The sequence below is a fragment of the Erinaceus europaeus genome, chromosome 23, assembly GCF_950295315.1.
Source record: "Erinaceus europaeus chromosome 23, mEriEur2.1, whole genome shotgun sequence".
Classification (NCBI taxonomy): domain Eukaryota; kingdom Metazoa; phylum Chordata; class Mammalia; order Eulipotyphla; family Erinaceidae; genus Erinaceus; species Erinaceus europaeus.
In genome coordinates this window covers 2,181,662-2,439,988 of record NC_080184.1, presented here as the reverse complement: position 1 = coordinate 2,439,988, position 258,327 = coordinate 2,181,662, and the positions used below count along the sequence as shown (strand labels likewise).

Here is a 258,327-nt window from a genome sequence, read left to right as displayed (position 1 = left end):
ACCATGCACAGCACCCAGGGAGCCCCATGGAGGGTGGGCAGGGCTGTGGGGTCTCTCCTCTCTCAGCACCAGGCACAGCACCCAAGGAGCCCATGGAGGGTGGGCAGGGCTGTGGGGTCTCTCCTCTCTCAGCACCATGCACAGCACCCAGGGAGCCCATGGAGGGTGGGCAGGGCTGTGGGGTCTCTCCTCTCTCAGCACCCAGGCACAGCACCCAGGGAGCCCCATGGAGGTGGGCAGTGCTGTGGGTCTCTCCTCTCTCAGCACCCAGGCACAGCACCCAGGGAGCCCCATGGAGGGTTTATCCCTTGTCAGTGTTCAGAATTCTAATAATAATTATAACAGCAATTAAACTGATGTCCCAGAGGCTGCAATTTGGAACTTCAAAGCAGGAGACCCCAAGTTCAGTCCCCAGCTTCAAGTGGGCCAGAGTGACCTGCAGGTGTCTTTTATCACTGAATATATAAATATTTTTTTTAAATATGGTGGTAGTGGTGGTGGTGGTGGCACAGTGGTTAGAACATTGGTCTCTTAGGCACAAGGTCCTGGGTCCCATCCCAGACATCACAGGTGTCAGAGGCAGGTTCTATTTCTCTCTCTTGTTGATGAATACATATACCTTTTTAAATGACAATTAATAATAATAATAATAGTAGCCCCAGGAGGGGCACAGTGGATAAAGTGTTGGACTCTCAAGCATGAGGTCCTGAGTTTGATTCCCTGCATTGCATACACTCTCTCTGGAATAAATAATAATAATAACAACAACAACAACAGGCCAGGCAGTGGCACACCCTGTTAAGTGCACATAGTATGAAGCACAAGGACCTGTGCAAGGATCTGAGTTTGAGTCCATGGCTCCCCCCCACCACCACCACCTGCAAGAAGGAACTTTTGCAAACCATGAAGCAGGGCTGCAGGTGTCTCTCTGTCTCTCTCCCTCTCTATCCCCCCCTCCCCTCTCAATTTCTCTCTGTCTCTGTACAACAAATTGGGAAAAAATGACCTCCAGGAGCAGTGGATTCATAGTGCTGGTACTGAGCCCCAGCGATAATCCTGGAGGCTAAATAAACAAACAAATAAATAAAGGTCCAGGAGATGGTGCAGTGGATAAAGCATTGGACTCTCAAGCGTGAGGTCCTGAGTTCAATCCCCAGCAACACATGTACTAGAGTGAAATATAGTTGGTTTTTTTACTTTTTTTTTATTGGATAGGACAGAGAATTGGAGAGAGGAGGGAAAGACAGAGAGGGGGAGAGAAAGACAGACACCTGCAGACCTGCTTCACCGCCTGGGAAGCGACTCCCCTGCAGGTGGGGAGCCTGGGGCTCGAAACAGGTGAAATCTAATTCTTTCTCTTTCCTCCTATTTTTCTCATTAATAAATAGATAAAATTCTTAACAGTAGTGTTTCCAGAACACATAAATCTTTTGAATAATAATAATAATAATTTTTCTGGCTATTATTATGGATAAACCCTAAAGTTATTTTTATTGTGTTACTGCAAAATACATTTATTTCTAACCCTCTTTTTTTTCTTTATTTTATTTTGTTTGCCTCCAGGGTTATCGCTGGAGCTCAGTGCCTGCACTATGAATCCACTGCTCCTGAAGGCCATCTTTTCCATTTTGTTGCCCTTGTTGTTGTTGGATAGGACAGAGAGAAATGGAGAGGGGAGGGGAAGACAGAGAGGGGGAGAGAAAGACAGACACCTGCAGACCTGCTTCACCCCTGGGAAGCGATTTCCCCGCAGGTGGGGATCCTTGAGTCAGTCCTTATGCCTCCTTTTTTCTTTTTTTTTCCACCATTCCCATCACCAGAGGTCTGCGTTTCCATCCCTACCCCCAGAGACAACCACTATGTTTCTCTGACAGTCTTGAAAATAAATTGACATTTTGGGTTTTTTTTTAATTCACATTCGTATTAAAGTCTTTTTTTCGCAACGCAGAAATTGACTGAGTTTGGAGTATGGCACCAAAGTAAGAAAGCAGAAGTATACTAGAGTTAGCAGTGAGTACCTCCCTAATACTTCCTCTCCACTTTTCCAAGCTTTGGGTCCATGATTGCTCAACAATTTGTTTGGCTTTGTATGTTAACTCTCTTTTTAGTCACCAGGTTCCAGGTGTCATCAGGATGCCGGCCAGACTTCCCTGGATTGAAGACACCACCAATGTGTCCTGGAGCTCAGCTTCCCCAGAGACCCACCCTACTAGGGAAAGAGAGAGGCAGACTGGGAGTATGGACCGACCAGTCAACGCCCATGTTCAGCGGGGAAGCAATTACAGAAGCCAGACCTTCTACCTTCTGCAACCCTCAATGACCCTGGGTCCATGCTCCCAGAGGGATAGAGAATGGGAAAGCTATCAGGGGAGGGGGTGGGATATGGAGATTGGGTGGTGGGAATTGTGTGGAGTTGTACCCCTCCTACCCTATGGTTTTGTTAATTAATCCTTTCTTAAATAAAAAAATTTTTAAAAAAAGGTAAAAAAAAAAGTCTTTTTTTATTGGATAGAGACAAAGGGAAATTAAGAGTGGGTGGGAGTTGGGCAGTAGCGCAGCGGGTTAAGCGCAGGTGGCGCAAAGCGCAAGGACCAGCATAAGGATCCCGGTTCTAGCCCCCGACTCCCCACCTGCAGGGGAGTCACTTCACAGGTGGTGAAGCAGGTCTGCAGGTGTCTATCTTTCTCTCCCCCTCTCTGCCTTCCTGTCCTCTCTCCATTTCTCTCTATCCTATCCTACAACGACGACATCAACAACGACAACAATAATAACTACAACAGTAAAAAAAAAAAAAAAGGGCAAAAAAAGGGAATAAATAAATAAATATTTTTAAATAAATAAACAAATGCAACAAAAAGGCAATAAATAAATATTTTTTAAAAAAGAAATTAATTGGCGTATCGCAACAAAGTAAAAGACTCTGGGGTGAGTGGGTGGGGAGAATACACGTCCAAGAAGGATGACAGAGGACCTAGTGGGGGTTGTATTGTTATATGGGAAACTGGGGAATGTTATGCATGTACAAACTATTGTATTTACTGTTGAATATAAAACATTAATTCCCCAATAAAGAAATTAAAAAAAAAATAAGAGTGGGAGATAGAGGAGAGAGACAGAGAGACACTTGCAGCCCTGCTTCACCACTTGTGAAGCTTTCCTCCTGCAGCTGGGGATGGGGGGGGCTCGAAACTGGGTCCTTGTGACACTGTAACACGTGCGCTCAACCAGGTGCGCCACCCTCCAGCCTCCTCAAACCCCAAACTTTCAATGGCTTTAATACAATAGGACTTGACTTCTCACCCACTGATGTTTCCCTCCACCTCCACCCCAGTCAGGAAACTGCTCTCTCAGCAGTTGGGACTTACGAGTCCCAATTCTCTTTCAGCTCTAGTTCCGCACCACGGCTCTGTGTCATCATTCAGGAAAGAGAAGCAGTGACGACACGGTGTGTGGTTTGGTTCCAGGGGACAGACATGTGACAGACACTCTGCTTCCTCTCACAGCCTGCTGCCCTGGGATGCACCAGGCACCTAGGAAGAGAAACTCAAGACACAACAGCCGGGCAGGCAACAAACCAATTTATTTATTTACTTTGTATTTTGTATTAGTGATGGAATAATGATGAACAAGATTGTAAGACAACAGGGGTACACTTCCATACAATTCCCCCACCACCAGAGTTCTGTGTCCCCTCCCCTCCATTGGAAGTTTCCCTTTTTTTTCTTTTAGTAGATAGATATTTTATTGACCAATTTCACAGGCACAGTTCATTCTTTTTTCATTATTATTGTTTATAAAAAGGAAATATTGAGAAGACCATAGAATCCACACAATTCCCACCACCAGAATGCCACATCCCTTCCCCTCCATTGGAAGCTTTCCTAATAATATATATGACACTGACAAAACTATAGGATAAGAGGGGTACAACTCCACACAATTCCCACCACCAGACCTCCGTAACCCATCCCCTTCCCTGATAGCTTTCCTATTCTTTATTCCTCTGGGAATATGGACCCAAGGTCATTGTGGTATGCAGAAGGTGGAAGGTCTGGCTTCTGTAATTGCTTCTCCACTGGACATGGATGTTGACAGGTGGATCCATACCCCCAGTCTGCCTCTCTCTTTCCCTAGTGGGGCAGGGCTCTGGGGAAGTGGGGCTCCAGGACACATTGGTGGGATCGTCTGCCCAGGGAAGTCCGATTGGCATCATGGTAGCATCTAGAACCTGGTAGCTGAAAAAGAGTTAACATGTAAAGCAGAACAAATTGTTGACTAATCATGAACCTGAAAGCAAGAATATGGGGGATGAGATTTGAGGTCTCCGTTTTGGAAATAACTAGTAGGTCTATTTTAGGTCTATTCCAAGGGGCCCATGACTTTACCAGTTTTTGCCTGAGCCTGACAGCTCACATGCAAGTGGACCCCAGGTATTGTCTGTGGAGATGGTGTCAGAGTCGGAGCTTCCCTATTCTTTATCCCTCTGGGAGTATGGACCAAAGATCTTTTCTTTAAAGTCTGGAGCCAGGAAGTGACTCACCCAGTGGAGTGCACATATGAACATGTGTGAGAATCTGGGTTCAAATCCCCAGTCCCCACATGCAGGGAGGAAGCTTCAAATGTGGCGCAATAAGGGAGTCGGGTGGTAGCCAGCAGGTTAACTGCAGGTTGCGCAAAGACCGGTGGAAGGATCCGAGTTCGAGCCCCCCCCCCCGCTCCCCACCTGCAGGGGAGTCGCTTCACAGGCGGTGAAGCAGGTCTGCAGGTGTCTGTCTTTCTCTCTTCTCCTCTGTCTTCCCCTCCTCTCTCCATTTCCCTCTATTATAGCCAACAACGACAACAGCAATAACAACAACAATAAAAAAAACAAGGGCAACAAAACAGAATACATAAATAAGTAAATATTTTTTTTAAAAAAGAGTGGTGAAACAGGGCAGGTGACAAAAGAAAAAAAAAATCAATCAATCAATTGCAGCCTTCCTTCTCTGCCAGATTTCTCAACCAGGAAGGTAGGTTGAATGACATTTTACTTTTCTCACATTCATACAAATGTGAAATACAGTCATTCTTTTATTGGATAGAGACAGAGAGAAATTGAGAGGGGAGAGAAAGAGAGAGAGATACCTGCAGCCCTGCTTCACCACTCATGAAGCTTTTGTCCCGCAGATGGGGAGCTCCGGCGACTTGAACTTGTGTCCTTGCATAGGACCTTGAACTTAGCGCTATGTGTGTCTAGTTGGGTACGCCACTGCTGGCCCCACACCTATAACTACCTTACCCAGTCATCTGTTGATGGGCATTTAGGCCGCTTTCATCCTTTGGAAGCAGCTATGAACACTGGGGTGCATATGTCCCTTTGAATTAGGATTTGAGTGTCCACTGGATAAATGCCTAAGACTGGCATTGCTGGGTCATAAGGTAATTCCATTTTTCCTTACTTAAGAACTGTCCATACAGTCTTCCAAAGGAGTTTTCCCAGTTTGCATTCACACCAGCAGTGGAACAGAGTTCCTCCCAAAAGAAATAATAATCATCATGATTAACAATAATCAATGAGCTGGGTGGTGGCACACCTGATTGAGCACACATGTTACAGTGTGCAAGGACCCAGGTTCAAGCCCCTAGTCCCCACCTGCAGAGGGAAAGCTTTGCGAGTAGTGAAGCAGGGCTGCAGGTGTCTCTCTGTCTCTCTCCCTCTCTGTCTCCGCCATCCCCTCTCGATTTGTGCCTGTCTCTATCCAATAAGTAAAGATAATTTTAAAAATTTAAAAAAAAAAAAAAGCCCAGGGAAGCAATTACAGAAGCCAGACCTTCCATCTTCTGCATCCCACAATGACCTTGGGTCCATACTCCCAGAGGGATAAAGAATAGGAAAGCTGGGAGTCGGGCTGTAGAGCAGAGGGTTAAGCGCAGGTGGCGCAAAGCGCAGGGACCGGCATAAGTATCCTTGTTCAAGCCCCCGGCTCCCCACCTACAGGGGAGTCGCTTCACAGGCGGTGAAGCAGGTCTGCAGGTGTCTGTCTTTCTCTCCTCCTCTCTGTCTTCCCCTCCTCTCTCCATTTCTCTCTGTCCTATCCAACAACGACAACAACAATAAAACAACAAGGGCAACAAAGGGAATAAATAAATAAAATAAATATTTTTTTTAAAAAAGTACGGGACTTTGATCAGGTCCCTCTTTAAAAAAAAAAAGAAGAAGAAGAATAGGAAAGCTATCAGGGGAGGGGATGGGATACAGAGTTCTGGTGGTGGGAACTGTGTGGAGTTGTCCCCTCTTATCCTATGGTTTTGTTTGTTTGTGTGTGTTTGTGCCTCCAGGGTTATTACTGGAGCTCGGTGCCTACGAATCCACTGCTCCTGGAGTTCATTTTTTTCCCTTTTGTTGCCTTTGTTGTTTGTCGTTGTTGTGGTTATTATTGTTGTTGTTGTTGTTATTGTTGTCGTTGTTGGATAGGACAGAGAGAAATGGAGAGAGGAGGGGAAGACAGAGAGGGGGAGAGAAAGACAGACACCTGCAGACCTGCTTCACCACCTGTGAAGCGACTCCCCTGCAGGTGGGGAGCCGGGGGCTCGAACCGGGATCCTTACGCCGGTCCTTGAGCTTTGTGCCACCTGCGCTTAACCCGCTGCCTACCACCCGGCCCCCATTCTATGGTTTTTGTCAGTGTTTCCTTTTTATAAATAAAATAAAATAATAAAATTTAAAAGTCTCTGTGGCAAGAAAAAATTTTTTCAAAAAAAAAAAAAAAAGGTAGTAATAATAACTTCCTCTCACTTCTTGAATGCATTCACACACATTTGGAATTTCCTAGAATCTTTCCCTCAAATGCTGAAACCAGGCTGTTTCCTCTGGTCATGTGTTTCCACCGTCCTAAGTGTGGAGGCGGGGTGGGAGGGGTAGTGGGGCAGCCCGGAGTGTATCTTCTGTGCTCTTTGCCTGGGTACAGTTTCCACTCCCATCAGAAAGTGAGCCCAGATAATGACTTCTTTTTCCTTTCTTTTTTTTTTTAAATATTTATTTACTTATTTATTCCCTTTTGTTGCCCTTGTTGTTTTATTGCTGTAGTTATTATTGTTGTTGTTACTGGACAAGACAAATGGGGAGAAATGGAGAGAGGAGGGGAAGACAGAGAGGGGGAGAGACAGACAGACACCTGCAGACCTGCTTCACCGCCTGGGAAGCGACTCCCCTGCAGGTGGGGAGCTGGGGGCTCCAACCAGGATCCTGACGCCGGTCCTTGTGCTTTGCACCACCTGCGCTTAACCCGCTGCGCTCCCGCCGGACTCTCTTGTTTTTTCCTTTCTTTCTCTCTTTCTTTCTTTCTTTCTTTTTCTTTCTTTCTTTCCTTTCTTCCTCCCTTCCTTCTTTCTTTCCTTCCTTCTTTCTTTTTCTTTCGTTCTTTCTTCATTTCTTTCTTCCCTCCTTTCCCTTTCCTTCTTTCCCTCTGCTTCTTTCTTTTCCTTTCTTTTCCCTTCATTTCTCTCTCTCTCTGTCTCTCTCTTTCCCCTTCTTTCCTTTCTTCTTGCTTTCTTTCTTCCTTTCTTTCTCTCTCCCTTTCTTTCTTTTTAACCTGTCTCTCACAGTTGCACGACCTGGATCATCCATGCCCTCCCTTCCTCCCCCGACCAAAAATAAAAGAATTAAAAAAAAAAAAACCCTGATAAAATCACCCTCGATTCTGATGATTCAAAAGTCTGGGAAGTCTTTGCAGTTCTGCTTCTAACTGACAACTGAACAGGGTTGGCTGCCTAGGTGACCACAAGTTCCTTCTCGAAACAGATTCCTTGGAAGTTTGATTTATTATTTTATTTCCCCTATCTTTTCCGTCGTCTGCTCCTCACTGCCCCCAAAGACACCTGACCTCCCTCTGAACTGTCTTCAACCATCATTCCTGAAACCCAGATCCTACCTTTTTGACCCCTATTGCCTCACCAAGAGGTCCTGTACTTGCCTCCCACAGCAAATACACCAACTCATTTTATTTTATTTTATTTTATTTTATTTTTATTGCCTCCAGGGTTATTGCTGGAGTGGCTGTGTGTCAGCATTACCAATCCACTGCTCCTGTGGCCATTTTTTTTCCCATTTTTATTGGACAGGACAGAGAGAAATTGAGAGAGGAGGGGTAGATAGAGAGGGAGAGACAGAGAGACACCTGCAGCCCTGCTTCACCACTTATGAAACTTCCCCCTGCAGGTGGGGACTGGGGGCTTGAACCTGGGTCCTTGTGCACTGTAACATGTGCGCTCAGCCAGGGGCACCACCGCCCAGCCCCCGCCCTTTTTCTTTTTCTTATTTTTTTTTTGTCTCCATTCTCTGGGGCTTGGTGCCAGTATTATGAATCCACCGCATCTGGTAGCCCTTTTTATTTTTCAACAGGACAAAGAGAAATGGAGAGAGGGGGAGAAAAAAAAAAAAGAAATGGAGAGAGGAGAGGAAGACAGAGAGGGGGAGAGAAAGACAGACACCTGCAGACCTGCTTCACCGCCTGTGTAGCAACTCCCCTGCAGGTGGGGAGCCGGGGGCTCGAACTGGGATCCTTACACCGGTCCTTGTGCTTAGTACTGTTTGTACTTAACTGGATAAGCCACCACCCAGCTGAGCTCCCTTAATTTATTTTTAATCTGATCCCTGCTGAGCTCTGGCTGATGGTGGTGCTGGGGATTGAACCAAGGACCTCAGAGCCTCAGGCAGGAGAGTCTGTCTGCAGAACCATCCTGCTGTCTCCCCAGCCCCCACACACACATATATATTCCAGTGCATGTGGACACTTCATGGATGGTGGAGTGATGCTATGTTCTCTCTCTTTCTCTCTGTCTGTCTCTTTGTCTGTCTGTCTGTCTGTCTGTCTCTCTCTCTCTCTCTCTCTCTCTCTCTCTCTATATATATATATATATATATATATATATGAAAAAGTCAACCCAGGAACCATGTAATTACACATGTGGGGACCAGGCGGTAATGCACCTAGTTAAGCACTCACATTACAGTGCACAAGGACCCAGGTTCAAGTCCCTGGTCCCCATCTGCATGGGGGAAAGCTTCACAAGGGGTGAAGCAAGGCTGCAGGTGTCTCTCTGTCTCTCTCCCTCTCTATCTTCCCCTCTCCTTCTCAATTTATTTCTGCCTTAATCCAACAATAAACAGATAAATAATCACACATTGCAAGGCACCAGTGTTGCTAATTAATGAATAAATTGTAATTAATAGGATTCACTCATTCATTAAAATAATTTTTGTCACCAAGGTTATTGCAGGGCCCTGGGCCCACACAATTCTCATGCTCCCAGTAGAATTTTTTTTTTCCTTCTTTTTGTTCTAGCCAGAGGGAAGAGACACATAGAGGGAAAGAGAGAGAGAAGGACAGCAATACAGCACAGCACCGCCACTCATGGAGCTTCCCCTCTGAATTGTGCTCCCATGTGGTGACTGGAGGCTCAATCCTGGGTCCTCACACACGGGAAAATGTGTGCTCTACACACATGGTGCAAAGCGCAGGGACCGGCATAAGGATCCTGGTTCAAGCCCCCGGCTCCCCACCTGCAGGGGAGTCGCTTCACAAGCAGTGAAGCAGGTCTGCAGGTGTCTGTCTTTCTCTCCACCTCTCTGTCCTCCCCTCCTCTCTCCATTTCTCTCTGTCCTATCCAACAATGATGACTACAACAACAACAAAAAAAAGTGTGCTCTACCAGGTGGACCATCTCCTTGCTTCCCCCAAAATAGCTCTTGTCCAAAATAGCTCTGGGGAGGGGGGGGTCTGGGCAAATATCACAATCATTATATAATAAAAACCCTTGTGCCTCAGACTCCGGAGGTCCCAGGCTCAATCCCCAGCACCACCACCAGTCAGAGCTGAGCAGAGCTCTGGGGAAAAAATAGTTAATAATTATTAGATGATATTATTATTATTATTATTATTATTATTATTACTGATGGGGTTGAGGAGACAGCATAGTGGTTCTGCAAAAAAGACTCTCCTGACTGAGGCTCTGAGGTCCCAGGTTCAATCCCCAGCATCACCATCAGCCAGAGCTGAGCAGGGCTCAGGTAAAAAAAAAAATTATATTGTCAGGGTTCTCCCCGACAGGTAGTTGCGAGGAGGGGAGATCTGGACCAGCCAGATCCCCCTTCTGGGGCTGAACGGGAGAGAGAGTGTCGACGACTTGAGAAAAGACACCACACCAAGTCGGGAGTTCTGTCAAGGCAGTGACTCGCTTTATTGAGAAAAAGACCATTTTTTATAGGCAGGGATGGGAAGATAGGGTGAGATGTCATCAGAGGTGGTGTGAGGTGGCATCACCGTCAGTGGGGCCTATGCTCTATACGCATCATCAGCTGGAGGGCAGAGGTGAATTTAGGTACGGCCTACAGGAAATGCTGTGTCACTCTGAGGAAGTTAGTGACCATCAGTGAAACTCGAGCCAGGCTTACGGAATGTCTGCTGGGCCTAGATCGGGGCCAAGCAGACCCCAACATTATATATATATATTGCAGGTGGACTAAATGTATTGTCTGACAGTTAGGCGGTAGCACAGTGGGTTAAGCGCAGGTGGCACAAAGCACAAGAACCAGAGGAAGGATCCGGTTCGAGCCCCCGGCTCCCCGCCTGCAGGGGAGTCGCTTCACAGGTGGTGAAGCAGGTCTGCAGGTGTCTGTCTTTCTCTCCCTGTCTCTGTCTTCCCCTCCTCTCTCCATTTCTCTCTGTCCTATCTAACAACTACAACAACAGTAGAGTAACTACAACAAGGTCCACAAAAGGGAAAAAAATAAATAAATAAATAAATAAATAAATAATTTTTTTTAAAAAAAAGTTTCCAATGGAGGGGATGGGGACACAGAACTCTGGTGGTAGGGAATGGTGTGTAAATATGCCTCTCTTATCCCATAATTTTGTAAATCAATATTAAATGATTAATAAAAATAGAAAAAAAAATATATATATATATATGGAGAGAGATGGGAGGAGATAGCCTCATGGTTCTGCAAAAGATACTCTCCTGCCTGAAGCACTGAGATCCCAGATTCAATCCCCAGCACCACCATCAGCCAGAACTGAGCAGGGCTCTGGGGAAAAGAAAAATAAAAGGAAAAAAATGTAAAGTAAAAAAATACACACATGAAGTCACTCAACTGTTAGAGGACAGGACCTGCCCATCTGTGGCTCCCAGTTCAACCCTTGGCCCCCCCATGAAGCTGTGGTGGCTTCTCTCTCTTGCTCACATGAAATAGATAAGCCATACATGACCAACTCTGGGTATCGCTGCCACTCAGGACTGAACCTGGGCCCTCTTGCTTACAAGTCTGGTGTACTATTTCTGCCTCACTGCCTCACTCACTATCCCTCACAGCTTCCCCCCAAAATAATTCATTTTGTTTTTTAATGAGCCAGGGATCACTTTAGCTCCCCCAGACAGATTATTATTATTATTATTATTATTATTATTATTATTATTATTATTATTATATCACTATCACTGTCACTGCAGACCTGCTTCACCGCCTGTGAAGCGACTCCCCTGCAGGTGGGGAGCCGGGGGCTCGAACCGGGACCCTTACGCCGGTCCTTGCACTTTGCGCCACCTGCGCTTAACCCACTGCCTGGCTCCCACTACCTGGTATTCTACTACCCCCATATGAAGTCAGGACTCAAATCCTGGTCATGTGCATGAAGAGGCAGGTGCATTACTTGGTGAGTTATTTCTCCAGCCCAAAAAACAAATCTGTAAAAAAAATAAGAGTGGGGCGGGGGAGACAGCATCATGGTTCTACAAACAGACTCTCATGCCTGAGGCTCCAAAGTCCCAGGTTCAGTCTCCCATACCACCATAAGCTAGAGCTGAGCAGTGCTCTGGTGTTTCTCTCTGTGTCTCTCTCTGTCTGCATCTCTTTCAAAAATTATATATATATATATATATATATATATATATATATATATATATAGTAAAAATGAGAGTGGCCAGGGAGATGACTCAACTGGTAGAGGACTGAACTTTCACATCTGTGGTTCCTAGTTCCCTCTGAGATGTGCAGCTGGGCAGTGGGGCTGGGCAGTGTAATTTGGAGGGTACACATTACAGTGCACAAGGACCCGGGTTCAAGCCTCTGGTTCCATCTGTAGGGAAGAAGCTTCAGAACTGGTTGATATATATATATCCCTTTCCCCCTCAATTCTCTCGAGCCTATCAAATAAAAACAATAAATCAATCAACTTTTTTAAATAATAATAAGGGGCCAAAGGGTGTTGCACCAGGCTGAGCTCAGCTCTTACCACATACAAGGGCCTGTATTTGTGAAATAGTGCTGCAGGGTGCTCCCCCCCCCTCTCTCTCCCTCTCTCTCTTTCTCTCTCTCTCTCTCTCTCCTCTACCTTCCCTTTCAATTTCTCTCTGTCTTTATCAAAAAGAGATAAAAATATAAAAAATTAAAAGTTTTAAAATTAAGAATAAAATAAGAATAGCATCATTGCTTCTGAGTTTTTCTTTTTTAAGATTTTTTTAAATTTATTTATGTTCCCTTTTGTTGCCCTTGTTGCTTTTTTATTGCTGTTGTAATCTTTTTTTTTTTTTTTTTTTTTTTTACCAGAGCACTGCTCAGCTCTGGCTTATGGTGGTGCAGGGGATTGAACCTGGGACTTGACAGAGCCTTAGGCATGAGAGTCTGTTTGCATAAGCATTATGCTATCTACCCCCACCCTGCTGCTGTAATTATTATTGTTGTTGAAATTTCTCAGTTTTTTTCTTTTTTTTAATATTTATTGTCCCTTGTTTTATTGTTGTAGTTATTGATAAAATCGTTGTTGGATAGGACAGAGAGAAATGGAGAGAGGAGGGGAAGACAGAGAGTGGGAGAGAAAGACAGACACCTGCAGACCTGCTTCACCGCCTGGGAAGCGACTCCCCCAGGTGGGGAGCCGGGGGCTCGAACCGGTATCTCAAACCAGGATCCTCACTCCAGTCCTTGTGCTTTGTGCCCCATGCACTTAACCCGCTGCGCTACCGCCCAGCTCCCTTCTGTTTTTCTTTGAGAGAGAGAGAGAGAGAGAGAAAGATCCTGCAGCTTCAAAGCTTTCTCCAAGACACATGGATCGACCTGCCAGCGTCCATGTCCACAAGAGAAGCAATTACAGAAGCCAGACCTCCCACCTCCTGGACCCCATAATGATCCTGAGTCCATTTTCCCAGAGGAATAAAGAACAGAATAGCTTCTAGGGGGTCGGGCGGTGGCGCAGTGGGTTAAGCGCACGTGGCGCAAAGCGCAGGGACTGGTGTAAGGATCTAGGTTCAAGCCCCCGGCTCCCCACCTGCAGGGGAGTCGCTTCACAGGCGGTGAAGCAGGTCTGCAGGTGTCTATCTTTCTCTCCCCGTCTCTGTTTTCCCCTCCTCTCTCCATTTCTCTCTGTCCTATCCAACAACGAACAACATCAACAATGGCAATAATAATAACCACAACGAGGCTACAACAACAAGGGCAACAAAAAGGGGGGAAAATGGCCTCCAGGAGGATTCATGGTGCAGGCACCAAGCCCAGCAATAACCCTGGAGGGGAAAAAAAAAAAAAAAAAGGAATAGGAAAGCTTCTAATGGAGGGGATGGGATACGGAACTCTGGTGGTGGGAAGTGTGTGGGATTATACTCCTCTTAGCCTACGGTCTTGTTGATCATTATTAAATAAACAGATAGATAGATTAACTTCTTCCAATGCGGTGGGGCCCAGGCTCGAACCTGGGTCTCACACATGGCAAAGCAGTAAAACAAGAGAAAATAAATATTTAAAAAAGAGAAAAAACTGAGAAATTTCAACAACAATAATAATTACAGCAGCAGGGTGGGGGTAGATAGCATAATGCTTTGGTAGATAGCCAATTGCCCAGGTGAGCTGTTTCGCTGACCCACTTCTGGGATTTTCGGTGTGTCTCTGCACCCACATAATTCCACTGGACCTAGCAGACTTTTTAGATGGGAAAAGACAGAGAGGGTGGGAGAGGAGGAGGAGGAGAAATGGAATGGACCCCTGTTTATAGTCTCAAGCAGTTAAGCGGTTCTGGTCCCCATCCTTGCTACATAGTAGAAGCCTCCCAACACCAAGAAGCAAACTACTGAGCAGATAGGCAGGACACCCTGCTCTCTCTGGGGCCTGGGCCCTTTCACCTGCGGCTCAGCATTGGGGCCGTGCCCGCCCACATCCTCCTGAGAAGAGATCTGATTGGTCCGGCTTGAGCCCTGACCCAATCAGCTGCGCACAGGGAGTGACCTCATCAGGCACTAGGGAAGTTATTCAAACTAGGAGTCAGAGATTGACCAATCGCAGGGGACTCTGGGTCTTGGGCCACGCCCACCTATGGACCACTTTTCCCAGGCCGACATGGATGCAGGTCATGGATGCTATTGTGGCTGCGGCGCGGATGGAGAGTCGTAACTAGCAGTTTGCACCAAGATGGTAGGATAAGGTTCTTTTCTTTTTTCTTTTTCTTTTTCTTTCTTTTTTTTTTTTCTGCTCCTGAAGGCCATCTTTCCCATTTTGTTGCCCTTGTTGTTGTTGGATAGGAGAGAGAAACGGAGAGAGGAGGGAAGACAGAGAGGGGGAGAGAAAGACAGACACCTGCAGACCTGCTTCACCGCCTATGAAGCGACTCCCCTGCAGGTGGGGAGCCGGGGGCTCGAACCAGGATCCTTCCGCCGGTCCTTGCGCTTTGTGCCACGTGCGCTTAACCCGCTGCGCCACCGCCCAACTCCAGGGTCCCAGGTTTAATCCCCAACACCACTACCAGCCAGAGCCGAGCAGAGCTCTGGAATAACAACAATGGCAGCAATAATAAGCGCCACAGAATTCACTCTAGGGCACCAAACCAACTCCCTTGAATTCCATGGAAGGTGCTTGAACTGAGTCTTTATTTATTTTTAGTTCACACAGTTACATAAATAAGGGTTTTCCAAGTGGGTGTACCCTCTCTCCCCACACATACACATAGAAATATATACACACACACACACACACCAACACTATACACAGCAGGTACTCAATAAATAAAAGTGATCTGCAATAATATAACATATGCCCGCCTGAAGCAAGGCTCAGAATAAATAGCACAAGTTCCATCCAGGGCAGAAGCAAGGGGCCAGCAGCTATGGGGAGGTCCCCCTCTCCTGCCCCATGAGGTAGAGTTAACCAGCCCTGGGATTGGGGTGGGCTCCAGACAGTTGCTAGACCCGGGAGGGGTGTCCCGTGGGCTGTAGCATGGTCAGTTCAGAAGGGAAACCACCAGAGGCCACTTGGAAGAGTCCCCAGATGGTAGCGCCCTGTGCCAGCTGCCAGTCACTGTGGTTCCTGGTCAGGGGGCCCAGGTGGACAGCCAGGCGGTGGCCAGCTTCCAGATGCAGTAAGGTGCCCTGGAATGCTGTGACGGAGTCCTTGGCGGGGAAGGAGGGGGGCGGCAGGTCCAAAGTCAAAGCCAGGCCGGCGTCGGTCCCGGAGACCGGTGGACGCAGGTGCAGGGCTGAGGAGACAGAGCTGGAACTGCCCTGTCCGTCCAGCACACGACGGAGATCCAGCTGCAGGTAGACGTAGTAGGTACCAGCCTCGGCCACCACCAGCTCCTGGGTTTGGGGGTCGTAGCTTAAGCCTGGGGACAGGTACACGTTGGCCAGGCCCGGGAGGCTGTACCAGCTCAGAGGGCCCTCGGTGAGCTGTGCTGAGGAGGGAGGAAGATGGGGAGACAGAGAGTCAGCCTGGTCTAGGAGAGGGGTGTGTCCTGGGGTGAGTTGGGGTGGGGGGGTCTGAGGAGGAGAGGACAGGGGAGGAGAGAAAGGGGGAGGGGAGGTAAAGAGGACAGAAAGGGGAAAGCAAGGGAAAATATAATAGCATGATAGTAATGCAAAGACACTCCCTGCCTGAGGCTCTGAGGTCCCAAGTTCCATCCCCAGCACCACCATCAGCCAGAGCTGAGCAGGACTCTGGTATCTATCTATCATCTGTCTGTTTATCTATCTGTCTGTCTGTCTGTCTGTCTATCATCTATCTCTCTCACTAAATAAATCAATTACATATTACAAAGTAAAAGACTCTCCAGCCTGAGGCTCCAAGGTCCTGAGTTCAATTCCCAGCACCACCATCAGCCAGAGCTGAGCAGTGTCTGGTAATAAAAAGAGGGAAGAGGAAGAGGATTTGGAGAAGGAAGAGGAGGAGAAGGAGAAGGAATGAAGGAAGGAACTAGAGGAGGCTGTGTAGTCACAGAGGCCATGAGGTGGGAGCTCTCTGAGAAACAGAGAGATAGGAAGTGGGAGAGTGTCTCAGAAAAAGGGAAAGAGTGGAGGAAGAGGAAGAGAGGAGTCCCTAGATTCAAAGCACCAGAGAAGAATATAGAACAAAGGACTAGCCCAGGAGGTGGAGCAATGGATAAAGCACTGGCCTCTCAAGCCTGAGGTCCTGAGTTTGATCCCCGGCATTGCATGTACCAGAGGGAAGTTCTACTTCTCTCTCTCTCTCTCTCTCTCCCCCTCTTCCTCTCCCCCTCTTCCTCTCCCCCTCTTCCTCTCCCCCTCTCTCTTTCTCATTAATAAATTAATAAAATCATTTTTTAGAGATTTTAGAGGGCCCCTGGTCCCCACCTGCTGGGGGAAAGCTTCATGAGTGGTGACGCAGGGCTGCAGGTGTCTCTCTGTCTCTCTCCCTCTCTCTCTCTCTCTCCCTTCTCTCTAGATTTCTGGCTGTCTCTGTCCAATAAATAAAGATTAAAAAAAAAACTTAAAAAAACTGAGAAGTTGGGAGGTTATAGGGAGGGTCTGAGGGAGTCCCCCAAGGTTTCTGGAAAGCGTTAAAGAGGCCAGAGCACCTTGAGGGGGAAGTGGAGGTTACCAGAAGAGGACATGGGTATCCCCCAGACAGGATCCCAAAAAGTCTGGAGGAAATGACATGGGGGTGTCTTCTAATAAGCAGAGGATAGCCTTGAGGGAGGAGGAGAAAAGGGTCATATGGGGGAGGGAGAGTGACACAGGGACACTCACCATTTTCAGCTACCAGCTGCCCATACTGAGCCTGAAAGAGAGAAAAAGGCAGAAAGTGGGTGAGGGGGTCCCCTGGATGGTGGGTGGGGGCTCTGCCCAGAACTTAGGGATCCTCCTCCCTTCCAAGTCAACACACCAGCTCACACACCCCCTAGATGGTCCCAACTGGTTCCCAGGGGAGGGAGGATTTTTCCAGGAAAGCCTTTGGAAAAGGGCAGGTCTCAGGAGGGGATGGGGTTTCACAGGGGGTGGAGGGAGGGACTGAATGGGAAAAAATCGGGGATTCCCCTAATGGTTCCAGATTTAAGAAGGAGCTCCAGTGGTACAATCGGTTAGTGCGAGGTACTTATACAGATTTAAGAAGAAATAGGGGAGTCAGGCGGTAGCGCAGCGGGTTAAGCACATGTGGCACAAAGCGCAGGGACTGGCGTAAGGATCCCGGTTCGAGCCCCCGGCTCCCCACCTGCAGGGGAGTCGCTTCCCAGGCGGTGAAGCAGGTCTGCAGGTGTCTGTCTTTCTCTCCCCCTCTCTGTCTGCCCCTCCTCTCTCCATTTCTCTCTGTCCTATCCAACAACAACGACATCAATAACAATAATGACTACAACAATAAAACAACAAGGGCAACAAAAGGGAATAAATAAATATTTATTTTAAAAAAAAGGAGGAGGAGGGAGAAGGAGAAGAAGAAGGAGGGGGAGAAGGAGGAGGAGGAGAAAGAGAAGAAGAAACTGTAGAAGAAGAAGAGGGAGAAGAAGGAAGAAAGGAAGAAAGAGAGAGAAAAGGAAAAAAAGCCAGGGCCGGGTGGTGGCACACCTGGTTGAGCACCCACATTATAGTGTGCAAGAACCCAGGTTCGAGCCCCTGGTCCCCACCTGCAGGGGGAAAGCTTCGCGAGCGGTGAAGCAGGGCTGCAGGGGTCTCTCTGTCTCTCTCCCTCTCTATCTCCTCCTCCCTCTTGATTTCTGCCTGTCACTATCCAATACATAAAGATCATAATAAATTTTTAAAATTTAAAAGAAAGAAAAAAGGGGGGAAAAAAGCCCCTTGGGGTGCGAGATGATGAAAGAGTTTCCAAGCTCCCTGCCTCCTGAGACCTGGGATGCAGGTGAGGTCTCACAAAGGTAGCAGGAAGGGGTCCCCAAAGCCCTAGAGAAAGAAGGGGTGTCTTGCTGGGCAGTGGCGCACCTGGTTGAGCCCACATGTTCCCCTGAGCAAGGAGCCGGGTTTGAGCCCCTCGCTCCCCACCTGCTGGGGGAAAACTTCACGAGGGCAGTGAAGCAGGGCTGCGGGTCTCTCTCTCTCTCTCTCTCCCCTCTCTGCCCTCTCTGCCCTCTCTGCCCTCTCTGTCTCAATTTCTCTCAGTATCTATCCAAGAGATAATAGAAGAAAAAGGAGGGAGAAGAAATTTTAAAAGGAAGGAAGGAAGGGGAAAAAGAGGAGTGCCAGGGCCAGGCAGTGGCGCATCCAGTTAGGCGCACATGATAGCACGCAAGGACCTGAGTTCAAGCCCCTGGTCCCCACCTGCTGAGGGGAACGTCACAAGCGGGGAAAGCAGGTCTGCCGGTGTTTCCCTGTCTCTGGCTCTGGCTCCCCCTCCCCTCTCAGTTTCTCTCTGTCCCTAGCCAATAAAATGGGGGGGAAATGGCCTCCAGGAGCAGTGGACTCGTAGTGCTGGCACTAAGAGCCCCAGTGATAGCCCTGGAGGGGAAAAAAAGAAAGAAAGGAAAAGAGAGGGAAGGAAGGAAAAAAGAAAAGGTACATTAGAGGGTCCCCAGAGGCAGGAATGCGAGGAGTCACCACTGGGCTCCCATGTGCAGGACGGGGAAGGGCCCCTCCCCCAGGCTGTGGGGCAGAGAAGAGAGAATCAGGATGTGCAGACAGAGAGGTGGAGGGAATGGAATGCGTCGGGGTGCAGGATGAAAAAGGGGACATGAGGGAGCCGGGCGGTGGCGCAGCGGGTTAAGCGCAGGTGGCGCAAAGCGCAGGGACCGGCCTAAGGATCCCGGTTCGAGCCCCCGGCTCCCCACCTGCAGGGGAGTCGCTTCCCAGGCGGTGAAGCAGGTCTGCAGGTGTCTGTCTTTCTCTCCCCCTCTCTGTCTGCCCCTCCTCTCTCCATTTCTCTCTGTCCTATCCAACAACAACGACATCAATAACAATAATGACTACAACAATAAAACAACAAGGGCAACAAAAGGGAATAAATAAATATTTATTTTAAAAAAAAGGAGGAGGAGGGAGAAGGAGAAGAAGAAGGAGGGGGAGAAGGAGGAGGAGGAGAAAGAGAAGAAGAAACTGTAGAAGAAGAAGAGGGAGAAGAAGGAAGAAAGGAAGAAAGAGAGAGAAAAGGAAAAAAAGCCAGGGCCGGGTGGTGGCACACCTGGTTGAGCACCCACATTATAGTGTGCAAGAACCCAGGTTCGAGCCCCTGGTCCCCACCTGCAGGGGGAAAGCTTCGCGAGCGGTGAAGCAGGGCTGCAGGGGTCTCTCTGTCTCTCTCCCTCTCTATCTCCTCCTCCCTCTTGATTTCTGCCTGTCACTATCCAATACATAAAGATCATAATAAATTTTTAAAATTTAAAAGAAAGAAAAAAGGGGGAAAAAAAGCCCCTTGGGGTGCGAGATGATGAAAGAGTTTCCAAGCTCCCTGCCTCCTGAGACCTGGGATGCAGGTGAGGTCTCACAAAGGTAGCAGGAAGGGGTCCCCAAAGCCCTAGAGAAAGAAGGGGTGTCTTGCTGGGCAGTGGCGCACCTGGTTGAGCCCACATGTTCCCCTGAGCAAGGAGCCGGGTTTGAGCCCCTCGCTCCCCACCTGCTGGGGGAAAACTTCACGAGGGCAGTGAAGCAGGGCTGCGGGTCTCTCTCTCTCTCTCTCTCCCCTCTCTGCCCTCTCTGCCCTCTCTGCCCTCTCTGTCTCAATTTCTCTCAGTATCTATCCAAGAGATAATAGAAGAAAAAGGAGGGAGAAGAAATTTTAAAAGGAAGGAAGGAAGGGGAAAAAGAGGAGTGCCAGGGCCAGGCAGTGGCGCATCCAGTTAGGCGCACATGATAGCACGCAAGGACCTGAGTTCAAGCCCCTGGTCCCCACCTGCTGAGGGGAACGTCACAAGCGGGGAAAGCAGGTCTGCCGGTGCTTCCCTGTCTCTGGCTCTGGCTCCCCCTCCCCTCTCAGTTTCTCTCTGTCCCTAGCCAATAAAATGGGGGGGAAATGGCCTCCAGGAGCAGTGGACTCGTAGTGCTGGCACTAAGAGCCCCAGTGATAGCCCTGGAGGGGAAAAAAAGAAAGAAAGGAAAAGAGAGGGAAGGAAGGAAAAAAGAAAAGGTACATTAGAGGGTCCCCAGAGGCAGGAATGGGAGGAGTCGCCACTGGGCTCCCATGTGCAGGACGGGGAAGGGCCCCTCCCCCAGGCTGTGGGGCAGAGAAGAGAGAATCAGGATGTGCAGACAGAGAGGTGGAGGGAATGGAATGCGTCGGGGTGCAGGATGAAAAAGGGGACATGAGGGAGCCGGGCGGTGGCGCAGCGGGTTAAGCGCAGGTGGCGCAAAGCGCAGGGACCGGCCTAAGGATCCCGGTTCGAGCCCCCGGCTCCCCACCTGCAGGGGAGTCGCTTCCCAGGCGGTGAAGCAGGTCTGCAGGTGTCTGTCTTTCTCTCCCCCCTCTCTGTCTTCCCCTCCTCTCTCCATTGCTCTCTGTCCTAGCCAACAACGATGACGTCAATAACAACAATAATAATAACCACAACAACGATAAAACAACAAGGGCAACAAAAGGGGAAAATATAGCCTCCAGAAGCAGTGGATTCATGGTGCAGGCACTGAGCCCCAGCGGTAACCCTGGACATAGAGATAGAGAGACAGAGAGAGAGAGAGAGAAAGAAAGAAAGAAAGAAAGGAGGAAAGAAAGAGAGGAAGAAAAGGAGGGTGGGAGACAGACAGAGGGAAAGAGAAAAATGCAGAGACAAGGAAAGAAAAAGAGAGAAATAAGCAAAAGAGAGAGAAAGAGAAATGGAGATAGAGAAAAACAGGGAAAAAAAGAAAAAGCAAGAGGAAGAAAGAGATAAAAGTAAAGAAAGAGAAAAGAAAGAAAGAAATAAGAAAAAGAAAGAAAGAAATTAAGAAAGAAAGAAAGAAAAATTAAGGAAGGAAGAAGGAAAGAACTTAAGGAAAGAAAGAAAGAGAGGGAGGGAGGAAGGAAGGAAGAAAAAGAGAGAGAGAGGGGGGGGGACGGGGAGGGAGCGAGAAGCGGAGGGGTGGGGTGGGGTCCCAGCCCGGGCGCCCTCACCTGCGCAGCCCGGCGGAGGTGGGCGCAGCGGTCCGGGGGTTCTGGGGGCGCCCCGGGGGTGGGGGTGTGGGCGGGGGGCGCCGTCCAGGCCACGGAGGCGAAGGCCCCGCCGCCCAGCAGCAGCAGCAGCAGCGCGGAGCCCAGCAGCCAGGGCAGCGCGGCGCGGCCCAGCCGGGGGGCAGCGGGGTCCCCGGGGCGCTCGGGGTCCTCGGGGTCGGGCATGGCCGGCGCTCGGGCTGCGTGTGGCCGGAGGCCGGGGCTCCGCTATTTATACCCCCCGGGCCCGCCCCCCCGAGGCCCCGCCCACCCCAAGAAAGCTCCGCCCCCAACTGTGTCGCTCGCTTCCGCTGGCCGCTGGCCCCTGGCCCTGCCTCCTGCGCCTGCGCTGGGCTCTGTCTCTCTAGGGCTGCGTCTCTGTGTCTGTCTCTCTCTCCCTCTGTCACTGAGTCTCTCTGTCTCTCCCTCTCTGTGTCTCTGAGTCTCCCTGTCTCTCTCTGAATCTCTCTGTCTCTCCCTGCCTCTCTCCCCCTCTGTTTCTGAATCTCTGTCTCTCCCTCTCTCTCTCTCTGAATGGCGCTTGTCTTTGAATCTCATCTCCCTGTCTCTCTCCCTCTGTGAATTTCTCTCCCTCTCTCTCTGAATCTCCCTCTCTCTCTGAATCTCCCTGTCTCTCCCTCTCTCTCTGAATCTCCCTGTCTCTCCCTCTCTCTCTGAATCTCCCTGTCTCTCCCTCTCTCTCTGAATCTCCCTGTCTCTCCCTCTCTCTCTGAATCTCCCTGTCTCTCCCTCTCTCTCTGAATCTCCCTGTCTCTCCCTCTCTCTCTGAATCTCCCTGTCTCTCCCTCTCTCTCTGAATCTCCCTCTCTCTCTGAATCTCCCTGTCTCTCCCTCTCTCTCTGAATCTCCCTCTCTCTCTGAATCTCCCTGTCTCTCCCTCTCTCTCTGAATCTCCCTCTCTCTCTGAATCTCCCTGTCTCTCCCTCTCTCTCTGAATCTCCCTGTCTCTCCCTCTCTCTCTGAATCTCCCTGTCTCTCCCTCTCTCTCTGAATCTCCCTGTCTCTCCCTCTCTCTCTGAATCTCCCTCTCTCTCTGAATCTCCCTGTCTCTCCCTCTCTCTCTGAATCTCCCTCTCTCTCTGAATCTCCCTGTCTCTCCCTCTCTCTCTGAATCTCCCTGTCTCTCCCTCTCTCTCTGAATCTCCCTGTCTCTCCCTCTCTCTCTGAATCTCCCTGTCTCTCCCTCTCTCTCTGAATCTCCCTGTCTCTCCCCCCTCTGAATCTCTCTCCCTCTCTCTGAATCTCTCTGTCTCTCTCTGACCCTCTCTCTCTCTAAATTTCCATCTCTCTCTGACTCTCCCTGTATCTATCTCTGAACCTCTGTCTCTGACTCTCCCTGTCTCTGCCTCTATCTCTCTACGTGTACGTCTCTCCTCATACCTACTTCTCTTCCCATCTCTCTTATCTCTCAAAATCTGTCTCTCTTCCTGTTCCTGGGGCCTCTCTCCACACCTCTGAGTCTCTTTCTGTCTGGATCTCTCTCTCTCTCTCTCTCTTTCACTTTCTTTTATTATTATTATTATTATTTATCTGTTTACTTATTTATTAATTTCCCCAGAGTCCTGCTCCACCCTGGCTGATGATGGTGCTGGGGCTTGAACCTGGGACCTCAGTTCTCAGGCCTGAGAATCTCTTCGCAGAACCATCCTGCTGTCTCCCCCCAGCCTCTCTGTGACTTTTGAGGTCTCTCTTTGTCTCTTTCCCCTCCTGTCAGGCTACTCCCCATCCCTCCATCCCAGAGGAGGCCCTCTCCCCAAAACACTACACCTCCATCGAAAACAGCCAGACCTCGGGGGCCAGGCGGTGGCGCACCTGGTTGAGCGCACATGTTACAGCGCACAAGGTCCCCGGGTTCGAGCCCCTGGTCCCCACCTGCAGGAGGAAAGCTTCCAGAGTGGTGAAGCAGGGCTGCAGGGGTCTCTCTGTCTCTCTCCCTCTCTGTCTCCCCCCTTCCCTCTTGATTTCTGGCTGTCTCTATCCAATAAATAAAGATAATAAAAACAATATTAAAAAATAGATAAATAACAAGGAGGGTGGGTGGTGGTACACCCAGTTAAGCACACATAGTACTAAGCACAAGGACCCAGGTTTGAGACCCCGGTCCCCACCTGCAGAGGGAAAGCTTCCAGAGTGGTGAAGCAGGGCTGCAGGTGTCTCTGTCTCTCTCCCTCTCTCTCTCCCCCTTCCCTCTCGATTCCTGGCTGTCTCTATCTAATAAATAAAGATAAAAAATATTTTTGGGAGGTTGAGTGGTAGTGCAGCAGGTTAAGTGCACGTGGCGCAAAGCGCAAGGACCGGTGTAAGGATCCCGGTTCGAGCTCCCGGCTCCCCACCTGCAGGGGAGTCGCTTCCCAGGCGGTGAAGCAGGTCTGCAGGTGTCTGTCTTTCTCTCCCCCTCTCTGTCTTCCCCTCCTCTCTCCATTTCTCTCTGTCCTATCCAACAATGACGACATCAATAACAATGATAATAATAACCACAACAATGGTAAAATAACCAGGGTAACAAAAGGGGAAAATGGTCTCCAGGAGCAGTGGATTCGTGGTGCAGGCACTGAGCCCCAGCCATAAAACTGGAGGCAAAAAAAGAAAAAAAAAAATTTAAAAAGGAAAGCTTATGTTTAAATATATATATATTCTTTAAAAATATAGCCAGACCTGGACCCCTGTTCCCCCTCCAACTTGCCACCTGTGGAGGCTGCTCAGGTCCTCAACCTCCCTGGACTTCCCCCCACCCCACCCACCCCACCCCTGCTGCCCCCAGCTTGGGACCCTTGGACTTTTCCCGGCCTGTCCCCACCTACCTTCCCAAGGCTTCCCCACCAGAAGCAAACCTCCACACGCGCGCGCGCGCACACACACACACACACACACACACACACACACACACACACACACACACACACACACACACACCGCCACCACCCGGTCTGGACCCCAGCAGCAGGAGATTGGACAATCCAGGTAGAGAAATCCCCATGGCAGGTCAAGGAGACTCAAAGTTCCCGTTACTTTGGCTTTCTGGAAGGGGGAAGGGAAAGGGAGTGGGAGGGGGGGGAGGCGGCTCCATGACAGAAAGGCCTCAAAGAGGAAGCTCCCCACCCCCAAAACAAAACAAAACAAAACAAAAAAACAGAGAGAGGCCCAGATCAGAGGGACAGGGATGGATCCCAGGGGTGATGGGACATGGGACCGGGACCGGAAGAGACTCGGCAGGGGTGGGGCAGGGCCGGGGGAGGGTGGTGACATGAGAGGAGGTGCCCTGGGAAATTACAAGGGGAGAATTCAGTTGACAAAAACCAAGACAGGTGTGAAAGACTTTTGCAAGCTTCCCCTGGCTCGCCAGCTATGCAAATTTGTACAGTCACCTAGCTCTCTCGAACCCCAGCCCCTCTCTGAACGTACCTGCCAGAGATCTCTCGGGCTCTGTGAAGTGTGTCTCTCCCCTTTAAGTCCCTCTTCCCCATGCCCCCCAGGGTTATCTCTGGAGTTCAGTGCCGAGTCTCCGAATCCACGGCTCTTGGAGGCCATTTTTCTCTTTTTCTTTTCTTTTCTTTTCTTTTTAACCAGAGTCCAGCTCAGCTCTGGCTGATGGAGGTGTTGGGGATTGAACCTGGGACCTTTAGTGCCTCAGGTAGAAGAGTCTCTTTGCAGAACCTTCTTGCTGTCTCTCCCTGCCCCATTTTTCTTAATGTTTATTTATATTGGACAGGACAGAGAGAAATCGAGAGAGGAAGGGGAGATAGATAGAAAGGGAGAGAGAAAGAGAGACACCTGCAGACCTGCTTGACTGCTTGTCAAGTGACTCCCCTGCAGGTGGGGAGCCGGGGCTCGAACCGGGATCCTTACGCCGGTCCTTGTGCTTTGCGCCACCTGCGCTTAACCCGCTGCGCTACCGCCCGGCCCCCACCCCCGAGGTAAACTCCTTAACTTGCTTTTCCTTTTTCTCCTCCTCCTCCTCTTTCTTCCCTTCTTCTTCCTCCTCCTCTTCCTTTTTTATTTTTTCTCCCAGGGCCCTGCTCAGCTCTGGCTGAGGGTGGTGCTGGGGATTGAACCTGGGACCTCGGAGCCTCAGGCAGGAGAGTCTTTTTCTGCAGAACCCTCCTGCTGTCTCCCCGGTCCCTTTAACTTTTGAATCCCCCCTCCCCCGCCCCCTCCTGAAACCCTCCCGCGATTGATTCGAACCCAAGCTTTTTGTTCTTTTCATTTCAAATAGAGGTTGTCTCAAGTTTAAGGGGTTTTATTTATTTTTTTTAATGATTATTACTTACTAATGGAAAAAAATAGAGAAGAGAAACTCGTGTGTGTGTGTGTGTGTGTGTGTGTGTGTGTGTGTGTGTGTGGTTTTGTCTTCCTTTGTTTTGCTTGTTTTCAGGCAGAGAGAGAGACCCCACAGCACTGCTCCGTCACCCATGGAGCTTCCCCCAGTGCTGTGGCATCCACATGTGATACCAGGGCCCTCATTCAGGTTGACCTGTGTATCCTGCCTCCCCCACCTCCCACCCCGGGAGCCCTCTCCCAGTCTCCCCGTCCCCCCACTCCTGTAACCCACATTGTAGAAGTAAGTGGGTGGGACCACCACTCAGTCTCCAGAGCAGAATCCCACCTCTTCCCACACACCCAGCTCTTGGTGACTGTGAACCCCAGACCTCTGGGGCCTCGGGCAGGAAAGATGTGAGGGGTTGTGTTACCTCCTGACCCACTCACCCCCCAAAAATAATAATAATAATAATAATAATAATAATAATAATAATAATAATAAATTCTCCTGCCAAGAAATTCAAAAAATCATCAAAATCTGTTAATGTTCCTGTCCCAACTTTCAAGGAGAAAGAGAGACTGAGAGAGAAAGAGAGAGAGAGAGAGAGAGATGGGGGCTGGGCGGTCACACACCCTGTTGAGCAAGTTACCTGTTACGATGCACAGGAACCTGGGTTCAAGTCCCCCCCCCCCAGCCCCACCTGCGGGGAGGGGGGGAAGCTTCATAAGTGTTGAAGCAAGGCTGCAGGTGTCTCTCTGTCTCTCTCTATCTCTCTATCTCCTCTTCCCTCTGGATTTCTGACTGTCTCTATCCAATCAATCAATAAAGATAATGAGAGAGAGAGAGAGATTGATGTTTGGGGGGAAAACTTGTCAGACTCAGTCCTTGTCCCCAGGGCTTCCCCCCACCCCACCTCAGTCACTGAGACTCCATCTCAGAGAACCCAAAGTCTGTCCTTCCAAACAACCTCCCCCCACCAAAAAAAAGACACCAAAAAAATCAAAAAAGCTTACATCACCCCCTCCGGATTTTGTTACTAAAAATTTCCACTGTCCGTAACCTTCTTCCGTTGATTACTCGAAGCTATTTTCCGTAAAATGTCCTTTTTTTTTTCCCTAGAGAGAAGAGGGACTTTATCTGCTCTGTGTCCATCCCACCTTTAATGTTTTAATATATATATATATTATTATCATCATCATCATTATCTATTATTATTAATAAGCAGGGGTAGACAGCAGCACGGTTCTACAAGGAGAGTTCCCATCCCTGAGGCTCTGAGGTCCCAGGTTCAATCCCCAGCACCACCAGCAGCCAGAGCTGAGCAGGGCTCTGGGGAAAATAATAATAATAATAATAATAATAATAATAATAATAATAAAGTGGTTTATACTTTGGTGACCTGGAAGGAGCTTCATGGGACAGCAGTTGCAGGATGAAGTTCTGATTTCAGGCCCCAGCATCCTAAGTGTCTAAATGAAGCTCTGATCCTCTCTTATTAAGAAGTCAATCTTTTTAGGGGCCGGGTGGTGGTGCACCTGGGTAAGCACACACAGTGCACAAGGACCCGGGTTCGAGCCCCCAGGCCCCACCTGCAGGGGGAAAGCTTTGCGAGTGGTGACACAGGGCTGCAGGGGTCTCTCTGTCTCTCTCCCTCTCTATCTCCCCCTCCCTTCTCCGTTTCTCTCTGTTCTATCAAATCCAATAAAGTTTAAAAAATAAAAATAAATGTCTAAAAAAAGAAAGAGAGAGAGAGAGTAAGGGTTTCTTTTTCTCCAAGAGCACTGCTCAGTTCTGACTTAAGGTGTAAAATAATCATAATAATACTTAAGGTGTAAAAATAATTTTAATTGATGTATGCATTTAGTTTTTACATATTTCTTTTGTCGTTCAGCTCTGGTTGATGGGGCCCTGGGGACTGAACCTGGGATCTTTGGTGCCTCAAGCAGGAAAGTCATTTGCAGAACCATGATGCTGTCTCCCAAGCCTTCAGTCTTTCACTTTTTTATTTTTTTATAAAAAAGTGGATGGAGGACCAGAGAGACAGCAATAATTAATAGTTATTGTTATTAATAATTAATAGTCATTGTTATATTTTATCAACAATATTATTATTAATGGGCCTCAAAAGACAGCAGGAGGGTTCTGCAAACAGGCCCTCCTGCCTGAGGCTCTGAGGTCCTGGGTTCAATCCCCAGCACCACCATCGGCCAGAGCTCAGCAGGGCTCTGATGTCTCTCTCTCTCTCTCTCTTCCCCCTGCCTATCTACCAATCCACCATCTATTTCTTTTACAAAGTAAATAATTAATATATTACAAATAAAAAGACTCTCCTGTCTGAGGCTCTGAGGTCCTGGGTTCAATCCCCAGCACCACCATCAGCCAGAGCTCAGCAGGGCTCTGGTAGTAGTAATAATAGCAACAATACAGACTGGGAAGTGGTGCAGTGGATAAAGCACTGGACTTTGAGGCCTGAGGTCAATCCCCAGCATCACATGTCAATCTCTCTCTCTCTCTCTTTCTCTCTCTCTGTCTCTGTCTCATTAATAAGTAAATATGTCTTAATGATGACAAAAAAATCAAAGATTTGGAGCCAGGTGGTGGCACACCCTACAGACATCAATAACAACTATAATAACCACAACAACAATGAAAAACAACAAGGGCAACAAAAGGGAAAATAAATATTTTTTTAAAAGGATCCCGGTTCGAGCCCCCGGCTCCCCACCTGCAGGGGAGTCGCTTCCCAGGTGGTGAAGCAGGTCTGTAAGTGTCTGTCTTTCTCTCCCCCTCTCTGTCTTCCCCTCCTCTCTCCATTTCTCTCTGTCCTATCCAACAACGACGACATCAATGACAACAACAATAATGACTACAACAATAAAACAACAAGGGCAACGAAAAGGGAAATAAATGAATAAATAATTTTTTTAAAAAAGAATTTTAAAAAATCAAAGACTTAACAACTCTTGGGTCTGTTCTGCCATGGTGCTGTACCATCCACCTCACCCTCTCCACCCCGTCCAGATGTGGATGGAGAAAATTTAAAAAAGACATTGAAGTCGTCAGGGAGCACCCAGCCCCCCATGACGTGTAGCTGTGGTCGGGACATCTGAGCCAGGTGGGGGGTAGGGGGGCCCCCACTGCCCTAGCACCCTGCGGCAATCACACGTCTCTGTCTCCCCTAAGCTAGCAGACGGGGCCTGGGTTTTTCCTCCCCTGGAAGGAAGAGGAGGGAGGAAGGAGAGGAGACAAAATCCCACCCTCACCATCCCAGGGCTGGACAGTGGAATGCGGCAGGAAGCAGTTGAGAGGAGACACCCTTGCTCCACTTCTGCCTCTGAGAGATTTAAGAATCTGTCACCTGCCTCCTCCAGGAAGTCTGCCTGGATTTTTCTCAGCCAGGCTCAGCTTCTTCCTTCCTGCCCTGCGGTCTTTCCCCCCGGGGGCGGGGGGGGGGGGGGGGGTGGGCAGTGCCTGTCTCTTCAGGGGTTATGTCAGCCAAGTCGGTGCCACAGTGAGAAATTAACTCAGGGACAGGATGGACAGAGGAAAGAAGTGTGTGTGTGTGTGTGTGTGTGTGTGTGTGTGTGTGTGTGTGTGTGTGTGTGTGTGGTGCGCGCGCACGCGTGCACATTAGGAAGGAAGTCATTGAAATACTCGGTGCAGAGGCGTGTGTGACCCGTGTTCCACAGTGCTGAAGGTGGAAAGACACAGAGAGGGGAGGTTTTGTGTCACCTCAGTCTGGACGGTGTGACAGAAAGACAACGGGCTTGGGGGGAGGTGGGGGGATGAATAAATAAATAAGATCAATAGTAATCGATAATAATGGGACAGGAAGGAGTTGAGAGGTGGGGGACCCGTCTTGCTCCACTTCGGCCTCTGAGAGACTTAAGAATCTTTCACCCGCGCCTCCTCCCAAGAAGTCCACCTGGATTTGTCTCAGCCCCGTTCAGCTTCCTACCCTTCCAGCCTGCGGCCTCTAATAAATAAAGTCTAGACACACAGCAGAGGGTCCAGTGTGGTCTGGGGTGTAGCTCTCTGTCTGTCTGTCTCTCTGTCTCTCTCTGCCTTAACTGAAACTGACAAAAAAAAATGTAACTGTGACTGTATATGTGTGTCAGTGTTCTCTCTCTTCTTTATACGTTGATTGATTGATTGATTGACTGACTGACTGATTTTTCCCCAGAGCCCTGCTCAGCTCTGGCTGATGGTGGTGCTGGGGAGTGAACTTGGGACCTGAGAGCCTCAGGCAGGAGAGGCCTTTAAGAATCACTGTGCCGTCACCTCCTTATTATTATTATTATTATTACCAAAGCTCTGCTCAGCTCTGGCTGATGGTGGTACTGGGGATTGAACCTGGGACCTCAGAGCCCAAGGCGGTAGATTCTGTTTGTAGACCTGTCCTGCTGTTTCTCCCACCCAAAGTAAATCGTTTTCATGAAAAATAAATAAAAAGCAATAAAACACAGGAGCAAGGAGATAGCTTACCTGGTGAAGAACACACATCATCTTGAGCAAGGACCCGGGTTCAAACCTCGGCTCCCCACCGACGGGGAGGGAGGGAGTGGGGAGGATCACAAGAGAAGGGCTGCAGGTGTCTCTCTGTCTTTCTCTGTCTCTTTCTCTTTATTTCTTTCTCTACTTAGCTCTGCAAAACAAAAACAAAAACAAAATGGTCACCAGGCACAGTGGAGTCATGTGGGCACTGAAGCCCAGCAATAACCCTGGTGGCAAAAATTAATAAATGAATAAATAAACAAAGCAGGGCCGGGGGAGACAGCAATATGATTCTGCAAAGAGAATTTCCTGACTGAGGCTCTGAGGTCCCAGGTTCAGTCCCTGGCACTACCATCAGCCACAGCTGAGCAGGGCTCTGGGGGGAGGGAAGAGCCTTCATATGTAAAGAGCTCTTACAAATCAACAAGAAAAGGCAGGGCCAGAGAGACAGCAGAATCGTAAGGCAGAATAACCAGAATCGTGAGTCAGAATAACTCTCCTGCCTGAGGCTCTGAGGTCCCAGGTTCAATCCCCAGCACCACCATCAGCCAGAGCTGAGCAGGGCTCTGGGGGAAAATAAATAAATAAATAAATAACCAAAATAAACTTTAATTAATTTTTTAATATTTACTTATTCCCTTTTGTTGCCTTTGCTGTTTTATTGTTGTTATGGTTATTGCTGTCATTGTTGTTGGATAGGACAGAGAGAAATGGAGAGAGGAGGGGAAGACAGAGAGGGGGAGAGAAAGACAGACACCCGCAGACCTGCTTCACCGCCTGGGAAGCGACTCCCCTGCAGGGGGAGCCGGGGGCTCGAACCGGGATCCTTACGCCGGTCCTTGAGCTTTGTGCCACCTGCGCTTAACCCGCTGCGCTACCACTCGACTCCCAACATTAATTAATTTAAAAGAAGCCTTTTAGGAGATGAGTCACGGGAAGCAAGAGGAAAGTCCAATGCAGGAAGTGCTTGTTTCACAAATTATTGGTTCTGCTTGCAGACCTCAACAAAAAAAAAATCAACATTGTTTTTTTTGTTACCAAGGTGAGAAAGATGATTTGCATGAAGCATTTCCTTTTATTTTTTTTTAAGCCAGAGTCCTGCTGAGCTCTGGCTGACAGTGGTGCTGGGGAATGAACCTGGGGCCTCAGAGCCTCAGGTAAGAGAGCTTCTTTGCAGAACCCCTGAGCTGTCTTCTTGGGAAACAAAACCTCTTTTATTATTTTTTTTTCTTTAGTTATTTCTTTCTTCTCCTCCCACTCACAAACACCCACCCCCACCACCACAAAGCCTCTTTCTAGAATGTTTTCGAATTAAAAAGGGGGTTGGGGGACACAGAGAGGCTGGTTAGAGGCAAGAGAACATAACGTAACTTGACAGAATGTGAATTTCAGTTTCTACTTCTTGGTAAAAAAAAAAAATGGGGAGAGGGGAAGTGAATTTTGGGGCTTCCCTACTCTGGACTAACTTTTTCAGATAGAAAAAATGAGACCCAGAGACCACAGGGGGACAGGTGACTGCACATCTGGTTGAGCGCACGTGTTACAATGCCTAAGGACCCGGGTTGGAATCCCCAGTCCCCACCTGCAGGGGGAAGCTTCACAAGTGGTGAAGCAGGGCTGCGGGTGTCTCTCTGTGTGTCTCTCTCCCTCTCTCCCCCTTCCCTTTCAATGTCTGGCTGTCACTATCCAATAAATAAATACAAATCATTCTTCAAGATTTTAGTAAATAAAAGAGAGAGAGACCACAGCACCATAGCTTTCCCCAGTGCAGTGGGGGCCAGGCTTGAACCCGGATCGCACACCTGGCAAAGCGGCTCACTTTCCAAGTGAGCTATCTTTCCAAACTCAAGTTCTTTTTTTTTTTTTTTCTTTCTTTCTTTCTTTTTTTACTCTCAGGGTCTAGCGTCAGAAAGAAACCAGTGGGCTGGGGAGATTATTTCTGGCAGAAGGGAAACTTTCATGCCAGTGACATCAAAGGCAGGAAATGGTGTTTCCCTGTGCCTGGGGCCCAAGGGACAGACGGACAGACGGTCTGACGACGGGGAAGACCCTCCGGAGGGTTGCACCCAGAACCCCCTCTCCCTGCTGGGAAGTGGGCTGGGCACACCCGGGCAGGAAGTTAAGGGACTCTCCAGCTAGCCCCCATCTCTGCGGCCCGGAGAGTCTCAGAGAGACCCAGAGACACTACAGTCAGAGAGCCCACCCCAGCATCGTGGTGATGTGAGAGACTTTCAGGCCTGAGACTCTGGGGCTCTGGGTTCAATCCCCAGTGACACCATCAGCTAGAACTGAGCAGGACTCTGGTGCAGGAAGGAAGGAAGGAAGGAAGGAAGGAAGGAAGGAAGGAAGGAAGGAAGGAAGGAAGGAAGGAAAATGGAAGGGAAGGGAAGGGAAGGGAAGGGAAAGGGAAAGGGAGGGGAGGGGGAGGAAAGGAGGGTGCTTGGGTGGGCTGGCCTAATGGTTCTACAAAACACTCTCTTGCCTGAGGCTCTGAGGTCCCAGGTTCAATCCCAAGCACCACCATCAGCCAGAGCTCAGCACGGCTCTGGGCTCTGTCTCTGTGTGTATCTTTCTCTGTATGTCTCATTAAAATAATATATCTATTTTTTAAATAGGTTTGTTTTTATTTATTTCTTATTATCTTTATTTTATTTACTGGATACACACAGCCAGAAATCGAGAGGGAAGGGGGTGATAAAGAAGGAGAGACAGAGAGATACCTGCAACATTACTTCACCACTTGCAAAGCTTTCCCCTTGCCGGTGGGGACCGGGGGCTCGAACCTGGGTCCTTGTGCACTGTAACACATGCGCTCAACCAGGTGTGCCACCACCCGGCCCCTAAAAAAAAATATATATATATATATATATATATATATATATATATATATATATATATTAAATTTTCTTATTATCTTTATTTATTGGATAGAGACAGCCAGAAATTAAGAGGGAAAGGAATGACAGAGAGGGAGAGAGACAGAGAGACACCTGCAGCCCTGCTTCACCCCTCGCAAAGCTTTCCCCCTGCAGGTGGGGACCCGGGGCTGGAACCCAAGTCTTTGCGCATTGTAACATGTGCGCTCAACCAGGTGCGCCACCACCTGGCCCCAAAATAAAATACATGTTTAAAAATAGTAAAAAAAAAAAAAAAAAAAAATGGAGTGGGAGAGAATTCAGGTTCTGGAACATGAAGGCAGAGGAGAACTGGGGGGAGGCGTGTTGTATTGTTAGGCGGAAAACTGGGGAATGTTATGTATGTTCAAGCTATTGTGTTTACTGTCGACTGTAAAAAAAAAACCAAAAAAAAAAAAAAAAACAATTGGGAGTCAGCAGGTTAAGCGCACGTGGCGCGAAGCACAAGGACCGGCGTAAGGATCCCGGTTCGAGCCCCCGGCTCCCCACCTGCAGGGGAGTCGCTTCCCAGGCGGTGAAGCAGGTCTGCAGGTGTCTCTCCCCTCTCTGTCTTCCCCTCCTCTCTCCATTTCTCTCTGTCAGCAACAGAGGCATCAATAACAACAATAGCAACTACAATAAAAAGGGCAACGAAAGGGAATAAATAAGTATTTTTTAAAAAACCGCCATTCATCCCCCAATAAAGAAATTTAAAATAATTTTTTTTTTAAAAAAAGTTAAAATTAGTGAAACCAATGACAACCACTAGGGGGCGCAGGTGCCACACACAGAAGCTCCAGGGCAGAGACCGGCCGCCCTTGGCAAAGCCACAAAGGGGGCGGCAGAAGTCACCCAGGGGTGCCCCCAGACACCCACGGCCCAGTGTAGACCCGGGGGCCTCCTTCGACCCTCCCCGGCTTCCCTGCGGGGCTGAGAGGGTGCAGGGGCTGCCCCAGCCTGGAAGGACCCTGGGTCCCCTTTCTGGGTAGAGAGACCCCATTGCAGGCCCGGGGGCTGCAGAGGGGGCGGGTGCAAGGGTCTGGCGGGCCCCCATGCAGAGGATGGGGGTACATCCCCCCTCCACGTGCAAGGACAGGGACCCATTGGTGCAGCCCGAGGGACGGGGCGGGGACAGCAGTGACCCCTCCCCAAGGCCCCCACATCCATTCCTTGTGTTTCTCAGCCAATGATGGCCACCAAGCAGTCCCCCGAGGTCAGTCCTGAGCAGCTGAAGGAGTCGGGGCACAGGGACAAACAACCCCCCCCTCCCCAGCTTGGTTTCGAACCCCAGGAGTTTGAAGGTGAGCCCACCCGGTGGTCAAGCAAGGCTACTGCCCATCAATCTCCAGGCCCCGCCCACTCCCCCATCACTCTCTTGAGGCCCCGCCCATTCCACCAACCTTGAGGTTCCGCCCACTGGATCACTCCTCTAAGTCCCGCCCACTCCCTGTCAATCTTTCAGAGGCCCCGCCCACTGGTTTCCGCCTCTGGGTCCGCCCACTCCTTGTCAATCTCTCCCGGCCCTGCCCATTCCCCCATCAAACTCTTGAGGCCCCGCCCACTAGATCGCTTCTCTAGGTCCCCGCCCGTTCCCCGTCAATCACGCTAGGCCCCGCCCACTTCCTGCAGCTCGGCTCCCAGGGAGACTTTGCCCATTGGTTGTCTAAGCCCCGCCTAGACGTGAAGGACACACGCCCACCCAATTACATCTTTCTTTTTTTTTTAATTTAATTTATTTTTTAAAATTTATTTCTTTATTGGGGAATTAATGTTTTCCATTCAACAGTAAATACAATAGTTTGTACATGCATAACATTCCCCAGATTCCCATTTAACAATACAACCCCCACTATGTCATTTATCATCCTTCATGGACCTGTATTCTCCCCACCACCCACCCACGAGTCTTTTACTTTGGTGTAATACTCCAATTCCATTTCAGGTTCGACTTGTGTTTTCTTTCCTGATCTTGTTTTTCAACTTCTGCCAGAGAGTGAGATCATCCCATATTCATCCTTCTGTTTCTGACTGATTTCACTCAACATGAATTTTTCAAGGTCCATCCAAGATCGGCTGAAAACGGTGAAGTCACCGTTTTTTACAGCTGAGTAGTATTCCATTGTGTATATACCACAACTTGCTCAGCCACTCATCTGTTGTTGGACACCTGAATTGTTTCCAGGTTTTGCCTATTACATATTGTGCTGCTAAGAACACATGTGCACACAGATCTATTTGGATGGGTGTGTTGGGTTCCTTACGATCTATCCCCAGGAGAGGAATTGCAGGGTCATAGGGTAGGTCCATTTCTAGCCTTCTGAGAGTTCTCCAGACTGTTCTCCACAGAGGTTGGACCAATTTGCATTCTCATCAGCAGTGTAGGAGGGTTCCTTTGACCCCACACCCTCTCCAGCATTTGCTGCTGTTACCTTTTCTGATGTATGACATTCTCACAGGAGTGAAGTGATATCTCATTGTTGTCTTGATTTGCATTTCTCTGACAATCAGAGACTTGGAGCATTTTTTCATGTGTTTCTCGGCCTTTTGGATCTCTTCTGTGGTGAATATTCTGTCCAAGTCCTCCCCCCATTTTTGGATGGGGTTATTGTCTTGTTGTTGAGTTTGGCAAGCTCTTTATATATGTTGGTTATTAAACTCTTATCTGATGTATGGCATGTAAAGATCTTCTCCCATTCTGTGAGGGGTCTCTTGGTTTGGGTAGTGGTTGCTTTTGCTGTGAAGAAGCTTTTTAATTTGATGTAGTCCCATAGGTTTATACTTGCCTTAGTCTTCTTTGTAATTGGATTCGTTTCATTGAAAATGTCTTTAAAATTTATGTGGAAAAGAGTTCTGCCAATATTTTCCTCTAAGTATTTGATAGTTTTTGGTCTAACATCCAAGTCCTTGATCCACTTGGAATTTACTTTTGTATTTGGTGAAATACAGTGATTCAGTTTCATTCTTCTGCATGTTTCAACCCATTGTTTCCAACACCATTTGTTGAAGAGACTCTGCTTTCCCCATTGAATAGTCTGAGCCCCTTTGTCAAAGATTAGATGTCCATAGGTGTGGGGCCTCATTTCTGGGCTCTCAATTCTATTCCACTGGTCAGTGTGTCTGTTCATGTTCCAGTACCAAGAAGTTTTGATGACAGCGGCCCTATAATATAGTTTGAGATCTGGCAGTGTGATGCCTCCGGTTCTGTTCTTTTTTCTCAAGATTGTTTTGGCAATTCTAGGTCTTTTCTGGTTCCAGATAAACATTTGTAGCATTTTTTCTATTCTCCTAAAAAATGTGCTTGGGATCTTGATGGGGATAGCATTAAATTTGTAGATGGCTCTGGGTAATATATTCATTTTGATGATGTTAATTCTTCCAACCCATGAACATGGAATATCTTCCCACTTCTTTGTGTCTTTTTCAATTTCTTTGAGTAGTGACTCATAATTTTCAGTATACAAGTCTTGAACTTCCTTGGTTAGATTTACTCCTAGATATTTTATTGTTTTTGTTGCTATAGTAAAAGGAATTGATTTCTGGATTTCAATTTCTTCTAACTTAGTGTTTGCATAGAGGAATGCCACTGACTTTTGAATGTTAATTTTATAGCCTGACACCTTACTGTATTGCCTGATGATTTCCAAAAGCTTCTTGCTGGATTCTTTAGGTTTTTCTATGTATACTATCATGTCATCTGCAAATAAGGAGAGTTTGACTTCTTCTCTTTCAATCTGTATCCCTTGAATTCCTTGCTCCTGCCTGATTGCTATGGCAAGAACTTCCAACACTATGTTGAATAGTAATGGTGATAGTGGACAGCCCTGTCTAGTACCTGATCTGAGGGGAAATGCTTCCAGTTTTTCACCAATGAGTATGATGTTGGCTGTAGGTTTGCTATATATAGACTCCACTATCTTCAGGAATTTTCCATCTATTCCCATTTTTTGTAGTGTTTTGATCCTAAAGGGATGTTGTATTTTGTCAAAGGCTTTCTCTGCATCTATTGATATGGCCATGTGGTTTTTGGTCTTGCTTTTGTTGATGTGGTGGATCACATTGATTGATTTACGTATATTAAACCAACCTTGCATGCCTGGGATAAACCCCACTTGGTCATGATGAACAGTCTTTTTGATATACTGCTGTATCCGGTTGGCTAGAATTTTGTTTAATATTTTCGCATCTATGTTCATCAGAGATATTGGTCTGTAGTTTTCTTTTTTGGTTGTGTCCCTGTCTGCTTTTGGTATCAGGGTGATGTTGGCTTCATAGAAGCTGGCAGGGAGTATTCCAGTGACTTCAATCTTCTCAAAGACTTTTAAAAGTAGAGGTATTAGTTCTTCTTTGAAGGTTTTGTAGAATGCATTTGTAAAACCATCTGGTCCAGGACTTTTATTTTTGAGGAGATTTTTGATAACTGTTTCAATTTCATTAGCTGTGCTGGGCCTGTTCATGTTATCCACTTCCTCTTTACTTAGTTTTGGAAGTTGGTAGGTATCTAAGAAATCGTCCATTTTTCCAGGTTCTCTAGCTTGGTGGCATATAGTTGTTCATAGAAGCCTCTCATGATATGTTGAATTTCTGCAGTGTCTGTTGTGATATCTCCTCTTTCATTTACTATCCAATTTATTTGGGTCTTCTCCCTTTTGTTTTGTGAGTCTGGCTAAAGGTTTGTCGATTTTGTTCACTCTTTCGAAGAACCAACATTTACTTTCGTTGATCTTTTGTATGGTTTTCCTATTCTCAATGTTGTTTATTTCTGCCCTAACTTTAGTGATTTCTGACCTTCTCGTTGCTTTAGGCTTCCTTTGTTGTTCTTCTTCTAGGTCTTTAAGATGTGCAATCAGGCTGTTTATTTGTGCTTTTTCTTATTTCCTAATGTGTGCTTGTATAGCTGTGAACTTCCCTCTTAGGACTGCTTTAGCTGTGTCCCAAATATTTTGAGAGCTTGTGTCTTCATTTTCATTGAAGTCTCGAAACATTTTGATTTCTTCCTTGATTTCCTCTTTGACCCAAAAGTTGTTAAGAAGTGTACTGTTGAGCTTCCACATTTTGGGATTGTTACTAATCTTTTGTTGATTGTTAAGTGTTAGTTTAATTCCACTGTGGTCTGAGAAGATGCTTGGGATGATTTCAATGCTCTTGAATTGGCTGATGCTGTCTTTGTAGCCTAACATATGGTCTATCCTTGAGAATGACCCATGTGGACTTGAGTAAAATGTGTATTCCAGTTTCTTGGGATGAATGACTCTGAAAATGTCCAATAGTTCTAGTTTATCTATCTCTTCATTTAGCTCCCTTATGTCTTTATTGATTTTCTGCCTGGATGATCTGTCAAGTTGAGAGAGTGGGGTGTTGAAGTCCCCTACTATGATTGTGTTACTGTTAATATATTGCTGTAGCTCTTTCAGTAGAAGTTTGATATATTTAGATGGCTTCTCATTGGGTGCATAGATGTTAATAATTGTTAGGTCCTCTTGATTTACTGATCCTCTGAGCATTAAGTAGTGTCCATTCCTATATTTTTTAATCTTATCTATTTTAAAGTCTATCATATCAGATATAAGAATAGCTGTTCCTGCCCTTTTTTGTGGGCCATTGGCTTGTATGATAGTTTTCCATCCTTTCACTTTAAGTCTGTGTGTTTGTCTTGTTGAGTTAGGTGGGTTTCCTGTAGACAGCATATTGTTGGGTTGTGTTTTCTGATCCATCTTCCTACTCTGTGTCTTTTAATAGGTGAATTCAGGCCATTGACATTTATTGATATCAAAGATTGAAGATATTTTAATGCCATTCTTGTAGAGTTTTAGAGTGTTTTGATGTATGTCCTATTTGTGGTGGTCTGATTATTTATAGGAGACCTTCCAGAACTTCTTTCAGGGCAGGCTTGGTGATAGTTGATTCCTTCAACTGTTGCTTGTCTGAGAAGGTTTTGATGCCTCCATCTAGTCTGAATGACAGTCTAGCAGGATATAGTAGTCTTGGCTGAAAGCCTTTCTCATTGAGCACTCGATAGATATCTTGCCATTCTCTTCTGGCCTGTAGTGTTTGTATGGAGAAGTCTACTGCTAATCTTATGGGTTTTCCTTTGTAGGTGACTCTTTGTTTTTCTCTTGCAGCCTTCAGGATCCTTTCTTTATCCTTATTCCTTTCCATTCTAAGTATGATATGTCTTGGTGTGTTTAGGTCTGGGTTAATTCTGTTTGGGACCCTCTGGGCTTCTTGAATCTTTATGTCTTTGATGTTGTCTAGACTAGAGAAATTTTCAGTTATTATGGCCTGGAAAATGCTTTCTTCCTCTCCTTCTCTTTCTTCCTCTGGTATGCCAATAATGCGTATATTGTTTCTTTTGAAGTCATCCCATAGGACTCTGTTGTTGTTTTCAGCATCTCTTAATCTCTTTTTGAGATCTCTTACTTCTTTTTTAGTTGTCTCTAATTCATCCTCAATCTTGCTAATTCTGTCTTCAGCCTCATAGATTCTATTCTCTGTGCCCTCTACTGTTTTCTGGAGTTCATCTATTTTGTTGCCCTGCTCTGATACTGTTTTAGTTTGTTCAGCTAGTTGCATTCTTAGCTCAGTGATTTCAGCTTTCAGCTCTCTAATAACCATGAGATAATTAGTATTTTCTTCCATATTCTCATTTGTTGTTCCTGTATTTCTGATTATAATTTTTTCAAATTCTTTACTCACTCCTGTTATTATTTCCTTAGCTAATGTTTGGATGTTGAACTCATTATTTTGTGCTTCACCCTCTGGAGGACTTTTAGCTGGACTCTTGTTCTGGTTCAATTCTCCAATATTTCTTCTTGTTGTTTTAACCATTTTATATATTATGTTATGAGTTCCCTTTATCAGTACTTTTCAAATTATTGATCACTATTGCCTGGATTGACTTGTGTCTAAGTAAGTTAATTAAAGGGTTCACAGTGGTGGAAGTTAGCAGTTATTTCAATAGTATTTAAATCTCTGAGTTGGAGCTCAGTGGTTTAAAAGCCTCTTTTTTTTTTCTTCCCTGTAGGCTATGGGAGCCTGAGGGCTTTTAAACTATCACTAGGCTTCTTAGCTTAATCACTGACTCCTGACCAAGAGATAAAGCAGGGTGTGGCAGAGATAACCCAGTGGTTATGCAAAGAGACTTTCACAGCCCCTCAGCTATGCCACCGAGGTATAGGTCTTCTCCCGAGTTTCCCGGTTAGATCTCTGTGCCCTGGTGTCCCTCCCTGTTGCTGCTCCAGATTCTGAGGGTAGTAGCAATGGAGACTCAGAGTTGTACTTGGTGAGTCTCTGGGGAGTCCTTTCCTCCCTTCAGCTGTCCCCTTGTTGTGGAGCAGACTGGAGGTGGTGTCTCCACTGATAAACTGCTGAATGTTAGCAGTCACTTAATCTCTCCTTAGGCCCCTCTCTCCTCTCTGTCACCAGCCACGCGTGTTTGTACTCACAGGTGATTTACTGGGTTCCTGTGGTCATTCTAGTCCTGTCTTGTTTCGGTCCAGGTGGTCTCCTTTGGTATTCCTAGTTGATCCGGGAGAGGAGAGGAGAGGAGAGGAGAGGAGAGAAAGCGATCTCTCTCTCTTTCTTTCTTTCTTTCATTCCCTTTTGTTGCCCTCGTTGTTTTATTGTTGTTGTTACTGCTGTCATCGTTATTGGATAGACAGAGAGAAATGGAGAGAGGAGGGGAAGACAGAGAGAGGGGGAGAGAAAGACAGACACCTGCAGACCTGCTTCACCGCCTGTGAAGCGATTCCCCTGCAGGTGGGGAGCTGGGGGCTCGAACTGGGATCCTTATGCCGATCCTTGTGCTTTGTGCCATATTAACCCACTGCATTACAGCCCAGCTCCCTAGAAATAAATTTGATTTTTTTTTAGAAATAAATTTTAAACGATGGGGCCATTGTAGGTGCCAAGAGTGCTACTCTGCCCACCCCTTCTTCCTCTTGATCTCTCTCTCATAAAGTGATTAGTACATCCCAGTCTCTGGAAGTTTCTAGAAACATCTAGGCATTTCTATAGAAAGATATAAATAAATAGGGTGGGGTAGATAGCATAATGGTTATGTGAACAGACTCTCATGCCTGAGGCTCCAAAGTTCCAGGTTCACAACCATAAGCCAGAGCTGAGCAGTGCTCTGGTGTTTCTCTCTGTGTCTGTCTCTGTCTGCATCTAAATAAAATAAATGAAATATATTTTTTAAAAGTTTTTTTAAAAGATATAAATAAATAAATAAATAAATAAATAAATAAAGATGGGGTAGATAGCATCATGGTTCTGCAAAGAAACTCTCCTGCCTGAGGCTCCCAAGTCCCAGGTTCAATCCCCCACACCACTATCAGCCAGAGCTGAGCAGGGCTCTGGTAAAAATAATAATAAATAAGGAGCCGGGCGGTAGCTCAGTGGGTTAAGCGCAGGTGGTGCAAAGTGCAAGGACCAGCGTAAGGATCCCAGTTTGAGCCCCCTGGCTCCCCACCTGCAGGGGAGTCACTTCCCAGGCGGTGGAACAGGTCTGCAGGTGTCTGTCTTTCTCTCTCCCTCTCTGTCTTCCCCTCTTCTTTTGAAGAAAGGCCACCTACCTGCCCGACCCCCCCCCCCCCCCCCCGTCAGCTATGACAACAAGGACGGTTATATCACCAACTATTTCGCACTGGGCAGCCGGACCAGGTCCTGGAGGCCAGGTGAGGGGCGGGGGGGCACTCCCAGGATCCCCCTTGCAGCCCTGCAGCCCCCCTGAACGCAGCCCTTCCTCTCCTCCTCCTCCTCTTCCTCCTTCTCCTCCTCTTCCTCCTCCTCCTCTTCTTCCTTCTCCTTCTCCTCCGTTCTCCTCCTCTTCCTCCTCCTCCTCCTCCTCTTCCTCCTCCTCCTCCTTCTCTTCCTCCTTCTCCTCTTCTTCCTTCTCCTCATTCTCCTCCTTATCTTCCTCTTCCTCCTTCTCATCTTCCTCCTCCTCCTCCTCTTCCTCCTCCTCCTCCTCCTCCTCCAAGAAATCCTTCCACCCCCACAAAGCCTCTTTTGCAACGTCCTCCATGGTGTATCTGGCAGTGAATGTCTCCCCAGGGTCGGGTAGGGTGGGGGGAGGCCCAGAGAATGTCCCTTTGTCCCCACCCCACACACACCCCATCATCCCCCCAAGCCTGGTGCCAACCGCACCAAGCACGGCTCCCACAAGGCCCCTGTGTGTCCCTTGGAGTCCCCAGAGCGAGGACAGAGAAAGGCCTGGCTGTCTCCTCTGAGGGGCCATTCAGCCCCTGGGAGCCCCCCCTCCAGGAACTTCTAGAAGCTGCTGTGCACAGCCCCTACCCCTACCCCCACTCCCACCCTGCTCTGCGCAGCTGGGCTCTGCCAGGGTGGGAGTTAGGAGGAAAAGAGATGGGAGAGATGAGGGGGGAGAGAAGGTTCCAGAAAGCGGCCCAAGACCCCAGGCAGACAGCCCCAAACCACAGACACCAAGCACCCACAGTGACCCGGGTGGCTGTGACATGGATGAGTGAATGAGGCAAGCTCTGGTGACAAAAGAAATGAAAGATCAACTAGAAGAAGGAGAAGGAGGAGAAAGAAAGAAAGAGAAAAGAAAAAGAAAGAAAGAAAGGGAAGGAAGGAAGGAAGGAAAGACTGGCAGATCAGGTGGTGGTGCACCTGTCTAAGTGCACACACTATAGAGCACAAGGACCCAGGTTCAAGCCCCCGGTCCCCACTTGCAGGGAGAAATCTTCACAAGGGGTGAAGCAGGGCTGCAGGTGTCTCTCTGTCTCTCTCCCTCTCTTTCTCCCCCTCCTCTCTCAAATTCTGGCTGTCTATCCAATTAATAAGGATATTTTCTTAAATTTTATTTATTAATTATCAGGTAAAGACAGAGAGAAACTGAGAGGGGAGGGAGAGATAGAGAGGGAGAGAGACAGAGAGACTCTGCAGCCCTGCTTCACTACTCGCAAAGCTTTCCCCCTGCAGGTGGGGACTGGGGCTCGAACCCAGATCCTTACACACTGTAATGTGTGTGCTTAACCAGGTATGCCATCTGGCCCCCTTAATAAAGATAATTTTAAAGGGGGGGTGCAGGAGGTGGTGCACCTGGTTAATTCCTCACATGACAGTGCACAAGGATCCAGGTTTGAGCCCCCAGTCCCCACCTGCAGGGGGGAAGCTTCACAAGGGGTGAAGCAGGTCTGCAGGGGTCTCTCTGTCTCTCCCCCCCTCTGTCTCCCTGTTTCTCTCCATTTCTGTCTCTATCCAATAATAAATACATTTTTAAAATGTTAAAGCCAGTTCCCCAGGTAGGGGGGTATCTCCCAGGTCTGGGGATGTCTCACAACTGCCACCAGTTAGGACAAAACCCACCCCCCTTCCTTCTCAACCACACCTATTTTTTGAGGGGGGCAGCCTATGGGGACCCCTTTCTCCAATGATGCCCCCAAAAAGCAGAGGGAACCAGCAGGGTCTTGGGACCCTGGCGTGCCCGGCTTCTCCCTGCAGGGCTGGTTCAGGGGTACTTCCCCCCAAAAAAAGTCAGTCCTGAGAGGTGGGGGGCACAGGAGGGACCCCCATGCCCAGGGCTGAGCCCCAAACCAGCCCCGTTCAGCACAACCATCCCCACCCCAGTGTTTCTCCTTCTTATTCTCTCTCTCTCTCAGCTGTAGTAAACAATTCAGAAACAGCAATTAGGATGGACCGAGTTCTTGGCTCCAAGGTCCCTGGTTCCATCCCCAGCAGCACCGGAGGCTGGAACTGAGCAGGGCTCTGGGTAAAATAATTCTTCATTTATGATTATTGTTATTGTTATTGTTGCTGATGGGGCTGGGGAGACAACAGAATGGTTCTGCACAATGACTCTCCTACCTTGGTGTCTTGCACCAAAGTCAAAGACTCTGGGATGGGGAGGGGGGGGAGAGGGGTCAGGTCCTGGAACATGATGACACAGGAGGACCTAGTGGAGGTTGAATTGTTATGTGGAAAACTGGGAAATGTTACACATGTACATACCACCGTGTTTTGTTGTTGTTGTTGTTGTTGTTCTTGCCTCCAGGGTTATTGCGGGGGCTCAGTGCCTGCACCACGAGTCCACTGCTCCTGGAGGCCATTTTTTCCCCTTTTGTTACCCTGGTTATTTTACCATTGTTGTGGTTATTATAATCATTGTTATTGATGTCGTCGTTGTTGGATAGGACAGAGAGAAATGGAGAGAGGAGGGGAAGAGAGAGAGGGGGAGAGAAAGACAGACACCTGCAGACCTGCTTCACCGCCTGGGAAGCGACTCCCCTGCAGGTGGGGAGCTGGGGGCTCAAACCAGGATCCTTCCACCGGTCCTTGCCCTTTGCGACACATGCTCTTAACCCGCTGCGCTACCGCCCGACCCCCCAAACCACTGTATTTTACTGTTGACTATCAGCCATGAGTCCCTCCCAATAAAGAAATTTAAAAAAAAAATGATTCTGGGAGTCAGTCAGGCTGTAGCGCAGCAGGTTAAGCGCAGGTGGCGCAAAGTGCAAGGACCGGCGTTAAGGATCCCGGTTCGAGGCCCCGGCTCCCCACCTGCAGGGGAGTCGCTTCACAGGCGGTGAAGCAGGTCTGCAGGTGTCTATCTTTCTCTCCCCCTCTCTGTCTTCCCCTCCTCTCTCCATTTCTCTCTGTCCTATCCAACAACGACGACATCAATGGTGACTACAACAATAAAACAGCAAGGGCAACAAAAGGGAATAAATAAATAATAATAAAAAAATTTTTTTAAATGATTCTCCTGCCTGAGGCCCTGAGGTCCCAGGTTCTTATCCCCAGCTCCACCTCATTCAAAGCTGAGCAGGACTCTGGTCTCTTTGTAGCTCTGTCTCTTTCTCTGGGCATCTCTCTTATTAAAATAAATGAAATGTAGGCTGGTGGTATCACACCTGGTTAATCATACATATTACAAAGTCCAAGGAACCGGGTTTGAGTCCCCCAGTTCCCACCTGCAGGCTGGTGAGGCAGGTCTGCAGGTGTCTCTCTGTCTCTCTCCCTCTCTATCTCTCCTTTCCCTCTCAACTTCTGGCTATCTCTATCCAATAAATAAATAAAGATAGTGAAAATAATAATAAGTAAAATAGGAGGTTAAGGAGACAGCACAGTGGTTCTCCAAAAAGACTCTCCTACCTGAGGCTCTGATGGCCCAGGTTCAATCACCAGCACCACCATCAGTCAGAGCTGAGCAGGTCTCTAGCAAAATAAATAAATAAACTTAATTAGTTTTGTTGGGCAGTAGTGCAGTGGGTTAAGCACATGTGGCGCAAAGCGCAAGGAGCGGCGTGAATATCCCGGTTCGAGCCCCCGGCTTCCCACCTGCAGGGGAGTCGTTTCACAGGCGGTGAAGCAGGTCTGCAGGTGTCTGTCTTTCTCTCCTCCTCTCTGTCTTCCCCTCCTCTCTCCATTTCTCTCTGTCCTAGCCAACAATGATGACATCAATAACAATAATAACTGCAACAATAAAAGACAGCAAGGACAAGAAAAGGGGATAAATAAGTAAATATAAATAAAATTAATTAGTTTTCTTTCAGGTGTATGTGAATTACAAGAGAGGAGCAGAGCCTCCCTCTGGCACCTATGGTGCTGGGAATTGAACCCTGGCCCTCATGCTTGAGAGTCTAAGGATTATCCACTCCCTGGCGCCAGAGCTGAGAGGACACTGGTCACCCTGAGGTCTGGGGCCACCAGGCCAGGAACCATTCCCTGCTGAATCAGTCCTGGGGAGGTGGGCTTGAAAGAGAGACTTCCTGGGATGTCCCAGCTGGAGGTGACCAGCGGAAATAGCTCCCTCCACAACACCACCCCCCCAAAAAAAAAATCTGACCTTCACTTGTGTTCCAGCCCAGGAACTGACCCCCCCACAAGCCCCTGTGATAACATTAACTCTGACCGTTACAAATGTGTCATTTATTCTGGGAAGATCACTGGGTTATAACTGGGGCATCGTTTTCCCCAGCGCCTCCTCCCTCCAGAGGTGGGTGGGCTGTCAATACTTGGGGCTGAGGACATTCAGAGAAGCAAAAGGGCACACAGTGAAAGAAAGAGAAAGAAAGAAAGAAAGAAAGAAAGAAAGAAAGAAAGAAAGAAAGAAAGAAAGAAGGAAAGAAAGAAAGAAAGAGGGAGGGAGGGAGGATGGAAGGAAGGAAGGAAGGAAGGAAGGAAAAGGAAGAAAGAAAGAAAGAGAGAGAGAGAGAGAGGGAGGGAGGGAGGGAGGGAGGATGGAAGGAAGGAAGGAAGGAAGGAAGGAAAAGGAAGGAAGAGAGAAAAGAAGGTGGAGAGCCGGGGGCTCAACCCGATCCTTACGCCAGTTCTTGAGCTAAATAAAAGTCTCTTAAAGCATCTCTTGAGTCTTCTGTCTCCCCTGAGGCTGGGGAGGTGCTGAAGGCCGGGCTATGTCCCAGACCCCCCCACAGCCCACCCCAACAGGCCAGCAAGCTGGGGGAGGGGGTGACATGCGCCCCCAAAAGGCTGCTGGGGGGGAGGCTGTGGAGAGAGGAACTAGACAGGAAGGACTGGGGGGGGGGTGGGCAGGACAGGGGGGGGGTGCATCAGCCCCGGTTGACCCCAGGGGGAGGAAAGGGAGTCCCCAGTGCACCTCCAGAGGCCTCCCCTCCTTCCCCATGTCCCCTCCACCCTGCGCCCAAGGGTGTGGGTGACCCTGGTGGAGGGAGGGGGGCCCAGTGCACCCCCAGAGGCTTCCCCGGACCCCAACGAGAGTGCCCCCTCCTCCCCCATATCCCCTCCACCTTGCACCCAAGGGTGTAGGTGACCCTGGTGGAGGGAGGGGGCCCAGCGCACCCCCAGAGGCTTCCCCGGACCCCAACGAGAGTGCCCCCACCTCCCCCATGTCCCCTCCGCCCTGCACCCAAGGGTGCGGGTTCACCAGTCCAGGTCTTTTTTTTTTTTTCTTATTTTAATATCTTATTATTTTTTACCAGAGCACTGTTCAGCTCTGGCTTATGGTGGTGTAGGGGATTGACCCTGGGTCTTTGGAGCCTCATGCGTGAGCGTCTGTTTGCACAACCATTATGCTGTCTACCCCCACCCCAGCCCTGGTTGACCCTAGTTGGGGAGCAGGGCAGCGCACCCCCAGAGGCTCCCCGGACCCCAGTGAAGGCGCCCCCTCCTCCCCCATGACCCTCCACCCTGCACCCAAGGGCGCGGGTGCACCGGCCCAGGCTGATTCGCGCGGTGGGCTCCCCGCAGCCCCACCCCACCCCCACCCTGCCTTCCCCGCACCCAGCATCCCGGGGGCGGGGCGGGGCGGGGCGGGCTGCTGACGCGCGGCCGAGGCTCCTCCAGGGCCGTCACCCAGGGGCTCAGCTCCCAGCTCCGCCGCCTCCAGCACCCAGCACCCAGCACCCAGCACCCAGCACCATGCGGGAGATTGTGCATCTGCAGGCCGGCCAGTGTGGAAACCAGATCGGAGCCAAGGTGCGCCGGGTGGCTGGGCGGGTGGCGGGGGAGGGGACCCCACGAAGCCAGCCGGGCACCCCAAGGTGCGGAGTGCGGGGCGGGGGGGGGAAGGAGAAGGGAAATGGAGCTGAGAACAAAGCCCGGGGGGAGAGGGGGGTGGGGCGCACAGAGAGCCCCCCAAACACTCCCCTGCTCTGGGCTATAAGTGGGGGCAGGGGGACAGAGTGGGGGGCAGATGGCAGGTCCCCCCACACACACACACACACCCGCCTGAGTGCCGCTGCATCCCTCCTTCCCCCCTCTGGTCCCCATTTCAGTGCGGGGGTGGGGGTGGGGGGCAGGTGGCTTCTCTGGAGGTGGTGGGGAGCTGGAGGGGAAGTTGGGGAGGCATGGAGGAGAGGAGGGGAGGAGAAGGGATGGCGGAGGGAGAGCTGCACCCGCCCCCCCACTCCTGACACCATCGCCGCCCGCCCCCCACGCCGCCCTCCAGTTCTGGGAGGTGATCAGTGACGAGCATGGCATTGACCCCACGGGCGCCTACCACGGGGACAGTGACCTGCAGCTGGAACGGATCAACGTGTATTACAACGAGGCCACAGGTACCGGACCCCAACCCCGGACCCCCTCACCCAGGGACCCCCTCACCCACCCTGGGACACACCTCACCCAGGGACGCTCACCCTCCCAGGGGACCCCAACCCATGGACCCCCCTCACCCACCCAGGGACCCCTGGACCCCCTCATCCAGGGACCCCCCTCACCCTGCGACCCACACCCATCAAGGGACCCTCACCCACCCAGGGGACCCCCCACCCAGGGACCCCCCACACCCAGGTACCCCCTCACCCAGGGACCCTCACCCACCCAGGGGACCCCCACCCAGGGCCCCCCCTCATCCAGGGACACCCACCCAGGGGACCCCCTCCACCCAGGGAACCCCCACCCAGGGGACCCCCCCCACCCAGGGAACCCCCACCCAGGGGACCCCCCTCACCCTGGGAACCCCCTCACCCTGGGACCCTCACCCACCCAGTGGACTCCCACTCAGGGACTCTTACTCAGGGAAACCGAACCCAGGGAACCCCCATTCAGGGACCTCCTCCACCCAGGGACCCCACCTACCCAGGGGTGCCCCATCCAAGGACCCCCCTCACCCAGGGGTCCCCCCCACCCAGAGGGACCTCCACCCAAGGGACACACACACACCCCATCCCCAAGCCTGTTCCCACCACCCCCCTCCCTCTCCCTCCGGCCTCACCCCAGCTGCCTTCCATCTGCTCACTCTACCCCCCACCCACACACCCCACACTGGCAGGAGGGAATTATGTGCCCAGAGCTGTGCTGGTGGACCTGGAACCCGGGACCATGGACTCCGTCCGCTCGGGGCCCTTTGGACAGATCTTCCGGCCTGACAACTTCGTGTTCGGTGAGTCCATGTGAACAGTGATGGGGTGGGGAAGGACAGTCAGGTCACATGGCGAGCTACAGAGGAGAGGGCAGGGAAGTGTGGAGGACTTCCTAGAGGAGGTGACCTTTTTCATCTACCAGCGGGAAGATCCCATCCCTATCAGCATTCCACTAACACTATCTGAGCACCTATAGCCTTTCAGACGCCAGCTACTCCAGTCCCCTGAGGAGGTGGGTGGAGGGGTGGGAGGAGGTGGGGGGCAGGGGGTGGTGGGGAGGGTTGGGACTCAGCCAGAAACAACAGATCCCAGGTCACTAAAGGAGAGAGAATGGAGTGAGCTCAGTTAGACTGTGAGTCATTGACTGGACCTGCCTGTGACTTTGAAATGTCTATTTCACATTTTAAAAAAAATTTCTAAAACAAACAAAAAAAATTATTAGTGATTTACTAATGATTGACAAGATGGTGGAATATCAGGGGTCCAATTCCACACAGTTCCCACCACCAGAGTTCTGTGTCCCATCCCCTCCATTGGAAGCTTCCCTATTCTTTATCCTTCTGGGAGTCTGGACCCAAATTATTTATAGGGAGCAGCAGGTGGGAGAGAAAGAGCCCAGAGTCCTGCTCAGCTCTGGCTGATGGTGATGCTGGGGCTTGAACCCAGGACCTCAGAGCCTCAAGCAGGAGAGTGTTTTGCAGAATCACTGTGCTGTATTATTATTATTATTATTATTATTATTATTATTATTATTTTCCCCAGAGTCCTGCTCAGCTCTAGCTGATGGTGGTGCTGGGGCTTGAACCCGGGACCTCAGAGCCTCAAGCAGGAGAGTGTTTTGCAGAATCACTGTGCTGTATTATTATTATTATTATTATTATTTTCCCCAGAGTCCTGCTCAGCTCTAGCTGATGGTGGTGCTGGGGCTTGAACCTGGGACCTCAGAGCCTCAGGCAGGAGAGTGTTTTGCAGAATCACTGTGCTGTATTATTATTATTATTATTATTATTATTATTATTATTTTCCCCAGAGTCCTGCTCAGCTCTAGCTGATGGTGGTGCTGGGGCTTGAACCTGGGACCTCAGAGCCTCAGGCAGGAGAGTGTTTTGCAGAATCACTGTGCTGTATTATTATTATTATTATTATTATTATTATTATTATTATTATTTTCCCCAGAGTCCTGCTCAGCTCTAGCTGATGGTGGTGCTGGGGCTTGAACCTGGGACCTCAGAGCCTCAGGCAGGAGAGTGTTTTGCAGAATCACTGTGCTGTATTATTATTATTATTATTATTATTATTATTATTATTTTCCCCAGAGTCCTGCTCAGCTCTAGCTGATGGTGCTGCTGGGGCTTGAACCTGGGACCTCAGAGCCTCAGGCAGGAGAGTGTTTTTGCAGAACCGCTATGCTGTCTCCCTGGCCCTGGAATTACTGTTCAAAGGACTTTAGTTTCTGCAGTTCAAGGTTGAAAGTCCTCAAGGACTGTAAACTGTTGACTGTCATGCCAGGCACAGAGCCCAGCAAGGTGAATCTCAACTGAGTGTTGCTATTTTCAGGTTTTCCTGTGTCCCTTCTGTTTCCCCAGCACCATTCTTATGAGCTGGTGAAATAGCTCACAGAAAATGAAAGAAAGAAAGAGAGAAAGAGAGAAAGGAAGGAAGGGAGAAGAGATAGAGACAGTGGTCCGGGAGGTGGCACAGTGGATAAAGCATCAGACTCTCAAGCATGGGGTCCTGAGTTCAATCCCCGGCAGCACATGGACCAGAGTGATGTCTGGCTCTTAGTCTTTCTCTCTCTTACCCTGTCTTTCTCATTAGTAAATACAATCTTTTAAAAGACGGTGAAGCAGGTCTGCAGGTGTCTGTCTTTCTCTCCCCCTCTCTGTCTTCCCCTCCTCTCTCCATTTCTCTCTGTCCTATCTAACAACAACGACATCAATAGTAACTACAACAATAAAACAAGGGCAACGAAAGGGAAAATAAATAAATAAATATAAAAAGAGAGAGAAGGAGAGAAAGGGGCCAGGTGTTGCACACTTGGTTGAGCGCACGTTATACAGTGCACAAGGACCTGGGTTCAAGCTCCCGGTCCCCACCTACAGGGGGGAAATGTTGTGAGTGGTATCTCACAACATTTCTGTTGCAGGTATCATTTCTGGCTGCAGGTATCTCTCTGTCTCTCTCTCTCTCTCTCTCTCCCCCCTCTTGATTTCTGGCTGTCTCTATCCAATAATAAATAAAGATAATAAAGAAAGAAAATGTTTAAGATATCAATTAAAAAGAGACCTGCATCCCTGCTTCCCACCCACCCACCGCACCAGGGACTTGAACCGGGTCCTGTGCACTATAATGCATACGCTTAACCAGGTGTACACCGCCTGGCCCCTCCATCACTCCCCCATCCCTGGTCCAGAAAATCAGCCATCAGGTTCCATGGCAGGGGGCCTGTCAGCTTGGCTGCTGCCTCAGGAAATGGATGTGGAAAGGCAGAATGAGGCTGACCTCAGGGAGGGGTGCTGGGGGGGCCCTGGGAGGCTCTCCACAGGTCCGGCAGTGCGTTGGCCTTTGAGAAACTTGACCTTGGAGGTGAGGTTGCAAGGGGCTTATGGGGGCTGGTGGGAGGGAGAGAGGCCACCACGTGAGGAGCCAGAGAGACAGCTTGGCAGTGGGCTCGGAGGATGCCAAGGCCCATTTGTTTTGTTGCCATCAAGCCCCAGAGATGACCCTGGTGGCAATAAAAATAAATAATAATAATAATAATAATAATAATATGTTAGTGGGGGCTGGGTTAAGCGCACATGACGCAAAGCGCAAAGACCGGCGTGAAAATCCCGGTTCGAGCCCCCCGGCTCCCCACCTGCAGGGGCGTCGCTTCCCAGGCGGTGAAGCAGGTCTGCAGGTGTCTGTCTTTCTCTCCCCCTGTCTGTCTTCCCCTCCTCTCTCCATTTCTCTCTGTCCTCTCCAACGACGACGACAACAATCATAACTACAACAATAAAACCACAAGGGCAACAAAAGGGAATAAATAAATACAATAAATATAAAAAGAAAGAAAGAGAAAAGAAAAGAAAAGAAAAGAGACTCTCCTGCCTGAGGCCCTGAGGTCCCAGGTTCCATCCCCAGCACCACCATGAGCCAGAGCTGAGCAGGGCTCCGGTCTGTCTCTCTGTCTCTGTCTCTCTGTGTGTTTGTGTGTGTATCGCTCCTCCAAATAAAACGGAAATATCGGAAACACGGGTCCCCACCCGTCCCCTTCCCGCAGGCCAGTCGGGAGCCGGCAACAACTGGGCCAAGGGCCACTACACCGAGGGCGCGGAGCTGGTGGACGCGGTCCTCGACGTGGTCCGTAAGGAGGCGGAGAGCTGCGACTGTCTGCAGGGCTTCCAGCTGACCCACTCGCTGGGCGGGGGCACGGGCTCGGGCATGGGCACCCTGCTCATCAGCAAGATCCGCGAGGAGTTCCCCGACCGCATCATGAACACCTTCAGCGTGGTGCCCTCCCCCAAGGTCTCGGACACGGTGGTGGAGCCTTACAACGCCACCCTGTCCGTGCACCAGCTGGTGGAGAACACGGACGAGACGTACTGCATCGACAACGAGGCCCTGTACGACATCTGCTTCCGCACCCTGAAGCTCACCACCCCCACCTACGGGGACCTCAACCACCTGGTGTCGGCCACCATGAGCGGGGTGACCACCTGCCTGCGCTTCCCGGGCCAGCTCAACGCCGACCTGCGCAAGCTGGCCGTCAACATGGTGCCCTTCCCCCGCCTGCACTTCTTCATGCCCGGCTTCGCCCCCCTGACCAGCCGGGGCAGCCAGCAGTACCGGGCCCTGACGGTCCCCGAGCTGACCCAGCAGATGTTCGACGCCAAGAACATGATGGCCGCCTGCGACCCCCGCCATGGCCGCTACCTGACGGTGGCCGCCGTCTTCCGGGGCCGCATGTCCATGAAGGAGGTGGACGAGCAGATGCTCAGTGTCCAGAGCAAGAACAGCAGCTACTTCGTCGAGTGGATCCCCAACAACGTCAAGACGGCCGTGTGTGACATCCCGCCCCGGGGGCTGAAGATGGCCGCCACCTTCATCGGCAACAGCACGGCCATCCAGGAGCTGTTCAAGCGCATCTCGGAGCAGTTCACGGCCATGTTCCGGCGCAAGGCCTTCCTGCACTGGTACACGGGCGAGGGCATGGACGAGATGGAGTTCACCGAGGCCGAGAGCAACATGAACGACCTGGTGTCCGAGTACCAGCAGTACCAGGACGCCACGGCCGAGGAGGGCGAGTTCGAGGAAGAGGCCGAGGAGGAGGTGGCCTAAGAGGGGGGGCGCCCCAGCCCCAGCCCTGCCCAGACCAGCCCTGCGCCGTTGGCTTCCTGTCTGGCCTTGACTACCTGCCTGGCCCCCCGTGCTCGCTTCCTGTCTGGCTTTGACTACCTGCCTGGCCCGTGCTCGCTTCCTGTCTGGCCTTGACTATCTGCCTGGCCCGTGCTCACTTCCTGTCTGGCCTTGACTACCTGCCTGGCCCGTGCTCGCTTCCTGTCTGGCCTTGACTATCTGCCTGGCCCGTGCTCACTTCCTGTCTGGCTTTGACTACCTGCCTGGCCTGTGCTCACTTCCTGTCTGGCCTTGACTACCTGCCTGGCCCGTGCTCACTTCCTGTCTGGCCTTGACTATCTGCCTGGCCTTCGCTACCTGTTCAGCCTCCACTTCCTGTCTGACCTTCACCTCCTGTCCAGCCTTCACTTCCTATCTGACCTTCACCTCCTGTCCAGCCTTCACTTCCTATCCTGCCCTGGCCTTCAATTCCTGTCCAGACTCTACTTTCTGCCCTGGCCTTCAATTCCTGTCCAGCCTTCACTTCCTGTCTGGCCTTCACTTTGTGTCTGGCCTTCACTTCCTGTCCTGCCCTGGCCTTCAATTCCTGTCCAGCCTCTACTTTCTGCCCTGGCCTTCAATTCCTGTCCAGACTCTACTTTCTGCCCTGGCCTTCAATTCCTGTCTGGCCTTCACCTCCTGTCCAGCCTTCACTTCCTGTCTGGCCTTCACTTTGTGTCTGGCCTTCACTTCCTGCCCAGCCTCTACTTTCTCCTCTGGCCTTCCATTCCTGTCCAGCCTTCACTTCCTGTCTGGCCTTCACCTCCTGTCCAGCCTTCACTTCCTGTCTGGCCTTCACCTCCTGTCCAGCCTTCACTTCCTGTCTGGCCTTCACTTTGTGTCTGGCCTTCACTTCCTGTCCTGCCCTGGCCTTCAATTCCTGTCCAGACTCTACTTTCTGCCCTGGCCTTCAATTCCTGTCCAGCCTTCACTTCCTGTCTGGCCTTCACCTCCTGTCCAGCCTTCACTTCCTGTCTGGCCTTCACCTCCTGTCCAGCCTTCACTTCCTGTCTGGCTTTCACTTCCTGTCTGCCATCTACCCTTCCCCACCAACTAGGCTGCTGCTTTGACCCCTTAGAAGCTCCCCTCGGACCCCATCTGACTCCCCTCTGACCCTCATCCCTCCACCCCCACTCTGCCTCACTCAACCGCGACCCTGACTCACCTTTGACCCTGGAGACGACCCATATGACCTCCTGCCCCCCCTCCCAACCAGGTCTTCCAGCTCTGAGAACCCAGCCTCACCTCCAGGCCCCTGAGCTCTCCACCTTGAGTCCCGGGGGCCCATGTCAGTCAACCTTGACCCTCCAGCATGGCTCCCCCAGACTTAGAAGACCCCCGCCCGGGGCCATGCCCCCCACCCATCCTCTTTGGCTTCTGTTGCTGACCTTGACCCTGGTTGCAGTGGAGGGCAGAAGGGACCCCGGAGCATGAGGGAGAGAGGCCTCTGCACACCCAGGCCCCGCTCCCCAGCACCCACCACGCTTCACCCTCAAAAAATAAACTAAGTGCTACTCTGCCGTGTTACTGTCACGTGTGTTTTAACTTTCTCTTTTTTTAATATTTTCTTTATTTATTCACTTTTGTTGCCCTTTTTGTTATTGTTGTTGTTGGATAGGACAGAGAGAAATGGAGAGAGGAGGGGAAGACAGAGACGGGGAGAGAAAGACAGACACCTGCAGACCTGCTTCACTGCCTGTGAAGCGACTCCCCTGCAGGTGGGGACCCAGGGGCTCGAACCGGGATCTTCACACCAGTCCTTGCGCTTTGCGCCACCTGCTTTGCTCAACCCACTGCGCTACCACCCGATGCCCCAAATTTCTCTCTTTGTTTAAAAAAAAAAATTCTATTATCTTTATTTCTTGGATAGAGACAGAAATGAAAGGAAAGAGGAGACAGAGAAGAGAGACAGAGAGACACCTGCTTCACCACTCACAAAGCTTCCCCCCTGCAGGTGGGGACCAGGGGCTTGAACCTGGGTCCTTGTGCATTGTAACAGGTGCGCTCAACCAGGTGCACCACCACCCGGCCCCTGTTTTTGTTTTTGTTTTTGTTTATATCTACTCCAGAGCTCTGCTCAGCTCTGGCTGATGCTGGGGATTGAACCCAGGACCTCAGAGCCTCAGGCAGGAGACTCTTTTTCTTAGAAATATATTATTGGAAGTCAGGCGGTAGCGCAGCGGGTTAAGCGCAGGTGACGCAAAGCACAAGGAGCGGCGTAAGGATCCCGGCTCGAGCCCCCGGCTCCCCACCTGCAGGGGAGTCGCTTCCCAGGCGGTGAAGCAGGTCTGCAGGTGTCTGTCTTTCTCTCCCCCTCTCTGTCTTCCCCTCCTCTCTCCATGTCTCTCTGTCCTGTCCAACAACGACAGCAATAATAACAGTAACAAGGGCAACAAGAATGAAAAAGATGGCCTCCAGGAGCAGTGGATTGGTAGTGTTGGCACCGAGCCCCAGCGATAATCCTAGAGGCCAAAAAAAATAGATGATAGAAGATAGATAGACAGATTAGATATCTAGATAGATAGGTAGGTAGGTAGGTGGATGGATGGATAGATAGATAGATAGATAGATAGATAGATAGATAGATAGATAGATAGACAGACAGATGAGAGAGACCACCCTGCTGAGCTCTGGCTAGTGGTGGTGCTGGGAATTGAACCCAGGACATCAGAGCCTCAGGCAGGAGAGTCTGATGCAGAACCATCTTGCTGTCTCCTTAGTCTGCAGTAAGTTTTCACCTCCCCTGGGGAGGAACTGCAAGAAGCAAGGACTCTCTCTCGGGGGAAGCAGGAGAAAGGAGGCAGGCAGGAAAGGTGACACTGACTCTTCATTGTGTAGAGTGAGTCCCACACGACACTTGCCTTCTTAGAGCCGTTTCTTTCTTTCTTTCTTTTTTTTTTTTCTAACCAGGGTTATCACTGTCTACATAGTGATTCCACTGTATGTGGCCACCATTAATTTTCTGACAGACACTGAAGAGGGGAGAGGGGCTGAATGATGGCTGGTTGAGCACACAAGGCCCCTGGTTCGAGCCCTCGGTCCCCACCTGCAGGGGGAAAGTTTTTGGGTTTTTTAATTTTTTTTTATTCTCTTTATTTATTTATTGGATAGAGATAATCAGAAATGGAGAGGGGAGAGAGAGATAGAGAGACACCTGCAGTCCTTCTTCACCACTCGTGAAACTTTCCCCCTGCAGGTGGGGGCCAGGGGGCTCGAATCAGGGTCCTTGGGCACTGTAACATGAGCGCTCAACCAGTTTTGAGAGTGGCAAAGCAGGGTTGCAGGTGTCTCTCTGTCTCTCTCCCACTCTATCTCCCTCTTCCCTCTTGATTTCAGGCTGACTCTATTCAATAAATAAATAGAGAGAGAGAGAGGCCAGCATCCCTGCTCCACCACTCGTGAAGCTTGCCCCCTGCAGGCGGGGACTTGAGCCCAGGTCCTTGCGCGTTGTAACATGTGCGCTCAGTCAGATACGCCACCACCCGGGCCCTCTCTTGTCTCTCTGTATCTCCCCACACCCCTCCTCTTGATTTCTCTCTGTCTCTACCCAAATAAATCAATCAAATATTTTTTTAAAAAGAAAGAAAGATATATTAACAGAAGAAAGGCAAAAAGGGAGGATAAAGGGGAGAGAGAGAGAGAGAATAAGAATCGGAGCATCATTCCAGCAAGCGCAATGCCAGGGATCAAACTCGGGGGCTCCCTGTTCCCCGAATCATCGTCTCTCACACACTACTGAGAGCATCACACCCTCAAACAGACCTCCCCACACCTCCCTCCCCCTGGGGTCCCCACCCCCAGGCACAGTGTTCTGGCTCCTTTCTCTCCCTTATTGAGAACCACTTGGGTCTCACTCAGACTGAAACCAAAACCCAGATCTCAGAACTGGTCTCCAGCCCTGACAAACCACAGCCCCCAGGCCCCTCGTACAGAGAACCAAACCGCCAAGTGAGTGACCTTTGGGGCTCTGGACCCCGGCCAGCGAGAGCCCACCCCAGGGCCTTTGCACATGCCACAGATAGTGTTTCTTGCCCCAGGGAGGGTGTGCAGAGCTCGTCGCTCAGCCTGGAAGCTGCAGAAATAATTAACGGTGACACCTCCACGGACGGGCGGACAGGCGGGTGGGAGGACTCTCACTTCTCAGCCAGCACCCTCCCCTGCCCCCATCACAGCCTGAAAAAAGATCACTTCCTTTTTTTATTGATTTATTTTCCCCTTTGGTTGGCTGCTCTTGTTTTTTATTGTTGTTGGAGTTATTGTTGTTGTTGTTATTGATGTCATTGTTGTTGGATAAGACAGAGAGAAATGGAGAGAGGAGGGGAAGACAGAGAGGGGGAGAGAAAGACAGACACCTGCAGACCTGCTTCACCGCCTGGGAAGCGACTCCCCTGCAGGTGGGGAGCCGGGGGCTCGAACCGGGATCCTCACGCCGCTCCTTGTGCTTTGTGCCACGTGTGCTTAACCCGCTGCGCTACAGCCCGACTCCCAAGATCACTTCCTACTGTGGCCTTTCCTTTTAATTTTTTTTTCACCAGCAGTTAAATTTATTTCAATAGCTCCATGTGACATTTTTATCTTTTTTTTAAATTTTTATTTATTGGATAAAGACAGAGAGAGATTGAGAAGGGAGAGAAAGAGGGGGAAAAAGACAGGGCAAGGAGGGAGTCGGGCGGTAGCGCAGCGGGTTAAGCACATGTGGCGCAAAGCGCAAGGACTGGCTTATAGATCCCAGTTCGAGCCCCCGGCTCCCCACCTGCAGGGGAGTCGCTTCACAGGCCGGGAAGCAGGTCTGCAGGTGTCTGTCTTTCTCTCCCCCTCTGTCTTCCCCTCCTCTCTCTCATTCTTTCTGTCCTGTTCAACAATGACGACATCAATAACAACAACAATAATAACTACAACAAGGGCAACAAAAGAGAAAATAAATACATATAAAAAAAAATAATAATAAAGACAGGACAAGGGGGAAACAGCATCATGGTTTTGCAAAAAGACTCTCATGCCTGAGGCTCCAAAGTCCCAGGTTCATCAGCCAGTCATCAGCACCACCATCAGCCAGAGCTGAGCAGGGCTTGAAGGAAAGAAGGAAGGGAGGGAGGGAAAAAGAGAGAGAGGAAGGAAGGAAGGAAGGAAAGAGAGAAAAAAGAGAGACACCTGCAGCCCTGCAGTGCTGTGCAGGGTGCTGAGAGAGGAGACACCCCACAGCCCTGCCCACCCTCCATGGGCTCCCTGGGTGCTGTGCCTGGTGCTGAGAGAGGAGAGACCCCACAGCCCTGCCCACCCTCCATGGGGCTCCCTGGGTGCTGTGCCTGGTGCTGAGAGAGGAGACACCCCACAGCCCTGCCCACCCTCCATGGGCTCCCTGGGTGCTGTGCAGGGTGCTGAGAGAGGAGACACCCCACAGCCCTGCCCACCCTCCATGGGCTCCCTGGGTGCTGTGCCTGGAGCTGAGAGAGGAGAGACCCCACAGCCCTGCCCACCCTCCATGGGCTCCCTGGGTGCTGTCCATGGTGCTGAGAGAGGAGAGACCCCACAGCTTGCATGGGGGCTGCTGACAAGGAGCTGGTCTCTGAGCCTCCACCATGAGTCACTCCCAGTCAGAACCAGGCTGGGGGACAGGATGCCTGGGTCCCTCTGTGTGGGTGGAGGCAGAGGCTTGCGTCCGGGGACGTCAGCCGCCTTAACTTCCTCTCTTAGCCACACAGGAAGTGCAGCCTTCTAGGGGCCCAGCCCCAGCTGAGCAAGGGCCCCTGGGACCCCCGGGGAAGAGGGCTCCAGCTGGCCAGGCCTGCCAGGGACCATGGAATCCAGAGCTGAGTAAGAGCCACCCTTCCCCATCCCCCAACACACACACACACACACACACACACACACACACACACACACCCTCTGGACAGAGACCCCCCAGATCGGGCCTGAGCTAAGGATGCAAAAAGAATGAAAATCACTGTGGCAGGTGGCAGGAACTCCAGATGGCCACTAGGCCCCGAGTGTGTTTGTGTGTGTGTGTGTGTGTGTGTGTCCCTTTCTCTTTCTCTCTTCTCCCTCTCTCTCTTTCTAATTTTCTTTGTATTATCTTTATTTACTTATTTATTCCATAGAGACTGCTAGAAATTGAGAGGGAAGAGGGAGAAAGATAGGGAGAGAGAGAGAGAGAGAGAGAGACCCACAGCCCTGCTTCACCACTCGGGAAGCTTTTCCCCTGCAGGTGGGGACCAGGGACTCAAACCTGGGTTCTTGCACACTGTAACATGTGCACTCAACCAGGTGCACCACTACCACCGGACCTCTCTCCTCTCTCTCTCTCTCTCTCTCTCTGTTTGCTGTGTGTGACATTTGGTGTGTCTGAAGGCTAGGTGTGCATGGCTTCTGGGAGGCAGTAGAGCTCAGTGATGAAAAGGGGGGGAACCCATTTATGATTGTATGTGTGGGGTGTCTGCCTGAGAGGGAGGGTCCCGACTGCCCCCCATTCTTTCCCCATTATTGGGAACGGTGCTGATGTTTGCCGAGTCACCGTGTCTGCGATCCACCCCTTCCTCAGCACCCCCTCCCCTTCCTTGTGGTCGGTCTCTGAACCTTAGTCCTGGCATCCGGTGTGGGGGGGGGGCAGAGCAAGGATGGGGAAGGTGGCTGAGATTGTGGGGCCTAGGAATTTGGGGGTTGAAGTTTGGTCTGAGGGTGACACAGGGTCCTGGGAAGTGTCACAGACAGAGGGAACACCGGAGGGTTTGTCTGGTCACATGAGAATAAGGGTGGATGCTGTCTAGTCCAAGGTTCAGTCTCACACACATGGCTGAATCTCACACACACACACACACACACACACACACACACCTGTGCATCACACAGTCATGCACACACACACACACACACCTGTGTATTCACGCAGTCATACACACACACACATCTGTGTATCACACAGTCATGCACACACACACCTGTGTATCACACAGTCATGCATACACACCTGTGTATCACACAGCCACAAACATACACACCTATGTATCACACAGTCATGCACACACACACACACACCTGTGTATCACACAGTCACACACACAAAAAAACCTGTGTATCACACAGTCATGCACACACACACCTGTGTATCACACAGTCACGCACACACAAAAACCTGTGTATCACATAGTCATGCACACACACCTGTGTATCACACTGTCCTGCACACACACACCTGTGTATCACACAGTCATGCACACACAAAAACCTGTGTATCACACAGTCATGCACACACACCTGTGTATCACACTGTCCTGCACACACACACCTGTGTATCACACAGTCATGCACACAGACACACCTGTGTATCACACATTCATGCGCACACACACACACCTGTGTATCACACAGTCATGCACACACACCTGTGTATCACTCAGTCATGCACACACACACACCTGTGTATCACACAGTCATGCACACACACACCTGTGTATCACACTGTCCTGCACACACACACCTGTGTATCACACAGTCATGCACACACACCTGTGTATCACACAGTCATGCACACACACCTGTGTATCACACTGTCCTGCACACACACATCTGTGTGTCACACAGTCATGCACACACACACACCTGTGTGTCACACAGTCATGCACACACACACCTGTGTATCACACTGTCATGCACACACACCTGTGTATCACACTGTCCTGCACACACACATCTGTGTATCACACAGTCATGCACACACACAAACCTGTGTATCACACAGTCATGCACACACACAAACCTGTGTATCACACAGTCATGCACACACACAAACCTGTGTATCACACAGTCATGCACACACACACCTGTGTATCACACAGTCATGCACAGACACAAACCTGTGTATCACACAGTCATGCACACACAAAAATCCTGTGTGTCACACAGTCATGCACACACACACCTGTGTATCACACTGTCCTGCACACACACACCTGTGTATCACACAGTCATGCACACACACACCTGTGTATCACACAGTCATGCACACACACATCTGTGTATCACACAGTCATGCACACACACCTGTGTATCACACTGTCCTGCACACACACATCTGTGTATCACAGTCATGCACACACACACCTGTGTATCACACAGTCATGCACACACACAAACCTGTGTATCACACAGTCATGCACACACACAAACCTGTGTATCATACAGTCATGCACATACACACCTGTGTATCACACAGTCATGCACACACACACACACACACACACCTGTGTATCACACAGCCTTGCACACACACACCTGCACCCCCAGCAGCAAACTCCTGCACCCCCCATATTCTCCCATCCCACAGAGGGGACCCCCCAGCCATGTTTGACTGGTTCTTTGAAGCAGCCTGCCCCAGCTCCCTGCAGGAGGGTGAGTTGGGGGGTGCTGGGGAGGGGGGCAACTGAGGAGGGGCGGCCTAGGGCTGGAAAACGAAGAGATCTGCCCTCCCCGCAGACCCCCCCATCCTGCGACAGTTCCCCCCGGACTTCAGGGACCAGGTATGCAGATGGCTCCTCCCTTGACCCCAACCCCAGGGACTAAGACCTGCCCCAGTGAGGGAGGAGATGCCATGCTGTGGACCTAGAACTGGGGTGCCCCGTGAGGGAGGAGGGCGCCCCCCCCCAGTGTCCTTCCCTCTTCTCCCTGTCTCAGGACGCTCTGAAGATGGTTCCAAAATTCTGCTTCCCCTTTGACATGGAAAGGTATAGAAGGTTCTAGAAGGGGGGGCTGGGTGGCATGGGGGCGAGGGTGATGCACCCTAGTTGAGCGCACACATTACCAAGGGCAAGGACCCAGGTTCGAGCCCCCAGTCCCCACCTGCAGGGGAAAGCGAGTGGCGGAGCAGGGCTGCAGATGTCTCTCTGTCTGTCTCCCTCTCTGTCCTCCCCTCCTCTCTCAATTTCACCCTGTCCTATCAAGAATTAAAAATACATAATCAGGGGCCAGACGGTGGCGCTCCCGGTTAAGTGCTCACCTGACATACAGTGTGCAAGGACCCGGGTTCAAGCACCCAGTCCCCACCTGCAGGGAGGGGGGGAAGCTTCACAAGTGGTGAAGCAGGGCTGCAGGTGTCTCTCTGTCTCTCTCCCTCTCTCCTATCTACTTCTCTCTGTCTCTACCAAATAAATAAACAGAATTTTTAAATAGAAGAAGGGGGTGGTCCAGGAGGCGGCGCAGTGGATAAAGCATTGGACTCTCAGGCATGAGGTCCTGAGTTCAATCCCCGGCAGCACGTGTACCAGAGTGATGTCTGGTTCTTTCTCTCTCTCTCCTCCTATCTTTCTCATTAATAAATAAATAAAATCTTAAAAAACAATAGGAAGAAGAAGGGGGCCAGGTGGTGGTGCACCTGGTTAAGCGCACACAATACAGGGCACAAGGACCCGGGTTCGAGCCCCTGGTCCCCTCCCTGCAGGGGAAAAGCTTCACAAGTGGTGAAGTCAAGCTGCAGGTGTCTCTCTGTCTCTCTCCCTATCTCCTCCTCCCCCTAATCTCTCTCTGTTTCTATCCAATAATAAATAATTTTTTAAAAAAAAATTAAAAGAAAGATTAGGAGGGAGAGGAAGGAGAGAATGCGAATGAGGAAAAGATAAAGAACAAGGAGGAGGAAAAGGAGGAGAAAGTGGAGGGGAAAGAGGAGGATGGGGAGGAAGAGGTTTTGGTCCTAAAAAGAATCAGACTCCCAAGGCCACAGGGGCCCTGAAATCCGGGTGTCCAGCCTGGGGGCGGGGCAGCTCTGCAGAGGGAGCATGGTGAAGAACCCAAGGAATCTGCCGCCCTCAGGTCCCTCTAAGATTTTCCACCTCCTCCAGGGAGCCCCCCAGTCCTGCCGTTCAGCATTTCACCTTTGCCCTCACGGACCTGATGGGTACCCGGAGATTCGGCTTCTGCCGCCTGAAGGCGGGGGCCCAGAGCTGTCTCTGCATCCTCAGGTCTGGAATTGGGGGGGGGTCACGTGGCAGAAATGACTGGCCCCACCCAAAGGGGAGGAGTCACGATCAAGTCCCGCCCACCTCCACCATGGACCATTAACTCAGCACATTGGCTCCACCCCTAATGGGGAAGGGTCAACGATTAAGCCCCGCCCACAACATCTGATGGCAGATGATTCACTCAACCCGCTGGCCTCACCCAAAGGGGAGGAGTCACGAGCAAGCCCCGCCCCAGCTCCCACCACCCACCTGGGGGCGTGTGGGGGGGGGGGATGTTCCAGAGGACTGTCCCCTTCTCCCTCCACAGCCACCTGCCTTGGTTTGAGGTCTTCTACAAGCTGCTGAACACAGTGGGGGACCTCCTGGCCCAGGAGCAAGTGAGACCAGCCACCCCCTTTTTTCATTCCTGGGAAGCCCCCACACCCCACCCCCACCCTCAGTACCAGCCCCATGCAGAACTCTCCTGCACCGAACCCCCTCAGCTCCTCCCAGACCAACCAAGCTGAGCCGAGGTCCCGAGACCCCCCCAGCTCATGTTGGGGTTCAGAGGGCTCCCCCCAACTCCCACCCAGGTCCCCGAGGTGGAAGAACTTCTTCTAAAGTTGTTGCAACAGCCTTGCCCTGACCCCCAGGTCTCAGTGGGGCTGGAGCTGGTGAGTTCAACATCTCCCCCCCCTTCCAAGCCCTGGACAATGGGGGAGACAGCACCCCAATTCTGAGCCACTCCCCCCCTACTACACACACAGGGCGCTGCTGTCACTATTTCCGGCGTGCAAGGCATCCCCCCACCTTCCCCTGGGAACAGCAATACGGTGAGAAGGGCTTGAGGACTATGGGAGGGAGGGAGCCCAGGGGAGGGCACCCCCTGAATGACTGTCCCCCCCCACCCCACTCCCTCAGCTTTCCTGCTTCGTGGCTCCGGATTCCAGCCGTCTCCCCTCTATTCCTGAGAATGTGAGTAGAACCTGCCGGGGGGGGGAGGGGGGCAGGCGGGTGGTGGTGCACCTGGTTGAGTGCACATGTTGCAGTGCATAAGGACCCGGGTTCAAACCCCTGGTCCCCAACTGCAGAGGGAAATTATTGGTCCATTATGGAGTAGGGGGGGGATCTTAATTGTAACCCCGCCCCCTTTAAGGGTGAAGCCAGTGGGCTGCGTTAACTATTGGTCCATCATGGAGTTGGACGGGGCTTGATTGTGACCCCCCCTCCCATTTAGGGGTGTGGCCAGTGGGCTGAGTTAACTATCGGTCCATCATGGAATGGGGTGAGACTTGATCATGACTCCTCCCCTTCTTGATTTCTCTGTCTCTATCCAATAATAAGATAAAATACATAAAATAAAATAACCTGCCTGGAGGTAGAATATATATGATCTGGAGGAGCAGGAAGAAGCCCCCCCCCAATCTGGGGTGGGTTTGGGGGCGTCCCCAGACTAGCATGGTTCTCTGCTGCTCAGAGGAACCTCACGGAGCTGGTGGTGGCAGTGACAGGTGACAACATCCTGGGACTATTTGCCGCACTCCTGGCCGAGCGGAGAGTCCTGTTGACAGCCAGCAAGCTGAGCACGGTGAGGCTCGCCCAGAGAGGACCCCGGGGCCAGGGGGTGAGGGGCGGCAACCTGGGGTGGGAGGCGGTGGAAATCCCTAGCTCTGACCCCCCAACACACCAGGTGGCTTCTCCCATCTGGAAGGGCAGGGCTGTGCTCCTGGGAAAAGCGGGAGCGCCAGGCGCCGCCCACTGTGGGCTGGACCCGCCTCTTTGAGGGTGGAGTCAGCGGGCGGAGGCAGTTCATTGGCCAATCATGGATCCCCGGGCGGGGCTTGATCCTGACTCTCCCTTTAGAGGTGGGACCAGAGGGCTGAGTTAACTACTGGCCCACTTTGAAATGGGGCGGGGCTTGATCATGACCCCTCCCCTCCTCCTTTAGGGGTGGGGCCAGCGGGCTGTATTAATTATTGGTCCATCATGAAGTGGGGGCGGGGCTTTATCATGACCCCTCCCCTTTGAGTGGGGGGGCAGTGGACTGTGTGACATTGGTCGGTCATGATGTGGAGGTGGAGCTTGATGCTGACTCCTCCCCTTTGGAGGTGGGACCAGTGGACTGTGTTAATTATTGGTCCATCCCGCTGAGTGGGCGGGGCTTGACCGTGATTTCTCCTCCCCCCTTTGGGTGGGGCCAGTATTTTGAATCTATGTAGAGGGTTAGATATTCATTGCGCCCCCTGGAGGCAGGAACTGGAACACACCAAAGCTGGAGCTGACGTTGGCCAGATTGCTTGGGCGCGGGGAGGGTGAGCAGGACAGAAGGCTGGGGTCATGGGACATGGAGGGCCCACCCCCCACACACATACCCCTCCCCACTGATGCCCCAGCTGACCTCCTGCGTCCACGCCTCCTGCGCCCTCTTGCACCCCATGTGCTGGGAGCACGTGCTAATCCCTACCTTACCGCCCCACCTGCTGGATTACTGCTGGTGAGAAAGGAGGCTGGAGGCAGGGGACGAGGGCCGGGCTTGGGGGGCGCCCCACCCACCCCAACACCGCCAGGCTGAGCCACCCACCCCCTCTTTCTGTGCACCCTGGACAGCGCACCCATGCCCTACCTCATCGGAGTGCACGCCAGCCTGGCCGAGGTGAGTGGTGGGGGACATGGGCAGGAGGGTCCCCTCTCCCTCCCTCCCTCTGCACCCCCCAGATGTCCCCCCACGTCCAGGCTCTGAGCGGCCTCCCCAACACAGAGAGTGCGCGAGAAAGCCCTGGAGGACGTGGTGGTGCTGAATGTGGACTCCAATACCCTGGAGACCCCCTTCGACGACGTGCAGGCTCTGCCCCCTGAAGTGGTCAGTGGTCCCCCCCCCCCGACTCATATACACACACACACACAAAAAAAAACTTTTTTTTAAAGATATATTTATTCTCTTTTGTTGCCCTTGTTGTTTTATTCTTGTAGTTATTGTCGTTGTTGTTGGCTAGGACAGAGAGAAATGGAGAGAGGAGGGGAAGACAGAGAGGGGGAGAGAAAGACAGACACCTGCAGACCTGCTTCACCGCCTGGGAAGCGACTCCCCTGCAGGTGGGGAGCCGGGGGCTCGAACCGGGATCCTTAGGCCGGTCCTTGTGCTTGGCGTGGCGCTGCGCTACCGCCCGAGGCACACACACACCCTTGTCCCCCCTCCTAGGTGTCCCTGCTGAGGCTGCGGCTCAGGAAGGCGGCCCTGGCCCCCGGGGAAGGGGTGTCCCGGCTGTTCCTCAAGGCCCAGGCCCTGCTGTTCGGGGGCTACCGCGAAGCCCTGGTCTGCAGCCCGGTGAGCCCCGGGCGGGTCGGGGGACGGCGACACCTGGCGGCCACGGCGGGGAATGCGCGCTGTCCCTGTTGCCTCGCTCTGGAGATGGGAGGAGACCTTTGGGGAACCCAGGGCCTGAGAGGTTTTGTTTGCTTGCTTTGTTTTAATATTTATTTATTTATCCCCTTTTCTTACCCTTGTTGTTTTATTGTTGTAGTTATTGTTGTTGTTACTGATGTCGTTGTTGTTGGCTAGGACAGAGAGAAATGGAGAGAGGAGGGAAAGACAGAGAGGGGAGAGAAATACAGACACCTGCAGACCTGCTTCACCGCCTGGGAAGCGACTCCCCTGCAGGTGGGGAGCCGGGGGCTCGAACCGGGATCCTTATGCCGGTCCTTGTGCTTTGCGCCACCTGCGCTTAACCCGCGGCGCTACCGCCCGACTCACCTGGTTTTGTTTTTTTATTTAACGAGAAAAATATACAGAGAGAATGATTAGGTAAGTAGGTAGGCGATGGATAGATAGATAGATAGATAGATAGACGTGGATAAATAGAAACATAAATGATATAGTGATAGATAGATATTGGATAGATTTATAGAAAGATGATAGACAGATGATAGATAAATAGATGAACAGATACGTAGATAGTGATAGAGACATATATGATAAAGTGATAGACAGATGTTGGATAGATTTATAGATAAAAAAGATTTATAGATAGATGATAGACATTGTTGTTGGATAGGACAGAGAGAAATGGAGAGAGGAGGGGAAGACAGAGAGGGGGAGAGAAAGACACCTGCAGACCTGCTTCACCGCCTGGGAAGCGACTCCCCTGCAGGTAGGGAGCGGGGGCTCGAACTGGGATCTTTGTGATGGTCCTTGTGCTTTGCGCCAGGTGCGCTTAACCCGCTGCGCCACCGCCCGGCCCCCTTTCCACCTCTATCTCCCTCTCCCCTCTCGATTCTGGTTGACTTTATCCAATAAATAAATAATGACTTTAAAAGAAACTATGAAAAAAATAATACATTATTTTAAAAGATAGATACATAGGTAGGTAGGTAGATGATAGATTGATTCATTGATTGATTGATTGATGGTGGTGCTGGGGATGGAACCTGGGACCTCAGCCTCAGTCAGGAGAGTTGTTTACAGAACTATGATGCTGCATTATTATTATTATTATTATTATTATTATTATTAACCAGAGCCCTGCTCAGCTCTAGCTGATGATGGTGCTGGGAATTGAACCTGGGACTTCAGAGTGTCAACAGGAAACTCTTTTTTGCATAACCACCGTGCTATCTCCCCACCTTCCCCAAGAGAAACATTCAAATAGTTATATTGGGTGTGTGGGGGTAGATAGCATAATGGTTAATGCAAAGAGATCTCCTGCCTGGGGCTCCAAAGTCCCAGGTTCAATTCTCCCACACCACCGTAAGTCAGAGCTGAGCAGGATTCTGGTTTTTGATTTTGTTGTTGTTGTTGTTAATGTATTTATTGTGGCCCGGCAGGTAGCATAGTGACATTTGCAAGCATGAAGCCCCGAGTAAATATTACACAAGCACATTTTGAAGGGTGGGGAAGAGAGAGTCCTGAGCTCGTTCTGTGGGGGAAAAGAGAGGGACAGCCCAGGAGAGGCTCAGGACGTGGGTCCCTCTTGCAGGGCCAGCCTGTGATCTTCAGCGAAGAAGCCTTCCTGGCCCAGAAGCCCGGGACGCCCCTTCAGGCCTTCCACCAGCGCGCCGTACACCTACAGCTATTCAAGCAGGTGGGCCGGGGGGCGGAGCTATGGCGAGAGGGGCGTGGTTTACGTGGTGGGCGTGGCTAGAGTGATCGGGGCGGGGCCACACCAGGATGCTTAGGTCTCTTGGGCGGGCCTAGAGCCTCAGGGGGCGTGGCTAGGACTGGAGGGGCGTGGTCAGACCTCCGTGTGGGATGCCTGTGGGAGGGGCAGGAGCCAGGTGGGCGTGGCCAGAGGCGGGAACTGGGGTCCTTTGGGAGTCTGCTAGAGGGGGCGGGGCTAAACGGTGCTGTCACGCCCCCTGTGGGCGGGGCAAGGTTGAGGGCTCTGGTTCTCTTTAATAAATCAATTAATTTAATTAGTTTACCAGCACAGTTCAGCTCTGGTTTACAACAGTGCAGGGAATTGAACCCGAGATGTCAGAGCCTCCGGCAATGAAAGCTTTTGAGTAACTAGTAACACTAGCAAAAGTCACTTTAAAAAAAATTGTTTTTATCTTGATTTGCTGGATAGAGACAGTCAGACATTAAGAGGGAGAGAGAGACCCCTGCAGCCCAGCTTCACCACTTGTGAAGCTTTCCCCCTGCAGGTGGGGGCCAGGGGCTTGAACCTGGGTCCTTGCCTGAGGCTCTGAGGTTCCAGGTTCAATCCCCAGCACCACCATCAGCCAGAGGGGAGCAGGACAGTGTCTTTGCAGCAGAACTATCCTGCTGTTTTCCCAACCCAAAGAAAGTAAATCTTAATATTTATTTGTTTGTTTGTTTTTATTGAACCTGCAGCCTCAGAGCCTCAGGCAGGAGAGTCTCTTTGCTGAACCACCCTGCTATTTTTCCCAGCCCAAAGAAAATAAATCTTAACCTTTATTTCTTGAACCTGGGACTTCGGAGCCTCAGGCACCAGGAGAGAACCATTAGATTAACAACCCTTCCCCTTAACCTTTATTTTTTCATATATATATATATGTATGTATATATATATGTATGTATTTTAAGACACCAGAGCCTTGCTGATGGTGGTGCAGGGGATTTTGATGGTGGAACCTGGGACTTTGAGCATCAGGCCAGGAGAGTCTCTTTACAGAACCACTGTGATCCCTCCCCAGCCCAAGATGTCTTGATTAGAGAGTTCCGTGCTTTATCTATTTATTGTGTCATCTTCCAAGTGGAGCCTTCTGGCTTTGTTCACTGACATGAGTCTTCCCAGCTCCATCCTTAGTGCAGAGAGAAAGAAAAAGAATAATAGGGAGCCGGCGGTAGTGCAGCGGGTTAAGCGCAGGTGGCGCAAAGCACAAGGACCAGCGTAAGGATCCCGGTTCAAGCCCCCGGCTCCCCACCTGCAGGGGAGTCGCTTCACAGGCGGTGAAGCAGGTCTGCAGGTGTCTGTCTTTCTCCCCCCCCCCCCCCCCCCGTCTTCCCCTCCTCTCTCCATGTCTCTGTCCTATCCAACAACGACGACATCAACAACAATAATAACTAAGCAATGTTAAACAACAAGGGCAAACAACAAAAGGGAAAATTTTAAAAATTAAAAAATAATAATAATAAATGCCGTCAGCAGACACCTGTGAGTCTGACTCTCTGGGATCCTTCTCCCCACGCCCAGTTTATTGAAGGCCGGCTGGAGAGACTGAACTCCGGGGAGGGCTTCTCAGATCTCTTCGAACAAGAGATTACCTGCAGTGGGGCTTCCACAGGTGAGCCCCCCACACACACACCCTGCTCCACCCACGGCTCCCCCAGCCAAGAGCTGACATTCCTCCCTGACCTCTCTCTCCCTCTCTCTCCTGCCCTCAGGAACCATGCGGTCTTATCAGCTCTGGGCAGACAGCCTCAAGGTAATCACTGTGGATCTGTTTACTCCTGGACTCTCAAACCCACCCACCCCAGGCCCCCCGGGGGCAGGTGCAGAGATAGAAAGAAATCTTTAGCTTAATGGCTATGCAAAAAAAAAAAAAAAAAAAAAAGCCTTTCTAGGGGGCAGGGCAGAAAGCATAGTGGTTTTATAAAAACAATTTTCCTGCCTGGGGCACCAAAGATCCCAGGTTCAATCCCCAGCACCACCATAAGACAAGGCTCTATCTTTCTCATTAAAAGAAAAAAAAAAAGAGTCAGGCGGTAGCGCAACAGGTTAAGAGCAGGTGGTGCAAAGCGCAAGGACCGGTGTCAGGATCCCGGTTCGAGCCCCCGGCTCCCCACCTGCAGGGGAGTCGCTTCCCAGGCGGTGAAGCAGGTCTGCAGGTGTCTGTCTTTCTCTCCCCCTCTCTGTCTTCCTCTCCTCTCTCCATTTCTCTCTGTCTTATCTAACAACGATGACATCAATAACAGTAACTGCAACAACAATGAAAAATAATAAAACAGAAAATAAAGAAATCACTTCACAAAATTAAAGACAATTTTGGGAGTTGGACAGTAGCGCAGCAGGTTAAGCGCAGGTGGCACAAAGCGCAAGGACCGGCATAAGGATCCCGGTTCGAGCCCCCGGCTCCCCACCTGCAGGGGAGTCGCTTCCCAGGCGGTGAAGCAGGTCTGCAGGTGTCTGTCTTTCTCTCCCCCTCTCTGTCTTCCCCTCCTCTCTCCATTTCTCTGTCCTATCCAACAACAACAATATAACAAGGGCAACAAAAAGAAATAAATATTTAAATATAAATATATATGCACAAGGACCCAGGTTCAACCCCTGGCCCCCACTTGCATGGAGGAAGCTTCACAAGCGGTGAAGCAGGGCTGCAGGTGTCTCTCTGTCTCTTTTTATTCATTATTTATTTTAATTATTTTTATTTATTGGATAGAGACAGCCAGAAATCAAGAAGGGGGAGGGAGAAAGGGGGAGAGATGGAAAAGATACCTGCAGCCCTGCTTCACCACTTGTGAAGCTTTCCCCCTGCAGGTGGAGACCAGGGGCTCGAACCCAGGTCCTTGCACATTGTAATGTGTATCACCGCAGCCTCTGTCTCTCTCCTCCATCACCTCCTCCCCTCTCAATGTCTCTCTCTCTATATATATATATATATATACACACATATATTTACATCCAATAATAAAAGACGTGTTACACAGTAACCCCAAGATCCCCTGTCTTCCCTGCACCCCACCCCTGGACATTTCCTCTCTCCCAGAAAGGAGGGGGAGCTCTCCTACATTCGGTCAAGGCCAAGACCCAACCAGCCGTGAAGAACATGTACCGAACGGTGAGCCATTTCAACCCCAGTATCTGAAGGGAATTTGTTGGGGGGGGGGGGATTTCAGGAGACAGCACAGTGGTTCTACAAATGGACTCTCCTGCTAGAGGCTCAGATCCCAGTTTCCATCCCCAGCACCACCATCAGCCAGAGCTGAGCAGGCCTCTGGTTTCAAATATATACATATTCCATATGTAAAGAGTGTTTACAAATCAACAAGAAAAAGGCAGATAAAAATAATAATAATAATAATGCAAAGTCTTTTGCCAGAGTCAGCAGGGCAATCACTCACAGTTCACTTTTTATTTCTTCTTCTTAACATCACACTCTTTTCTGGTCCAAACAATTTCTTTGCCGTGAAGAAATTAACACCGCAGAATAAACCAAGAGTCCTGCTTCCATGTGACAATTTGCACGCCTGCCCCTTTGTGCTCCCCTTGTCATGTCTGTCAAGTTCCTTGGGGGAGGGCAGAGATCTTGGCTTTTTTTTTGGGGGGGGGGGAATCAGAAAACTCCCCCCACGTCCACACGTGCTCTGTGTCGGGTTGATCGAGATGCATTCTTGCCGGCTTCTCTTTCCTTAGGCCAAGAGTGGGCTGAAAGGCGTGCAAAGCCTTCTGCTGTACAAGGCAAGTCTGGAGGGCAGCGTGGAGGAGGACTTGGGGGGAGGGGAGAGGGTATGGGGGCTGCGCAGGGAAGGAGAATAAGGAGGAGCACCTGGCTTGCCCTCCCTCTTCCTAGGATATGGGGTCCTGCATGCAAAGAGGGGGTTCCCTGAGGGTCGCCAGCCCCACCAGTCGCTCGGAACGCCTGCAGCAAAGACTTCCTGTGTCTCAGCATTTCGGGCAGGTCAGCCTTCAGTCACCCCAGAATTCGAGGCACCCCTCCCCACCCAAGCTTTTGAGAAACACCCCCAGCCCCCCAATCTCTTTGTAGAACCGGCCTCTTCGTCCAAGCAGGAGATTTGGGCTGGATGAGGGATTTCCTGAGGCCCCCAGGCAGGGGTAAGGCTAATTCCAGTCAAACAGATTGGAGGGGAGGGGGCGAAAAATGAATTACTGAAGCTGCTGGAGGGGAAGTGGTGGTGGTGGGGGGTGACTCGGCTGAGGTCACCCCATCATCTCTCCCCTGCACCCCCCAGGACAGCCCCTCCCGTGGGCCCTGAGGGTGCCCTCGACCCGTGGGCAGAGGAACCGCTGGATGGAAGCTTTTTAGGCTTCATGGAACTGGATTTGCTGAGTGAGGTCCTGGACTGTCTGAACACGGGGACAGGAAAGGGGACCCTGCGGCCCAGCCAGAGCTTGGACTGCTGCCACCAAGAGGGGCTGGAGTATTGCTCCAGCCTGGTGAGAATCGACCCCCCCACACCACCAGCACCCCAGCCCAGCCCCCCAAAACCAGCCAGACCCTCATGTGAGACACACGCCCTTCCCCTCCACCCCAATTAGGCTGACGTTCCAAGCAGCCCTCAGTGGACTCAAGAACAGCCGCCCGGAACCCAGTCCCTGCCGGCCAGCCTCAGCCCCGAAACCACACCCTCCCAGGAGCACCCCGCTTCCAGGTCACCCCCAGAAGCAGACCGAGGACCCGCCGGTCCGTCCCGGCCTCCTACAAGATCTGCGGACCCGGAGTCATTGATCTTGGGACCTCAGGCCTTCACCCTGGACCTCTCGCCATCCCACCCAGAGAGCCCTCCACCCCCAGGCCCTGCAGACCCCAAACTGGATACCCCCAAAGCCCCCCGGCCTTTTGACTCTGGCTCTTTCTCAGAGGCCCCCGGTGTCCTGCCTTCTGGAACCCTCCTGGAAAAACACACTGACCCCCGGAATTCAGTCCCCAGGGTCCCCCTTAATGACAGGCAGGAGGAGTCCCGGGACAGGAGTCAGCCCAGAGTGGCCGAGCTTAAAAAGTGCTTTGAAGGTTAAAGATGGAGGTAGCGGTGAGGGGAGGGAGAGCCTGAGGCTCCCACTCCAGCCCCACCCCCTCAGTCCCCCAGTAAAGCTAAAACCGACCCCCCCAAAAAAAAATTTTTTCCTGGTGAGTTCAGCCGGTGACAACCTATCTACTCAGAAACTCAGTGGAATCAACCAACTACCCTACCAACAAAATTTTCCAGGTGCCACTGAAAGGCCCTCTCCTTGGGGGGGTGGGGGGTGGGCGTGCACCTGGTTGAGCCCACATGTTACAGGAACCGGGTTTGAGCCCCCCCATCCCCCAGTCCCCAGTCCCCACCTGCAGGGGAAAAGCTTCACAAATGGTGAAGCAGGACTGCAGGTGCCTCTCTCCGTGCCTCTCTCCATGCCTCTCAATTTCTGGCTGTCTCTATCCAATAAAAATAAAGATAATGATGATAATAATAAAAGGCCCTCTCCTCCAGGAAGCCCTCCAAGATCCACCCCAAGGATCCTGGAGAGCTCAGAGTTAACTCAGCCCTCCAAACAGTTCAGGAGTCCTGCAACTTGCATCTGACCTCCCTCCCCCACCAAAAAAAAAAAAAAAAGAGGTTTATTATAACTGACCACCAAATATATATATATAGGCAATACCCCATGGTCAAACCCCCCAAGAAGTAAAACCTGCAGGCATTTCTTCTGTTGTTAAGCACTGGCTAGGGCCCAGAGAGGGCTTGGTGTCCCCCCTAGGTCACACAGCAGTGAAGACAGATGGGGAAAAAGGAAAAACTAAAGAAATAAAGGCGGGGTGGGCGGAGAGGGAAGTAGAATTGGGGCGCGGGGAGCGACTAGATGGGAAGGCACCCCCGTACGGTGTCCTTGCGTTCCTGGGGAGGCTGGGTCTCGGCTGCATTTGAGAACTGAAAGGAAAGGGGGGCCGTGTCGGGGAAGGGAAGGGAGGGGAGACTAAGTGTGCGGTCAAAGCCGGGGACAGCAGCAGGTGGAGGGGGGCCCGGCGGCAAGTGCAGGCGAGTGGAGAGCCGGGGTTCAAGCAGAGGCGACATGCTGTGCTGAAGTCCCCCCCCACAATCCCCAGCCAGCGACCCCCACCACCCCCGACCCCCCAAGTTCCTGTGAGTCTCAGAAGCTGGGAGTCCCGCTGGCCGAGGTGCTGGGTGCTGGGTGCTGGCTGGCTGGTGGCTGGTGGCGGCGGTGTTCAGATGAGCCGTTCCTCAGGGGGCAGCTTCAGGTTGGGGGGCGGTGGGGCTCTGGCACCCACCTGCTCTTCGCTGCTGGGCCTGTAGGTGCCTTCTGTCTGTCTCTTCTCACGAAGCTTCCGGACCAGGAGCCCCAGGCCCACGGCCAGGAGTAGGGCGGCCAGGAGTGAGAAGACGACGATAATAGCAGTAATGGCCTCCTGGGACTGGCCGGGGAGGGGGGCAGATGTGAGCCTCGGGCGGGGGGGGGGGGAGTCGGTCAGACAACCCCCGCCCCAAGGGTCTCCAGGAGGACCCCCGAGCCTCCTTCCAGCCCCCCGTGCACCCCCCGACACACACACACAGCAGCCACTGTCCTCCACCCAGCACCTCTGCTCTCCCTGCAACACATCTGGGGCTCCGCCCACCCCCCCAATACCTTGTCCCCGAACCCCCTCCCCAACACGGACACGGCTAAGCTCCTAGTACCCTTCCTCCATGTGCCTGAGGGGTATGGGGGTGAGATGACAGCCCGCCCCCCAAGATCCCGTTCTGGTTCTTTCTTTAAATGTTGTTAAAAAAAAAATGTTGGGGCCAGGCGGTAACGCACTGGGTTAAACGGGCATGGTGCAAAGGGCAAGGACCCACGTAAGGATCCCAGTTCGAGCCCCCGTTCCCCCCCCACACCTGCAAAGGGGTCGCTTCCCAGGCGGTGAAGCGGGTCTGCAGGTGTCTGTCTTTCTCTCCCCCTCTGTCTTCCCCTCCTCTCTCCATTTCTCTCTGTCCTATCCAACAACAGCAACAATGGTAATAACAACAACGACAAACAACAAGGGCAACAAAAAGGAAAAAAAAAGTCTCCAGGAGCAGTGGATTCATAGTGCAGGCACTGAGCCCCAGCGATAACCCTGGAGGCAAAAAAAAAAAAAAAAAGAAAGAAAGAAAAAGACAAAAAATTAATAATAATAGGTCGTGTATTTATTGGCTAGAGACAGGTGTAAATTGAAAGGGGATGGGGATACAGAAAAGGAGAGAGAGAGAGACAGAGAGACACCTGCAGCCCTGCTTCACCACTCGGGAAGCTTTCCCCTGCAGGTGGGGACCCGGAGAAGGGGCCTCGAACCCGGGTCCTTGCTCATTGTAACATGTGCACTCAAGCAGGTACACGCCACCCCCCGGGGTACCTCTCTCTCCCTCCGACTCCTTCATGAGCAAATACGGGATTACCAAGACAGTCACAACACACTTTTGCATTGAAAAAAATATATATTTCATGGGGCCGGGCAGTGGCACACCTGGTTAGGTGCTCATATTACAGTGCGCCAGGACCCGGGTTCGAGTCCCTGGTCCCCACCTGAGTGGTGAAGCAGGGCAGCAGGTGTCTCTCTGTCTCTCTGTCTCTCCCTCTCCCCTCTGGATTTCTGGCTGTCTCTATCCAATACATACATAAAAATAATTTCAGACATTTTTTCCAGGATCTCGAACCCAGCACTCACCGATCTCAAAGCATGCAGGTGTGCAGGGGGTCGCCCGCCCCCCCCTCAACTTGGCTGTCTTGGCTTTCTCTCATTTTGGGGGTTCTCAGTTCACCAGACTGAGCCCCCAAAAAGGGGAGAGGGTTGGGGGAGTGGAAGCTGCCTCCCCTTTTCTGCCCCCCCCCAACTCACCAAGGCTCCATTGGGCTGGGAGCTGGTCGCCGGAGTGGTGCTGTTATGCGTGTGGGGTTCCGGTGCTGGGGTGGGGGGCCGAGGGGGAGAGGCTCAGCGAACCCCAAGATTTTCATCCCACCTGGCCTCTCTCCCTGCACTGTTTCCCTCATGAAAACTGCTCTCCCACCTTCAACTCTAGTGGCCCAGGGTGAGGGGTGGGGAGGAGAGGTGGGTATGTGTGTGAGTGGGGTGGGGTGGGGTGGGGCCCCCAAATATATTTCTCCAGCTCAAATCAGCCCCTAGCAAGTCAGCTTGCTTCCAGCTGGGGTGGGGGCTTGAACTTGGGCCACCGGAAGTCCCACCCTGCCCTGCTCCACCCCCACCCCCACCCCCACCCCCACCCCAGGGCCCTGCAGGGGGGACCGGGGCGGGGCCTCCCTCCCAGTCCGGCCAGTCTGACTCACCCCCCCCACCCAACCCCCACCCAGCCCCCACCCTCAGGGACAGGACGACAGGCCAGGGTGCAAGACCCCCCCCACCCCCCTTTCCTCTCCCTCCTCTGGACACCCGGTGGTGTAAGAGAATGGGGGACCCCTGCCCCCACCCCAGCCAGCACCCTAAAGTGCTGGGGACACCCCGCCCCGCTCAGGAATCTGAAGTCTGTGGACTCTCAAAGACTTCCCCACCCCACGTCCCCCTCCCCCACCCAGCACCCACCCAGCACCTAGCACCCAAGCACCCCCCCCCCGTAGGTACTTACTCTGCCCGCTGACCCCGTCCCAGCTGACCGGCAGGAGGACGACGAGGAGACCCAGCCCGGGGGTCGCCATGGGCCGGGGGGCCAAGGGGGGGGTGCTGGTGGCACTGCGTGGACAGGGGTGCGCGGGGCGGGGTGGGGGGCGCTCACCGCATTTTTAAGGGGGGGGCTGCGGGGAAGGGAGGGAGGGGGAGGGGTCCACCTGCGCGCGAGCCTGGCACCTGCGGGGCGGGAGGCGGAGAGGCCGGGGCGTGGGGGAGGGGGCTGGGCACCCCAAATCCCGCCCCTGCCCGGAGGTCACAGGCTGAAGATTAACCTGCATTGGGGTGGGGGGGTGGAGGAGGGGGGTCGGTTCCCCCCGGGCCATGCTCCCCGGGCTCCCTACCTGGCCTGCGATCGCCTTGGACTTTGCTCAGAGTTCCGGTCCGCCCGGGAGGGGTGGGGTCATGCGAAGGTGGGGGGTGGTAGGGTGGCAGGGTGGGTAGAGAGAGAGACAGACAGACAGACAGACAGAGAGAGAGAGAGAGAGAGAGCTCTCTCCAAGCCCGGGGCGGCGGCGGTGGCGGTGGCGGTGGTGGCGGTGGCGGTGGTGGCGGTGGCGGTGGTGGCGGCGGCCACCCAGGTCAGACTCCGGCCGCTCCGCCCGTTCACGTGACCCGGGAAGTTTAGTCACTTACCTGGGAGGCGGGGGGGGGGGGGGGAGGGGGAGGGGAGCGCACTTCCGGCCCCTGCACCTGAGCGGGGGGCGGGGCCGGGGCCTGGGGGCGGGGCTCCGGGCGCACCTGTACCTGGAGCCCCGCCCCCTCCCCTGGCTCCTCCCCCGCCCCAAGGGTCCGCCCACCTGTGCTCCCCTCCCCCACCCCGTGGGAACAGGAAAACAAAAACCACTTGGGTGACATGTGGAACTCTAGACATTGTCTTTTTTTTATTTTTATTTTTTGGGGGGGAAGATTTTCTTTATTTGTTCATGAGAAATAATAGGAGAGAGAGAGAGAGAAAGAACCAGACATCACTCTGGCCCATGTGCTGCCGGGGATTGAACTCGGGACCTCATGGTTGAGAGTCCAAAGACTTATCCACTGCGCCATCTCCCGGATCACGTAATCTTATTTATTACTTATTTTTATTTATTTATTTATTTATCTACTTATTAGATAGAGACAGAGAGAAACTGAGAGGGAGGAGAGCTAGAGAGAGAAAGAGACAGAGAGACATCCGCAGCTCTGCTTCACCACTCGGGAAGCTTCCTCCCCCCTGCAGGTAGGGACCAGGGACTTGAACCTGGGTCCTTGTGCACTGGGATGTGTGAGCTCAACCAGGTGTGCCACCACCTGCTCCCATCATTTTTATTTAATATTGTTTATTTATTTAGTAGTGAATAGAGACAGAGAGAAATCGAGGGGGGAGATAGAGAGACAGAGAGACACCTGCAGCCCTGCCTCACCACTCGTGAAGCTTTCCCCCTGCAGGTGGCGACCAGGGGCTTGAACCCAGGTCCTTGCACAGTGTAATGTGTGCGCTCAACCAGGTGCACCACCGCCTGGCCCCTTATACATTGTAATCTTACAATCTTGCAACATACTATCTTTTTTTTTTTTGCAACATACCATTAATAACAAAAGAGTATATAGACATATTTTTAAAAACAACATCTAGGGTAAGGGTGTATAGCATAATCGTTCTGCAAAAAGGCTCAGAGCTGGAGGCTCTGGAGTGCCGGGTTCAAGTCCCAGCATCACCATCAGCCAGAGCTGTGGGAAAAAAGAAAGAAAAAGAAAAAAGACAGAAGGAAAGAAAGAGAGAAAGGAAGGGAGGAAGGAAGAGGGAGACAAAAGAAAAAGAGGAGGCCAAGTGGTGGCGCGCCGGGTTAAGTGCTCACATTACGGTGCCCAAGGACCTGGGTTCGAGCCCCTGGTAACCACCTGCAGGAGAAAAGCTTCCCGAGAGGTGAAGCAGGGCTACAGGTATCTGGATCCCGGTTCGAGCCCCCGGCTCCCCACCTGCAGGGGAGTCGCTTCCCAGGCGGTGAAACAGGTCTGCAGGTGTCTGTCTTTCTCTCCCCCTCTCTGTCTTCCCCTCCTCTCTCCACTTCTCTCTGGCCTATCCAACAACAATGACAGCAATAACAACAGCAGTAATAACCACAACAATGATAAAAACAACAAGGTCAACAAAAGGAAAAAAAAAAAAAAAGCTAGCCTCCAGGAGCAGAGCACCCAGCCCCAGCAATAATCCTGGAGGCAAATAAAATAAAATAAAATAAAATAAAAACGTAATCTTGGGCGGGGGGAGGGGGTAAATAGCATCATGGTTCTGCAAAGAGACTCTCCTGCTCGAGGCTCCAAGGTCCCAGGTTCTTTTTGTTTGTTTGTTTTTAATATTTATTTATTCCCTTTTGTCACCCTTGTTGTTTTATTGTAGTTATTATTCTTGTTGTCACTGATGTCGTCGTTGTTGGATAGGACAGAGAGAAATGGAGAGAGGAGGGGAAGACGGCGGGGGGGGGGGGGGGGAGAAAGACAGACACCTGCAGACCTGCTTCACCGCCTGGGAAGAGACTCCCCTGCAGGTGGGGAGCCGGGGGCTCGAACCGGGATCCTTACGCCGGCCCTTGCGCTTTGTGTCACGTGAATTTAACCCACTGCGCGACCGCCCGACTCCCAAGGTCCCAGGTTCTATGCCCTGCACCACCATAAGCCAGAGCTGAGCAGGGCTCTGGTAATTATCACAATAATAATCATCTAAAATAACTCAGAGGAAAATAAAAATTATTGGGAAAAAGGATTTAAAAAAAAAAAAAACCCTGCAGGGCGTCACACCTGGACAGGCAACTGTTCCCCGCAGGAACACTGTCGAGCAGCCGCCCCCCACCACTCGCCCTCTGCACAATTGGGGGGGGGCTGTCCCTCCACCTGGGGGCGGAGTCTCGCTGAGGCCACGCCCACCTGCCCTGGGACCCGCAGTGCAGAGCTCGCCCTGTGCCCTCCCAACTCCCCACTCCTGGAGGTCCTCCCCACATCCCTTCAGAAGGAAGTGAGCACCTGCCTGAAGTATCTTTATTTATTTCTTGGATAGAAGGAATGGGGGAGATAGAGAGAGACACAGAGACACCTGCAGCCCTGCTTCACCACTTGCAAAGCTTTCCCCCTGCAGGTGGGGAACCGAGGGCTTGAACCCGGGTCCTTTCGCATTGTAATGTGTGCGCTCAACCAGGTACACCACCACCCAGCCCCCACTTAAAAATATTTTATTTAGGGCGGACGGGGACGGGGTAGATAGCATAATGGTTATGCAAAGAGCCTCTCCTGCCTGAGGCTCTGGTTCCAGGTTCACTCCCCTGTACCACCAGAAGCCAGAGCTGAGCAGTGCTCTGGCAAAAATAAAAATAAATAAATAAAAATAAATTTTAAAAAATATTTTATTTATTTTGATAAGAAAGATGCAGGGAGGGAGAAAGAGAGAGTACCAGAGCGCTGCTGAGCTCTGGCTGATAGTGGTGCTGGGGATTAAACCTGGGACCTCAGAGCCTCAGGCAGGAGAGTCTTTTCTGCACAACTGCTGTGTTTCCCCAGGCCCCCTCATGATCATTATTTTTATTATTATTATTTTTTTAACCAGAGCACTGTTCAGCTCTGGCTTATGGTGGTGTGGGAAATTGAACCTGGGACTTTGGAGCCTCAGGTATGAGAGTCTGTTTGCAGAACCATTATGTTATCTACCCTCCGACCATCATCATTATTTTTTTTCCCTTTTGTTGCCCTTGTTGTTTTATTGTTGTAGTTATTATTGATGTTGTCATTGTTGGATAGGACAGAGAGAAATGGAGAGAGGGAGGGGAAGACAGAGAGGAGGAACCGAGATCCTTATGTCGGTCTTTGTGCTTTGCGCCACCTGCGCTTACCCCGCTACAGCCCGACTCCCCATCATTATTTTTTAAATTATTTTTATTTATTTATTGGATAGAGACAGCCAGAAGTTGAGAGAGAGGCACGGGGGTGGTAGAGAGGGGAAGAGAGAGAGAAAGAAAGAGACACCTGCAGCCCTGGTTCACCACTCATGAAGTTTTCTCCCTGCAGGTGGGGACAGAGGGCTTGAACCCAGGTCCTTACACATTGTAACCTGTGCGTTCAGCTAGGCGTGCCACCACCCGACTATTATTATTACTGTTGTTGTTGGTGTTATACCCAGAGCTCTGCTCAGCTCTGGCTGATGGTGGTGCTGGGGATTGAACCTGGGACCTCAGAGACTCCGGCAGGAGAGTCCTTTTGCTGAACCACTGTTCTGTCTCCCCAGCCCCATTATTATTATTTTTTATTATTATCACTATTATTATTTTTACCCAAACCCCTTCTCAGCTCCGGTATGTAGTGGTGCTGGGGACTGAACCTGGGACCTCACAGCCTCAGGTATACATATATATATTTTTTTTCATTCCCACCAGTAGTGCAGGAGGGTTCCTTTGTCCCCACAACCTCTCCAGCATTTGTTGCTACTACGTTTTCTGATGTGTGACATTCTCACAGGAGTGAAGTGATGTCTCATTTTTGTGTTTGTTTGCATTTCTCTAACAATCAAAGACTTGGAGCATTTTTTCATGTGTTTCTCGGCCTTTTGGATCTCTCAGGTTTATTATTATTATTATTATTATTATTATTATTATTATTATTTTGCAGAACCATGAGGCTATCTCCCCACCCCTAGACCCACCTGTTTTATTTAGAGGGGGGCAGACAGGTCCTGTAAAACCAAGGACCCAACTCTTGGCAATTCACAAGACACACCTGCAGGAGGCCTGGCAGAATGGGAAAAGGGGAAAGAGAGAGATTGAGGGAGTCGGGTGGTAGCGCAGCGGGTTAAGCGCCGGTGGTGCAAATGCACAAGCATCCCGGATGGAGCCCCCTGACTCCCCACCTGCAGGGGAGTCGCTTCCCAGGCAGTGAAGCAGGTCTGCAGGTGTCTGTCTTTCTCTCCCCCTCTCTGTCTTCCCCTCCTCTCTCCATTTCTCTGTCCTATCCAACAACAACAATAATAACTGCAACAATAAAAATAACAAGGGCGACAAAAGGGAATAAATAAATATTTTTTAAAATTTGAATGTTAAAAAAAAAGAGATTGAAAGGACAGACAGTAGAGAAGGGGCATGCTTCAATGGGAAAGAGACCCCCCCCCAGCTTGGTTGGGGTCCCCCTGGCCCCCTTCCCCAACCTCCTGGGGCATCTCGAACTGGCAGAAGCATCTCGGCATCCCTTTTTTTCATTTTTTTTTTTTTTTACCCCCTCGCCACCCTTCTTAGGGGTTGGGACGGGGGAAGGCACGAGAGAGGTGAGTAAAAGGCCTGGCATGCACGCGGGGCAGGGCGGCAAGCGAGCGAGTTAGGCTCAGTGCCCCGCGCTGTCGGTGGTCTGGGTGGTCCTCCCCCTAACGGCGACTTGGGGGAACTGCAGCCCCAAATGTATGGGAAGAGGGGTGGTGCATGGAGCAGGTGCACCCGCGTGACACCCTGAGACCCCCGCCTCCTGAACCCCCGTTCCTCATCCCTACCACCGCGTGCAACCCTAAGACACCCCCTCCCTCCTCCAGCCACCCAGACCGGCCAGAAGAGGCAACCCCCCAAGACTCCAATCGGCTGCGGCCCCTTTAAGGCTCCGGGCCGGGAAAGGGGCGCGGAGGAGCCAGTGGCAACGCCGGGTCCGCGGGGAAGCCCCGCCCCTCCGAGCGGAGGCGGGGCGGGCGGGCGCCTCTCGGGCGGAACTGACCAATCAGAAGCCGCCTTCGCCGCTGCGCCAAGCGTTGATCTTTAGTTTGGCGACTGGAAAGCGGGATGGGAAGGGGGTGGGGAGGAAGAGGGAGAAAAGCAGGCGCGCGGGCGGGCGGAAAGGAGACTAGTGGAGGCCGAGCCCCGGGTCTCGATCTTCTGTTTCTGGGGGCGGTGGGCGCCGGCCCGGTGCGGGCGGGCAGATATAGGGCTGGCGTGACAGCTGGACCAAGCGAGAAACTTTTGTTCTGTAGTCCTTTAAAAGGGGCTTCGGGAGAGGGGTGTACGAATCCGATCGCTGACATCTCCCTCATTCCCTGTGTGCGCAGAAGGGAAACTGAGGCATAGGAAGATGATGATTTTTTTTTTGGGGGGGTGGGTGGGAGGCATCCTCCTCCCGGGCATGGGGGTGGGAGGAACCGTGCACCCCTTAGACAGTGCAATAGAGAAGCATCCCCTGCCAGCCTGCCATGCCTCCCCGCCCCCCCTTTCCCCGTCTCATTACCCCCCCCCCTCCATGCAGGGCTGGGGGAGGGCGGGTGGGAGGAGACGCGGGCTCCGGCGCGGGCGGCGACAGCGACAGTCACCTCCTCCTGCAAGTGGCCGAGGGCTGCGGTGTCCGTGTCCCGGGAAAGGGGGGACCCTGCGGGGTCCCGGGAGAGGGTGGAACCGGGGGGAGCCGCCGAGCCCCCGCCGAGCCCGCCGCCGCCGGGCCTCCCCTCCCCCAGCAGCGCGGGCGGGCGCCATGCGGGGGGGCCCGGGGGGCGACGCGGAGCGGCGACAGCGCTGGGGTCGCCTCTTCGACGAGCTGGACAGCAACAAGGACGGCCGTGTGGATGTCCAGGAGCTGCGCCAGGGGCTGGCCCGACTGGGCGCCGGGGACCCGGATCGCGGAGCCCGCCAGGTAACCCAGGACCCCCCCCAGCCCCCAGCCTCCCCCCCCCCCGCTAGACAGACACTCACATCCGACTTTTGATTATTATTATCATTATTCCTCCCCAAGTCATCCGATCCCCTTGAATGAGACCTGCTCCCGTCAGTAGCTGGACTCTCGACCTGGGGTCAGCCTGGGCACCCATGGGTGGCGTCCCCCCAACACACACACACACACACACACACACACACACACACACACACACACACCGCCTCTACTCCCTCCTATGGGGACAGGTCAGCCTGGGAAATCAGGTCAGGTCAAGTCTACCGTCTCTGGCCACTGGACTGGACACAGCCTCCATGAACTCTGTCCACCTGTGTCTGTATGTCCTGCTACCCTCACTTCCAAAGGCACACAGCCCTTCTGGCCTGGCCTGGCCTGGCCTGGCCTGACCTGACCTGACCACCACCCTCTCCTATCCCCCCTTCTCACCGGACAGCTGTCACCTTATCATGAGATGAGACCTCCTTTTTTCCACCTCAGTTGTACCCGCTCCTTCCCCCCGGTCTCCCCCTATAGGGGCTGTGGCTAGCTGGACAAGTCTGTCTCTCTCTTTTTTTTTTTTTAATTTTTAAAAAATATTTATTTATTCCCTTTTGTTGCCCTTGTTGCTTTATTGTTGCAGTTATTATTGTTGTTGTTATTGCTGTCGTCGTTGTTGGATAGGACAGAGAGAAATGGAGAGAGGAGGGGAAGACAGAGAGGGGGAGAGACAGACAGACACCTGCTGACCTGCTTCACCGCCTGTGAAGCGACCCCCCTGCAGGTGGGGAGCCGAGGCTCGAACCAGGATCCTTAAGCCGGTCCTTGCGCTTTGCGCCATGTGCGCTTAACATGCTGCGCTGCTGCGCTACCGCCCGACTCCCAAGTCTGTCTTTTTTATCTCCAGGGTTATCGCTGGGGCTCAGTGCCTGCACTAATTCGCTGCTCCTGGAGGCTTTTTTCCCCCCTCTTTTGTTGCCCTTGTTTATCGTTGTTTTTATTATTGTTGGATAGGACAGAGAGAAATGGAGAGAAGAAGGGAAGACAGAGAGGGGGAGAGAAAGACAGACACCTGCAGACCTGCTTCACCACTTATGAAGTGACACACACACATACCCGCAAGTGGGGGACCGGGGGCTCAGATCCTTATGCCGGTCCTTGCACTTTACTGCACAGCGTACCCCCTCCTTTTTTTTTAAATGAGAAAGATAGGAAGAAAGAGAGAGAAAGAACCAGACATCACTCTGGTACATGTGCTGCTGGGGATTGAACTCAGGACCTCATCCAATGTTTCGTCTACTGTGCCACCACCTGGGCCACTTTTTTTTTTTGCCTCCAGGGTTATTGCTGAGGCTTGGTGCCAGCACTATGAAGCCACTGCTCCCAGAGGCCAAATTTTCCATTTTATAGGATAGGACAGAGAGAAATTGAGAGAGGGGTAGCCAGAGATAGCATAATGGTTCATGCAAAAGTCTCTCCTGCCTGAGGTTCTGAAGTCCCAAGTTCAATCCCCTGCACCACCATCAGCTAAAGCTGAACAGTGCTCTGGGAAAAAAAGGAAAAAAGAAAAAGAAAAGAAATTGAGAGAGGAAGGGGAGAATGAGAAGGAGAGAAAGACAGACAGCTGCAGACCTGCTTCACTGCTTGTCAAGCGTCCACCCTGCAGGTGGAGAGCTGGGGGCTCGAACCGGGATCCTTGTGCTTAACCCAGTGCGCTACTGACCAGCCCTCCTCCCTTTTCCCCCAATATTTATTTACTTAATGGATAGAATGAGAACTCAAGAGAGAAAGGGGAGATAGAGAGGGAGAGAGAGACAGAGAGACACTTGCAGCCCTGCTTCACCACTTGTAAAGCTTCCCCCCTGCAGGTGGGGACCAGGGGCTCAAACCTGGGCCTTTGCACATGTGTGTTCTGTTATCAGTGCACTACGTCTCGGCCCCTCTCTTTAAAGTATCTATTAATTGGGGGTCCAGGCAGTGGCACACCTCATTAAGCACACAGTACTATGAGCCAGAACCCATACAAGGGTCCGGGTTCAAGCCCCCAGCCCCACACCTGCAGGGGGATTGCTTCCCAAGCGGTGAAGCAGGTCTGTAGGTATCTATCTTTCTCTCTCTCCCCCTCTACCTCCCCTTCCTCTCTCAATTTCTTTATTTTTTTTTCTCTTTTTCTTTTTTCTTTTTTCCCAGAGCACTGTTCAGCTTTGGCTGATGGTGGTGCAGGGGATTGAACCTGGGACTTCAGAGCCTCAGGCATGAGAGCCTCTTTGCAGAACCTCCCCTCTCAATTTCTCTCTGTCCTGTTCAATAAAATGGGGGGGGATGGCCACCAGGAGCAGTGGATTCCTAGTGCCAACACTGAGCCCCAGTGATAATCCTGGAGACAAAAAGAAAAAGAAATCTATTGATTGATTTATTGGACAGACAGAGGAATTGATAGAGGAGAAGGGAGGTAGAGAGGGAGAGACAGAGAGAGAGAGAGAGAGATGCCTGCAGCCCTGCTCCACTGCTCATGAACCTTCTCCCCCCATCCCCCCGCAGATGGGGAGGTGGGGCTAGAACCCAGATCATGCATTCATTGTATTCAACCGGGTACACCACAGCCAGGCCCCTAGGACACATGAATCTTAAGAACAGACAGCACTTGGGCTCGGGAGACAGTATAATAGTGAACTATCTATCTATCTATCTATCTATCTCTCTCCTTCCTATCTATCTATCTATCTATCTCTCTTATTACAAAGAAAAAAGACTCTCCTGCCTGAGGCTCCGAGGTCCCGGGTTCAATCGCCAGCACCTCCATCAACCAGAGCTAAGCAGGACTCTGGCGCCTCTCTCTCTCTCTCTCTCTCTCTCTCTCTCAAGAACTCAGTGTGACTTGGTCACCTTGACCCAGCCTTGATTTGTCAATCACAAAGTCTAAGACCACCAGGCTGGAGCTTGGCATTGGTGGGGGAGAAAAATATATATATATATATATATATATATATATATAGCCAGACAGTGGCATCCCTGGCTAAGCGCACACATTACAGTGCGCAAGGACACAGGTTCAAGCCCCTGGTCCCCACCTGCAGGGGGCGAGCTTCACGAACGGTGATGCAGGGCTGCAGGTGTCTCTCTGTCTCTCTCTCTATATATCTCTCCCTCCTTTCTCAACTTCTCTGTCTCTGTCCAATAATGAATACGTTCATCAATTGGAAAAAAAGAAAAGAAAAGAATATGATGGGAACAGGGGCCTTAGGGATCAAACAGCCTCCTGGAGCTGCCTGACTTACCCCGTCCCTGCTCTCCCCTCCCCTACTCCTGCCCCCAATACCCCCCCCCCATTCTCCACCAGGGTGTCTTCCCAGAGGGAAGCAGTGGCTCCGAGGCTGGGCTGGACCTGGAGGAATTCATCCACTACCTGCAGGAACGGGAACAGCGTCTCCTTCTTCTGTTCCACAGCCTGGACCGGAATCAGGATGGTGAGTGAAGCCCCCGGGGATAGGGAGATAGGGCACCCCTCCACACAACCCCCTAGCCAGCCCTGCACCCCCAAACACAGAGAAGCAGCCGGGCCTGAATCTCACGGGTGACTCACACGTTATTTCGGGAGAACAGAGCTGTCTGCAGCCACCGCTGCTCAACCCCCCCCCCCCCCATCCGCCAGTTCCTCCCCACCTCTGAGGTTCGAGGCCCAGCCTCCTTCTCGCTTTGTGGGGGTGGGACCCCCTTTTCTTTTCTTTGGGGGTGGGGGGTGGATGGAAGCATCAGAGACTCTCTCCTGATGCTTCCAGATTCATGTTCCTTCCATTACATCTTCTGGGGTTCCCCCTTGGTAACATCACCTCCAGATTTGTAGGACCAGCCCCCCCATACTGAGCGTACCCCCCTGTATTGCATGGCTGTGTTTCCCTGGGTCCCAGTGAGGCAAGGACCACCCTCCCAACTGGGCTGCCAGTCTTCTTTTTTTTTTTTTTTTGTATTTTTAAAAATATTTATTTATTCCCTTTTGTTGCCCTTGTTTTATTGTTGTCGTTGTTGATGTCATTGTTGGATAGGACAGAGAGAAATGGAGACAGGAGGGGAAGACAGAGAGGGGGAGAGAAAGACAGACACCTGCAGACCTGCTTCACCGCCTGGGAAGCGACTCCCCTGCAGGTGGGGAGCCGGGGCTCGAACCGGGATCCTTACACCGGTCCTTGTGCTTTGCGCCACCTGTACTTAACCTGCTAAGCTGCCTCCCGATTCCTCCTCCTCCTCCTCCTCCTCCTCCTCCTCCTCCTTCTTCTTTTAATATTATCTTTATTTATTTATTGGATAGAGACAGTCAGAAATGGAGAGGGGGGAGTCAGGCGGTAGTGCAGCAGGTTAAGCTCAAGCGGCACAAAGCACAAGGACCGGTGTAAGGATCCCGGTTTGAGCCCCCGGCTCCCCATCTGCAGGGGGGTCGCTTCCCAGGCGGTGATGCAGGTCTGCAGGTGTCTGTCTTTCTCTCCCCCTCTCTGTCTTCCCCTCCTCTCTCCATTTCTCTCTGTCCTATCCAATAACGACGGCATCAGTAACAACAATAATAACTACAACAATAAAAAAGGGCAACAAAATGGAATATATATATGGTCTGGGAGGTGGCGCAGTGGTTAAGGCACTGGGCTTTCAAGCATGAGGTCCTGGGTTCAATCCCCGGCAGCACATGGACCGGAGTGATGTCAGGCTCTTTCTCTCTCTCCTCCTATCTTTCTCATGAATAAAATAAATAAAATATTAAGAAGGAAAAAAAAAAAGAAAGAAATGGAAAGGGAAGAGGGAGCTAGAGAGGGAGAGAGACAGGCCTGCAGCCCTGCTTCACCACTCACAAAGCTTTCCCCCTGCAGGTGTGGGGAGGGGGCTCGAACCCGGGTCCTTGTGCACTGTGACAGGTACGCTCAGCCAGGTGTCCACCTCTCCTCCTCCGCAGGTCACATCGATGTGTCTGAGATTCAGCAGAGCTTCAGGGCTCTGGGCATTTCCATCACCAAAGAGCAGGCCGAGAAAATTCTACACAGGTGAGTGGGGGGGGCGTCCCCAAGACCTCTGTCCGTCTGCCCCCTGGAGCCTCCGTGACCCAGCGCAGGGTGGGTGGGAGCAACAAGCCTCTGGCGTCAGCAACCCATGATCAGCCACACTCACCTTCGGAGCCTCAGTTTCCCCTCTTGTAAAACATCGAGCTTGTAGCGCTGCGGGTTAAGCACGCTCAGTACTAAGCGCAAGGACCAGCATAAGGATCCCGGTTCGAGCCCCCGGCTCCCCACCTGCAGGGGAGTCGCTTCCCAGGCGGTGAAGCAGGTCTGCAGGTGTCTGTCTTTCTCTCCCCCTGTCTGTCTTCCCCTCCTCTCTCCATTTCTCTCTGTCCTAGCCAACAACGATGACAATAATAACAATAATAATAACTAGGACAACAAAATAGAAAAGATGGCCTCCAGGAGCGGTGGATTCGTGGTGCAGAGGACCATCAGGGGTGGTGGCAATAAACTAAAGTCTTCTCTGTCTCTCTCTCTCTCTCCTTTTATCTCTCTCTCTCTCTCCCTTTCTCTCTCTCCCCCTCTCTCCCTTTGTCTCTCTTTCCCTTTCTCTCTCTCCCCCTCTCTCCCTTTGTCTCTCTTTCCCTTTCTCTCTCTCCCCCTCCCTCTCCCTCTCTCCCCCTCTCTCCCTTTCTCTCTCCCCCCTTTCCTTCTCACTCCCTTTGTCATCCTCTCTCTCCCTTTCTCTCCCTTCCCCTCTCTCCCCCTCTCTCTCCCTCTCCTTCTCTCTCCCCCTCTCTCCCCCTCACCCTCTCTCCCTTTCTCTCCCCCTCTCTCCCTCTCTCTCCCCCTCTCTCCCTTTCTCTCCCCCTCTCTGCCTCTCTCTCCCCCTCTCTCCCTTTCTCTCCCTCTCCTCTCTCCCCCTCTCTCCCCCTCTCTCTCCTTTTCTCTCTCTCTCTCTCTCTATCTCTGAAAGAAGTAAAATGTTGAGTTCTTGGGTGCTCTCAGTACTTAATTATCCCACCCCACTCCCAGCAGAGCCTGGCCCCCGGACCCCCCTGCTCTGTCCCACCGCCTCCCCCTCCCTGCCTCCCCCCAGCATAGACCAGGACGGCACAATGACCATCGACTGGCAGGAGTGGAGAGACCACTTCCTGCTGCATTCCCTGGAGAATGTCGAAGACGTGCTTTACTTCTGGAAACATTCCACGGTGAGAAGGCGTCTCTCCCCCCCATCCCCACCCAGGCTAGGTGAGAATTCGCCAGAAGGAAGAACCCCTCTGTCTTCCTCCATTTGAGGGGCCTGGGAGGAGGGGGGCTGGGGACCCATGTAGAGAGGCCTCTGCTCTTGAAATGGGGTCCTTTTTCTTGTTTTCATTTTTTCTTTTCTTTTTTTTTTTTCCCCACACCCCAGCTCAGCTCTGTCTGATAGTGGTGCTGGGGACTGAACCTGGGACTTTGTAGCCTCAGACATGAGAGTCTCTTTGCAGAACCGTGATGCTATCTACCCCTGCCCGGAATGGGGTCTTTTATACTTCCTGTGGGATCTCAAGGAAGAACAGATTTTTTTTCCCCTTTTCTTTTTTATTTATTTATTAGGTAAAGACAGAGAGAAATTGAGAGAGAAGTAGGAGAGGTCCCAGGAGGTGGTGCAGGGGATAAAGCACTGGACTCTCAAGCCTGAGGTCCTGAGTTCAATCCCCGGCAGCACATGGACCACAGTGATGTCTGGTTCTTTCTCTCTCTCCTCCTATCTTTCTCATGAATAAATAAATAAATTTTTTAAAAGAGAGAGAGAGAAGGGGGAGATGGAGAGGGAGAGAGAGGGGCTGGGTGGTGGCACACCTGGTTGAGTGCTTACATTACAGTGCACAAGGACCCGGGTTCAAGCCCCTGGTCCCCACCTGTAGGGGAAAGCTTCATGAGTGCTGAAGCAGGGCTGCAGGGGTCTCTCTGTCTCTTTCTCCTCCTTCCCCATCTCAATTTCTCTCTGTCTCTATCTAATAAATAGATAAAATATAGGTCTAAATATGTATTTATTTTATATTTTGTTTATTTAAATATTTTATTTATTTATTCATGAGAATGATAGGAGGAGAGAGAGAGAAACAGACATCCCACCGGTACATGTGTTGCCAGGGGCTGAACTCAGAACCTCATGCTTGAGAGTTCAGTGCTTTATCCATTGCACCACCTCCTGGATCACTTTTTTTTTTTTTTTTTGAGGGAGATGCAGAGAGAGAGAGGGGAATCACAGAGAGAAACACCAGAGGCCTGCTCAGCTCTGGCTGATGGTGGTGTGGGGGATTGAACCTGGGACTTTGGAGTCTCAGGCAGGAGAGTCTGTTTGCAGAACCATGCTGTTGTCTACCTCGTCCCTCTTTATTGATTGATTTATTTATTTCTGTGAGAGGAAGAAGAAGAGAGAGAAGCAGAGTCTCCCTCTGGCACACATGCTGCCAGGAATTGAACTCGAGCCCTCAGAGTCCGCGGCTTCATTCACTGTGTCCCACACCAGCGTCCTTGTCCTGAGAGTAGAGCAGATACTTTACTTTTCTTGTCTTTTTTGTTGTCTTTTTTGTTTTCTTGCTTGTTTGTTTGGGTTTTTTGGGGGGTGGGGGGAAGTGGAGGCTGGAAACACAGAGGAGAAAGACTCACCAGAGGGGGCTCCCACCTGCCACCCTCACAACCCCACTTCAGCCGCCCATTCTTGGCCTCATTAAGAGGTTCGATCAGGGGGTCGGGCGGTAGCGCAGCGGGTTAAGTGTAGGCGGCACAAAGCTCAAGGACCGGCATAAGGATCCTGGTTGGAGCCCCCGGTTCCCCACCTGCAGGGGAGTCACTTCACAGGCGGTGAAGCAGGTCTGCAGGTGTCTGTCTTTCTCTCCTCCTCTCTGTCATCCCCTCCTCTCTCCATTTCTCTCTGTCCTGTCCAACAACAATGACATCAATATCAACAACAATACTAACTACAATAAGGGCAGCAAAAGGGAATAAATAAATATTTTTTAAAAAGGTTTTATCTTGCCGCCCAGAAGTGGGCTTGGTGGATAAAGTCTTAAGACTCTCAGGCCTCAGGTCCTGAGTTCCATCCCCAGCATCGATGTTTTCAGAGGGAGACTCTGCTCCTCTCTCTCTCTCTCTACCATATTAATGAATAAATAAGTCTAAAGAAAGTTTTTTAAAAATATTTATTTTATTTACTTATTCACTTTTGTTGCCCTTGTTGTTTTATTGCTATAGTTATTGTTGTTGTTAGTGATGTCATTGTTATTGGCTAGGACAGAGAGAAATGGAGAGAGGAAGGGAAGACAGAGAGGGGGAGAGAAAGACAGACACCTGCAGACCTGCTTCACCGCCTGGGAAGTGACTCCCCTGCAGGTGGGGAGCCGGGGGCTCGAACCGGGATCCTTACGCTGGTCCTTCTGCTTTACACCACGTGCGCTTAACCCGCTGGGCTACCGCAGACTCCCTAAAGAAAATTTTTTAAAGATTCTGCTGGGTTGGTGGAGAGATATAACACAGGTATTCTGATGTTTCAGAACCCTTTTCCTGCCTGAGGCTCTGAGGACCCAGGTTCTGTCCCTAGCACCACCATCAGCCAGAGCTGAGCAGGGTTATGGGGGGGGTGGGGGTGGAAATAAATAAATAAAGAATATGGAGATGCTGCCACTGAGGGGGAAAAAAAAAGACAAGCTAGAGAGCTGGGAGATAGCTCATACCCTGCGACATGTACTTTGCCAGGGTTAGAGCCTTGGCACCACACAAGAACACCACAAGCACCAGGGGAAACTCCAGTGATGTGGTGTCACTCCCCCTCTCTTAGCCTTTGTCTCTCTGAAGTAGAGAGAATGCAAAAGTCTGGGAGCAGGGAAGGTTTTTCTTCCAAAAGAGAAAGGGGGAGGGAAAGAGGAAGAGAGAGAGAGAAGACACAGAAATGGCAGAGAGCTAGGTAGAGATCCCCTGTCTTTGAAGGATCCACTGGGATCTTTGGAGGATCCACTGCAGGTTTGGGGTGGTGGTGGTGGGTTTTGATCAATTCCCAGCTGGGACTCATTGAGTGAGGGTTGCTTCTGGTAGCAGCTGGCAGTATGAACAGGGGAGATCCACCCGTGGGATCTGGTGAGATCTCATGGGGGAGGATCCCAAGATTCCCTACATGAGGGCAGATCCATGAAGGGGCTGATGTGTCTGGGAAGTCTAAGGGGAGGGAGGATCATCTTTGGAGGAGATCCCCGTGGGACCAAGAGATCCACTGACAGGGATCTTGTGGTATCCCTCTGAGTGGCCTCCTCTGGAGGGATCTGGTCGGCATCAGAGAGATTTTTTTTTTAATGTTTGTTAACCAGAGGTAGATCATTGATGGATCGGGTTGGGATCCTAAATGGATCACCCAACCAGATCCCTCTGCGGGAAGTACTGGGAGGGAGTCCTGAGGTTTGGGCTTGGGGGGTGGTGGTGGGGGGAGCTGGCGTGATGATCCCCCACTCACTTCGAAGGTCCTGGACATCGGGGAGTGCCTGACGGTCCCAGATGAGTTCTCGGAGCGGGAGAAGATGACCGGGACCTGGTGGAAGCAGCTGGTGGCCGGCGCGGTGGCGGGGGCCGTGTCTCGGACCGGCACGGCGCCCCTGGATCGCCTCAAGGTCCTCATGCAGGTGATGGGGGGCAGGGGGAGCCCCCGACCCTGTCCCCAGACCCCCTCCCCAGACTGGAGCATCCCATCCCCCTCCCCTCCCGCCTTCCCTGCCGCCCAGGTCCACGCCTCCAAGACCAACCGGCTGAACATGTGGGGGGGGCTCCGGAGCATGGTCCTGGAGGGGGGCGTGCGCGCCCTGTGGCGGGGCAACGGGATCAACGTGCTCAAGATCGCCCCCGAGTCCGCCATCAAGTTCATGGCCTACGAGCAGGTGGGAGCAGGTGGGAGCAGGTGAGCGGGGGTCTGGGTTCCGGGGAATCGCCTGACCCACCCAACCCCGGCTGCCCCGGGTTTGTTTCATCCTGCACCCCCAGATCAAACGCGCCATCCGAGGGCAGCAAGAGACCCTCCAAGTGCAGGAACGCTTCGTGGCAGGATCCCTGGCCGGAGCCACCGCCCAGACCATCATCTACCCCATGGAGGTAAACACAAATCCCCCCACCTAAATAAGAGTCCCCTGCGGTGGTTGGTGGTGGCGGGTGGGTGGGAGCTAGTATAACGGTTCTGCAAGGAGACTCTCAGGCCTGAGACTGCAAAGTCCCAATCCCCTACACCACCATAAGCCGGAACTGGTAAAAATAATAATAAGTTCAGGGAGTCGGGTGGTAGCGCAGTGGTTAATTAAGTGCAGGTGGTGCAAAGTGCAAGGACCGGCATAAGGATCCCGGTTCGAGCCCCCGGCTCCCCACCTGCAGGGGTGTCGCTTCACAGGCAGTGAAGCAGGTCTGCAGGTGTCTGTCTTTCTCTCCCCCTCTCTGTCTTCCCTTCCCCTCTCCATTTCTCTCTGTCCTAGCCAACAAGGACATCAATAACAACAACAATAATAACTACAACAACCATAAAAAAAAAAAGGGGGTAACAAAAGGAAAAAAAATGGCCTCCAGGAGCAGTGGATTCATAGTTCAGGCACCGAGCCCCAGCAATAACCCTGGAGGCAAATAATAATAATATAATAATAATAATAAGTTCAAGTCCCCTGGTCCCCACCTGCAGGGGGGAAGCTTCCCAAGTGGTGAAGCAGGGCTGCAGGTGACTCTGTCTCTCTCCCTCTCTCTCTCCCCCTCCCTCTCAGTCTCTTTCTGTCTCTATCCAATAATAAAATTATAGTAATAATAGTAATGAGTCCCCTTCCCCCCTCAAGCAGTGGTTAAAAGCTGAGATGTAGAGTCCCTGAACCCCCCACAGTATTGGAAAGGCTCACCCTCCCCTCCTCACCCTGGGGACAGAGGCTCAGCTGTTTTGTGAGCGGCCAGTTGGGAATCTGGACCTGGGAGGGGACTTATGTGTGTGAAGGGGGGACCAGCTGCTCCTCCGGGCTGAGCCTCCTCTGAGGACACAAGCATCGAGGAGGCTGGGTCTGGGGGATGTCTTCTCAGGAGAAACTGGGTTCCCAAAGGTCACTGCAGGTTTCCAGCCGCCGTCAGTTCTGAATGAGAGGGAGAGAAAAGTTAACCCCTGCACCCCCGTAAGCCAGAGCAGAGCAGTGCTCTGGTAATAAGTAAATAAATACTCAAGTAGGCGACCCTGGGAAGTGGAGGGGGGGTTCAGGGGACAGAGAAATTGAGAGAGAAGGGGAAGATAGAGAGGGAGAGAGACAGAGAGACACCTGCAGCCCTGCTTCACCACTCAGGAAGCTTTTCCCCTGCAGGTGGGGACCGGGGCCTCGAACCTGGGTCCTTGTGTACTGTAATGTGTGCACTAAACCAGGTACACCACGGCCTGGCTTCTATTACTATTACTACTAGTTATTAAAGCAGGGTGGGGGGAGGAAGAGCCTTCCCCTGGCATATGTGGTGCCAGGGTTTGAACTCACACTTGAGAGTCCAGCACTTGAACTACTGTGATTTACTCATTTATATTTAGACTTTAGACATTATGTTGAATTATGTATTATTGAGACAGAGCCCAGAGCCCTGCTCAGCTCTGGCTGATGGTGGTGCTGGGGATTGAACCTGGGGCCTCAGAGCCTCAGGCAGGAGAGTCTTTTGCAGAACCACTGTGCTGTCTCCCCAGCCCCCTAACATATCGTTAGTGAGAGAGAAACAGAGAAAGAGAAATGGATCATCAATTTCCTTATTTTTTAAATCTTTATTTATTTATTCCCTTTTGTTGCCCTTATTGTTTTATTGTTGTTGTTATCATGTCATTATTGTTGTTGGATAGGACAGAGAGAAATGGAGAGAGGAGGGGAAGACAGGGGGGAGAGAAAGACAGACACCTGCAGACCTGCTTCACCGCCTGGGAAGCGACTCCCCTGCAGGTGGGGGGCCCGGGGCTCGAACCGGGATCCATATGCCGGTCCTTGTGCTTTGCGCCACCTGCGCTTAACCCGCTGCTCTACCGCCCGACTCCCATCAATTTCCTTATTAATGAAAGAAAAAGAGACGGAAAGAAGCAGAGCCTCCTTCTGGCACCTGCGATGCTGGGGAATGGAACCCTGGACCTCATGCCTGAGAGCCCAGCGCTCTAACCACCGGTCCACTCACTCCGGTTCAGGTGCTGAAGACCCGGCTGACCCTGCGTCGCACCGGCCAGTACTCAGGGCTGGTGGACTGTGCCCGGAAGATGCTGGAACAAGAGGGGACCCGGGCCTTCTATCGTGGGTACCTGCCCAACGTGCTGGGCATCATCCCCTATGCGGGCATCGACCTGGCCGTGTACGAGGTCAGTGTGGGCCGCCCTCTCCGCCCCCCAAGCCCTGCGGACACCCTGTTTCCCGGGCGGCTGCCTCAGCTTAGGCCCCAGCACTAGGGGACACCGTCCCAGGGTGGACAAACACCGGGAATCTTGGGATTCCTAGGGGAGCCAGTGGATTCCTAGGGGAGCCAGTAGATTCCTAAGGGAGTCAGTGGATTCCAGGGAGATCCCATGGATTCCGATGGACCCATTCAAGCATCGCAAGTCCCCACCCCCTTAATCTTGTATTCCTTCTCCTTCTTCTTCTCCTCCTCCTGCATCTTTTTTTTTCTAAAATGTTTATTTATTTATTCCCTTTTGTTGCCCTTGTTGTTTTATTGTTGTTGTTATCATGTCATTGTTGTTGTTGGACAGGACAGAGAGAAATGGAGAGAGGAGGGGAAGACAGAGAGGGAGGAGAGAAAGACAGACACCTGCAGACCTGCTTCGCCGCCTGGGAAGCGACTCCCCTGCAGGTGGGGAGCCGGGGGCTCGAACCGGGATCCTTAGGCCGGTCCTTGTGCTTTGCGCCACGTGCGCTTATCCCGCTGCGCTACCGCCCGACTCCTTTTTTTGTTAAGTGCTGAATGAAGCACCATGTGTTGTGCATTTCACATGGGAGATACTAAGTCCAGCACCTCGGAGGTACTGAGCGCAGCACCCAGGGAGTACTGAGCACCCCAATCTGGCCACTGGAGTCTCTGAAGCTGAGGGTTCCTGGCATCACCAACCCTGCCCCCTCTTCCCCTCTCCTCCTTCTTCACAGACTCTGAAGAACCGATGGCTTCAGAAGTACAGCTACGAGTCGGCCAACCCGGGCATCCTGGTGCTCCTGGCCTGCGGCACTGTGTCCAGCACCTGTGGCCAGATCGCCAGCTACCCCCTGGCCCTGGTCCGCACCCGAATGCAGGCCCAAGGTGAGGCTCTGACCAGGGGCGGTGGAGGGAGTTCACAGCTCTGGGCTGCTTTTAAATTCAGAGCCAGAGAGACAGAGGAGGAGAGGAAACAGTGCTAGAGCTTCCTCCAGTGCTGTGGTACTTCCCATGTGGTATCTGGGCTGCAGCCTTAGCTGGTGAGCTATCTCCCCCAGCAATGGCTTTTATTTGTGTGTTTGTTTGTTTTAGGTTTTTTTTTTTTTTTTTTGTCTTTTGTGTATTTGGATTTGTTTTCCCCAGAGTCCTGCTTGGCTCCGGCTGATGGTCGTGCTGGGGACTGAACCTGGGACTTTACAACCTCGGGCAGGAAATTTTGTTTGTTTTGTTGTGTTGTGCTATCTCTCCAGCCCCTTCTTTCTTTCTTTCTTTCTTTCTTTCTTTCTTTCTTTCTTTCTTTCTTTATTATTTTTTTTTTCTGACCTGTTTCACCACTTGTGAAGCAACCCCCCACACACACAGGCGGGAGCCAGGGGTTCGAACCAGGATCTTTAAGCCGGTCCTTATGCCTTGCGCCACCTGCGCTTAATCTGCTGTGCTACCTACCGCCTGACCCCTCTTTTTGAATTTTTTTTTTAAATATTTATTTTATTTATTTATTCCCTTTTGTTGCCCTTGTTGTTTTATTGTTGTAGTTATTATTGTTGTTGTCATTGTTGGATAGGACAGAGAGAAATGGAGAGAGGAGGGGAAGACAGAGAGGAGGAGAGAAAGATAGACACCTGCAGACCCGCTTCACCGCCTGTGAAGCGACTCCCCTGCAGGTGGGGAGCCGGGGTTCGAACCGGGATCCTTATGCTGGTCCTTGTGCTTTGCGCCACCTGCGCTTAACCCGCTGCGCTACAGCCCGACTCCCCTTTTTGAATTTTTAAAATTATCTTTATTTATTGGATAGAAACAGCCTGAAATTGAAAGAGAAGAGAGAGATAGAGGGAGAAAGACAGAGAGACACTTGCAGCCCTGCAGGTGGGAGACCGGGGGCTTGAACCCAGGTCCTTGTGCGCTCAACCAGTTGCACCACCACCCGGCCCCTACCCATCCCCTCTCATGTAATTTTTTTAATTAAGGTATTTTCCAAACATTTTATTTCTTTATTTTCCCTGTTGTTGCCCTTGTTGTTTTTCGGTGTTGTTGTTGTTATTGATGTCGTTGTAGTTGGCTAGGACAGAGAGAAATGGAGAGAGGAGGGGAAGACAGAGAGGGGGAGAGAAAGATAGACACCTGCAGACAGAGACCTGCTTCACCACTTGTGATGTGACTCCCCTGCAGGTGGGGAGCCTTACACCGGCACTTGTGCTTTGTGCCACCTGCGCTTACCCCGCTGCGCAACCGCCCGACTCCCTGTTTATTTATTTTTAATGAAAGAGAGAGTTCTGGCTGACGGTGGTGCTGGGGATTAAACCTGGGACCTCAGAGAACAGATGGGAGAATCTTTTGCAGAACCACTCTGCTGTCCCAACGCCCCCTTTTTTTGAGAGAGAGAGAGGGTCGGGGTACAGAGAACAGAGCTGCACTCTGGTATATGCAATGCCAGGGATGAAACTTGGGACCTCATGCTTTGAAGTGCAAAAGCCCAGTGAAACGCTAGAGAAAGAAAGAGAGAGAGAGGGGAGTCGGGCGGTAGCACAGAGGGTTAAGCACAGGTGGTGCCAAGCGCAAGGACCAAGGATCCCAGTTCGAGCCCCCGGCTCCCCACCTGCAGGGGAGTCGCTTCCCAGGTGGTGAAGCAGGTCTGCAGGTGTCTGTCTTTCTCTCCCCCTCTCTGTCTTCCCCTCCTCTCTCCATTCCTCTCTGTCCTATCCAACAATGATGACATCAATAATAACAACAATAATAACTACAACAACAATAAACAACAAGGGCAACAAAAAGGAAATTAATTAATTAATTAAAAACAGTAATAACTATAACAATAAAAAACACAAGGGCAACAGAAGGTAATAAATAAATAAATAAATATTTTTTTTTAATTTTACCTGCTGCACTACCGCCCAACTCCCAAATATTTACTTATTTATTTTTTTTCTTTTTTATTTTTATTTATTTTTTTTTTTATTAAAGAAAGGATTAATTAACAAAACCATAGGGTAGGAGGGGTACAACTCCACACAATTCCCACCACCCAATCTCCATATCCCATCCCCTCCCCCGATAGCTTTCCCATTCTCTATCCCTCTGGGAGCATGGAGCCAGGGTCATTGAGGGTTGCAGAAGGTAGAAGGTCTGGCTTCTGTAACTGCTTCCTCGCTGAACATGGGCGTTGACTGGTCGGTCCATACTCCCAGTCTGCCTCTCTCTAAAATTTATTTTTTAATGAGAGAGAGAAGAAGAAGAAGGAAGAGGAGGAGGAGATGGTTCAAGGTCCCAGGTTCAATCCCCAGCACCACCATCAGCCAGAGCTGAGCAGGGCTCTGGGAGAAAGAAAGAGAGAAAGAATAAGGAGTTGCAGATGAGAGAGAGAGAGAGAGAGAGAGAGAGAGAGAGAGGTAGGAAGGACACAAGAAGATCAAGGCAGTGGCACACCAGTAGTGTGCACACATGACAGCGCACAAGGACCCCAGTTCAAGTCCCTGGTCCCCACCTGCAGGGGGAAGCTTCCCGAGCGGTGAAGCAGGGCTGCAGGTGTCTCTCTGTCTCTCTCCCTCTCTAGCTCCTTCTCCCCTCTCAATTTCTCTCTGTCTCTATCCAATAATAAATAAATAAAAATATAAGTAAGAGAGAGAGAGAGAAAGAGGACGCTGAGGTCTAAAACAAACGTCTCTGCTTGTGAGAAAGCTTATGGAATCATACGCACAAGTTACAGTGCGCAAGGACCCAGGTTCGAGCCCCCAGTCCCCACCTGCAGGGGGGAAAGCTTCCGGAGCGGTGAAGCAGGGCTGCAGGTGTCTCTCTGTCTCTCTCCCTCTCTATCTCCCCATCTCCTCGCAGTTTCTCTCTGTCCTAGCAAATAGGGAGGAGAAAGGAGGGAGGATGAGAAGTCCGCTCCAAGCATTCACAGGCCACCTGTGTCCCAGGGGCCTGGGGGCCATTGCTGACGTGTCTCCCCCCTCTCCCCCATAGCCTCGGTGGAGGGCGGTCCCCAGGCCTCCATGCTGGGTTTGTTCAGACACATCCTGGCCCAGGAGGGCGTGCGGGGGCTGTACCGAGGCATCGCCCCCAACTTCATGAAGGTCATCCCGGCCGTCAGCATGTCCTACGTGGTTTACGAGAACATGAAGCAGGCTCTGGGGGTCACATCCAGGTGAGGGACCCATAGCCCGCCCCCACCTGTCCGCCCCAGCGCCCCGACACTGATGGCCAGCCGATGGATCCCAGATCACACACACACACACTCAAGCCAGGGCCCCCACCCTCCGGTCATGGGGATCCCTGCCACCTCACAGTCCAGCCTTTGGAGCCCACATTGCCCCGCCCACCGGATCCCGGACTTCCACGTCTTAAGCACTGGATCCCCCACCCCAACTCAGCTGCTGGATCCCACCACCGGGGTGGGGGGGGGAGCATATGCCATCCTCACCTCCCATACACCCCACCCCCACCCCTGGATCTGATGTCCTTGGATGACTCTGGACCCTAGATCCCCCCTTAGCCGATCCCAGATCCCCTCATGCTTCCATCCTGGCATCTCCAAGCTCAGTCACTGGATTTCAGATGATCAAGGGACCTCTCAGCCTCTGGATCCTGACAATGTGATGCCTTGATTCCCACCCACGCCCCAGCAGGGGGAGGCTTCCCCTGACCACTGGATCTCAGATCCTTTCATCTTGGATCACTGGATCCCAGATTCTCTCACCCAATCACTGGATCCCCAAGTTCCTTTACCTCAACAATACCTCCCCAGATCCCTCTGCATCAACCTCCACCTCCCTCAACACCTCCCCACCACCACCAACCCCCACCATCACCAGCTCCCTGGATCAAGTCCCCGACCCACTGGATCCCAGATCCCAAAAGCCACAACGAGGAGAGCCCAGCGGCAGAGTGAGAGGAATCCAGGGCAGCCCACAGGCACAGGGGATCCTGAAAATTGAGCCCTCAAGGGCCGAGCCTGGTACTTCTCCACACTGGATCCCAGCCCTCCCCTCCCCTGGAACCCCACGTTTGAACCCCACCCCACCCCCAGCACTGGATCCTGAGTGTTGAGATCTTAATACCCTCCTTAGTAGCCTCCTGACCTCCTGCCCAGCCCACCCCCCATCATCATCACACCCTCCTCCCCCAACTTGTGACTGGTACTCCATGGCCCAAGGAGACAGTAGCTGGGGGGGGGTGTCTCTCGCATCATAAACTGCCCCTCACCCCCCCAAAAAAAAATGCTTCACCACCCTCCCAAGCTCTGCTGGGCCCCCCACCTGCCTGCCACTTTGTAAGCTAAGCATCCCACCTGCCACTTTGTAAGCTAAGCATCTCACTTCCGGAGTCCCTCACAACGACCCAGTGGCTCACTCCTGGGAACAAACACATCAAAGGGAGTCCGTGCCCCCCCTCCCCGCCACAGCACCCCACTCCAGAACTGCGAAGGAGCAGCCTGATGACCCCCAAATCCCAGCTTCCAGTCAGGAAACAGACCAACACCAGAGCCCAACACCCCACCAGCCCTCCCTACCCACCCTCGGACAAATGGAGGCCGGCTCTATTTTTCTACAAGAGAAACCCCCCACTAACCACCCCCTTCTAAAAGATCCTGCATTTCCCAGTTGAAATCTGTACCTAGGGTCAGGGCACCCCCACCCCGCTTCTTTGGAGTTCTGGCAGAAACCCGCCCCCCACCCCCCACTTAATGGACAGAGAAAGAGGAACCACCAGGCTGTTGGGGAGACGGGAGGGCCCCCACCCCACCCCTCTCCCCAAATCTCCCCAGATCTGTCCTCCAGCTTCCTCCCCCTGGCCCCCTCGCGTGTGTTAATTTGAAAGGAAACGAACAAAAGAAATAAATAATGTTTTCTAAACTCTGTCCGTGTGTGTGTGTGTGTGTGTGTGTGTGTGTGTGTGTGTGTGTGTGTGTGTGCGCGTGCTCTGAAAGGGGGTGGGGCTAAGTGGTTAGAGCAACCCAGATTCCCCCACCCAGGGAAGGGACAGGTCACACTTCCCCACCCATCCCTCCACCCTTGGTTTCTGGAGAAGAGAGAAAGAAAGCGGGAGCTGGAGAAAGTCTTACTGACTAGAGCTGGGAGCCAGCACAGCGGCTCTGCAACAGACGCTCCTACCTGAGGCGCTGAGCTCCCAGGTTCAGTCCCCAGCACCACCAGCAGCCAGAGCTGAGCAGGGCTCTAGGGAAATAATAATAATAATAGTAATGGTTCTGCAATAGACTCTCCTGCCTGAGGCGCTGAGGTCCCAGGTTCAGTCCCCAGCACCACCAGCAGCCAGAGCTGAGCAGGGCTCTAGGGAAATAATAATAATAATAGTAATGGTTCTGCAATAGACTCTCCTGCCTGAGGCTCTGAGGTCCCAGGTTCAGTCCCCAGCACCACCAGCAGCCAGAGATGAGCAGGGCTCTGGGGTCTCAGTTTCTCTCTCTCTCTCTCTGTCTCTGTCTGTCTCTTTCAATGGTGGAGATAGGTAGCATAATGGTTATGCAAAACACTCTCCTGCTTGAGGCTTCAAAATCCCAGGTTCCCGGTTCGAGCCCCCGGCTCCCCACCTGCAGGGGAGTCGCTTCCCAGGCGGAGAAGCAGGTCTGCAGGTGTCTGTCTTTCTCTCCCCTCTCTCTCTGTCTTCCCCTCCTGTCTCCATTTCTCTCTGTCCTGTCCAACAACAAAGCAACGTCAACAATGGCAATAATAACCGCAACGAGGCTGCAACAACTAGGGCAACAAAAAGGGGAAAAAATGGCCTCCAGGAGCGGTGGATTCATGGTGCAGGCACCGAGCCCAGCAATAACCCTGGAGGAAAAAAATAAAAATAAATAAAAATAAAAAGGGAGTCGGGCAGTAGCGCAGCTTGTTAAGCACACGTGGTGCGAAGCGCAAAGACAGGTGTAAGGATCCCGGTTCGAGCCCCCGGCTCCCCACCAGCAGGGGAGTCGCTTCACAGGTGGTGAAGCAGGTCTGTAGGTGACTTTCTTTCTCCCCCTCTCTGTCTCCCCTCCTCTCTCCATTTCTCTCTGTCCTCTCCAACAATGACAGCAATAACAACAACAATAATAACAACAATAAACAACAAAGGCAACAAAAAGGAAAAAATAGCCTCCAGGAGCAGTGGATTCATAGTGCAGGCACCGAGCCCCAGTGATAACCCTCATGAGAAAATAATAATAATAATAAGTCAATAAAATACAAGAATTTTTTAAAAAGATTTTATTTATTGATTGATGAGAAAGATAGGAGGAGAGAGAGAAGGAACCAGACATCATGTGCTGCCAGGGCTTGAACTCAGCACCTCACACTTGAGAGTCAAGGGCTTTATCCACCGCTCCACCTCCTGGACCACAAACACAGAAATTTTAAGAGACAGAAAAATGTTTCTGTTAACATTTGTGGTAGGACCAGTTTCACCGTTGTTTATCTGAAAGTTTTTTTTTTTTTTAATCACCCCCTCCAGTCTGAAAGATCACCTGACAGACTAGTCTTTTGGGTTGGAGATCCTTTCTATTCATGATTGATACTCTCTGTATGTCAGTTCCTTCTGACCTTTAGAGTTTCTGCTGAGAGATCAGCTGATCTTTGAGAGAGAGAGAGAGAGAGAGAGAGAGGTGTCAGCGGATAGTTTTAGGAAGGGTTCTTCTCATACTGACTGAGCTTTTTTCTCTCTCACTGCCTTTAGAATGCTTCCTTTATCTTTTTTTCATTGTTGTTGCTGTTGTTGTTACTGTTGCTGTTGGACAGGACAAAAAGAAACCCCAAGACGGGGGGGGGGGGGAGACAGAGAGAGGGAGAGAAAGACAGACACCTGCAGACCTGCTTCACCGCCTGTGAAGCGACTCCCCTGCAGGTGGGGAGCCGGGGGCTCGAACCGGGATCCTTGGTCCTTGCGCTTTGCGCCACCTGCACTTAACCCGCTGCGCCACGGCCCGACTCCCCTCTCTCCTTATCTTTGATCTTTGCCAGTTTGATTATCGTGCCTCTTAGTTTGTTTCCATCCAGGTTTATTTGGTTTGAGACACAGTGTCCTCTGGGTCTGGGTGCCTCTGTTTCTTCAGTCAGGAGAAAGTTATTTCTTTTCATGTGTTTGTGTGTGTGATAGGTGGAGATATTTTTCAACTTATTATTATTGGTGACTTAATAATCTTGTAGAGAAAGTTATTTCTTACAGGTATTTCCTCAAATGGGAGTGGTGTCCCTTTTTATCTCTCTTCTCTTTGATGATGTTCAGCATGACTATATAGCTAGCTTATGTTATCTTTTGTTTCTGTTCTTTTTTTTTTTCCCAATATATTTTCTGCGGGTGTTTTTCCAATGATCTTCTCCACCCTCTCCTCATAATCACCACCTTGATCTTTCACTACACTTTCTGTGGGCAAGTTTACCTGCTATATATATATTTTTTGTTTTAGTTCCGTGATGTGTATTATTATTTTAGTTTTCTGGTTTCTCATGTCTCCTTTTATTTTATTTTATTTTATTTTATTTTTGAGAGAGATGCAGAGAGAGGGGCGGGTGAGAGAGTGTAATGGTTATGCAAACAGACTCTCATGCCTGAGGCTCCTACATCCCAGGTTCAATCCACCGCACCACCATAAACCAGAGCTGAGCAGGGCTCTGGTGTTTCTCTGTATGTGTGTCTCTCTCTGTATCTCTCTCAAAACTAAAATTAGGGAGTCGGTTGGTAGCACAGTGGGTTAAGCACAGGTGGCGCAAAGCACAAGAACCGGCGGTAAGAATCCTGATTCGAGCCCCCGGCTCCCCACCTGCAGGGGAGTCGCTTCACAAACGGCGAAGCAAGTCTGCAGGTGTCTGTCTTTCTCTCCTCTTCTCTGTCTTCCCCTCCTCTCTCCATTTCTCTCTGTCCTATCCAACAACGACAACATCAATAACAACAACAATAATAATAACTACAACAATAAAACAAGGGCAACAAAAAAGGAATAAATAAATAAATATTTAAAAAAACTAAAATTAATTTTAAAAAAATTTTTAAAAGAGAGAGAGATGGCAGAGAGAGAGAGAAACACTGCTAGAGCACTGCTCAGTTCTGACTGATGGTCATGCAGAGGGATTGAACCTGGGACTTTGGAGCCTCAGGCAGGAGAGTCTATCTCTCCCGCCCCTCCTTTTTTTTTTTTTTTTTCCTCCTTGCTGACAGTGACTTTTGGGAGCTTTGTGCCTGAACAATTCCATCCACTACCCCTAATGGACTTCCCTTCATAATAATAATTTTTTTAAAAAAAAGTGAAGAGTTGCGCGGTAGCGCAGTGGATTAACCCACTGCTTCGAGCCCCCGGCTCCCCACCTGCAGGGGGGTCGCTTCCCAGGTGGTGAAGCAGGTCTGCAGGTGTCTGTCTTTCTCTCCCCCTCTCTGTCTTCCCCTCCTCTCTCCATTTCTCTCTGTCCTAGCCAACCACGACGACATCAATAACAACAACAACAAGGGCAACAAAAGGGAAAATAAATAAATAAAAGAGGGAAAAAATAAAAATAGAAAAAGAAATTTATGTTCCTTAACCTTGCTGGCAGGTCCAATGCTTTCTCCACAGCGCCACCTCCTGGCTGGAAATGTACACACACGTCGTCTTTTACTATTGATTTATCACTTTCTTTCTGTTCTTTTTTTTTTCTTTAATTTTTTATCTTTTATTTATTTTATAGAAGTAGCGAGAAATTGAGAGGAAAGGAGATATGTAGAGAGAGACAGAGAGACCCCTGCAGCCCTGCTTCACCACTCGTGAAGTTTTCCCCCTGCAGGTGGGGACTGGGGGCTCGAACCCGAGTCCTTGCGCATTGAAACATGTGCGCTCAACCAGGTGCGCCACCACTCGGTCCTTTCTTTTTGTTCTTAAAATATTTGTATTTTGGCCGGGGGTAGATAGCATCATGGTGATGCAAAGAGACTCTCCTGCCTGAGGCTCCAAAGACCCAGGTTCAGTCCCGGGCACCACCATAAGCCAGAGCCGAGCAGGGCTCTGGTAAAAAAAAATAATAAAATAGGGAGCCGGGCGGTAGCGCAGCGGGCTAAGCGCAGGTGGCGCAAAACGCAGGGACCGCGGAAGGACCCCGGTTCGAGCCCCGGCTCCCCACCTGCAGGGGAGTCGCTTCCCAGGCGGTGAAGCAGGTCTGCAGGTGTCTGTCTGTCTCTCCTCTCCCCCTCTCTGTCTTCCCCTCCTCTCTCCATTTCTCTGTGTCCTATCCAACAACGACGACAGCAATAACTACAACAATAAAGCAACAAGGGCAACAAAAGGAAAATAAATAAAGTATTTTTTTAAATCATCGTAATAATAAAATAAAATAAAAATATATTTTACTTTACAGTGCGCAAGGGCCCAGGTTCGAGTCCCCTGGTCCCCACCTACAGGGGATGGGCGGAAGCTTCCCGAGCGGTGAGGCAGGGCTGCAGGTGTCTCTCTGTCTCGCGCCCTCTCTGTCTCCCCCTCTCCTCTCCATTTCTCTCTGTTCTATTCAATAAAAAGTGGTCACTGGGAGACTTTGATTTCTATCTTCTTTCTACAAGTCCATGAGTATCTGAAGAAATCTTCACTCCTCTTCATAGAAAGGCCCCTTTTCTAAAGGGTTGGGAAGCACTGAGTTGATGGGGGCACTTAAAAGACTTTTGCTCTGACTTTATTTTTTTTCTGTCTTTTACCAGAGCACTGCTCAGCTGTGGCTTATGGTGGTGTGGGGAATTGAACCTGGGACTTTGGAGCCTCAGGCATGAGTCTTTTTGCATAACTATTATGCTATCTACCCTCCACTTTTTGTTGTTGTTGTTATTTGTAAAAAATATTTTATTTATTTTATTTTTGAGAGATACAGAGAAAGACACAGAGAGAAACACCAGAGCACTGCACAGCTCTGGCTGATGGTGGTGCGGGGGGATTGAACCTGGGACTTCGGAGCCTCAGGCATGAGAGTGTCTTTGCAGAACCACTAGGCTATCTTCTACCCCCGACTTTTTATTTATTTATTTTTTTACCCTGCTCAGCTCTGGTTTATGGTGGTGCGGGGGATTGAACCTGGATCTTTGGAGCCTCAGGCGTGGGAGTCTGTTCGCACAACCATGATGCTGTCTCCCCTGCCTTCTTTCTTTTCTTTTTTAGATTTTTTTGAAAAATTTTTAACTATCTTTATTTATTGGATAGAGACAGCCAGAGGGCAGGGGGAGATAGTGAGGGAGACAGAGAGACCCCTGCAGCCCCGCTTCACCACTCATGAAGCTTTTCCCCCTGCAGGTGGGGACTGGAGGCTCGAACCCATGTCCTTTCACACTATAATACCTGCGCTCAACTCCCAAGGACCAAAATGTATGATCCCAGGCGGGGGCGGAGCCAGTTAGAAGCGCACGCGGATTGGCGGATCGGGAGTGACGGGCAGGCCAACTGGCCAGTGGTTGCGAGTTCCGAATGTGACGTCAGAGCCCGGCCCGGGGACACTGCCGCCGCCAAAGCAGCTTTGCGTCTGTCTATCCATCTGGCTTCCTCTAGTCTCAAGTCCGGGTGGGGATAGGCAGCATCCTGGTTCTGCAAAAGAGCCTCCTTCGTGAGGCTCTGAAGTCGCAGGTTCACTCCCCCGTCCCTGCCATAAACCAGAGCTGAGCAGTACCCTGCTCAAACTAAAATCAGAAAACATCAGGAGTACTCATGCGGAAGAAAGTCGCTTTCAAAAAGTCTCTCTTTTTGTGTGAGTTTGATTGAAGCAGAACTCAGGGCCTCCCTCGCGCAAAGCTATGCCTGGGATTGAACTCAGTACCTCACGCCTGGTAGTTCAACTCATTAGCCACTGTGCCACCCAGTAGAGTAAGTAGGTGGATACAAGACTGATTTATTTTTATTTTATTTATTTTCCCGGAGCCCTGCTGAGCTCTGGCTGATGGTGGTGCCTGTTGAACCTGGGACCTCAGAGCCTTGGGCTGGAGTCTCATTCATTGTTAATATATCAACTATTCAGTTAATGAGAGAAATAGGTGATAGACTAGATAGATTAGACAGATGAAAGAGAAACCAGAGTCCCTCTCAGCTCTGGCTGATGGTGGTGCTGGGGATTGAACCCGCGACCTCAGAGTCTCAGGGATGAGTCTCTTTGCAGAACCATTGTTATCTACTCCCGCCCCTTCAACACAAGATTTATTTAAGAATGAGAGGGGCCGGGTGGTGGCTCACCTGTCTGAGCACATGTTACAACGCACAAGGTCCCAGGTTCAAGCCGACCCCCTTGCATGTGGGGAGCCTGGGTTCGAACCAGGACCCTAGCGTGGGTCCTTGCACTCTGCACTATGTGTGCCTAACCCATTGCGCTATTCCCCGGCCTCCAATAAATAAAATTTAGGGCTGGGTGGTGCCGCACCTGGTTGAGTGCCCACGTTACAACACACAAGGGCCCAGGTTCAAGCCCCCGGTCCCCACCTGCAGGGGGAAAGCTTTGCGAGTGGTGAAGCAGGGCTGCAGGTGTCTATCACCCCCTTCCTCTAGATTTCTGGCTGTCTCTATCCAGTAAATAAATAAAGTTAATAATAAAATATATATATATATATATATATATATATATATATATATATATATATATTTTTATACAAGAGTCCTGCTCAGCTCTGGCATATGGTGATGCCAGGCATAAAACCTGGGACCCGGGAGCCTCAGGCATGAGAATCTGTTTATTATTTATTCATTCCCTCTCATTGCCCTGGTTTTTTTGTTGTTGTAGTTATTGTTATTGATGTCATCATTGTTGGATAAGACAAGAGAGAAATGGAGAGAGGAGGGGAAGACAGAGAGGGGGAGAGAAAGACAGACACCTGCAGACCTGGGAAGCGACTCCCCTGCAGGTGGGGAGCCGGGGGCTGAACCGGGATCCTTATGCCGGTCCTTGTGCTTTGCGTCACCTGCGCTTAACCCGCTGCGCTACCGCCCACCTCCCTGATGTTTGTTTCTTTATTGGATAGAGACAGCCAGAAATCTAGAGGGAAGGGGAAGACAGGAAGGGAGAGAGACAGAGAGACACCTGCAGCCCTGCTTCACCACTTACAAAGCTTTCCCCCTGCAGGTGGGGACCTTGAGACTTGCAACATGTGCGCTCAACCAGGTGCGCCACCACGCGGCCCTCTCTAAATAAATTAAATAAATAAAAGCTTTTTCAGTCCCGAGGCAGGCCCAGTGGAAGCGGCAGTAGATTCTCTCCGGGCCGAGGTTCCATATTGGATCCCCGGTCACGACGTATGTCCGTGGACGCCATCCGGGGCCTTGGCGGGGCTGGGGTCTTTGCAAAGGCCTGAGCTTGTCACCTGATCACCATGTCACAAGACCATCATGGGGGTCAGAAGTTTCCCTCCAGGACTCCAGGGCTCTGTGCTGTGTCCCTGTCCTGACTCCAAGACCAACAGGAAAAACAAAGATAAGAAAACAGATAAATCAGGGGCCTGGTGGGGGCGCATCTGGACCCGGGTTCAAGTCCCCGGTCCCCACCTGCAGGGGAGGAAGCTTCGTGAGCGGTGAAGCAGGGCTGCAGGGGTCTCTCTCCCTGTTACCCCCTTCCCTCTCGATTTCTGGCTGTCTCTAACTAGTAAGTAAAGATAATAAAAATTATATGTATATAAAAAGAAAATAAATAAATCAGGTGATTTCATCAAGGCATATCCGAGGTTCAGGGGCGCCCCAAGGGCAGGGTTGGGGTTCCCTGCCTCCCCCCGACACCGACCCATGGGAGCTGGGTGGTGTCTGGATCCCGGGTGGAGCTGAGCTAGAGCTTGGATGCAGGGTCCCGCGGTCCTTGGAGGTGGGGAGGGGGGTCCTGGCCCTAAGTGCTGGAGTTGACTTGGGCCCAAGAGCTGGTCCGGCCGGGTCCCTGGAAGAGAAGAGATGTAGGTGGGGGAGGAAAGTGGGGTGCAAGGATGCATGAAGGCGGGCGTGCAAGGGCGCAGGAAAACGGGGTGCAAGGGTGCAGGAAAGTGGGGTGCAAAGGTGCAGGAAAGCGGGGTGCAAGGGTGCAGGAAAGCGGATGCAAGGGTGCAGGAAAGCAGGGTGCAGGAAAATGGGGTGCAAGGGTGCAGGAAAGCGGGATGCAAGGATGCAGGAAAACGGGGTGCAAGGGTGCAGGAAAACGGGGTGTAAGGGTGCAGGAAAATGGGGTGCAAAGGTGCAGGAAAGCGGGGTGCAAGGGTGCAGGAAAGCGGATGCAAGGGTGCAGGAAAGCAGGGTGCAGGAAAATGGGGTGCAAGGGTGCAGGAAAGCGGGATGCAAGGATGCAGGAAAGCGGGGTGCAAGGGTGCAGGAAAATGGGGAGCAAGGGTGCAGGAAAGCGGGGTGCAAGGGTGCAGTAAAAAGGGTTGCAAGGGTGCAGGAAAGCGAGGTTCAAGGATGTAGAAAAACGGGGTGTAAGGATGCAGGAAATCGGAGTGCAAGGGTGCAGAAGAGTGGGTGCAAAGAGTGCAGGAATGCGGGGCGCAAGGGGAGGCAAGGATGGGGGGCCCCTAGATCCCTGAGCTGGGCATCAGACCTGGTTCCAGTGATCCCGGAGATGGGGGGAATGGACCCCGGGTGGAGAGGAAAGGGGGTTCAGCGGTCCCCGCCGGGCTCCAGCTCTGGGATCCCCCGTCCCGCCGCCCCTCCCGAAGGGCCCCCAGGCCCCGAAGTCGCCGGCCGCGTGCCCAGCCGCCCTGCCGGGCTGTTAGGGCGGAACTCTGACGTCAGCCCTGGACCCGCAGCCGCTCGCCATTGGCCAGCCGGCCCGCCCGTCAACTCCGCTGCACCAATCGTCACTCGCCATCTATGGAGGCCCGGACCCAAGGCAGCTGCGCGTTCATTGGCTCACACGCACAGACGGACACACGCACACACACACCCGTGTCGACCTGGGAGCTTCGCTCCCGACTGTCCGCAGCTACGTCCGGCCTCCGCGCGCCCGCCCCCATCTACACGTCATTGGCTGAGACGCCTGCGCCGGAAAGGGATTGTGATTAGCTGGCGGTACCGTCGCCCTCCGATGACGTAGAGACGGGCTCGCCAGCGATTGGCCGCCTCTCACGCTAAGCACCGCCCCCCTCGCGCGCTCATTGGCTGAGACGCAGGACGCGCTCGGCCGGCGCCCGCCCTGCCGGCTCAAAAGGGCCTCTCGCGCGGCCCCTCCCTCCAGTCCCCCGGGTTCGTCGGGCCTGTCGGTCTCCTCTGGAAGCCGCCCCGCGCACCGGCGACGGGCCCCCTCATTGGGCTCCGCGGCGCCCGCCGGCCGCAGCTCATCGCTCCCGCAGACGTCCATCACGCGGCCGTCCCGCCCTCCGCGCCCCCAGCGGCGCGCCGATTGGCCGCGGCCCCCCGGGTCCCGGGATTGGCCGGCCCGGAGCTCCCAGCGCCGCTCACTGGCCCGCCGCGCCGCCCGTCGGCCCGGCTCCGCCCCCCGGCCGTCGTCTTCCCACAGTGCCCCGCGGCCGTGTGGAGCGCGGCCTTGTTCCCGCGTTGAGCCGCCGCCGCCGCCGCCTCCTCCGCCTCAGCCTCCGCGCCAGGCCCGGCCCCGCCGCGCCATGTCGGACTACAGCTCGGGAGGGCCCCCGCCGGGGCCGCCGCCGCCCGCCGGCGGGGGCGGGGGGTCCGGGGGCGCCGGGGGAGGAGGCCCGCCGGCCGGCGCGGGGGAGCGGGGCGGCGGCGGCGGGCCGGGCGGGGGGGCGGCGGGGGGCCCCTCGCAGCCGCCGGGCGGGGGCGGCCCCGGGATCCGCAAGGACGCCTTCGCCGACGCCGTGCAGCGCGCCCGCCAGGTGAGGGGGACCCCGTGTCGTGGGGGGGGCAGCCCCGAGGTGAGATGAGGGGACCCCGTGTCGTGGGGGATCAGCCCTGAGGTGAAATGGGGGACCCCGTGTCGTGGGGGGGGGCAGCCCTGAGGTGAGATGAGGGGACCCCGTGTCATGGGGGGGGGCCCTGAGGTGAGGGAGACCCCGTGTCGTGAGGGATCAGCCCTGAGGTGAGATGGGGGACTCTGTGTCATGGGGCATCAGCCCTTAGGTGAGGAGGGAGACCCCGTTTCGTGGGGGGGGGGTCAACCCTGAGGTGAGATGGGGGATCCCGTGTCATGGGGGGCGGCCCTGAGGTGAAATGGGGGGACCCTGTGTCATGGGGGACAGCCCTGAGGTGAGATGAGGGGACCCCGTGTCATGGGGGGCGGCCCTGAGGTGAGATGAGGGGACCCCGTGTCGTGGGGGGCGGCCCTGAGGTGAGATGAGGGGACCCCGTGTCGTGGGGGGCGGCCCTGAGGTGAGATGAGGGGACCCCGGGTCATGGGGGGCGGCCCTGAGGTGAGATGGGGGGACCCCGTGTCATGGGGGACGGCCCTGAGGTGAGATGAGGCGACCCCGTGTCATGGGAGGCGGCCCTGAGGTGAGATGAGGGGACCCCGGGTCATGGGGGGCGGCCCTGAGGTGAGATGGGGGACCCCGGGTCATGGGGGGCGGCCCTGAGGTGAGATGGGGGGACCCCGGGTCGTGGGGGGCGGCCCTGAGGTGAGATGGGGGACCCCAAACTGGGAGGGTACCCCAGAACCAGAGAGGGGCACCCAGGGTCAGGGTGGGCACCCTAAGACCAAGGAGAGACCCTGGGGGTGAGGGGGGCACCCCAAGACTGAGGGGAGGGGACCCCAGGACCATGGGGGGTACTCTGAGGAGGGGAGGAGGGACCCTAAGAACAAGGAAAGACCCCAGTGTTGGGGGAGACCCCTGTGGTGGCCATGGGGCCCCCGATTAAGCATGACTCATTGTGGGCTGAGGAGTGTCCCCCCTTGCAGAGAGGGGATCCCCCTAGCTGAGGAGACCCCCCACGTAGGCCGAGGCTCCAGGGGTGAGGGGCCCTCTAGGTCTCGGGGGACCCCTAGCTGGACAGGCGACACCCCGAAGGTCAGGGTCGCGGAGCAGGCGGGCGGTGCTCGGTGGGGACCCCGGGTGCAGGGACTGGAGGACCCCGACCCCCACCCTGCGAGCAGAGGGAGGGAGAGCTCGTCAGTTGGGGGGGGCCGAGAGACGGGGGGAAGTCCAGACCCCGCCTGTGTGCAGTATGGGGCGGGGGGGGGGGGGTCCCCGAAGCTCACGCCCTTCCCTACCCTCCAGATCGCAGCCAAGATCGGGGGCGACGCCGCCACCACCACGGTGAACAACAGCACCCCCGACTTCAGCTTCGGGGGCCAGAAGCGGCAGCTGGAGGATGGAGGTGACCTGGGGGCTGGGGGGCGGCCCGGGTGGGGCGCGGGGGCCCGGGCTGGGGGGGGGGGTTCCCTGACTGGCCACCCCGCTCCTCCTCCCACAGACCAGCCTGAGAGCAAGAAGCTGGCGGCCCAGAGCGACTGTGAGCTGGGGGGTCGGGTGCATTGGGGGGGGGGGGGGGCGGGTGCGTGTCTGGGGGAGGGGGCTGGGGGTCGGGAGTCTCGCAGGCACAGGACCGACCCCCCCTTCTCTACAGCCATCAGCTCCCAGCTCGGCCCCATCCACCCGCCACCCAGGTAAGTTGGGGGTGTCCGTGGGGTCCCCTCTGTTTAGAGAGACAGTCAGGGACAGCTTGGCGCCGAGACTCCCTCCAACATGGGGTGGGGACCGGACTCGGACCCGGGTCACACAGGCTTCCGCAAAAGTCAGCTGCCGGTAGGTCACCCCGGGTTTGGGCTGGGGGTGGGGTCTCGGACTCGAGGGAGAGACAGGTGTCCGGTCGGACCTGTCCCTGGGGCCGGGGGTGGGGGGGAATGGTCGAGCCCGGAGCGTCCCCTCCCCGGAGTGACTGTGACTCCTTCGCAGGACGACGTCCATGACGGAGGAATACAGGGTCCCTGACGGCATGGTGGGACTGAGTGAGTGTGGGGGCCCGGGGTGGGGGGATCCCTCTGGGGGGGGCGCCTCGGCCAATCTCTCCTCGCCCACCCCGCCCCCTAGTTATCGGCAGAGGAGGGGAGCAGATCAACAAGATCCAGCAGGATTCCGGCTGCAAAGTCCAGATCTCGCCGGGTAGGAGGGAGGGCGATCTCTCGGGTGGGTGGATTCCAGGGGGTCCCATAGGCCTCGTGGCCGGGCCAAGGGCGGCAGGCAGGTCTAGAGCCTTGGAGGGTGAGCCCAGGCCCCCCCAAAACTTCACAAAGCGGAGGTTGGGGGGGGCCGAAACTCCCAGAATCCACCTTGCGACCCCTCCTTGTTCTGCACCTGCTCGGGCGAGCCAGACAGGCCGTGGGGGTGGAGGCTGTGCCCAGGGCTGTGTCCCGCCCAGAGGTGATGGGGGGCTCCCGGCACCTGGCAGCCCTCGGCCCTGACCGCCTCTCCCCACCCCCCAGACAGCGGCGGGCTGCCCGAGCGCAGCGTGTCCCTGACAGGTGCCCCCGAGGCCGTCCAGTAAGTGGGGTCGGGGCGGGACAGGTCTCCCCTTGGGTGGGGGCCTTTGTGCTGGTGGCTCATCCGCGTGTTTGGGGGCATTCTCCAGGAAAGCCAAGATGATGCTGGACGACATCGTGTCCCGGGGCCGCGGGGGCCCCCCTGGACAGTTCCACGAGGGCGCCAACGGGGGGCAGAGCGGGACAGTGCAGGAGATGATGATCCCCGCGGGCAAGGCCGGGCTCGTGATCGGCAAAGGCGGCGAGACCATCAAGCAGCTGCAGGTGGGGGAGGGGTGCAGACCCGGGGGGCGGGGCTGGGGTCTCAATCTCCCCGCCACGACCCCCGTTCCCCTCCCCTCCCCTCAGGAGCGCGCAGGCGTGAAGATGATCCTCATCCAGGACGGCTCGCAGAACACCAACGTGGATAAGCCCCTGCGCATCATCGGGGATCCCTACAAAGTGCAGGTGGGGGGCTCGGGCAGGGGGCGGCTTTGGGGGGGCAGCTCCGAGCTCCGGGGCTCATCCCGCTGCCCCCCAGCAAGCCTGCGAGATGGTGATGGACATCCTCCGTGAGCGGGACCAGGGCGGCTTCGGGGACCGCAACGACTACGGATCCCGCGTGGGCGGCGGCATCGATGTGAGTTGGGGGTGGAGGGGCGGCTGGAAGGGGGCCTTGTGGGGACTGGCTCCCCCTGACTGCGTGTGGGGGGGGTCCTCCAAGGTTCCGGTGCCCCGCCACTCGGTGGGTGTGGTGATCGGCCGCAGCGGCGAGATGATCAAGAAGATTCAGAACGATGCGGGCGTGCGAATCCAGTTCAAGCAAGGTGTGGTGGGGCGCGCCCCCAATGGGGGGTTTAGACTGACGCGGGGGGGGGGGGCAGCACGCTGACCAGCACCCTACCCTACTCTGGCCCGCAGACGACGGCACGGGCCCCGAAAAGATCGCACACATCATGGGCCCCCCCGAGCGCTGCGAGCACGCCGCCCGCATCATCAACGACCTTCTGCAGAGTCTGCGGGTGGGTGTCCGTCGGACCCCGGGCCAGGCCGGGCCGGGGTGGGGGGTCTCCACCCAGGGTGCTCGGGGTCTCATGCTCTCCTCCCCTTCCCTTCCCTCCTTTCCCCAGAGCGGACCCCCAGGACCCCCGGGGGGGCCCGGCATGGCGCCCGGGGGCCGCGGCCGAGGACGGGGCCAGGGCAGCTGGGGGCCCCCCGGCGGGGAGGTGACCTTCTCCATCCCAACCCACAAGTGCGGGCTGGTCATCGGCCGAGGTGAGTGAGTGGGGTGAGTGAGTGGCCCCCCCAACCAAGGCCGGACTCCCCCCCCCACCCTGCGGTGACACCCCCGCCTCCCCGCAACCCGCAGGCGGGGAGAACGTGAAAGCCATCAACCAGCAGACGGGGGCCTTCGTGGAGATCTCCCGGCAGCTGCCCCCCAACGGAGACCCCAACTTCAAGCTCTTCATCATCCGGGGCTCCCCCCAGCAGATCGACCACGCCAAGCAGCTCATTGAGGAGAAGATCGAGGTGGGCCACAGACGGACGGACACACACACACACGCCGTGGGGCGGCGGGCACACGCTGACACCCCTCTTCTCTCCCTTCCAGGGTCCCCTCTGCCCGGTGGGGCCAGGCCCGGGGGGACCAGGCCCCGCAGGCCCCATGGGGCCTTTCAACCCCGGACCCTTCAACCAGGGCCCCCCGGGGGCGCCCCCACAGTGAGTGGGGCTCTGGGCTCGCGGGAGGGGGTGTATAGGGCGCCACCTGCCGTGGGGCTCACGGGGTGCCCCCCCTCTCTCCGTCTCCCCGCCTGCAGCGCTGGGGGGCCCCCGCCTCACCAGTACCCGCCCCAGGGCTGGGGCAACACGTACCCCCAGTGGCAGCCGCCAGCTCCTCATGACCCCAGTAAGCAGGGGGCTCCGGCCTTCCGTGGTGGGGGGTGGGGGGCGGGGGGCCTCGGGGGAACTCCCGGGACTCAGGCGTGCGCCCCTCTAAAGGTAAAGCAGCTGCGGCCGCCGACCCCAACGCCGCCTGGGCCGCCTACTACTCCCACTACTACCAGCAGCCCCCGGGGCCCCTGCCCGGCCCCGCTCCCGCTCCTGCCGCGCCCCCCACCCAGGGCGAGCCCCCCCAGCCGCCCCCGGCCGGCCAGTCGGACTACAGCAAGGCCTGGGAGGAGTACTACAAGAAGATCGGTGAGTGGGGGGCGGGAGGGGGCCTGCTGGGGCCGCGGGGGGCGAGCCCTGATCCCCCCCACCCCCCCATGCGCCCCCCAGGCCAGCAGCCCCAGCAGCCCGGAGCACCCCCGCAGCAGGACTACACCAAGGCCTGGGAAGAGTACTACAAGAAGCAGGGTGAGCCTCAGCCCTCGGGCCCCCGCACCCCCGTTTTCTGCTCCTCTTGGTTTGAGGGGGCATGTGGGGGGAACCCCAACCTCACCACCCTTCTCGTCTCCAGGGTGCGGTGTAAAGGCCGACCTCAGCCCTCTGCCCCCCGCTTTCTGCTCCTCTAGGGTTCGAGGGCGGCACAGGGTCGGGGACCCCAACCTCGCCGCCCTCTGATCTCCTCCCCCCTCTGCTCCCCCCACAGCTCAAGTGGCCACCGGCGGGGGCCCGGGGGCACCCCCAGGCTCGCAGCCCGACTACAGTGCGGCCTGGGCTGAGTACTACCGCCAGCAGGCCGCCTACTACGGACAGACGCCGGGCCCGGGCCCCCAGCCCCCCGCGCAGGCCCCCCAGCAGGCAAGTGGGAACTGCCACCCCCCGCCCCCCCCGTTCTCCTTCCAGCCCCCCGCCTCCGTGCACCCCGCCCTGGTGGGGGGCGCCGGCGCCCCTTTCCCCTGCGGTGTCTGCCCCTGAAGCCTCGTCCACCGGCCGAGGAGCCTCGCCGCCACCACCACCACCGCCGCCGCCGCCTCCAGCCAGCCCGCCGGGGACTGAGGACTGGGGGCCCCCCGGATCCCCCTCCCCCGGACCCTGCGCAGGACCGGCCAGGAAGACGCCGCCCGGACCCCGCGCCTTTCCGGGGGGCCGGGGGAGAGAGAGTTCTCGCGTTGTTTTTGGCCTCCTTTTTAGTGTCGTTTTTTTTTGTTTTTTTATTTTTGCATTTTTCGTCCGTCCATCCCCCTCCCTTTCTGGTTTTGGGGACCCACCATCCGCCCCCCCCTCCTGTCCGAGAGACTGTCACACGGAGCGGGGGGCCCAGCCGGCCGCCGCCACCGGCCCTCGGGCCTCTACCTCACGGGGCAGGGGCGTGGGGGGCCCACGGCCGCCTCATACTGGATTGGGGGGGCCGCCATGGAGGCGGCAGGGCGCCCCTCCCTCCTTCCCTCCTCCCCCCGTACCCCAACCCCAGCTCCCCCCTCTCTCTGCGGCCCCCCTGCTTCTGTGTCCTCTCTCTCGCCGCCGCTGCCACGGAGACTCCTGCCTGGGCCAGGCCCCCCACTCTGCCTCCAGCGCCCCCACCCTGAGCCCCTGCCCTCCGCTCGCTCAGTGACCGATTCTATCTCTCCCCTCTCCGCAGGCTCAATGAAACAAATGAATGTGAACCTTCTTCATCTGTGAAAAATCTCTGATCATTTTTTTTTTCTCCCATTTTGTTTCTGTTGGGGTGGGGGGCCTTTTTTTTTTTTTCAGTTTTTTTTAGTTTATTTTTCCTTCCCATTGGGCAAGAGAGCCACGGCTCCTCCGTAGGAGGGGGTGCGGATGAGGGCTATCCTGGAATGGGGGGCCATGGGCCCCCCCCCCCAATCCGCACACGCCTGACTCTTCACGCCTCTTTCTCTCCGTCCAAACCGGGAACCTCCTCCCTGTTGTGCCAGCCACGCACCAGAGCAGATCTAGCGCTCTGCAGACAGTTAACAAAAAGAGCAAAATAAGTTGGGGTTTTTTTGTTTTGTTTTCTAAATAAGAAGAAAAATAAAACTTAGAAAATTATATATATTATATACATATACTAAAAAAAAAAAAAATCTATTCCCAGTTCACCCACACAGACCTCCCAGAAACTTTTCAGAGGGAGGGGGGAATAAATAAAACCACAGATTAATTTTCTCTCCGTCACATTTTTTTAAAATAAACTTTTGGCAAAGGAAAAAAAAGTCACTTTTCTTTTTTTCTTTTAGTATCTGTTTAGATTTTGAATTTTTGTTTGTTGGGGTTTTTTTGTTTGTTTTTCTTTTCTTTTTTTAAGTTTGAGTCAAAACATTCCTTGGACCAGGTTGTTTTTTGCAGGGTCTTCCTCTCCCCCCCACCCCCCCTCCCCGCCAAAAACAAAACAAACAAAACTTCAGCCAAGCCCCTCGGCCTCTCTGCTCCCCCCTTCTCGCTCCCCCTGCACCCCTCCCTCCCCCCACCGCACCCCACCCCACCCCCATTCCCCCCAGGACTGGTCTGTGGTTCAGGCCTCTTTGAGGACACTGGAGAGACTGAAAAAAAAAAAACAATAATAATAATTGTACGGCAGTTTTTACTTTTTACGGCTTGTTTTTAACTTCACAAATAAATGGTGATAAAACTTGCTCTGTCCACTACCATTTCTCCTTCCTTCCCTGGGGGGTGGGGGGGCAGGGCTTGTGGGCCAGATGTGACTCTGTGCAGATGTTGTAAGAAGCCTGACGGCAGTGGAAAGGAATGGGCGGGGCGGTGAAGCCCTTCTGTATGTTTTAGGGTTCTGTGGTTGGTTTGAACTTTCTGCTTTTCCTAACTCAACCCCTTTTATTACTATTATTCCCCCCCCCCATGTTAAATAAAGTGCTTTTTATTCTAAGAACTGTCTGCTGGCCACAAGTCTGTTTCTCCTGTAGGAGGGCAGGAGTAACTGGGCCCCCGAGGGACCCTGCCAGCCTCTTCCCCAGAGGGCTCCTGGGGGAGGTTCCCATGGACACGGCCGCCTCAGGTCCCCCAGACTCACCTGAGGGGCTCCTCCGCTCCCTCTCCGGGCCCTTGAACCCGCAAGCTGAAGGCCATAGGGGGGGTCCCCACTGGCTCCCCAGGCTTCTGATCATAGTGCAGCACTTAGCAGAGATGTTTTCCGGGGTGTCCTCTGCTGAAATCTTGGGGCAGAGAGGGCGGGAGTCACAGGCAGTGGGCCCCCACCACTCCCTGTCAATCAACACAAATGGCCCCTGGGAGGGGGTCCTACCCCCCCCAATTCTCTGCTAACAAGGAAGGGGACACCGCACATACAATGTCACTCTCCCCTCTCAGTTTCTGTCAAGCAATACATTTCTTAAATTGTTGATTTATTTATTGGCTAGAGACAGAAGTCAAGAGGGAAAGGCGGAGACCCGTGTATCCCTGCCACCACTCACGAAGCTTTCCACTTGCAGGTGGGGACCAGGGACTCCGGTCCTTGGGCATTGTAACGTGCGCTCAAGCAGGTGCACTACCATCCGGCCCCTAAGTAAATACATTTCTTTTCAAAGCAGTTCACTTGGGGGAGCCTGGCGGTAGTGTAGTGGGTTAAGCGCAGGTGGCACAAAGCGCAAGGACCGGCCTAAGGATCCCGGTTTCCCGGTTCAAGCCCCGGGCTCCTCACCTGCAGGGGAGTCGCTTCCCAGGCGGTGAAGCAGGTCTGCAGGTGTCTGTCTTTCTCTCCCCCTCTCTGTCTTCCCCTCCTCTCTCCATTTCTCTCTGTCCTATCCAGCAACAATGACAGCAATAACAACAGTAATAATTACAAGGGCAACAAAAGGGAAAATAAATATAAAAAATTTTTTTAAAAACAAAAAGATGTTCACTTGGATAGTGAGCCACTTTGGTATGGTTATGCCTTAGGCTTGAGCTCAGCCCAGGCTTGAGCTGGAAGAAGTTTGGTGCTGTGATGTCCATCTTGATCTATCTCTCTACCTCTTAAGTAAATACACTCAACATGATTTTTTTCAAGGTCCATCCAAGATCGGCTGAAAACGGTGAAGTCACCGTTTTAACATCTGAGTTCATTCCATTGTGTATCTAGACCACAACTTGCTCAGCCACTCATCTGTTGTTGGACACCTGGGTTGCTTCCAGGTTTTGGCTATTACAAATTGTGCTGCCAGGAACATATGTGTACACAGATCTTTTTGGATGGGTGTGTTGGCTTCCTTAGGATCTATCCCCAGGAGAGGAATTGCAGGGTCATAGGGTAGGTCCATTTCTAGCCTTCTGAGAGTTCTCCAGACTGTTCTCCACAGAGGTTGGACCCATTGACATTCCCACCAGCAGTGCAGGAGGGCTCCTTTGACCCCACACCCTCTCCAGCATTTGCTGCTGTTACCTTTCCTGATGTCTGACATTCTCACAGGAGTGAAGTGATATCTCATTGTTGTCTTGATTTGCATTTCTCTGACAATCAGAGACTTGGAGCATTTTTTCATGTGTTTCTCGGCCTTTTGGATCTCTTCTGTGGTGAATATTCTGTCCAAGTCCTCCCCCCATTTTTGGATGGGGTTATTGTTTTGTTGTTGAGTTTGGCAAGCTCTTTATATATGTTGGTTATTAAACTCTTATCTGATGTATGGCATGTAAAGATCTTCTCCCATTCTGTGAGGGGTCTCTTGGTTTGGGTAGTGGTTTCTTTTGCTGTGCAGAAGCTTTTTAATTTGATGTAGTCCCATAGGTTTATACTTGCCTTAGTCTTCTTTGTAATTGGATTAGTTTCATTGAAGATGTCTTTAAAATTTATGCGGAAAAGAGTTCTGCCAATATTTTCCTCTAAGTATCTGATAGTTTGTGGTCTAACATCCAAGTCCTTGATCCACTTGGAATTTACTTTTGTATTTGGTGAAATACAGTGGTTCAGTTTCATTCTTCTGCATGTTTCAACCCATTGTTTCCAACACCATTTGTTGAAGAGACTCTGCTTTCCCCATTGAATAGTCTGGGCCCCTTTGTCAAAGATTAGATGTCCATAGGTGTGGGGCCTCATTTCTGGGCTCTCAATTCTATTCCACTGGTCAGTGTGTCTGTTCATGTTCCAGTACCAAGCAATTTTGATGACAGCGGCCCTATAATATAGTTTGAGATCTGGGAGTGTGATGCCTCCGGTTCTGTTCTTTTTTCTCAAGATTGTTTTGGCAATTCTAGGTCTTTTCTGGTTCCAGATAAACATTTGTAGCATTTTTTCTATTCTCCTAAAAAATGTGCTTGGGATCTTGATGGGGATAGCATTAAATTTGTAGATGGCGGGAGGGGGTGGGATATGGAGATTGGGCGGTGGGAATTGTGTGGGGTTGTACCCCTCCTACCCTATGGTTTTGTTAATTAATCCTTTCTTAAATAAAAAAAAAAATTTGTAGATGGCTCTGGGTAATATATTCATTTTGATGATGTTAATTCTTCCAACCCATGAACATGGAATATCTTCCCACTTCTTTGTGTCTTTTTCAATTTCTTTGAGTAGTGACTCATAATTTTCAGTATACAAGTCTTGAACTTCCTTGGTTAGATTTACTCCTAGATATTTTATTGTTTTTGTTGCTATAGTAAAAGGAATTGATTTCTGGATTTCAATTTCTTCTTAGTGTTTGCATAGAGGAATGCCACTGACTTTTGAATGTTAATTTTGTAGCCTGACACTTTACTGTATTGCCTGATGATTTCCAAAAGCTTCTTGCTGGATTCCTTAGGATTTTCCGTGTATACTATCATGTCATCTGCAAATAAGGAGAGTTTGGCTTCTTCTCTTCCAATCTGTATCCCTTGAATTCCTTGCTCCTGCCTGATTGCTATGGCACGAACTTCCAACACTATGTTGAATAGTAATGGTGATAGTGGGCAGCCCTGTCTAGTACCTGATCTGAGGGGAAATGCTTCCAGTTTTTCACCACTGAGTATGATGTTGGCTGTCGGTTTGCTATATATAGACTCCACTATCTTGAGGAATTTTCCATCTATTCCCATTTTTTGTAGTGTTTTGATCCTAAAGGGATGTTGTATTTTGTCAAAGGCTTTCTCTGCATCTATTGATATGGCCATGTGGTTTTTGGTCTTGCTTTTGTTGATGTGGTGGATCACATTGATTGATTTACGTATATTAAACCAACCTTGCATGCCTGGGATAAACCCCACTTGGTCATGATGAACAATCTTTTTGATATACTGCTGTATCCGGTTGGCTAGAATTTTGTTTAATATTTTCGCATCTATGTTCATCAGAGATATTGGTCTGTAGTTTTCTTTTTTGTTTGTGGCCCTGTCTGCTTTTGGTATCAGAGTGATGTTGGCTTCATAGAAGCTGGCAGGGAGTATTCCAGTGTCTTCAATCATCTGGAAGACTTTTAAAAGTATAGGTACTAGTTCTTTTTTGAAGGTATTGTAGAATGCATCTGTAAAACTATCTGGTCCAGGACTTTTATTTTTGGGGAGATTTTTGATAACTGTTTCAATTTCATTAGCTGTGCTGGGCCTGTTCATATTATCCACTTCCTCTTTACTTAGTTTTGGAAGTTGGTAGGTATCTAGGAAATCATCCATTTCTTCCAGGTTCTCTAGCTTGGTGGCATATAGTTGTTCATAGAAGCCTCACATGATAACATGATATGTTGCCCCATCCCTATTCTGTTCTATTCTATTCTATCCCCATCCCTATTCTATTCTATTCTATTCTATTCTATTCTATTCTATTCTATTCTATTTCTATTTCTATTTCTATTTCTATTTCTATTTCTATTTCTATTTCTATTTCTATTATATTTCTATCCCATCCCTATCCTATCCTATTCCTATGCTATGCTATTCCATTCTATTCTATATTCCATTCTACCCTGGTCCATTCTAGTTGATTCCATTCTGCTGCATACTAGTGTATTCTCACACCAAGATGCTTTTCACCACCACCCTGTTTATTATTATTATTATTGCCTCCAAGGTTATCTCTAGGCTCAGTGCCAGATTTAAGAATCCACTGCTCAGGAGTCGGGCGGTAGCACAGCGGGTTGAGTGCAGGTGGCGCAAAGCGCAAGGACCGGCATAAGGATCCCGGTTCGAGCCCCCGGCTCCCCACCTGCAGGGGAGTCGCTTCCCAGGCGGTGAAGCAGGTCTGCAGGTGTCTATCTTTCTCTCCCCCTCTCTGTCTTCCCCTCCTCTCTCCATTTCTCTCTGTCCTATCCAACGATGACGACATCAATAATAATGACTACAACAATAAAACAAGGGCAACAAAAGGGAATAAATAAATATTTTTTAAAAATTCCAAAAAGAGAATGAGAGACCTGCAGCCCTATTTCACTGCTTGCGAAGCAAACCCCTGCAGGTGGGGTCTGGGGGCTCAAATCCGGGTCCTTGTACGTGGTGTAAATAACATTTTTTAAAAATGTTATTTATTCCCTTTTATTACCCTTGTTGTTTTATTTTATTGTTGTAGTTATTATTGTTGTTGATGTTGTTGTTGGCCCCCTCCAGGACCCTCCCCCTAGGCCCACATCACCTACATTCCAGAGCAAGTTTCTCTGCTGGTAGAAGGCGCAGAGGGGCTGGGCCTGCGCATAGTAGGTCTCCAAGCGCTGCAGGAAGGTGTCTTCGCAGTCCTCGGGCAGCCCCTCCACCAGGAGCCTGCGCCTCACCCGCTCGAGCATGGTCCTCATGGAACAGTCCAGAACCAGCACCAGGTTGGGGGGCCGGCCCACCTAGAACCCGCAAATCCTGCTGGGTGGGATGGGGAGGGGGCCAGGAAAGCCCCTCACTCACCAACTCTGACCCTGGTGCCCCCGGAGGGCAGGACTAGGTAGAAAGATTTCTTTAACAGCCCGGGAGGGAGGTGTAGTGGTTGGAGCGCTGGATTCTCAGGCCTGGAGGTCCCGGGTTCGATCTCCAGGCTTGGAGGTGCCAGAGAGAGGCTCTGCTTCTCTCTCTCTCTCATATATTTTATTTATTTATTTATTTATCATTTTTATTGATTCATGAGAAAGATATGAGGAGAGAGAGAAGAAATCAGACATCATTGCTACATGTGCTGCCGGGGATTGAACTCGGGCCCTCACGTTTGAGAGCAGAGTACTTTATCCACTGTATAACCTCCTGGAACACTCTCATATTTTATTTATTTCTTATTAGATAGAGACAAAGAGAAACTGAGGGAGTCGGGCGGTAGCGCAGCGGGTTAAGCGCAGGTGGCGCAAAGCGCAGGGACCGGAGGAAGGATCCCGGTTCGAGCCCCGGCTCCCCACCTGCAGGGGAGTCGCTTCCCAGGCGGTGAAGCAGGTCTGCGGGTGTCTCTCTCTTTTTTTTCTTTTTCTTTTTTTTTTAAATTTATTTCTTTATTGGGGAATTAATGTTTTCCATTCAACAGTGAATACAATAGTTTGTACATGCATAACATTCCCCAGTTTCCCATTTAACAATACAACCCTCACTATGTCATTCATCATCCTTCCTGGACCTGTATTCTCTCCACCCACCCACCCACCCCAGAGTCTTTGACTTGGGTGCAATACGCCAATTCCATTTCCTTTTTCTTTTTTCTTTTACCAGAACACTGCTCTGGTTTATGGTGGTGCAGGGGATTGAACTGGGGACTTTGTAGCCTCAGGCATGAGTCTCTGCATAACCACTATGCTATCTACCCCTGCCCTTGTCTTTCGTTTTTTTTTTTTTAATGTTATTTATTTTTATTTATTCCCTTTTATTGCCCTTGTTTTATTTTGTTGTAGTTATTATTGTTGTTGTTATTGTTGTCGTTGTTGGACAGGACAGAGAGAAATGGAGAGAGGAGGGGAAGACAGAGAGGGGGAGAGACAGACAGACACCTGCAGACCTGCTTCACCGCCTGGGAAGCGACTCCCCTGCAGGTGGGGAGCCGGGGGCTCGAACCGGGATCCTTACGCCGGTCCTTGCGCTTTGCGCCACCTGCGCTTAACCCGCTGCGCCACCGCCCGGCTCCCTCCTTTCTTCCTTCCTCCCTTTTCCTTCTTTCTTTCTTTCTTTCTTTCTTTTTTTTTTTTTTTTTACCAGGGCCCTGCTCAGCTCTGGCTGCTGGTGGTGCTGGGAACTGAACTTGGGACCTCAGAGCCTCAGACAGGAGAGTCTCTTAGCAGAAACACTGTGCTGTCTGGCCCTGCCCCTATTGTAATCATTATTATTATTATTACTATTACTAGTAGTGGCAGTCTTTCCTCAGTAGACTAAGTTAAGACGCACAGAGGAGGAGGATAGAGACACAGAGAGGGGGGGACCCCTGGAAGCGAGCCCTCCCCTTGCCCCCGGGGCTGCTCCTACCTTGCAGCCAGGGACTCAGGTCCTCAGCCTGGGGCGGGGCGGAGAACCTGCGGGCTCCTGCCCACTTGTCCCCTGCTGGCCCCACTCAGCACAGCTCCCTGGAGGGCAGAGGTGGGAGGCCCGGCCCCCGGCCCCCAGTTTTCAGCGGGAGGAGGAGGAGGAGGAGGAGGGGGGTTACTCACTATCAGTTCGAACTCCTGGGCCTGGCCCAGCTCCCCGGGAAAGCCGGCCACTAGGAAGCCGGGGCTGCCGCGGCGCGCCAGCATGTGGTGCGTGATGGTGTCGATGACGACGCCCTGCAACAGCGGGCCGGCGGGCGGCTCAGCCGGACACACGGACACACACGCAAGGGAGCCCTGGAGCCCCTCCCGCTCTCCCTCCCGCCCTCCCTCTCTCTCTCCCATTCTCTCTCTCCCTCCCTCTCTTTATCTCTCTCTCTCTCTCTCTTTCTCTCTCCCTCCCTGTCTCTCTCTTCCTCCCTCCCTCTCTTTCTCTCTCTCTCCCTCTCTCTCTTTCTCTCTCTCTCTCTCTCTCTCCCTCTCTTTCTCTCTGTTTCTCTCTCTGTCTCTCCCCCCCGCCTTTTAATTATTTTTATCTGTACTTGACAGAGACAGCCAGAAAATGAGAGGACAGAAGGAGACAGAGACACCTGCAGCCCTGCTTCACCACTCAGGAAGCCTCCCCCTGCAGGTGGGGATGAGGGGCTTGAACCCGGGTCCTTGTGCGCTGTGATATGTATGCTTAACCAGGAGCACCACCGCCTGGCGCCCCCACCATGAATGAAAAATGATCCCAGGAACAGTGAAATCACACACACACACACACACACACACACACACACAATCTGCTTTCTTTTTCTTTTCTTTTTTTTTTTTACCAGAACACTGATCAGCTCAGGCTTCTGGTGGTGCAGGGGATTAAACCAGTCACTCTGGAGCCTCAGGCATGACAGTCTATTTGCATAACCATGATGCTATCTCCCCCCACCCTACTTTATTTTTTCATACCTTTCCCCCAGAGGCCCGCTGAGCTCCAGCTGATGGTGGTGCTGGGAATTGAACCTGGGACTTTGGAGCTTCAGGCAGGAGAGTCTCTTTGCAGAACTAATGATGCTGTCTACCCCCTATTTATTATATATTAATAGATATATTTATTAAATATATATGTATTTAAAAGATTTTATTTATTTATTCATGAGAAATGATAGGAGAGAGAGAGAGAGAGAGGACCAGACATGACTCTGGTACATGTGCTGCTGGGGTTTGAACTTGGGACCTCATGCTTGAGAGTCTGAAGCCCTATCCATTGTGCCTCCTCCGGGACACCACGAAGAAAATAAATATATTTTTTAAGAGTAGACAGAGAGAGAGAGAGAAACGACAGCTTCCCTGGGTGCTGCTATAATCTTCCTTGTGGTATCTGAACTCCGACACGGGTCTGAGAGCATGACAGGACAGGCACCCTCCCTGGTGATCTCTCTCTCTCTCTCTGACTCTCCTCTCTTCCATCCTTCCCTCCCTCTCAGTCCCCCGTGATCGTGATCCCTTTGATCACCCAGCATCTGGTGAGTTGCCCCCCATCTCCCCCCGCCCCTTGGTGGCTCTCACCCTGGGCACCAGGCCCCCATTCTGCAGGACTTTTCGGAGCTTCTTGCCGCGCCGGGTGGGCCTCCGGGCTTGCTCCCAGAGCAGCTGGCTGAGTGGCAGGTGGCAGAGGCCGTACAGCTGGGACAGCTGCCGAGATTGGGTGCCTTTGCCGCAGCCCGGCCCCCCCATTATGAAGATGACCAGCGAGGACTGTAGGGTGTCTGGGGGGCAGAGGAAGGGGGAGAAGACTCAGCACCTGGGGGAGGCCTGGGGGGCCTTGAGTGGCAGGAGGCACAGTCCCTCACGTCCTTACAAGTCTCACCTTCAAGGAGGGTGACGGGCTCGCTTCCCAAGGATGGGCACTGAAGCTTGGAGGGGAAGTGGAGGGAGGGGCTCCCCCAGGGTCCCCCGACTCAGTCCCTCAGCCTGGGGGCAACCTCTCTCGTCTTCACACCAGAAAGCCCCCTCCAAAAATAAAAATAATAATAATAATATAAAAACCTCTCTGTTGGTCCTTCCCTCTCCCCAACTCCCGCTCCCCGGTGTCCTTCTGTCTGTCTGTGTGGGTCAGAACTCAGGCCTCGGGGTAGGGAGACAGCACGGTGGTTTTGCAAAAGCCTTTCGAGCCTGAGGCTCTGAGGTCCCAGGTTCAATCCCCAGCACCAACATCAATGAGAGATTAGAAGGGCCCTGGGGAAAATGACAACAACAACAACAACAATAGTAATAATAACTCTGCAAAAGACTTTTCTGCCTGAAGACTTTTCTGCCTGAAGCTCTGAGATCCCAGGTTCAATTCCCAGAGCTGAGCAGGGCTCTGGTCTCTTTCTTTCCCTAGGTATCTTTTCCTCTGCATCTACTCTTTCTCATTAAAATAAAATACAGGGAGTCGGGCGGTAGCGCAACGGGTTAAATGCACGTGGCATGAAGCGCAGCGACTGGCGTGAGGATCCCTGTTCGAGCCCCCGGCTCCCCACCTGCAGGGCGGTGAAGCAGGTCTGCAGGTGTCTGTCTTTCTCTCCCCCTCTCTGTCTTCCCCTCCTCTCTCCATTTCTCTCTGTCCTAGCCAACAAGGACAACAGAAATAACAACAACAACAACAACAATAACCACAACAACAGTAAAAAAACCAACTAAGGGCAACAAAAGGGAAAATAAAAAAATATTTTAAAAAATTTTAAAAATAGAATAAATAAAATACATAGGGAGTCGGGCGGTAGCGCAGCAGGTTAAGCGCAGGTGATGCTGTTACTTTAGATGTATTTATGAGAGGGGAGAGAGACAGAGATCCTCTGACACATTGGATGCCATGCTGGGGATCGAACCCAGGACCTCACACTTGAAAGTTCAACACAGCACCCCCTCTCAAGCCACAAGGCCAGAGTTCTTTTTTTTTTTCATTATGCATTTTATTAATTCATTTATTTTTGCCTCTAAGGTTATCACTGAGGCTCCTGGAGGCTCTTTTCCCCATTTTGTTGCCCTTGTTTTGGTTGTTATTGTTATAGCTGTTGTCATTGTTGTCAGATAGGACAGAGAAATGGAGAGAGGAGGGGAAGACAGAGAGGGGGAGAGAAAGACAGACACCTGCAGACCTGCTTCACCGCCTGTGAAGTGACTCCCCTGCAGGTGGGGAGCCGGGGACTTGAACCGGGATCCTTACGCCGGTCCTTGCGCATTGCCCCACATGCGCTTAACCCGCTGCGCTACCGCCTGGCTCCCCTTAACTGATTTTTATTGGGGTTCCCGGAGTCCCCGAAACCCCCCCACAGCAACCCATGAGGGCAAGGATGATTGTTTTTGTTCTCATGCTAATTCTAGGGTCAGAGTGGAGCCACAAGTGGGCAAGGAAGGGAGGAAAGGAAGGAAGGAAGGAAGGAAGGAAGGAAGGAAGGAAGGAAAGAAGGAAGGAATTCAAAGAGACTGTTACACTGGAGGCTCCCAAGTCCCAGCTTAAATTTCCCGCATTTACTCTGGTATAAAAAAATAGGTAAAATAGGGAGCCGGGCGGTAGCGCAGCGGGTTAAATGTACTTGGCACAGAGGCGCAAGGACCTGCGTATGGATCCCGGTTCGAGCCCCGGCTCCCCACCTGCAGGGGAGTCGCTTCCCAGGCGGTGAAGCAGGTCTGCAGGTGTCTGTCTGTCTCTCCCCCTCTCTGTCTTCCCCTCCTCTCTCCATTTCTCTCTGTCCTGTCCAACAACGACAACAGCTATAACAACAATAATAACTACAGCAATGTTAAACAACAAGGGCAACAAAAGGGAAAATAAATATAAAAAATAAAATAAAATGGGACCGGGTGGTGGCTCACCTGGTTGAGCGCACATGTTACAATGCACAAGGACCCAGGCTCGAGCCCCCGGCCCCCATCTGCAGGGGGAAAGCTTTGCAAGTGGTGAAGCAGGGTTGCAGGTGTCTCTCTGTCTCTCTCCCTCACTGTTTCCCCCTTCCCTCTCAACCTCTGGCTGTCTCTATCTAATAAATAAATAAAATTTTAAAAAATTAAAAAATAAAAAATAAAATAAATATTAAATGAATGAGCGAATGTGAATGGATGGATGAATGAATGAATGAATGTCTCAGGCTCCCAGACTCATGGAGGTGGGCGGATGGAGCACCCTTGGGTGGTGTGTGTGTGTCTGGCTCCCCAAGCCCCCTCCCCCAGGGGGATTTGGCGAACTCCTATGCAGCCTGCAGAGCCCCCCAGTTCAGGCCCCGCTCGTCCTCCCTGGGGGCGTGTGTGGGGTGTCTGCCTCCTGGCATGCACCCCCATTTCTGCAGACTGAGTTCACTGCCATTGTCGCTCTCCAAGGATGCTCCAGGGTTGCACTTTTGAGTGTCAGGTCGCTGAGCTCCTGCAGCTGGGCTGCAACAGGGCGCCCCTCCCCCCGACCCTCCCCCCCACGCCCCCCTCCCCCACGAGCCGCAGGTTACCCTTCTCATTCTGCCTCAGGGCCTTGCCCTTCTGGGGCAGCCTGGACTGGAACAGACCCATCCCGCCTGCGCCCCGGGCCTGGCCGCACCCCAACCTCCAGCGGAGCCCCCCCATCACATCACCACCCCTCCTGGCCCCCTCTCCAACGTCACAAGGGCCTTTCTCGCCCTCATCCGTCGCGAGGGGACAGTGGGGACCCGCCCCTTCCCTGCGGGCAGCTGGAAGAGGCAATGTGACCCCCACGTTGCGCGCCTCCCCCCCAAGAACCACACAACAGCCGCGGCCGGCCTAGGATGCTCGGTTGCCATGGCTCCGCCGGATTACTTCCGGAATGGGGCGGCGCATGCGCGCAGAGACCGACGAGGGGTTGGAAGGGTGTTTCCCAAGAGGCCCCGCGCGTTCTGACGTCAGGGACGGGGCCAGTTGCCGGCGGTATATAAAGCGGGCGTTGCGCGAACTGCGGCCAGAAAGCTCTGGGAGCCTTGCCGGAGCCTGTCGTCCCCTGAGGTGGTTTCCGGGCTTTCTTCGCGCTGGGGCAGCGGCTGCGGGCTTGGCAGGAGGCTGCTAGAAGAGGTCCCCCCCCCATCCCAGACCAACTCTCGCGCCAGCGGTTTCCCCAAGATCCTGACGACTAGAGGCCTAGATCCAGGCCGGCGACCCGGCTTCCGGAGGCGACAGGATCCAGGATTCCCCCAAAGCGACCATGGCGGCCCTGGTGAGTCCAGGCCCGGCCCGGGGGTGCGGGGCGCGGGGTGCGGCCTCCCGGGAGCCACGGGCTCACGCGGCCCCTTTCCTCCTCCCGCAGGGCCCCGGCAGCCAGAACGTCACCGAGTATGTCGTGCGAGTTCCCAAGTAAGTGTCCGATCAGCATCCCGGACGTGGGGAGATTTAAGTGGGGGGGAAAAAAGAGAGAGATTAAAAGAGGGTGGGTGGGCAAGTGGGTTTGAAATGACCATTCATGGCGTTGGAGGGGCTCTCGGTCAGTCTCTCTCCAAACAGACACCCCCGAGCGAGGGTTTGGGTGAGTGGATCACTGAGTGGATCTGTGCATGAGTGGGTCAGGGAATCAACGGATCTATGAGTGGATCAGGGATCAACGGGTCTATGGACGAGTGGATCAGGAGATCCAGGAATCTGTCCACGAGTGGATCAGGGGATCAATGGGTCTGTCGATGAGTGGATCAGAGGATCTATGAAACTATTCATGAGTGGATTAGTAGATCGACGTGTCTATGGACGAGTGGATCAGGAGATCTACGAATCTATCCACAAGTGGATTGGTGGATCAGGGTCTGTTGAGTGGATCAAGGGAACGAGGAACCTATTCATGAGTGGAGTAGCGGATCAGGAGATCGAGGCGCCTATTGATGAGTGATTTAATGGATCTCTTGACCAGGGGTTATGTGGATCTACTGATGAGTGGATTAATGTAGTGGATCAGGGGACCTCTGGATAAACGACCTATTGATGAGCGTATTAGTATGTCTGTTGATGAGCGGATAAATGGATCTGTTGACTAGTGGGCTAGTGGATTGATGAGTTAATGGATCAGGGGACCAGTGGATCAATGAATTAGGGGGCGAGTGGGTTAATGGATCAGTTGGTTAGTGGATTAATGAGTCATTGAATCAATGGAGCTTTGAATCAGTAGGATTTACAGAGTAAGGGGTTAAATGATCCTTTGAAGGATTGGAATGACTGACTGACAGAATGAATTAGTGGGTTACAGATACCCCCCCACCCCCACTGGCACATCTGCCACATCCATCTAGGACCCTTACTGTGCACATCTGCTTTTTCTTCGTTTCACAGGATGATAGGAGAGAGACAGAGGGACAGAGAGAGGGTGAGGGTAGATAGCATCGGGGTTCTGAGAGACTCTCATGCCTGAGGCTAGCAAAGTCCCAGGTTCTATCCCCTGAGACACTATCAGCCAGAGCTGAGCAGGTCTCTGGTTAAGAAGAGAGAGAGAGAGAAGGAGTCGGCGGTAGCGCAGTGGGTTAAGCGCAGGTGGCGCGAAGCCCAAGGACCAGCCTAAGTATCCCGGTTCGAGCCCCAGGCTCCCCACCTGCAGGGGAGTCGCTTCACAGGTGGTGAAGCAGGTCTGCAGGTGTCTGTCTTTCTCTCCCCCTCTCTGTCTTCCCCCTCCTCTCTCCATTTCTCTCTGTCCTATCCAACAACGAAATCAACAACAACAATAAAAAACAAGGACAACAAAAGGAATACATAAATAAAAAAATATAAAAATTAAGAAAAGAGAGACAGAGTATTTCTCTGCCTCCAGGAAGCTTCCCCAGCTTGCCATCCACTCTGGGAACTGTAGCCTGGCTGCAGTGGGTTTTATCAGATGAATGAATGAATGAATGACCAAGTCTTCCTTTTCTTGCCTGCTTCAGAAACATGACGAAAAAATACAATATCATGGCTTTCAATGCCGCGGATAAAGTGAACTTCTCCACCTGGAACCAGGTAAGCAACCCCCCAGTGGTGGAGCTCTGCAGGACTGGAGAGGAAAGACAGGGGCACAGGGCCGGGCTGCAAAATTCAGGTCACCCACCCTCTTTCCCACCCCCAAGAGGCCAGAGAGATAGCTCACTGGGCAGAGCACAGGACTTGAAGGAGTGAGGTCCTGGGTTTGGTCTCTGACATCTTTTTTCTTTTTCCCCCGTTATATATATATATATATATAATTTTGTTATTATCTTTTATTTATGGGATAGAGACAGCCAGAAATGAAGAGGGTAGGGGAGTTAGACATCAACAGCCCTGTTTCACCACTTGCAAAGCTTTCTCCAAACAGGTGGGGACTGGGGGTTTGAACCTGGTGCCATCTCTCTCTCTCTCTCTGTCTCTCTCTCTCTCTCTCTATATATATATATATATATATATATATTCTTTTTTTCCCCAGACCCCTATTCAGCTCTGGCTGATGGAGGTTCTGGAGATTGAACCAGGGACCTCAGAGCCTCAGGCAGGAGAGGCTTTTTGCAGAACCACCGTGCTGTCTCCCCAACTAATATTATTATTTACTTGTTGATTGATACGCCTTGTGTTCTCTGAGCCTTATCTCTTTTCTTCTTCTTCTTCTTCATTCTTTTTTTTTTAATTTTTAAAAAAATATTTATTCCCTTTTGTTGCCCTTGTTTTATTGTTGTAGTTATATTGTTGTTATTGATGTCGTCATTGTTGGATAGGACAGAGAGAAATGGAGAGAGGAGGGGAAGACAGAGGGGGAGAGAAAGACAGACACCTGCAGACCTGCTTCACCGCCTGGGAAGCGACTCCCCTGCAGGTGGGGAGCCGGGGGCTCGAACCGGGATTCTTAAGCCGGTCCTTGCGCTTTGTGCCACCTGCCCTTGCCTGATGCGCTACAGCCTGACTCCCTTCTTCATTCTGAGGGTCTCTCTCACTATATCTCCCCCTCTGTCTCCTTCAAGCAAATATCAATTAAAAAAAAAAAAGTATAAGCCTTCATGAAAAGAAGATTTCTGTTCACCCAGGGGAAAGTCATTGGAAAGTTGCCCCCGTCGACTTGGGGTCCCCCGACTCAGCACCTGTCCCGTTCGTTTCCCCTCCCCGCTAGGCTCGGCTGGAGCGAGACCTGAGCAACCAGAAGATCTACCAGGAGGAAGAGCTGCCGGAGTCGGGCGCGGGGAGCGAGTTCAACCGCAAACTGCGGGAGGAGGCCCGCAGGAAGAAGTACGGCATCGTGCTCAAGGAGTTCCGCGCCGAGGACCAGCCTTGGCTGCTGCGCGTGAACGGGAAGGCGGGCCGCAGGTCCGCTTTGCGCCACATGCGCTTAACCCACTGCGCCACCGCCCGACCCCCACATAGTGAAATGTTTAATAATAATAATGCTCATGACGATGACTGGGCCCTGCCGTGACCCCTCCCCTCCCCCAGGTTCCGCGGCATCAAGAAGGGCGGCGTGACGGAGAACACCACCTACTACATTTTCACGCAGTGCCCCGACGGCGCGTTCGAGGCCTTCCCGGTGCACAACTGGTACAACTTCACGCCGCTGGCCCGGCACCGCACGCTCACGGCCGAGGAGGCGGAGGAGGAGTGGGAGAGGTGGGTGCCGGGGCTGGGTGGGGGGCGGTCAGCGGGCCTCCTGAACCCGGGGCTCCTCCTCCCTGGGCGCCATTCGGCAACACCCCCGGGTAAGCCCCGTCCACAGGCTGTCCCCTTCTAAGCTCCGCCCACAGGGTGTCCCTCTGTAAGCCCCGCCCACAGGGAATTCCGCCTGTAAGCCCCACCCCTGGGTGCCCTGTAAGCCCCGCCCAGAAGGAATTCCCTCTGTAAGCCCCGCCCATAGGGTTGTCCCTCTGTAAGCCCCGCCCACGGGGTGCCCCTCTAAGCCCCGCCCATGGGGGGGTCCTCCTTAGCCTGCCCTGCCCCCTTGTCCCCTGTAAGCCCCACCCCCAGGGGTTCCCTCCTCTCGGACCCGCCCCCAACATGCAAACTCCACCGCCCCCGCCACAGGAGGAACAAGGTCCTGAACCACTTCAGCATCATGCAGCAGCGGCGCCTCAAGGATCAGGACCAGGACGATGACGACGAGGACAAGGAGAAGCGCGGCCGCAAGAAGACCAGCGAGCTGCGCATCCACGACCTCGAGGACGACCTGGACATGTCCTCGGACGACAGCGACGCCAGCGGGGACGAAGGTGAGGCTCGCCAGCCACCGCTCAGCCCTCGCGCTTCCCCGGTGCTGTGGGGCCGTCCGTTCGGTGCAGGGGCTCCAACCGCGGGGGAGAGACATGCTCTGCCCGAGTTGTCTCGGCTGGATGGGGTTTTTTCAGGGGGTACTTGTGAAAGTGGCCAATGTGAGGGTGTCAGAGATTCTCCCGCCTGAGGCCCCGGGTTCAAGCCCCAGCACCGTCATCAGCCAGAGCTGAGCAGAGCGCTGGGTTCTGTCTGTCTGTCTGTCTGGCTGGCTGGCTGGCGTGATCTCATTTAAAAATAAACATTCACCGTGAAGCCCCCAACTTCTCCATCCTCCGACAGGCGGCCGGGCCTCGAAGGCCAAGAATAAGGCGGCCTCGGCCAAGACGGCCAAGAAGAAGAAGAAGAAGAAGAAGGGCTCGGACGACGAGGCCTTTGAGGACAGTGACGACGGCGACTTCGAGGGGCAGGAGGTGGACTACATGTCGGATGGCTCCAGGTGGGCGGGGCCCAGGGCGCGGGGCCAGGGCGGGGCAGGGAAAGGAGAGGTGGGTCCGAGAGGGGGCGGGGCCCAAGTGAGACACGGCTCAGGAGAGGTGGGTCCGAGAGGGGGCGGAGCTCAAATGAGACACGACTCAGGAGAGGTGGGTCCGAGAGGGGGCGGAGCCTAAGTGAGACACGGCTCAGGAGAGGTGGGTCCAAAAGGGGGCGGAGCCTAAGTGAGACACGGCTCAGGAGAGGTGGGTCCGAGAGGGGGCGGAGCTCAAGTGAGACACGGCTCAGGAGAGGTGGGTCCAAGAGGGGGCGGAGCCCAAGTGAGACACGGCTCAGGATAGGTGGGTCCAAGATGGGTGGCCCCTGGTGAGTGAGACAGATTCCAGGATTGGCGGGGATGTGAGTGGGCGGGACCCTGGAGAGGTGGGAGAGCCCCAGGCCCTCCAGCTGACCCCTGTCCCCAAGCAGCTCAGAGGACGAGCTCCCCAGCAAGGCCAAGGCCCCGCAGCACGAGGAGGGCCCCAAGGGGCTAGACGAGCACAGCGGGAGCAGCGAGGAGAGCGAGGAAGAGAAGCCGGCCGAGGAGGAAAAGGAGGAGGAGGATGACAAGAAGGTGGCCGCCCCCCCGGCCGCAACCGAGAAGAAGCGCAAGAGAGGCAAGACCCCGCAGCACCAGGGGAAGCTCACCGGGTGGGACCCCGCAGCACTGGGCGGGGGAGGGGGCTCAGCTGGTCAGGGCTCTTTCTTCTTAGTCTTGGAGAGAGAGGGAGAGAGGGAGAGGCGCTAGGAGGGAAGTGGGGTGCTTTATAGAGGCGGAGTGACACCGGCAGCCCTGCTCCCGGGTCCCTTTGTCATTGGCACGTGCGTTCCCAAGCAGGTGCGCCGCCGCCTGCCCCAATCTGATGAGAGAGCAGGGGGGAATACAGAGAGAGACAGTGCGTCCCCCCCTGCAGGAGGGCTCGAACCCAGGGCCTTGCGCTTAGTGAGTACCGTGTGCACTACACCCTGCAGACCCAGGGTCAAAACCAAAACCCAAAAAGCAAGTATGGGGTAGGGAGCTGCGGGGTCTAGAGGGAGCCCGGCCCTGACTTCTTTCCCGCAGACAGCAGCGATGAGTCTGACAGCTCCGAGGACAGCGACATCGACAACGAGGCCTCCTCGGCCCTGTTCATGGCGGTGAGCTGGGGCTTGGGCAGGCCCGGGGGGGCGGGGCCACGGAGGGCTGGAGCCTTGGAGGGGAGGGGCCATGGCCGGGAGGGGCGGGTCAGGCCCGGGAGGGCGGGGCCACGGAGGGCTGGAGCCTTGGAGGGGGAGGGGCCATGGCCGGGTTAGGCCCAGGAGGGCGGGGCCATGGCCGGGAGGGGCGGGGTCAGGCCCGGGAGGGCGGGGCCATGGCTGGGAGGGGCGTGGTCAGTCCCGGGAGGGCGGGGCCACGGAGGGGTGGAGCCTTGGAGGGGGAGGGGCCATGGCCGGGAGGGCGGGGTCAGGCTGGGAGGGGCGGAGCCAGGAATGGGGGCAGGTCCCTGCTGGGAGGGGCAGCCGGCGGGCACCCCAACCCAACCTGAGCCCCGGCTCCTTGTCTCCCGCAGAAGAAGAAGACGCCCCCCAAGAGGGAACGCAAACACTCGGGGGACAGCTCCCGGGGCAGCAGCAGACCAGGGACCCCCAGCGCCGAAGGGGCGCCCACACCCTCCACCCTGCGGGCCGCCGCCTCCAGGCTGGAGCCGGGTAAGCGCCGGGGCCCGTGGGCCGCCTCCCATCCGCAGCCCACCCCCGGCCGAGGCCCCCCGCTCAGCCTGCGCCCCCCGCCCCCTCCAGGCAAGAGGACCCAGGAGACGCCTGCGGCCAAGAGACTCAGACTGGAGGCCGGAGCCCCGGGCCTGGCGGGGAAGGGCCCCCTGCAGCCTCCCGCCAAGGCGGCGCCCAGCGGCGGGTGAGTCCCGGCACCATCTGTGGGCGAGGGAGGCGAAGGAGGGCGGGAGTTCTGAAGCACAAGGACTCGGGTTCGAGCCCCGTTTATTGTTCGAGAGAGAGAAACAAAATGTAACAAGAAGAAAAAAAAAATCAAGGCCAGGGAGACAGCAGGATGGTTCTGCAAAGACACTCTTCCGCCTGTGGCTCTGAGGTCCCAAGTTCAAGCCCCAGCACCACCATCAGCCAGAGCTGAGCAGGGTCCCGGGAAGGAAAAAAAAAAAAAAAAAGATCCTTCATATGTAAAGAGCTGTCACAAATCAACAAGAAAAAGGCAGGGCCAGGGAGACAGCAGACTCCTGATGCAAAGTAAATGACCCACCTGAGGCTCTGGGATCCCATGTTCAATCCCCAGCACCACCATCAGCCAGAGCTGAGCAGGGCTCTCTCTTTCTCTGTCCTGTCCATCAAGTAAGTGTGGGAGCATCTAAAGCAAGGAGGGCCCCCCTCTAAAACTCCCCACCCCAACTCATCTCCCACCTCCTCCAGAGATATCCAGGTGACAGAGGACGCCGTCCGCCGCTATCTGACCCGGAAGCCCATGACCACCAAGGACCTCCTGAAAAAGTTCCAGACCAAGAAGACGGGGCTGAGCAGCGAGCAGACGGTGAACGTGCTGGCCCAGATCCTCAAGCGGCTCAACCCCGAGCGCAAGATGGTCAACGACAAGATGCACTTCTCCCTCAAGGAGTGAGGGCCGCCTGGCCCCGCCTTCCTGCCACCAATAAACAGGCCCAGCCACTCCACACCCTACTCCGGCTCCTGACTTTGGCTTTTGGGTCCATACAGAGAGAAGCTGAAAAGCGAGGAGGAGGAGGACCAGGGGGAATGGAGGGAGGGAGATAGAGACACACACACCGTTGTCCACCATTCAATGCCATGATCCATTCTAAATTTTTTTTTTATTGTTGTAGTTATTATTGATGTTGTCGTTGTTGGATAGGACAGAGAGAAACGGAGAGAGGAGGGGAAGACAGAGAGGGGGAGAGACAGACACCTGCAGACCTGCTTCACCACCTGTGAAGTGACCCCTGCAGGTGGGGAGCCAGGGTTCGAACCGAGATCCTTATGCCGGTCCTTGTGCTTTGCGCCCTCTTCTCAATTTTTTAAAAAAATTTTTGTCGTGGTCCAGGAGGTGTCACAGTGGCCAAAGCACTTGACTCTCCAGCATGAGGTCCTGAGTTCGATCCCCTGCAGCATCTGGACCTGGGTGATGTCTGGTTCTTTCTCTCTCTCCTATCTTTCTCATTAATGAATAAATAAAATCTTTAAAAAAAATTTTTTTTTTTTTTGGTCTTTCAGGCTTGGGAGACAACATAATAGGTTGGCAAAAAATTTCATACTCTAGGTTTTCAGTGCCCAGGTTCAAACCCCAGCACCACCATTAGCCAGAGCTGAGCAGAGCTCTGGTCTTTCTGTATCTCCTTGTTAATTTAAAAATAGGTAAAATAATTTTTTAAATATGTATATATTAAATAAACACAGAATTAAGATGGAAGGGGAACGTTTGAGCCCCTGGTTCCCCACCTGCAGCGGGAAAGTTTCACAGGCAGTGACGCAGGTCTACAGGTGTCTGTTTTTCTCTGTCCCTCTGGTCTCCCCCTCTGTCCTGTGCAATAAAATGGGGGGCCTCCAGGAGCAGTGGATTCATAGTGCTGGTTCTGAGCCCCAGCAATGGCCCTGGAGGCAAAAAAAGGGGGGGCAAGTGGTCTGGAAGGTGGCGCAGCGGATAAAGCATTGGACTCTCAAGCATGAGGTCCATGAGTTCGATCCCCAGCAGCACATGGACCAGGGTGATGTTTGATTCTCCCTAATTTTTCTTATAAATTAATAAAGTATTTAAAAGACAAAAAAAGACTGAGCTTCCTCCAATGTGGTGGGGGCCAGGTTCAAACCCTGGTCGCCTACATAACAAAGCAACACACATCCCAAGTGAATTATTTCACCAAGAGAGTTTCATCTGGGGTGGAGGGCGAGTGGGAGGCACCAGACCTCTACTTCCCAATTCCAGCCACAGACCTCCTGACACACACACACCCCACAGCTGGCTTGTCTTCGGAGACATATTTCTGGGGGCCCCTCTGGAATCAGGGGGCAGGACACAGGGTGCCTGTCTGATCCCAAGCTGGAAGCCGCAGGTGGAAAGTGTCGCCACCCGCCTGCCTCCCCAGCCCCGCCCTGGCCTCTTCACAGGATGCCTCAGATCCCAGCCAGCTTCCCAGGAATGTGCCTGGCCCAGCCCACCTCACTCCCCAGCATCCTGGATGCTTTGGGGGCACTGGATGTCAGCCCTCGGACCCCGTGGGACCTATTTTCAAATATATATCTATATATTTTTAATATTCATTTCCTTTTTGTTGCCCTTGTTTTATTGTTGTAGTTATTATTGTTGTCGTCGTTGTTGGATAGGACAGAGAGAAATCGAGGGAGGAGGGGAAGACAGAGAGGGGGAGAGAAAGACAGACACCTGCAGACCTGCTTCACCGCCTGTGAAGTGACTCCCCTGCAGGTGGGGAGTCGGGGGCTCGAACCGGGATCCTTCGGCCGGTCCGTGTGCTTTGTGCCACCTGCGCTTAACCCGCTGCGCTACCGCCCCGACTCCCCTATTTTTTCTTTTTAAGGATAGTTCATTTCTGATTGGATACAGACAAGAATTAAGATGGAAGGGGGAGACAGACACCTACAGTCCGGCTTCACTGCTTGCAAAGCTTTCCCCCTGCAGGTGGGGTCCGGGGGACTGAACCTGGGTCCTTGTGCGCTGTAATGTGTGTGCTCAATGAGGTGCACCACTGCCTCGACCCCAATAAATACATATATAAAAAAAAAGCAAGTCCTGTTTGATCACAAGGACCCAGGTTCGAGTCCCCAGTCCCCATCTGCAGGGGGTAAGCTCTCACAAGTTGTGAAGTAGGGCTACAGGTCTCTCCTTCCCCTCTCAAGTAGAGAGAGGATAGAGAAGGACATTAAAAGCAAACAAAAATGCTTGCTCCAAAGTCCCAGGTTTAATTCCCCTGCACCACCTTCAAGCCAGAGCTGATGGATGCTCTGGTTTAAACAAAAACTCGGATCCAAACACATGCTCTGTGGGTCACAATTTAAGACTTCTGGGTCACACACACACACACAGCCATGAAGCCCCCCTACAGCCCTGCCCTTCCTGCTCTGACAGCCGGAACCCTGGGTGGGGCTGAGGCCCCGGGGACGTCTGGTCGGCCTCCTCCTGAAGCCGGGCGTCCGTCCCTGGCCCTCACTCTCCTGGCTCTGGGCGCTCCTGGGCGCTCCCCTTCCTGTTTGCCTGCTGGCGAGGGTGCAGCCGGAGACAGGACCTGATGCCTTAATCCTGGGGAGGACGATGGAGGGAGAGGACGGAGGCATGGTCCTCAGTTCACCCACCTGCTGTATAACCAGGACCCCCGACCCCGACCCGGTGTGGCAGGTGCCCCAACTCTCCCTGGAAGAGACCCGTCGTCTGCACCCCCTCCTGCCTGGCAGTTTTGGGGGGGCCCATCTCCTGGCTGCGTCCTCTGCTCTGCAGCTCGTAAATCTGGGTGCAGTGGGCGTGTGTGTCGGGGGGCAGAGGGGACCCTGGGATCCGTCCAGATTGGGCTTTGGGGTGTGTGAGTGCCAGTCCTGAATTCCCCAAGGATGAGACCACGCCGGGGGCGGGGACTGGGGGGGTGGCCCTTGTCTTCTGGGAGCAGGAGATAAATTGAGGGGTGTCCACCGGCCCCGGGGACCTGCCCATCACCATGACCAGAGGGACTGTGCTTCTGCTGATCCTGTGGCTGAGGCTGGGAGTGTGCAGGGACCCCGGGCCCTGGGGCCCAAGGATGGGTAAGGAGGCTCCAGGATGCCCCCCTTCCCTGCCCTCTGACAGCCTCCACTAAGCCCCCCATCTCACCTCCACAGCCCCCCGCCTGCGCCGGGCCCCGGGTGGCCCCTGCCAGCTGTGGAGCCTGGCCCTGCCAGTGGCCGAGCTGGGCCTGGGCTATGCCTCGGAGGAGACGGTGATCTTCCGCTACTGTGCAGGGGCCTGCCCCCGCGGCGCCCGCAGCCAACACGGCCTGGCCCTGGCAAGGCTGCGGGGCCAGGGGCGAGCCCATGGGGGGCCCTGCTGCAGGCCCACCCGCTACACGGACGTGGCCTTCCTGGACGAGCGCCACCGCTGGCAGCGGCTGCCTCAGCTCTCCGCGGCCGCCTGCAGCTGTGGCAGCTGAGGATGCTGCGCCTGAGGACCCCGCAGCCACCCAGGAAGATCAGTGGGGGTTAGGTTCGTCCCTTGCCCCCCAGGACACGCAATAAACAAATGTGCTGTTGACTTGGGTCTCTGTCGTCATTTGTGTGTTTGGGGGGGGGGTGCCTTGCCCAGGACCCTTTAATCCCCCCCCCAGCTGCTTGCAGAGGGGAGACTTGAACCCCTGTCCTGCAGTCAGCAGCAGAACAGGGAGGTCAGTCCACTTTATTTAGCAGCTGGGGGTGCGGGGGTGGTGGGCCCAGCAGGCTGGGGGGCCCCTTCACCCCCACCAGGTCCGGTCCCTTCCGGCTGGGAGCGGCAGATGACCGAGATGCGTCGCCCCCGGGGGACACGGCGTTCCCCAAAAAAGGATTCGCCGTCCGGGAGGATCTCATGGGAGAAGTCATAGCGGGCGGGGCCCCTGGAAGAGAAGGTGGGGGGAGGGAGACAGCATCATGGTTCTGCAGAGAGATTCTGCTGCCTGAGGCTCAGAGGTCCGGGGTTCAATCCCCAGCACCACCATCAACCAGAGCTCAGCAGGGCCGTGGGGAAAATAAATAATAGGGAGTCGGGCGGTGGCGCAGCGGGTTAAGCGCACGTGGCGCAAAGCGCAAGGACCGGCGTGAGGATCCCGGTTCGAGCCCCGGCTCCCCACCTGCAGGGGAGTCGCTTCCCAGGCGGTGAAGCAGGTCTGCAGGTGTCTGTCTTTCTCTCCCCCTCTGTCTTCCCCTCCTCTCTCCATGTCTCTCTGTCCTATCCAGCAACGACGACATCAATAACAACAACAATGATAAACAACTAGGGCAACAAAAGGGAAAAAAATATCCTCCAGGAGCAGTGGCTTCGTAGTGCAGGCACCCAGCCCCAGTCATAACCCTGGAGGCAAATAATAATAATAATGTAATAATAATAATAGGGGCCAGGTGGTGGCGCACCTAGTTGAGCGCGCCCGTTACAGTGAGCAAGGACCCAGGTTCGAATCCCTGTTCCCCACCTGCAGGGGGAAGCTTCGCAAGTGGTGAAGCAGGGCTGCAGGGGTCTCTCTGTCTCTCTCCCTCTCTGTCTCTCCCTTTCCTCTGGATTTCTGGCTGTCTCTATCCGATCAATCAAGATAATAATGAGGAACAGCAGAGGTGGTGGGGGGTCTTGTGGTGGTGGTGGGGAGTCCCTGAGGGGCAGGGGGCAGGGGCAGGGGCAGGGACGGCACCTCAGGACGTAGAGGGAGCCGGGCTCCAGCAGAAGCTCCAGCCACTGCCCGGGCTGCTGGACGTGCCGCAGACGCATGACGCCGGCGGACAGGAGGGACAGGCCCGCGATGGTGTCTCCGCAGAACTGGGGGTCGGGTCGGGGAGGAGACAGAGTTGGGGGGTGCCGGTGAGCGAAGCCCCCAGCCCCCAGCTCCTGCTGCGCCCCCCCAATCCTGCACCTTGACGCTGTCCACATGCGGCTTGATGAAGCCCCGACGCTCCAGGTCCAGGACGTGCACCGCGGGCAGCAGGGCCTGGCTCGGCGGGAAGGCGGCGGCCCGTACGCGCTCCAGGATGGCCCGGCTCGCCTGCGACCAGAGCGTCTTCTCAGTCTCGCGGAAGCCGTGGATGGCCTGCAGGCGTGGGGGGTGTGGGGTGGGGGGGGGTCAGACTTAAGAGGCTCTTGAGGACTATCGGGGAAACTGAGGCACATGGAGGGGAGCTACGGGGGGGGGGCTGAGAGGCAGCTTCACAAGCGGTGGGGTCTCTGTTGTGTCTGTCTGTCACCCTCTATCAGTACTAAGTGCAAGGACCACTGCAAGGATCCAGGTTCGGGCCACTGGCTCCCTACCTGCAGCAGGAAAGCTTCACGAGCTGTGAAGCAGGTCTGCAGGTCTCTCTCTTTTCTCAAAATCTTATTATTATTATTTTTACTTTTTTAATGTTTTTGCTTATTTATTTTTTAAAGAGTTAACAATTAAAAAAAATATTTATTTATTCCCTTTTGTTGCCCTTGTTTTTATTACTGTTGTAGTTATTATTGTTGTAGTTACTGATGTTGTCGTTGTTGGATAGGACGGAGAGAACTGGAGAGAGGAGGGGAAGAAGACAGACAGGGGGAGAGAAAGACAGACACCTGCAGACCTGCTTCACCGCCTGGGAAGCGACTCCCCTGCAGGTGGGGAGCTGGGGAGCTCAAACCGGGATCCTTATGCTGGTCCTTGCGCTTTGCGCCACCTGCGCTTAACCCGCTGCGCCACCGCCCGGCTCCAAATGTTTTTATCATTATTGGATAGAGACAGAGAAGGATTGAGAAGGAAGGAGGAGACAGATAGAGAGAGAGACAGAGAGACACCTGCAGCCCTGCTACATCACTCACAAAGCTTCCCCCCTGCATGTGGGGGCTGGGGGCTTGAACCTGCAACCTTGCGCGCTGTGATGTTAGCGCTTGACCAGGTGCGCCGCGTTCTGGCCCCCATTTTCTAAAGATTTTATTATTTGTTTATTAACGAGAAAGAAAGGAGACAGAAAGTGTCAGGCAGCACTCTGGTCCATGTGCTGCTGGGGATCAGACTCGGGGCCTCATGTTTGCCAGTCCAATGCTTTATCCACTGTGCCACCTCCCGGACCACAGGACTTTCTCTCTCTCTCTCTCTCTCTCTCTCCCTTCCTCCCTCTCTCACTTCCCCTGCTCTCTCGATTTCTCTCTGTCCTATCCAACAAGTACAGCAATGGCAACAATAACAACAAGGCCAACAAAAACCCGGGAAAAGGGCCTCCAGGAGCAGTGGATTCCCAGTGCAGGCACCGAGCTCCAGTGATAACCCTGGAGGCAGAGAGAGAGAGAGAGAGAGAGAGAGGGAGGGAAGGAGAAAGAAGAAGAGGAAGAGGAGGAGGACCCTGACAGTAACATAAATAAGGAAATAAAAGAGGGTCCTGGCAGTGGGGCCTCTGGTATTCGGTGCACACATCACTATGTGTAAGAACCAGGGTTCACGCCCCGGGTCCCCACCTGTAGGGGGGAAGCTTCACAAAGGGGGAAGCAGGGCCCCGACTCCCGTCTCGATTTCTGTCGGTCTCTACCCAAATAAATACATATATTAGAAATAGATATATAATATGCGTGCTTTGATTTCTTTTTCTCTCCTCTCGGCTGCGAGGTCTTTGGTGTGGGATAAACGATTTTTTTTTTTTTTCAAAACTGAAATTGTTAACAGTCAAGTTCTCCATCTCGGGGGAACAAAGAGCCAAGAAGTTCAGCTTTAACCTTTGCCCACTGGTGGCCTGGGTGCCATGCATGCTGAGCCAGAGCCCCCGACCCAGCGACCCAGCGTCCCAGCGTCCCAGCGCCCCAGCCCCCACGGGGCTGGGGTGGGTACTGGGAACTGAGTTCCGCAGCTCCCGCCGCCCACGTGTCTCAAGGCCCCGCCTCCCACAAGCCCCGCCCCTCTCGGTGTTCCCCGGCCTATCGCGTCGCTCCGGCTCATGGCCCCGCCCACCACTAGCCACACCCCGGCACGGAACTCAAAGCTGACTGGCTGGCCAGGGCCGCGCCTCCGAGATGGCCACGCCCACACCCGAGCCTTCATAAGCCGCAGGCCCCGCCCCCGTGGCGGCGCCGTCCTCACCGCATCCCAGTGGTCATACTCGTAGCGGCGGCGGCGCAGTTCGGGCTCCAGCTCGCGGCTCAGCGTCTCCTCTTCCGCTGCGCTCAGGAAGCCGGGTTTGACCACGGCCGCGTCGCGCAGGCGGCTCAGCACCGCGGGGTCCGATCCCCGCACCCAGCCCGGCGCAGGTAGCGTCCGCATAACCAGCCGCCCGCCGCCGGCGGCCATGTTCCCGGAGTCGACTCTGGGGGCCGGCCACGCCCCCGGCGCGCAGCCATTGGCTAGGGCCACACCGGAAGTCGCCGGCTACTGGCTGCTCTCGGCCCCGCCTCTCACGCCATTGGCTCCCTGAAGAGCCCGCCCTCTCCTTGTCGCTATTGGGCGCCTCTGGTGGCAGCGGCTCAGGCTATTGGCTGTGCCGCCTGTCCGTCTTCCGGGCGGCGGGGCGGTGGCAACTCTAGGAGGATGAGTAAGAGCTAAGGTCAAGCTTGCGAGGTTAGAAGTCAAGCCAAGGTCATCGCCACTTCTCCACTCTGGGACTCGACTCTCTCTCTCTATTTAATTATTGATGGAGCAGGGGCACCTATGGTTCTGTAAAGAAACACTCATTGTCATGCCTGAGGCTCCAAAGCCCCAGGTTCAATCCCGCGCTCCACTAGAAGCCAGAAAAGAAATACATATAATATATTTGACCCAAAGTCCTGCTGCGCAGTGGCTGGTGGTGGTGCTGGCATGGGCACTGCAGGTGTCAGGAAGGAGCATCTTTTTGCAGAACCATTTGGTATCACAAACGCTTGGTGCCTGCACCGACACACCCATGGCTGCTCCTGGCAAGCCATTCCCCACCCTCCCTTTTCTTTCTTTCTTTCTTTTTTTGAGGAATTTATTTCTTCATGAGAAAGATTGGAGGAGAGAAAGAACCAGACATCACTCTGGGCCATCTGCTGCCGGGGATTGAACTCGGGACCTTCACTGCACCACCTCCGGGGCCACCTTCCGGACCACCCTTTTCTTTCTTTTTAAAATTTTATTTTAATAGGACAGAAATTGAGAGGAGGACAGATAAAGACAGACCATGCAAGGATCTGGGTTTGAGCCCCCGCCCCCCAAGCTCCACCTGCAGAGGGGGAAGCTTCACAGGCAGTGAAGCAGGTGTCTGTCTGTCTGTCTCTCTCCCTATCTCCGCCTCCTCTCTCAATTTCTTTTTCTTCCTTTTCTTTTTTGTCTCCAGCGTTATTGTTGGGGCTCAGTGCCTGCATCATGAATCCACTGCTCCTGGAGGCCATTTTTCCCCCCTTTTGTTGCCCTTGTTGTGGTTATTACTGTTGATGTTGATATCGTTCGTTGTTGGATAGGACAGAGAGAAATGGAGAGAGGAGGGGAAGACAGAGAGGGGGAGAGAAAGACAGACACCTGCAGACCTGCTTCACCGCCTGGGAAGCGACTCCCCTGCAGGTGGGGGTAGGGGGGTAGGGTTTGAACCAGGGCTTGAACTCATGGCCTCGTTTGTCCCATCAGTCACTGCTTAGCTGACTGTAGGGTTGCCTGGAGTTTGACTCCTTTCTGCACGGCCGCGCCTGCAGCCCAGGTCCAAGCCCTGACACCACATGGAAAACGCCACGGCAGTCGAGAGAACTCTCTCTCCTCAGAGAGATCAGGGAGCAGTGACACTGACTGCGTGAGGAGCCGACGTCTACACTCACACACGGAGAGGGCAGCCGTTCCAACAGCCTCCCTGAGACAATTGCCAGCTTCCCGACAGACAGACAAGGCAGTGGGTTAGCCTGTCTGCCTAAAAGGCGCAGTTCCAGGAAAGAGGAGCAGGAGAGGGCTGGTGGAATAGCACACCAGGACACTGCTTTGCTCTCCACCTGCCTCACTGGAGGAAGCTGAGGCCAGGGTCTCTTGTCACTCTCTTTCCCTCAGAGATTTGTCTTAAAAACGGGGGGGGGGGGGGGGGAGACAGAGAGAAAGGGGGGAACCTTTCCGACTGTGGTGGGTGTGTCCATCTGTCCACTAAACCCAACAGCAGCCCCTGGTTAGGGGTTAAAGGTCACCCAGAAGTGGGAATGCTGAGGTCTCTCAGTCGGGCTGGCTTGTGGGCACCCTCCAGGACGCAAAAACAAAACAAACAAACAAAAACCAGACAGCAGTCACCCCTGGGGTAACAAAGCTCTCCGTGCCAGAGCTTCCCCTGGCACCCCCGGCACTTACAGGTGGCGCCTGACCCGAGTGAGCTCTCTCTCCCCTCCTGGCCCGTGTCGCGAGACTGGCAGCCCCCAGGGTGAGCAGTGGGAGGTCGGACCCTGGCAGCAAAAGACAGTCTGAATTTAATTGCCAATCACAGTGTCTCGGCTGGGGTGGGGGGTTCCCCTGCCCCACCGGGAGCAACCGCCAAGAGTAGAGTTCTGTAGGGCCGGGGTTCCGGGTGCCGGAGGGGAGGGGGAGGGCCAGCTGTCAGGCACTGACGGGGATGGGCTCAGCCGTGGGGGTCGAGTCGGCCGCCGCCACTGGGGGCTCCTTCTGCACCAGCTGGGGCTCATCCTCGCCATCCTGGGGCGGGTGGACCAGGACCTTATCCAAGATGCCGAACTCCTGCGCCTCCATGGGGCTCATGTAACGGTCCCTCTCCATGGCCGACTCTGCGGGGTGGTGGCACAGCGGGTTAAGCGCACATAGTACGAAGTGCGAGGATCCCGGTTCAAGCCCCCGGCTCCCCACCTGCAGGGGAGTCCCTTCACAGGCGGTGAAGCAGGTCTGCGGGTGTCTCTCTCCTGTCTACCCCTCTCAATTTCTCTCTGTCTCTAGCCTATCCAATAAAGGTCATAAACATAAACAGGCAAAAAGGAAATGAAGTAAAAGACTGATAGATTGTTCCTATTGATTTGAGTCTAAAGCCTTAGAGAGGGGAGGGGGAGAGAGAGAGAGAGAGAGAGAGACAGCTTCACCTGCTTCACCACTCCTAAAGCTATCTCCCCCAGCAGGAGGGGACTCGGGGCTTGAACCTGGGACCTCGGCGCCTCAGGCAGTAAAGGCTTTTTGCATCTTGGTTCTGCAGGAGACAGAAGAGCTGGTGGTCAGAGGACAATGGTCCTCAGAAGCTTTATTATGTTTATTATATTTTATTACATTTATTTATTATATTATTTCCTTTTTGTTGCCCTTGCTGTTGTAGCCTTGTCGTGGTTATTATTGTTATTGATGTCGTTGTTGTTGGATAGGACAGAGAGAGATGGAGAGAGGAGGGGAAGACAGAGAGGGGGAGAGAAAGACAGACACCTGCAGACCTGCTTCACCACCTGGGAAGCGACACCCCTGCAGGGTGGGGATCCGGGGGCTCGAACTGGGATCCTTACACCGGTCCTTGCGCTTTGCGCCACGTGTGCTTAACCTGCTGCGCTACTGCCGGACTCCCAGAGGTTTATTTAAACACCGGGAGGTGGTGTACCTCGCTGAGTGCACACATTACTATGTGCAAGGACCCGGGTTCGAGCCCCTACTCCCCAACTGCAGGGGGGGGGGAAGCTCCCCGAGTGGTGAAGCAGGGCTGCAGGCGTCTCTGTCTCTCTCCCCCTCTATCTCCCCCTTGCCTCTTGATTTCTGGCTATCTCTGTCCAGTAAATAAAAAGATAATTAAAACATTTTTCTTTTTTCTTTTTTTCTCTCCTCCAGGGTTATTGCTGGGCTCGGTGCCTGCACCATGAATCCACTGCTCCTGGAGGCCATTTTCCCCCTTTTTTGTTGCCCTAGTTGTTGCAGCCTCGTTGTGGTTATTATTATTGCCATTGTTGACGTTGCTTTGTTGTTGGATAGGACAGAGAGAAATGGAGAGAGGAGGGGAAGACAGAGAGAGGGGGAGAGAAAGACAGACACCTGCAGACCTGCTTCACCGCCCGTGAAGCGACTCCCCTGCAGGTGGGGAGCCGGGGGCTCGAACCGGGATCCTTACGCCGGTCCCTGCGCTTTGCGCCATGTGCGCTTAACCCACTGTGCCACCGCCCAACCCCCTAAAACATTTTTCTAAGGCTTATTTATTCAATCACACACTTGGGGCTTGAACTCAGGACCTCATGCTTGAGAGTCGAAAGCTCCATCCACTGTGCCACCTCCTGGGGCTCTTATTTTACCATTAAAAAAAGATTGATTTACAAGGTTGGAGAGAGAGCACGCCAAGTAGAGCATATGTCTGACCACACATGAGCCCCTGGATGAGCCCCAACACCACAGGTGAGCAGCTAAGCACCAGAGGAAGCTCAGCATTGTTCTAGCCATATATATATATATATATAACTTGGGCTAGCATGATGATTCTGCAAAAAAAAAAAAAAAAAAAAAAAACTCTCCTGAAGCTCTGAGGTCCCGGGTTCAATCCTCAGCACCACCATCAGCCAGAGCTGAGCAGGGCTCTTCTGTATGTCTGTCTGTCTTGTCAAAATAAATAAATTAATAATAATAATAATTAAAAAACGGCAGCCTGCAGTGCTAATGCCATGTGCCAGCCACCCCAAGCTCCACACAGAAAAATGTTATTTATTTATTTATTTACTTTATTTTGCCTCCAGGGTTATTGCTGGGTTTCGGTGCCAGCACTACGAATCCATTGCTCCTGGAGGCTGTTTTCCACATTTTATTGGACAGGACAGAGAGAAATGGAGAGAGGAGGGGAAGACAGAGAGGGGGAGAGACAGACACCTGCAGGCCTGCTTCACCGCCTGTGAAGCGACTCCCCTGCAGGTGGGGAGCCGGGGGCTCAAACCCGGACCCTTGCACTTCGTACTATTGTGTGATTAATAGGGTGCACCACCGCCCAGCCCCCTTATTTGTTTGTTAAGAGAAAAAGAGAGAATGAGTGAGGAGAGGTAGACCAGACCTCAGCTGGGGCACAAGATGGGACAGGATCAAAGCTGCGGCCCCTGGGGCCTCAGGGTACAAGTTGGTTAAGTCGGTGCTCTCACTGGCTGAGCTAGATCCCTGGCCACAAATCTTAAAATAGATATAAATAAATAAATAAAGTCATGGTAAAACCCAGGGGGGCTGCCTGGCAGTGGAGCACTCACCAATCACCTGCAGGCTCTGCTTGGTGTGTTTGGCGTAGATGCTGTACAGCTGCTTCTTGAGTTTAATGATCTCCTCGGCCTGGATGGCGATGTCTGTGGCCTGGCCCTGGAGGCGGGCGCCGGGAAGTGGGGAGACAGAGAGGGAGAGAGAAAGAGAGAGACGGGGGTCTCGTCAGTGCCAGTCATTCCTGAGAATGCAGCAGAGGAGGCTGGGAAGTACTGTCCATGGTGCTGAGAGAGGAGACACCCCACAGCCCTGCCCACCCTCCATGGGCTCCCTGGGTGCTGTGCCTGGTGCTGAGAGAGGAGAGACCCCACAGCCCTGCCCACCCTCCATGGGCTCCCTGGGTGCTGTGCCTGGTGCTGAGAGAGGAGAGACCCCACAGCCCTGCCCACCCTCCATGGGCTCCCTGGGTGCTGTGCCTGGTGCTGAGAAAGGAGAGACCCCACAGCCCTGCCCACCCTCCATGGGCTCCCTGGGTGCTGTGCAGGGTGCTGAGAGAGACCCCACAGCCCTGCCCACCCTCCATGGGCTCCCTGGGTGCTGTGCCTGGTGCTGAGAGAGGAGAGACCCCACAGCCCTGCCCACCCTCCATGGGCTCCCTGGGTGCTGTGCAGGGTGCTGAGAGAGGAGACACCCCACAGCCCTGCCCACCTCCATGGGCTCCCTGGGTGCTGTGCAGGGTGCTGAGAGAGGAGAGACCCCCACAGCCCTGCCCACCCTCCATGGGCTCCCTGGGTGCTGTGCCTGGTGCTGAGAGAGGAGAGACCCCACAGCCCTGCCCACCCTCCATGGGGCTCCCTGGGTGCTGTGCCTGGTGCTGAGAGAGGAGAGACCCCACAGCCCTGCCCACCCTCCATGGGCTCCCTGGGTGCTGTGCCTGGTGCTGGGAGAGGAGAGACCCCACAGCCCTGCCCACCCTCCATGGGGCTCCCTGGGTGCTGTGCCTGGTGCTGAGAGAGGAGAGACCCCACAGCTCTGCCCACCCTCCATGGGCTCCCTGGGTGCTGTGCAGGGTGCTGAGAGAGGAGAGACCCCACAGCCCTGCCCACCCTCCATGGGGCTCCCTGGGTGCTGTGCCTGGTGCTGAGAGAGGAGAGACCCCACAGCCCTGCCCACCCTCCATGGGCTCCCTGGGTGCTGTGCCTGGTGCTGAGAGAGGAGAGACCCCACAGCCCTGCCCACCCTCCATGGGCTCCCTGGGTGCTGTGCAGGGTGCTGAGAGAGGAGACACCCCACAGCCCTGCCCACCCTCCATGGGCTCCCTGGGTGCTGTGCAGGGTGCTGAGAGAGGAGAGACCCCACAGCCCTGCCCACCCTCCATTGGCTCCCTGGGTGCTGTGCCTGGTGCTGAGAGAGGAGAGACCCCACAGCCCTGCCCACCCTCCATGGGCTCCCTGGGTGCTGTCCATGGTGCTGAGAGAGGAGACACCCCACAGCCCTGCCCACCCTCCATGGGGCTCCCTGGGTGCTGTGCCTGGTGCTGAGAGAGGAGACACCCCACAGCCCTGCCCACCCTCCATGGGGCTCCCTGGGTGCTGTGCATGGTGCTGAGAGAGGAGAGACCCCACAGCCCTGCCCACCCTCCATGGGGCTCCCTGGGTGCTGTGCCTGGTGCTGAGAGAGGAGAGACCCCACAGCCCTGCCCACCCTCCATGGGCTGCTTGTGGTGATGGACTGGAACCCAGGGCCTCCCCCGTCAAGGCAGGTGCTCTACCCCGTGAGTCACTTCTCCCCCATCTTTTCCTTTGTTGGTAGAGGCTGCCAGTGACAGAGACTCAGTCCCAGAAGCTTCCTCCAGTGTGGCTGGGGGCCAGGTGAAACCTGGGTTGTACACACACACACACACACACACAGCAGTTCACTGTCCAGACGAACCATTTCTCAGTCTCATCCATCCATCCACTCATCCATCCACCCATTCATTTGTTTAGTCATCCATTCCTCTATCATCCATCCATGTCTCCAATATTCACCCATCCATTTATCATCCATCAATCCATAATTTATCTGTCCATCCATCCATCTATCCATCAGCCACCCATCCGTCTATCCTTCTACCCATCCATCATCCACTCATTCATCCATCCATCCACCCATCCATCCATCATCCAACCACCCATCATCCATATATCCACCAACCCATCCATCCATCTACCCATCAATTTACCTATCCTTCCATCCATCATCCACCCACCCACCCACTCATCCATCCATCCACCCACCCATCTACTGACCCATTAATCCATCCACCCACTCATCCATCCATCCACCCACCCATCTATTGACCCATTAATCCATCCACCCATCCATTTACCCATCCATCCATCATCCACCCATCTGCTGACCCATTAATCCATCCATCCATCATCCACTCATCCATCCACCCACCGACCCTTCCATCCATTTACCCATCCACCCAACATGCATCCATCTACCCATCTACTGACCCATTAATCCAGCCACCCACTCATCCATCCACCCACCCACTATATAATCCCCCGTCCGTCCCGGCCCCACCCCCGCACTCACCCTCGCGCCCCCGGAGGGCTGGTGGATCATGATCCGCGCGTTGGGCAGTGAGTGCCGCATGCCGGGCGAGCCCGCGGCCAGGAGCAGGGAGCCCATGCTGGCGGCCTGGCCCACGCACCAGGTGCAGACGGGGTTCAGTATGTACTGCATGGTGTCGTAGATGGCCAGGCCTGCCGTCACCACGCCGCCTGCGGACACACGGGCTTCAGGGCTGGGGGATGCGGGCCGGGACTGAGCCCCTAATTTTTCTGTTTTGAATATATATATATATTCCTTCCTTCCTTTCCTTCTTTATCCAGAGCCCTGCTGAGCTCTGGCTGATGGTGGTGCTGGGGACTGAACCCAGGACCTGAGAGCCTCAGGCAGGAAAGTCCGTTTGTAGAACCACTGTGCTATCTCCCTGGCCCTGCCTTTTTCCTATTGATTTCTAAAAGCTCTTTACCTATGTGGGATTATTATTATTTTGATTTTTTAAAAAATGCTGGTGTGGGGGATTGAACCTGGGACTTGAGAGCCTCAGGCATGAAAATCTCTTTGCATAACCATTATGCTATACCCCCACCTGGGATTATTATTATTATTTTATATTTATTTTATTTATTCCCTTTTGTTGGCCTTGTTGTTTTATTGTTGTAGTTATTATTGTTGTCGTTGTTGGATAGGACAGAGAGAAATGGAGAGAGGAGGGGAAGACAGAGAGGAGGAGAGAAAGATAGACACCTGCAGACCTGCTTCACCGCCTGTGAAGCGACTCCCCTGTAGGTGGGGAGCCGGGGTTCGAACCGGGATCTTTATGCCGGTCCTTGTGCTTTGCGCCACCTGCGCTTAACCTGCTGCACTACACCCTGACTCCCCTGGGATTATTTTTTAACCACAGCCCTGCTCAGCTCTGGCTGATGGTGGTGCTGGGGATTGAACCTGGGACCTCAGGGCCTCAGGTGGGAGAGTCTGTTTGCAGAACCATCCTGCTGTCTCCCTGGCCCCGATTTTTCTTGTTGATTTGTAATCACTCTTTACATATGTGGGACTTTTTTTCCCCCCTCTCCAGATCCCTGCTCAGCTCTGGCTGATGGTGGGTGCTGGGGATTGAACCTGGGACCTCAGAGCCTTAGGCAGGAGAGTCTGTTTTGTAGAACTTTTATGCCATCTCCCCAGCCCTCTCTCTCAAAACAAAACAAACAAACAAAATGTGATGAAAACCAAGCAAGAGAGAGAGATGGAAAGAGAGAGAGAGAACTGTTTTATTCTTTATGTCGGGGGGAGGGGGAGAGGAGAGACACCAGATCACAGCCCCACCATCCATGGAGCGCCCAGTGCTGCTGGGACTCGAACCCCGGGCAGGGAGGCCATGTGTCCCACTCCTCCTCCTCTTCCAGGGAGCACCCCTGCCTGCCCCCGCCCCACTCACCTGGACTGTTGATGTACATGTGAATAGGCTTCTTGTTGCTCTCGGACTGAAGGAAGAGCAGCTGGGCGATCACCAGACTGGCCACGTTGTCATCGATCTGGGGGGGTGAGACGCGGAGCCCCCAGGTTGCAGGCGGGCGGGGGGCTTATTATGAGGGTCTGGGGGGGAATGCTGGCCTCTGATGTGGGGGGCAGGGCACTCGTTCTGGGGTGTCAGAGAGGATGGGGAGCAGAGAGAAAGAGAAGGGGAGGGAGGGGCAGAAGTTGGGGGGGATTGCTGGGGGCCATCTGGGGTGGCCCTAGGGGATGGAGTGGGGCTGAGCTGGGAGACAGCAGGGTGGTTCTGCAAACAGACTCTCCTGCCTGAGGCTCTGAGGTCCCAGGTTCAATCCCCAGCACCACCAGCAGCCAGAGCTGAACAGGGCTCTGAGGGCAAAACCCCACATATGTAAAGAGTGATTACAAATCAGTAAGAAAAAAAACAGGGCCAGGGAGACAGCAGGATGGTTCTGCAAACAGACTCTCCTGCCTGAGGCTCTGAGGTCCTGGGTTCGATCCCCAGCACCACCATCAGCCAGAGCTGAGCATGGCTCTCTCTTTCTTCTTCCTATCTTTTTTATTTTAAATTTTTTCTTTTTTAAAAATATTTATTTATTCCCGCTGCCCTTGTTGTTTTATTGTTGTAGTTATTATTGTTGTTCTTGATGTTGTCATTGTTGGATAGGACAAAGAGACATGGAGAGAGGAGGGGAAGACAGAGAGGGGGAGAGAAAGACAGACACCTGCAGACCTGCTTCACCGCCTGGGAAGCGACTCCCCTGCAGGTGGGGAGCCGGGGGCTCGAACCGGGATCCTTACGCCGGTACTTGGGCTTTGCGCCATGTGTGTTTAACCCACTGTGCTACCGCCCAACTCCCCTTCCTGTATATCCATCCATCCATCCATCCATCCATCCATCCATCCATTATCTCTCTCTCTCATTAAGTAAATAATATATTCCAAAGGAAAAACTTCTGCCTGAGGCTCTGAGGTCCCAGGTACCATCCCCAGCACCACCATCAGCCAGAGCTGAGCAGGGCTCTAGTCTCTTTTTCTTTCTTTTTTTAAAAAATATTTTATATTATTTATTTATTTATTCCCTTTTGTTGCCCTTGTTGTTTTATTGTTGTAGTTATTATTGTTGTTGATGTCATTGTTGTTGGATAGGACAGAGAGAAATGGAGAGAGGAGGGGAAGACAGAGAGGGGGAGAGAAAGACAGACACCTGCAGACCTGCTTCACCGCCTGGGAAGCGACTCCCCTGCAGGTGGGGAGCCGGGGTTCGAACCTTTCTTTCTTTTTTAATCTATCTATCAATCATCCATCAATATATTCCAAAGAAGACTCCCCAGCCTGAGGCTCTGAGGTCCCAGGTTCAATCCCCAGCACCACCATCTCTGTCCTACCCAACAACAACAACATCAATAACAACAACAATAATTACAGCAATAAAACAAGGGCAACAAAAGAGAAAAAATAAGATATATATTATAAATAAATTTAAAAAATCAAGAAATAATAAATATCATTTATTTTTTTAAAATTATTACTTTCTAAATTTTATTCATTCATTTATTTATTTATTTACTTACTTACTTATTACCAGAGCCCTGCTCAGCTCTGGCTGATGGTGGTGCTAGGGATTGAACCTGGGACCTCGGAGCCTCAGGCAGGAGAGTCTTTGCAGCATCATTGTGCTATCGGCTGCTAATTCTTTGAATTAATGAGAGCTACAGAGAAAAAGGACACACACACAGACACTGACCAAAGCCCTGCTTAGCTTTGATGGGGGTGCTGGGGCTTGAACCTGGGACCTTTGTGGTGTCTCAGACATAAAAAGTCTTTTATCATCATCATGATAAAAAAAAAAACCTAGCCCTTCATTTTTTTAAAAAAAAATTTTACTGAGACCAAGGGGGCTGAGCAGTAGTTCACTGGGTTAGGCGCACAGAGCCTGAACTGCAAAGGCAGGTGCAAGAATCTGGGTTCGAGCCCCCGGCTCCCCACCTGTGTGTGTGGGGGGGTTTGCTTCACAAGTGGTGAAGCAGGTCTGCGGGTGTCTGTCTCTCATTTCTCTCCTCAACCTCTTTGTCTTGTCCAAATAAATAAATAAATAGGGAGTCGGGCGGTAGCGCAGCAGGTTAAGCGCAGGTGGCGCAAAGCGCAAGGACCGGCGTAAGGATCCCGGTTCGAGCCCCCGGCTCCCCACCTGCAGGGGAGTCGCTTCCCAGGCGGTGAAGCAGGTCTGCAGGTGTCTGTCTTTCTCTCCTCCTGTCTGTCTTCCCCTCCTCTCTCCATTTCTCTCTGTCCTATCCAACAACGACAACCACAATAATAACTACAACAATAAAACAACTAGGGCAACAAAAGGGAAAATAAATAAATAGAATATATAAAAAAATAAATATATAAAAAGGCCTCCAGGAACAGTGGCTTTGCAGTGCTGAGACTGAGCCCCAGAGATAACCCCGGAGGCAAAAAGAGAGATAGAGAGAGAGAGAGACAGAGACAACGACCCTAGAGCCCTGCTCAGCTCTGGACATTGGTGGTGCTGGGGATCGAACCTGGGACCTCAGAGCCGCAGGCAGGAGAGTCTGTTTGCAGAACCGTCCTGCTGTCTCCCTGGCCCTGGTTTTTCTTGTTGATTTGTAATCACTCTTTACATATGTGGGATCCCCCTCCCAGGGTCCTGCTCAGCTCTGGCTGACGGTGTGGCTGGGGATTGAACCCGGGGCCTCAGAGCCTCGGGCAGGAGAGTCTGTTTGCAGAACCAGGATGCTGTCTTTCGGGCTCTAAAACTTTTTTCTGAGAGAGAGAGATAGAGAGAGAGGGATGACATCACAGCTCCGCTCCTGGGGGTCAGAGGTCAAGGGTCACGGGGGCCGGCCGAAGGGGAGGGTCCTGCAGAGCGGGCTGTGGGGGGGTCTGGGGGGGCCAGGGGTGACAGGCTGGGGTCACGTGTGTTGGGGTGTCCAGGGCCCGGGGTCGGGGGTCACCGGTTTGGGGAGGAGGGGGAAATCTGCCGCCAGGGGTGAAAGGTCACGGGAAGGATGGGGAGCAGGAAGTGGGGCGTCAGTTGGCGTGTGTGGGGGTGCAAGTCGGGGGTCAGAGGTCAGGGGTGGGCAGGGGGTGGGGCGCTCACCGGCCCCATGACGCACACGATGCGCTCCCGCAGCAGTCGCGAGTAGATGTCGTAGGCCCGCTCGCCGCGACCCTGGGGGGACGAAGTCGGGGGTCAAGGTTCAGGGGTCAGGATTAGGGGACGCCCCCCCCCCGCCCCGCACCCCGGCTTCCCGTCGCCGCCGGGCCCGTACCGTCTGCTCCACCACGATGGGGATGAGCGGCACAGCCCGAGCCCCCGTGGCGTGCAGGCCCCGCGAGGCCAGGCGAAGGCTGAGCGCCGGACCCCGACGCACGGCCGTCCGGACCACCCCCACCACCATGCCCGGCCACATCCCGCCCGGCTTCCGTCCGCGCGCCGGACTACAAATCCCGACAGGCTCTGCGCGCGCCAGCCGCGCATGCTCGCGAGGACGCTCACTTCCGGGAGGCGGGCGCCGTACACGGGCGTGGTTTCGTCAGGGGGCGTGGTCTTTTGGGGGCGTGGCCAGTTAACGAGGCAGTGGCGGGGCGGAGCCAGAGGGTTTATTGGGTCCCCCGGTTCGAATCCCTTGTTGGACAACATTGGGTCTTGTTGCCATATTTTTTCTTCTATTATAATAATTATTAATATTTGCTTTTCTTCTTCTTCATCGTTGTTATCATTATTCATCATTAGCATCAGCACTATAATTATCGTTTTAATCTGGTTACACCTACTCATCTAAGTTTTCTTTTTTAAAGAATTTGCTTACAGGTTGAGTAGGTAGAAGGAAGGTTCTGCAAAGACACTTTCAGGCCTGAGGCTCTGAGATCCGAGGTTCAGTCCACAGCACCACCCTCAGCCAGAGCTGAGCAGGGCTCTGGTAAAAAAAAAAAAAAAAAAAAAAAAAGCATATTGAATTCTGTAATTTTTTATGTGCTCATCCTGAAAAATGAGCTTTGTTAACAACAACAAGAAGAAAGAAGTGAGTGTTCCAGCCTTTTTCTTCTTGCCCTGGTTCTTTTTTTATTTTAATTTTATTTATTTATTTTCCCTTTTGTTGCCCTTGTCTTTTTACAGTTGTTGTAATTATTGTTGTTGTTGATGTCATCGTTGTTGCATAGGACAGAGAGACATGGAGAGAGGAGGGGAAGACAGAGAGGGGGAGAGAAAGACAGACACCTGCAGACCTGCTTCACCACCTGGGAAGCGACTCCCCTGCAGGTGGGGAGCCGGGGGCTCGAACCGGGATCCTTATGCCGGTCCCTGCGCTTTGTGCCACGTGCGCTTAACCCAATGCGCTACCGCCCGACTCCCGACTTAATAGTGGTTAACAAGATCACAGGGCTACAATTCCATACCATTCCCACCATCAGAGTTCTTCATCCCCTCCACTGGAGGCTTCCCTTTTTTTTTTTTTTTTTTTCGGAACGAAGATCTTTATGGGATGCAGAAAGTGGAAGTTCTGGTTTCTATAACTGCTTCTCCAGTGGATATGGGCGTTGGCAGGTGAATCCATACTCCCAGCCTGCTTCTGACTTTCCCTAGTAGTCTGGGGAGGTGAGACTGGTAGTAAATACATTTTTAAAAAAAATTTTAGCATCTTCACAGGCTGCGAAGCAGGTCTGCAGGTGTCTTTCACTCCCCCTCTCTGTCTTCCCCTCCTCTCTCCATTTCTCTCTGTCCTATCCAACAACGATGACATCAACAACAACAATAATAACTACAACAATAAAACAACAAGGGCAACAAAAGGAAATAAATAAATACTTAAAAATTAGTGCTCTCAAAGAGAAAGGGTGGGGGTGAGAGAGACAGTCTAATGGTTCTGCAGAGTGACTCTCCTGCCTGAAGCTCTGAGGTCCCAGGTTCAATCCCCAGCACCACCATCAGCCACAGCTGAGCTGGGATCAGAGCTCTGTTTGTATTTCTATTTCATTAAAAATAAGAGAAATGAATAAACAAAGTGAGGGGAGGGGAAAATAGATAGAAAGATAGATAGATAGAGGATATCAGAACTAGGAACCAGGCAGTGGTGCATCTGGTTGAACACACACATCACAGAGCACAAGGATTCGGGTTCAAGCCCCTGGTCCCCACCTGCAGTGGGGAAGCTTCCAGAGTGGTGAAGCAGGGCTGCAGGTGTCTCTCTGTCTCTCTCCCTCCCTATCTCCCTCTCCCTCCTCAATTTCTCTCTGTCTTTATGCAATAATAAATTTAGAAATATTAAAAAAAAAACAGAATATCAAAGCACAGCTCAGCAGGAGAGATTTGAGGAGGCTTCCTGGAGGAGGCATGTGTGTGTGTGTGTGTGTGTGTGTGTGTGTGTGTGTGTGTGTGTGTGGGCGCGTGCGCGCGCAAGCAAGCAGCGTCAGGGCCGGTGAGCCAGACAGGTGGGCTGCTGAGTCGTCCTGATTTCTGCAGTGACTCAGGCGGGTGACCTGAATCCTGCCTTGCCTTGGAGACAGGAGTCAGCTCCCAGACACACCCCTACCTGGCCCTGTCTCCCTGTGTCTGGGGGCTGTGCCCAGCTCTTGCCTCATTCTTGTAGCGGGAGGTGCTCCTTGTAAAACAAAACAAAACAAAAACAAACAAACAAAATGTAATTGCACCCCCCCTCCCTCCTCACCTTGGGGACAGGCCAGGACTTTGCTGCAACCCTTGGGGGTGAGTGGGGAAAGAATGGCCTGGCTCCTGAGGTGAATGATGACACTTTGCAAATCCTGGGCAACAACCCTCCTCAGCACCCCAAGATCTAGCCACCCCCCCGCACCCCAGACCCTCATCTGGAATCTCTCTCTTTCCTTAGAAACAATCTCCACCATTAATTCAATGTCACCTCTCTTATTTATTTATTTATTTACGGTCATTTGTGGTGGCAAGGGAGGTGGCCGAAGGTGTGTGTAGAAGGGTCCAAGATTAGCACAGCGGGTTAAGCGCAGGTGGCGCAAAGCGCAAGGATCGGTGTAAGGATCCTGGTTCGAGCCCCGGCTCCCCGCCTGCAGGGAGAAAGCTTCCTGAGCGGTGAAGCAGGTCTGCAGGTGTCTGTCTGTCTCTCTCCCTCTCTGTTTCCTCCTACCCTCTCCATTTCTCTCGGTTCTATCTAATAACATGGAAAAAATAACTGCCTGGAGCAGTGGATTCATAGTGCTGGCACCGAGCCCCAGAGATGGAAGAAAGAAAAGAAGAGAAAATATACAAGAGTCCATCCCTGGGTGGGTGGGTGGGTGGGGAGAATACAGGTCCAGGAAGGATGATACATGACCTAGTGGGGGTTGTATTGTTAAATGGGAAACTGGGGAATGTTATGCATGTACAAACTATTGTATTCACTGTTGAATGTAAAACATTAATTCCCCAATAAAGAAATAAATTTAAAAAAAAAAGAGTCCATCCCTGATGCCAAATACACTGGAACGAGCTTGATCTTTCTCTCTCTCTCTGGCAAACACATATTCTTCTTTTTTATTTTAATTTTTTAATATTCATTTTCCCTTTTGTTGCCCTTGGTGTTTATTAGTATTGTTGTACTTATTATTGTTGTTGTTATTGATGTTATCGTTGTTGGATAGGACAGAGAGAAATGGAGAGAGGAGGGGAAGACAGAGAGGGGGAGAGAAAGACAGACACCTGCAGACCTGCTTCACCGCCTGGGAAGCGACTCCCCTGCAGGTGGAGAGCCGGGGGCTCGAACCGGGATCCTTACGCCCGTCTTTGTGCTTTGTGCCACCTGCGCTTAACCCGCTGCACTACCACCCAACTCCCAAACACATATTCTTAAATAATTTTTTAAAAATTTCATTTGGTTAGAGAGTGGCTTGAACCCGGGTCCTTGTGCACTGTGACATGTGTGCGCTATACAATGCACCACCAACCAGCCCTAATAGATAATTGTCAAACCTGGGACCTCAGAGCCTCGGGCAGGAGTGTCTCTTTGTAGAACCATGCTGCTGTCTCTCCCGCCCCATCAATAATAATGATAATAAGAACCAGATGTTATAACCAGCTATTATCAGACCAGGTCATAATAATAACCAGACATTATCCTGTCATAATGATGATTATTAATTTACTTTTCCCAGAGCCCTGCTCAGTTCTGGCTGGTGGTTGTGCCAGAGATTGAACCTGGGACCTCAGGGCCTCAGGCAGGAGAGTCTTTTGCAGAACCAGGGTGCTGTCTCCCCGGCTCCCCCCTTCCCCATATCATTACCGTCTCTGTGCTATGATCTCATCTAATTGCCCAGCTCTGAGTGATGGTGAGCGGGGACCCATCCAGGAGTCTCCCCCCAACACCCCCCTGCCCCCGGCTCCATCCCACCCTTGGGGCGTCCACTCAGGCCTTTGTCAGTGACTGAATAACTATTGAAATTTCTCTTCTCTCTCTTTCTCCTTCCTCACACAGAATGACCTATGTTGCTGAGGACTTATTCTGATGCAGTCTCCGCCCCCAGGTTTTTCTATGCCCCACTAAATCCTAGAGTGCCCCACGTTGGGCGCCATTTGTTGTTAAAATTTCGGAGGCTCTTGCCGGCCTGGCTTGCTTCACGGTGGGTAACAGAGACGCGGAGACAACGGCTGGGCAGGGAAGCTGTATTTCTTTATTCAGGAACAACGATTCATAAACTAAGACAAACTAATCACCAAACAGAACTCTGCTGTCTCTTTGCGGCGGCACAAGCACTCTCTCTTACTCTGGAACTCAGGAACCCAGGAACTCTGGCACTCTCGAACTCAGGAACCCTCTCCCATGGTTCCTTGGGGCGGGGCCAAGCAGGCCCGCGAAATTAACAGGACTCATCCAATTCTCTTGGCGGGGGAGGGCTAGAACAAACCAATGTAAAGCATACGACAGACCTAGACTTTTAAAAAAATTATTACCTTTATTTCTTTATTAGAGACAGCTAGATATCAAGAGGGGAGAGGGAGAGAGACCCCTGCAGCCCTGCTTCACCACTCAGGAAGCTTTCCCCCTGCAGGTGGGGACTGGGGACTTGAACCCGGGTCCTTGTGTATTGTAATGTGTGCTACTAACCAGCTGTGCCACCTCCTGCCCCCCTTTTTTTTCAAGTTCCTGTGTCTCAGTTCTCTGGACTCCACAGGTGAGTGAAACCATCTGCTATTTGTCTTCTCATCTCTTTTACTTATTTCACAAAGCATCACCGCCTTCAGTTATACAACATCATCTTTTTTTATTTTAAATTTATTTTTAATATTTATTTTTATTTATTCCCTTTTGTTGCCCTTGTTGTTTTATTGTTGTAGTTATTATTGTTGTTGTTGTTGATGGATAGGACAGAGAGAAATGGAGAGAGGAGGGGAAGACAGAGAGGAGGAGAGAAAGATAGACACCTGCAGACCCGCTTCACCGCCTGTGAAGCGACTCCCCTGCAGGTGGGGAGCCGGGGTTCAAACCGGGATCCTTATGCTGGTCCTTGTGCTTTGCGCCACCTGCGCTTAACCCGCTGCGCTACAGCCCGACTCCCACAACATCATATTTTTGATGGCTGAGTAGTATTCCATGGACTCTATATCCCATAACTTCTTTAGCCAGTCATCTGCTGATGGGTATTTAGGCTGCTCCCACTCTTTGGCCACTGAGAATAATGCAGCTGTGAGCACAGGGGTGCACGCGTCCCTTCTGATTAGTGTTTACTGTCCCCTGGATAGATGCCCAAGAGTGGGATCGCTGGGTCATAGGGAACTCCATTTTCTGTTTGCTTAAGGACTCTCCATGACCTGTCTCTTCTTGCAGCACCCAACGCCAGCCTGTGGGCTCACCCATGGGCCCCGCCCGCCAAGCTTACTAGTGCCCAGATCCTCCTCAGCTCCAGGGCTGAGTCGACTCCTCGAAGCTGCTGATTACCTCTGGCCCGTTGACAAGAGACCTAGTTCGGTCTGTCCTGTACCCATTCATTGCTTCCACAGCACCTGGGGGAGGTCTTGTGAAACCCTGTCACCTGTGTCCTGGATAGCTGAGACCACAGACCCAAATGTCACCTGCAAGTCTGCACTGTCGGGCACTCCCTCCGGCCCTAGTGGGGTCAGAGGTCATGTCTCCTCATGAGTGCCAGGCAGGTCCCTTCTCTCTGATATCTTACCAACTCGAAGGGGACTCACAGGGCCAACTTCTTGATTCCAGAAGAGAGAAAATGAGAGAAGAGAGAGACCCCACAGCCCTGCCCACCCTCCATGGGCTCCCTGGGTGCTGTGCCTGGTGCTGAGAGAGGAGACACCCCACAGCCCTGCCCACCCTCCATGGGCTCCCTGGGTGCTGTCCATGGTGCTGAGAGAGGAGAGACCCCACAGCCCTGCCCACCCTCCATGGGCTCCCTGGGTGCTGTGCAGGGTGCTGAGAGAGGAGAGACCCCACAGCCCTGCCCACCCTCCATGGGCTCCCTGGGTGCTGTGCCTGGTGCTGAGAGAGGAGAGACCCCACAGCCCTGCCCACCCTCCATGGGCTCCCTGGGTGCTGTGCAGGGTGCTGAGAGAGGAGAGACCCCACAGCCCTGCCCACCCTCCATGGCTCCCTGGGTGCTGTCCATGGTGCTGAGAGAGGAGAGACCCCACAGCCCTGCCCACCCTCCATGGGCTCCCTGGGTGCTGTGCCTGGTGCTGAGAGAGGAGAGACCCCACAGCCCTGCCCACCCTCCATGGCTCCCTGGGTGCTGTGCAGGGTGCTGAGAGAGGAGAGACCCCACAGCCCTGCCCACCCTCCATGGGGCTCCCTGGGTGCTGTGCATGGTGCTGAGAGAGGAGAGACCCCACAGCCCTGCCCACCCTCCATGGGCTCCCTGGTTGCTGTGCAGGGTGCTGAGAGAGGAGAGACCCCACAGCCCTGCCCACCCTCCATGGGCTCCCTGGGTGCTGTCCATGGTGCTGAGAGAGGAGAGACCCCACAGCCCTGCCCACCCTCCATGGGGCTCCCTGGGTGCTGTGCCTGGTGCAGAGAGAGGAGAGACCCCACAGCCCTGCCCACCCTCCATGGGCTCCCTGGGTGCTGTGCCTGGTGCTCCTCCTGGTGCCAGGGGTTGACCCTAGTCCTCTTCCCCTTGGCAAGGCCAGAGCCCCACCTTGGAGCCCTCTCATTCCTCGCCTGGCTTCTTCCCCAGACCCGTTCACCCCATCCCCACTTCTCCAGCCTCTCCACCTTTCCTTCTCCACCTCCCTCCAGACTCTCAGCTCTGACCTTCTGGGACACAGGTCCCGGGTTCCGTCTCCCACAGGTGGCCGTGACCCTCGACCCCACATGGCTCTGCACCTGCCCCCTCTCCCCTGCCCCTCAGCCCTTACATCACCGACCCTCCTTGCTTTCATATCTGCCACCTTTCCACTGGAGATGGCTGCCTGGACCTGTGACAGGCTCGGTGCGTGAGTCCGTCTACCCAAGCGACACACCCGTGTCTCCCTCTGCTCACACCCAACACATGTCTTGTGTGTACTTGCACATGAGTGTCACAGACAGTCATATCTGTTTGCAAGTGTTGGCTTTTTTTCCCCCAAAGGGTTTTTTATATTTATTTATTTATTGGATAGAGACAGAGAGAGAAATTGTAGAGAGAAGGGGGAGATAGAGAGGGAAAGAGGCAGAGTGACACCTGCTGCCCTGCTTCACCACTTGTGAAGCTTCCCCCTGCAGGTGGGGGACAGGGGCTTGAACCCAGGTCCTTACACTTTGAAACATATGTGCTCAACCAGGTGCATTACCACCCAGCCCCGGTATTTTTTTAAATGTGTTTTTATTAGTGATTTAATACTGATTTATGAAATTATAAGATCTCAGGGGTCTAATTCCACAGCGTTCCCACCTCCAGAGTCCTGTGTCCCCATCCCTTCCACTGGAAACTGTAGTGGTTCTCCCAAGGTCACAGAAATGGGTGGACTATTATTTCTATAATGACCTATCTGTCTACCTATCAGATATCGCTCTATCTGCCTATCTACTGATCTATCTGTATTTTTGCCCATTTTTCTCTGATCCTGGATTATCTTAATTTTGTCTGGATAATGACAGCCAGAAACTAAGAGGGGAGGGGGGATACAGAGGAAGAGAGAAAAGAGACCACCTGCTGCCTGGCGTCACCACTCGTGAACCTTTCCCCTACAGGTGGGGACCAGGGGCTTGAACCTGGGTCCTGGCATATTGTAACATGTGCGCTCAACCAGGTGTGCCACCACCTGCCCCCTTCTCTTACTCTCTAAGTCACATCTACGCCTGTTACTGCTTCCGAGTGTCTTTCCTTTTCTCCTCCTTCTCTCTCTGGGTCCTGATGGAATCGGGGTTCAGAGCCCTCTGCTCATCTTCCCCTGACATTTCTCCCCCTCTGGGGGCCTGGAGCAAAATTCCTTTTGAGGTGCAGAAGGTGGAAGGTCTGACTTCTGGAATTGCTTCTCCACTGGACATGGGTGGTGCTGGGGACTGAACCTGGGACCTCAGAGCCTCAGGCAAGAGAGTCTTTTGCAGAATCATGATGCCGCCTCCCCAGCCCTGTCATTTATTTATGTAATGTTTATTAGTTATCTCATAATGGTAGAGAAGATTCTTAGATTACAAGGTATAGTCCCACACCTCACTCACCATCTAAGCTCACTGTCCCCACCCTTTCTCAACCATAAACTTCAGAGTTCCCATTAAGTCTTAGAGACTGCTTCCTTCTACCTTTCTGCTTTTAAAACTTTGTTTATATTTTCCCAGAGCCCTGCTCAGCTCTGGCTGATGGTGGTGCTGGGGATTGAACCTGGGACCTAGGAGCCTCAGGCATGAATGTCTTTTGCTAAACCATGCTGTTGTCTCCCCAGACCAATATTTTATTTGTTTAAGTGAGAAGAATAGAGAGACCAGAGTTCTGGTTCATGATGGTGCTGGGGCTTGAATCTGGGACTTCAGAGCTTCAGGTATGAAAGGCTTATTTATTTATTTCAAGTATTTTATTCATTTTAATGAGAAAGTTACAGAGAGGAAGACATAAGAGACAGAGAGAGAGAGAGATGACCAGAGTCCTGCTCAGCTCTGGCTGATGTTGGTCCTGGGGATTGAATTGAACTTGGGACCTCAGAGCCTCAGGCAAGAGAGTCTTTTGTATAACCACTGTGCTGTCTTCCATGCCCTCCCCCTCTCTCTTTCTTGACATCTTGAAGGCTTGGTCTGAAGAGGTAGCTCAGAGATACAGCACAGGCTTTGCATATATGAGGCCCTGGATTCCATCCCAGGCACCGAAAGAGAAATTAAGGAAGGGAAGAAGGAATGGAGGAAGGAAGGAAAGAAGGGAGGGAGGGAGGACAGACCAGGGAAGTCTGTCTTGATACTTACTTTTAAATATATAATTAATTTAATTTATTTATTATTGGATAGAGACAGAGAGAGAACTGAGCAAGGAGGGGGAGACAGAGAGCGAGAGAGACAGAGAGACACCTGCAGGCCTGCTTGACGCTTTCCCCCTGCAAGTGGGGATTTGGGGTCTCAAACCTGGGTCCTTGCGCACTGTAACGTGTGCTCAACCAGGTGTGCCACCACCTGGCTCCCTTTTTTACTCTCAATCTCCACTTTGCTCTCTCTCTCTCTCTCTCTCTCTCTCTCTCTCCTTGCCTTAGTTTCCCCTCCTGCAAAGCTGAATGATGGAGGGAGGTAGAGTGATGGGTGACAACACCGCTCCCCTAAGTCCCAGGGGATCCCCTTTCTAGTCCCAGGGGACCCTCTCTCTGCACCCCAAGCCCCCTATGCCTACACACACACACACACACACACACACACACACACACACCTATGCCAGGCCCAGAGCAGGTGCAACCCAGGAGCTGGGAGTGAAGACAATAAACAATTTCCTCCCTCCTCCCCGCCCAGCCTCGCCCTCCTCCTCCTCCTCCTCCTTCTCTTTCCATCTCTTCCCTCCTCCTTCCCACTTCCTCCTTCATCTCCTCAATCCTCCCGCTGCCTCGGGCACAGGGGAGCAGGGTGGCGGCAGGATGCCCAGCATCTTCGCCTACCAGAGCTCTGAGGTGGACTGGTGTGAGGGCAACTTCCAGCACTCGGCGCTGGTGGCTGAGTTCTACAACACGGTGAGGCTTCAGGACCGGGGTTCAAGGCTGCCGGGTGCCCAGGTGCCCAGGCTCCTTGCCCAACCAGTTCCTCTCTCCCTCTCCTTCTCCTTCTTTCTCCCAGGACAAGCCACTCATCCACCCATTCATTCATTCCTTTGCCTTGCTGTGATCTTAAATTATTTTCTTTGGGGGGGGGGCAGGTGGTAGCGCAGCGGGTTAAGCGCAGGTGGCACAAAGCACAAGGACCGACATAAGAATCCCGGTTCGAGCCCCCGGCTCCCCACCTGCAGGGGAGTCGCTTCCCAGGCGGTGAAGCAGGTCTGCAGGTGTCTGTCTTTCTCTCCCCCTCTCTGTCTTCCCCTCCTCTCTCCATTTCTCTCTGTCCTATCCAATAATGATGACAACCATAACAACAATAATAACAACAACAATAAAACAACAAGGGCAGCAAAAGGGGAAAAATAGCCTCCAGGAGCAGTGGATTCATAATGTAGGCACTGAGCCCCAGCAATGACCCTGGAGGCAAAAATAAATAAATAAATAAATCATTTTCTTTCTTTTCTCTCTCTTTTTTTTTTTTCCTCCAGGGTTATTCCTGGGGCTCGGTGCCTACACTATAAATCCACTGCTCCTGGAGGCTATTTTTTTTTTTCCTATTTTATTGCCTTTGCTGTTGTTATTGTTACCACTGTTGTTGTTGTTGTTGATGTTGGATAAGACAGAGAGGGGGAGAGAAAGACAGACACCTGCAGACCTGCTTCACCGCCTGGGAAGCGACTCCCCTGCAGGTGGGGAGCCGGGGGCTCAAACCGGGATCCTTATGCCGGTCCTTGCGCTTTGTGCCATGTGCGCTTAACCTGCTGAACTACCACCTGACTCCCTCACCCCTTAATTTTTTTCTTATCAGAGCACTGCTCAGCTCTGGCTGATGGTGGTGCAGGGGATTGGACCTGGGACTTTGGAACCTCAGGCAGGAGAGTCTTTTACCATAACCATTATGCTATCTCCCCTGTCCTTTCTCTCTCTTTCTCTTTATTTTTAAAATTTAATAATTAAATTAAATTAATTAATTAATTTAAGAAAGGAGACATTAACAAAACCACAGGATAGGAGGGGTACAACTCCACACAATTCCCACCACCCGGTCTCCATATCCTATCCAATCCCCAATAGCTTTCCCATTCTCTATCCCTCTGGGAGCATGGACCCAGGGTCGTTGTGGGTCTCTTTCTCTTTATTAAAAAAGATTTTTATTGAAATATTTTATTTACTATCAGATAGAGGCAGCCAGAAATCAAAAGGCAAGGGGGAGACCGAGACACACTTGCAGCCCTGCTTCACCACTCGTGAAGCTTCCCCCCCGCCCCCCCACAGGTGGGACCAGGGGCTTGAACTCACTGCCTGCACTCAACCAGGTGTACCACCACCTGACCCCATGACCAACTCTTGGCTTCTAACCTGAGCAGTGGACGTGAGCTCTGAAGTCATGGGTGGCCTTTACATACCTTTCTTATGAGCCAGACTAATCTCCCATGAGGTCATAGTGAGCCGCAAGGGAGACAGGGAAAAGTAGCCTTTGCTGTTTAACATCCATGTTGGCCGTCTAAAAATGGGGAGGGTCTATGATTTCTAGAAGGAAAAAGGGGTAGCTGGGGTGTGAGTGTGGGGGTGGCTTTGCTGGTAGAACAAGGGACTTGCATGCCTGAACCTCCTTGTGTGATCAATGGTACTGAATTCCCTGACACTTGTTTCTCCCTCTCCCTTTTAAAGAATTTATTTATTCATGAGAAAAATGGGAAGAGAGAGAGAGAGAGAGAGAGAGAGATATTGAGAGAGAGAGAGATTGAGAGAGAGGACCAGACATCACTCTGGTCCATGTGATGCTGGGGGTTGAACTCAAGACCTCATGGTTGAGGGTCCAATGCTTTATCCACTGCACCACCGCCTGGACCACTCTCTCTTTCTGTCTCTCTGTCTCTGTCTCTCTTGTATCTCTATGAAACAAACAAGGTAAATCTTAAAACATAAACAAGAAGTCGGGTGGTGGCGCAGCGGGTTAAGTGTACATGGCGCCAAGTGCAAGAACCAGCATAAGGATTCTGGTTCGAGCCCCCGGCTCCCCACCTGCAGGGGAGTCGCTTCAAAAGTGGTGAAGCAGGTCTGCAGGTGTCTGTCTTTCTCTCCCCCTTTCTGTCTTCCCTTCCTCTCTCCATTTCTCTCTGTCCTATTTAACAACAACGACATTAACAACAACGACAGTAACTACAACAGCAATATAAAAAACAACAACAAGGGCAACAAAAAGGGAAAATAAATAAATAAAAATATTAAAAAATATATAAATAAGAAGAAAAAGGAGTGATGTATGTGGAAGGGGAGTGGATAGCCTTCAATTCACTCCCTATAAATGGGTGGGGAGGGGTAGATAGCATGATGGTTCTGCAAAGAGACTGTTATGTCTGAGGCTCCAAAGTCCCAGGTTCTGTCCCTTGCACCGCCATCAACCAGAGCTGATCACTGTTCTGGTTAAAATAATAATAACAATAATAATAAAGTAGTGGATTTGTTGGTTGACTTCTTCTTCTAGCGTTTGCCCTTCTTCCTTAGCCAGTCAACAGCAAAGCTGTCAGGAGCTGCTTGTTGCTGGCTTTGAAAGTGACTGGGATCCATGTGGATTCAGTCGGCTAGGAAGGATCGTCAGTTTCCCCAATGAATGGGGACTCACGGGATGCACCACGAGAAGGTCGATCCAATGACTGAACTCAATGGTTGAGTGAATCTGTCGGTTGACTGAATCTATTGACTGATGGGTCCACTTATTACACAGATTTATTGGCTCAACTGGCCCACTAGTTGACTGGATCCATTTACCGAGTGGATCTCTTGGCTGAATGACCCCCTGGTTGAACGGATCTGTTAGTTGCACAGACTCATCCCTTGTATGAATTCACTGGTTGGATGAATCCATTGGTGGACTGGATCTATTCACTGACTAGGTCCACTTGTTGACTAGATCCATCCACTAACTAGATCTATTTGTTGAACGGACCTATTGGCTAAGTGAATTAATTGGTTGAACATTTCAATTAGTTCACTGGATCTGTTTGTTGACTGAGTCCATTAGTTGAGTGGACCCATCCTTGATTATGCTTATTGGCTGAATAAATCCACTGGTTAAATGGACTTGTTGGTTGAGTAAACCCGTTGGTTGAATGCACCCACCAGTTGACTGACTGGATCTGTTGGTTGGATGGATCCACTGGTCCCCTGTCAAAAGTGCACCCTGTCTGGATTAACTGCTCAAAGGTGGCAGGTAACGACCCAGGATCTGGCCAAGCACAGCCTTCCTCTGCCCCCTGGTGACCTGATGACCCCCCTCCTGCCCTCCAGTTCAGCAATGTCACCTTCTTCATCTTCGGGCCCCTCATGATGTTCCTGATGCACCCCTACGCCCAGAAGCGCACACGCTTCACCTACGTCACCTGCATGCTCTTCATGGTCATAGGTAGGTGGGGTCCTGGGGCCCAGGAGGCGACAGAGGCAGGGAAGGGGCTCGATCCCTTGGAACACCCACCCGCCTTCCTCTCTCTCGCTCCAGGCATGTTTTCCATGTACTTCCACATGACGCTCAGCTTCCTGGGGCAGCTGCTGGACGAGATCTCCATCCTTTGGTTTCTGGCCAGTGGTTACAGCATCTGGTTGCCTCGCTGCTACTTCCCTGCCTTTGTAAACAGAAGCAGGTGGGTGGGGTGCAGGCTGTGTACCCCTCAGGGACTCCCCTCTGCACTCTGTTTGGATCTTTAAGTTTCTTATTTATTTATTTATTTTTATATGTTTTTAAAAAATTTATTCCCTTTTGTTACCCTTGTTGTTTTATTGTTGTAGTTATTATTGATGTCGTTGTGGCTGGATAGGACAGAGAGAAATCGAGAGAGGAGGGGAAGACAGAGAGGGGGAGAGAAAGACAGACACCTGCTTCACCGCTTGTGAAGTGATTCCCCTGCAGGTGGGGAGCCGGGGGCTTGAACCAGGATCTTTATGCCGGTCCTTGTGCTTTGCACCATGTGAACTTAACCCTCTAATTTTATTTTTTAATAATTAAAAAAACGTTTATGATTGGGTAGAGACAGCTAGAAATTGAGAGGGAAGGGGGAGAGAGAGATGGAGAGAGACAGAGAGAAACCGGCAGCCCTGCTTCACCACTCGGGAAGCTTCTCCTCTGCAGGTGGGGATTGAAGGCTCGAACACAGGTCCCTGTGCACTGTAATGTGTATTTTACCTGGTGCATCATCCCAACCCCTAGTTTCTAATTTTTAGTGTTTCTCTTTATTTGTTTTTTTTTTTTATTTGACAGGACAGAGAGAAACTGAGAGGGGAGGGGGAGATAGAGAGGGAGAGAGACAGAGAAACACCTGCAGCCCCGCTTCACCACTCATGAAGCTTTCCCCCTGCAGGTGGGGACCAGGGGCTCGAACCTGGGTCCTTGATCATTGTAGCATGCACGGGTGCACTATTACCTAGCCAAACAGACATTGTATAGACACAGACAGAGATTAGATAGATTGATATATAGATGAGAGAGAGAGAGAGAGAGAGAGAGAGAGAGACTAAGACCAGAGCCCTGCTCAGCTCTTGCTGGTGGTGGTGCTGGGGATTGAACCTGGGACTTCAGAACCTCAGGCAGGAGAGTCTGTTTGCAGAACCACCATGCTGTCTCCCTGGCCCTGATTTTTCTTGTTGATTTGTAAACACTCTTTGCATATGTGGGATTTTTTTCTCCCCAGAGCCCTGCTCAGCTCTGGCTGATGGTGGTGCTGGGGACTGAACCTGGGACTTCAGAGCCTCAGGCAAGACATTTTTTTAGAGAACCACTGTGCTGCCCACGCCCAGCCCCCTTTCTGACCCATCTCTGGACTCTGCTCTAGGACCTGTAAGGTGGTGGCGCACCTGGTTGAGTGCACATGTTCCAGTGCACAAAGACCCAGGTTTGAACCCCTCACCCCCACCTGCTGGGGGAAAGCTCCACGAAGTGTGTCTCTCTGTCTCCCTCTGTCTGCAGGTGTCTCTCTGTCTCCCTCTTTTTTTTTTTGCCTCCAGGCTCACTGCTGGGGCTCTGTGCCTGCACTACAAATCCACTGCTCCTGGAGGCCATTTTTCTTGCCCGTGTTTTAATTGTTATTGTTGTCATAGGACAGAGAATAATCGAGAGAGGAGGGGAAGACAGAGAAGAGGAAAGACAGACACCTGCAGACCAGCAGGTGGGGGAGCGGGGGCTCAAACTGAGATCCTTACGCTGTCCTTGCACTTTGCACCACCTGAACTTAACCCACTGCGCTACCGCCCAGCTCCCTCTCTCCCTCTCCAGCTCCCCTTTCCTGTTCAATTTCTGGCTGTCTCTATCCAATAAGTAAATAAAGATAATAATTAAAAATTATAAAAAAGAAAAACACTGGAGTCGGGAGGTAGTGCAGCAGTTTAAGTGCAGGTGGTGCAAAGCGCAAGGATCCACATAAAGATCCCAGTTCGAGCCCCCAGCTCCCCACCTGCAGGGGAGTCGCTTCCCAGGTGGTGAAGCAGGTCTGCAGGTGTCTGTCTTTCTCTCCCCCTCTCTGTCTTCCCCTCCTCTCTCCATTTCTCTCTGTCCTACCCAACAATGAATGACATCATCAACAACAATAATAACCACAACAAAAAAAGGGTGAAAAATGGCCTCCAGGAGCGGTGATTCATGGTGCAGGCACTGAGCCCCAGCAATAACCCTGGAGGCAAAAAAAAATTAAAATAAATAAAATAAAGGAGCCAGGAGCTGGCGCACCTGGTTGAGTTCACATGTTCCAAGGTGCAAGCACCCAGTCCCCACCTGTAGGGGGAAAGCTTTGTGAGTGGTGAAGCAGGGCTGCAGGTGTCTCTCTGTCTCCCTCTCCATCTCTCCCTTTTCTCTCAATTTCTGGCTGTCTCTATCTAATATATAAATAAAGATAATAAAAAAAATTAAATAGGAATTAAAATGAGAGGTCGGGTGGTGGTGCACCTGGTTGAGTACACACGTTACAATAATCAAGAACTGGGGGTCGGGCGGTAGCGCAGCGGGTTAAGCGCAGGTGGCGCAAAGCGCAAGGACCAGGCTCAAGGATCCCAGTTCAAACCCCCGGCTCCCCATCTGCAGGGGAGTCACTTCACAAGTGGTGAAGCAGGTCTGCAGGTGTCTGTCTGTCTCTCCCCCCTCTGTCTTCCCCTCCTCTCTCCATTTCTCTCTGTCCTATCTAACAACAACAATAACTACAACAACAATTTTAAAAAAGGGCAACAAAAGGGAAAGTAAATAAAAAAAAATGTCTAGTACCCGGGTTCAAGCCCCCGGCCCCCACCTGCAGGAGGAAAGCTTCACAAGCGGTGAAGCAGGGCTGCAGGTGTCTCTCTGTCTCTTTCCTTCTCTATAGCTATATGTCCCTTTCCTCTCAATTTCTGACTATCTCTATCAAGTAAATAAAGATAATAAAAATAAAAACAATTAAAAAAGAAATTAAAAATGAATTTTCTTATTAATAGGTGATAGAGACAAGAAAGTTTGTGTAGTGGGTGGAGGTTAAGATGTACTAGCAAGGGGCCGGGTGGTGGCGCACCTGGTTGAGCGCACATGTTACAGTGCCCAAGGACCCTGGTTCGAGCTCTGGTCCCCACCTGCAGGGGGAAAGCTTCACGAATGGTGACGCAGGGCTGCAGGTGTCTCTCTGTCTCCCCTCTCCATTTATGACTATCTCTATCCAATAAATAAAGATAATAAAAAAATAAATCTTAAAAAAAAAAAGATGTACTAGCAAAAGGTCTCAAGTTCAATCCCCATCATCCCATGCTTTCTCTCTCTCAGTAAACAAACAAATGAATCTCTAAAAATAACATAGGGTGAGGGAGACAGCATACAGCATAATAGTCATGCAAGCAGACTCTCCTGCCTGAGGCTCTGACATCCTGGGTTCAAGCCCCAGCATCAATATCAGCCAGAGTTGAGCAGGGTTCGTCATCATCATAATCATGATCATCATAATAACAATAATAAACTGGGGAGACAGCTCAGGAGTTCTGCAAAAAGACTCTCTTGCCTGAGACTCTGAGGTCCTAGGTTCAACCCCCCAGCACCACTATCAGCCAGAGTTCCTCAGGGATCTTGTAAAAATCAAAACAAACAAACAAAATCTATAAACAAAGAAAATCACTTTGTGGTGTGTGGTACTGGGAGGTACTCAGCTCTCCCACTGCACCACCTCCTGGGCCAGTGGAGCCCCCACCCAAGACATCCCCAGGACCTCACACCTGCCACCCTTCTACAGCAGAACCCTTCACCCCACCCCCTTCCAGAAATCAGTTCACCAGCTTCGTCTTCATCACCACCGTGGTCAGCACCTTCTTGACCTTCCTGAAACCTACCGTCAATGCCTACGCCCTCAACTGCATTGGCCTTCACATCCTCTACATTGTGTTCAAGGAATATAAGAAGTGGGTGCTGGGTGCAGGAGTGGGTGGGGGTATGGTTGCTCAAGGGAGGTGACTCCCACCCAGTGTCCCGTGTTTCTCGAACTCACCACATCCTCACTGGTTCTAGAAAGGGCATAGCCCTGGCCCCAGATCCCCTTAGCAAGAGTTGGTGTCAAAGGGTGTCAGATCACAGAGTTTGACCTCTTAGGATGACATCCCCCCTCCCAAAATAGCATGCATGCAGACCAATCCAAAGCAATGCGTTTTGAACTCTGTTTCCACTAACCACGCTCCATGACCTTCCTCATTTTTCCAAGCTCTGTGTTCCTCCCACACCTCATATTTAGAAAGTCACCTTGGTTCAGAATTTAACTCTCTTGCTTGAGGGCTTCCTGTTTTAAAAACAAATTCACAGAAGGTCTCAGAAAGGGAGAGACCCCTCTGTATTTCAAATGGGACCTGTTGGGTGGGGGTAACTAGCATACTGGTTATTCAAATGGGACCTGTTGAGGTAAGTTGAAGAAAAAGGTCATTGAAAACTTCTGTGTGGGCAAGTATGGGAGGCTAGCATGTGTCAGGGATTCTGGGGCAGAGGTCAGTGGGAGGGAGCAGTTGCAAGAATCTGGAAGGAGAAAGCCCATCAGAAATAGATTGGTAGATAGAAGGATAGATAGATAGATAGATAGATAGATAGATAGATAGATACATACATACATACATACATACATACATACATACAATCATACAATTCTAGGCAGTAGCTGTGGTATGAGTTGACCTCACAGGGAGGGAGCTTGGGAAATCAATAGACTAATGGCATGCTAGCCTCTATTGAATAAACCCAGTGGAAACCTTTGGTCAACATAACAAATCCATTGGTCAACCAAGCTAGAATCCATTGGTTAATCCAAGTGGAAGTCTTTCGCCAACCCAACTGGAATTCATTGGTTAATCAAAATGGAAACCTTTGATCAACCAAATGGAACCCAATGGTCAACCTAGCTAGAATCTGTTGGTCAATTCAGATGGAAACTTTGGTCAACGCAACTGGAAACCACTGACCAGCCCACTGAGAGATATTGTCAATCCAATTTCAGCCACTGATCAACACAAGTGGTCCCCCCCTCAAACAAACAAACAAACAAACAAACAAAAAACCAGCAAGTCTTGTAGATTTGGTTCAGACCAGTCATCACCATCGCACCTCCACTACCACTGGAACATAGAACAGAGTCAAGAAGGATCTGGAAGGCTAAATGGACACCATAGCACACACGCAGTTTTAGCATAATCAATCATCCTGATTTAAGATCAAAGATCTCATGCTCAGTTCACATCGCCATTCCCCCCTGTTTCTCAAAGATGCCTTCTGGCATTTCACTCAACCCAAGGTCCAAAAACAGTGTTAGTGGAGTTTCTATATTCCCTGACAGGCCCTCTCTCCGTTCCTCCCCTTTTCATCTACTTTGATAGTAAGAACTCAGTCACTGATCTACCTGATTAGTTCTGGTGGTAGTGCTGGCAGTCTTCAGCTTCTCCTTCTCCTCCTCCTCCCCCTCTTCCTCCTCCTCCACCACCTCTTCTCTCTCCTCCTCCTTCTGCCAAGAGCTGCACACAGTACCTTGTAAATGTTCAGTGGGATGGAGTAGGAACAGGGACACGGCCTCATACATCTCTTCACTCTCAGACTCACCTCCTCAGATGGAGGAGTTTCCCATCAGCCCCTTCAAGCTCCAGCACCTCCCCCCCCCCCGTGGGCCTCTGACCTGCCTCCCCCTCCCCAGGACCAGCAACAAGGACATTCAGCACGTGATCAAGGTCTCTGTTGTCTTTTGGTTGCTTGCTATAACTAGCTGGATCAGTGACCGTGTCCTCTGCAGCTTCTGGCAACGGATCCACTTTCCCTACCTGCACAGCATCTGGTGAGCACCTGCCCAGGGAAGGGCCTGAGACCAGAGGACCACCGTGCTAGAGCATGGAGCAGGGAGCAGGGGGGCAGGGGAGAGGCATAGACAATGGGTGGGGGGGAGGGTGCAAGGGGTGATGGCTGTCTGGGGGGTGAGAGTTCAGGGTCACTAAGAATGACCAGGAGTATGAGAGAGAAGTCCAGGATTGTTGGGGGGGATCTTAGGTCACTGAGTTGACTTCAGGGGTTTCTTATTTATTTATTTACTATTTCTATTAATGACACAAAGTGGGGAAGGAGAGAGAGAGAGAAAGAGAGAAAACCATAGTATCACTGTCTGTTCAATTTACCCATCCACCATATGCCATCCATTCACTCTACCACCTGTTCACTCAGCCACCACTTACTCACACATCCATACATCTACTGATCTATCAGTCTATCACCTATTTATCTATTCCATCCATCCACCATCTATCCATTCACCAAACCTCCATTCGTCCAATCAACCATATATCCAGCCATCTATTTGTCAACTCATTTAGCCATCTGCCCATCTACCATCCATCCATTCAACTAGTTCATCCATCCATCCATCCATCCATCCATCCATCCATCCATCCATCCATCCATCTATTCATCCACCCACCCATCCACCCAACTGTCCACTCAGAAAACCATCCATTTACTCATGAACCTATTACCAATTCATCCATTAATCCATCCATCCACCCATACACCAATCCATTTGTCCATCCATCCATCAATCCATTTATCCATCCATCCACCCATTCACCAATTCATTCATCCATCCATCTGTCCACCCACCAATCCATTTCTTTATCCATCTATCCATCCATCCATCCTCCAATCCACTCATCCATCCATCCATCCATCCATTCATCTCTCCTTCCCTCCATTCACCCATATACCCACTCATCTGTTTATCTATCCACCCATCCATTTATCTGCCCATCCACTCACCATCCCACTCACCTACCCATAAATCCACCCAATTGTTCATCTGTTCACCAATCTGTTCATTCATTCATGTATTCACCCCTACTAGGTACCTACCCATCTACTCATCCATCAGGTAACTAATTCACAGTTCATTCATTCATTCATTCAGCTATTTACCCCATTCATCTATCTGTTGATCTAAACATCCATCCACATATCCATCTATTCCAAGTTCACTTAGCGGATGAACTTGGGTCTTTTTTTTTTTCTTTTAAGAATTTAAAAATATTTATTTTCTTTTTGTTGCCCTTATTGTTTTATTGTTGTTGCCCTTTATTATTGTTTTATTTGTTGCCCTTATAGTTATTATTGTTGTTGTTATTGATGTCGTTGTTGGATAGGGCAGAGAGAAATGGAGAGAGGAGGGGAAGACAGAGAGGGGGAGAGAAAGACAGACACCTGCAGACCTGCTTCACCGCCTGTGAAGCGACTCCCCTGCAGGTGGGGAGCCGGAGGCTCAAACCTGGATCCTCACGCTGGTCCTTGCGCTTTGCACCACGTGCGCTTAACTCACTGTTCTACCGCCTGACTCCTGAACTTGGGTCTTAGCATGCAAGCCCTGCACCCTACAGCTATGCCATCTCCCCACCCCCAGTGCAGGGACATATGGAGCCCTCACCCCTCCCCTCTCCCTCTCTTTCTCCCTCCCTCTCTCTGTCCCTCAGGCATGTCCTCATCAGCTTCACCTTCCCCTACATCATGGTCACCATGGCCATGGTGGACGCAAGGTACGAGATGACCAAGGAGACGGTCAGGCTGCGCTACTGGCCCCGGGACAGCTGGCCCGTGGGGCTGCCCTACGTGGAGCTGGGCGAGGACGCCAAGGACTGCTGAGGTCGACCAGCACCCCTGTGCCAGCTGGCGAGAGCCCCCCCCCCTCCAGCTCCCTCCCTGCTTCCTGTCCTGCATGGCCCCGGCTCCGTCTCCGAGGCAGGGGATGGACGAAGGTGCCTCTCTGTGCTCTGCTTCCTATGACCCTGCAGGGTCTCCCGCCATGGCTGCCTCCATCCCCTGCCCCTGACATCCCTCCGTGAATTTTCTTTCTGCTTCTATCCAATAATAAATAAAGATAATTTTAAAAAAGAAAGAAGAAAAGAAAGAGAATAATTTTATTTATGTATTTATTTTTGTCTCCAGGTCTGCAGGTGTCTGTCTTTCTCTCCCTCTCTCTGTCTTCTTCCCCTCCTCTCTCCATTTCTCTCTGTCCTATCCAATGACAGCAGCAACAACAACAATAATAATAGCCACAACAATGATAAAACAACAAGGGCTACAAAAGGGAGGAAAAATGGTCTCCAGGAGCAGTGGATTCATGGTGCAGGCACCGAGCCCTGGCAATAATTCTGGAGGCAAAAAATAGAATAAAATAAAATAAATAAAAATAAAAACTAAAATTGAATATTAAAATAATGTATGTATTTGAAAAGAGAGAGACTCTCCTGTCTTTCTTGATGGTCCAAAGTCCTGGGTTCAACCCTCTCAGTACTACCACCGGTCAGAGCTGAGCAGGGCTCTTGTCTTTCTCTCTCTCACTAAATGAAAAGGGTATATTAAACAAATAAATGGTGCTGGAGTCCAGGAAATGAATCCCCTTCATATTAGAGACAGATAAATTGAGAGGTGAAGGGGGAGATAGGGAAGGAAAGAGACAGAGACACCTGCAGCCCTGCTTCACCATTCATGAAGATCCCCCACACCCCCGCTGGTGGGGATTAGGGGATTGAACCTGGGTCCTCACTGTAATGTGAGTGCTTAACTGGGTGCACCACTGCCTGTCCCCCTGAATTATCTAGTCTTCTGGATGTACATAAAGCCAGACGCTGAGTCGGGCGGTAACGCAGCAGGTTAGGCACAGGTGGCGCAAAGCACAAAGACTGGTGTCAGGATCCCGGTTCGAGCCCCCGGCTCCCCACCTGCAGGGGAGTCGCTTCCCAGGCGGTGAAGCAGGTCTGCGGGTTTTTCTCTCTCCCTCTCTGTCTTCCCCTCCTCTTTCCATTTCTCTCTGTCCTATCCAACAACAACGATATCAACAACCACAACAATAATAACTACAACAATAAAATAAGGGCAACAAAAGGGAATAAATAAACAAACAAATAAATAAATAATTTTTAAAAAGCTGAACGCTAGGGGGTGATAGAGACCAGAGGTGCCAGCCTCTCCCTTAGAGATGGGACAACCCCTCCCTCCTCCTCCTCCCCTCTCTCCCTCCCTCCTGCATTCACCAAGTTTCTTTGTAGCCACAGAGTCCAGGGCGGGTTAGAGCCCCAGGTCTGGGAGTCAAATTGATTCTTTGCCACTTGGAGATAACGGGTTTCAAGTCTGCCTTCTGCCGGTTACTCTGTTTCTTCTCTTCATCTGCCCCTCTGGCCCTCAGGGCCCAGCACTGCTTTGAGACCACAGGTAACATTGTGTCCTTGTTGGAAGTCCTTTGTGGGAGATCAGAAAGAGCCACTCCACTGGATACAGTAACAAGGAAAACTGGGACTAAGTCAAGTCCAAGGCAGTGATTTCTTCCTTATCTTTTAAAATTAAAAAATATATATATTTGGGAGTCGGGCTGTAGCACAGCGGGTTAAGAGCAGGTGGCGCGAAGCACAAGGGCCGGCATGAGGATCCCGGTTCGAGCCCCCGGCTCCCCACCTGCAGGGGAGTCGCTTCACAGGCGGTGAAGCAGGACTGCAGGTGTCTGTCTTTCTCTCCCCCTCTCTGTCTTCCCCTCCTCTCTCCATTTCTCTCTGTCCTATCCAACAACGACGACATCAACTACAACAACAATAAAAAGACAACAAGGGCAACAAAAGGGAAGATAAATAAATAAAATTACAAAAAAATTAAATATATATATATTTATTTTCCCTTTCGTTGTCTTTTTTTCCTTTTGTTGCCCTTTTTTTTATTGTTGTTGTTGTTTATTGATGTCGTCGTTGTTGGGTAGGACAGAGAGAAATGGAGAGAGGAGGGGAAGACAGAGAGGGGGAGAGAAAGACAGACACCTGCAGACCTGCTTCACCGCCTGGGAAGCGACGCCCCTGCAGGTGGGGAGCCGGGGGCTTGAACTGGGATCCTTACGCCGGTCCTTGCGCTTTGTGCCACGTGTGCTTAACCCGCTGCGCTCCCGCCCGACTCCCGGCAGTGATTTCTTTCTTATATTTTTGTTGCCACCAGGGTTATTGGTTATTGCTGGCGCTGGGGGCCTGAGTGACAACAAATCCACTGCTCCCGGGGCCATTTTCCCTCTCTCTCTCTCTCTCTTTCTTCTTCTCTCCTCTCTCTTCTTCTCTCCTCCTCTCTCTCTTTTCTTCTCTCCCTTTCTTTCTTTTTTTTCCCTTTTTTTCTTTTTTCTTTTTGGTAGAGACAGAGAGAAATTGAGAGAGATTAGGGGGATAGAGAGGAAGAGAGACAGAGAGACACCTGCAGCCCTGTTCCACCACTCACGAAGCTTCCTCCCCCTCAGGTGGAAGACCTGGAACTCAAACCCAGGTCCTTGTGCGTGGGAGCAGGTGTGCTCAACGAGGAGCACCACCACCCAGCCCCTTTAAGTAGTTCCTTTTTTTTAAAAAAAGTATTAAAATTTTTTATTTGTTAATTACTGAATAGAGACAGAGAGATTGAGAGAAAAGGGGGAGATAGAGATAGGGAGAAGCAGAGAGACACCTGCAGCCCTGCTTTACTACTTGTTAAGCTTCCCCCTATTCCTAGGTGGGGACTGGGGTGGGGGGATTCAAAGGTCCCAGGTTCAATCCCCAGCACATCACCATCAGCCAGAGCTGAGCAGGGCTCTGGTGGGAAACACACACACACGCACACACATGTAAAGAGTTCTGAGAAGTCAACAAGAAGACAGGGTCTGGGAGACTGGATAATGATTATCCAAACATGTCCACTTGGTCGATTCCAAATGATATTCCTCCATGAGGATCATTTCTGGAACCATCCGTTCCACCCCGGTTCCATGGCTGCCAGTTCTTAGCAACATCGCCCCGCCAGATATTCGTCGGGATGCGGCATCATCTAAGTTCATTTACCACGTCTACGCTCGACCGGACCTGCCAATATACGCGGATATCTTCGCCCACCCTGGCCAACGCTTGACGTCTCGTCACCCAATCTGGTCCCCTACGCCTACACTGAACTTCTCTGTTCCAGACTCTTGGAAACAGAGCTGGCAGTCAGCTGAGGTCAAGAACAAACACCTCATCACAGACCCCTGCAAGCGTCAACCCGGCTTTGACCTAGCACGTTATGATCGGGCCCTCCTCCATCGCTATCGAACAGGCCATGGCCGGTGCGCCGCTATGTTCCATCGCTGGGGAGCCAGAGACGACCCGAACTGCCCCTGCGGCTCCAGACAGACTATGACCCACACAGTCAACGACTGCCACCTCTCCAGATTCAAAGGAGGTCTCGAAACTTGACATCAGGCTCAACCTGACGCTGTTGACTGGCTACGGAAGAAGGGCAAACGCTAGAAGAATCCAAACAGGCTCTCCTAACTGAGACTCTGAGGTCCTGGGTTCAATTCCCAGCACCACCATCAGGGACCTTGGAGCCACAGGCAAGAAAGGCTGTTGTGTTACCACCGTGCTGTGTCCCTGGCTATAATATAACAATAGTAATAATAATACTAATATATAATAGTTATTATTACTCTCCTCTCTACTCCTCCTTTTCCTCTCCCTCATCTCCTCTCTCCTCCTGTTCTCCTTTCTCTTCTTCCTCCTCCTTGTTCTGCAATAGACGTCACTTTGGCCGAACAGTATTCTTTGGCTTATCTAATCTAAAATTCAAATTTCCCCAGGTGTCAGCTCTTTCTCCTCAGCTTGTTTCTCCTGGTATGTCACATAACTCACCTGCCTGACAAGGCAGTTCTGGGGCCTGGGAGGTGGCTTAGTGGGTAAAGCACACAGTACCATATATGGGGGGGGGCGGAAGACCTGGGTTCGAGCCCTCAGCTCCACATGGGGTCCCCTCTGCTGTGGGAAGCGTCATGAGTGGTTTGAGCAGCATGGTGGTGTCCCTTTCTCTCTCTGCCTCTTTTCTTTAATCTGGGGAGGGGATGAGAAGGAGAGAGTTGAATCTGCTGGGGGCAGTGGAATCATGCAGGGGTAACCCCCCTAGACACACACACACACACACACACACACACACACAGGAAGATGGTTGTGATGGCTTTGTTAAAAGATTTATTTATGAGAGTCTGGCGCCAAAGAAAAAAAAGTTAATTTCGGGAGTCAGCCGGTAGCACAGCGGGTTAAGCACAGATGGCACAAAGTGCAAGGACCAGCGTAAGGATCCTGGTTCGAGCCCCCGGCTCCCCACCTGCAGGGGAGTCGCTTCACAGGCAGTGAAGCAGGTCTGCAGGTGTCTGTCTTTCTTTCTCCCTCTCTGTCTTCCCCTCCTCTCTCCATTTCACTCTGTCCTATCCAACAATAACTACAACAACAATAGCTAAAACAACAATTAAAAAGGTCAAGAAAAAGGAAATAAATAAAAGTATGAAAAAAGGATTTATTTATTTATATAATTATTTATTTTTCTTCCAGGGTTATCTCTGGGGCTCAGTGCCTGCACTACAAATTCACTGCTCCTGGAGGCTATTTTCCCCCACTTATTAGATAGAGACAGATAGAAATTGAGAGAGGAGGGGGCGACAGAAAGGGAGAGAGACAGAGAGACACCTGCAGCCCTGCTTCACACTCAGGAAGCTTTCCCCCTGCAGGTGGGGAGCCAGGGGCTTGAACCCAGATCCTTGTGCTCACTAACATCTGCCCCCTCTACACATCTTTCTTTTTAAAATATTTATTTATTTATTTCCTTTTGTTGCCCTTGTTGTTTTATTGTTGTTGTAGTTATTATTGTTGTTATTGATGTCGTTGTTGGATAGGACAGAGAGAAATGGAGAGAGGAGGGGAAGACAGGGGGGAGAGAAAGACAGACACCTGCAGACCTGCTTCACTGCCTGTGAAGCGACTCCCCTGCAGGTGGGGAGCTGGGGGCTCGAACTGGGATCCTTAGGCCAGTCCTTGTGCTTTTGTGCTTTGCACCGTGTGCGCTTAACCTGCTCTGCTACTGCCTGACTCCCTAGGTGTCTATCTTTCTCTCCCCCTCTCTGTCTTCCCCTCCTTTCTCCATTTCTCTTTGTCCTGTAAAAAAAATAGATAATAATAATAGCCACAGGAGCAGTGGATTCATAGTGCCTGCACCGAGTCCCAGTGATAATCCTGGAGGAGAGAGAGAGAGAATCTTTTTCAGTTCTGACAAAGCTTGGTCTTGAATTGGAACTGACACTTCTTGTCCCCAGGCCTGTGGGGTGTCTCATCTCTGCAGTTGGGGACCAGCATTGAGGGGGTGGACCCCAGGTGTTCTCTGTCGCAAGGACCAAGGCAGGACAGGCAAACAGCCAGCCAGCATAGGTGTGCGTGCGTGGCCCATGTGCCCATAAAACTTTATTGACACAAACACGCCCTGGGTGGGGTCTCAGGCTGCCCGAGCTGCTTCGGGCACTCTACCCCCAAGGGAGTATCATCCCATCACTCCACCATCGAATTCATGGGTGTGTTTCCAAGTCAGGTGTGAATGTTATGGACTCTTCTTTTTAAAAACTTAATTAATTAATTAATTTACCCCAGAGTCCTGCTCAGCTCTGGCAGGTGGTGGTGCTGGGGATTGAACCTGGAACCTCAGAGCCTCAGGCAGGAGAGTCTGTTTGCAGAACCATCCTGCTGTCTTTCCTCTAAATTGATCTAAATCAATACCTATTTTTTGCTTTTCTTTTTAAGATTCCCTCTCTTTCTTTTCTCTTTTAAGATTCACCTTGGGAGTCGGGCGGTAACACAGAGGGTTAAGCGCATGTGGCGCAAAGCGCAAGGACCAGAATGAGGATCCCGGTTCGAGCCCCCGGCTCCCCACCTGCAGGGGAGTCGCTTCGCAGACGGTGAAGCAGGTCTGCAGGTGTCTGTCTTTCTCTCCCCCTTTCTGTCTTCCCTTCTCTCTCCATTTGTCTCTGTCCTATCCAACAATGACGACATCAATAATAACTACAACAATAAAACAAGGGCAACAAAAGGGAATAAATAAATAAATATTAAAAAGAAAAGATTCACCTTAGCTAAAGAGACAGCACAGTGGTTCTGCAAAAGACCCTCCTGCCTGAGGCTCTGAGGTCTCAGGTTCAATCCCCAGCATCACCATCAGCCAGAGCTCAGCAGGACTCTGGGGTCCCTCTCCCTTCTCCTCCCTCTCCTTGTCCTCTTCCTCCTCTCTCTCTCTCCTGTCTACTATCCATCTCTCTTATTAAGTAAATAATATATTACTAAGAAAAAGACCCTCCTGCCTGAGGCTCTGAGGTCTCAGGTTCAATCCCCAGCATCACCATCAGCCAGAGCTCAGCAGGACTCTGGGGTCCCTCTCCCTTCTCCTCCCTCTCCTTGTCCTCTTCCTCCTCTCTCTCTCTCCTGTCTACTATCCATCTCTCTTATTAAGTAAATAATATATTACTAAGAAAAAGACCCTCCTGCCTGAGGCTCTGAGGTCTCAGGTTCAATCCCCAGCATCACCATCAGCCAGAGCTGAACAGGACTCTGGGCTCTTTCTATCTTGATCTCCTTCTGCCAAATTGACCACCCTAAAAACAAACAAACAATATATATAATATATATAATATATATATATATATATCTTTTTAGTAGCCTAGCAGTGGATGCAAAATATAAAAGCACTGGACCCCAAAGCCCGAGGTCCTAAGTTCCATCTCCAGCTTCTCATGTGCCAGAGTCTCTGGTTCATCTTTTCCCCTTTATAAATAAATTAATTAATTTTAAAAATCCTTTTTGGGACCAGGAGGTGGCACAGTCATTGGACAAGCACATTGTTGTACACAAGGATCAGGTTTCAAGCCCCTGGTCCCCCACCTGCAGGGGGTAAGCTTTCTGAGCAGTGGAGCAGGGCTGCAGGCATCTCTCTGTCTCTCTCCCCCTCTCACTCACTCATTCATTTGCTCACTCACACATTCACCCTTCTCTATTTCTCTCTGCCTGTCTCTGTCCAATAAATAAATAACATCTTAAAGAAAACCACCTCTTTATTTTGTAATCATTCTAGAGTCGAGAGGAGATGCAAAGATTATCTAACAAGGCCTCAGGGGGTTCTCTGGCCCCTGTCTTCAGTGGAACCACCTTGCACAACCAGGACATTCACACGGATAATATCAGCAGACCTTACCCTGGTTGCAACAGCCTCTCTCTCTCTCTCTCTCTCTCTCTCTCTCTGTGTCAAGGCAGCTTCTTCACCTGCATGGAATTACACAATCAGAGCTCCCAAGGGATAAAGCCAAAGTCTACTTCCTTTTTTTTATTCCCTTTTGTTGCCCTTTTAAAAATTTATTTATTGTCCATTTTGTTGCCCTTGTAGTTTAACCTTGTTGTGGTTATTGTTGTTGGATAGGACAGAGAGAAATGGAGAGAGGAGGGAAAGACAGAAAGGGGGAGGGAAAGACAGACACCTGCAGACCTGCTTCACCGCCTGCGAAGCGACTCCCCTGCAGGTGGGGAGCCAGGGGCTCAAACTGGGATCCTTATGCCGGTCCTTGTGCTTTGCACCACCTGCGCTTAACCCACTGAGCTACAGCCAGACTCCCAGAAAAAAATTTTTTTTTAATTTATGGGTGAGAGAAGGAGAGAAGCAGATCCTCCCTCTGGCACCTGTGATGCCAGGGATGGAAATCAGGACCTCAGGCCTGAGAGTCCAGTGTGCTAACCACTGTACCCCCTCCCCAGCTACTTTTTCCTGTTTTCTTTATTAGAGATTCATTTATTTAACAGGAGTGTGGAAGGTGAGAAAAATAAAAGAATTGTTTCCCTAGATATCTTTAACTCCTTCCTTCTTCCTTCCTTCCTTCCTTCCTTCTTCCTTCCTTCCTTCCTTCCTTCTTCCTTCCTTCCTTCTTCCTTTCTTCCTTCCTTCCTTCCTTCCTTCCTTCCTTCCTTCCTTCCTTCTTCCTTCCTTCCTTCCTTCCTTCCTTCCTTCCTTCCTTCCTTCTTTCTTTTCTTTTGTCACTGGTGCTATTTCTAGGACTCAGTGCCTGTATGATGACTCATTATTCCTGACACTGCCCTCACCCTCAACTTTTTGTTAGAGGGTCAGAGACAGAAGGAGCTAGAGAGGAGAGAGACAGAGAGACACCTGCAGCCCTGCTTCACCACTCGTGAAGCTTCCCTCCTGCAGGTGGGAACCGGGGGCTTGAACCCAGGTCCTTGCACATGGTAACACGTGTACTCAACCAGGCGTGTCACTGCCTGGCCCCTTCTATCATATTATTTACTATTCGATCTTAATCCATTGCATTCTACTATATTCTATTCTATTCTAATTTATTCTATTCTATTCTATCCTAAATCTATTCTATTCTATTCTGTTCTGTTCAGTTCTGTTCTATTCTATTCTACTCTACTCTACTCTATTCTATTTTTATTCTATTCTACTCTGCTCTACTCTATTCTATTCCATTCTAATTCTATCCTATCCTATTATATTATATTCCATCCTAATTTTTTCTATCCCATTCTTACTCCACCCTATTCTATCCTATCCTATTCTATTCCATCATTATTCTATTCTATTCTTTTATTTATTTATTTATTTATTTATTTTTACCAGAACACTGTTCAGTTCTGGCTTATGGTGGTGTGGGGAATTGAACCTGAGACACTGGAGTCTCAGGTATGAGAGTCTGTTTGCATAACCATTATGCTATCTACCCTCCACCCTATTCTATTCTATTCTATTCTATTCTATTCTATTCTATTCTATTCTATTCCATTCTCATTCTGTTCGATTCCATCCTAATTCTATTCTATTCCATTCTACCATAGTGAATGCTATTCTCCCATATTACATTACATATTACATTACATATTACATTACATATTACATTACATATTACATATTACATTCTATTCTATGCTTTATTTTTTTCTTTACAAATATATTTAGCTTTGGGGCCAGGCAGTGGCTCACCTAGTTAAGCACTCACATTACTGTGCACAAGGACCCGGGTTCAAGTCCCTGGTTCCCCACTTGCAGGGAGAAAGCTTCACAGGTGGTAAAGCAGAGCTGCAGTGTCTCTCTCCCTCTCTATCTTTTCCTCCTCTCTCCATTTCTCTGTCTCTGTCCAATAAGAAATAAAAAATTTAAAAACATATTTAGTTTTCATTTATTTGATTGGTCTTGAGAAATTGAGAGGGGAAGAGTAGATAGAGATGGAGAGAGACAGACAATGGCAGCCCTGCTTCAAAGTTTCAGAAGCTTCCCCTCCTGCAGGTGGGGACCAGGAGCTTGAACCTAGGTCCTTGTGCCAATACACAAGGTGTGCTTTTTACGGACACCATTGCCTGGCCCCAAGTGTGTTTATTTCTGGAGAGAGAGAGAGAGAGAGAGAGAGAGAGATCACCTGGCTTGGGGGTGGAGCTGAACTCGCCCCAGATGACTCAGTCAGCTCTCTCCCTGGTTCTGCGTCATGGCAGAGAAATGGGGGGGCGGTGCTCCCCAAACCGAGTCTCTCACCTTACCTAGAGCTCCAGGGGAGGGGGGCTAAGTTTATAGGGATGGGGGAGTGCATGAAACTTCCCCCACCCCAAATTTGAATGTAGAAATATGGAACTGTGTGAAGGCTAAGCTGGAGCTCCACACAGAGGCTGGGCTATTTTATTGGCAAGTGAATAAAGAAAATTATCAAACCGTAAGGCCTGGGATGGCGAGCAGTGGTCAGAGCACCAGATTCTCAGGCCTGAGGTCCTGAGTTCTATCCCTAGCATCACAGGTGCCAGAGGGAGGTTCTGCTTCCTCTATATGTCTCTCTCTTTCTTTTTTAACTTAAAAAAATTATTTATGGACAGGAGTAGATAGCATAATGGTTATGCAAACAGACTCTCATGCCCGAGGTTCCAAAGTCCCAGGTTCAATCCCCTGTACCACCATAAGCCAGAGCTGAGTAGTACTCTGGTAAAAAAAAAAATTATTTATTAGATAGAGACAGTCAGAAATCAAGAGGAAAGGGGGAGATAGAGAGGAAGAGAGATAGAGACACCTGTAGCCCTGCTTCACCACTTGTGAAGCTTTCCCCCTGCAGGTGGGGACCAGGGGCTCGAACTCAGGTCCTTGTGCACTATAACGTGCACTCAACCAGGTGCATCACCTCCCGGCCCCTCTCTATCTCTTATAAATAAATGAAAGAATTATTTGAAAAGTAGAAGAAGAAAGAGAAAGAGAAGGAGGAGGAGAAAAAGGAGGGGGAGATGGAGGTTTGAGCTCACAGTCCCCACTTGCAGGGGGAAATCTCCCCAAGTGGTGAAGGGCTGCTGGTGTGTCTCTCTGTCTCTCTCCCTCTCTATTTCTCCTTCCCTCTTGATTTCTGGATGTTTCTAGCCAATAAATAAATAAATAAATAAATGAATATAATAAAAAATTGTTTGGAAGAAGGAGAAGAGAAAGAAGAGACAAAAGAGAAAGAGATGAAGAATGAGAAACTGGAAAAGAAGAGGAAGAAGGAAGGAAGGGAGGGAGGGAGGAAGGGAGGAAGGAAGGAAGGAAGGGAGGGAGGGAGGAAGGGAGGAAGGAAGGAAGGGAGGGAGGAAGGGAGGGAGGGAGGAAGGGAGGGAGGGAGGAAGGGAGGGAGGAATGGAGGGAGGGAGGAAGGGAGGGAGGGAGGAAGGGAGGGAGGGAGGAAGGGAGGGAGGGAGGAAGGGAGGGAGGGAGGAAGGGAGGGAGGGAGGAAGGGAGGGAGGGAGGAAGGGAGGGAGGAGGGAGGGAAGGAGGGAGGTCAGGTGTGGCCAGCAGGGCTGTCTGGATCCCACCTTGCCTGGTCCTAACTCTCTCTCTCTCTTTCTCCCTGCCTCAGTTTCCCTTTCTGCAAAGTGACCCAAACAAGCACAGCCCTCATCTCCGGGGGCTGATCTAACTGGGACATATGTTGCAAGACACCCACCATTCCACTCCAGGGGACCCCTAACTCCCACTCCAGGGGACCCCCCCTAGCTTTCTGACCCAGGGTCCCCTCCCCAAGGCTGCACCACCCCTCAGCCCCGATCCAGGTGCCGGGGACAGATTGGCCCAGCAAGTTTCACCCTCCTCCTCCCTCAACTCCTCCCTCCTCCCTCCTTCCTCTCCTTCCTCCTCCCGCTGCCTCGGGCACAGGGGAGCAGGGTGGCGGCAGGATGCCCAGCATCTTCGCCTACCAGAGCTCCGAGGTGGACTGGTGTGAGGGCAACTTCCAGCACTCGGCGCTGGTGGCTGAGTTCTACAACACGGTGAGGCTTCAGGACCGGGGTTCAAGGCTGCCGGGTGCCCAGGTGCCCGGGCTCCTTGCCCAGCCCGTTTCTCTCTCTCTCTCTCTCTCCTCCAGGGAAAAATGAATGAACCAATTTTGAATGAACCAAAGAGAGGATGAGTGAACAGAGGTGAATGGATGGATGAATGAACAGATGAGTGAGTGAGTGAGTGAGTGAGTGAATGAACCATAGAAAGGATGAGTGAGTGAACAAGCAGGTGAATGGATGGGCAGATGAACAGATGTAAGAATGAATGAATGAATGATGGAAGATATGAGTGAATGAGCAGCTGAATAGATGTGTGAAGGAATAGATGTGTGGATGAATGAATGAATGATGGAATGGATGAGCCAGTGAGCAAGTGAATAGATGGGCAAATGAACAGATGTGTGGATGAATGGATGAATGAATGAGCCATACAAACGATGAGTGAGTAGGTGAATGGATGGACAAACAGATGTGTGAGCAAACGAGTGAACGACCGCTGAATGAAAAGGTGAACAGGTGAAGGGCAGACACACCATGAGACATAAGAGGGCACAAGGGACTAGGATGCAGGCCTGAGTGAATGAATGATCTCCACCCCCCATTGTCTCCTCCACCCTCCCAGCAAACGAGACTCGTGCGGGGACCTCCACCCCCCACCCAACCCCAAGAAGAAGCTGGGGAGGGCTGGCATGCTCCAGGCCACTTCTGGGCAAGGCCAGGCAGGGAGATGTCTCCCCCAGGGACCATGATGCCTGGGTGCCTAGGTGCCAGGCTGGTCAAAATGGCCATGGGGGGGGTCACTGCCCTTAGCAGGAATCAGCCCTCTCCCCCGGCCAGCCCTGTGGTGGAAACTGGGGGAGGGGGTTGCACCTAGGGAGGCAGGAGGCAGATTCCAGGCGGATTTCTTTTTTTTTCTTCAAATTTTATTTTATGTATAAAAAGGAAACACTGAAAAAACCATAGGATAAGAGGGGTACAACTCCACACAATTCTGATGACCAGAATTCTGTATCTCATCCCTTCCCCTGATAACTTTTCTTTAAAAAAAAATTTTTATTATTTATTTTCCCTTTTGTTGCCCTTATTTTATTGTTGTTGTAGTTATTATTGTTGTTGTTGATGTTGTAATTGTTGGATAGGACAGAGAGAGATGGAGGGAGGAGGGGAAGTCAGAGAGGAGGAGAGAAAGACAGACACCTGCAGACCTGCTTCACTGCCTGTGAAGAGACTGCCCTGCAGGTGGGGAGCCAGGGGCTCGAACCGGGATCCTCACGCTGGTCCTTGCGCTTTGCGCCACGTGCGCTTAACCCACTGCGCTACCGCCCGACCCCCAGCTTTCCTATTCTTTATCCCTCTGGGAGGATGGACCCAGGGTCATTGTGGGATGCAGAAGGTGGAAGGTCTGGCTTCTGGAATTGCTTCCCCGCTGAACATGGGTGTTGACAGGTGGATCCATACCCCCAGCCTGTCTCTCTCTTTCCCTAGTGGGGCAGGGCTCTGGGGAAGCGGAGCTTCAGGACACATTGGTGGGGTTGTCTGCCCAGGGAAGTCTGGTCGGCATCCTGCTGGCATCTGGAGAGTTAATATACAAAGCCAAACAAATTGTTGGCCAATCATGAACCTAAAGGCTGGAATAGTGCAGATGAAGAGTTGGGGGGGGGTGTCTCCATTTTGTAGATAGCTAGTAGGCATATTTTAGTTATATTCCAAAGGACCTGTGGCTATACTAGTTTTTTTTTTTTCTTTTTCTGAGCCTGGCATCTGATATGCAGGTGCACCTAAGTTATTGTCTGGGGAGATGATGTCATGGCTGGAAAAAGGACCAGAAAGCTGGATCAGGGAAGAGAGTAGCTCCCAAGTATGGGAAAGGGGTATAAATATTGTTGACTGTAAACCCCATCGATCTGATCTGATCTGGGTTGCTACTTGGACTTCAACCAAGGAAGCTGTGTATGTGAGTGTGTGTTTAGTGAATGAGTGAAAGAATGAATGAATGAATAAAAGGAAAGAAGGAATGTGTAAGTGAGCAAGGGAGTGAGAGAGAGTGAATAAATCAACAGCAAATGTGATGAATGAATGAGATTAGTGGATGGATGGATGGGTTAAAGGACTGATTAATTTGCCATGCCTGTGATCCAGGCTTGAACCCGGCCCCTCACCGTATTGGAAGGAGCCTCAGTGCTGTGGTCTCTCTTTCTCTCTCTCTCTCTTTGTCTCTCTCCCTCTCTCTGTCTCCTTCTCTCTTTCCCTCTCTCTCTCTCCCTCTCTTTTATCCCTCTCTCTCTCTCTCCCTCTCTCACCCTCTCTTCCTTTCTCTCCCTCTCTCCCTCTCTCCCTCCCTCCCTTCTCTCTCTCTCTGCTGTAGCCCTGGTGATGACAAGAGAAGAGAATTAATTTTTTTTTTTTAACCAGAGCACTGTTCAGCTCTGGCTGATGGTGGTGTAGGGGATTGAACCTGGGACTTTGGAACCTCAGGCATGAGAGTCTCTTTGCATAACCATTAGGCTATCTACCCCTGCCCGAGAATTAATTTATTAATGAACAAATGAATGCAAGAACAAATAAACAAAGGAAGAAAGGATGACTTCTATGAGTAAATGAACAAACAGATGAATGAATTAATGAATGAATGAATAGATGAGTGGCTGAACAGATGAATGAACAAATGAATCAATGAAATCTGGCTTTAATATATGAATGAGTACATGAACAACTAGGTGGGAGTATGAATGAACAAGTGGAGGGAGGAAGGTGTATTAAGCAAATGACTAGCCAACAGATGAAGGAGTGAGGAAATGAAGGAAGGAATAAGGGAATGAATGAACAAGTGAATGAGTGAGTGGATGAATGGATGAGTGAGCAAATCAGTGAACGACCAGACATATGAAAGAAGGAGTCTGTGAATGAATGACTGAGTGAATGAACAGGCGAGGGAATGGATGGATGGATGGATGGATGGATGGATGGATGGGTGGATGGATGGATGGATGGATGAAGCAGGAACCCAGCTCACGTGATGTGTCTGTGCATCTGAACCAGGTGGCTGAGGACGCTCCCAGGCAGGGCCCCTACCTGTGTGGCAAGTCTGGGTGGGGCTCACTAGTTGGGAAACCTGCTCCCCCACCCCCAGGGCAGGGAGGGTGGTGACCACGACACTTGGGCGGCTGAGATGTTATCTCCTGGAACCTCCTGGCTTGCTTCTGCTGCCTTCCAAGCCTGGGGCAGGTCTCTCAGGAGAAGATCTCTGAGAAACCTTTGGTTCTTTTCTCCCTCAAAGGTCAGAATAAAGCTGGCTACTCCTCTCTCTCTCTTTCTCTCTGTCTCTGTCTCTCTCTCCTTGAAATCCTGCCTATTACGATTGCCTTTGTTTTCATGTTTGATATGAACTACCTTATCTCTGAATGACAGAGAAGCTGAGTGTCCCTCTGGCACGTGCGATGCCGGGAATCGAACTCACGACCTCAGGCTGGAGACTCCAATGCTTTATCCATGGTGCCCCCTCCCAGGTGGCCAGTATAGGAATTCGTTGATCTATGTAGTTATCTATTCATGTGTCATCACCAGGGCTTCTAAGCTCCTTGGAACCAATGCTTTTTTTTTTTTCCTCCAATCACACTGATACTGGGGGCGAGGAAAGGAAGAGAGAGAGAGAGAGAGAGGGAGAGGGAGAGGGAGAGAGAGAGAGACATCAGACAACACAATCAAGGAACAGGAGAGTCCTCTGTGAGTCACTTGTCTATTTAGCCAGCTGACCTTTCAAGGGATGATGAGTGAAAAAAAAAAAAAGTAATAATGATAATAACAAGTCTGAGCGGCTCCTGTGCTGGTTAACCTCAGAGAAAGTTACTCAACCACTCAGAGTTCTAGCCCCTTATTGCCAGACAAGATCAATCTTGTTTTGAACTCAAGAAGGGGGGGGAACACAGAGATTTCTCTCTCTCTCTCTTTGAAACCCAGATTGAATTCATGAATTGGTTTACGAGAAAGGACAGAGAGAGGGAGAGAAGCTCTGGCTTGTGTGATACTGAACTGTATCTTCTTGATTCTCTTCTTTCCCCGCCTCCCCTTCAAGCCATTTTTTAAATTTCTGATTAATAGAAGGTTACAAGACACAGTAAAATGTGTAAGATGGGGAGCCAGGTGGTAGCATAGGAGGTTAAGTGCACATGGCGCATAGCACAAGGACAGGCGTGAGAATCTCAGTTCGAGCCCCTGGCTCCCCACCTGCAGGTGAGTCGCTTCACAGGGGGTGAAGCAGGTCTGCAGGTGTCTATCTTTCTCTCCCCCTCTCTGTCTTCCCTTCCTCTCTCCATTTCTCTCTGTCCTATCCAACAACAATGACATCAATAACAACAACAATAATAACTACAACAACAATAAAAAACAAGGGCAACAAAAAGGAAAATAAATAAACAAATATAAAATAATAATAAGTACTTTAAAAATGTGTAAGATGATAGAGGCTAGTTTCACACCCACCACCAGAGTTTTGTGTCCATACCCTCCCAGCAAAAACCACCAGATGTCTCCCCAAAAGCTTAGAAACTATTTTGCTTGTTTTTGGTATTTTTTTTTCCAAGTTCATGAGAATCAGATCCCTAGATCCCACCCAGGAGTGAAACCATTTGGTAATTGTCTTTCTTTCTTTCTTTCTTTCTTTCTTTCTTTCTTTCTTTCTTTCTTTTTTTTTCCCCCTCTAGGGTTATCGCTGGGGCCTGCACTATGAATCCATTGCTCCTGGAGGCCATTCCCTCCCATTTTTGTTACCTTTGTTGTTGTTATTATTGTTATTGTTGTTACTGATGTCATTGTTGGATAGGACAGAGAGAAAATAAGAGAGGAGGGGAAGACAGAGAGAGGAGGGAGAGAAAGACAGACACCTGCAGACCTGCTTCACTGCCTGTGAAGTGACCCCCTTACAGGTGGGGAGCCGGGGGCTCGAACTGGGATCCTTACGCGGGTCCTTGTGCTTCGTGCCATGTGCGCTTAACCTGCTGTGCTACAGCCCCAGTCTTTCATCACTTTACTTATTTCTCTAAGCATCATCACCTCCAGTAACATCTATTTTGTCCCCAAGGACACAATATTATCTTTTTTGATGGCTGAGTAATATCCCATGGGATCTGTATCCCATAAGTTCCTTAGCCAGTCATATGTTGATGGACATTTAGGCTGCTTCCACTCTTTGGCTGTTGTGAATAATGCAACTGTAAACACAGGGGTGCGTGTGTCCCTTTTAATTAGTGTTTGAGTGTCCACTGGATAGATGCCCAAGAGTGGGATTGCTGGATCATAAGGTAGTTCCATTTTTTTAATATAGTTATTTATTTATTCTCTTTTGTTGCCCTTTTTTTAAAAAAATTATTGTAGTTATTATTGTAGTTGTTATTGATGTCCTTGTTGTTAGATAGGACAGAGAGAAATGGAGAGAGGAGGGGAAGACAGAGAAGGGAAGAGAAAGATAGACACCTGCAGACCTGCTTTACCACCTGTAAAGTGACTCCCCTGCAGGTGGGGAGCCGGGGGCTCGAACCAGTAGTTCCATTTTTTTTTTTTTTTTGGTCTCCAGGGTTATTGCTGGGGCTCGGCTTCTGCACCATGAATCCACTGCTCCTAGAGGCCTTTTTTTTTTTTTTCCCCTTTTGTTGCCCTTGTTGTTGTAGCCTTGTTGTGGTTATTATTATTATTGTTGATGTCGTCATTGTTGGATAGGACAGAGAGGAATGGAGAGAGGAGGGGAAGACAGAGAGGGGGAGAGAAAGACAGACACCTGCAGACCTGCTTCACCGCTTGTGAAGTGACTCCCCTGCAGGTGGGGAGCTGGGGGCTCGAATTGGGATCCTTATGCCGGTCATTGTGCTTTGTGCCACGTGCGCTTAACTCACTGTGCTACCACCCGACCCCCCCCTCTTTCTTTTTATCCTCCTCCTCTGCCTCCTTCTTCTTTGTTTCTTTTGTGGAACACACAAGAGTACAAAACAATCTCTGTGGTCAAAAGTTGAGAAAGTGAGCCATGAGAGAGGCCTGGTTTTGAACCCTAGAGCCCCATGTTAGATGCCATGGTACTGGGGGAAGCCCGAGTGCCATGGTGTTTCAAGGTCCATTGACTGAACGAATCCTTAAGTTGAACAGATCTCTTGACAGAACGTATTCATCAGTTGAATGAATCTATTGGTTAATTGGATCCATTGGTGGATTGAATCAACTATATCCATTCATTTAATGAGTTTTGGGATCTAATGGACCATTGGTTGGTGAATTGGTTGGCTGGACCTATCGACTGGATGAATTCATTGGTTGAATGACTCTATTGGTTGAAAGGATCCATTGGTTGACAGGATCTATTCGTTGAGTTCCTTGGTTGATTGGACTTATTGGTAGAATGGATCATGTTGGTTGACTCAATCTATTACTTGATTGGATCCATTCATTGACTAGATCCACTGGTCAACTAGATCCATTCACTTAATGAGTCTTTTGGTCTAATAGATCCACTGGTTGACAGGATCTACTAGTTGAATCCGTTGGCTGACTGGACTTATTGGTAGAATGGATCCATTGGCTGACTGGATCCAGTCATTAGCTAGATCCACCGGTCAACTAGATCCATTCACTAAATGGGTATTTTGGCTGAGGAGATACATTAGCTGAACGAATCTTGTGGCTTGGTGCACTCATTGGTTGAAGGAACCCATGGGTCAGCCATTAATATTAGCTGAAAGATGGACATGCCCTACCTTGATTAACTGTCTGAGTGGCAGCAGGTGGCTGATTGGTTAACGACCCAGGATCTGGCCAAGCACAGCCCTCCTCTGCCCCCCGGTGACCTGACGACCCCCCTCCTGCCCTCCAGTTCAGCAATGTCACCTTCTTCATCTTCGGGCCCCTCATGATGTTCCTGATGCACCCCTACGCCCAGAAGCGCACACGCTTCACCTACGTCACCTGCATGCTCTTCATGGTCATAGGTAGGTGGGGTCCTGGGGCCCAGGAGGCGACAGAGGCAGGGAAGGGGCTCGATCCCTTGGAACACCAGCCCGCCTTCCTCTCTATCGCTCCAGGCATGTTTTCCATGTACTTCCACATGACGCTCAGCTTCTTGGGGCAACTGCTGGACGAGATCTCCATCCTTTGGTTTCTGGCCAGTGGTTACAGCATCTGGTTGCCTCGCTGCTACTTCCCTGCCTTTGTAAACAGAAGCAGGTGGGTGGGGGTGCAGGGCGGGGGGCACCTGCACAAGTGTGTGTGCATGTGAGGGGGTACTCTCCCCAAGCTCTCCTGGGGTCCATGTCCACCCCTAAACTTTTCTCCATATCCTTCCTGGTTGAACTCCACCCTCCTCAACCCCAAGTGGGCTTGGAGAATGCAACTCAGGACCTCATGCCTGCAGGTCCTGAGCTCTGGAACAATGGGGGTCCCTCTCCAAACCTCCCCAGGCCCTTGCCCCACCCACCCCTTCTACAGCAGAGTCCTTCCTCCCCACCTTTGGCTTCCTCCAGAAATCACTTCGTCTACCTGGTCTTCATCACCACTGTGGTCAGCACCTTCTTGACCTTCCTGAGGCCCACCGTCAATGCCTACGCCCTCAACAGCATTGCCCTCCACATCCTCTACCTCGTGTTCTGGGAGTATAAGAAGTAGGTGCTAGGCGTAGGAGCGGGTGGGGGGTGGTGGTACAGTTTCCTGGGGGAGGTGACTCCCACCCAGTGTCCAGTATTTATTTATTTGTGTACTTATTCATTCACTCATTTATTCCCTTTTGTTGCCCTTGTTGTTTTTAGTGTTGTAGTTATTATTGTTGTTATTGATGTCATCATTGTTGGATAGGACAGAGAGAAATGGAGAGAGGAGGGGAAGACAGAGAGGGGGAGAGAAAGATAGACATGACTGCCTGAATACAGAGTGTGTCACTTTGTGATGGTTTTTCTTTTTTTTTTTTTTTCTAGATTAAATTTATTCTAGTTTTTCTTTTTTTTAATATTTATTTTATTTATTTATTCCCTTTTGTTGCCCTTGTTGTTTTATTGTTGTAGTTATTATTGTTGTTGTTGTCATTGTTGTTGGATAGGACAGAGAGAAATGGAGAGAGGAGGGGAAGACAGAGAGGGGGAGAGACAGACACCTGCAGACCTGCTTCACCGCCTGTGAAGCGACTCCCCTGCAGGTGGGGAGCCGGGGTTCGAACCGGGATCCTTATGCCGGTCCTTGTGCTTTGCGCCACCTGCGCTTAACCCGCTGTGCTACAGCCCGGCTCCCTGTGATGGTTTTTCTTCCCCAAAAATGTTTGCGTTCATACAACTGCAGTGCATCAGTGGATAGGTTAACTAGTTGTGTTGGTTGACTGTTTATTGGTTGGTTAGTAAATCAGCTGACAGACAGACAAGCTCAAGATTGATTGATTGAGTGAGTGATTGCTTACAAGGTAGCAGGTGATCAAATGACAGGTGACTGAGGGCACAGGACTCCCCCCTTCTCCACCTTGCAATTTGTCCACGCATCAGCTGGTCATCAGACTAAACTAACCATGGGTCAATCTAAGTGGAAATCATATGTCAACCCAAGTAAAAACCAGTGGTCAACCTGCATGGAAGCCACTGGTCAAAGGAAAGAGAAAAGTTGGTCAACCCAGTGGAAGCCATTGGTCAATCCAAGGAGACATCATTGGTCAACTCAATGGAAGCCATTGGTCAACCCAAGGAGACATCATTGGTCAACTCAGCGGAAGCCATTGATCCAACAGCAGATCAGTGACCAACCCAATTAAAAACCATAGGCCAATCCAATTGGAATCTATTGGCCAGTCCAACTGGACCACCATACTCACCCTCACTTCCAGCAAGTTTAGTTAGTCTTCCCTTGGAGCCCTGGAGCATAGAACAGAGTAGAGAATAGTAGATAAAGATCTGGAAAGATAGGTGGAGACTATGCACACACACACACACACACACACACACACACACACACAGTCAACAATTCTTTCAAATAGTGTCTAATGTTCAGTTCACATTGACATCCCTCCTGTTTCTCAAAGGTGCCTTCTTATGTAAATACAGACATTTAGGGCCACTTTGTTTCCTAACAGCTCCTCCCTTCTCCTCTCCCTCTTTCTTCAGACCTCTGATTTGATAACAGCTTGCTTTCCAGATTAGTCTGGCTAGTTTTTAAATTTTTTTTATTTTTATTTTTTGCCTCGAGAGTTATCACTGGGGCTTGGTGTCTGCACCTTGAATCCACTGCTCCTGAAGGCCTTTTTTTTTTTCTTCCCATTTTTGTTTCCCTTGTTGTGGTTATTATTGGTATTGCTATTGTTGTTGGATAGGACAGAGAGAAATAGAGAGAGGAGGGGAAGACAGAGGAGGGGAGAGAAAGATAGACACCTGCAGACCTGCTTCACTGCCTGTGAAGCTGGGGGCTCAAACTGTCCATGATCCTTACACTGGTCCTTGTGCTTTGCACCATGTGCACTTAACCCGCTGTGCCACTGTCCGTCTCCCTCTTCTGTTTTTTTTTATTAGCAATGTAATAAGGATTAGCAAGACTGCGAGTTCTCTGTCCCGTCCCCTCCATTGCAAGCTTCCCTATTATCTTTCTTTCTTTCTTCCTTCTTTCTTTTTCTTTTCTTTTAAATTTCTTTATTAGGGAATTAATATTTTACATTCGACAGTAAGTACAATAGTTTTTACATGCATAACATTTCCCAGTTTTCCATCTAACAATACAACCCCCATTAGGTCCTCTGTCATCCTTCTTGGACGGGTATTTCCCCCCCACCCCCACCCCCACCCCAGAGTCTTTTACTTTGGTGCAACATGCCAATTCCAGTTCGGGTTCTTCTTTTTCATTTTCTGCCTTCTGTTTCTGACTTATTTCACTTCACATGAATTTTTCAAGGTCCATCCAAGATAGGCTGAAAACAGTGAAGTCACCATTTTCATAGCTGAGTAGTATTCCATTGTGTATCTAGACCACAACTTGCTCAGCCACTCATCTGTTGTTGGACAGCTGGGTTGCTTCCAGGTTTTGGCTATTACAAATTGTGCTGCCAAGAACATATGTGTACACAGATCTTTCTGGATGGATGTGTTGGGTTCCTTAGGATCTATCCCCAGGAGAGGAATGGCAGGATCATAGGGCAGGTCCATTTCTAGCCTTCTGAGAGTTCTCCACAGAGGTTGGACCAATTTGCATTCCCACCAGCAGTGCAGGAGGGGTCCTTTGACCCCACACCCTCTCCAGCATTTGCTGCTGTTACCTTTTCTGATGTATGACATTCTCACAGGAGTGAAGTGGTATCTCATTGTTGTCATTCTAGTCCTGTCTTGCTGTGGTCCCAGGTGGTCTCCTTTGGTATTCCTAGTTGATCCAGGAGAGGAGAGGAGAGAAACACAGCTGCTGCTGCTCTGTAGCCCCGCCTTGAGAAAGGACTAGAAAGCTGGAACAGGGCAGAGAGTAGCTCCCAAACATGAGGGAAATATAAAAATACCAGCCTGATTACTTTTTTTTTTTTTTTTTTTGCCTCCAGGGTCATTGCTGGAGCTCAGTGCCTGCAGTAGGAATCCACTGCTCCTACAGGGCCATTTTCCCCATTTTTGTTGCCCTTGTTGTTGTCATTATTATTATTGACATTGCTGTTGTTTTGGATAGGACAGAGAAAAATGGAGAGAGGAGGGGAAGATAGAGAGGGGGAAAGAAAGACAGACACCTGCAGACCTGCTTTACTGCTTGTGAAGTGACCCCCCTGCAGGTGGGGAGCCAGGGGCTCAAACTGGGATCCTTATGCTGGTCCTTGTGCTTTGTGCCACTTGTGCTTAACCCGCTGCGCTACCACCCGACTCCCTTAATTTAATTTAATTAATTTATTTTTTTTCCTCCAGGGTTATTGCTGGGCTCGGTGCTTGCACCATGAATCCACCGCTCCTGGAGGCCATTTTCCCCCCTTTTTGTTGCCCTTGTTGTTGTAGCCTCATTGTGGTTATTATTATTGCCATTATTGATGTTGTTCGTTGTTGGATAGCACAGAGAGAAATGGAGAGAGGAGGAGGAGAGAGAGGGGGGAGAGAAAGACAGACACCTGCAGACCTGCTTCACTGCCTGTGAAGCGACTCCCCTGCAGGTGGGGAGCTGGGGGCTCAAACTGGGATCCTTACGCCAGTCCCTGAGCTTTGCGTCACGTGCGCTTAACCCGCTGCACTACCGCCCGACCCCCTAATTTTATTTTTTAGCGTCAGAGTAGCTCATGCTGGGGTCAAGCGCATCTTACCCCTTCCCACTCAACCTTTGTCCTGAGTGCTCCCCTCATCTGGTGCCCAAAAGGTTGGTGAGTGGATCTGGAGAGCTGCTCCCTTTCACTTCCCTGTGACTTTCTTTTTTCTTGCTCTTCCCCCCGCCTTTTTTTCTTTTCTTTTTTTTTTTTTTTTTTTTTTTTGTCTCCAGGGTTATCACTGGGGCTCGGTTTATGCACTATGAATCCACTCTCCTGTAGTTCATACACTATGAATCCACTCTGCTGTAGCCAGCCATTTATTTTTATTTTTTGATATGGAAGAGAGAAGTTGAGAGAGGAGGAGAGGAGAGAGAGACCCCTGCAGACCTGCTTCACCACTTGTGAAGCGACTCCCCCTGCAGGCTGGGAGCCGGGGGCTTGAACTGGGATCCTTGCACCGGGCCTTGTGGTTCATACTATGTGTGCTTAACACCATTCAGCCTCTCTCTTTCTCTCTCTCTCCCTCTTTCTCTCTTTCTTTATTTCTTCTTCATCCATCCATTCATCCTTCAATCCATCCATCTGTTCTCTCTCTTCTTTTTTCATTCTCTCTCTCTCTCCCAGAGCCCTAATCAGCTGGTGGTGGTAGAGGAGATTCAACCTGGGACTTCAGAGCCTCAGGCATGAAAGTCCTTTGTAGAACTGTTATGCTGTTTCCCCAGCCTGTTACTTACTTCTTTCTTTCTTTCTTCCTCTCTCTTTATTTCTCTTCCTCTTCATTTTTTTTCTTTCTCTCTTTCCTTTCTCCACCCCCCCACTTTTATCAAAGTACTGTTCAGCTCTGGCTTATAGTGGTGCAAGAGATTGAACCTGGGACTTTGGAGTCTACTTTCTTTTTTTCTTTTATTTCTTTATTGGGGAATTAATATTTTACATTCAACAGTAAATACAATAGTTTGTACATGCATAACATTCCCCAGATTCCCATATAACAATACACCCCCCACTAGGTCCTCTGTCATCCATCTGGGACCTGTACTAGGTGTCTACTTTCTATTTTAAATATTTATTTATTTATTCATTCCCTTTTTGTTGTCCTTGTTGTTTTATCTGGAGTCTACTTTCTTTTTTTAAAAATTCTTTTAATTTTCCCTTTTGTTGTCCTTGTTGTTTTTTATTGTTGTTGTAATTATTATTGTTGTTGATGCCGTCGTTTTTATATGGGACAGAGAGAAATGGAGAGAGGAGGGGAAGACAGAGAGGGGGAGAGAAAGACAGACACCCCAGAGACCCATCCTACTAGGGAAAGAGAGAGGCAGACTGGGAGTATGGACCGACCAGTCAACGCCCATGTTCAGCGAGGAAGCAATTACAGAAGCCAGACCTTCTACCTTCTGCAACCCTCAATGACCCTGGGTCCATGCTCCCAGAGGGATAGAGAATGGGAAAGCTATCGGGGGAGGGGGTGGGATATGGAGATTGGGCGGTGGGAATTGTGTGGAGTTGTACCCCTCCTACCCTATGGTTTTGTTAATTAATCCTTTCTTAAATAAAAATAAAAAAATAAAAAAATAAAAAAGAAAGACAGACACCTGCAGATCTGCTTCACCACCTGGGAAGCGACTCCCCTGCAGGTGGGGAGCCGGGGGCTCGAACCAGGATCCTTATGCTGGTCTTTGCGCTTTGTGCCACCTGCACTTAATGGAGTCTACTTGATTTTTCTTCTCTCTCTATCTCTCTCATATGTTATAAATCCTTAGATGTTTCTACCACCCAAATCTCTGTGTTAAGGCTTCACTAACTTTGCCATTTGTGTCATGTCCCCTCCCGCTTCATGTGAGGAGTCGAGGTCTCAAACAAAAGTTACCCCACCACTCTCAGACGGACTTTCCCATTCAGCTAGAGACAGGAAGATGCCGTGGTCCCCACAGCTGTCCAGAGATTATACCTGGAAGTATCAGGCATGAAAGGCTGGGGCACTACTTCTGCATATCTCCCCAGCTTCAGGTCCCCCCCACCCTTCTCAGAATTAAGACTTGCACCCAGCACTCTGTAGACACTCGGGGAGACTGAGCAGAGCAGGAACACAGACGAGGTGCCACATGCCTCTTCTCTCTCAGACACATCTCCCTGGATGGAGGAGTTTCCTGTCAGCCCTACCGTGGGCCTCTGACCTGCCTCCTCCTCCCCCAGGACCAACAACAAGGACATCCGACACCTGATGGAGGTCTCGGTGGTCTTGTGGTTGCTCGCGGTGACCAGCTGGGTCAGCGACCGTGTCCTCTGCAGTTTCTGGCAGCGAATCCACTTCCCCTACCTACACAGCATCTGGTGAGCACCTGCCCGGGGTGAGGGCTGGGACCAGAGGGTCACCGTGCTGGAGCGTGGAGCGGGGGCCTGCGGAGGGGTGGTGGCAGTCTGGGAGGGTTCAGAGACTCGAGGTCACCTGGGAATCGGGACCAGCGGTGTTGGAAAGAAGGATGGGGGGGTGGGAGCAGAAATCTGACTTCACGTGCAGTGATAATGCGGTAGTTCATTAGATTTATCTGTTCACTTATATATCTTATATATATATATATATATATGTATATATATTCATGCACTCACTCACCTCTTCATTTACCCAATCATCCATCCATTGATCCAGCCATACAACACTCTGTTTTTTTCACATGAAAATACATCTTTTCACCCATCCATCCCACCATATATTAAATCATCCCTCCCTCCTTCTACTCATCCATCCGTTATCCATCCATGTATCCATTCATTGACTCATCCATCTATCCATCCATCCATCCATCCACGATCCATGCATCCATCCAGCCAGCCAGCCATCATCCATCCATCCATTATCCATCTATCTATCCATCCATCCATCCACCCATCCATCCATCATCTATTCATCCATCATCTATCCAATCATCCATCTATCCATCCATCATCCATCCATCCATCCATTATCCACCTATGCATCCATCATCCATCTATCCATCCATCCTTCACCTACAATCCACCCATCCATTCATTCACCCATCCATCCATCATCTATTCTTCCATCATATATCCAATCATTCATCCATCCATCCATCCATCCATCCTTTCATCCATCCACCCATCCATGCAAGCCCTGCACCCTACAGCTATGCCATCTCCCCGCCCCCAGTGCAGGGACACATAGGGCCTTCACCCCTCCCCTTTCCCTCTCTTTCTCCCTCCCTCTCTCTGTCCCTCAGGCATGTCCTCATCAGCCTCACCTTCCCCTACGCCATGGTCACCATGGCCATGGTGGACGCAAGGTACGAGATGCCCGAGGAGATGGTCAGGCTGCGCTACTGGCCCCGGGACAGCTGGCCCGTGGGGCTGCCCTACGTGGAGCTAGGCGAGGACGCCAAGGACTGCTGAGGTCGACCAGCACCCCTGTGCCAGCTAGCGAGAGCCCCCCCCCCCCCCCCCCCGCCTCCAGCTCCCTCCCTGCTTCCTGTCCTGCATGGCCCAGGCTCCAAGGCAGGGGATGGACGCAGGTGCCTCTCTGTGCTCTGCTTCCAATGACCCTGCAGTGGCTGCCTCCATCCCCTGCCCTTGACCTCCCTCCACGACGACGTCTCTGTAGTCACATGTGTTGGGGTTGGGCTGTGGTCATGTGACATCTACTGGGTCAGCCCTCTAGCTGGGGCTCAGTCCCCCAACACCTTAGAAAGACTCCTGACTGGTAACTGCTTCTTAGGCCCTGGACTTGGCCTTGACATGATGCTACCTGGTGCTAGAGAAGTGTCCCCTCCCCCCCAACCACCACCATTACCACCCAGGCTGGGGAAATAGCATCAAGGTTCTGCAAAAGACTTTCCAGCATGAAGTTCCAAGGTCCGAGGTTCAGTCCCCAGCATGACCATCAGCCAGAGCTGAGCAGGGCTTTGGTGACAAAAGGAAAGAAAGAAAGAAAGAAAGAAAGAAAGAAAGAAAGAGAGGAAGAAAGAAAGGAAGGGGCCAAGTGGTGGCACACCTGGTTGAGTGCACATGTTATAGTGCACAAGGACCCAGGTTCAAGCCTCTGGTCCTCACCTGCAGGGGGAAAGCTTCAAGAGTGGTGAAGCAGGGCTGCAGGTCCCTCTCCCTCTCTCTCTCTCTCTCTCTCTCTCTCTCTCTCTCTCTCTTTCTCCCTCTCCCTCTCCCTCTCCCTCTCTCTCTCTTTCTCTCTCTCTCTCTCCCCCTTACTCTCAATTTCTGGCTGTTGGAGGAGGGGGGTGGTTAGATAGCATGATGGCTCTGAAAAGAGACTTTCATGCCTGAGGCTCCCAAGTCCCAGATTCAATCTCCTGAACCACCAAAAGCCAGGGCTGAGAAGTGTTATGGTTAAAAAAAAATCTGCTTGTCTCTATTCAATAAATAAATAAAAATAATAAAATATATATATTAAAAAAAGAGTTGGGCGGGGGTAGATAGCATAATGGTTATGCAAAGAGACTCTCCTGCCTGAGGCTCCAAAGTTCTAGGTTCCATCCCCAGCACCAACCACAAGCCAGAGCTGAGCAGTGTCCTTGTTTAAAAAAAAAAAAAAATCCAAGAAGACTAAGGCAAGTATAAACCTATGGGACTACATCAAATTAAAAAGCTTCTGCACAGCAAAAGAAACCACTACCCAAACCAAGAGACCCCTCACAGAATGTGAGAAGATCTTTACATGCCATACATCAGATAAGAGTTTAATAACCAACATATATAAAGATCTTGCCAGACTCAACAACAAGACAACAAATAACCCCATCCAAAAATGGGGGGAGGACTTGGACAGAATATTCACCACAGAAGAGATCCAAAAGGCTGAGAAACACATGAAAAAATGCTCCAAGTCTCTGATTGTCAGAGATAAGCAAATAAAGACAACAACGAGATATCACTTCACTCCTGTGAGAATGTCATACATCAGAAAAGGTAACAGCAGCAAATGCTGGAGAGGTTGTGGAGTCAAAGGAACCCTCCTGCACTGCTGGTGGGAATGTAAATTAGTCCAACCTCTGTGGAGAACAGTCTGGAGAACTCTCAGAAGGCTAGAAATGGACCTACCCTATGATCCTGCAATCCCTCTCCTGGGGATATATCCTAAGGAACCCAACACACCCATCCAAAAAGATCTGTGTACACATATGTTCTTGGCAGCACAATTTGTAATTTCCCAAACCTGGAAGCAACCCAGGTGTCCAACAACAGATGAGTGACTGAGCAAGTTGTGGTCTATATACACAATGGAATACTACTCAGCTGTAAAAAATGGTGACTTCACCATTTTCAGCCGATCTTGGATGGACCTTGAAAAAATCATGTTGAGTGAAATAAGTCAGAAACAGAAGGATGAATATGGGATAATCTCAGTCTCAGGCAGAAGTTGAAAAACAAGATCAGAAAAGAAAACACAAGTAGAACCTGAAATGGAATTGGCATATTGCCCCCAAGTAAAAGACTCTGGGGTGGGTGGGTGGGGAGAATACAGGTCCATGAAGGATGATAAATGACATAGTGGGGGTTGTATTATTAAATGGGAAACTGGGGAATGTTATGCATGTACAAACTATTGTATTTACTGTTGAATGTAAAACATTAATTCCCCAATAAAGAAATAAATTAAAAAAAAAAATCCAGGTGTTTGCACAGTGGTTAGAGATTTGGACTTTTTTTTTTTTCCTCCTCCAGGGTTATTGCTGGGCTCGGTGCCTGCACCATGAATCCACCGCTCCTGGAGGCCATCCTTTCCCCCTTTTGTTGCCCTTGTTGTTGTAGCCTCGTTGTGGTTATTATTATTGCCACTGTTGATGTTGTTCGTTGTTGGATAGGACAGAGAGAAATGGAGAGAGGAGGGGAAGACAAAGAGCGGGAGAGAAAGACAGACACCTGCAGACCTGCTTCACCGCCTGTGAAGCGACTCCCCTGCAGGTGGGGAGCCAGGGGCTCGAACCGGGATCCTTACGCCCGTCCCTGCGCTTTGCGCCACATGCGCTTAACCCACTGCGCCACCGCCCGACCCCCAGATTTGGACTTTCAAGACAGGGGAGGCTCTGTTCAAATCTTTAAAAGAAGAGGAAGTTGGGGGGCCAAGCGGTAGCACAGCAGGTTAAGCACACGTGGCACAAAGCACAAGGACCGGTGTAAGGATCCCGGTTTGAGCCCCCGGCTCCCCACCTACAGGGGCGCTTCCCAGGCGGTGAAGCAGGTCTGCAGGTGTCTGTCTTTCTCTCCCCCTCTCTGTCTTCCCCTCCTCTCTCCATTTCTCTCTGTCCTACCCAACAACGACAACATCAATAACAACAACAACAATAATAACTACAACAATAAAAAACAAAAAGGAATAAATATTTTTAAAAAGAAGAGGAAGAAGCAGAAGAAATATCAAGGGGCTTGGGGGTCGGGCGTTAGCACAGCGGGTTAAGCACAGGTGGCACAAAGCACAAGGACTGGCATAAGGATCCCAGTTCGAACCCCTGGCTCCCCACCTGCAGGGGAGTCGCTTCCCAGGCGGTGAAGCAGGTCTGCAGGTGTCTGTCTTTCTCTCCCCCTCTCTGTCTTCCCCTCCTCTCTCCATTTCTCTCTGTCCTATCCAACAATAAGGACATCAACAACAACAATAATAACCAAAATAAGGCTACAACAACAAGGGCAACAAAAGGGGGGAAATAGCCTCCAGGAGCGGTGGACTGAGCCTCAGCAAATAACCCAATAACCGTGGAGGCAAAAAACAAACTAACAAAAAAAAATATCAAGGGGCCAGGTGTTGATGCACCTGTTTGAATGAACACATTACAATGCACAAGGTCCCGGGTTCAAGCCTTCCCCACCCACCCCCGTCCCCACTTGCAGGGGGAAAGCTTCACAAGTGGTGAAGCAGGGCTGCAGGTATCTCTCTGTCTCCCCCTCCCTCTCAGTTCCTCTCTGTCTCTATCAAAGAAAAGAAAAATGGCAAATAACCAAAAAACGAATGGATATCAAATTCTCCCTTTGAGTGCTGATAAAGCTGAACGCTAGGGGGTGATAGAGACCAGAGGTGCCAGCCTCTCCCTTAGAGATGGGACAACCCCTCCCTCCTCCTCCCCTCTCTCCCTCCCTCCTGCATTCACCAAGTTTCTTTGTAGCCACAGAGTCCAGGGCGGGTTAGAGCCCCAGGTCTGGGAGTCAAATTGATTCTTTGCCACTTGGAGATAACGGGTTTCAAGTCTGCCTTCTGCCGGTTACTCTGTTTCTTCTCTTCATCTGCCCCTCTGGCCCTCAGGGCCCAGCACTGCTTTGAGACCACAGGTAACATTGTGTCCTTGTTGGAAGTCCTTTGTGGGAGATCAGAAAGAGCCACTCCACTGGATACAGTAACAAGGAAAACTGGGACTAAGTCAAGTCCAAGGCAGTGATTCTCCCCTTCCATTTTATTCATTTATGTGGCATTCAATACTTGCATGTATTTTTATTTTTCTATCTTTATGGGATAGAGACAGGTAGAAATGGAGAGGGAGGAGGAGAGAGGGAGAGACCCCTGCAGCCCTGCTTCACCATTTACAAAGCTTTCTCCCTGCAGCTGGGGACCAAGGACTTGAAGCTGGTTCTCCGTGCATTGCACCACCCGGCTTTTTTTTTTTTTTTTTTTTTTTTCCCATAGCCCTGCTCAGCTCTGGCTGCTAGTGGTGCAGAGGACTGAACCTGGGACTCCAGAGCCTCAGGCACTGTCTTTTGTAGAACTACTGTGTTATTTCCCCCCCTGCTCTTTTTTTTTAAATTTTTTATTTAAGAAAGGATTAATGAACAAAAACATAAGGTAGGAGGGGTACAACTCCACACAATTCCCACCACCCAATCCCCATAACCCACCCCCTCCCCAGTAGCTTTCCCATTCTCTAGCCCTCTGGGAGCATGGACCCAGGGTCGTTGAGGGATGCAGAAGGTGGAAGGTCTGGCTTCTGTAATTGCTTCCCCGCTGAACATGGGCGTTGACTGGTCGGTCCATACTCCCAGTCTGCCTCTCTCTTTCCCTAGTAGGGTGTGTCTCTGGGGAAGCTGAGCTCCAGGACACATTGGTGGGGTCTTCAATCCAGGGAAGCCTGGCCAGCATCCTGGTGGCATCTGGAACCCGAGTAATGAAGCTGAAGGGTTGTCATTCCACATGTGAAGTCTCTGGACACAGTCTGAGGTGAAGCATGTTGAGGTGGCAATCGTTGCGTTGGTTAGGTTGTGATCGGCGGATGCAATATTATTTGGTATGGATTGGGAGAGGCACACGGGAAAGTGGGCCCTACCCAAGGGTTCCAGGACTGGGGGAAGTAGGGGCTCTATAGTGAAGATGTGAGGTTCCTGCTGTCTTAGGGTTCAAAAAGACAATCGATAGTTAATGTTATCACATTATTTGTTAATTGGGTTAACTTTGAAAAGTCCCTTTGTTATGGTTTGCTGTACAGTATCCAGTATCTTGTATATAGCTGTGCTATTGGTTGCTTCTAATCTACTTGGTCTAGGCTTTTGAGAGAGTCCGCATATCAAATACACAGCCTATATATTGAAAAGATTCAGTTTGTGTTTTGAGAAACTTTGAGACATACAATTGATTTTCCCCCTCTCATATTAATTAACTACTGATTTCTATGTCTACATTTTGCTAGGAGTGTACATAAACACCATTCCCACCACCAAAGGACTGTGACCCATCCCTCCCGCCCACTCCCACCCCCCACTGGCCCAGGAAGCTGCATGTCTACCCCTCACCACTGGGTTTTTACTTTGCTGCCCTCCCCCTGTTCTTATATTTATTTTATTTGTTTTTTATATTTATTTATTTTCCCTTTTGCTGCCCTTGTTGTTTTTATTGTTGTTGTAGCTATTGTTGTTGTTACTGATGTTGTTGTTGTTGGATGGGACAGAGAGAAATGGAGAGAGGAGGGGAAGACAGAGAGGGGGAGAGAAAGACAGACACCTGCAGACCTGCTTCACCGCTTGCAAAGCAATTCTCTTTCAGGTGGGGAGCCGGGGGCTCGAACCGGGATCCTTCTGTCGGTCCTTGCGCTTTGCGCAAGGAATCTACGCTTAACCCGCTCAGCTACTGTCCGACTCCCTTATGTTTATTTTTAAAAGATGCCAGAGTGGAGCCAAAGACACACCAAGCCCAGATTTCCTTCTTAAAGGGATTATAAAAAGAGAATAAGGGGGGGGGGGTCAGGCGGTGGCGCAGTGGCGCAGTGGGTTAAGCGCATGTGGCGCAAAGCTCAGGGACCGGCGTAAGGATCCCGGTTCGAGCCCCCGGCTCCCCACCTGCAGGGAGGTCGCTTCCCAGGCGGTGAAGCAGGTCTTTCTCTCCCCTTCTCTATCTTCCTCTCCTCTCTCCATTTCTCTCTGTCCTATCCAACAACGAATTGCGTCAACAAGGGCAATAATAATAACCACAACGAAGCTACAACAAGGGCAACAAAAGGGGGAAAAAATAATGGCCTCCAGGAGCAGTGGATTCATGGTGCAGGCACCGAGCCCAGCAATAACCCTGGAGGAGGAAAAAAAAAAAAAAAGAGAATAAGGGGGAGGCGGGTGGTAGTGCAGCGGGGTAATCGCACGTGGTGCAAAGCACAAGGACCAGCAGAAGGATCCCAGTTCGAGCCCCTGGCTCCCCACCTGCAGGGGAGTCGCTCCCCAGGCGGTGAAGCAGGTCTGCAGGTGTCTGTCTTTCTCTCCCCCTCTCTGTCTTCCCCTCCTCTCTCCATTTCTCTCTGTCCTATCCAACAACGACGACAATAATAACTACAATAATAAAACAAGGGCAACAAAAGGGAATACATAAATAAATAGAATAAGGAAAAGGAAATTATCTTTTCTGGAGGCAAGTTGGTCCAGATGCTTGCTGGGGACCTATTATCTGACACATTTCAGTGAATCAAAGAGACCCCGCAGCTCAAAAAGTAACACACTTAGAATTTGGGGATTTCCAGTTCCAAGATTTATCCACTGTGCTCTCAAAGTGGATTTTTAAAATTTTATTTATTTTTATTTTTACCAAAGCCCATCTCAGCTCGGCTGATGGTGGTGCTCGGGATTGAACCTGGGACCTCAGAGCCTCAGGCAGAACTATGATGCTGTGTCCTTGGCCCTGCCTTTTCTTGTTGATTTATAAATACCCTTTTCATATGCAGGGCTTTTTTGTTTTTGCTTTTTACTAGAGCCCTAGTCAGCTCAGGCTGATGGTGGGGTTGGGGACTGAACCTATGATTTCAGAGCCTCAGGCATGAAAAGTGTTTTTTTTTTTGCAAAATCATGATGCTATCCCTCCTACCCTAAAGCAGATTCTTTCAAGGTAGGAGATAGCAGCATGCTTATGCAAAAAGACCCTGTTGCCTGAGGCATCAAAGGTCCCAGGTTCCATCCCCAGCACCACCGTAAACCGGATAAGTGGCACTCAGGCTTAAAACCAACCAAACAAAAAGGGATGGGATTGGCCAAAAGGCAGCCCCCTCTATCCCCAGGCAGGGGATTCATTCGGTCCCCCACGCGGAGGCACAGGGCCAGCGAACAAAGCAAAACTCCGGCTCCCACTGCGGGCCTCGAACACGCGCTCCCAGGGCCAGGCCTAGGGCAGCAGCGCCCCCTGCAGGTTGCAGTGCGCAGGCGCGGCGCGCGCCCCGCTCCCGCCCCCTCCACGTGCGGCGCACGCCTCGCGCGCTCCCCGCCACCCCACCCACGCGCGGCTCTCCTCGCGCGGCCCTCCCTCCTCGCGCCCGTCCCCGCCCCCGGATCCGCGCCTCCCATTGGCTGCGAGTCCCGTCCGTCATGCCACGACCCGCCCTCCCGGAAGTCCCGCCCTCCAGGAGGCCCTGCGCGCCTCCCATTGGTCCGCCGTGCTGTCCGTCTCGGCGGCGGGCCCGAGGCGGCGGCGGGGGCCCGCGGTCGGTGCTCTGCCCGGGCTGGCGGCGGTTTCCGGTTCCGCGGGGCGGGCGGCCCGAGCGGCGGCGGCGGCGGCGGCGGCGGCGGCGGCGGCGGGGCCTGGCGGACAATGAGGGCGGCGGGGCGGCGGTGAGCGGCGGCGGCGAGCGAGCGGCCCGGGGTGGGGCGGGGCCGCCATGGACAATCAGGTGAGCGCCCCGCTTTGTGCGGCCGCCCCGGGCGGGGACCCCGACCCCCGGGTGCCCGGGGGAGTCCGACACGGGCCTGGGTGCTTGGGGACCCCGACATGGTCCGGGTGTCGTGGGGACCCCGAGATGATCCGGGTGTCGTGGGGACCCCGAGATGATCCGGGTGTCGTGGGGACCCCGAGATGATCCGGGTGTCGTGGGGACCCCGAGATGATCCGGGTGTCGTGGGGACCCCGAGATGATCCGGGTGTCGTGGGGACCCCGAGATGGTCCGGGTGTCGTGGGGACCCCGAGATGGTCCGGGTGTCGTGGGGACCCCGAGATGGTCCGGGTGCCGTGGGGACCCCGAGATGGTCCGGGTGCCGTCGGGACCCCGAGATGGTCCAGGTGCTTGGGGACCCCGAGATGATCCAGGTGTCGTGGGGACCCCGAGATGGTCCGGGTGCTTGGGGACCCCGACATGGTCCAGGTGCTTGGGGACCCCGAGATGGTCCGGATGTCATGGGGACCCCGACATGGTCCGGGTGCCGTGGGGACCCCGAGATGGTCCCTCCGTGGGGACCCCGAGATGATCCGGGTGTCGTGGGGACCCCGAGATGGTCCGGGTGCCGTCGGGACCCCGAGATGGTCCAGGTGCTTGGGGACCCCGAGATGATCCAGGTGTCGTGGGGACCCCGAGATGGTCCGGGTGCCGTGGGGACCCCGAGATGGTCCGGGTGTCGTGGGGACCCCGAGATGATCCGGGTGTCGTGGGGACCCCGAGATGATCCGGGTGTCGTGGGGACCCCGAGATGATCCGGGTGTCGTGGGGACCCCGAGATGATCCGGGTGTCGTGGGGACCCCGAGATGGTCCGGGTGCCGTGGGGACCCCGAGATGGTCCGGGTGCCGTGGGGACCCCGAGATGGTCCGGGTGCCGTGGGGACCCCGAGATGGTCCGGGTGCCGTGGGGACCCCGAGATGGTCCGGGTGCCGTGGGGACCCCGAGATGGTCCGGGTGCCGTGGGGACCCCGAGATGGTCCGGGTGCCGTGGGGACCCCGACATGGTCCAGGTGCTTGGGGACCCCGAGATGGTCCGGGTGCCGTGGGGACCCCGACATGGTCCGGGTGCCGTGGGGACCCCGACATGGTCCGGATGTCATGGGGACCCCGACATGGTCGGGGTGTCGTGGGGACCCCGAGATGGTCCCTCCGTGGGGACCCCGAGATGATCCAGGTGTCGTGGGGACCCCGAGATGGTCCGGGTGCCATGGGGACCCCGACCCGCCCACAACCCCTGTCGTCTGGGGAAACCCCACATAGCCCAGAGGCCCCGGGGGACCCCACTCCAGCCTGGACTCCTCAGGTCAGACGAGCCCCCCAACGGCGGGTCCCTGGGCTTCCACAGAGAACCCCTCCAGCACCCTCAGGGGATGGGGGACCTGCAGTGTCGCCAGGGACCCCAGTCTTCTCAGAATACCCCCGGGGCACCCTGGGAGCCCCCCAGACCTCCTTGGGGTAACCTGGGGAACCCCAAGAGAGCCCAGACAGCACGCCCCTTCCCGTGCCCTGCAGAACCCCCGCCTGGCCCAGCCCCCTCCTGAGACGGGGGTCCCCCCTCATGCCCCAACTTGGCCAAGACACTCCTGTAGGGACCCCAAGACGGCTCAGGCGGCCTGGGGACCCCAATCTTCTCAGACTCCTCCCCCCACCCCCGCCATGTCCTTGGGAACCCCAGAAGAGCCCACACTGCCCCCCCATACCTTCTGAGACCCCAGGTTAGCTGACTGACCCCCTCCAGAGACTTCAGGTGGGCTCAGGTGGTCTTGGTCCTGTGTCCCCAATGTCACAGAACGTCCTGGAACCCCACAAGTCTCCCTGGGGATGTTTACCACCCTGGGAAGCCACAGGACCCCAACACACACACCATCCTGTGGGGTGGCCTCAGCCCCTGCCTCCCCGCCTGGAACTTCCCAGCGGTGTGGTCAAGGAGGGCTTCCTGGAGGTGGTGGCAGCCGCAAAGACAGAGAGCCCGGTCCTCCTCGGGGAGCCAGTCCATCCCCGGAGCTTGGGGGGGTGGGTGCTGCCAGAGGGAGGGCGGCCTCTGACCCTGGCCCAACCCCCCACCCCACCCCTACAGTGCACGGTGCAGGTGAAGCTGGAGCTGGGACACCGGGCCCAGCTGCGCAAGAAGCCGACGACGGAGGGCTTCACCCATGACTGGATGGTGTTCGTGCGCGGCCCCGAGCAGTGTGACATCCAGCACTTCGTGGAGAAAGTGGTGTTCCGTCTGCACGACAGCTTCCCCAAGCCCAAGCGAGGTGGGTGCCGGCGGCGGCGGCGGGGCCTCCGCCCAGACCCCGTCCCTCTCCCTGGAAACAGAGCAGAGAGCCCCCCCCCCCGGCCGCACCACCTCCCAGGGCTCCCGGCCAGGCCCCGTGTCTGGGTGGCAGGTGTCGGGGGCACCCGGGAGAGCACAGGGACCCAGGTTCAAGCCCCCCCCCAGGGACGGGGAGACAGGCTGCTGGGCACCCAGGTGTCCCACAGAGCGAGGGAGGGGGGGAGATCCTATGGCCACCCTACTCGCCTCCGACCCAGCAGGGCAGCGTCTGCCTCTCCCACCAGCCCGGCACCGAGAGGTGTGGACGGGGACAGAGCAGGTGGGGTGATGGAACGAAAGAATGAAACGAACGAGTGAGTGGGCGAGTGAGTCACTGGGTGAGGGAGTGAATGAATGAGTAGATGAGTGAAGAAGTGGGTGAGTGAATGAATGAATGAATGAATGAATGAGGAAATGAACGAGTGAGTGGGTGAATGAATGAGCAAGTCACTGGGTGAGTGAATGTGTGAGTGAATAAATGAATGAATGAATGAGTAAGTGAATGAATGAGTATATGAGTAAGGCAACGATGAGTGAAGAAGCAGGTGAATGAATGAATGAGTGATTGAGGAAATGAACGAGTGAATGGGTGAATGAATGAGCAAGTCACTGGGTGAGTGGATGAGTGAACCAGTTAGGGAGTGAATGAGTGAGTGAGTCAGTGGGTGAGTGAACAAGTGGGTGAGTGAACGAATGCATGAGCGAGGGAATGTGTGAGTGAATGAATGCGAACGAGCAAGTGAAAGAATGAGTGACTGACTGAATGAATGGTGAATGTGCATGGGAATGAATGAGCGAGGGAGTGAATGTGTGAGTGAGTGAATGAATGAATGAGCAAGAGAATGTGTGAGTGTGTGAAGGAGCGAGTGAACGAGTGAATGAGGCAGGGTGTTCCCAGCCATGCCTGCACAGCAGTGAAAATGATGCAGGCCCTGAGGCCACCGGCAGCGTTAGGGTGCTGGGGGGGGACAGGGGCCGCACGTGGGAGGTAGCGGCAGAAGTGGGGTCCCTGTGAGGGCCGGGGCACCCATATGGGCCTGTCTGTCTGTCTGTGGGGTGCAGGGTGCTCCCCAAGTCACGACCACAAGCCCCAAGGCCAGGGAGGGGGGTCTCCTGCAGTCTCGGCGGCCAGCGGAGCCTGGGCCTCTCCTGGCCCCCCACTAGAAGCGGCGGGAACACAGCGGGGAGCTTGTGGCTCCCTGTCCCCACAGGGACAGGGGGTGGAGGGTGGAGAGTGGGGAAGCTTCCAAGAACAGCAAAGCAGGGCTGCAGGTCTCCCTCCCTCTCTCTCTCTCCCTCTCTCTCACCTTCTCTATCTCCTCCTCTGGTCTCAACTTCTCTCTGTCTCTAGCCAATAAATCAATAAATATTTTTAAAGCGGGGGTGGGGGTGGTCAGTGGTGCATATGGTTGGGCACACGCGTTCCCATGTGCAAAGACCCGGGTTTGAGCCCCAGGTCCCCACATGCAGGGGGAAAGTTTCACGAGCAGTGGAGCAGGGCTGCAGGTGTCTCTCTGTCTCTCTCCTTCTCTATCTCCCTCTCCTCTCTCAATTTCTATCACACGTAAGACAAAGTAAGTAAAAGCAAAAAGATACTTTTAAGAAAAACAGAAAAATAAAGAGTAGAAAATATTATATGTACAAATAGTGCTCAGTCTGGTAGAATAGAATAAAATACGAAAGATTAGGATAGGATAGGGTAGGGTAGGGTAGGGTAGGGTAGGATAGGATAGGATAGGATAGGATAGGATAGGATAGGATAGGATAGGATAGGATAGAATAGAGAGTTGGGTGGTAGCACAGCGGGTTAAGTGCAGGTGGCGCAAAGCACAAGAACCCGCGTAAGGATCCCGGTTCGAGCCCCTGGCTCCCCACCTGCAGGGGAGTCGCTTCCCAGGCGGTGAAGCAGGTCTGCAGGTGTCTGTCTTTCTCTCCCCCTCTCTGTCTTCCCCTCCTCTCTCCATTTCTCTCTGTCCTAGCCAACAACGACGACATCAACAACAATAATAATAATAACTACAACAATAAAACAACAAAGTCTGGGAGTCGGGCGGTAGCCCAGCGGATTAAGTGCATGTGGCGCAAAGCACAAGGACCGGCATAAGGATCCCGGTTTGAGCCCCCAGCTCCCCACCTGCAAGGGAGTCGCTTCACAGGCGGTGAAGCAGGTCTGCAGGTGTCTGTCTTTCTCTCCCCCTCTCTGTCTTCCCCTCCTCTCTCCATCTCTCTCTGTCCTATCCAACAACGATAACATCAATAATAACTACAACAATAAAACAAGGGCAACAAAAAGGAATAAATGAATAAAAATAAAATAAATAAGAATAGAATAGAATAAGGATGGGATAGAGTAGAGTAGAATAGAATAGAATGGAATAGGATCGGCTAGGATAGACTATTACAGAATAGAATACAAGAGTAGGACAGGAAAGAACAGAACAGAATGAGGTAGAACAGTATAGAGTATGCTAGAAGGGGCCAGCTCACCTGTTTACCCTGTGCAGACGCGGGTTCGAGCCCCCAGTCCCCACCTGCAGGGGAGAAAGCTTCCCAAGCTGTGTAGGTGTCTCTTTGTCTCTAACCCTCTCTGGCTGTCTCTGTCCCTCCCTCCCTGTCTAGAGCCTCTACCCAGGGCTCCCCAATTGTCCATCCCCGGCTTAGGGGAGACCCACCCACTCCTCGTTCGCTCCCAGCGGGGCGCAGGCTTCCCCGCCTGTGGGGGCGCCACCCCTGGGTTCCCTCGGGGCCCCTGCCAGCTGCCCGCTGACACCTGTCCCTCCCTCCCCAGTGTGCAAGGAGCCCCCGTACAAGGTGGAGGAGTCGGGGTACGCAGGCTTCCTCATGCCCATAGAGGTGCATTTCAGGAACAAGGTAGGTCTCATGGCTCCACGTTCCCTCAGGCGGCACGGGGAAACTGAGGCGGGGGAGGGGGAGCCAGCCAGAACTGGGAGCCTCAGGGGCCTCAGCATCTGGGGGTGTGTGTGTGGTGGGGGGGGGACCACACCTCCAGATTCTTCAGCCTGAGGGCCGGGTTCAACCCCCAAGGCCACAGGTGCCTGAGGGATGCTCGGCTCCTTTCTGTCTGTCTCTCTCCTGGATAAAGAAAGAAATAAGTCTTAAAAATAATATGTGGGGGCCAGGTGGCGGCGTACCCAGTTGATCACACATAATACTAAGTGCACTGACCCGGGTTCGAGCCCCTGGCTCCCCACCTGCAGGGAGGAAGCTTCACAGGCGGTGAAGCAGGTCTGCAGGTGTCTGTCATTCTTTCTCCCTCTCTGTCTTCCCCTCCTCTCTCCACTTCTCTCTGTCCTGTCCAATAAAATGGGGGGGGGGGTGGCCACCAGGAGCAGTAGATTTGTAGTTCTGGCACCAAGACCCTAGAGAGAAAAATAAAAAATATTTGTTGGGAGTCGGGCAGTAGCGCAGCGGGTTAAGTGCACGTGGCACGAAGCACAAGGACCCGCGTGAGGTTCCCGGTTCGAGCCCCCGGCTCCCCACCTGCAGGGGAGTCGCTTCCCAGGCAGTGAAGCAGGTCTGTAGGTGTCTGTCCTTCTCTCCCCTCTCTGTCTTCCCCTCCTCTCTCCATTTCTCTCTGTCCTATCCAACAACAACGACATCAATAATAACAACAATAAAAAAAAAAACAAGGACAACAAAAAATATATATTTGACACAGTAGGGCTCCAAACTGACTCAGGGTTTGGAGAGGTGGGGGTTCAGCCCTGCTCTTCCTGAGGAGCTCTCCCAGATCCTGGGGTCCTCTCGGGAGCTGTGTGGGCTGGGGGAGAGGAGGCCCGGGCATCTCTGGTATCGGCTTTTGGAGGGCAGGTGGTTGGGGGTTCTGGGAGGGATCGGGGATCTGAACTGGGAGGGAAGGAAAGAAGTAAACAAGAGGTGCGCTGCCCCGAGGACCCCAGGCTGCTCTGACGCCCAGAGGAGCCAGGCCCAGTCCCCCCAGGCGTGGAGCCAGTGAAATGACACTCAGTCCTGGGTGGGTGTGTGTGTGTGTGTGTGTGTGTGTGTGTGAGAGAGAGAGAGAGAGAGAGAGAGGAGGGGGACTTTGGGGGATGGGGAGGCCGAGGTGGTAACTTGAGGCCGGTAGCCATTCCCTCACCCTGGTTTCAGTCCCCAGTACCAAATACCACAGGCCTATTCTGTTTTCTGTTTTCTTTCTTTTCTTTTTTTCTAAAGCTTCCTCTTCCTCCTTTTTCCTCCTCCTCTCTCCTTCCTTCTTTCTTCTTCTTTTTTCTTCTCCTCTGAAAGAAGGGACCAGGTGGTGGCACACTTGGTAGAGCACACAAGTCCCCATGTTCAAGGCCCCACTTCCCACCTGCAAGGGAGAAGCTTCCCGAGCGGTGAAGCAGGACTGCAGGTGTCTCTCTGTCTCTCTCCCTCTCTATCTCCCCTTCTCTCGATTTCTCTCTGACTCTGTCAAGTAAAAGAAATGTAAAATAAGAGCAAAAAAATCAATATAAGAATTAAAGGATAGAAGAGAGTAATAGAAACTGTTATGATATAGAATAGTGTTCACAGGGGAGTCGGGCTGTAGCACCTGCAGCGGGCTAAGCGCAGGTGGCGCAAAGCACAGGGACCGGCGTGAGGATCCCAGTTCGAGCCCCTGGCTCCCCACCTGCAGGGGAGTCGCTTCCCAGGTGGTGAAGCAGGTCTGCAGGTGTCTGTCTTTCTCTCCCCCCTGTCTTCCCCTCTTCTCTCCATTTCTCTCTGTCTTGTCCAACAGCGACGACATTAATGACAACAGTAATCATGACCACAACAATGATAAAACAACAAGGTCAACAAAAGGAGAAAGAAAAGTGACCTCCAGGAGCAGTGGATTCATGGTGCAGGCACCGAGTCCCAGCAATAACCCTGGAGGCAAAAAAAAAAAAAAATAGTGTTCACTGTGGTAGACTAGACTAGAATTAGAATAGAATAGAATAGAATTAGACTAGAATAGAATTAGACCAGAATAGAATTAGGATGGAATAGAGTAGAGCAGAGCAGAATAGGACAGAACGTGGTGGAATGGAATAGAACAAGGTTGAACAGTAGAGAATATGATAGAAGGGGCCAGGCAGTGGCACGCCTGGTTGAGTGCACCTGTTCCCATGCTTAAAGAGCCAGGTTCAAGCCCCCATTCCCCACCTGTAGGAGGGAAGCTTCCTGAGCAGAGGATCAGGGCTGCAGGTGTCTCTCTCCACCTCTCTCCCTCTCTTGTCCATGCCCCCAATTTCTTTATGTCCTAGAAAAAAAAAATATATATATATATATATGTATGTATATTTAATTTAAAAAAGAAAGGAGATCGAGGCTCACGTGTTTCCTGCAGGCAGGAGGCAGCCCTAGGCTCCCCCCCAGCTGTGATGGAAACATGGGGGGTTATGGGTGACTGAACCCCCATCCCCACTCCCTGGACTGGACTCCAATAACTCACTTTCTGCACATGGGATTTATTTATTTTTTTCCCCCATGTGGAAGATAGGAAGGAAGGGAGGGAGGCGGTTCCCAGCTTCAAGACTTGGGGTGACCAGCAAGGGCACCTCTAGAAGTCACCACATTTAGTAGTAGTATTATTGCTGTTGTTGTTATTTAGATAGATCCCAGAGAGAGAGAGAAGCCCCAGAGCTTCCCCCAGGGCGGTAGGGGCCGGGCTCCAACCCCGGGCAGGCACAGAGCACAGCAGCGCTCTGTCCAGCTGAGGTATTCCTGCACCCCAAGAGTCATCACCTTCATCAGACCCAGCTCAGCCCACCAGAGCACAGGGCTCGCAGGCCCGAGGTCCCAGAGGCTACAGGGTCAAACCCCACCTGCACCCCCTCCTGCCAGAGCTGAGCAGGGCACTCGGATCCCCTCTGTCTCTGTCTCCATCCTCTCTCTCTCTCTCTCTCTCATCCTATAAACTTTCATAAATAAATTAAGAAAAGGGGCGGGGATAGAGAGCATCGTGGTTCTGCAAAGAGACTCTCCTGCCTGAGGCTCCAAAGTCCCAGGTTCAATCCCCCGCACCACCATAAGCCAGAGCTAAGCAGGGCTCTGGTAAAAAATAAGTGAATGAATTAATTAGTTTTAAAAGGGGGGCGGGCTGTGGCGCACCGGGTTAAGCGCACTTGGTGCGAAGCGCAAGGATCTGCGTGAGGATCCCGTTTTGAGCCCCAGCTCCCCACCTGCAGGTGGGTCGCTTCACAAGCGGCAAAGCCGGTCTGCAGGTGTCTGTCTTTCTCTCTCCTCTTCCCTCCTCTCTCGATTTCTCTCTGTCTTACCCAATAAAAATAAATAAACAGGGAGTCGGGCGGTAGCGCAGCGGGTTAAGCGCAGGTGGTGCAAAGCGCAAGGACCGGTGTAAGGATCCCAGTTCGAGCCCCCGGCTCCCCACCTGCAGGGGAGTCGCTTCACAGGCGGTGAAGCAGGTCTGCAGGTGTCTGTCTTTCTCTCCCCCTTTCTGTCTCCCCCTCCTCTCTCCATTTCTCTCTGTCCTATGCAGCAACGATTACAACAACAAAAACAAGGCCAACAAAAAAAAGGGAAAATAAATAATAATAATTAAAAAATAAATAAATAAGGGGCCGGTTGGTGGCGCACCTGGTTGAGCACATGTGTTACAGTGCTCAAGGACCCAGGTTCAAGCCAACGATCCCCACCTACAGGGGAAAAGCTTCACGAATGGTGAAGCAGGGCTGCAGGTATCTGTCTCTCTCCCTCTCTATCTCCCCTTCCCTCCCTCTCGATTTCTGCCTATCCAATAAATTCTTTTTTAAAATTATCTTTATTTATTTATTGGATAGAGACAGTCAGAAATTGAGAGGGAAGGGGGAGATAGGGAGAGGGACGGAGAGACACCTGCAGCCCTGCTTCACCGCTCGCAAAGCTTTCCCCCTGCAGGCGGGGACCGGGGGCTCGAACCCGAGTCCTTGCACACTGTAACACGTGTGCTTAACCAGGGGCACCAGCACCCGGCCCCTATCCAATAAATTCTAAATAAACCAACCCATCAACAAGCACAGCTGGGCTCCGGGGATTCCAAGGGCTTGTAGGAGCTCAGAGCCAAGAAGCAGAGGCAACAAGGAAGTGTCCCCAGAGACTAGAAAAGGGGGAAAGAGATGGAGAGAGGAGTCTCACGCAGTGGGGGACCCCGTGTCACTGATTGTACCAACTCTTCTTCTTTTTCTATTTATTTATTTATTTCCCCTTTTGTTGCCCTTGTTTTATTGTTGTAGTTATTGTTGTTGTTATTGCTGTCGTCGTTGTTGGCTAGGACAGAGAGAAATGGAGAGAGGAGGGGAAGACAGAGAGGGGGAGAGACAGACAGACACCTGCAGACCTGCTTCACCGCCTGGGAAGCGACTCCCCTGCAGGTGGGGAGCCGGGGGCTCGAACCGGGATCTTTACACCGGTCCCTGCGCTTTGCGTCACGTGTGCTTAACCTGCTGCGCTACCGCCCGACTCCCCTGTACCAACTTTTCTTACTTATTTTGACCGGTGGGGTTATTGCAGGGCTCTGTGCTTGAACGGGTCCATCACTCCATCCTTGCTCTCTCTCTCCTTCTCTCTCTCTCTCTCTGTTTTGTTTTGCCTTTTTCTAAATTAAAAAAAGGTTGGCTTTTTTTTTTTTTTTTTTGTAATTCATTATTACTTTTCTTCAGAACCCTGGCTGATGGTGGTGCTGGGGATTGAACCTGGGACCTCAGGGCCTCAGGCAGGAGAGTCCTTTTGCTGAAACGCTGTGCTGGTCCCTCTATTAGATCAATAAATTGAAAATAACAATTAACAGTCATGAACGCAATAATAAGATGGAGGTCAACCCGGGGCAGCCTGCAGGCTCGCGGCTTAAAGACATCAGGGCTGTCGCTGTGGGAAGTGAGTTGAGAGCCCCTCTCTCACCTCCCGGGGGGGTCACCCACCACCCCAAAAGCCCTATAAAGTGTGAGCATGTCTGTGCTTCACACACGGGACACACAGAGATACAAGACACACGAGACACAGAGACACAAGACACAGAGATACAGAGACACACGAGACACAGAGACACACAGAGATACAGAGACACACGAGACACAAGACACAGAGATACAGAGACACACGAGACAGAGACACAAGACACAGAGACAAGACACACAGAGATACAGCGACACAAGACACAGATACAGAGACACACGAGACACAGAGACACAAGACACACAGAGATACAGAGACACACAGAGACACAAGACACACAGAGATACAGAGACACAAGACACAGAGATACAGAGACACACGAGACACAGAGACACAAGACACACAGAGATACAGAGACACACGAGACACAAGACACAGAAACACAAGACACACAGAGATACAGAGACACACGAGACACAGAGACACAAGACACAGAGACAAGACACACAGAGATACAGCGACACAAGACACAGATACAGAGACACACGAGACACAGAGACACAAGACACACAGAGACACAAGACACAGAGACAAGACACACAGAGATACAGCGACACAAGACACAGATACAGAGACACACGAGACACAGAGACACAAGACACACAGAGATACAGAGACACACAGAGACACAAGACACACAGAGATACAGAGACACAAGACACAGAGATACAGAGACACACGAGACACAAAGACACAGAGACACAAGACACACATACAGAGACAAGAGACACAGACACAAGACACACAGAGATACAGAGACACAAGACACAGAAACAAGACACACACCAAGGGACATTAACAGAGACATACACAGGAGAGAGACAGAGACACACACACACACACACACACACACACACGGGAGGGGGGGCTGGGGGTGTCCCTGTCTGTGGAACCTGTCCCCAACCTCGCCCAGGCCCCAGGCAGGAGCCAGCCCTGGAGTAGAATTTCTAGTTTGGTGGCCTTTGTTCCTGTTGCAAAGCCACATGTCCAGCCCCTATGCTATGACAGGAGGTGGCAGGGGTGGGGGAGCTGTCTGCACCCCACCCCTGGGCCCCAGCTCAGCCGTGTTAACACTGGGAGGAGCCCAGCTGTGTGTGTGTGTGTGAGAGAGAGAGAGAGAGAGGGAACACTCCCTCTCCAGGCAACCCACCCTGGCACCAATTAAGGGCACCTAGTACAAAACTCAAGGATCCGGGTTCGAGCCCCCTGCTCGGCACCTGTGTGGGGGGGTGCTTCACAAGCAGAGAAGCAGGGCAGCAGATTTCTCTCTGCCTCTCTTCCTCTCTTTTAATTATCTTTATCTATTGCGTAGACACGGACAGAAATTGAGAGGGGAGGGAGGGAGAGAGAGAGAGAGAGAAGGAGAGAGACAGATACACCTTCACCCCTGCTCCAGCTTGAACCCAGGTCCTTGCTCTTGGTGACGGGTGGGCTGGACGTCACACCCAGGGAGCCCATGGAGGGTGGGCAGGGTGTGGGGTCTCTCCTCTCTCAGCACCCTGCACAGCACCCAGGGAGCTCCATGGAGGGTGGGCAGGGCTGTGGGGTCTCTCCTCTCTCAGCACCATGGACAGCACCCAGGGAGCCTATGGAGGGTGGGCAGGGCTGTGGGGTCTCTCCTCTCTCAGCACCAGGCACAGCACCCAGGGAGCCCCATGGAGGGTGGGCAGGGCTGTGGGGTCTCTCCTCTCTCAGCACCAGGCACAGCACCCAGGGAGCCCATGGAGGGTGGGCAGGGCTGTGGGGTCTCTCCTCTCTCAGCACCCTGCACAGCACCCAGGGAGCCCCATGGAGGGTGGGCAGGGCTGTGGGGTCTCTCCTCTCTCAGCACCATGGGCAGCACCCAGGGAGCCCCATGGAGGGTGGGCAGGGCTGTGGGGTCTCTCCTCTCTCAGCACCATGGACAGCACCCAGGGAGCCTATGGAGGGTGGGCAGGGCTGTGGGGTCTCTCCTCTCTCAGCACCAGGCACAGCACCCAGGGAGCCCCATGGAGGGTGGGCAGGGCTGTGGGGTCTCTCCTCTCTCAGCACCCTGCACAGCACCCAGGGAGCCCATGGAGGGTGGGCAGGGCTGTGGGGTCTCTCCTCTCTCAGCACCCTGCACAGCACCCAGGGAGCCCCATGGAGGGTGGGCAGGGCTGTGGGGTCTCTCCTCTCTCAGCACCAGGCACAGCACCCAGGGAGCCCATGGAGGGTGGGCAGGGCTGTGGGGTGTCTCCTCTCTCAGCACCATGCACAGCACCCAGGGAGCCCATGGAGGGTGGGCAGGGCTGTGGGGGTCTCTCCTCTCTCAGCACCCTGCACAGCACCCAGGGAGCCCATGGAGGGTGGGCAGGGCTGTGGGGTCTCTCCTCTCTCAGCACCCTGCACAGCACCCAGGGAGCCCATGGAGGGTGGGCAGGGCTGTGGGGTCTCTCCTTTCTCAGCACCCTGCACAGCACCCAGGGAGCCCCATGGAGGGTGGGCAGGGCTGTGGGGTCTCTCCTCTCTCAGCACCATGCACAGCACCCAGGGAGCCCATGGAAGGTGGGGTCTCCTCTCACTCCATGTTCTCTCTCTCTAATTCTGTCCTACCCCTGTCTCCTCCATCTCTGACATAAACACTCAAAGCTTCACATCCTCTGCCCAGGACTTCTCAAGCCATGGGCCCACTGTCTGTTCTCCTACCCCGGTTTCCCTCTCTGTGAGTGGGGGTGGCCGATCGTGGTCTTGCCGTTGTCCTACCAGCGGCTGGAGTGTGCTGGTTATCAGTGACCTGTGTCCCTGAGGCCTCTGGGCCAGTCGCCCATCTGGGTGGGGCTCCCCGACCCCCAGAGCCTCCTCCGGCTCCCACGCATGCCCTGGCTCTCCCATGCGGTGCTGGGGCTTGCGAGTGCGCTGCTCACTGAGCGCCTGGCCCCGCAGGAGGAGCCGCGGAAGGTATGCTTTAGCTACGACCTCTTCCTCAACCTGGAGGGCAACCCCCCGGTCAACCACCTGCGTTGCGAGAAGCTCACCTTCAACAACCCCACCATCGACTTCCGGTACAAGCTGCTCATGGCCGGCGGGGTGAGTGGCGGGGCCACAGCGCGGGGCGGGCAGGGGCCAGGGCAGCCGCACACGGCCATCCTCCGTCCCTCCTTCTATCCATCGTCCAACCGTCAGCCATCAGCCATCTTGCATGCAGGTACTGAGTGCCTAAACTCTACACTGTGCAGCCATCCATCCACCCACCTATTCATCCATCCTTCCACCATCCATCCACCATCCATCCATCAATCCATCCATCTATCCATCCACCATCCATCCAGCCTCACCCACCCACACATCCACCCCCATATCCATCCATCCACGATCCATCCACCATCCATCCATCAATCCATCCATCCATCCACCATCCATCCATCCACCAGCCATCCATCCACCATCCACCCATTCATCATCCATCCATCTACCATCCTCCCACCATCCATCCATTCATCCACCATCCATCCCATCCACCCATCTATCCATCCATCCACCCATCCATCCATCCACCATCCATCCATCCACCATCCACCCATCCATCCACCCATCCATCCATCCATCCATCCATCCACAATCCATCCATCCACCATCCATCCATTCATCCACCATCCATCCACCATCCACCCATCCACCATCCATCCATCCATCCATCCACCATCCATCCACCTTCCATCCATCCATCCATCCATCCACCATCCATCCACCTTCCATCCATCCATCTATCCACCATCCACCATCTATCCATCCACCCATCCATCATCCATCCTTCCATCATCCATCCATTCATCCACCATCCACCCCATCCATCATCCATCCTTCCACCATCCATCCATTCATCCACCATCCATCCACCATCCATCCACCATCCATCCATCCATCCATCCATCCATCCACCATCCACCCACCCATCCATCTATCCACCGTCCATCCATCCACCATCTACCCATCCACCCGTCCATCCACCATCCATGCATCCATCCACCATCCATCCACCCATCCACCCATCCATCCTTCCATCCACCATCCATCCACCATCCATCCACCATCCATCCATCCACCATCCATCCATCCACTATCCATCCATTCATCCACCATCCATCCACCATCCATCCATCATCCATCCATCCACCATCCTTCCTCCATCCATCCACCATCCATCCATCCATCAACTATCCACCATCCACCATCCATCCAGCCTCACCCAGCCCCACATCCATCCACCCACCATCTTTCTATCATCCATCCCACCCCAGACTCCTCCGCACCCCACCACACAGTCCCCACCGGCGGTGCTGCTCCCAAGGGCCAGGCTGAGGGCATGTGGCATCTGGCAGCCGGCTCCCCGGGAGGCCTGGGTGTGAGTGTGAGTCTGCTGAGTGAGTGTGAGTCTCCTGAGTGAATGTGAGTCTGCTGAGTGAGTGTGCTGGGTGTGAGTGTGCTGGGTGTGAGTGTGCTGAGTGAGTGTGCTGGGTGTGAGTGTGCTGAGTGTGCTGGGTGTGAGTGTGCTGGGTGTGAGCGTGCTGGGTGTGAGCGTGCTGGGTGTGAGTGTGCTGGTGTGAGTGTGCTGGGTGTGAGTGTGCTGGGTGTGAGTGTGCTGGGTGTGAGTGTGCTGGGTGTGAGTGTGCTGGGTGTGAGTCTGCTGGGTGTGAGCGTGCTGGGTGTGAGCGTGCTGGGTGTGAGCGTGCTGGGTGTGAGCGTGCTGGTGTGAGTGTGCTGGGTGTGAGTGTGCTGGGAGTGAGTGTGCTGGGTGTGAGTGTGCTGGGTGTGAGTGTGCTGGGTGTGAGTGTGCTGGGTGTGAGTCTGCTGGGTGTGAGTCTGCTGGGTGTGAGTGTGCTGAGTGAGTGTGCTGGGTGTGAGTGTGCTGGGTGTGAGCGTGCTGGGTGTGAGCGTGCTGGGTGTGAGTGTGCTGGTGTGAGTGTGCTGGGTGTGAGTGTGCTGGGTGTGAGTGTGCTGGGTGTGAGTGTGCTGGGTGTGAGCGTGCTGGGTGTGAGCGTGCTGGGTGTGAGCGTGCTGGGTGTGAGCGTGCTGGGTGTGAGTGTGCTGGTGTGAGTGTGCTGGGTGTGAGTGTGCTGGGAGTGAGTCTGCTGGGTGTGAGTCTGCTGGGTGTGAGTCTGCTGGGTGTGAGTCTGCTGAGTGAGTGTGCTGGGTGTGAGTGTTCTGGGTGTGAGTGTGCTGGGTGTGAGTCTGCTGGGTGTGAGTGTGCTGGGTGTGAGTCTGCTGGGTGTGAGTCTGCTGGGTGTGAGTGTGCTGGGTGTGAGTGTGCTGGGTGTGAGTGTGCTGGGTGTGAGTGTGCTGGGTGTGAGTGTGCTGGGTGTGAGTCTGCTGGGTGTGAGTCTGCTGGGTGTGAGTCTGCTGGGTGTGAGTGTGCTGAGTGAGTGTGCTGGGTGTGAGCGTGCTGGGTGTGAGCGTGCTGGGTGTGAGCGTGCTGGGTGTGAGCGTGCTGGGTTTGAGCGTGCTGGGTGTGAGCGTGCTGAGTGAGTGTGCTGGGTGTGAGTGTGCTGGGTGTGAGTGTGCTGAGTGAGTGTGCTGGGTGTGAGTCTGCTGGGTGTGAGTGTGCTGGGTGTGAGCGTGCTGGGTGTGAGCGTGCTGGGTGTGAGCGTGCTGGGTGTGAGTGTGCTGGGTTTGAGCGTGCTGGGTGTGAGTGTGCTGAGTGAGTGTGCTGGGTGTGAGTGTGCTGGGTGTGAGTGTGCTGAGTGAGTGTGCTGGGTGTGAGTCTGCTGGGTGTGAGTGTGCTGGGTGTGAGTGTGCTGGGTGTAAGTGTGCTGGGTTTGAGCCTGCTGGGTGTGAGCGTGCTGGGTGTGAGTGTGCTGGGTGTGAGTCTGCTGGGTGTGAGTGTGCTGGGTGTGAGCGTGCTGGGTGTGAGCGTGCTGGGTGTGAGTGTGCTGGTGTGAGTGTGCTGGGTGTGAGTGTGCTGGGAGTGAGTGTGCTGGGTGTGAGTGTGCTGGGTGTGAGTGTGCTGGGTGTGAGTCTGCTGGGTGTGAGTCTGCTGGGTGTGAGTCTGCTGGGTGTGAGTCTGCTGGGTGTGAGTGTGCTGAGTGAGTGTGCTGGGTGTGAGTGTGCTGGGTGTGAGCGTGCTGGGTGTGAGCGTGCTGGGTGTGAGTGTGCTGGTGTGAGTGTGCTGGGTGTGAGTGTGCTGGGTGTGAGTGTGCTGGGTGTGAGTGTGCTGGGTGTGAGTGTGCTGGGTGTGAGCCTGCTGGGTGTGAGCGTGCTGGGTGTGAGCGTGCTGGGTGTGAGTGTGCTGGGTGTGAGTGTGCTGGTGTGAGTGTGCTGGGTGTGAGTGTGCTGGGAGTGAGTGTGCTGGGTGTGAGTGTGCTGGGTGTGAGTCTGCTGGGTGTGAGTCTGCTGGGTGTGAGTGTGCTGGGTGTGAGTGTGCTGGGTGTGAGTGTGCTGGGTGTGAGTGTGCTGGGTGTGAGTGTGCTGGGTGTGAGTGTGCTGGGTGTGAGTGTGCTGGGTGTGAGTGTGCTGGGTGTGAGTGTGCTGGGTGTGAGTGTGCTGGGTGTGAGTGTGCTGGGTGTGAGTCTGCTGGGTGTGAGTCTGCTGGGTGTGAGTCTGCTGGGTGTGAGTCTGCTGGGTGTGAGTGTGCTGAGTGAGTGTGCTGGGTGTGAGCGTGCTGGGTGTGAGCGTGCTGGGTGTGAGCGTGCTGGGTGTGAGCGTGCTGAGTGAGTGTGCTGGGTGTGAGTGTGCTGGGTGTGAGTGTGCTGGGTGTGAGTCTGCTGGGTGTGAGTCTGCTGGGTGTGAGTGTGCTGGGTGTGAGCGTGCTGGGTGTGAGCGTGCTGGGTGTGAGCGTGCTGGGTGTGAGTGTGCTGGGTTTGAGCGTGCTGGGTGTGAGCGTGCTGAGTGAGTGTGCTGGGTGTGAGTGTGCTGGGTGTGAGTGTGCTGAGTGAGTGTGCTGGGTGTGAGTCTGCTGGGTGTGAGTGTGCTGGGTGTGAGTGTGCTGGGTGTAAGTGTGCTGGGTTTGAGCCTGCTGGGTGTGAGCGTGCTGGGTGTGAGCGTGCTGGGTGTGAGTGTGCTGGGTGTGAGTGTGCTGAGTGAGTGTGCTGGGTGTGAGCGTGCTGGGTGTGAGCGTGCTGGGTGTGAGCGTGCTGGGTGTGAGTGTGCTGGGTGTGAGTGTGCTGGGTGTGAGTGTGCTGGGTGTGAGTCTGTTGGGTGTGAGTGTGCTGGGTGTGAGTGTGCTGGGTGAGTGTGCTGGGTGTGAGTGTGCTGGGTGTGAGTGCTGGGTATGAGTCTGCTGTGTGTGAGTGTGCTGGGTGTGAGTGTGCTGGGTGTGAGTGTGCTGGGTATGAGTCTGCTGTGTGTGAGTGTGCTGGGTGTGAGTGTGCTGGGTGTGAGTGTGCTGGGTGTGAGTGCTGGGTATGAGTCTGCTGTGTGTGAGCGTGCTGGGTGTGTGCTGGGTGTGAGCGTGCTGGGTTTGAGCCTGCTGGGTGTGAGTGTGCTGGGTGTGAGAGTGCTGGGTGTGAGTGTGCTTGGTGTGAGACTGCTGGGTGTGAGTGTGCTGGGTGTGAGTCTGCTGAGTGAGTGTGCTGGGTGTGAGTGTGCTGAGTGAGTGTACTGGGTATGAGTGTGCTGGGTGTGAGTGTGCTGGGTGTGAGTCTGCTGGGTGTGAGTGTGCTGAGTGAGCGTGCTGTGTGTGAGTGTGCTGGGTGTGAGCGTGCTGGGTGTGAGTGTGCTGGTGTGAGTGTGCTGGGTGTGAGTGTGCTGGGTGTGAGTGTGCTGGGTGTGAGTGTGCTGGGTGTGAGCGTGCTGGGTGTGAGCGTGCTGGGTGTGAGCGTGCTGGGTGTGAGCGTGCTGGGTGTGAGCGTGCTGGTGTGAGTGTGCTGGGTGTGAGTGTGCTGGGAGTGAGTCTGCTGGGTGTGAGTCTGCTGGGTGTGAGTCTGCTGGGTGTGAGTCTGCTGAGTGAGTGTGCTGGGTGTGAGTGTTCTGGGTGTGAGTGTGCTGGGTGTGAGTCTGCTGGGTGTGAGTGTGCTGGGTGTGAGTCTGCTGGGTGTGAGTCTGCTGGGTGTGAGTGTGCTGGGTGTGAGTGTGCTGGGTGTGAGTGTGCTGGGTGTGAGTGTGCTGGGTGTGAGTGTGCTGGGTGTGAGTCTGCTGGGTGTGAGTCTGCTGGGTGTGAGTGTGCTGAGTGAGTGTGCTGGGTGTGAGTGTGCTGAGTGTGCTGGGTGTGAGTGTGCTGGGTGTGAGCGTGCTGGGTGTGAGTGCTGGGTGTTGAGTCTGCTGAGTGAGTCTGCTGAGTGAGTGTGCTGGGTGTGAGTGTGAGTGTGCTGAGTGTGAGTGTGGGTGTGAGTGTGCTGAGTGTGAGTGTGGGTGTGAGTGTGCTGAGTGTGAGTGTGCTGAGTGAGTGTGAGTCTGCTGAGTGTGAGTGTGCTGGGTGTGAGTGTGTGTGCTGAGTGTGTGGGTGTGAGTGTGCTGAGTGTGAGTGTGGGTGTGAGTGTGCTGAGTGTGAGTGTGCTGAGTGAGTGTGAGTGCTGAGTGTGAGTGTGCTGGGTGTGAGTGTGTGTGCTGAGTGTGAGTGTGGGTGTGAGTGTGCTGAGTGTGGGTTTGAGTGTGCTGAGTGTGTGAGTCTTCTGAGTGAGTGTGAGTGTGCTGAGTGTGAGTGTGTTGAGTGTGAGTGTGAGTGTGCTAGGTGTGAGTCCGCTGAGTGTGGGTGTGAGTGTGAGTGTGCTGGGGGCAGACCTGCATCAAGTCCCTTCAGCGGGAACTGGGAGCCTCTCTCTCTTATCCTGACGGGACCGTCCGCCTGACGGTAGACAGAGACGGGGAGACAACGGCAGAGAGACAGACAGACCACGCCCCGAGGCTCCCTCTAGCATAGCTGGGTCTGCTGTGACCCGGCTCACACACAGGGAGAAGCAGGCCCTGGAGTCGTTTGCTGTCTTGTCTGGATTACTTTATTAACATGAAGGGGAGAGGACTTTATCTTTTTTTTTTTTTTTTAATATTTTTATTTATTAATGAGAAAGATAGGAGAGAGAGAGAAAGAACCAGACATCACTCTGGCACATGTGCTGCCGGGGATCGAACTCAGGACCTCATGCCTGAGGGTCTAGTGCCTTAGCCACTGCGCCACCTCCCAGACCACGGATTTTATCTTATTTATTTATTTATTTACTTATTTATTACTTTTTAAATTTTTTCCCTTTTGTTGCCCTTTTTTTTTAATTGTTGTAGTCATTGTTGTTATTGATGTCGTCGTTGTTGGACAGGACAGAGAGAAATGGAGAGAGGAGGGGAAGACAGAGAGGGGGAGAGAAAGACAGACACCTGCAGACCTGCTTCACCGCCTGGGAAGCGACTCCCCTGCAGGTGGGGAGCCGGGGGCTCGAACCGGGATCCTTACGCCGGTCCTTGCGCTTCATGCCACCTGCGCGCAACCCACTGCACTACCGCCCGACTCCCTTTATTATTCATTTTTATTTATTTATTTGATTCCAGAGTTATCACTGGGGCTTGCTGCTACAAATCCACTGAACCTATGGCCATTTTTAAAAATTTCATTCATTCATTCATTCATTCATTCATTCATTCATTTTTTGGTAAGACAAATTTACAGGGGAGGGGTGAGGAAGACAGAGAGACAGACACCTGCAGTCCTGCTTCACCACTTGGGAAGCTTCTCCCCTGCAGGTGGGGACCAGGGGCTCGAACCCGGGCCCCTGAGCATGACAACAAGCATGCCCTACCTGGCGGGTGTGTCTGCGAGCTGCGTTGTCGCCTTTCTGCCCTGGGTGCGTCCTTTCTGTCTGTCAGAGCCTCGGCCTCGTGGCGCGTGCGCGTGCTCACCGTCCCTCCCTGGGGGACAGGCCTCCCCGTGAGCCCCAAGGCACGAGAGGGGGCGAGGGAGGGCGTCTGCAGCCCCCCGGGGCAGGGGTGGCTCTCCTGTCCCCGGCCCGAGACTCTGGGGCCGCGGGGGTTGGGGCGTTGCCCAGGTGGGGGGCATTCTGGGCATCCCCCTTGGCCCTCCCGCTTCCTCTCCGCCTGTCTGCCCAGCTTGCTGCCCCTGGTCCGTCTGTCTGTCTGTCTGTCTGGCACCTTCTCGCCGCCTTCTGGAAGGTTCCCTGAGCTCTCAGGGGCCTGGCCCCATGGTCTTGGACCCACTCTTTTGCTCCCTCTCCTTCCCCTCCCTCCTGCCCTCCCTCATCTCTGTCTCCTCTCTCTCTCTCTCTCTCTCTCTGTCTCTAGCTCTCTCGCTCTACCCCTCTCTCCCTCCTTCCCTCCTCCGCTCTATTCCCTCCCCTCTCTCTGTCTCCTCCCTATCCCTCCTTCCCGCTCTCTGTCTTTCCGCCTCCCTCCCTCTCTCCCCTCCCTATCTCTCTTCTTCTCTCCCCGCTTCTCAGGGTCTGTGCCACTGAGCTCAGGCGGGTCCCGTCCCCCCAGACGTGTTGTCAGGTTCCCCAGACATCTCTGGGTCCCCAAAGTCTCTCGCTCCCCCCAAATCTCTGGCTCCTTGAACGTCTCTTGTGCTCGGGTGTCTCTCGCTCTCTTAGAGTCTCTCGCTCCGTGGACGCCTCTCCTCCCGAGCGGCTGGCTCAGGCCCCCGCCCACATCCCCACCTCAGCTCTCCGCCGGCTTCTGCCGCCCTCCCCGCCACCCCCCGGCCCCGGCCCCCCAGCCCCTGGTCCCGTAACGCGTCTCTCCTCTCTGCTAGGTGATGGTAGTACCCGAAGGAGCGGACCCCGTCTCCCGGCCCAGCCCCGACTACCCCATGTTACCCACAATTCCACTCTCTGCCTTCTCTGACCCCAAGAAGACCCGGCCGGCCCACAGCGCCAAGGTCAGTGGGGCGCAAGGCCCAGGCCCGCCGGGCAGCCCCCCAGCCCGGGCTGCCCCCCGCAGAGCCGGACCTTCCGCCCCCCTCACCCCTGCAGCCCTCTGCCCCGCCACCGCCGGCCCCCACCCGCTGCTCCCGGGGATCCCTGGGACCCCCCCCCCTCATGGGGGCCGGAGCAGCCGTGTGGGGGTCGCGGGGGCCAGAGGGCTGCCCGGGCCGCTCAGGCGAGAACCCCACGCGGACCCCCCCCCCCCGACACAGTCTAGGGAAGCTTATGGGGGGGGCAGCTTCCTGGAGGCAGAGGCCTCCGGCCATTCTTCCTTCTTCTACCTGTCTCATTGGCAGGTGCCTGTCTGTCCATCGTCCGTCCGTCTCTGCCACCTTCTTGGCCCCTTGACTCGTACACACACCCCTCCCCACCCCAGTCTTGGCATCTCTCTCATCTTCTTCTGGGTCCTAAGTGGTCTTGCCAGTCTCAGGGCCGGCAGGAGCCCCCTTCCCAGAACCCCATCACGGGGGCAGGAGGGGTCTCTCTGCAACTAGGCCTCCTGGTCCACTGCTCCTCAGACCCCAGAGGCGTCCCCCCTTGGGCCGTCCTGAAGAGTGGGGGCACCGTGGCTCTGGGGTGGGGTCCCACCAGGGAGGCCGGGAGGGAGGAGAGCTCTTGTCCTAGGGGCCGGGGGCCTCTCTGGATGGGGCGTCTCTTGGGGGGGCTTCGCTGTGGACCCCTGACCCCACGGACACTCTGTGGGGGCCGAAGCCTGGCCAGGGAGAGGAGGCCGGAGCCCACCGCCCTCGGGGCATCTGTGCCGTCCCCCCCAGACTCTCCTCGACCCCATGGGGGCCGCCCCAGTGACCCCTCTTTCCCAAACCCCCCCCCCCGCCGCCCCCAGGACGCCAGCCGCGAGGGCAGCAAAGCCAAGACCCACAAGGGCCCCAAGGAGCACCGCGAGAGGCCCCGCAAGGACTCGGAGAGCAAGGCCGCCAAGGAGCCCGAGCGCCCCAAGGACCCCGCCCCCCGCAAGTCCGGGGAGCCCCGGCCCCCCAAGGAGGAGAAGGCACTGCCCCCCAAGGCCACCTTCAAGGAGCCCAAGCCGGAGAGCCTGTCGCCCAAGGGCCCCCCCGCCAAGGCCCCGGCCAAGCGGCCCCCCGCAGACTCGCCCCGGCCCGCCAGCAAGCGCCCCAAGAAGAGCAGCGGCTCTAAGGGCCCCAAGGCCTCGCCCCGCGCCCCCGCCTCAGCCCCTGCCGGCGCCCTTCCCGACCGCAAGCCGCCCAGGGACAAGGGCGCCAAGGCCGACAGGGGCCGAGACGGAGAGGCCAGGAAGGGCCCCGAGCCCGAGGACTCCCACTCGGAGGACGACGCCTCCTTCAAGAGCGAGGTGAGGTCCGGCACACGGCACTAGGCACTCGGCACCCGGCACACGGCACCCGGCACTCGGCACACGGCACTAGGCATTCGGCACACGGCACTCGGCACTCAGCACCTGACACACAGTACCCGGCACACGGCACTAGGCATTCGGTACACGGCACCCGGCACACGGCACTCGGCACTCAGCACCTGACACACAGTACCCGGCACACAGCACCCGGCACACAGCACCCGGCACTCGGCACACAGCACCTGGCACACAGCACCCGCAGTCAGTATACAGCACCTGGCACATGGCACCCAGCCTGCAGCACTCAGCACACAGCTCCTGGCATGCAGCACTTGGCACCTGGCACAAGGCACAAAGCACTCAGCACAGGGCACTCAGCACAAAGCACTCAGCTCCAAGCACCTGGCACACAGTACCCGGCACTCAGCCCCGAACACCTAGCACTCGGCACCCAGCCCCCCAGCACCCAGCCTGCACCCCGCACAGGCGCCAGAGGATGGGTGTGCGGCAGGGGTGGAGGGTGAGGGCTGTGAGGACGAGGGTGGACAGGTCGGTGGGTGGCGCTCACGGTGGGGGCCCAGCTCGGCTCCTGTGTGGGCGCCCGGCTCAGCGCCCACCCCCCGCCACCCCCACCCCCAGTCTGCCCAGTCCAGCCCCTCCAACTCCAGCTCCAGCTCGGACTCCAGCTCCGACTCTGACTTCGAACCCTCGCAGAACCACAGCCAAGGTATGTGTGTGTGTGTGGGGGGAGACTCTCTGGGGGGGCTCTGTATGAAAAGGAAGACAGCCAGGGGTCCGGCCCGGGCGCCATGTGGGGAGGCGCACAGTCCCGGGGGAAGCTTTGGTGTCTCCCCATCTCTGTCAGCCTCTCGCTGAGGCCCCAGCTCCGTGCCGGGAGTGGGGGTGGGGGGTGTTGACAGCAGGTCAGGCGACAGCTCATCAAGGTATGGTGCTTGGTCCTTCGCCGGCCGGCGCCTTATCTATCTGTCTGTCTGCCTGTCTCCGTCTCTGTCTGTTCTGTGTGAAAAAATCAGCCCCAGAGAGGACACAGCCCCTCTCCTCCCCCGCAAAATAAAGAACTGACTCTGAACAGGCAGGCCCCTCCTCCAGGCCGCCCTCCTTGTTCCTGTCCCCCTCCGACCTGGGCCTGCACCCACCCAGCCCCCTCAGGCAGGACAAAGTCTTGTTTTGGGGGGTAGGGATGGGGGTTTGGGGCCTCTGGGCTGGCTCCCCCCCCCCCCCCCCCCGCTCTCCCCAGGGGGTGGGGCCCTCGAGGGGCCACGGGCTGGAGAGCGAAATCCGCCCCAGGGGTGGTGGCCTTAGGCTGAGGCTGCCCTCCCCAGGCCCCCTGCGCTCCATGGTGGAGGACCTGCAGTCGGAAGAGTCTGATGACGAGGACGACTCCTCCTCTGGGGAGGACGCGGCGGGCAAGGCTCACCCCCGGGACTCCAGGTGATGGGGCTGGGGCTGCCCGGGGGCTGGAGTGGATGGAGGGGCTGGGAGGACAGGCTGGGACTAGGGAGTTGTTGCTGGGGGGACAGGGGGCCTGGGGGACAGGTGCCTAGGGCTAGGGGGCTGGGGCTGGGGAGATAGGGGGCTTGGGGGACAGGGGCCTGTGGGGACTGGTGCCTTGGTGACGGGGGGGGGGGGGGGGGGGGGTGCTGGGGCTGCGGAGACAGGGTCCTGGGTGCCCAGGGCTGGGGACTTGGGGGACATGGGCCTGGAGTGAGGCCCTGGGCCACTGGGTCCTGGGACAGGTGGACCCGTGGTTTGAGGTGGCAGGCCTGAGGTTGTTGGGTACCTGGGGTGTTGGGGTGGGCCTCCAGCCCCCCTGAGTCTCCCCCATGAGCCACATTGGCGGCTGGGACCCCCAGCCCCTCAGCGACCCCCTCGTCCCCTTGCAGAACCATCCCCACCATCGGCCTGGGGTTCTGGGGTTCAGCCAGAGCAGGGTGGGGGGTGCAGACTGGTGCCGGCCACAGACAGACAGACAGACCGCCCGCTGTTGGCAGAGCCTTGCAGGGGCCATCCCGCCCTAGCACAGAGGGACACTCCCACGGCCCCCACCCCCACGGGACGCCCCCAGGGTGGGTGGTTCAGCTGAGACGCGGGGTCTCCCGGCCTGGCCTGCAGGGAGGGCCTGGCCCCCACGGGGCTGGGGGGTCCTAAGGCGCCGGCTGCCCCCAGGCTGACCTTCAGCGACAGCGACAGCGACCACAGCGCCGACTCCTGCCTGCCCCGCGAGCCGCTGCCGCCCCAGAAGCCGCCGCCTAGCAGCAAGGTGAGTGGGGGCCCGGCTGGGGGGAGAGGAGGGTCCCCACCCAAGGGGGGGCCGGGGGGGTGGGCGGCGGGGCTCAGAAGCAGCTCCCCGTCCCCAGACGTCTGGCCGGAGGAGCCCTGAGCCCTGCGGGAAGCCGGACAAAATGCTGAAGAAAGGCGCCTACGACAAGGTGGGCGGCCGGGGGGGGGGGGGGGGGGGGGTCCGGGTCGGGGGGCTGTGGGGCCACGGGCGAGGCTGGGTGCGCTGACCACTGTCCCCCCAGGCCTACACGGAGGAGCTGGTGGATCTGCACCGCAGGCTCATGGCGCTGAGAGAACGCAACGTACTGCAGCAGGTGGGGGACCCCAGGGAGTGGGGAGGGGTCCCCAGAGTGGGGTGGGCGGGGCCCAGCCGAGCGAGGGCGCCCCTGAGCCCCCGGTCCCCCTAGATCGTGAACCTGATCGAGGAGACGGGCCACTTCAACGTGACCAACACCACCTTCGACTTCGACCTCTTCTCCCTGGACGAGAGCACCGTCCGCAAGCTGCAGAGCTACCTGGAGGCAGGGGCCACATGACCCCGGCGGGTGCAGCCGCGTGTGCGTGTGCGTGTGTGTGCGCGTGTGCACGCGGGGGGCCGCCTCCTCCCCCAGGATCCTCTCCCGCGAACCGAGTCTTGGAACTTTTGAGAGAGAAATAATAATGACAACGACGATAATGATGATGATGATGATGAGCTTTTGCCAAATAAGACAGGACCGTGGGTCGGGGTCCTCAAGAGGGGGTCCCCCGGGACCCGGCCCTCCCGCCCCCGGTTTCTCAAGGCCACCACAGCAGCCTCTGGCCCCGCCAGGCCGCCCCCACTTCCAGGAGGGCCCCCCCGCACCCCTACTCCCGGCTCCCAGCTCGGCATCCGGCCCCCCCAGGTGCAGTGCGACCCCCCCACTCCTGCAGGCCAGCAATACTCGCAGGGTCAGCGGTCCTTGGACGGGGGACCCCTCCGGGCAGCCCCCCACTGTCCGCGTCGGCCTCCGTTACCTCCGCCGCCTGTGCCCCGCGCCCCCCGCCCCACGGGGGGGACACTTCATAGGAAGGGACCGGCGCCCCAGTCCCCCAACTACTCCTGAGAGTCGTTCCCGGCCTGAAGCAGAGGTTCCCACACACACCCCCAGGGTTGTTTCTGTTATTTGTTTTTCTGTTTTTTTTTTTTCTTCCTACAAAGGAGTGTGCGTGTCTCCCCAGGAGCAGGGTGGGGGGACGTCCTCTCCCCTCCTGTCCCCCCCACCCGTGCCCGGGGCTGGGGGGGGCAGCCACACGGAGGCTCGCGTCTTTTATAGACCCCACCGCGTCTGTCCCGCGTTTTTAAGACTCTGTTCTGTTTCGTTTTTGTTCCATTGTGAAATGATGGAGGAATTTTATACAAAACAAAAATTCAAAAAAAAAAAATAATAATAGTAATGAGAGAGAGAGAGAGGGAAACATAAGGGAAGTGGAATAAAGACAGGAAAGGCCGCGTGGCCAGTGCCCAGTGTGTGGTTCTTGTCAGTTTTATTATTTGGGGGGAGGGCGGGGCACCATCTATTTCTGCTCCTGGGGAAAAGGAATGGTCTGCTCTGGGAGCTTCAAGGTGGGTGGGCGCGTGAGTGGATGGACGGGTGGGTGGCTGGATGGGTGGGTAGATGGTTGGATGGGTGGGTGGGTGGGTGGGTAGATGGTTGGATGGGTGGGTGGATGGCTGGATGGGTGGGTGGGTGGATAGATGGGTGAGTGGGTGGATGGATGGGTGGATGGATGGATGGATAGATGGGTGGGTGGGTGGATGGGTGAGTGGGTGGATGGATGGATGGATAGATGGGTGGGTGGGTGGATGAGTGAGTGGGTGGGTGGGTGAGTGGATGGATGGGTGGATGAGTGAGTGGGTGGGTGGGTGGGTGGATGGATGGGTGGGTGGATGGATGGATGGGTGGGTGGGTTGGTAGATGGATGGATGGGTCAGTGGGTGGGTCAGTTCTAAGAGGAGGAAGAAAGGATGACCAGGGATGGGTAGGAGGAAGGGGATGGGTGTTGAATGGGGTGGGCAGGTGGGCCGTTGTGTGCCATGGTGGGCTGGGCAGAACCCTCCTCTGACCACCTGCTCCCGGCACAGCTGAGGGCCGGGGAGACCCCCCTCTGCCACTACCACACACCCCCTTGGGCTCCTTCCTTTCACAGCCCCCCTGGCCCCCACGGGTGGGGACGTGGCTCAGCCACAAAGCGCAGGCCTTGTGCCTGTGAGACCCCGGCTACGAGCCTGGCACCATGGACAAAGACAGGTGGGGGCTTCATTCCTGGGACCCGGACTCCACAAAGCAGCCCATGTGTCCTCCATCCAGTGACCACCAGAGGGCGGGCGGGTGTCCTGGGGGCCAAGCCGGTGCTCCCCACCCTGGCCACTACCTGCAGGTGAAGCAGGGCTGAGGGGTCTGCCTCTGGCTCCCCCTTCCCTCTCAATTTCTGTCCATATCTGACAAATAAAAATACATAATAAAATACAAATAAAAATATCTGACAAATAAAAACTTCCCCCTGCCGAATTTTATTGGATAGGACAGATGAGAGGGAAATGGGGAGACAGACACCTGCAGCTCTGCTTCACCACTTGCAAAACTTTGCCCCTGCAGGTGGGGACCAGCGGCTTGAACCCAGGTCCTTGGCGCACTCTAATGTGAGCCTGGCCCCCGTGAAATTGTAATTTTAGGAGGATTTTTATATGTTTAATATTAAGCACAAATAAATACATCTCTCAGGGGGTCCTGTGGTAGCGCAGCAGGTTAAGCACACAGGGTGCGAAGCACAAGGCCCCACATAAGGATCCGAGTTTGAGCCCCGAAGCTTCACAAGTGGTGAAGCCGGTCAGCAGGTGTCTATTGGCCTCTCCCCTCTGTCTCCATCTCTCTCCGTCCTATTCAATAACAAGGGCAAACATGCGGAAAATGGCCACAGGAGCAGTGGATTGGTGAGTGCAGGCACCGAGCCCCAGTGATAACCCTGGAGGCAAAAAAAAAAGATGGGAGTTGGGCGATAGCGCAGCGGGTTAAGCACAGGTGGCACAAGGCATAAGGGTCCCGGTTCGAGTCCCCCGCTCCCCACCTGCAGGGGAGTCGCTTCCCAGGCGGTGAAGCAGGTCTGCAGGTGTCTTTCTCTCCCCCTCTCTGTCTTCCCCTCCTCTCTCCATTTCTCTCTGTCCTATCCAACAACAACGACATCTATAACAACAATAAAAAAGGGCAACAAAGAGAATAAATATTTTTTTTTTAAAAAAGACATTTCTAGTAGCCTTGCCCTGACGCTAAAGAAAACCCAGAAACAGCTCATTTTATACAGCATATGCTATGCTATGTGTGTGGTCTGGGTTTGAACCCGGGCACCACACATGGGATTCACCAAGGTACCGGAGGAAACTCCAATGCTCTCACTCATTATTATTATTTTTTATTTTATTTATTCCGTTTTTTGCCCATAAATATTTTATTTACTCCCTTTTGTTGCCCTTGTTGTATTACTGTTGTTATTGTTGTCATCGTTGTTGGATAGGACAGAGAGAAATGGAGAGAGGAGGGGAAGACAGAGAGGGGGAGAATAAGACAGACACCTGCAGACCTGCTTCACCGCCTGGGAAGCGACTCCCCTGCAGGTGGGGAGCCGGGGGCTCGAACCGGGATCCTTACGCCAGTCCCTGCGCTTAACCCGCTGAGCTACCGCCTGACTCACCCCGCCTTTTTAATATTTATTTATTTTTCCTTTTGTTGCCTTTGTTGTTTAACATTGTTGTGGTTATTATTGTTGTTAGTGATGTCGTTGTTGGACAGGACAGAGAGACATGGAGAGAGGAGGGGGAGACAGAGAGGGGGAGAGAAAGACAGACACCTGCAGACCTGCTTCACCGCCTGGGAAGCGACTCCCCTGCAGGTGGGGAGCCGGGGCTCGAACCAGGGTCCTCACGCCGGTCCTTGCGCTTTGTGCCACCTGCGCTTAACTCGCTGCGCTACCGCCCGACCCCTTTTTTTTTTTTTTATGTGGAAAAAAAAAAAAAAAAAAAACAAGACTCTCCTGCTTGAGGTTCAGACGTCCCAGGTTCAATCCCTAGCACCACCATCAGCCAAAGCTGAGCATGGGTCTCCTCCCCCTCTCTCTGTATCGTTCTCGTTAAAATAAATAATAAATAAAAAAAAAACTGGAAAGTACTAAATTGGGCAAGAACACAGGGCTCCGGACGCCAGAACTGGGATTCGAACCAGAAATCCCGCCAAGCCGGGTCTCAGCGCTCAGGCAGAGTGGGAGGGCGGGAGAAGCGCGCAGGCGCAGGCGCAGCCGCAGCACAGCCGAGACGGGGAGGAGCGTCGCGCGGGCGTAGAAGCGAGAACGAGGCAGGCGGCGGGCGTAGAGAGCGCAGGCGCGAGTCTCGGAGGGGCGGGGCCAGGCCTGCGCGCAGGCGCAGTCAGTTCCTGCCGGCCATCATGGCGGCGCCCAGAGGCTCCCACGCTGAGCTGTAGTGCGAGCTCCGTGTGGTGTAGCTGGGGCCACCCAGTGCCACCTCGTGGTCCAGTAGAGTTGGCCTGCGGGTGGGGAGCTCAGGGTCAGCCGAGACCCTGGATCTGGGGGGCTCTAGGAATAGGGGCCCCGGGGATGGAGGACCTGGGGGTGGGGCACCCCGGAGGATGGAGATCCTTAGGATGGGGGAACCTGGGCTTGGGGGGCCCCGGAGTATAGGGTCCTGGGGGTTGAGTCCCCGGAGATGAGGGCACCTGGGGGTGGAGGACCCCGGAGGATGGAACGACCTGGGCATGGGGGCCCTGGTGGTGGTGGTTTCCGAGGATGGGGTCCTGGGGGGTCGGGGACCCCGGAGGAAGGGGCCACCTGGGCTTGGGGGACCTCGTATAATGGGGGTCCTTGAGTCGGGGGGGCTCCGGAGGAAGGGGAGACCTGTGGTTGAGGTCCCCGGAGGATGGGCGGACCTGGGAGCGGGAGACCCCGGAGGAAGGGGCGCCTAGGGTTGGGGTCCCCGGAGGATGGGGGGACTTGGAGGTGGGGGATCCCGGAGGATGGGACGACCTCCTGGGTATGAGGGGCCTGGGGGTCGGGTACCTTGGGGACAGGGACCCCGGAAGAAGGGGGGACCTGGGGATGTGGGGGACCCCGGAGGATGGGGGGACCTCGGAGACTGGGGAGCGGCGGTGAGGCATCCAGGAGAATGGGGGACCCCGAGGGTTGGAGTGCACATGGATGGGTGCCGGGGGTAAGGCACCCCGGAGGACGGGGGGACCTGAGGTTGTATTCCGCAAGGAGGGGGCACCCCATAGGATAGGGTCCCCGAGGAGGGGGGGAGTGCACGGGGATCTGGGACCAGAGGATGGGGTTCCCCAGGAGCTGGAGACTCCAGAGGATGGGGGTGCCTGGGGTGGGGGACCCCGGAATATGGGGAAAACCCCAAGGGTTGATCTCCCTGGAGATGTGGGACCCATGAGAATGGAGAACCCCGAGGATGGGGGGATCTGGGGATAGGGATCCCGGAGGATGGGGGAGGTAGGAACAGGGATGGGACCTGGATGGGGGGGGGTCAGGGGCTGGTGAGACCCCAGGTATCCGAGAGAAGGTGGTGGCGAGGGGGAGTACCCAAAAAAAGGCGGCGGAAAGGAAGAAGGCAGAGTTTGTGGGGTGGGGGGTTCACGTCGGCGTGGTTGAGCCTTGATGGGGTGAGGGGGCAGATGGTGGTGGCAGAGACCCCCAGGCAGCCGGTCGGAGAGGGAACCCCGAGTAGGGCATCCATGGGCAGGGGTTACCGAGGTCACAGTGATGGGGTCTGGGGAAGGAAGGTTTGGTGCGGGCGCCCTGAGAGCCCAGGGCTGGTGTCAGAAAAAGAAATTTGGGGGTGGGGGGTAGGTAGCATAATGGTTATGCAAAGAGATTCTCATGCCTGAGGCTGCAAAGTCCCAGGTTCAGTCCCCCCCCACAACACCTTAAGCCAGAGCTGAGCAGTGCTCTGGTTTAAAAAAAAAAAAAAAAAAAAAAGACTCGGGCGGTAGCGCAGCGGGTTAAGCGCATGTGGCGCAAAGCGCAAGGACCAGCAGAAGGATCCCAGTTCAATCCCGGCTCCCCACCTGCAGGGGAGTCGCTTCCCAGGCGGTGAAGCAGGTCTGCAGGTGTCTGTCTTTCTCTCCCCCTCTCCGTCTTCCCCTCCTCTCTCCATTTCTCTCTGTCCTAGCCAACAACGACGACATCAATAACAACAACTACAACAATGTGATAAACAAGGGTAACAAAAGGGAAAATAAATAAATAAAAGAATCTTAAAAAAAAAAGAAGAAAAGAAAAAGAAATTTGGGGGCCGTTGGAATAGCTCACCTGGGCAGTGAGTGCACTGCGTTGCCATGTGTGTGACCTGGGTTTGGGCCTGGCCCCCACCGCACTGGAGGAAGCTTTGGGGTTATGCAAAAGGACTCTCATAACTGAGGTCCCCAATTCAATCCCCAGCATTGTACATGTCAGAGTGATGCTCTGCCCCCTCCTCTCCCTCGCTCTCTCTCGCTGTTTGTTACATATATATATATATATTTACCTGTGACTGATGCCTTGCACGCATAAGGCTCCACAGCTCCCAGCCTAGTTTTCCTGAGGGTGCCCCTGATTCTGCACAGAAATAAATCTATATCCCTCCCTCCCACTTCCACCCCCCACTCCACTTGGAAAGATAAGAGACACCAAGGCACGGCGAGGCTAAGTGATCGATCCCCGTACAAGACGTCACACGCGTTGTCAGCTCTGCATCCTGAAGCGCTTTAATACCAGAGCTTGATGGAAGGACTCGTGGTGTCTCCCCAAGAAGTTGAGTGGGTGGGGCCGCCCCCCAGCTCTCCAAAGATGTGAAGCCTTTTCTGTTGGTTCCACCAGCCCTCTGCGGAAAGAAAAGACAAAGTGCCAGTTTTTTCCTCAAGGTCAGGCCAGGGCTTAGAAGACAGATGGCTTTTCACATTTCCATCCCCTAAACTGCCTCGCTTGAGCTAGGGCTGAAGGAGGGCCGGCCTCTTCCCTCTCCTTGGATCTGATTCTTCCGGAAGGCAGTGAGCCTGGGGGCCAGGTGGTGAAGCAGGTCTGCAGGTGTCTGTCTTTCTCTCCCCCTCTGTCTTCTCCTCCTCTCTCCATTTCTCTCTGTCCTAACAATGACAACAACAACAAGGGCAACAAAAATAGAAAATAAATAAATACAAATACATTTAATTTAATTTTTTTTAAAGATTTTATTTATTTATTCATGAAGACAGGAGGAGAGAGAGAGAGAGAGAAAGAACCAGACATCACTGTGGTACATGTGCTCCCGGGGATTGAACTCAGGACCTCATGCTTGAGAATCCAACGCTTCATCCACTGTGCCACCTCCCGGACCACACAAATATATTTAAATATTAAAAAAAAAAAAGACTTAGTGAGTGGGACAGGGGAGACAGCACAGTGGTTCTGCAAAAACAAAAACAAAAAACTGCCTGAAACTCTGAGGTCCCAGGTTCAGTCCCCAGCACCACCATCAGCCAGAACTCAGCAGGGCTCTGGTTAAAAAAAATTATATATATATATATATATATATATATATATATATATATGTTGCCATGTGTTTATTATCTATAGTACACTTGTTTTTAATTTACTCTATTTACTTTGGAGAGAAACAGAGATTGTCAGAGAAGGGGGAGATAGAGAGAGACACCTGCCTGGGACGCGACTCCCCTGCAGGTGGGGAGCCAGGGGCTCGAACCGGGATCCGTACACTGGTCCTTTACGCCCCCCTAGTTTACTTTTATTTGTTATCTAAATATTTTATTTATGGGCGGGGTAGATAGCATAATGGTTCTGCAAAGAGACTCTCATGTCTGAGTCTCTGAAGTCTCAGGTTCAGTCCCCTGCACAGCCATAAGCAGAGCTGAGCAGTGCTCTGGTAAAAAATAAATATTATTTATGTATTTATTCATGAGAAAGATAGGAGGAAAGAGAAGAACCAGACGTCACTCTGGTCCATGTGCTGCTGGGGATTGAACTCAGGACCTCACGCTTGAGAGTCCAGTGCTTTATCCACTGCGCCAGCTCCCGGATCACTCACAATTTACTTTTGTAAAAATAAGAGGGAATCAGGCAGTAGTGAAGTGGGTTAAGTGCACGTGGCGCAAAGTGCAAGGACGCGGCATAAGGAACCCGGTTCGAGCCCCCGGCTCCCCACCTGCAGGGGAGTCGCTTCCCAGGCGGTGAAGCAGGTCTGCAGGTGTCTGTCTTTCTCTCCCCCTCTCTGTCTTCCCCTCCTCTCTCCATGTCTCTCTGTCCTAGCCAACAACAAGGACAGCAATAACAGCAGCAACAATAAAAACAACAAGGGCAACAAAAGGGAAAAATAAATAAATATAATAAAATTAAATAGTAATAATAAAAAAAAAGACTTGCATGCCTGAGGCTCCAAGGTTCCATCCCCAGCACCACCATCAGCCGGAGCTGAGCAGGCCTCTGGTCGGTGTCTCTCCCCCCCTACCCCCCCTTCTCTCATTAAAATAAATGTTAGGTTGGAGGGTAGACAGCATAATGGTTATGCAAACAGATTCTCAGGCCTGAGGCTCCAAAGTCCCAGGTTCAATCCCCCGCGCCACCTTAAGCCAGATCTGAACAATGCTGTGGTTAAAATAATAATAATAATAAATGTTAAAAGAGAGAGAGAGAGAGAGAAGAAGTGAGAGATCACAGCATCACGGCTACACCTGGTGATAGCATTTCTTATGTGGTGCTGTGACTGTACATGTCTGTTGGACCCGGTGTGTGTGTGTATGTGTGTGTGTGTGTGTGTGTGTGTGTGTGATCCCCGCCCAACCAAACCAACGCCCCCACCACCACCCCCCAACACCTGGCTCACCCTGGGGCCTGCAAGAAGTCAGTGGTAGAAGTTTTCGATTTGGTCTTTGTATTTCTGGGCTATGAACTGTCTCTTGATCTTGGATGTGGGGCCTTCAGTGGGAAGGGGAGACTGGGTCTCAGCTCATGGGGGGGGAAGTAGGGAGCTGGGGGGGTGCTTGGTGGGTGGGGGCGGGGGACACCCGGGGACGTCCTCACCCAGCTCCCCGCCATAGATGGAGAAATCTTTGTCCAGTATAACCCACTTCTGGATACGCTGGGCGGTAGACACGGCCTCCTGGTTGACGGCATTGATGGCCTCCTGGATGGTGTTATAAACCAACGGGTCGTGGAACTCCACAATTTCCGAGACGGTGGTGGCTTGGCTCCCCAGCTTCTGGCAGAAGGTGACCGCCTCCAGGCTCAACTTGTTGGTGGGTTCGCCGCTCAACTTGTCCACCTCACACTGACCCCCCCCAACCCCGCACAGCCAGTTACCGTGGGCTCCAGGGCCACCTTACCCTTCCCTCTTCCTGGCTCCCCCAACCCCACCCCGAGTGGGAGAGCCCCGACCTTGAGTGTCAGCAGGATGCTGAGGAATTTCTCCCGGTGGCCCACCAGCACAGCGTGGTTGATGATAGGGAGCCTCTCCTTGACTTTGTTCTCAATCGGCACAGGGGAAACGTTCTCCCCGCTCGACGTGATAAGCATTTCTACAAGGGAGGACGGGCCTTTTCCATGACCCCCCCTTCCTCTCCCAAGCCATCCGGCATCCTGTTATTTGAAATTCTCATAGGAGACACACAGGCAGACAGAGAGACCAGAGCACACCCCGACTCAGCAAACATGAGGGCCTGAAACGAAGCCTGAGGCCTCGGACATGCAGATGGTGGACATGGACCAAAAATCTTCCCCAGCCTGTCTGCTTCTTTAAAAAAAAAAACAAAACTTATTTAAAATAATAAGAATAATTATTGCAGGGCTGAGGAGACAGCAGGATGGTTCTGCAAAAGACTCTCCTGCCTGAGGCTCTGAGGTCCCAGGTTCAATCCCCAGCACCACCCGCAGCCAGAGCTGAGCAGAGCTCTGGCTGTTGCTCTCTCTGTCTTTCCATGGTTCTCTCTAATGAAAATAAAACATATAAAAAATAATCATTCCTGCAGCTTAGAGGGTGATACAGTGGATGAAATTCTGGACTCTGAAGCCTAAGATATTGAGTTTAATGTACTAATGTACAGCTTCACAGAAGTCAAAGGATTATTCTCTCTCTCTCTATCTATCTCCAAATACACACTAAATACATATATCTGATGACATGCAAAGTAGACACACACTGCACTCAGCTCCGGCAGAAGGTGGTGCCAGTGGTTGGAACTGGTGCCCCCGGGAATAAATGGTATGTATCACTTGGAGGTCTTCTTAGTCCAATATCTGATTATATTTCAGAGGCACAGACAAGGGTGAAGAGACCCCACAGCCCTGCCCACCCTCCATGGGGCTCCCTGGGTGCTGTGCCTGGTGCTGAGAGAGGAGAGACCCCACAGCCCGGCCCACCCTCCATGGGCTCCCTGGGTGCTGTGCAGGGTGCTGAGAGAGGAGAGACCCCACAGCCCTGCCCACCCTCCATGGGGCTCCCTGGGTGCTGTGCCTGGTGCTGAGAGAGGAGAGACCCCACAGCCCTGCCCACCCTCCATGGGCTCCCTGGGTGCTGTGCCTGGTGCTGAGAGAGGAGAGACCCCACAGCCCTGCCCACCCTCCATGGGCTCCCTGGGTGCTGTGCCTGGTGCTGAGAGAGGAGAGACCCCACAGTCCTGCCCTCCCTCCATGGGGCTGCCTGGGTGCTGTGCCTGGTGCTGAGAGAGGAGAGACCCCACAGCCCTGCCCACCCTCCATGGGCTCCCTGGGTGCTGTGCAGGGTGCTGAGAGAGGAGAGACCCCACAGCCCTGCCCACCCTCCATGGGCTCCCTGGGTGCTGTGCAGGGTGCTGAGAGAGGAGAGACCCCACAGCCCTGCCCACCCTCCCTGGGCTCCCTGGGTGCTGTGCAGGGTGGTGAGAGAGGAGAGACCCCACAGCCCTGCCCACCCTCCATGGGGCTCCCTGGGTGCTGTGCCTGGTGCTGAGAGAGGAGAGACCCCACAGCCCTGCCCACCCTCCATGGGCTCCCTGGGTGCTGTGCAGGGTGCTGAGAGAGGAGACACCCCACAGCCCTGCCCACCCTCCATGGGCTCCCTGGGTGCTGTGCCTGGTGCTGAGAGAGGAGAGACCCCACAGCCCTGCCCACCCTCCATGGGCTCCCTGGGTGCTGTGCCTGATGCTGAGAGAGGAGAGACCCCACAGCCCTGCCCACCCTCCATGGGCTCCCTGGGTGCTGTGCCTGGTGCTGAGAGAGGAGAGACCCCACAGCCCTGCCCACCCTCCATGGGCTCCCTGGGTGCTGTGCATGGTGCTGAGAGAGGAGAGACCCCACAGCCCTGCCCACCCTCCATGGGCTCCCTGGGTGCTGTGCAGGGTGCTGAGAGAGGAGAGACCCCACAGCCCTGCCCACCCTCCATGGGGCTCCCTGGGTGCTGTGCCTGGTGCTGAGAGAGGAGAGACCCCACAGCCCTGCCCACCCTCCATGGGGCTCCCTGGGTGCTGTGCCTGGTGCTGAGAGAGGAGACACCCCACAGCCCTGCCCACCCTCCATGGGCTCCCTGGGTGCTGTGCCTGGTGCTGGGAGAAAAGGTCCCTGAGTACCTTTGATGCGCCCGGTTATGTAAAGGAAGCCCTGATGGTCCATGCAGCCCAGGTCTCCTGAGTGCAGCCAGCCGTCTTCATCCAGGGTGTCCTGGGTGGCCTCTGCCTTGTCCAGGTAGCCCATGAAGACATGGCGGCCCCACAGGCAGACCTCACCCACGCCCTCATTGTTCTGCTGGTACAGGAGGGTCTTACAGCCCGACAGGGATTTACCGCAGCTGTTGAAGGGATGAGGTGGGAGGGGGGCCTGAGGCTCGAAGTCATGGGGCCCCTCATCCCTTTTGCTGGACTCCTGCTCAGCCAGCCTTGGCCCAAAGGGCTTGGTTCTTTCTTCCTCCCTTTCCTTTTCGTCATTCATTCTTCCTTCCTTTCTTTCTCTTTCTTTCTTTTTTTTAAATATTTATTTATTCCTTTTTGTTGCCCTTGTTGTTTTATTGCTATAGTCATCATTGTTGTTGTTACTGATGTCGTCGTTGTTGGATAGGACAGAGAGACATGGAGAGAGGAGGGGAAGACAGAGAGGGGGAGAGAAAGACAGACACCTGCAGACCTGCTTCACCGCCTGGGAAGCGACTCCCCTGCAGGTGGGGAGCCGGGGGCTCGAACCGGGATCCTTACGCCATCCTTGCGCCTCACACCACGTGCGCTAAACCCGCTGCGCTACCACCCGACTCCCTTTAATTGGGTTTTTACAGAGAGAAATTGAAACGGGGAGGCGGAGATAGGGAGAGAGACACCTCATCCCTGCTCCACCATTTGGAAAGCTTTCCCCCTGTAGGTGGGGACCAGGGGCTTGAACCTGGATCCTTGTGCTCTGTAATGTGTGCGCTCAACCCGGTGCACCACCACCCAGCCCCCTCTCTGTCTTTCTCTTTCTCTCTCTGAATGAAATCAATGTGAGAAGGGGTGTTGGTACCTCAAAGGTCGGTAGTTGTTGGGGGTGCAGGCTGTGTGGGGCCCCGAGCTCTCGCTCAGACCATAGACCTCACAGATGGGCATGTCAAGGCTGAGGAAAAACTCGGTGGTCTCGTGGCTGAGGGCCACCGTCCCACTGATGAACAATTGGCAGTGCTCCAGGCCCAGGGACTGACGGACCTTGCTGAACACAAGTGCCTTGGCCATGCGGTAGTTCATGGGCACTTCGTGAAACCTGCAGGCCAGAAGGCAGAGCTCAGGGGATCCATTGCAGAAACAGTGGTGGTGGAATATTACACACCCAAGAACAAAACTGGAAGCTCCACCTCCTCCAGTCACTATTTCCCTACAGGGCAAGGGCTACCCATTTGAGGGAAAAAGAAATTAAATCCAGCCAGGAAGGCCAGGAGATGACTGGCTCCCCTCCAGGAGAGGTCCCACTTTCCCATGTGTGCGGACCCGGGTTCGAGGCCCTGGTTGGTCCATGGGAGAGCACCATGCACAGAAGCTCTTGCATGAGCTGTGAAAGGGTGCGGTGGTGTCTCTCTTCCTCCTTCTCTTTCGCTCTCTGTCTCCCTCTTTTCCTTGTTAATCTGAAAATAAAATAAATTGAAATAAAATGAAATAATAAACGAATAACTATGATTCGTGGTTCCAGGCCCAAGAGATAAATAAATAAATAAATAAATAAATAAATAAATAAACAAATCAGAGACCCTAGGATAACAGGAAGAAATCTGAGGGGGGCGGCAGGTGGCGGTGCACCTGGTTAAGCGCACATAGTACGAGGCGCAAAGACCTGGGTTCGAGCTCCCTCCCGGGTTCCTCACCAGCAGGGGGAGGCTTCACAAGTGGGCCTGCAGGTGTCTCCCTGTCTGTCTGTCTCTATCCAATAACAGGAAAATAAAAGTATAAAAAAAAAGAAACTTGGGCGGGGAGAGAGAAAGAGAACAAATCATTCCAGCCATGTGCTGGGAGCCCCAGCACCACATGGGAAGATCTATGGCCCCAGAGGAAACTCTCCTGCCCACCTACCCCAATAACCTCCGGGTGCTCATCTTCCGGCCCACGTTCTGGGCCCAAGAAAACACTTTCTTCTTCAGGCTGGATGACTTGCCGCACGACTCTTTGACCTTCTCCTGCATCTTCTCCCAGATTCGGGGCACCCCCAGGAAGGCGGTGGGCTTCACCTCCTGCAGTGTGCTCAATAGGGTGCCCTGGGTGGGGGGGACCCAGGGGTGTGAGCTCATCCCCCCACACGCACCCCTCACCCCATCCTCCTCCTCCTCACCCTCCATCCCAGCCCCCAGCACAGTCCCTCTGTTCTGATGGACAAGCCTGTGGTACCCAAGCTAGGGAGCCATCCCATTGGCTGGGCAGCGACCAATCAGATTGAGTTAATTTTTTTCCCCATTGATGATTAGTGAGAGAGATGCAGAGCCTTCCTCTGGAACCTGTGACTCCAGAGATGGGACTTGGGTCTTTATGCACTGTCCCACCTCCTGGGCTACTCATATAAATATTATTTATTTTCCTTTTTTGGTTGCCCTTGTTGTTTTTTTAAGTTTTTTTTTTTTTTATATTTCTTTATTTTTCCTTTTGATGCCCTTGTTTTTTATTGTTGTGGTTATTATTGTTGCTATCATTGATTCATCGTTGTTGGATAGGACAGAGAGAGATGGAGAGAGGAGGGGAAGACAGAGAGGGGGAGAGAAAGACAGACACCCGCAGACCTGCTTCACCGCCTGTGAAGCGACTCCCCTGCAGGTGGGGAGCCGGGGGCTCGAACCGGGATCCTTAGCCGGTCCTTGCGCTTCGTGCCACATGTACTTAACCTGCTGCACTACCGTCCGACTCCCACCCTTGTTGTTTTTATCATAGTGGTGCTTATTATTATTGTTGTTGTTATAAATATTATATTATTTTTAAATGTTTTAAATTGGTTGGATAGAGACAGCCAGATAATTGAGACAGAAGCTGAGACAGAGAGACCCCTGCAGCCTTGCCTCACCACTCATGAAGTTTTCCTCCTGCAGGTGGGGACCAGGGGCTTGAACCTGGGTCCTTGCACACTGCAACATGTGCGGCTCAACCAGGTGTGCCACCACCTCGCCCTGACATTTATTTTCATTTTTTTTACATTTTCCCCAAATCTGATTACTATTTGCAAACGTTAAAAAAAAAAACTTGATTGATTTTATTTAGTTTGGCAGGGCAAAGAGAAACTTAGAAGGAATGGAGAGAGAGAGAGAGAGAGACATGTGCAGGCCTGACGCACTGCTCATGAAGCTTCTCCCCTAGAGGTGGGGAACTGGGGGTCTTGAACCCAGGTCCTTGTGCATGGGGACAGGTGCACCTGATCATTGAGCCACTGCACACCCCATCCGCCAAATCTGACACTTACCCTCTCCCTTGATAGCTTTAGTCCTGGCAATCTGGCAAATATTATTATTATTATTACCATTATTATTATTATTATTCAGCTCTGGCTGATGGTGGTGGTGGGAATTGAACCTGGGACCTCAGAGCCTCAGGCAGGAGAGTCTTTTTGTAGAATCATTGTGCTGCCTCCTCTGCCACAACAACAACAGCAACAACAACAATGATTACTATTCTTTTCTCCAGAGCCTTGCACAGCTCTGGCTGATGGTGGTGCTGGGGATTGAACCTGGGACCTCAGAGCCTCAGGCAGGAGAGTTATTTTGCATCACGTTTCTGCTGTCTCCTTGGCCCTGCCTTTTTTCTTGTTGATTTGTAAGAACTCTTTACATATGAAGGATCTTATTACCCCCCCCTAAAGTTCTGCTCAGCTCTGGCTGACAGTGGTGCTGGGGTTTGAACCTGTGACCTCAGAACCTCAGGCAGAAGAGTCTGCCGGCAGAACCACTGTGCTGTCTCCCCGGCCCTTTCTTACCCGGAGGGCATCGGGTGGAGCACAGTACGTGAATGCTCCGATCTTCAGAGGGATCCAGACATCCATGATCTGAGCTGCGATGTGGCTGAGAGGCAGGTAGCTCACCACCACCTCCTGCTTCTCTGCCGCCATGTGCAGCCCCAGGTCCTTGGCCACCGCCCCAGCCGTCCACGTGATCTGGAAAACAAAGCGGGCGGGACCGACCACCAGGGGTGCTGTGTGTCTGCCCACCAGCCATCAGGAGGCGGTCGTGTGGGAAGCACAACTCGCCACTGGTGAGGCTGCGGGTTTGAGCCCAAGCACCCCACAGAAGCACCAGGCACAGCACCCAGGGAGCCCATGGAGGGTGGGCAGGGCTGTGGGGTGTCTCCTCTCTCAGCACCAGGCACAGCACCCAGGGAGCCCATGGAGGGTGGGCAGGGCTGTGGGGTCTCTCCTCTCTCAGCACCAGGCACAGCACCCAGGGAGCCCCATGGAGGGTGGGCAGGGCTGTGGGGTCTCTCCTCTCTCAGCACCCTGCACAGCACCCAGGGAGCCCATGGAGGGTGGGCAGGGCTGTGGGGTGTCTCCTCAGCACCAGGCACAGCACCCAGGGAGCCCATGGAGGGTGGGCAGGGCTGTGGGGTGTCTCCTCAGCACCAGGCACAGCACCCAGGGAGCCCATGGAGGGTGGGCAGGGCTGTGGGGTCTCTCCTCTCTCAGCACCAGGCACAGCACCCAGGGAGCCCCATGGAGGGTGGGCAGGGCTGTGGGGTCTCTCCTCTCTCAGCACCAGACACAGCACCCAGGGAGCCCATGGAGGGTGGGCAGGGCTGTGGGTCTCTCCTCTCTCAGCACCAGGCACAGCACCCAGGGAGCCCATGGAGGATGGGCAGGGCTGTGGGGTCTCTCCTCTCTCAGCACCATGGACAGCACCCAGGGAGCCCATGGAGGGTGGGCAGGGCTGTGGGGTCTCTGTTGACATTACTTCTCTGTGTCTATAAAAAGTAAGAAAGTGGGAGTCGGCTGGTAGCGCAGCAGGTTAAGTGCATGTGGCACAAAGTGCAAGGACCAGCGTAAGGATCCCGGTTCGAGCCCCCAGCTCCCCACCTGCAGGGGAGTCGCTTCCCAGGCGGTGAAGCAGGTCTGCAGGTGTCTGTCTTTCTCTCCCCCTCTCTGTCTTCCCCTCCTCTCACCATTTCTCTCTGTCCTATCCAACAACGAAGAGCACAACAACAATAATAATAACCACAACAAGGCTACAACAACAAGGGCAACAAAAGGGGGAAAAATGGCCTCCAGGAGCAGTGGATTCATAGCTCCTGCACTAACCCTGGAGACAACAAAGAAAAAAAGTGATCACAAAAAAAAACTTTTTTTAAATATAAAAGACAGTTTTCATTTATTCCATCAGACAGACCGAGAGACTCACAGAGAGAGACAGAGCAAGAGAGAGGAGAGAAGCAGCGACTCCCTCTGGCTCAGGCAATGATGGGGATTGAACTCAGGGCCTGGCCCTGAGTCCACTGAGCGCCCCCACTCACATTATCGTGACTCAGCATGACGCCCTTGGGGTTGCCTGTGGTCCCCGCGGTATAGATGAGTACGGCACACTGGTTGGCCTTCTGGCTTTCCATGAGCTGGTCCAGCTGCGAGTCTGAGATGTGGCTGCCCAGCTCCAAGAAGTCTTTCCACTGCAGGGAGAGTGGACACAAGAGGGCAGCCATCATGCCGGCCCTCGCTGCCACCACCCCTAAGAGGGGCGAGACCCCAGAGATCATTTTTCTTTCATGTAGAGAGAGAGAGGTGGAGAGGCTGGGTGGTGGTGCATGAGTGCCCCCCTGGGAACCCTTGGGACCACCCCCACCCCCCCAACTCACGCTGTAGAGGTTCTCCCAGCTCTGCTTTATGGGGGCTCTGTACTGCACAATGGCTTTCAGCATCTCCTTGCCGCCATGTGGAATCTACAAGAACGGTCCGTGGGGCTCTCACCCAGAGACAGAAGGAGAGAGAGAGGCAGACATGGACAGACAGAGAGACATGGAGGGCAGGTGGTGGTAGGGAGATCCCCGGGCTTGGACAGAGGAGGTTGGACACATGGACCTCCTTTGCTGCACCCCCAACCCCGGGCCTGTCTGTCTGCCCTCAGCATGCTGGGACTCATTCTCCGGGAACCGAGTTCGAGCCCCTGGCTCCCAACACCTGCAGGGAGGGAGAGATCAAGGCTGCAGGTGTCTCTCTCCCTCTCTCCCTCTCTCCTCTCAATTTCTCTCGGTCTCTGTCCAATAATAAATCTTTAAAATAAGAAGATAGGGGGCCAGGCAGTGGTGCACCTGGTTGAGTGCGCACATTACAGTGCACAAGGACCCGGGTTCAAGCCCCTGGTCCCCACCTGCATGGGGGGAAGCTTCAGGAGTGGTGAAACAGGGCTGCAGGTGTCTCTCTGTCTCTCGCCTCTCTATCTCTCCTCCCTTCTCAGTTTCTCACTGTCTCTATCCAGTAATAAATAAATAAATATATTTCTTTTAAAAATACGGAGAGAGAGACAGACAGACAGACACCTGCATCCTTGGTTTCACCAACTGTGAAGATTTCCCCATACAGATGGGGACTAGGAGCTTGAGCCCAAGCCCCTGAAAACTATTTTAAATGGGGGGTCGGGCAGTAGCACAGCGGGTTAAGCGCACGTGGCGCGAAGCACAAGGACCAGCCGAAGGATCCCGATTTGAGCCCCCAGCTCCCCACCTGCAGGGGAGTCGCTTCACAGGCGGTGAAGCAGGTCTGCAGGTGTCTGTCTTTCTCTCCCCCTCTCTGTCTTCCCCTCCTCTCTCCATTTCTCTCTGTCCAGTCCAATAACGATGACATCAATAACAGCGATAATAATAACCACAACAATGATAAAACAACCAGGGGCAACAAAAGGAAAAAAATGGCCTCCAGGAGCAGTGGATTCATGGTGCTGGCACCGAGCCCCAGCAATAACCCTGGAGGCAAAAAAAAAACTATTTTAAATGTTTTTATTTATCTATCATCTATCTATCATCTATCTATCCTATCTATCTATAGCTATCTACTTATCTAATCTATCTATTAAATATCTATCATCTATCAATCATCTATCTATCTATCTATCTATCTATCTATCTATCTATCTATCTATCTATCTATCTATCTATCTATCATCTCTCTAGTACAGGAGGAGCAGTTCTCTGCTACTTGCAGGCCGGGGATTGAACTCAGGACCTGAGAGTCCAGCGCTCTATTCACTGCACCACCACCTCCAGGGCCTCTGGTGCTACCTGGACTCAGAGCTGCCCGGCTGGGCCCCGAGCGCCCCCTGGTGGCCGCGAGTGGGAAGTGCAGGCGGGGAGCTGAGTTACCGACAGAATCTTCTGCAGCTGTTGGTCGTTCTCCACCAGCAGCACGTCCACCTTGGCCTGCGTGATGACGAAATGACAGGCGTCGGCCGTGTTGGTGGCATAGATGCCCACGCAAAGGCCCCTGGGGAAAGCAAACACACCCCAACTTAGGGGGAGCCTGTCCTGGGAGTTGGGGGTCCGGGGGTGGAGAGGACCTGGCCAAGAGTCAGGACTCAGCTTGAGCTGAGCTGGACGCAGGGAGATATAATAATGATGATGATGATGATGATGATGATGATAATTTCTGCTAGAAGACTCTCCCGCCTGAGGTTCTGAGGTCCTGGGTTCAAGCCCCAGAACCACCATCAACCAGAGCTGAGCAGGGCTCTGGTCTCCGTGCCCCCCACCCTGTGTCTCTTGTGAAATACATTTAATAAACAAGTAAGTCAATTATTTTTTTTGCAAGATTGAGCTGTGCTCATGCAGTAAAGTACACAATATATCATGCATGTGGGCCAGGGCTGAAGCCCCATGGAGGGTGGGCAGGGCTGTGGGGTGTCTCCTCTCTCAGCACCAGGCACAGCACCCAGGGAGCCCATGGAGGGTGGGCAGGGCTGTGGGGTCTCTCCTCTCTCAGCACCCTGCACAGCACCCAGGGAGCCCATGGAGGGTGGGCAGGGCTGTGGGGTCTCTCCTCTCTCAGCACCAGGCACAGCACCCAGGGAGCCCATGGAGGGTGGGCAGGGCTGTGGGGTGTCTCCTCTCTCAGCACCAGGCACAGCACCCAGGGAGCCCCATGGAGGGTGGGCAGGGCTGTGGGGTCTCTCCTCTCTCAGTACCAGGCATAGCACCCAGGGAGCCCATGGAGGGTGGGCAGGGCTGTGGGGTGTCTCCTCTCTCAGCACCAGGCACAGCACCCAGGGAGCCCCATGGAGTGTGGGCAGGGCTGTGGGGTCTCTCCTCTCTCAGCACCAGGCACAGCACCCAGGGAGCCCATGGAGGGTGGGCAGGGCTGTGGGGTCTCTCCTCTCTCAGCACCCTGCACAGCACCCAGGGAGCCCATGGAGGGTGGGCAGGGCTGTGGGGTCTCTCCTCTCTCAGCACCCTGCACAGCACCCAGGGAGCCCCATGGAGGGTGGGCAGGGCTGTGGGGTCTCTCCTCTCTCAGCACCCTGCACAGCACCCAGGGAACCCCATGGAGGGTGGGCAGGGCTGTGGGGTCTCTCCTCTCTCAGCATCAGGCACAGCACCCAGGGAGCCCATGGAGGGTGGGCAGGGCTGTGGGGTCTCTCCTCTCTCAGCACCATGGACAGCACCCAGGGAGCCCATGGAGGGTGGGCAGGGGCGTGGGTCTCTCCTCTCTCAGCACCAGGCACAAACCCACAGCTCCATCTGCCTCCCCAGTGGGGGCCCTCTCCCAGCCGCCCCCAGCTCTCACCCCGCCAAGATGGACCCCATGCAGGCGATGATCCACTCCACCGAGTTGATCCCCAGGATCCCGACCCCGTGGAAGCGCTCCAAGCCCAGCTGGATGGGAGAGAACAGCAAAGACCCGTGAGCTCACCAAGGGCCGCACACCTGGACAGTGAGCTGCTCGCCGGGGGCTCGGCCCGGGTTCAGGTCTGGCCCCCACCCGCAGCGATGGAAGCTTCAGGATTGGGGTTCCTCTCTGCTTTTCTGATTCTGTGTTTTTCTATATGTCTGAAAGAAAGTAATCTTATAGCACTGATGACAAGAGGGAGAGACAGAGAGAGAGAGAGGGAGAGAGAGAGAGAGAGAGAGAGCCCAGAGCCCTGCTCAGCTCTGGCTGATGGTGGTGCTGGGGGTTGAACCTGGGACCTCAGAGCCTCAGGTGGGAGAGTCTTTTTGTAGAACCGGGGTGCTATCTCTCCAGCCCCAAAAATCTTTCTTTTAAAGTTTTAAAATAATTTAATTACAATTTTTCTTGTCTTTATTTATTGGCTAAAGACAGCCAGAAACTGAGAGGGAAGGGGGAGATAGATAGATAGATAGAGAGAGAGAGAGAGACCTGCCGCCCTGCTTCACCACTTGCAAAGCTTCCCCCCTGCAGATGGGGGCTGGGGACTTGAACCTGGATCCTTGTGCACTGTAACATGTGTGCTCAACCAGGTGTGCCACCACATGCCCCCTCCATCATCATCATCATCATCATCATCATCATCACCAGAGCCCTAATAATCTCTGGCTGATGGTGCTGCTGAGAACTGAACCTGGAACCTCAGAGTCTCAGGCTGGAGAATTTCTTTGCAGAACCATGATGATATCTACTTCCACCCCTCCCCCCAAAAATTATTTTAATGGAAAGACATTGATGCCTGAGGCTCTGAGGTTCCAAGTTCAATCCCTAGCATCACCATCAGCCAGAGCTGAGCAGGGCTCTGGGGAAAATAATAAAGAAAACACGGAAAGCAGGGAAGCAGGCAGGCAGGCAGGCAGGCAGGCAGGCTCACCTTGATGAGGGCCTTGGCAGCCCTCCGGCAGAATGTGTAGTATTGGTTAAAGTTGAGAACGTCCCACTTGTTCCGGGTCTTGGATGCCAGGGCTGAGTAGGAGCCGAAACGCAGGACGGACTCCCGAAACAGGTCAGGGATGGTGATGGGAGCCTCGTGGCCCGGGCCGTGCTTGCTCATGCGAATGATGACCTCTTCGTCCGCATGTGTGACCCACGGCCTGTGCTCCACTGCCCATGGCCGCCGGGAAGGGGGACAAAGGCTTTCGTTGTTTCGCCTCTGTGTCTCGACTGCGTTTTCATTCCGTGAGTGATTCCGTATTGATTTCCCAAATGACG

The 258,327-nt window shown here is 52.9% G+C and overlaps 15 protein-coding genes and 1 long non-coding RNA gene across 37 annotated transcripts in view; 10 read left to right on the top strand and 6 right to left on the bottom strand.

The window, feature by feature from the left end:
- Nucleotides 1-14,813: 14,813 nt before the first annotated feature.
- Nucleotides 14,814-22,145, bottom strand: TNFSF9 (TNF superfamily member 9). Its single transcript, XM_060181549.1, has 3 exons — nucleotides 21,281-22,145; nucleotides 17,002-17,032; nucleotides 14,814-15,689 (listed from the first exon to the last, which is right to left on the bottom strand). Exons 1-3 carry the CDS (start codon nucleotides 21,500-21,502, stop codon nucleotides 15,202-15,204), a joined length of 741 nt encoding a protein of 246 aa, XP_060037532.1. The 5' UTR covers nucleotides 21,503-22,145; the 3' UTR covers nucleotides 14,814-15,201.
- A 25,105-nt stretch (nucleotides 22,146-47,250) lies between these two features.
- On the top strand, nucleotides 47,251-53,183 carry TUBB4A (tubulin beta 4A class IVa). The gene is made up of 4 exons (XM_007524832.3): nucleotides 47,251-47,401; nucleotides 47,874-47,982; nucleotides 48,699-48,809; nucleotides 52,052-53,183. Exons 1-4 carry the CDS (start codon nucleotides 47,345-47,347, stop codon nucleotides 53,107-53,109), a joined length of 1,335 nt encoding a protein of 444 aa, XP_007524894.1. The 5' UTR covers nucleotides 47,251-47,344; the 3' UTR covers nucleotides 53,110-53,183.
- Nucleotides 53,184-58,784: 5,601 nt separating this feature from the next.
- Nucleotides 58,785-73,568, top strand: DENND1C (DENN domain containing 1C). 2 transcript variants are annotated; one of them, XM_060181547.1, is made up of 23 exons: nucleotides 58,785-58,980; nucleotides 61,487-61,551; nucleotides 61,636-61,679; nucleotides 61,834-61,883; nucleotides 62,994-63,113; nucleotides 63,421-63,490; nucleotides 63,686-63,766; nucleotides 63,860-63,925; nucleotides 64,014-64,067; nucleotides 64,570-64,680; nucleotides 65,486-65,586; nucleotides 65,700-65,745; nucleotides 65,851-65,952; nucleotides 66,292-66,417; nucleotides 68,066-68,170; nucleotides 69,746-69,836; nucleotides 69,937-69,977; nucleotides 71,259-71,330; nucleotides 71,906-71,950; nucleotides 72,063-72,170; nucleotides 72,258-72,325; nucleotides 72,463-72,667; nucleotides 72,770-73,568. In XM_060181547.1, the coding sequence occupies exons 1-23, from the start codon at nucleotides 58,964-58,966 to the stop codon at nucleotides 73,244-73,246; spliced, it is 2,265 nt and encodes a 754-aa protein (XP_060037530.1). In that variant the 5' UTR covers nucleotides 58,785-58,963; the 3' UTR covers nucleotides 73,247-73,568. The 2 variants fall into 2 exon arrangements, with proteins under 2 accessions (XP_060037530.1, XP_060037531.1); XM_060181548.1 differs by lacking the exon at nucleotides 68,066-68,170.
- Nucleotides 73,569-73,902: 334 nt separating this feature from the next.
- Nucleotides 73,903-76,228, bottom strand: CRB3 (crumbs cell polarity complex component 3). Its single transcript, XM_060181719.1, has 4 exons — nucleotides 76,198-76,228; nucleotides 76,077-76,141; nucleotides 74,493-74,636; nucleotides 73,903-74,133 (listed from the first exon to the last, which is right to left on the bottom strand). Exons 1-4 carry the CDS (start codon nucleotides 76,226-76,228, stop codon nucleotides 74,062-74,064), a joined length of 312 nt encoding a protein of 103 aa, XP_060037702.1. The 3' UTR covers nucleotides 73,903-74,061.
- Nucleotides 76,229-82,738: 6,510 nt separating this feature from the next.
- On the top strand, nucleotides 82,739-101,161 carry SLC25A23 (solute carrier family 25 member 23). Of its 7 annotated transcripts, none has more exons than XM_060181545.1 (11): nucleotides 82,743-83,474; nucleotides 86,830-86,956; nucleotides 88,429-88,516; nucleotides 89,571-89,682; nucleotides 92,971-93,129; nucleotides 93,229-93,391; nucleotides 93,485-93,592; nucleotides 95,667-95,834; nucleotides 96,613-96,763; nucleotides 99,839-100,019; nucleotides 100,687-101,161. In XM_060181545.1, the coding sequence occupies exons 1-11, from the start codon at nucleotides 82,923-82,925 to the stop codon at nucleotides 100,807-100,809; spliced, it is 1,932 nt and encodes a 643-aa protein (XP_060037528.1). In that variant the 5' UTR covers nucleotides 82,743-82,922; the 3' UTR covers nucleotides 100,810-101,161. The 7 variants fall into 7 exon arrangements, with proteins under 7 accessions (XP_060037527.1, XP_060037525.1, XP_060037529.1 ...); XM_060181541.1 differs by having other exon boundaries at nucleotides 82,744-83,474; nucleotides 100,498-101,161; XM_060181543.1 differs by having other exon boundaries at nucleotides 82,746-83,474; nucleotides 93,229-93,381.
- An 8,325-nt stretch (nucleotides 101,162-109,486) lies between these two features.
- Nucleotides 109,487-110,878, bottom strand: LOC132535517 (uncharacterized). Its single transcript, XR_009547303.1, has 2 exons — nucleotides 110,362-110,878; nucleotides 109,487-109,710 (listed from the first exon to the last, which is right to left on the bottom strand). It is a non-coding gene; the product is annotated as an uncharacterized LOC132535517 (long non-coding RNA).
- Nucleotides 110,879-111,171: 293 nt separating this feature from the next.
- Nucleotides 111,172-118,715, top strand: KHSRP (KH-type splicing regulatory protein). Of its 3 annotated transcripts, none has more exons than XM_060181537.1 (19): nucleotides 111,172-111,613; nucleotides 112,952-113,051; nucleotides 113,148-113,186; nucleotides 113,301-113,340; nucleotides 113,630-113,682; nucleotides 113,765-113,836; nucleotides 114,157-114,214; nucleotides 114,303-114,477; nucleotides 114,562-114,660; nucleotides 114,734-114,832; nucleotides 114,917-115,019; nucleotides 115,114-115,214; nucleotides 115,323-115,467; nucleotides 115,562-115,722; nucleotides 115,805-115,914; nucleotides 116,013-116,101; nucleotides 116,194-116,391; nucleotides 116,473-116,550; nucleotides 116,786-118,715. In XM_060181537.1, exons 1-19 carry the CDS (start codon nucleotides 111,383-111,385, stop codon nucleotides 117,052-117,054), a joined length of 2,220 nt encoding a protein of 739 aa, XP_060037520.1. In that variant the 5' UTR covers nucleotides 111,172-111,382; the 3' UTR covers nucleotides 117,055-118,715. The 3 variants fall into 3 exon arrangements, with proteins under 3 accessions (XP_060037520.1, XP_060037522.1, XP_060037519.1); XM_060181539.1 differs by having other exon boundaries at nucleotides 112,952-113,186; nucleotides 116,786-116,937; nucleotides 117,719-118,715; XM_060181536.1 differs by having other exon boundaries at nucleotides 112,952-113,186.
- Nucleotides 118,716-130,415: 11,700 nt separating this feature from the next.
- GTF2F1 (general transcription factor IIF subunit 1) lies at nucleotides 130,416-137,780 on the top strand. The gene is made up of 12 exons (XM_016188957.2): nucleotides 130,416-130,629; nucleotides 130,720-130,766; nucleotides 132,311-132,383; nucleotides 133,498-133,691; nucleotides 133,818-133,988; nucleotides 134,400-134,584; nucleotides 134,925-135,081; nucleotides 135,546-135,733; nucleotides 136,180-136,253; nucleotides 136,667-136,805; nucleotides 136,896-137,010; nucleotides 137,538-137,780. The coding sequence occupies exons 1-12, from the start codon at nucleotides 130,618-130,620 to the stop codon at nucleotides 137,740-137,742; spliced, it is 1,560 nt and encodes a 519-aa protein (XP_016044443.1). The 5' UTR covers nucleotides 130,416-130,617; the 3' UTR covers nucleotides 137,743-137,780.
- A 2,512-nt stretch (nucleotides 137,781-140,292) lies between these two features.
- Nucleotides 140,293-141,464, top strand: PSPN (persephin). The gene is made up of 2 exons (XM_007524961.2): nucleotides 140,293-140,882; nucleotides 140,958-141,464. The coding sequence occupies exons 1-2, from the start codon at nucleotides 140,798-140,800 to the stop codon at nucleotides 141,263-141,265; spliced, it is 393 nt and encodes a 130-aa protein (XP_007525023.1). The 5' UTR covers nucleotides 140,293-140,797; the 3' UTR covers nucleotides 141,266-141,464.
- A 27-nt stretch (nucleotides 141,465-141,491) lies between these two features.
- On the bottom strand, nucleotides 141,492-145,128 carry ALKBH7 (alkB homolog 7). Of its 2 annotated transcripts, XM_007524960.3 has the most exons (4): nucleotides 144,878-145,119; nucleotides 142,709-142,882; nucleotides 142,490-142,614; nucleotides 141,492-141,703 (listed from the first exon to the last, which is right to left on the bottom strand). In XM_007524960.3, exons 1-4 carry the CDS (start codon nucleotides 145,082-145,084, stop codon nucleotides 141,508-141,510), a joined length of 702 nt encoding a protein of 233 aa, XP_007525022.2. In that variant the 5' UTR covers nucleotides 145,085-145,119; the 3' UTR covers nucleotides 141,492-141,507. The 2 variants fall into 2 exon arrangements, with proteins under 2 accessions (XP_007525022.2, XP_060037518.1); XM_060181535.1 differs by having other exon boundaries at nucleotides 142,490-142,882; nucleotides 144,897-145,128.
- Nucleotides 145,129-147,167: 2,039 nt separating this feature from the next.
- CLPP (caseinolytic mitochondrial matrix peptidase proteolytic subunit) lies at nucleotides 147,168-157,352 on the bottom strand. Its single transcript, XM_007524959.3, has 6 exons — nucleotides 157,207-157,352; nucleotides 157,035-157,106; nucleotides 153,855-153,951; nucleotides 152,447-152,634; nucleotides 149,914-150,019; nucleotides 147,168-147,498 (listed from the first exon to the last, which is right to left on the bottom strand). The coding sequence occupies exons 1-6, from the start codon at nucleotides 157,345-157,347 to the stop codon at nucleotides 147,314-147,316; spliced, it is 789 nt and encodes a 262-aa protein (XP_007525021.2). The 5' UTR covers nucleotides 157,348-157,352; the 3' UTR covers nucleotides 147,168-147,313.
- A 9,514-nt stretch (nucleotides 157,353-166,866) lies between these two features.
- Nucleotides 166,867-204,584, top strand: LOC103115078 (alkaline ceramidase 1-like). 3 transcript variants are annotated; one of them, XR_009547302.1, is made up of 7 exons: nucleotides 166,867-167,027; nucleotides 170,400-170,514; nucleotides 170,608-170,749; nucleotides 174,366-174,503; nucleotides 176,267-176,404; nucleotides 178,077-178,358; nucleotides 204,453-204,584. XR_009547302.1 is itself a non-coding variant. In XM_007524830.2 (6 exons), exons 1-6 carry the CDS (start codon nucleotides 166,935-166,937, stop codon nucleotides 178,243-178,245), a joined length of 795 nt encoding a protein of 264 aa, XP_007524892.1. In that variant the 5' UTR covers nucleotides 166,867-166,934; the 3' UTR covers nucleotides 178,246-178,464. The 3 variants fall into 3 exon arrangements, 2 of the variants coding, with proteins under 2 accessions (XP_007524892.1, XP_060037517.1); XM_007524830.2 differs by lacking the exon at nucleotides 204,453-204,584 and having other exon boundaries at nucleotides 178,077-178,464; XM_060181534.1 differs by lacking the exons at nucleotides 174,366-174,503; nucleotides 204,453-204,584 and having other exon boundaries at nucleotides 178,077-178,463.
- ACER1 (alkaline ceramidase 1) lies at nucleotides 189,562-205,337 on the top strand. 5 transcript variants are annotated; one of them, XM_060181529.1, is made up of 6 exons: nucleotides 189,562-189,716; nucleotides 196,579-196,693; nucleotides 196,787-196,928; nucleotides 197,225-197,362; nucleotides 203,049-203,259; nucleotides 204,165-205,337. In XM_060181529.1, exons 1-6 carry the CDS (start codon nucleotides 189,624-189,626, stop codon nucleotides 204,573-204,575), a joined length of 1,110 nt encoding a protein of 369 aa, XP_060037512.1. In that variant the 5' UTR covers nucleotides 189,562-189,623; the 3' UTR covers nucleotides 204,576-205,337. The 5 variants fall into 5 exon arrangements, with proteins under 5 accessions (XP_060037512.1, XP_007524891.2, XP_060037516.1 ...); XM_007524829.2 differs by having other exon boundaries at nucleotides 203,122-203,259; nucleotides 204,165-204,427; XM_060181531.1 differs by having other exon boundaries at nucleotides 189,577-189,716; nucleotides 196,487-196,693.
- A 6,531-nt stretch (nucleotides 205,338-211,868) lies between these two features.
- On the top strand, nucleotides 211,869-238,243 carry MLLT1 (MLLT1 super elongation complex subunit). Of its 3 annotated transcripts, none has more exons than XM_060181527.1 (12): nucleotides 211,869-212,009; nucleotides 214,129-214,309; nucleotides 217,157-217,239; nucleotides 225,208-225,351; nucleotides 232,949-233,074; nucleotides 233,965-234,450; nucleotides 235,093-235,180; nucleotides 235,797-235,905; nucleotides 236,641-236,734; nucleotides 236,832-236,903; nucleotides 236,997-237,068; nucleotides 237,162-238,243. In XM_060181527.1, exons 1-12 carry the CDS (start codon nucleotides 211,998-212,000, stop codon nucleotides 237,288-237,290), a joined length of 1,596 nt encoding a protein of 531 aa, XP_060037510.1. In that variant the 5' UTR covers nucleotides 211,869-211,997; the 3' UTR covers nucleotides 237,291-238,243. The 3 variants fall into 3 exon arrangements, with proteins under 3 accessions (XP_060037510.1, XP_060037509.1, XP_060037511.1); XM_060181526.1 differs by having other exon boundaries at nucleotides 236,587-236,734; XM_060181528.1 differs by lacking the exon at nucleotides 225,208-225,351 and having other exon boundaries at nucleotides 236,587-236,734.
- On the top strand, nucleotides 225,774-226,430 carry LOC132535498 (splicing factor 3A subunit 2-like; the record flags this gene model as incomplete). Its single annotated transcript, XM_060181386.1, has 1 exon — nucleotides 225,774-226,430. A coding segment is annotated over one exon (657 nt), but the record flags the coding sequence as incomplete, so codon positions are not given.
- Nucleotides 238,244-243,501: 5,258 nt separating the features above from the next.
- The window catches only part of ACSBG2 (acyl-CoA synthetase bubblegum family member 2), a 20,491-nt gene continuing 5,665 nt past the window's right edge, over nucleotides 243,502-258,327 (bottom strand). The window contains exons 3-15 of one of the 4 annotated variants that reach the window (XM_060181522.1): nucleotides 257,990-258,219; nucleotides 256,957-257,045; nucleotides 255,540-255,660; nucleotides 254,040-254,123; nucleotides 253,704-253,853; nucleotides 252,181-252,357; nucleotides 250,302-250,483; nucleotides 249,268-249,501; nucleotides 248,352-248,569; nucleotides 246,187-246,326; nucleotides 245,833-246,079; nucleotides 245,636-245,727; nucleotides 243,502-243,643 (exon numbers count right to left, since the gene is read on the bottom strand). In XM_060181522.1, the coding sequence (XP_060037505.1) occupies nucleotides 245,654-245,727; nucleotides 245,833-246,079; nucleotides 246,187-246,326; nucleotides 248,352-248,569; nucleotides 249,268-249,501; nucleotides 250,302-250,483; nucleotides 252,181-252,357; nucleotides 253,704-253,853; nucleotides 254,040-254,123; nucleotides 255,540-255,660; nucleotides 256,957-257,045; nucleotides 257,990-258,219 (1,946 nt within the window). In that variant the 3' untranslated portion in view covers nucleotides 243,502-243,643; nucleotides 245,636-245,653. Of the gene's footprint in view, nucleotides 243,644-243,852; nucleotides 243,903-245,635; nucleotides 245,728-245,832; nucleotides 246,080-246,186; nucleotides 246,327-248,351; nucleotides 248,570-249,267; nucleotides 249,502-250,301; nucleotides 250,484-252,180; nucleotides 252,358-253,703; nucleotides 253,854-254,039; nucleotides 254,124-255,539; nucleotides 255,661-256,956; nucleotides 257,046-257,989; nucleotides 258,220-258,327 lie in introns of those variants that run through there. The other 3 variants (XM_060181521.1, XM_060181524.1, XM_060181525.1) reach the window with 3 other exon arrangements.

Coding starts and splice junctions, on each gene's coding strand:
- KHSRP (XM_060181536.1), top strand. CDS start 111,383: ATGTCGGACTACAGCTCGGGAGGGCCCCCGCCGGGGCCGCCGCCGCCC. Junction 111,614..112,951: donor CCGTGCAGCGCGCCCGCCAG/GTGAGGGGGACC, acceptor CCTACCCTCCAG/ATCGCAGCCAAGATCGGGGG. Junction 114,215..114,302: donor GGTGCCCCCGAGGCCGTCCA/GTAAGTGGGGTC, acceptor GGCATTCTCCAG/GAAAGCCAAGATGATGCTGG.
- ALKBH7 (XM_060181535.1), bottom strand. CDS start 145,084: ATGGCCGCCGGCGGCGGGCGGCTGGTTATGCGGACGCTACCTGCGCCG. Junction 142,883..144,896: donor CTGCGCCGCCGCCGCTACGA/GTATGACCACTG, acceptor CCACGCCTGCAG/GCCATCCACGGCTTCCGCGA. Junction 141,704..142,489: donor GGCTCCCTCTACGTCCTGAG/GTGCCGTCCCTG, acceptor CTTCTCTTCCAG/GGGCCCCGCCCGCTATGACT.
- CRB3 (XM_060181719.1), bottom strand. CDS start 76,228: ATGAGGGAAACAGTGCAGGGAGAGAGGCCAG. Junction 76,142..76,197: donor AGTGCAGGGAGAGAGGCCAG/GTGGGATGAAAA, acceptor CCCCCACCCCAG/CACCGGAACCCCACACGCAT. Junction 74,637..76,076: donor CCCAGCCCAATGGAGCCTTG/GTGAGTTGGGGG, acceptor CTCCCCGGCCAG/TCCCAGGAGGCCATTACTGC.
- TNFSF9 (XM_060181549.1), bottom strand. CDS start 21,502: ATGCCCGACCCCGAGGACCCCGAGCGCCCCGGGGACCCCGCTGCCCCC. Junction 17,033..21,280: donor ACCTCCGCCGGGCTGCGCAG/GTGAGGGCGCCC, acceptor TCTCTCTTTCAG/GCTCAGTATGGGCAGCTGGT. Junction 15,690..17,001: donor GCAGCTGGTAGCTGAAAATG/GTGAGTGTCCCT, acceptor CTCCCTCCTCAG/CACAGCTCACCGAGGGCCCT.
- LOC103115078 (XM_007524830.2), top strand. CDS start 166,935: ATGCCCAGCATCTTCGCCTACCAGAGCTCTGAGGTGGACTGGTGTGAG. Junction 174,504..176,266: donor GTGTTCAAGGAATATAAGAA/GTGGGTGCTGGG, acceptor CCCCCTCCCCAG/GACCAGCAACAAGGACATTC. Junction 176,405..178,076: donor CCCTACCTGCACAGCATCTG/GTGAGCACCTGC, acceptor TCTGTCCCTCAG/GCATGTCCTCATCAGCTTCA.
- MLLT1 (XM_060181526.1), top strand. Junction 234,451..235,092: donor ACGCCTCCTTCAAGAGCGAG/GTGAGGTCCGGC, acceptor CCCCACCCCCAG/TCTGCCCAGTCCAGCCCCTC. Junction 235,181..235,796: donor CTCGCAGAACCACAGCCAAG/GTATGTGTGTGT, acceptor TGCCCTCCCCAG/GCCCCCTGCGCTCCATGGTG.
- PSPN (XM_007524961.2), top strand. CDS start 140,798: ATGACCAGAGGGACTGTGCTTCTGCTGATCCTGTGGCTGAGGCTGGGA. Junction 140,883..140,957: donor GCCCTGGGGCCCAAGGATGG/GTAAGGAGGCTC, acceptor TCACCTCCACAG/CCCCCCGCCTGCGCCGGGCC.
- SLC25A23 (XM_060181540.1), top strand. CDS start 82,923: ATGATGATTTTTTTTTTGGGGGGGTGGGTGGGAGGCATCCTCCTCCCG. Junction 93,593..95,666: donor CCATCATCTACCCCATGGAG/GTAAACACAAAT, acceptor ACTCCGGTTCAG/GTGCTGAAGACCCGGCTGAC. Junction 100,020..100,497: donor GCTCTGGGGGTCACATCCAG/GTGAGGGACCCA, acceptor CCCACGCCCCAG/CAGGGGGAGGCTTCCCCTGA.
- CLPP (XM_007524959.3), bottom strand. CDS start 157,347: ATGTGGCCGGGCATGGTGGTGGGGGTGGTCCGGACGGCCGTGCGTCGG. Junction 157,107..157,206: donor CCATCGTGGTGGAGCAGACG/GTACGGGCCCGG, acceptor TCGTCCCCCCAG/GGTCGCGGCGAGCGGGCCTA. Junction 153,952..157,034: donor TCGTGTGCGTCATGGGGCCG/GTGAGCGCCCCA, acceptor TCACCCCCCCAG/ATCGATGACAACGTGGCCAG.
- GTF2F1 (XM_016188957.2), top strand. Junction 132,384..133,497: donor ACTTCTCCACCTGGAACCAG/GTAAGCAACCCC, acceptor CCTCCCCGCTAG/GCTCGGCTGGAGCGAGACCT. Junction 134,585..134,924: donor CGACGCCAGCGGGGACGAAG/GTGAGGCTCGCC, acceptor ATCCTCCGACAG/GCGGCCGGGCCTCGAAGGCC.
- TUBB4A (XM_007524832.3), top strand. CDS start 47,345: ATGCGGGAGATTGTGCATCTGCAGGCCGGCCAGTGTGGAAACCAGATC. Junction 47,402..47,873: donor GAAACCAGATCGGAGCCAAG/GTGCGCCGGGTG, acceptor GCCGCCCTCCAG/TTCTGGGAGGTGATCAGTGA. Junction 47,983..48,698: donor GTATTACAACGAGGCCACAG/GTACCGGACCCC, acceptor CCACACTGGCAG/GAGGGAATTATGTGCCCAGA.
- ACER1 (XM_060181529.1), top strand. CDS start 189,624: ATGCCCAGCATCTTCGCCTACCAGAGCTCCGAGGTGGACTGGTGTGAG. Junction 189,717..196,578: donor TGGCTGAGTTCTACAACACG/GTGAGGCTTCAG, acceptor CCTGCCCTCCAG/TTCAGCAATGTCACCTTCTT. Junction 203,260..204,164: donor CCCTACCTACACAGCATCTG/GTGAGCACCTGC, acceptor TCTGTCCCTCAG/GCATGTCCTCATCAGCCTCA.
- DENND1C (XM_060181547.1), top strand. Junction 65,587..65,699: donor CACCTGCTGGATTACTGCTG/GTGAGAAAGGAG, acceptor CACCCTGGACAG/CGCACCCATGCCCTACCTCA. Junction 68,171..69,745: donor ACCTACAGCTATTCAAGCAG/GTGGGCCGGGGG, acceptor CCCCACGCCCAG/TTTATTGAAGGCCGGCTGGA.